This window comes from Hyperoodon ampullatus (assembly GCF_949752795.1).
Source record: "Hyperoodon ampullatus genome assembly, chromosome: 3".
Taxonomy (NCBI): Eukaryota; Metazoa; Chordata; class Mammalia; order Artiodactyla; family Ziphiidae; genus Hyperoodon; species Hyperoodon ampullatus.
The window spans coordinates 92,478,518-92,766,875 of NC_136916.1; the positions used below are offsets into that span (position 1 = coordinate 92,478,518).

The following is a 288,358-nucleotide window of genomic DNA, read 5'->3' on the forward strand; positions in this document are numbered from 1 at the left end:
ATATGCAAAGAATTGGAAGATCAGTCAGATTCCTCAGTCAGTGGCATAATATCACCAACCATAATATCATCCAAGCCCTCCACCCATCCTTTTTAAAAAACACATTACAGAAATAACATTTATACAGAAAAATGCAGAATCATAAGTGTACAGCTCAATAACTTTTCACAAAATGAACACATCTATGTGATCATCACCCCAATCAAGAAACATTTTCAGCATCCCAGAAGCTCCCCATATGCCTGCTTCAAGTCACTATCCCTCATCAAGGTTGACCCCCATCCTGACTTCCAACACTATACATTAGTTTTGCCTGTTTTTGAATTTTATATAAATGCAGCCATGCAATATATACTCTTTTGTTGTTGGCTTCTTTGGTCAACATTATATTTGTGAGATTTATTCGTATTGTTCTATATAATTGTGGTCCATTCATCCTCATTGCTGTATAGTATCCATTGTGTAAATATACCATAATTTATTTCTCCATTCTACTGTTGATAGACTTTTAGGTAATTACCAGTGTGGAGCTATTATAAATAGTGTTGCTAAGAACATTCCTGCTCATGTTCTTTGGTGAAAAAATGTTATATACAGACATACCTTGGAGATGTTGCAGGTTGGGTTCCATACCACCACAATAAAGTGAATATCACAGTAAAGTGAGTAACACAAAATTTTTGGTTTTCCAGTGCATATAAAAGTTATTACTGTAGTCTATTACATGTGCAATAACATGATGTCTAAAAAATGTACATACCTTAATTAAAAATACTATATGGCTAAAATATGCTAACCATCATCTGAGCCTTCAGTGAGTGATAATCTTTTTGCTAGTGGAGAGTCTTGCCTTGATGTTGACAGCTGATCAGGGTGGTGGTTGCTGAAGGCTGGGGTGGCTATGGCAGTTTCTTAGAATAAGACAACAATGAAGTTTTCTGCATCGATTGACTCTTCCTTTCATTAATGATTTCTCTTTAGCATGCAATGCTGTTTGATAACATTTTACCCACAGTAGAACTTCTTTCAAAATTAGAATCAGGGCTTCCCTGGTGGCACAGTGGTTGAGAGTCCGCCTGCCGATGCAGGGGACACGGGTTCTTGCCCCGGTCCGGGAAGATCCCACATGCCGGAGAGCGGCTGGGCCCGTGAGCCGTAGCTGCTGAGCCTGCGCGTCCAGACTGTGTGCTCCGCAACGGGAGAGGCCACAACAGTGAGAGGCCCGCGTACCAGAAAAATAAATAAATAAATAAAATTTAAAAATTAGAATCAATCCTCTCAAACCTTGCTACTACTTTGTCAACTAATTTTATGTAATATTCTAAATCCTTTGTTGTCATATCAACACTCTTTACAGCATCTTCACCAGGAGTAGGTTTTATCTCAGGAAACCACTTTTTTCCTCATCCATAACAAGCAACTCTTCATCTATTAAAGTTTAATCATGAGATTGCAGCAGTTCAGTCACATCTTCAGGCTCCACTTCCGATTCTAGTTCTCTTGCTGTTTCCACCACATCTGCAGGTACTTCCTCCACTGAAGTTTTGAAACCCTCAAAGTCATCCATGCAGGTTGGAATCAACTTCTTCCAAACTCCTGTGTATGTTAATATTTTGACCTCTTCCCACGAATCATGAATGTTCTTAGTGGCATCTAGAATGGTGAATCCTTTCCAGAAGGCTTTCAATCTACTTTGCCCAGATCCATCAGAGGAATCACCATCTAAGGCAGCTATAGCCTTACAAAATGTATTTCTTATATGGTAAGACTTGAAAGTCGAAATTACTCCTTGATCCACGGGCTGCAGAATGGATGTCATGTTAGCAGGCATGAAAACAGCATGAATCTCATTGTACATCTCGGTCAGAGTTGAGTGATCAGATGAATTGTCAATGATATTTTGAAAGGAATCTTTCTGAGCAGTAGGTCTCAACAGTGGACTTAAAATATTCAGTAAACCATGTTGTCAACAGATGTGTTGTCATCTAGGCTTTGTTTATAGAGCACAGGAAGCGTGGATTTAATGTAAATCTTAAGGGCCTTAGGATTTTCAGAATGGTAAATGAGCATTGGCTTCAACTTCAAGTTATCAGCTGCATTAGCCCTTAGCAAGAGAGTCAGCCTGGGCTTTGAAGATTAGAAGCCAACCATTGACGACTCCTCTCTAGCTATGAAAGTTCTAGATGGCATCTTCTTCCAATATAAGGCTGTTTTATCTACATTGAGAACCTGTTGTTTAGTGTAGTCACCTTCACCAATGATCTTAGCTAGATCTTATGGATAACTTGCTGCATCTTCTACATCAGCACTTGCTACTTCACCTTGAATTTTACGTTATGGAGATGGTTCCTTAAACCTCATGAATCAGCTTCAGCTAGATTCAAACTTTTCTTCTGCAGCTTCCTCACCTCTCTAAGCCTTCATAGGAAGAGAATTAGGGCCTTGCTCTAGATTAGGCTTTGACTTAAGGGAACATTGTGGCTGGTTTGATCTTCTATCCAGAGCACTAAAGCTTTCTCCATTATCAGCAATAAGGCTGTTTCACTTTCTTACTATTCACATGCTTATTGGAGTAGCACTTTTAATTTCCTTCAAGAACATTTTCTTTGCATTCACAACTTGGCTAACTGGCACAAGAGGCCTAGCTTTTGGCCTATCTTGGCTTTTGACATGCCTTCCTCACCAAGCTTAATCATTTCTAGCTTTTGATTTGAGGTGAGAGACATGTGACTTTTCCTTTCACTTGAACGCTTAGAGGTCATTGTAGGGTTATTAGTCAGCCAAATGTTGTGTCTCAGGGAATAGGGAGGCCCAGGGAAAGGGAGAGGGACAAAGGAATGACCCATCTGTGTAGCAATCAGAACGCAAACAACCTTTATCGATTAAGTTCCCTGTTTTATGTGAGTGTAATCTGTGGGGCCTCAGAACAATTACAATAGTAACATCAAAGATCCCTAATCACAGATAACATATTATCTGTGATAATAAATAGATTAATATATAATTATATATTTATATAATAATAAATATATATAATACCTCAGATAATTAATATAATTTGAAAGTTTGAAATATTACAAGAATTATCAAAATGTGACACAGAGACACAAAGTGAACAAATGCTTTTGGAAAAATGGCACTGATAGACTTGCACAACACAGGGTTGACACAGACCTTCAATCTGTAAAAAATGCTCAATGCTATTAATAACATTCTTGTTTGTGTCTCTTTGTGAACATGTGTAAGCATTGCTCACCTAGAAATAGCATTGCTAGATCATGGGATATGTAACTGTTTACCTTTACTAGATATACCAAACTGTTTGCCAAAATAAATGTAGCAATTTACACTCTACTAGCAGAGGATGAAAAGTTTGGTTGTTCCATATCCTCACTAACACATATTATTGTCAAATTTTCTATTTTTTGCCAAACCAGCAGGTATGTAATGGTACCTCAATATAACTTTAATTTGCATTTTTGTGATTACTAATGCAGTTGAACATTTTTTCACGTATTTGTGGATCCTCTTTTGTTAAGAGAAGAAGTGTCCATTTAAGTCTTTTGATCATTTTTTTCTAATGAGTTGTTTGTCCTCTTATTGATTCAGAGTAGTTCTCTATATATTCCAGATACTAGTTCTATTTTGGTTGTGTTGTAAATATCTTCTCCCACCTCTCAGTATATGGCTTGTCTTTTCACCCCTATTATAGTGTCTTCCCATGAACAGAAGTTCTTAATTTTAGTGTAATTTGGTTTATAAACTCTTCTATTTTATACTTTGCCTAGATTAAAGGTGAGTCCCTACAGAGAATATCTGTGTTTATTTCTGCTTGGAGATCCAGATTACTACCAACCTCCACTATTTTATGTTAGTATTATTGGTTTCAAGTCTCTAGATCATAAAGGGATTGTAAATTTTAAGCCTAACCCTGTATGAGGGCAAGCTTGTGGTTAAAAATTCTCTAGGGACACTCTTGTTTATCACTCAGACCCCAGATCAAGATAGTTACGTTTTTGTTTTTTTTTTCTCTTTGCTACTCCTTCACTGAGGATGTAGCTCTTCAAATGTTTTACCTTTATTCAAGGTTCTCAGGTCCAACTACATACTTGATGTGGGTCTAAAGATTGTTAAATCTGGGGCTTCCCTGGTGGCGCAGTGGTTGAGAGTCCGCCTGCTGATGCAGGAGACACGGGTTCGTGCCCCGGTCTGGGAAGATCCCACATGCCGCGGAGCGGCTGGGCCCGTGAGCCATGGCCGCTGAGCCTGCGCGTCCGGAGCCTGTGCTCCGCAACGGGAGAGGCCACAACAGTGAGAGGCCCACGTACCGCAAAAAAAAAAAAAAAGATTGTTAAATCTGGGTTTTCCTGAGATACACAAAAGGCCTCAGTGCAGATACAGCTCTCAGTAACTCCAGCCCATCTCACTGCTTTCCAATCTGTATTCTTTGGAATTTCTCTTTACTTTCTTTTACACTCAAGTATGCATTACAAAGGATGTTTGTTACAGCTTAACTGGTATTTCTAGATGTTCTATAGTGGTAGGTTTTCCAGGATAAATGGTTCACAGTTTTGCCAGAAATGGAACTTAAAATGTGTATCTTCAAGTAATTTTTAAAGAAAGTCTGAATAGGGAGTATATTCCATTGGAATAATTTCACTTCCAGTAGTAGTAACCCTATTTTGTCCTAGCATTTGAATGATAGCTTGTGTAGGTTTAGAACTTTCAGTTCCAAACCTTTCCCTCTCAGTACTTTATAGACATTTTCCATTATTTGCATTTAGCGTTACAGATGAGAAATCCAGTGCCAGTTTGATTCTCACTTCCTTTAGGAATGAGTTTATTTCCCTCTAGAAACTTGTAGGATTTTCTCTTTATTTGGAAATTCACAAATTTTTAGCAGGATGGCTCTAAGTTTATTTCTCTTTTCAATATTTCTCAGTATTAAGTGATCTTTTTAGCCTAAACAATCAAAACATTATTTAGCTCAGATAATTTTTATTTAACTTTATTGGTTATTTCTTCCTTTTTATCTTCTGTTTTCTTCCTTTAGACTTCATATTAGATGGACATTAACTCTACTACATCTAACATCTTTGTCTCATAATTTTTCTTTAAAGCTTCTTGCTCTCTCTCCCTCCCCCGCCCCTTTACATTCTAGGAGCATTCTTAAATTTGATATTCTAATCCACTAATTCAGTTTTGGCTGCATTCATTCTGATATTCAGTCCTTTCTCAGAGCTATTTTTGGCTAGAAGGCAATCATGTTTTTAACTTCCAAGACTGCTTTCTTGTTGTTTAGTTATTCCTTTCTCAAATATTCCAGGATGAAGTTGTTGTCTTTAATCTCTATTGAGATGTAGATTAAAATTTTTTTTAGTTCTCTTTTGTTTCTGGTAGTAACTCTTGTTTCTTTTTCTTTTTTTTTTTTTTTGCGGTAAGCGGGCCTCTCACTGTTGTGGCCTCTCCCGTTGCGGAGCACAGTCTCCGGACGCACAGGCTCAGCGGCCATGGCTCACAGGACCAGCCGCTCCGCGGCGTGTGGGATCTTCCCGCACCGGGGCACGAACCTGTGTCCCCTGCATCGGCAGGCAGACTCTCAACCACTGCACCACCAGTGAAGCCCAACTCTTGTTTCTTTGTTCTGGTTACTCTGCTGGTGAGCTTGAGATTTCTCTTTCATATTGTGGGTATTACTCAAAATTTCTGATGATTCTTAAATATCCATTTTATAAATGAAAGCCTAGATCTATTAACATTGCAGTTCTGTGGGTCTCTTTGGCATATAAGAAGTTAGTGCAATGGCAGATTTAAATGAATCAGATGGAATGTGCCAACAGATAAACATCCCTTCAGTGTGTGAAGGTCCCACGTCTGTTGTAAGAATTTGAAGTTACCAGGAACACTGTCCTGTTCTCTCTCCAGCTTTCACTCCTACACTGAGAGCATATGCCTGCATTGTTTAGGGAGAGGCTCTTGCCAGCTGTACCTGGTGCTAACACAAAGCCAGTTTACACAGAGCCAAGAACTGGTCCATCTCTGCCAACCTCTCAGTTAATACTCAATTGAACTTTCTTTAGCCTTATTCTACTGTAAGCATAACTGACTTTGAGCTTAAAGTTATTAAAGTGTTTTGTCAGGATCTAACACTTCAACAGTCTCTCCTTCTCTAGAGTTGTGCTGCAGATTTTTTATCAGTTTGGTTTCTATACCACTAAATCCCATTTTCTTTATATCATGCAAACATTCCCCAGTGTCTTGGTCCACTCCTAGCAATTCACTATGTTCTAGCACAGTTGTGGATTTATTCTTTGTTATATATATACTTTACGAAATTTGTATGGGATTTTTGAGAAGGTGGACAGTATGTGCAGCCTGCTATCTTGAACTGGTAGTTCAAAGTAATACATTTTAAATCACAGAATTTCAAGCTTCAGTACTCTTTTATTTTTATTTAAAAAATTTTTTTGGCCATGCCACATGGCATGTAGAATCTCAGTTCCCTGACCAGGGATTGAACCCACTCCCCCTGCAGTGGCAGCATGGAGTCTTAACCACTGGACCGCCAGGGAAATCCCACTTTAGTACTCTTTTAGATGCTACATTCCTGGCTATACTCTAACTATACCACTTACATGACCACCTCTCTGTCTTTGTATAAGGCAAAGGACCACAAATCAAGGGCAAGTTGTGGGGGAAAAAAACACACAGAAAAAGTAAAAGGGGAAGAAGAGAGAAGGGCAGGAAAGATTCTTTTCTGGCCAATTAGGACCCAGATTCTGAGTGATTTAAATAAGCCAGTCTTTTTTACTCTCAAGCTGATCTCTGGAGCCAACAAATATGCCCTCACCCTACCTAGACTCAGGTGTCCAAGTCCAAACTCAGTGGACCAAGCAGGCACTATAATTACCTAGTACTTCCCACCCCTCATTTTGAGAAGAGAACTCAGGAAGAAAATACCTTCTTTGTAGTTCTGAACACTTTGGGGATTTCAATTTGCAGAGCCAGCAGAGGCTTCAGATAGACTTTAAGAACATGAGTCAGTAAAGCAAGAGTAGCTTTGATAGGTCAAGCAAAGCATTAAACTGAAAAAGGATCCCAGCCCTTCCTATTGATTAATAGTAACCATTGCACACTTTTCTATAGAAGAACATTGAATTGGGCCTTTAGCAGCTGCCTGATTCATTTTATTTCCTCACTTGTACTAAATATGCTTAAGCTCTGAGTTTTAAATTTAAGTACAAAATACAGTAGATTAAAATTTTCAGTTCAGTACTGACATCACTAAATATGGCAGAGGAGGAAGTCAAGGGAGAACTCCACAAAAACAACTAATAAACTTGCAAAAACTGTCAGAATCAACCTTTGCAGAACTCCAGGACCTAGTAAAAAAAAATTATAACAACTAGGGGAAAACTAAAGGAAGAAAGAAGCTGCCACATTGTAGTAAGAATGTACTGTAGTGTTTTCATTCACTTACCATCCCTCACTCTCCAAATTGGTGGCAGCCATGAAGATGGCAGTTGCACTCGGTGCAGTTTGCTAGTGCCAGAGGAAATACATACCTTATTCTCAAAGAACTGTGGTAGTATTTTCCACTTTGGTGGCTCCCTCAAGGTTCAGAACAAGGGCTTGCCATTGTTTTGTCCAACCCAGAGAGTTCCCAGGGCTGGGGCAGCTCCTGGGAGGCTTTTGCTGAATGTACTTAAAGGCAAAAGGATTGGATACAGCAGCCTGTGGGAAGGGATAATAGGACAAGCCCAAAAATCCTTGGAAGGAAGTTAGAAAGTAAGATATGTGGGGCATAAGAGCTTTTAAAAGCTCCAGTGTATACTGGGGAGTCAAGAAGCCCAAGTGCATGCCCAGGTCTGGATATGTGTACAGAAAATGCCTGAGAAGACACTAAGCTTTCACCTCTGGCTGACCGTCAGGCTCCACATGAGTGAGAAATAAAGGCTAAGGCAGAGTTGTAAGTGGCCTGGCTAAATGTTGAAGGAGTGCCCAACACAGAGCCAATTGGAAAAGACTGGATGATTACATTTTATTTTTCTTTTTCTCTCTTCTTGGCTCCAAGCATTTGAGCCAAATTTTGTCAAAACACTAGCTGACCACTAAGTTAATGGAACATAGGTTTCAGTGACCACACATGACAGAGACAGCAAACTGTAAAAAAAATAGTTTAGAAAAGTCACAGTGAAAAACAGCAACCCACAGTAAGCAGGGAAAAAAAAAAACAGGGAGAATTTCATTTCCAGAGTTGCCACATTATAATAATCAAAATATCCAGTTTTAAACAAAAAAGCCATGCAAAAAAACAAGAAAGTATGACCCATTCACAGGGGAAGAAAAATCGATAGAAAATTTCCCTAAGGAAACCCAGGATTTGGACTTACTAGACAAAGACTTTAAATCAACTATCTTAAATATGGTTAAACAGCTAAAGGAACCATGGACAAAGAACTACAGGAAGCCAGGAAAACAACGTCTCATCACATAGAGACTATCAATAAAGAGAGAGAAATAATGAAAAGGAACCAAATAGAAAATTTGGAAATGAAAAGTACAATAACTGAAATTAAAAATTCACTGAAGAGCAGAAAGAGAAAAGAGTGACCAAAATGAACAGAGCCTAAGAGACCTCTGGGACACTATCAGGCATACCAACATATGCATAATGGAAGTCCCGGAAAGAGATGAGAGAGAGAAATGTGCAGAAACCATATTTGAAGAAATAATGGCTGAAAAGTTCCCAAATATGATGAAAGACATGAATCTCTAAACATCCAAGAAACTCAACAAACTCCAAGCAGGATAAATTCAAAGAGATCATGCCAAGACACAGTATAGTCAAACTGTCAAATGACAAAGACAAAGAGAATCATGAAAGCAGAAAAAAAAAAAGCAGTTCGTCATGTACAAGAGAGCCTCAATAAGATATGCAGCTGATTTCTCCTTCAAAAACGTGGAAGCCAGAAGACAGTGGGATGGTATATTTAAAATGCAGGAAAAAAATGTTAACTAAGAATTCTATATTCATCAAGACTAACCTTCAAAAATGAAAGAGGAAATAAACAAAAACTGATGGAGGTAATCACTAGTAGACCTGCTCTACAAGAAATGTTAAAGGGAGTCCTTCAGGCTAAAATGAAGGGACACTACGTAGTAACTTGAAGACATGAAGAAATAAAGAACAATGGTAAAGGTAAAAACATAGGTAAATATAAAAGACAAAATTGTTGCAGTTTCTGGTTTTTAACTCCTTTATCATTTTTTAAATTCATAAAACAATAATTATAAGCATACATTAATGGGCATACAGTGTATAAAGATGTAATTGGTGAGAATGACAACATAAAGTGGGAAGTGGAGCTGGGAGGTAACAGAGTTTTTGCGTACTATTGAAACTAAGTTGGTATTAATTCACACTTGATTAATGTGAATTGAATTTCTAGCTTGCTTGTTAGAAAATTCAAATACTAATTTTAATCCCCTGGGTAACCAAAAAAGAAAAATTCTAGACAATATATAAAAACAATATATAGAAAAAGAAAAGGAAAGAGAATCAAAATGGCACACTAAAAACAAATTTATTTGAATGCAGTAACAGAATTTAGAAACAAAAAAGATATTACATGTAGAAAATAAATAGAAAAATTGCATAAGTGAGTCTTTCCTTATCAGTAATTACTTTACATGAAAATGGATTAACCTGTGATTCAAAGGCAGAGATTGAGAGAATGGATAAAAAGAACATGATCTAACTATATGCTGTCTACAGGACATTCACTTTTTTAAAATAGTTTGTTTGTTTGTTTGTTTGTTTATTTTTGGCTGCTTTTGGTTCTTTGTTGCTGTGTGTGCCTTTCTCTAGTTGCGGCGAGCAAGGGCTACTCTTTGTTGCGGTACGTGGGTTTCTCACTGCGGTGGCTTCTCTTGTTGTGGAGCACAGGCTCTAGGCGCATGGTCTTCAGTAGTTGTAGCTCACAGGCTCTAGAGTGCGGGCTCAGTAGTTGTGGCGCACGGGCTTTGTTGATCTGTGGCATGTGGGATCTTCCCAGACCAGGGCTCGAACCCATGTCCCCTGCATTGGCAGGAGGATTCTTAACCACTGCTCCACCAAGGAAGCCCAGAATAAATAGGTTAAAAGTGAAAGGATGGGAAAGATATTTCATACAGATAATTACCAAAAGAGATGGAGTGGCTACACCAATATTAAACAAAAATTGACTTAAGACAAAATTTGTTACAAGAGAAAATAAGGACATTATACATTGATAAAAGGGTCAATCTATCAGGAAGAGATAACAATTATAAACATATACACACTTTAGCAATAGAGCACCAAAATATGTGAAGCAAAAACTGACAGAATTGAAGTTAGAAATAGATAGTTCTACATTCATAGTTGTAGGCTCCAATACTAAGCTTTCAATAATGAATAGAACAACTAGACAGAGTATCTATCAGTAAGGAAATAGAGGACTTGAGCAGCACTATAAACCAACTAGACCCAACAGACACATATAGAACATTCTACCCAATAATAGCAGAACACATATTTTTACCAAGTGCACAGAGAACATTCTCCAGGATAGACCATATGTTAGGACACAAAATAAGTCTTAGAAGATTAAAATCATACAAACTATCTTCTCTGACTACAATGAAATATTATAAATTAATAAGAGAAGGAAACCTGGAATTTAATAAACGTGGAAATAAGGAACAACTCTTAAACAATGAGTCAAAGAAGTTACAAGTGAAATTAGAAAATACTTAGAGATGAATGAAAACAAAAACACAAAATACAAAATCTTATGGAATGTGGTGAAAGCAGTGTTAACAGAGAATTTCTTACTGATAAACATCTACATTAAAAAAAGAAGGAAGATCATAAATCACAAATCAACCTAACTTTCCTCCTTAAAGAATTTAGAAAAGCAAACTAAACACAAAGGTAGCAAAAGAGGACATAAAGATTAGAGTGGAGATAAATGAAAAAGAATAGAAAAACAATAGAGAAAAGTAATGAAACCAAAAGTTCAGTCTTTGAAAAACATCCACAAAATTGATAAACCTTTAACAGGACTGATGACAGAGACAGAGAGAGAGAGGGAGGGATGGAGGAGGGGGGGAGGTGGAGAGAGAGAGATGGAAGGGGGCGGAGGAGGGGAGAGGAGAGAGAGGAGAGGAGAGGACAGACTGAAATTACCTAAATCAGAAATGAAAGTAGGGGGACTTCCATGTTGGTGCAGTGGTTAAGAATCCACCTGCCAGTGCAGGGGACATGGGTTCAAGCCCTGGTCCAGGAAGATCCCACATGGCATGGAGCAACTAAGCCTGTGCGCCACAACTACTGAGCCTGTGCTCTAGAGCCCGTGAGCCACAACTACTGAAGCCTGCGTGCCTAGAGCCTGTGCTCCGCAACAAGAGAAGCCACCACAATGGGAAGCCCACACACTGCAATGAAGAGTAGCCCCCACTCACCACAACTAGAGAAAGCCCACGCACAGCAACGAAGACCCAACATAGCCAAAAATAAAATAAATAAAATAAAATAAAAAAGAAATGAAAGTAGGGACATTACCACAGACTGTACAGAAATAGAAAAGAATTATAAGAGAATACTATGAAAAGCTGTATGCCAATAAATTGGATAACCTAGATGAAATAGAAAAACACAGAAATTACCAAAACTGACCCAAGGAAAAATTGAAAATCTGAACAGACCTATAACAAGAGATTGAATCAATCATTTAAAACCTCCCAACAAAGAAAAGCCCAGGACCAGATAACTTCACTGGTGAATTCTACCAAACATTTAAAGAAGAATTAACATCACTCCTTTCCAAATTCTTCCAGAAAATAGAATAGAAGGGAACATTTCCTAACTCTTTCTATGAGGGTAGCATTATGCTGATATTAACACCAGATAAAGACATCACAAGAAAAGAAACTAATTTTAGTTTTCTTTTCACAAGATAATGAAAAGGCAATTCACAGAATAGTGGGAGTGGGGAGTAAATTTGCAAATATATATACCTAAGGGTTTAGAATCCAGAATATATAAAGAACTCTTACAAATCAACAACAAAAAGATGCTCAATTTACAGATTAGCAAAGGACTTGAACAGACATTTCTCAAAGAAGATAGACAGATGGCCAACAAGCACATGAAAAGATGCTCAACATCATTAGGGAAATGCAAATAAGAACTACAGTGATATCCCACTTCATACCCACTAAGATTGTTATATTTTTTCATGGAAAATAACAAATATTGGTGGGGATGTGGAGAAATTGGAACCCTCATATATTGCTGTTGAAAGTGTAAGATGGTGCAGCTGCTGTGGAAAACAGCTTGTCAGTTCCTCTAAAAGTTAACCAGAGAATTACCATATAATCCAACAATTCTACTCCTAGGTATATACCCAAAAGAGTTGAAAACAGGTATTCAAACAAAAACTTGTATGCAAATATTAATAGCAGCACTATTTGCAGTAGCCACAGATGGAAACAACCCAAATTCCATCAGTTAACGAATGGATAAACAAAGTGTGGCATATCCATAAAATGCAAGGTTATTCAGCCATAGAAAGGAATGAAGCACTGATATCTGCTACAACATTATGCTAAATGAAAGAAGCCAGACATAAAAAGTCACATATTATATGATTCCATTTATATGAAATATCCAGAATAGGTAAATCCATAGAGACAGAAAGCATATTAGTTGTTGCCAGAAGCTGGGGGACGGAGAAGTGGGAAGTGACTTCTTAATGGTATGGGGTTTCTTTGGGAGAGCGATGAAAATATTTTGGAACTAGATAGAGGTGGTGGTTGCACAGTATTGTGAATGACCTAAATGTCACTGAATTGTATACTTTAAAATGGTTAAAGAATAATAAAATGGTTAATTTTATGTTATGTAAGTTTTACCTCACTTTTAAAAGATTGAAGCTATATATGACTCCAGAGCAAGAATTTTTATATTGACAGTATCCTGCATTGAAGAATGCTGTATTATAGCTACTATTATCAAAAAGTAGCCACCAGAAGTGGCTTTGAGCTCAATACCTAAGAGTCTGATGAAGTAAACATTCAGTAATTCCAGCTCTGTTCTAATGACCATACTTGCTGGGGCATAGAAGTGGGTAAGATAGAGGCTCTGCCATGAACTGCTCATATCTGGGTTTCCACTAGCACTTGTGGGTCAAGGCAAAGTACAACTAGAAGTCCCTGGCCCATTCTTCTTCCCCTCCCTACCCCCTCACTCTGTCCCATACCTCATAAGCATGTGTGTGGAAAACCTAGCCCACACAACCAAGCTCCATACATGTACACACACCCCTACACACAGCTGCCCTTTAGGCACACAGTTGCCTATGGGAGCTATGGAAGTCCTAACAGTGGACTCAGAATCTATTGGACAGAGAATTTTAGAGTCTTGGATACATGTCATGTAATTTAAAGTAGGAGAGAGCATGGACTCTGTGGTCTCATGGACTCCTTATCTTGTAAAGAGGAACATAGCTGAAGGAGGGTCACAGTGGGAGCCTTAAAGCATAAGCCAAAGGAAAAGCCCTTCATTGCCCAGGTCTAGGGGTGGTACTTCCCTACCCACTCCACTCACCCTTTTCTGTCTCATCTGAGCACCAGCCATGGATAGAGCCTGTCTCTGCTCTGGAATCAGCAAGGAGAGGCTGGCCTGAAAGTCTGGTGTTTCATCTCACAGGTCACACCTTTACCAGAACTGAATTTCTGGAGCCTCAGGGACCCTGTGGGGTTTGTCTGACTTAGCTGGGTGGAAGACCTTGCTGTCACCATTGACTTCCCAGATTCCAGGATTTTGGACTCTACTTCCTGCAGAGTTTTCTGCCAGAATTCCTGAAGTGACCTTGCCCACCTTAGACTTTCCAATGCCAGGATCCACTGCTCCCAGCATATTCCATTACCAGCTCTCTGTATTCTTACCTTTTTCTAAATGCTAAAGATGAAAAGCTATGATCCTGGGCTTCACTGGTGGCACAGTGGTTGAGAGTCTGCCTGCCGATGCAGGGGACACGGGTTCGTGCCCCGGTCCAGGAAGATTCCACATGCCACGGAGCAGCTAGGCCCGTGAGCCATGGCCGCTGAGCCTGGGTGTCCGGACCCTGTGCTCCGCAGCGGGAGAGGCTACAACAGTGAGGCCCGCTTACCGGAAAAAAAAAAAAAAAAAGCTATGATCCAGGAGTATAAAAATGGGGACTGAGGTGAAACCTCCTCAAAGTAGGAGGATCTTTTGTATCAATATAATGGAGATAAGTACGTTTTAGGAGAGCATAATAGATGGGTCCCTGATGCATGAGTAGGGGGTGTGGTCAAGGGAAATATATAGGATATCTAAGATGGGACTTAGAAGATCAAATCTTGGGCAGACAAAAGTGAGGAAGATTATTATGGGGGGAAAAGAAATGTTAAATGTACATACACTATTTTTCAATTTGCATATTGTGGCCTCTGAAGGATGAAAAACTTAAATATAGACAAGATTTATTCTGAGGCAGAATCCCTGAGGATTGGTCCGTGGGTTAGTCTCATGCTCTTGAAAGGAAAACTAGAACTCAGAACATGCTTTGACACTCAAGTCAGTGGTAGAATCGAGGGAATCCAAAGAATTCTAACCCTAAGACCAGAGCTGTCTCCATCTTCTGTACATCCCCTTGAGAATCTGAGTATCCAGAACTCTTTATTCTTCATTTCTAACCCTCCATTCCCAGTCATAACTTTGTGTTTGCCTCTGTTTGTGAGCTTAGTTTCACTCATAGATCTGTTCTAGCCAAGGGAACATGGCTAAAAATCCTTTGCCTCACCATCCATCCAATTCCATACTCATTGATGACTCTTTTGCTCTCTTTCCACACCTATATCTTCACCTCTTTCTATCCAAATTCTTTAGCTTGAGTCCCTAGACCTTTACTCCCTAGTTTCCCACACTGCCTGTGTTTCTTACCCCTGATACCTGATCTTCCCAAACTGGGGTCTCGCCTGCCTGAACTGAATATAGCCATTTTCTCTTGGAATATTACCTCTCGTGTATTCTCTGCAGTCTTTCTGGAACTCCTATCAGACAAATGTCAGAGTCTCTCACTCTAGCCCACATTCCTCTTAATTTCCTTCTCATATTCTCTAACTCCATAGTTCTCTGTGCTTTGCTCTGGACATTTCTCCCCACTCTTGTTTAATGGATGCTACTTATATTTTTGTTTCTTTAAACATTGAATGAGGTGAGTTCTTCCTGAATCAGCTGTTTGCAAGAGACTTGCAAGAGGGTGGAGGCAGTACCATATTTAAGGCCATTTTCTTTAGGAAATAGTATTTGCATGAGTTCTTATAGCCCTTGCTTTTTCCCATGATTAGCATTTCAGGGTTGCTTACAATGCAGAGTCTATGTCCTTCACTATTCCCCACCAACAGGCTGCTTTCTACAAATATAGCTCTTTGTCCCTTTTCAACTTCACCTTCCCTATATCTCAAGTCTTTGTGTCAAATGGGTGTAAAAAAAGCCCCTACTTCAGTCTGCTTGCCTGTTCTTATTGTTCAGTACAAGGACTTGTGGGTCTTGGGTCACTTTCTTTGGAGAGCTATGTCACCTCACTTCGTATAAAATCTGCATCCTTAGGCATCCATTATCACATTCCTGTTTGACTTTCACTATATTGGGCAGTTCTTACTCATAGGTTGTAGTCCAGGCTTACAGGTGTTTCTAGTTACATCACAAATAAAGTTTGTCTATTTTTCATTCTCCTTGTAGTTTTGAGTTAAAGAAGGATGAATTTCTGAGAAGAGGGAAAAAAATCACTGTTTTTATTCTGCCACTTGAAAACCAAAGCTTCAACTGTTTTTCACAATTTATCCAACCTTTTTATGTATTTAGAGAAGGGTTGGGGGGAGGGAAGGGGGAGGATATTTCAATATGTCCTCCATACACCATCTTAACCAGATTGAGTAAATGAACTTTCAGCAATAATCAATATGGATCCCTCTCTTCAAAGATTGCAAGTTGAATTTCCTTCCAGCCACAGGTATGGGGACTCAAAGTCAATATAAACAGTGTTACAGAAAAGGCTATGCACTATTCTTCGCACAACTGAGATTCACCCCCAATACCTACTCAATATATTAATCACAGTTTCTATCGTTCCCATAGTCCATGCTAAAGGTCAAGCCTGCACATAGCTTGTGGCCTCCAATCCTTCTCCCTGGCCACAGGTGATTAAAATACAGGTGGGCTTCTGACTGATTCCATGGGCTGTTCAACAACTCAGTGAAAAAAGCTGATCTGGGCAAACCAGAACCTCTTGCAAATTTAGCTCTGGAAACAAAAGAGAGAATCAGGAAATTGACAGTCAAAGCAAAAGCTTAAAGATTTCTATGAGGTAGAGTTTGGGACAGAAAGGGCATGGCATGGAGAATCATAAGGAAACAGAATCTAAGGATGAATTTTAAACAGGAGGCAAAAAAATGCAGAGATGTAGGGTGGAAAGAGTCAATTAGACGGTAGAGACAAGAATTACACATAGAAAGAAATGTGGAGAGTGGCTCTGTTATGTTAACCACAGCACTGTCCTTTGGCTTTTCCTGGATTCCTGTACCTAACACAACACCTTGCCATAGTAGGGCCTCAACAAATGCATTAGAGGGATGGATGTTTATCCTCGGATAAGTGAGGTTACCTCTTTGCTTAAGGTAACCTGTCTGAATCTCTGCTCTTGTTACAGACCCTCTACCCCAGCACTCTATAGAAACTGTTTTCTTAAAGCTTGCCGTGGAGTTTGCTAAACACTCATTTAATGACTTATTCTTCATTCTCCTCGATTTATTGAGTCTCTCCTTTGGCTCTTGTGGTGCAGTACTGTCCTAGTTCTCTTGCCTCTGACCACTCCCCTGCCTCAGCTGGTTTCTCTTCCTTTTCTTCTCTTCCTGAGTAAATAATCACCAAGGACTGTCTTCAGCTCTCTTCTAGTTCTATACTCTCTTCTTACCAAGTGAGCTATTCATGCCCATAACTTCATGTATAGCTGCTATAGAGGTGACTCCCAAACGTGAATCTCTGAGAGCCCACATCTCCGAGCGCACAACTGGGTCCTTGAAACTCAACACGACTTCAACAGAACGTGTCTTTCTTTGTAAATCAGTTCCTTCTCTTGACTTCCCTATTTCTATCGCACTACCAGTATCTCAGTTTTGAAATCTGAATTATCTTTGGCTGTTTTCTTCTTCATTCTCCATCGTCTAATCAGTTGCAGAGTCTAGTTAATAATGCTAATAGAAATAATAATTGCTAACCCTCCTCTGCCTCAAAAATCTTCTGTTGCTCTCCATAACCTACCAAAATAAGTTTTTTTAAAAGGGCCCCAGAGTTCAGAATTCTCTACAACATGTTGCAAACTCATATTTCTAGTCTTATTTCCTATGGTTCTGTTGTACAGTGAGAATTTTAAATTTACCATCCCTTTACATATTGATTCATTTAATTCCATTAACCAAAGATAACAAATGATTTTTTTTTTTTTTGCGGTACGCGGGCCTCTCACTGTTGTGGCCTCTCCCCTTGCGGAGCACAGGCTCCGGATGCTCAGGCTCAGTGGCCATGGCTCATGGGCCTAGCCTCTCCGCGGCATGTGGGATCTTCCCGGACCAGGGCACGGACCCATGTCCCCTGCATCAGCAGGCGGACTGTCAACCACTGCACCACCAGGGAAGCCCAACAAATGATTTTCTAAAAGATTATTCTTTTTTTTTTTTTTTTTACTAGGCTGAATGGGAAATTCTGTGGAAGTAAAGAGGAAAAAATATGTTTATTCTCCACCCTCTCTCAGTATGTGCTCAGAAGATCAAACTCAGAAAATTATGCCCATCAGAGAATATGAAAGGGCAAAAACATTGCATTTTAAGCCACTCAGACTATCTTGAAAACTTTAAAATTAGACACACTCTGTATAAGGTAAAACTTGTAGAAGAACCTGGCCAACTGAAGGTGACTTAAGAGAAAGTCTTGCCTACTAGAGCCGGTTTTTAATCCTTGTGAATGCAGTATCTTTTGGAAGTGGATGCCATTTAGGAATTTTATTTCATATGTTTTATAAACACAAACAATAAGTGCTGGAGAGGGTGTGGAGAAAAGGGAACCCTCCTACACTGTTGGTGGGAATATAAATTGGTATAACCACTATGGAGAACAGAATGGAGGTTCCTTAAAAAACTAAAAATAGAACTACCACATGATCCAGCAACCCCACTCCTGGGTATATATCTGGAGAAAACCATAATCCAAAAAGATACATGCACCCCAATGTTCATTGCAGCACTATTTACAATAGCCAAGACATGGAAGCAACCTAAATGTCCATCAACAGAGGACTGGATAAAGAAGATGTGGTACATATATACAATGGAATATTACTCAGCCATAAAAAAGGATGAAATAATGCCATTTGCAGCAACATGGATGGACCTAGAGATTATCATACTAAGTGAAGTAAATCAGACAAAGACAAATATCATATTATATCACTCATATGTGGAATCTAATTTTTTTAAAAAGGATACAATGAACTTATTTACAAAACAGAAACAATCTTACAGATGGTGAAAACAAACTTTTGGTTCCCAAAGGGGAAATGTGGGGGGAGGGATAAATCAGGAGCTTGGGATGAATGTACACACACTACTATGTATAAGATTGACAAGCAACAAGGACATGCTGTATAGCACAGGGAACTCTACTCAATATTCTGTGATAAGTATAAGAGAAAAGAATCCAAAAAAGAATGAACATATGTTTATGTATAACTGAATCACTTTGCTGTACACCTGAAACTAACACAACATTGTAAATCAACTATACGCCAATAAAATTAAAAATTTTTTTTAAAAAGTAGATAAGTGGTTGCTAGGCCTGGGGCAGGGGGAAAATGAGGAGTGATTGTTAATGGTATGGAATTTCTTTTGGAGTGATGAAATGTTCTAAAGTTAGATAGTGGTGATGGTTGTACAACTGCGAATATGCTAAAAGCCACTGGTAGAAGGGTGAATTTCATGATATGAAATGTACATATTTAATGTTATTAATTTTAAAATTTTTATTTATTTATATTTTTTTAATTTTTGGCTGCATCAGGTCGTAGTTGTGGCACACGGGATATTCGTTGCGGTATGCAGAATCTTTCATTGTGGTGCGCGGGCTCCAGAGCCTGTGAGCTCTGTAGTTTACGGCACACAGGCTCTCTAGTTGAGGCATGTGGGTTCAGTAGTTGTGGCACACAGGCTTAGTCACCACATAGCATGTAGGATCTTAGTTCCCTGACCAGGGATTGAACCCGTGTCCCCTGCATTGGAAGGAGGATTCTTTACCACTGGACCACTGGGGAAGTCCCTATTAATTGTTGATGTAATTGGATTGTGAATTCATCTTGCCAGTTGAGGTTTTGCCAGTTACCCTGCCTTTCATGAATATAGCCTCTGCTATAAAACAAGGGATTCTTTTAGTCATATTAGCTAATATTTGCTGAGCTTTCACTGTGCAAAATGCTTTGTATACATTAATCCTCATATAACCTTATAAGATAGATATTATTCCATTTTTAAGGAAATTGAAGCTTAGAGAGGTTAAGTAACTTGCCAAAGTCACATAGTAATTAAGTGGTGGAGCCTGGGTTTGAACAGTTTATCTGACCCAGAGCCCATTATCCTAATCACTGAGTCACCAGAAAGCCAATCAATGTTTTGTGCAATTAAATTTATTAAATGGATCAAATTTGTGAGGCAAAATACCTAGAAAAACTTCCCACTGCTCTAGAGGGAGGAATGGAATTGGAAACCAAAGAAGATTCTGAAATTTCTCTACCTGGAAATCTTAGGAGCGCCTTACAGAAAGTCTAACCTTAAGGCAGAGGGAGAGAAATCCAAGTCAGGGATTGATATTCATCCTTCTAAGCCTGTCTAAGAAAGCCCATCCTCCTCCTCCCACTCACCAAGCATATTCTCCTAGAACAGAGAAAAGGCAAGGAGTAATGTAGTCCTTGGAAACTTGCAAAAGAAATGATTTTTCCCTGAGATTTTTTTTTTCCTGAGAAGTTTTGGATTGTGATTTTTGAAATCATGGTTAATAAAATATTTAAGGGAATTTGTTGCTTGGTAAGGGCCTTTCTTGCATATTTAAGAGCATTTTTTGCTCAGTTTTTATTATTTCAAAGTTTTGTTTTGTTTTTTTTTTTGTGGTTCGCGGGCCTCTCACTGTTGTGGCCTCTCCCGTTGCGGAGCACAGGCTCCAGACGCGCAGGCTCAACGGCCATGGCTCACGGGCCTAACCGCTCTGCAGCATGTGGGATCTTCCCGGACCAGGGCACGAACCCGTGTCCCCTGCATCGGCAGGTGGACTCCCAACCACTGCGCCACCAGGGAAGCCCTCAAAGTAATTTTTAAAAATTCTGATGGGCAGGGCTTCCCTGGTGTCACAGTGGTTAAGAATCCACCTGCCAATGCAGGGGACACGTGTTTGAGCCCTGGTCTGGGAAGATCCCACATGCTGCGGAGCAACTAAGCCCAGGCACCACAACTACTGAGCCTGTGCTCTAGAGCCCGTGAGCCACAACTACTGAGCCCCTGTGCCACAGCTACTGAAGCCCACGTGCCTAGAGCCCATGCTCCTCAACAAGAGACTCCACGGCGATGAGAAGCCCACACACTGCAACTAAGAGTACCCCCGCTCGCCACAACTAGAGGAAACCCGTCTGCAGCAACAAAGACCCAACGCAGCCAAAAATAAATAAATTAATTAATTTAAAAAATCTGATGGGCAGGTTTTCTGAAGAATTAACCTTAAGCACGGAGAAATACAATTCACCTATAGAGGACAAACCACATGGCACAGTTACCATAAGAGCAAGACACATGCTTCACACATCCTGCCGTTTTCACGTAAGAAGGAAAGATAATGAACTTTTTGACTTATCAGAACTTCTCAAAATTGAAAGAGATCTTAAGTCATTTAATTCACTCCTTTCCAGCCTCTGCCTGAAATTTTGAAATAAGGGGAAGTTCATGATGACACAAATGATTTTTTTTTTTACTATTAGAGAAAAGTGTCTATTTTTATCGACCTCGCCTTAAAGGAACAAGAATGTAGTAGGAATAGGCAATAGTGGGGGGTTTTTTCCTCTAGAAATTATAAACAAAATACTTATACCTTTTTTTGTTTCACCAGCTAAGGACAGAGAAGGATAAGAGCAAATCTAAAGGTCCTGTGATAGAGGAAATTAGAACCTGATCTTAATGATTAATATACATATAATTAAACTTTATAAGAATGGTAACTGGTGGAAATGATAACTCAGAACCTAAGGGCTCAGTGTCACAATCTCTTGTTGATGAATTTTAGTGAGGTTTTTTACCTTTCTTATAGTAAATAAACATTTTCTTTTATCTATACAACAATCAAGAAAACACTAAATTCAGAATATAACTGCATTTATTTTTAGCTCCGAAGAGATCTTGAAGGAATTCAATTTAAAATGTTTAATCAACTCCACTTTAAGTATAAAATACCAAGTGTGATAGTATAATGAGCAAATCAAGTTATACATAATAAATTTTTTCAATCTAAAATAATAAAGTGATTACATTAATAAGGAAAGTACATTTTTGTATAGTATTTATTTTAATTTTTCTCAAAAGTTTTTGGTAGGTTTCATCACTTTCCTACCAAACTCTCTTCTCTAAATTCTCAATTATTCCAAGGCCTAGAGAGATTATAGAAGCTATAAGCTGCCACAAGTTAACTATCTCCCTGAATTTTCTTTCATTTTGTAAAATCCATACCCTCTTCTTTGATCCAGTTTTCCACATTATGCTCCAGAAATTAGCTAAGTTAGAAAAAGGTAACTCACCTCCATGAAGCTCTATCATCAGGCCACCAGGGGACAGAGGCAGGCACTTGGACCAGAGCTCAATAGGCCTAGGATGGTTGCAGACCAGAAGTCTGTGACCTGTTAGTTTGCTAAGACTGGGCCCAGAGCATGATGGAAGGAGGGAAAGTTCAGGAGCTGGGAGGTGGGGAAGGCCAGAGTGAGGTCTGGCAGATTCCGTGACAGTTTGTCAGTTGCTTTGATCATCATTAGCTTAAGAGAAAGAGAAACCCTGACTGGAATGGCCTACCTGCCCACCATTTTTTGTGAGGGAGGGGAAGGCAACTCATTTAGATCCAAGGTGGCAGTCTAATCTTAAGGGTCACATATCCCCATTTCTGGCCTAGGGCACTCTACGAAAGAGGAAATAATCATTATCATCTGCCTTGAAGTCTAACACATGAGAAATAACCACCTTATCCCTGCTCACGATTTCATCACAGCACTGAGACACCAGCTAAGTGGCTTTAATAGTTATTCCACCTCTCAGAGTTCACATTCCATTGAAACAGCTTGAACTCTGTCTCTGGGAAAGTAACAAATGCCTGGAAAACTCCAGACCATAAGGAAGCAAGATGAGAAAAACTTCATTTCAAACAGCTTTCTTTAGCAGTTTTAGCTCATAGCAGTACATACCTAGACTGTGCTCCTGAATGACTTATAAAGAGCCATCATGGAACCAGTTTTTCTTACAATAATTCCTCTAACTCAATATATTTTCTTGAATGTCTAGTTCCTGCCTAGCTGTCCAGCCTTAATGCCTACAACTCTTCCACCAGTGTGTGGGATTGCCCAAATATGCTATGCTTCTGTGGCTTTGTACATGTTGTTCCTTATTCTGGGGATCTTCCCTCCCTAACCCCAATCATTATCTCTTCAGTAAACTCTTCCACAACCAGTCCCCCAAGATATAACCCTCTCACCCATCCCTTGTAGAAAATATTTTGCTGGCTGTCTACCACAGTCTCAACCTCAGCCCTATTGACATTTTGGGCTGCCTAAGTCTTTGTTGCTGGGGCTCTGACCTGTGAACTTTAGGAGTTTTAGCAGCATTTCTGGCCTCTGATCACCAGTATCACCACCACCGTGCCCCCCAAGTTGTGAGAACCAAAACTGTCTCCAGACATTGCCAAGTGTCTATTGGGTATATGGGAGTGGGACCCACCCCCAGCTGAGAATCATCGCTTTACACATTTCTGTAGCACCCTAAACCTTTGTACTTGCTTGTACATAATTATTTTAATTGTTTGATTGCATGTCTGCCCCTTCCCTAAGTTGTGAACAACTGCTGGGTTGTGCTGTGTCTTGCTTACCTTGACAGTACATGGCATTCATTGGATCAAATTCTTTGTCAAATAAATGGCTATGAAATGCTGATGATCACCTAGAAACGATGTCCCCAAGTAAAAAAAGAAATTTTTTTTGTTTCATCTTGAATGTTTTGTTGTTGGCTAAAATGTTTAACAATGTCTAATAAAGATGACTGTATGAAAACCTGAAGTCTGCACATTCTTGAGTCTTTGGCCCTGGGGCAAGAACAGTGGGCTAGAAGAGAGAAGCCTTGGGCTTCCCTGGTAGTGCAGTGGTTAAGAATCCGCCTGCCAATGCAGGGGACACGGGTTCGAGCCCTGGCCTGGGAAGATCCCACATGCCACGGAGCAACTGAGCCTGCACTCTAGAGCCTGTGCTCTGCAACAAGAGAAGCCAAGACAATGAGAAGCCCGCGTACCGCAACAAAGAGTAGCCCCTGCTTGCCTCAACTAGAGAAAGCCCATGAGCAGCAACAAAGACCCAATACAGCCAAAAATAAAAACAAATTAATAAATAAATTTATTTTTAAAAAAAGAAGAGAGAAGGCTTGTCTCCCACCAGAACAATGAGTAACTTTGGTTAAGATGTTTAACTCCTCTGGGCATCAGTTCTTCCACCATAAAATATGAGTTCCTAAGACTCCCCTTCCACCTCCAAAGTTTGTGATTCCACAACCTCTGTAGCAAGAGGTCCCAAATCTCACAAAAAGGCACTTTGAGCTTTTATTTCACTATTTTAAAATGAAGTTTTGTGCAGCGGGACAGTGATGTTTAAGAAACTACATACCAGGGCCTCCCTGGTGGCGCAGTGGTTGAGAGTCCGCCTGCCGATGCAGGGGATACGGGTTCGTGCCCCGGTCTGGGAGGATCCCATATGCCGCGGAGCGGCTGGGCCCGTGAGCCATGGCTGCTGAGCCTGCGCATCCGGAGCCTGTGCTCCGCAACGGGAGAGGCCACAACAGTGAGAGGCCCGCATACCACAAAAAAAAAAAAAAAAAAAAAAAAAAAAAGAAACTACATACCAGGTTTTACCATATAATTGGTACCAGGAGATGGGAAACAAAAACAAAGTCATAAACCAAAGTTACTTTTCTTTTCCAAGCTTCAATTTTATCATATATAAAATAGAGATAATAGGGAATTCCCTGGCTCCAGTGGTTAGGACTCCATGCTTCCACTGAAGGGGGTATGGGTTCAATCCCTGGTCAGGGAACTAAGATCCCACAAGCCGCGTGGTGTGGCCAAAAAATAAAAAAATTAAAATTAAAATAGAGATAATAATATCTCATAGGATTGTGGTGAGGATTAAATGAGATGATGTATATAAAATGCTTAACAGTACCTGACACATAGTGAGCACCCAATAAATGGTCATAGCTATTATTATTGTTATTGCACTAACATTTGTATAGAAAATAGTTTACAAAACTAATGCTCCCTCAAATTAACTTTGTCTTGAAATATAACAAGAAATGTAAGTAGGTATTAATCTTCAAGGACTCCATGGAGTTGAATATAAATTAAAAGTTCAATTTTCCATCTTCTAGACTCCAAGGAAGCTCAGAGTCAAGAAGTCAGAGTTATTTCCTCTTTTATGCCTCGGCAGCACCTGGCAGATATTTCTGTCATAGCTTTTATTTCACTGCATTATTTCTTCTATTGTATTATAACTATTTTCACATCTCTTCCCCACTAGCTGTGAGCTTCTTGGAGACTGTCTTATTCATCTTTTTAACTATATAGGTCTACCACACTATCAGAATTTAATAAATACTAGGCAAATGAGCAGATGAATGAAAGAATTAATGAGTGGTCCATGCCCAGCAATGCACTGTACCTTCTCTTTCCTGGTTGGAGAATACAGCAGCTGCTACTTCTGTGACTTGGCCTTGTTCAGAGGAAAGGAAGAGAGAAATTTGTTCTCTAAAGGCTCTCATCTCAGCAGGGAAGCCAAGTGCTGTGGGTAACTGCTACCTCTATCTTGTCACACCACACTGGCAGCCCCTCTGCCCTCCCTTTAGAGGGTCAGTGATGCTGGCAGAGTCATACCTGGGGCCACATGCCTTCTCCATGCCACTCCACAGGAGAAAGGACTATGCCCTGTAGGATCTTTTTGCCTGCTGAAAGCTAAGGGGGCAGGGAAGGGCCCATGTCCAGTGCTGCCCTGATTAATGTTCCCCACACAGGAGGGTTATCATGTTAGAGCTGTCTGTAAATAGTCCCTGGATAGTGAAACAAAAATCATTTTCTCAAAGTTGGAAATCCATCTGCATAATACCATGAAACTGAACTATGAAATTGGAGATGGAAAAAGAAAACTACATGTTTTACTTTCAAAATACTATGTACTAACAAATGTCTAAAACTGTTATAAATAAGGAAACCAGTAGGAGAGAACCGTTGGGAGTGCCTGTGCATTTGTGCAAGTGCCGCTGCTGTTCCCTGCTCTTGTTGCAGGGAAACTGCTGTTTTAGAGACAAGACACTGAGCCAATGATACCATTGAAACCTACTTTCTTTCTTTCTTTCTTTCTTTCTTTATTTTTGCGGTACGCGGGCCTCTCACTGTTGTGGCCTCTCCCGTTGCGGAGCACAGGCTCCAGACGCGCAGGCTCAGTGGCCATGGCTCACAGGCCCAGCCTCTCCGTGGCATGTGGGATCTTTCGGACCGGGGCATGAACCCGCGTCCCCTGCATTGGCAGGTGGACTCTCAACCACTGCGCCACCAGGGAAGCCCCTTGAAACCTACTTTATTAACACTCCCTGGGATAGTCATCTCAGTATGCAGATTTTAATATCAAATCAGTGGGATCTAATTGATATAGCTAAGGAAAGGATCTAAAAGTTTATCCATCTTAACAATTTTAGGTTCTCAGAGAGTAACTTGTTTCTTCTGGCAGGTGTGCTTAACATTTGCTGCAGGGATGAATTCAGTGTGGATCAGACAATAGAAAACCAATCCTTGCTGAAAGATGCCTCTGACTTCTCCACTCTGTCTCTCTTAACCCTTTTCTTGAACAGTTTGATTTTAATCAGTGATTGATGAAATCCTCACATATTATAGCTCAAGAAGTTTGGCTTTAGTTCCCTGATGTAACCTCAGGGAACATCAGGAAACAGCTAATTTAAATTGCCAGATCATCTCACTGTGAGGCTAACTTGTTCTAAAGCTAGATCGGTCATCAAGTGGATAAATTTGATTGTCCAACCTCTTATAATCCATTTCCACTCTGGTCAAATGAGCTTCCACTTTTCCGGAAAGGTACCTGAAAGCTAAATCCAAACTGCCACAGCTCTTCTCTCAATTCCTATCATTGCCACCTCAGACCAACAGCCATCTCCCAAGAGCTACCATAGCTCAAAAGATTGGCACAGCCCTGCTGGCTGTGCTAAAATGAAACTTAACATCAAGGGCAAGAGAGTACCAGTGCATTACCACATTCCTCAGACCAAGTTTACTTTCATCCTTTTTCTTACACATTTCAGAAAATTCACTTCTATTTTGAGAGGAAAATCAACACCAGGATCTTTCCTTCCTGATCCTACCTCCATATTTTCCCCCCAGTTTTCAAACAGTATCTTCAACCCTCACTGATATCATGCTGAATCCTTAAGAATCCTTCTCTGGAGGCTCTTTTTCAGAGCCTTTAATCGTTCCTTAGCAACTGTAGAATAAAATCTAAACTCCATAACACAGCACACAATGCTCTACTCATGATGTGGCCTTAATATTCTTTTCTAGCTTTAGTTCTCACTTCTTCCCACAGCCATGTACAATAGTCAGCCAACCTATTCACACTAACGTGCCTGTGGCAGCTCCCTTCAACTTTTGTTCTTACATCCTGTTGGGTTCCTGCTGTTGCCTAGATGTATACCTTGACTGTCTGTGATTTGTGAAGTGCCTTGTACTGTGCCTGGAAAATAGCTATTGTTTAATAAATAGCAGGTGTCATTATTAATACCTTCTTGCTTCAATTCTTAAGAGAGATAAGTCATACTCCCACTAAAATAAACCCTTGACCCTTGCCTAATGCTTATATTCCAAATTTCCCTATCAAACTTTCCTCCCAGATGATCTGGGCTAGACAATGAAGTAATAAAAGTCAGTGTCCCCAAACATATCTATGATGATAGTAATCAAAAAAGTGGTTGCCTGTGGGAGATGGGGATTGAGTAGATAGGAACTTTCTGGAATGATGAAATTGTTTTATATATATGTGTGTGTATATGTATGTGTGTATATATATATAAATTTTTTTTTTTTGCTGACAAAGCAAAAGACTTTACTGGGAAGGGGCACCCAGGTGGAGAGCAACAGGGTAAGGGAATGCAGGAGAACTGCTCTGGAATTGTTCTATATTTTTTTGGGGTGCTGGTCCTGTGAATGTACATATTTGCCCCAGCTCATCTAATTATACACTTAAGATCAGTGAATTTTTGTCTGTAAAATTTATCTCAATTTTTCAGAAAAGTCAGAATCCCCTCTATTTTTTCCCTAAAGCAGAGATCAAAAACTCAAATGTCGGGCTTCCCTGGTGGCGCAGTGGTTGAGAGTCCGCCTGCCGATGCAGGGGACACAGGTTCGTGCCCCGGTCCGGGAAGATCCCACATGCCGCGGAGCGGCTAGGCCCGTGAGCCATGGCCGCTGAGCCTGTGCGTCCGGAGCCTGTGCTCCGCAACAGGAGAGGCCACAACAGTGAGAGGCCCGCGTACCGCAAAAAAAAAAAAAAAAAAAAAAAAAAACTCAAATGTCTACATGAGTTTGGTAGATAAGGTAAAAATGTAGTGGACTGGGTAGAACATGATAGGGAGGGTCAAGGGCTGCTGGCAAGCTGGAGAGAGTATGCTCTTTTTCCTGATCACATGGGCAATATATGCAAAAGCAGAATCTGTATATTTAATAGGCACCTCTCAGGTGTTTCGATCATTAGCCAAGTTTGTGATACACTGTGCTATGTGACAGGGCAATTAAGTCTCCAAAGTGGAACACACAAGATGTCCTACTGAAATGCAGGAAGTTCTACATCTAATATTTAGAACTTTTTTCTTTTAAAAAAAATTTCATGTTGTTTTTCTTCCTCATTTTATTTTATTTTAATAAATTTATTTATTTATTTTTGGCTGCGTTGGGTCTTCGTTGTTGCATGCAGGGTTTCTCTAGTTGCGGTGAGCGGGGCTACTCTTCATTGCAGTGCACGGGCTTCTCATTGCGGTGGCTTCTCGTTGTGGAGCATGGGCTCTAGGCACATGGGCTTCAGTAGTTGTGGCATGTGGGATCTAGAGCACAGGCTCAGTAGTTGTGGCACGTGGGCTTAGTTGCTCCACGGCATGTGGGATCTTCCCAGACCAGGGCCCGAACCCATGTCCCCTGCATTGGCAGGCGGATTCTTAACCACTGCGCCATCAGGGAAATCCCCTCATTTCATTTTAGAACATACAAAGAAACCCACGGAAGGGCGTATACCCATTTATCTTTCATATCCTGTGCCAAGACAAGCAACTGAGGTTTGGAGTATGAGATTTTGCAGAGAATGCAGTGTGTAGAACAGACATGATGCTGGGATGGGCACTGCTCCATTGGCACAACTGAGCCTCCATGGAGGAAAGCAACACTGCTACAACCATTGAAAGTAAGGAACAAGCTTTACTGCACATTTCATTATGAGGGAAAAGGAGAGAGCACAGTAGAAATCATGTCCTCTCTAATTCTAAAGTACAGATGGAATTGTGAGTCCTTTGTGATTTTCTTCAAAAGAAAAAAGAGCTAGTGTGTGTGTGTGTGTGTGTGTGTGTGTGTGTGTGTGTGTGTGTGTGTGTGTTGGGGGTCTGTGGGCAGCAGTGATGAGGTCTTCTCAAGCCTGCGACCCAGTCAGGCTGCAGGAGCAGCTAGGATGGTGATGCAGTGATGTATTTGTTCACAGAGAAGCAGACCAACTTGTTGATTAGCTGACCAGTATGGTGGAAGGCAGGCACACCTGTAAGCCTAGGGTGAAGGGAGCCTCTCTCTGGTGTGGCAAGTCAGAGAGCACAGAACCACAACTCTAGATTCCAGTGCGTCTAGGTGACTCCTCATGCTGGTTTCAAAGGCCACCAGGAGTCCCAGCAGGACATGGTGCCTGCTTGTATACCTACCTCCACCTTGCTGGTTGGAGAGATGGTCAGAAAGGACTGACTTCCTTTTATTCCAGTGGAGTCAGGAAATTCAGAAAAACCAGGAAGATATCACCCTGCCTGCTCCATTAATTAAAATAAAGTTCCCATTGCTCTAAGCAAGACTCAGTATAATAGTTGCGTAAACAAGAATGAAGTTTATTCATCTCTCAAGTAAAAGCCCAAACTTGTAGGTGGCTGTGGTTTGCAAAGTTGTCAGTCTCTCAGGTTCCTTCCATCTTGTTCCATCATCTCTAGGATATTGCCCTTATTTACATGACCCAAAATGCTCACATGTGGCCAATTAAAAATTGATTGTTATGAGAAAGAAAGGAAAATTTGCTTTGAGGACATCCACCAGTCTCTGGCACACTATGACAACCAAGTCCAGTCCCGCAGCATGAAACAAAACAAATCAAAAGGTAGTCTCATTGTGTGTGGAAAATGAAAAAAAAATTTTATATACTCCTGGGCTTCCCTGGTGGCGCAGTGGTTGAGAGTCCGCCTTCTGATGCAGGGGACACGGCGTCGTGCCCCAGTCCAGGAAGATCCCACGTGCCGTGGAGCGGCTGGGCCCGTGAGCCATGGCCACTGGGCCTGCGCGTCCGGAGCCTGTGCTCCGCAATGGGAGAGGCCACAGCAGTGAGAGGCCCACGTACCAAAAAAAAAAAAAATTATATACTGCAGCAGTTTTTTAAATCAGGCATTTTTAACTCGGTGCACTGAATGCCAACAACCCATAGTTTCTGCACAAGGACATGGAAGAATCTAGCTAGGTTGTCTGTCCTGAGCAACACAGCACACATCATATATAGATGCGGTGGTACAGATGGCAGCTGATTTTTTTCAAACAAACTGGGCAATTTCTAGTATATTTAAGGGAAGTGCAGAGGCACTGACTACAGAAGATGTGGCCACATTGTGTAGAGTAGATATGTCGTTTACTCAGTTCAATCTCTAAGTACCCATCCCTACAAATTCGACACCAGATATAACCAGGTAGTGTGCCACTTAAAGTTTCTTCTTCCAGGGCATTATGGTAGGCACTGTTGGTCACAGATACATCTCTGTCCCTCATCAACCCCTCCTTATCACTGCTCACCACACAGCTGCCAGTTTGGCCTTGGAGTGACCTTGGCCTCCTCCTTTCTTCAGTAATCACAACAGAGTCATAGTGAGTTAGGTCAATCACTGCAGGTTCTAGAGAGTCACAAGTGAGGTCAATTATTTCATCACTTTCCCCAAGTTCTATCAGTTCCACTTCCAAGATCACCTCAGGAGTTGTGCCTCCTTCCCCAGGTGTACAGAATTCTCGTGCTTGTCTGGAATTCACCCTGGTACCATAGCACATTCTTGTGTTCATTGTGCTTTTTGGATCCAGTATTCAGAGAAACAAGTGACCTATGCCAAAGTTTACAGCGAATGCTAAAGTCCTCAATGTCCCACAGCTCTTGGCCAGTCAGTCTCTGACTTACATAAGAATTTAAAGCCCACATTTTCTGGTATATTTGAACTCTGATTCTGGTTCCATTCCTGTCTCCATCTCCACAACTGCTGTGTTCCCAAAGTGGGGTAGGGTGAATCTTCTGGGAGCCACTTATGAAAAAGCTCAATCTGAATTTTTAACTGAAAAAAAATGAGACAAATATTAAGCATTAGTAATACTTAAAATAAGATTGACAGCAGTATAAAGTATATAGATAGAGAAAAATGTGTACTCAAAAGCTTTTGATAACTGTGCATTTAAACAAAGTTTAAACTTTGCGTCCCTCCTCATTCTGTGTCCTGATGGTAGTGAGGAGGAGAAGCCCAATGGGCACGTACATGAAGAGAAGCACAAAATCATTAAACACCAAGAAAGGGTCACTACTTCACACATGATCCAGTATGAGGATCTCAAGAAAACACTTATTTTTTTCCATAGTAAAAATGGAGAGACTAAAAAGCTCTTTGATAAATTGAGTTTCTAATAGCAAATAAGAAATGAACCAATTAGTCTATGCAGAGGTTCATCTTGCCCGGGATTCCCATTCTAACAGAGGCAGTGTGTGAAGTTATAAAGAGTTTTATCCTAGATTCTGTTCTAGGAACAAGGGATGGAGTTCAAGCATTAGCCATAGACATGGTTGGAGTGTAGGCTCTGTGACTTTGGGACATGTGACCTAGACAAAGTTCTCAAAACCTCAGCATGCAAATACTTTTTAAAAATTATTTTGTAATTTAAAAAGAATGCATCATTAGGGAAATGCAAATCAAAGCCATAATTAGATACCATTTCACACCCACTAGGATGACTATAATTAAAAAGATAGATAATAACAAGTGTTCACCCAACACAGAAGCACCTAAATACATAAAGCAAATATGAACAGACATAAAGGGAGAAATTGAAAGTAACATAATAATAGTAGGGGACTTTAACACCCCACATACATCAATGGACAGATCATCTAGACAGAAAATCAACAAGGAAACACTGGCCTTAAGAAACACATTAGAACAAATGGACTTAATAGATATATAAAGAACAGTCCATGCAAACGCAGCAGAACACACATTCTTTTCAGTTGCACATGGAACATTCTCCAGAATAGATCACAAAACAAGGCCACAAAACAAGTCTCAGTAAATTTAAGAAAACAAATCATATCAAGCATCTTTTCCAATCACAATGCTATGAGACTAGAAATCAACTACAAGAAAAAAAAGACCACACAAACACATGGAGGCTAAACAGTATGCTACTAAACAACCAGTGGATCACTGAAGAAATCAAAGAAGAAATTAAAAACATACCTGGAGACAAATGAAAACAAAAACATCCAAAAATCTGTGGGATGCAATAAAAGCAGTTCTAAGAGGGAAGTTTATAGTGATACAAACCTAACTCAGGAAACAAGAAAAATCTCAAACAACCTAACCTTACACCTATAGGAACTAGAAAAAGAAGAACAAAACTCAAAATTAGTGAAAGGAAAGAAATCATAAAGATCAGAGTGGAAATAAATGAAATAGGGACTTAAAAAATAGAAAAGATCAATGAAACTAAGAGCTGGTTCTTTGAAAAGATAAACAAAATTGATCAACCTCTAGCCAGGCTCATCAAGAAAAAAAGAGAGAGGCCCCAAATAAATGAAAACAGAAATGAAAAAGGAGAAGTTACAACTGACACCACAGAAATACCAAGTATCATAAGAGATTACTGGGAACAATTATATGCCAATAAAGTGGATAACCTAGAAGAAATGGAAAAAATCCTAGAAATGTACAATCTCTCAAGACTGAACCAGGAAGAAACAGACCACTTTACCAGTAATGAAATTGAATCAGTAACCAAAAAAATCCCAACCAAAAAAAAGCCCATGACCAGATGGCTTCACAGGTGAATTCTACCATTAAGAGAAGAGTTAACACCTGTCCTCCTATCCTTCTCAAACTATTTCAAGAAAAATGCAGAGGAAGGAATGCTTCTGAACTCATTTTACAAAACCAGCATCACTCTGATGCCAAAACCAAACAAATATCAGAAAAAAGAAAATTATAGGCCAACATCCCTGATGAACATAGATGCAAAAATCCTCAACAAAATATTAGCAAATCAAATTCAACAAACCTTAAAAGTATCATACGTCATTATCAAGTGAGATTTATCCCAGATATGCAAGGATGGTTTGATATCCACAAATCAATCAATGTGATACATCACATTAACAAACTGAATAATAAAAATCATATGATCATCTCAATAGATGCAAAAAAAAAGGTTTTGACAAAATTCAACATTTACTTATGATTAAAAACTTTCAGTGAGAGACTGGCATGGACTAATGTGTACTACCAAGTGTAAAATAGATAGCCAGTGGGAAGCAGCCACATAGCACAGGGAGATCAGCTCGGTGCTTTGTGACCACCTAGAGGGGTGGGATAGGGAGGGTGGGAGGGAGACGCAAGAGGAAGGAGATATGAGTATATATGTATAGCTGATTCACTTTGTTATAAAGCAGAAACACACCATTGTAAAGCAATTATACTCCAATAAAGATGTTTAAAAAAAAACTCTCAGTGAAGTGGGTATAGAAGGAACATACCTCAACATAATAAAGGCCACATATGACAAGCCCACAACTAACATTATACTCAATGGTGAAAAGCTGAAAGCATTTCCTCTGAGATCAGGAACAAGACAAGGATGCCTACTGTCACCACTTTTATTCAACATAGTATTGGAAGTCCTAACCATAGCAATCAGACAAGAAAAAGAAATAAAAGGAATCCAAATTGGAAAGGAAGAAGTAAAACTGTCATTGTTTGCAGATGACTTTATACTATATGTAGAAATTCCTAAAGACACCACCAAAAAACTACTAGAACTCACCAATGAATCTGGTAATTCTAAAATTGGTATGGAAACATAATAGACCCTGAATAGCCAAAATAATCTTGAGAAAGAAGAACAAAGCTGAAGGTATCACATGCCCTGGTTTCAAACTATACTACAAAGCTACAGTCATCAAAACAGTATGGTACTGGCACAAAAACAGACACATAGATCAATGGAACAGAACAGAGTGGCCAGAAATGAACACACACTTATTTGGGCAATTAACCTAGGACAAACAAGGCAAGAATATACAATGGAGAAAAGATAGCCTCTTCAGTAAATGATGTTGTGAAAACTGGACAGCTACATGCAAAAAACCAACTGGATTACTTTCTCACACTATACACAAAAATAAATTCAAAATGAATTAAATATTTAAATGTAAGACCTGAAGCAATAAAACTTCTAGAAGAAAACAAAGGCAGTAAGCTCTCTGACATCAGTCTTAGTAATATTTCTTTGGATATGTCTCTTCAGGCAAGGGAAATGAAAGCAAAAATAACCAAATGGGACTGCATCTAAGCTTTTGCACAGTGAAGGAAACTATTAACAAAATGAAAAGGCCACCTACAGAATAGGAGAAGGTATTTGTAAATGATATATCCAATAAGGGGTTAATATCCACAATATACAAAGAACTCATATAACTCAACATCAAAAAAACAAACAACCTGATTAAAAAATGGGCCAAGGGTCTAAACAGGCATTTTTCCAAGGAAGACATACAGATGGTTACAGACATATGAAAAGATGCTCAACATCAGTAATCATCAGTGAAATACAAATCAAAACCACAATGAGATATCACCTCACACCCATCAGAATGGCTATTATCAAAAAGACAGCAAATAACAAGTGTTGGCAAGGATGTGGAGAAAAGGGAACACTTGTGAACTGTTGGTGGGAATGTAAACTGGTTCAGCCACTATGGAAAGCAGTATGGAGATTACTCAAAAAATTAAAAACAGAACTATCATGTGAACCAGCATTTCCACTCCTGGGTATTTATCCAAAGAAAACAAAAACACTAATTAGAAAAGATATATGCACCCCTGTGTTCATTGCAGCATTATTTACAATAGCCAAGATATGAAAGCAACCTAAATGCCCATCAATAGATGAATGGATAAAGAAGTTCTGGTATGTATGTGTATATATATTGGGTTGGCCAAGAAGTTCATTTGGGCTTTCCCATAAAATATTACAGATTATATATATATATATATATATATATATATATATATAATGGAATATTACTCAGCCATAAAAAGGAATGAAATCTTGCTTTTTTGACAATATGGATGGACCTAGAGGGTATTGTGCTAAGTGCAATAAATCAGAGAAAGACAAATGCTGTCTGATTTCACTTACATGTGGAATCTAAAAATCAGAACAAATGAACAAATAAAAAAACAAACAGAGTTATAATTACAGAGAACAAACAGGTGGTTGCCAGAGGGGCAGTGGTGGGGGAGGAAAGAAAGAGATGAGGGAGATTAAGAGGTACAAACGTCCAGTTGCAAAATAAATAAGCCATGGGTATAATTTATGTACAGTGTGTAGAATGTAGTCAATAACTATGTAATATCTTTGTATGGTGACACTATAATCATGGTGACTATTTTGAAATGTATAGAAATATCAAATCACTACACTGTGTGACAGGAACTAATATAGTATTGTAGGTTAATTATACTTCAAAAACAAACTCATAGAAAAAGAGAACATATTTGTGGTTACCAGAGGCAGGGGGTTGTGGGAGGGGGAATTCAATGAAGGCAGTCAAAAGGTACAAATTTACAGTTATAAGATAAATAAGTATAGGGATCTAATGTACAACATGATAAATATAATTAACAAAAGGATGTTATATATAAAAATTGTTGAGAGTAAATCCTAAGAGTTCTCATCACAAGGAAAAATTTTTTTCTATTTCTTTAATTTTGTATCCATATGAAATGACAGATGTTCACTAAACTTATTGTGATAATTGTTTTGTGATGTAACACCTTAAACTTATACGGTACTGTATGTCAATTATATCTCAATAAAACTGGAAGAAAAAATAAGTCTTGGCAAGGATGTAGAAAAATTGGGACTCTCATATACTGCTGCTGGGAAGGTAAAATGGTGTGGCACCTCTGGAAAACAGTCTGGCAGTTCCTCAAAAGGTAAACATAACTATATGGTAAACATATAGTTACTATATGACCCAGCAACTCCACTCCTAGATATATACCCAAGAGAATTGAAAACTTCTGTTCACACTGAAAAGTTGTACATGAACGTCAATAATAGTATTATTTTTATTTATTTTTTATTTTTAAAAAAATTTAATTTAATTTATTTATTATTTTTGGCTGTGTTGGGTCTTCATTGCTGCATGCGGTCTTTCTCTAGTTGCGGTGAGCAGGGTCTACTTTGTTGTGGTGTGCGGGCTTCTCATTGCAGTGGCTTCTCTTGTTGCAGAGCACGGGATCTAGGCACCAGGCTTCACTAGTTGTGGCTCACGGGCTTCAGTAGTTGTGGCGCACAGCCTCAGTTGCTCCGCGGCATGTGGGATCTTCCCGGACCAGGGCTCGAACCCATGTCCCCTGCATTGGCAGGCGGATTCTTAACCACTGCACCACCAGGGAAGCCCAGTAATAGAATTATTTTTAATAGCCAAAAAGTGGAAACAACCCAAATGCTCATTAACTGATGAATGAATAAATAAAATGTGGTATAGTCCTACAATGGAATATTATTCAGCAATAAAAAAAGAAATGAAGTGCCAGTGCTTGCTATAATGGATGATCTTTGAAAACATCATATCAAATGACAGAAGCCAGTCACAGAAGACCACATACTGTATGATCCCACTTATATGATAAATCAAGAATAGGCAAATCCATAGGGACAGAAAGATTAGTTGTTCCTTAGGGCTGGGGGTGGTTGGGGAGAAATGGGGAGTGATGTCTAATCGGTACAGTGTTTTTTTGGGGGGTGATGAAAATGTTCTAATATTGAGAAAATGGTTGCACAACTCCATGAATATACTGTAACCCACTGAAGTACATTGTAAATAGGAGGATTTTATGGTTTATGATTTATACCTCAATAAAGCTTTAACGAAAACAAATACCTTAAGATGCCATAGAAATATTACACAAAACAGTGTGAGATATCTAAATTTAGACAAGCCCTGGAACCTGGGAGCCCCAGAAGGAAATGGAGGGAGCCCAGAGGAGGCTTTAATGAACACAAATACCTTAATAAAGCTTTAACGAAAACAAATACCTTAAGATGCCATAGAAATATTTCACAGAACAGTGTGAGATATCTAAATTTAGACACAAGCCCTCGAATCTGGGAGCCCCAGAAGAAAATGGGGGGAGCCCAGAGGAGGGTGCAGTGCTCAATGCTCCACCCGATGGCGCCGACGTACTTACTGAGTCAGTTCTTATCTTAGACCCCACAAACACCTGTCTCTCATCGGATCACTACCTTCGTGACCGGCCTGCCCCTCTTCCGCTCTGCACTCAGGGAAAGACAACCCTCGGGGTGACACCGGGCAGCCCTGCAAAACAGTGCCCACCACCCTCGACTCCACCCAGGCAGCCAGCAGCTCATCAATGACCTAGTGTTTTGTCCGGTTGCGCCCTGTGAGCTATCCAGTGAGAATAGAGCAGGAAGCCTGCGCTCCAGCGGCCTGCCACTTTCCGGCCCCTCCGCTGTTTGTCGGTCCGCTCGGGACCGAGCCTGAACCAGCCGAACCTGGCGCCTGACTACACTGGGCCGGGAAAGAGCACCAAGGCGCCGGAGGCCAGGGAAGAAAAGAAGTCGAGGGAGGGGGCGGCGCGGGAGCGGGTACTCACGGTGAACGCGCCCAGGCTGGCGGCAGCGCCCAGTGAAGAACAGAGCCAAGGTTACGGAGCAGCAGTCGCGGCGCTTATTCCACCCACCCGATGGCAGAAAACACTGGGTTTTCTCTCCTTGCAACCCGCTAGTTTAGTTTCTCAACTGACCAATCAAAATCCGAGCCCGTGGTAGCTCGTCACAAGTCTCTGGGCAGAAAGCGCTGTTCCAGGTTAGAAAAGGGGACTTTCCCGTCCCTAGTCTGTCTCTCAAGTCTCAGGTTTTCCGAGAAAGGGGAAGGACCGGGTTGGTTGGTTTGTTTTTTGTTTTTTGTTTTTTTTCTAGTCATTAGATCAGCAACTCTTACGCTGAGAAAAGTGGTTCTCAATGGAGGCGGTACGTCTCTCTAGGAGAAGTTTTGGAAATTGACCGGGCTTCTTTTGCTTGTTCCAATGATGGGGTCCCTACGGTATTTAAGGGCTGAGGGCCAGGGACCCCAGCCTATACACACACTCTGTTTCTCTCTCTCTTCCTCTCTCTCTTTGAAAAACCTGCTTATACCGGCTCAGTACCAAGAAGTTTTCCCTTGTATCTCCTTGCTGTGATTTTAGGTAATTTTATGTTTTCTAGTGGGCTGTGAAAATAAATAACCACTGGAGATAAAAGCAGTTGCCTAGAGCTTTACATTTTACAGAGCTCTTCTTATCACCATCCGCTTCTCAGAATAACCCTTGAACAGAATCTCAGAGTAGACACTCTATATTCATTGAATGAATGATTGATCAAATAAATGAGTAAACTTTCTGATGTAGGGATGATTCTTCCATTTTATGGATATGGTGACAAAGAGTCAAGACAGTAATAATGACTTTTCCAATTTCTTTTATGGGGTTAGCATTCAAACTTAAACAGTAATATGACTTTTCCCATTCCTTCTGTGGAATTAGGATTTCAACTCAAATTGGGGTTCAATGGCATTCACACTTTCATGCCAGCTGCTTAGAAACTTTGAACTTTTATTGGAAGTTTGGGATAAAGTGTTGTGGGCCCAGTAGAGGAAGTTACCAGGAAACTCACAGTAGCAAACTGATGCCCCACCCATGGTCTATGAGCCCATCCCCAGCTTTTTCATATTTTGCTGCTATCAGCTGCACCTGCACATTACCCCTAGTCCTGCAAATTACCCTCAGGCACTGGAGTGAGCTGAAATTATCTGGGAGTTCTATGTTTCACCCCACTTCACCCTCCTGGCAGCCTATAGCCAAAGCCAGGCTGATGTGGAGTACCAACGCCCAGCTCCTTTGTTTCAAGGCAGGACAAACTCTGATGTCTATTCCTTTATTCTGAACTCCCATGGGCATAGGTTGAGTGTAGGACTTCTGAAATCACACCCTCATTTGGCTTCTTCCCATTCCCTATCCTTCATCCCCCATGCCCTTATTGGTTTCTCCTGGAAGCCCTTTCTTTTTTTTTTTTTGAATTTTATTTTACTTATTTTTTTATACAGCAGGTCCTTATTAGTCATCAATTTTATACACATCAGTGTATACATGTCAATCCCAATCGTGCAATTCATCACCCCCCCACCCCCACCCCCCCCCACCGCTTTCCCTGCTTGGTGTCCATACGTTTGTTCTCTACGTCTGTGTCTCAATTTCTGCCCTGCAAACCGGTTCATCTGTACCATTTTTCTAGGTTCCACATATATGTGTTGATATACGATATTTGTTTTTCTCTTTCTGACTTACTTCACTCTGTATGACAGTCTCTAGGTCCATCCACATTTCCACAAATGACCCAGTTTCATTCCTTTTTATGGCTGAGTAATATTCTATTGTATCTATGTACCACTTCTTCTTTATCCATTTGTCTGTCAGTGGGCATTTAGGTTGCTTCCATGACCTGGCTATTGTAAATAGTGCTGCAATATACATTGGGGTGTATGGGTCTTTTTGAATTATGGTTTTCTCTGGGTATATGCCCAGTAGTGGGATTGCTGGGTCATATGGTAATTCTATTTTTAGTTTTTTAAGGAACCTCCATACTGTTCTCCATAGTGGCTGTATCAATTTACATTCCCGCCAGCAGTGCAAGAGGGTTCCCTTTTCTCCACACCCTCTCCAGCATTTGTTGTTTGTAGATTTTCTGAATATGGCTTTTCTAACTGGTGTGAGGTGATACCTCATTGTAGTTTTGATTTGCATTTCTCTAATAATTAGTGATGTTGAGCAACTTTTCATGTGCTTCTTGGCCATCTGTATGTCTTCTTTGGAGGAATGTCTATTTAGGTCTTCTGCCCATTTTTGGATTGGGTTGTTTGTTTTTTTCATATTGAGCTGCATGAGCTGTTTATATATTTTGGAGATTAATCCTTTGTCCGTTGATTCATTAGCAAATATTTTCTCCCATTTTGAGGGTTGTCTTTTCGTCTTGTTTATGGTTTCCTTTGCTGTGCAAAAGCTTTTAAGTTTCATTAGGTCCCATTTGTTTATTTTTGTTTTTATTTCCATTACTCTAGGAGGTGGATAAAAAAAAGATCTTGCTGTGATTTATGTCAAAGAGTGTTCTTCCTATATTTTCCTCTAAGAGTTTTATACTGTCCAGTCTTACATTTAGGTCTCGAATCCATTTTGAGTTTATTTTTGTGTATGGTGTTAGGGAGTGTTCTAATTTCATTCTTTTACATGTAGCTGTCCAGTTTTCCCAGCACCACTTATTGAAGAGACTGTCTTTTCTCCATTGTATATCCTTGCCTCCTTTGTCATAGATTAGTTGACCATAGGTGCGTGGGTTTATCTCCAGGCTTTCTATCTTGTTCCATTGATCTATATTTCTGTTTTTGTGCCAGTACCATATTGTCTTGATTACTGTAGCTTTGTAGTATAGCCTGAACTCAGGGAGTCTGATTCCTCCAGCTCCATCTTTTTTCCCTCAAGACTGCTTTGGCTATTCGGGGTCTTTTGTGTCTCCATACAAATTTTAAGATTTTTTGTTCTAGTTCCATAAAAAATGCCATTGGTAATTTGATAGGGATTGCAATGAATCTGTAGATTGCTTTGGGTAGTATCTGTAGATTGCTTTGGGTAGTATAGTCATTTTCACAGTATTGATTCTTCCAATCCAAGAACATGGTATATCTCTCCAACTGTTGGTATCATCTTTAATTTCTTTCATCAGTGTCTTTAGTTTTCTGCATACAGGTCTTTTGTCTCCCTAGGTAGGTTTATTCCTAGGTATTTTATTCTTTTTGTTGCAATGGTAAATGGGAGTGTTTCCTTAATTTCTCTTTCAGATTTTTCATCATTAGTGTATAGGAATGCAAGAGATTTCTGTGCATTAATTTTGTACCCTGTGGTTTTACCAAATTCATTGATTAGCTCTAGTAGTTTTCTGGTGGCATCTTTAGGATTCTCTATGTATAGTATCATGTCATCTGCAAACAGTGACAGTTTTACTTCTTTTCCAATTTGTATTCCTTTTATTTCTTTTTCTTCTCTGATTGCCGTGGCTAGGACTTCCAAAACTATGTTGAATAATAGTGGTGAGTGTGGACATCCTTGTCTTGTTCCTAATCTTAGAGGAAGTGCTTTCAGTTTTTCACCATTGAGAATGATGTTCGCTGTGGGTTTGTCATATATGGCCTTTATTATATTGAGGTAGTAGGTTCCCTCTATGCCCACTTTCTGGAAAGTTTTTATCATAAATGAGTGTTGAATTTTGTCAAAAGCTTTTTCTGCATATATTGAGATGATCATATGGTTTTTATTCTTCAGTTTGTTAATATGGTGTATCACATTGATTGATTTACATATATTGAAGAATCCTTGCATCCCTGGGATAAATCCCACTTGCTCATGGTGTATGATCCTTTTAATGTGTTGTTGGATTCTGTTTGCTAGTATTTTGTTGAGGATTTTTGCATCTATATTCATCAGTGATATTGGTCTGTAATTTTCTTTTTTTGTGGTATCTTTGTCTGGTTTTGGTATCAGGGTGATGGTGGCCTCATAGAATGAGTTTGGGGGTGTTCCTTCCTCTGCAGTTTTTTGGAAGAGTTTGAGAAGGATAGGTGTTAGCTCTTCTCTAAATGTTTGATAGAATTCACCTGTGAAGCCATCTGGTCCTGGACTTTTGTTTGTTGGAAGAGTTTAAATCACAGTTTCAATTTCATTACCTGTGATTGGTCTGTTCATATTTTCTGTTTCTCCTGGTTCAGTCTTGGAAGGTTATACCTTTCTAAGAATTTGTCCATTTCTTCCAGGTTGTCCATTTTATTGGCATAGAGTTGCTTGTAGTAGTCTCTTAGGAGGCTTTGTATTTCTGCAGTGTCTGTTGTAACTTCTCCTTTTTCATTTCTAATTTTATTGATTTGAGTCCTCTCCCTCTTTTTCTTGATGAGTCTGGCTAATGGTTTATCAATTTTGTTTATCTTATCAAAGAACCAGCTTTTAGTTTTATTGATCTTTGCTATTGTTTTCTTTGTTTCTATTTCATTTTTTTCTGCTCTGATCTTGTTGATTTCTTTCCTTCTGCTAACTTTGGGTTTTGTTTGTTCTTCTTTCTCTAGTCCCTTTAGGTGTAAGGTTAGATTGTTTACTTGGGAGTTTCCTTGTTTCTTGAGGTAGGCTTGTATAGCTATAAACTTCCCTCTTAGAATTGCTTTTGCTGCATCCCATAGGTTTTGGATCGTCGTGTTTTCATTGTCATTTGTCTCTAGGTATTTTTTGATTTCCTCTTTGATTTCTTCATTGATCTCTTGGTTATTTAGTAATGTATTCTTTAGCCTCCATGTGTTTGTGTTTTTTACGTTGTTTTCCCTGTAATTGATTCTAATCTCATAGTGTTGTGGTCAGAAAAGATGCTTGATATGATTTCAATTTTCTTAAATTTGCCGAGGCTTGATTTGTGACCCAAGATGTGATCTATCCTGGAGAACATTCTGTGAGCACTTGAGAAGAAAGTGTAATCTGCTGTTTTTGGATGGAATGTGCTATAAATATCAATTAAATCTATCTGGTCTATTGTGTCATTTAAAGCTTTTGTTTCCTTATTTATTTTCATTTTGGATGATCTGTCCATTGGTGTAAGTGAGGTGTTAAAGTCCCCCACTATTATTGTGTTACTGTCGATTTCCTCTTTTATAGCTGTTAGCAGTTGCCTTATGTATTGAGGTGCTCCTATGTTGGGTGCATATATATTTATAATTGTTATATCTTCTTCTTGGATTGATCCCCACTATTATTGTTAAAGTCCCCCACTATTATTGTGTTACTATCGATTTCCTCTTTTATAGCTGTTAGCAGTTGCCTTATGTATTGAGGTGCTCCTATGTTGGGCGCATATATATTTATAATTGTTATATCTTCTTCTTGGATTGATCCCTTGATCATTATGTAGTGTCCTTCCTTGTCTCTTGTAACGTTCTTTATTTTAAAGTCTATTTTATCTGATATGAGTATAGCTACTCCAGCTTTCTTTTGATTTCCATTTGCATGGAATATCTTTTTCCATCCCCTCACTTTCAGTCTGTTTGTATCCCTAGGTCTGAAGTGGGTCTCTTGTAGACAGCATATATATAGATCTTGTTTTTGTATCCATTCAGCAAGCCTGTGTCTTTGGGTTGGAGCATTTAATCCATTCACGTTTAAGGTAATTTTCGATATGTATGTTCCTATGACCATTTTCTTAATTGTTTTGGGTTTGTTTTTGTAGGTCCTTTTCTTCTCTTGTGTTTCCCACTTAGAGTAGTTCCTTTAGCATTTGTTGTAGGTCAGTTTCGTGGTGCTGAATTCTCTTAGCTTTTGCTTGTCTGTAAAGCTTTTGATTTCTCCATCAAATCTGAATGAGATCCTTGCCGGGTAGAGCAATCTTGGTTGTAGCCTCTTCCCTTTCATCACTTTAAGTATATCATGACACTCCCTTCTGGCTTGTAGAGTTTCTGCTGAGAAATCAGCTGTTAACCTTATGGGAGTTCCCTTGTATGTTATTTGTCGTTTTTCCCTTGTTGCTTTCAATAATTTTTCTTTGTCTTTAATTTTTGCCAGTTTGATTACTATGTGTCTCGGCATGTTTCTCCTTGGGTTTATCCTGTGTGGGACTCTGTGCGTGGAAGCCCTTTCTTAATACTAAATCACTTACATCCACTGGCTCAGGGCCTGCTTCTGCAAGAACTCGACCTAAGACATTCACTGACTCTTCAGATGATGAAAATGGTATGCAAAATTGTAGACAGCTTAGTATACCAAAAAAACCACTTCAAATAACAGTATGGCATTGTGTGGCATCAGGAGTCCTCTCTGTTTTTTCTAAGTGAAAACAGTAAAAAGAGGAAGTGGGCTATGGGGGAGGGGAAGGCTGCACATCACTGCGGTCTTCAGTTGGGCCTGTGTGCTATAGAGATATAAATATCACCTTAGTTTTGTAGACTTTTTAATCATCTGTGTTGTGGAGGACCAAAGAAGATGAATAACTGTATCCAATTAATGAGAGAAGTTGTGTGGAATTTAGTGCATAGTAAGTACTTGATACATGATCAAACTGTGATTTTTAATTATATTTACGAGTTGGTTTTTTTTCTGTTAGCCCTTCTTGTGCTCTCTAAAGTATCAGAATAGTTTTTTTTGGTTTTTTGGGTTTTTTTTTGCGGTACGCGGGCCTCTCACTGTTGTGGCCTCTCCCGTTGCGGAGCACAGGCTCCGGAGGTGCAGGCTCAGCGGCCATGGCTCATGGGCCCAGCTGCTCCGCGGCATGTGGGATCTTCCCGGACCGGGGCATGAACTTGTGTCCCCTGCATCAGCAGGCGGACTCTCAACCACTGCGTCACCAGGGAAGCCCCAGAATAGTTTTTAATGCATAAAGTTTCCAATTAAGGCACTCACAGATACTTTATTTCTTAAGATAACTGGGACCCAAATTTTAGTCTTCAATTTTTTTTTTGTAAAAGCCTAGAATACAAGGAAAGATGAGGCTAATTTTTGGCCCTAAAATCTTGATGGCTACATCGCAGACAAAATACTGATTTTTATTAAAGAAAGGCTTTGAGTTTTACCTCAAGAGTTTACAACATAAGAAATATAAGTAAAAAGCAACAAGCCCAAACATATTGGGAGAGTAGTTGTTGACAAAAACTAGAAAAGAACATTTGCCAGTTCTCTGTATTGTTTCCTTTTATGCCATGTTTTCATTTGGGACAGTGAAAAAAAAGTGATATATAAAAATTATTATTTCAAACAATTTTTAAATAAACATAATACTAATGACCATTTTTTAAATGATAGAACAAAAATTAAAATCTCCTGAAAAGCTAACCACACCAAAATGAACACTGATAAGTGATCATCTCTGGGTGGTGGGATTAACAAGTTTTTTTTCTGCCTATACAAACTTTCTGGTTTTTGTTTTTTGTTTTTTGTGTTTTTTTTGCAGCACACGGGCCTGTCACTGTTGTGGCCTCTCCCGTTGCGGAGCACAGGCTCCGGACGCGCAGGCTCAGCAGCCATGGCTCACGGGCCTAGCCGCTCCGCGGCATGTGGGATCTTCCCGGACTGGGGCACGAACCCGTGTCCCCTGCGTCGGCAGGCGGACTCTCAACCACTGTGCCACCAGAGAAGCCCCAAACTTTCTATTTTTAAAAATAATGAACATACACTCAATAATAAAAGTTGTAAAAATTCAGATCATTTAGAAGTATGTAGAATTATATTTTAAAAGTCTGCCTCCATCTTCTCCTGACATCTTAGCCCCTACCCCCAGGTAAACATTGTTAAGAGGTTGTTGGATACATTTTTGGACCTTTTCTTGTTGGTGTATGTGCTTAGAGAGGTTGAGAAAAAAAGTTAAAGTTTAATGTAGTTTGTTTTAAATCTATATAAAAATGGGGTCAGAGGTAGCACCTCAGCCTGGAGTACCTGAGGTGGCAAACGCTGATGCTCTGAAATGGGGGATGAGCAGGATGACCACCACAGTTGCCAAGATCTGAGCACTATTCTTGAGGAATATTCTTGAGGAATACACAAACCACTAAGTTACAGTCACAGTCTCATCTCTTGATGTTTCCTTGTAGGTCTTTGGATCAGCAGAGCAGTTCCAGGTTAAAATTGATGAATTCTAACTCACATTTCTGAATTTCTTTAGACTCTCTCTTCCAGGTGTGTTTTTTCTCCCTTTACCTTGGTGAATTGCCTTAAGCCATGGGTCCCACCCTAAAGCTTTTTCTCACTATTGCTTGCTTTGGTCAGTTAAGGTAGGGGGTCCCCTCAGGCTGTCCCTGTAGTTCTAGAACCTGCATCCAATCATATGCTGTCTTTCTCTAGTTTCTTGGATCTTTCTAAATTCTTCTAAATGGGGAATTATAAGGAAATGCAAGGAGAACTATTTACCAAAGGTTAAATTTTAAAAATAGCCATAACATAAAATGGAGAGTGATGGGTACACACTGAGAGAATCCAGTGGAGTCCAAAAGGTGGTAATCCTGTTATAAGAGATTACAGGAGTTTATGATATTTTTTTCTTTATTTTCACTATTTGATGATGAGGGGAACAATTTTAGAACAATTATAAAATCAATTTCCTAAAAGAAAAATGTTATATATCAATTAGCCAAATAATTCTTCAAATAATCAATTTGCCCCAAACTAAGAGACAGCTTCTTCCGGCCCTTTCGTCAGCACAGCCTGGGATGGGACCAGCCCTCTGCCTGGGAGAATGGTGGAGTATTGTGGGTTCCACCCCACTTCCATCTGGCCAGGCCATGGTAGGTGGTGGTTGGCTCAGCTGCCACATCCCCCAGTGTTTAGAAGAGCAAGACACAGGCTCTATTGTTGGCCATGGTGAGCAGGAGGGAAACACCACTGCTCAGGGTCTGACCCTGCCATTTCCCCTCTACTCCTCCACTCTTATCCCACCCCAAAATCCCTCCTCCTTCCCCCCAATACATGTGGTTTCAGAAAAACACCAACTGACTCCAAGGAAAATGGATTTTAGCAAATTGATTTTCCAACATACTAGTCAGCTTTCTCTTCTTTATTTACCCCTCATCCATGCCTTGAGTAACAACTATTCAGGGCATTGCCTACCAGACCTGCTGTGGTGTGTGATACAAATATAAAATGCATGTGCTTGTATATAATGGCTTCCAATATATATTTTCTAGAAACTGCTTTTTATTTCAGCAATATAGCATGGTTCTTCTTCCATGTCAGTATATAAGATCTAATTCTTTATTACTGAAATTGAGACTTTTTAATTTGCATTGCACAGTTATATTTAATAAACTTAATTAAGCTCCAATATTTCTCCTCTTTGATCAATCTCTTCTTCTGAAATGGGGGACTAAGCCATGCTCCCAAGGGGCATTACACTGAACCATTAGCCAGCAAAGCAGCTTTTCACAAAATTGTTCTGTTGAGTGACATGGAACAAAAAGTCCTTTATGATTTAACCCAATAGGTCTCAACCTTGGCTGCACATAAGAACTATTCAAAAATTTAAACAAACAATACTGTGAAAACTTATGTCCACAAAAATCTGCACGTGCCATTTATAGCAGCTTTATCCATAATTGACAAAATTTGGAATAAACCAAGATGGACTTCAGTAGGTGAATGGATAAATAGACTGTGGTACATCCAGACAATGGAATATTATTCAAAGCTAAAAAATGAATTATAAAGTCATGAAAAGACATGGAGGAACTTTAAATGCACATAACTACATGAAAGAAGTCAATATGAGGGACTTTCCTGGTGGTGCAGTGGTTAGGAATCCACCTGCCAATGCAGGGCACACGGGTTTGAGCCCTGGTCTGGGAAGGTCCCACATACCGTGGAGCAACTAAGCCCATGTGCCACAACTACTGAAGCCTGCGTGCCTAGAGCCCATGCTCCACAAGAGAAGCCATCGCAATGAGAAGCCCACGCACCTCAATGAAGAGTAGCCACCCCCGCCACAGCTAGAGAAAGCCTGCACACAGCAACGAAGACCCAATACAGCCAATAAATAAATAAATTTTTAAAAAATAAATTTTTTTTAAATTAAAAAAGTCAGTATGATAAAGCTACATACTGTATGATTCTGGATAAGGAAAACTATAGAGACAGTAAAAAGATCAGTGATTGCCAGGGGTGGGAGAAATTAATTGGCCGAGCACATAGGAATTTCAGGGCAGTATACATAGTATATACCTACAGAACAAAACACCAAGAGCAACCTTAAATTATGGACCTTGTTGATTATGATGTGTCAGTGTAGGTTCATCGGTTGTAACAAATGTACTACTCTGGTGAGGGATGTTGATAATGGGGGAGGCTATGTATGTGTGGGAGCAGGGGGTAGACGTGAAATACCTGCACCTTCCCTTCAATTCTGCTGTGAACCTAAAACTGCTCTAAAAACATGAGGTCTTAATTAAAAGAAAAAAAAAACAGTAATAATAATACTGATATCTGGGCTCCATACTTACAGATTGTGATTTAGTTGGTCTGGATTGGTGCCTGGAAAGCTGGCGTTTTTTTTTTTTTTAATAGACTTTATTTTTTAGAGCTGGTATTTTTTATTAAGTTCCACAGGTGATTCTAATGTGCATCGAGGGTGGAGAGCTACCAGTCTAAATAAGGCACCCCTCAATCTGCTCAGCTGATTTCCTACAAGTCTTCACCCAGGTACCCTTGCTCCACTGGTTGGAATTATCCACACCTGTCATACCTCTATACGTCTTATAATTTTACCTCCTTACCTCAGGCCCCATTTACCAATTGGAAGAACCACTACCCAGTAAGTCTCAGCACAAGCAAATGCCTTCCTTAACACATACCTAAAGTTTTTTTTTTTTCATATTGGAAGTTAGTTAGTTAGTTAGTTAGACAGAAATATAGATAAATATTGGAGAAAAGGGAACACAGTTGGTGCACTGTTGGTGGGAATGTAAATTGGTACAGCCACTATGGAAAACATTATGGAAGTTCCTTAAGAAATAAAAACAGAGCTACCATACAATCTACCTAAGGATTTTTGTTCCCTGAACACAGTTTCCTATCACCTAGTTCTTTGGGCATAACTATGCTATACTCTTTATCAGGATATATTTTAATTGTTCAAGTGCATGTCTACCCCTCCACCAAGGCAATTTGAGAGCAGTGTTGTGTCTTATTCGTCTCGTCAGTACGTAGCACTAACTCACTCAAATTCATGGTCAAATTTTTTTAAATGCACAGAGCTGGTCATCAAGTATAAATTATGCCTAGAAATTTTTTAATCTAGTATTTTTCATTTAGGTATGTTACTTGCTAAAATATGAAATCCTCCAGATACTTTTGCTCCCTCTTAAAGTCCACACAGTCCTCATTTCTTAGCCCAGGGAACAGAATTCTGGTTAAAAGACAGAAGCCAGGTCTTCCAGCAGATAGCTGTGTCACCCTAAGTCATTTAACTTCTTGCAGATGCTGTTCCTCATTCGTAAAATGCAGATTACTGATGTCCCTTCCACTGTGAGCCAAACCCTATACATCAGGAGTTCACACTGTTCTCCAAGTGATATTTGAAGATCATTTCCATGTTTGAACAAAGGGATTAGAAGAGGAGTGATATATAAGTATTAACACATCAAGTTTTACCAGCATTTTAATTAGTGAAACAAAATAACATAAAAACAGGCACAACCATGTCTCATACTGACAGGTGTTAAGTAAATATGATTTCATATGACAAAATGTCATCCGCTATAACAAATTTCCAATAATTCTGACAATTATCTTTCCAAAAATTTTGCAAAATTCTAAGAAACATTACAAATTGGAGGTTTACTCTAAATATGCATAGTTATCTTACTACCTAGTTTTGTGTGCAAAAGACAATAAAGACCTTAAATTTGACCAAGATGTTGATGCTGAACGTGAGAGTTCTTTCCTCCCCACCTCTAAGCTGCCAGCACCCCAACTACAGCTACAGCCAAGACAGGTCAAACATGGAGACGTAGTGCACAAAGAAAAATTATAAAGAAGATGATATTTGTGGTAACATCAATATAACTACTGATTTATGTCCATAAAGCATAAAAGCTTATTGGTATTAAAAAGCAAGAAAACAGAATTTGGGATTAGTCCAATCCAAATGAGGCATCTTCAAACCTGAAAAAAAGAAAAAAAGAGTTATTAGCAAATACATTTATTTTCTTTGGATTACAGATAGCACTACCAAACTTTACCTAAGCTGTGCTATATAAATCACTGTTGGTAAAAGTAATAGCTGCAGACAATTTTCCAGACTCATTAAAAGAGCATATCCTACTAGTTTATCCCATTGGTTCCCCCACAACCTTAGAGGAAAGAATGCTGGTACTATAGTTCAGATCCTGGCTCTACCATTTAGTAACTGTGTGACTCTGGGCAGGTCACCCAAACTCTCGCATGCTCTCGAAAATTACCTTCCCTGTCCTACAGTGTAACAGGAAATTTGAATAGGTTTTCAGTGCCAAGATACCCTGTGGAGTAAAATTTCCCAGAAAAGCTGGATTATCTGCCTCTGGCCTCCAACTGAAGATGCAGAGAAGTCCAATTACTCCCTGTTTCATGCTGCTAGAGGTACTTGCAAAATACATCTATTACGAAGTGAGAGAGTGGCATGGACATATATACACTACCAAATGTAAAATAGATAGCTAGTGGGAAGCTGCCGCATAGCCCAGGGAGATCAGCTCAGTGCTTTGTGTCCACCTACAGGGATGGGATAGGGAGGGTGGGAGGGAGATGCAAGAGGGAGGAGATATGGGGATATATGTATATGTATAGCTGATTCACTTTGTTATACAGCAGAAACTAACACAACATTGTAAAGCAATTATACTGCAATAAAGATGTTAAAAAAAAAAAAGATACATCTGTTATGGTAGCTTTACATTAGGTTACAACAATCTGTTTCCATTTCTTTCTTCTATTGGACTGGGAGCTTCTAGAGGCAACCACAGTGCCCACACACTTAGGAATGGTGCGTCTGCAGAACCATGTCACTCTTCCCTTCTGGCTAAATAACAAAGCAACTGCCATGCAAAGGAAGGGACGGTTCACTTTTGAAGGCCCAGAGATGCCCAAGGCAGAAACGGCAGAAGAAAGAGCAAACCCTTGCAGGTGCTGTGGGTAACCGCTGCCTCTGTCCTGTCACAGCACACCTGCAGCTCTTCTGTCCTCCCTTTAGAGGGTCAGTGATACTGGCAGAGCCACACCCAGGGTCACATGCCTTCCTCATGCCACCCCACAGGAGAAGGGAATGTGACCCCATGGGGTTCTCTGCCTGCTAAATTGCTACCCTGATGAATGTCCTCCAGACAGTGAGGGTTGTCATATTAGAGCTGTCTATAACAGTCCCCAGGATAGTGACATTAAAAAAAGATTTTCTGGGGCTTCCCTGGTGGCGCAGTGGTTAAGAATCCGCCTGCCAATGCAGGGGACATGGGTTCGAGCTCTGGTCCGGGAAGATCCCACATGCCACGCAGCAACTAAACCCGTGCACCACAACTACTGAGCCTGCGCTCTAGAGATCACAAGCCACAACTACTGAGCCCACATGCCACAACTACTGAAGCCAGCATGCCTAGGCCCATGCTCCGCAACAAGAGAAGCCACCACAATAAGAAGCCAGCCCACCACAACAAAGAGTAGCTCCCGCTCACTGCAACTAGTGAAAGCCCGCGCGCAGCAACAAACACCCAACACAGCCAAAAATAAATAAATAACTTTATAAAAGAAAGATTTTCTTAAGATTACAAACCCACCTCCATGATGCTGGTTAGTGGTCTCGATCTACAGAAAAGAAAATGGAGAAAGAAAAAGAGAAACAGTTAAGTTTCACTTTTGAAATACTATGTACTAACAAATGTCTAAAACTGTTATAAATAAAGCTGGCAGAAGAGCCCACTGTCCCTCACCGTGAGTGCCTTGTTAAGAAAAACCCAGCAGGTCCCCATCTTGCCTACTAGCCTTAGATCCCAAGCCAGCCAGAGAACTGCAGGAGTCTAGGATTGGAGGGCACCACCATAGCAGGGCTTACAGACAAGACCGGTGCCTTCCTGAGACTCTCCTTGGTCCTGAGTATCCCTGAGGCTATTAGGAAGGCCCAAGGAAGCCAGTAGGGAAGAACCATTGGGAGTGCCTGTGCACTTGTGGAAGTGCTGCTACTGCTCCCTGCTCTCACTACAGGGAAACCACTGTCTCAGTGACCACGCTGTGCAGAGATCTCTCAGCAGGTGCCACTAATCAGAGCTTTAATAACATTCCCTGATAATCCCAGTATGCAGATGTTTTTATATCAAGGCAGCTTTATGCTGTGGCTATGTTCAGATACAACTGTCAGCAGCTAAGGAAGGAACTTGAAAACTTACCCCACTTAACTATCTTGGGCTCTCTGAGAGTAACGTGTTTCACGCGGCAGCTATACTGATCCACTCCGTTGGGAGTGAACTCAGCGTGGACCAGAAGGTAGAAAGACCAGTCCTTGCTGAAAGACAGGTCTGATTGCTCCACTTCCATCTTCTCCCCATTCTTCAGCAAATCAATCTCAATCTGGGGTGGATGGAACCCAGACACATAGCAGTTCAGGTAATTTGGTTTTCCATTCTCTGCGGGGTGTCGTGAGTAAACCTGAACCTTCGGAGGACCTGAGGAGCAGCAGGGGAAGACAGATGAAATTGCAGAGTATTTCACTTGGGGCTACCTTGGTCTAAAGCTAGATCAGGCCCCAAGTGTTTATATTTGATCCTCCATTTCTCCCAATTCCATTTCCCCTCATGCCAAATGAGCTTCCATTTTTCCAAAAGGCAGCCTCCATTTTCTGGGATAAACCATGACTTAGTATCTTTCCCACATAATTCCCCTACACATGCCTTTCAGGCTTTTTCTAGCAGATTTCTCCTAACATCTTCTTCTGTCAGTGGAGATTGTGCTGTATCTTTAATAATCTCTCTGTGGAGAATCTCAAGAACTTTTCATGGCTCCTCCGCACCCACAGAATTCCTTATCATTCAAGAGTCTACGTGATTTGGCTGTAATCTACTTACCAAGTTTCGTTTCTCACTTCACACTCCCTCCATATTAGCCACATCAAAAATTCCCGTTATTGTACACTGTTTCAACCCAGTCAGTTTTTTTCCCCTATGTTTACTCCTTTTTGTTTTGCCTCCTGCCTAGATCCAGACTGATCAGACTTCTCAATATGTGCCTAGTACAGTGCCTAGCACACAGCAATTGCTCTGTAAGTGGCAGGTGTAATTATTGTTACCTCCTTGCTCAGGTTCCTAACAGAGTCAACCCAAAGTATATTTCTACAAAACACAACCTCTTCATCGTTTCCAGAGTTTATATGACAAATCTCTATCTGAATGTATATCTGATTTCATGAGCTAGAAAACAAAGAAACAAAACTGAAACACCTACAGGAGCTGGCAAATACCTTAAATGAAGTAGTTGGGCTGGGTAAGAACAACACGGAAGGGTGAGGACTGTGGCAAATGGGAGAGAACATACTCTCCATTAGGACCAGGTGGAGTAATGCATGTGACAGTGGAATTTCTATTTTTAATTAGCATGCTCAAGTGATTGCCATAATCTGCCAGGTTGGGAATATTGCATAATGCTACAGAATAGTGGCTTCCAAAATGGGATGCATGTCTAGACCCTCCATGGGGATGTGTAAAAAAAATATTATAAACTCTATTTCTATATTTTTCTTCCAAAGTGAAGTGTTACTGCTACTGAATATATAGACTGATATAAATATATGTATATAACCACTTAAATACAAATACACTCAGGGTACAAGATTATAAAGTTCAGCTCATCCTCCATGTCCGGTGGTAGAGAGAAGGTGGAGTACCACATCACTCTGACGAGATGTATCTGTCTAGAAATGTCCCATCATCAAAGAAAAGGTCCCTAGGCCCACCAAGAGCTAGACTGGACATACCATGAAGCCCTGATATTTTTTCATAGTTCAAAGTGAAGATAATTCAGAAACCTCTTTGCATTTGAGCTTCTAATAATTAGAACATGTAGGTGCTAGAGTAGTGAGAGCACAGGTTCATCCCACCTGGAATTCTCTCTTTGAGGGAGCTAGGCAGTTTGTGGGGTTTTTTTTTGTTTTTTTTTTTTTTTTGGGAGAATATCACAATAGTGGCTTCTAAGAGGAGGAGGTGTATCAGAAGGCCTGGGTTTGAATCTGTCCTCAACCACTTACTGGCTCAGGTTTTTGGGGAGAGTTATTTGAGTTTCTGTAGTTTAATTAAAAAATTATCTACACCCAGAGTGAAGTAAAACCCACATAGGGGAAAGAGCAGAAAACAGATCCTCCAGAGGGAATCACAATTACATGTTTCTTGTATACGTTCCAGAAATGGCCTTCTATATCTTGCAGGCATGTATTACTTAGGAAATTTTCAAATGCAGAGAGTTTTTAATGTCGGCTTGCTATTTTTCTACAGCTATATGCCACCACAAATATCAATAATAGTGATAATACACACATTATGCTGCTTTTCTAAATAAATTTTAAACTAACTTCCTTTTTCTCATGAACAACAACAAACAAACACACACACACACACAAAACCCGCTTCACAGAGCCTTTTGTGAGAGAGAAAAATCTGAGGGTCTGGTATATTGCAGGGTATTTAGGACGTACTCAGTCAGTATCCATGGTGTTCCTGACAGACAGCTTCGGTAAGCATGTTGATTACTCTTATCCCTAGTTTTACAACCTTTCTGAATGATAAACCCTCGCTTACTCAAAACTGAAAGTAGAGACTCAGTTCATCTTGGAAAGAACCAGGCAAGGAGCCAAAGGAGGAGCCCTCTGTGAAGAAAGGCAACAGGGGCCCATGTCCGCCCAGCTTGCTCCCAAGAATCTCACCCCAGAAGGCTGTGAAAAACGCACGGATTACAGGCAAAGGGCTCACGACTCGCCAAATGCTCTGGTCAGGCTCTACTGTCTGCCATTAATACCCTGCGTGATTAAGTTACTTCAGCTCTTCGAGCCTACCTTTCCTCATCTGTGACAAGCTGATGATAAAGGCATCCTGTTAACATCGTACACGCATTTCACAATTAAATGACATACAGCACATAGCGCAAGTCAGTGAGCCGCCAACGGGTAGCTCTATGATTATTATTAAGAGCGACAGGTAGCGGGAACAAGAGAATGAACGACGTGAAGCGGTATGTAAACACCTCAGGACATTCCACAAGAGTCGCGTGCAACTTCCTCGCCGTGGTTTGGTCGTCGCGTATTTGGGGAAAGTGCAGAGCGGCAGCTGAACCTGGCGGGCGCCTGGAGGAAGCTCGAGGCCCTCGGGCTCCCAGCGGACGGATACACCCTGGCGGCGACTCCCCCAAACCCCACGCGTGGTCTCCACCCATTCGCTGCCCCCAACCCAGCCCTTTGGGACCCGCCAGCCCGCCCTCTGTTCCCGTTGCGCGGGGGAGCCAAAGGCCCCGCGAACCCGCGGAAGAGAACCCCTCCCCCACCTCGGTCGCTCTGTCCCGACCCACCCGGTGCCGGCGTGCCAGAGGTCCCCTCCCCCCATCCCGGGGATTTGAAGCCGGCGTCCTGGGCTCGCACGCCCTCCCCACTCCCCCCCCCCCCCACCGCCTCCACAGCCCGAGAGAAAGCCGCGTACTACTCCACCGAGCCGGCAAGGAAAACTTGGGAGCGGGACCGGGGCGTACGGAGTTAGTGCCCAGTGGCTGCGAGCGGGACAGGGACGGGCTGGTGGAAGAGGGAAAAGGAGGAGGGGACACTCACGCGGGACGGCGTTCAGGCCAGACAGCGAGAGCAGCCCAAGCAGGACCAAGGTCACGAAGGGAGCCATCGCTACAGGAGCAGCCCGGGTGGCGAAGTGACGGCCCGGTCCCGCGCCCGCACTTATAGTCCACCCCAGGCCACCAATCAGAACCCTGCCCGCCCGGGCCGTCACCGGTCTCCTAGCGAGCGAGGCCCGGGCAGGTTAGAAAGAGGGACTTGCCGGTTTTCAGTTTCATTTTCTGACAAGTCTCGTGATGCTTAGGAAGGCAGGGTTGAACCGGGTGGATTCGCTATCTGTACATCGGCGCCCTCTTATCAGGGGTGCGCGCCCAAGCTTGGGGCGCGGGCCGCCCCCCTGAGAACTTCAGTGTGGAGGAAGCTTCGCTTTTCGGAACAGCACCAGAAACGCTAAGGCACTTGCTCCCCAAGCATACCCCAGCGAGTTAGGAGCCTAGAACCTGGTTTTCGATCGGGAAAACTGAAGCCCAGAAAAATTAATAAGAGTAAGGACAGAGATTGAATGGTAGTGGGCAGAACCAGAACTTGGGTTCACAATTAGAGCCCGGAAATACGCTGTAGGGCTTCTGGATTCTTTGGGCGAGAAAAGTCGTCCAGAAACCTCGAGGCCTCATGAGGACAGCTCAGAGTGATAATACACACATTATGCTTCTTTTCTAAATAAATTTTAAACTAACTTCCTTTTTCTCATGAACAACAACAAACAAACAAACACACACACACAAAAAAAAACCCGCTTCACAGAACCTTTTGTGAGAGAGAAAAATCTGAGGGTCTGGTATATTGCAGGGTATTTAGAACGTACTCAGTCAGTATCCATGGTGTCCCTGACAGACAGCTTGTGTAAGCATGTTGATTACTCTTATCCCTAGTTTTACAACCTTTCTGAATGATAAACCTTCGCTTACTCAAAACTGAAAGTAGAGACTCAGTTCATCTTGGAAAGAACCAGGCAAGGAGCCAAAGGAGTCGCCGCCAGGGTGTATCAGTCCGCTGGGAGCCCGAGGGCCTCGAGCTTCCTCCAGGCGCCCGCCAGGTTCAGCTGCCGCTCTGCACTTTCCCCAAATACGCGACGACCAAACCACGGCGAGGAAGTTGCACGCGACTCTTGTGGAATGTCCTGAGGTGTTTACATACCGCTTCACGTCGTTCATTCTCTTGTTCCCGCTACCTGTCGCTCTTAATAATAATCATAGAGCTACCCGTTGGCGGCTCACTGACTTGCGCTATGTGCTGTATGTCATTTAATTGTGAAATGCGTGTACGATGTTAACAGGATGCCTTTATCATCAGCTTGTCACAGATGAGGAAAGGTAGGCTCGAAGAGCTGAAGTAACTTAATCACGCAGGGTATTAATGGCAGACAGTAGAGCCTGACCAGAGCATTTGGCGAGTCGTGAGCCCTTTGCCTGTAATCCGTGCGTTTTTCACAGCCTTCTGGGATGAGATTCTCGGGAGCAAGCTGGGCTGTCCAGAGTGAAGGAGGACCTTCTTGCTTCCTGAGTCCCTTCAGGGAAAACCCTGTGCGGAGAAAGTCTGGCCTGTATCTTGCCTCTGTAGTTTAGGTAATTTTCTTTGTTTTGTTGATTTGTGGGGAAATGACCCCTGATAGTAAAAGGTAAAAGCAGTAACTGCTTAGAGCGTTAGACTTTTGAAGAACATCATTCCCTTCGAATTACCACACTAGAATGGTGCTTGGCATGGAGTAAATACTTGGTAAACTGACTGAATGAGTGAATGGATGGATGGATGGAAGGATGGATGGATGAACCTACGAATGAAGGAACGAACGAACATGCGAGGGAATACGTGAGTAAACATTAGGATGTAGGAATTACCCCGTTACATGTTTATGGATAGGAAAACAAAGGCTAAGTGTTGGGTTTCAGATGGGCCTGATTCATTTGTCATTCGTGCTTCAGACACTGGGAAGATAGAGGACTGGGCAATTTTAGTGAGAAATTGGGTTGCATCTGCTGTGGGCCCAGCCAAAGAAGTTAGGCCTACTGACTCTAAGAGCGTGTCAGTGTTAGACTCCTTAAGGAAACCTCCACTCCAGAGATACCATAAAAAGATGCTGACATCACCTGGTGGCTGAGTCCAGGGATCTTTTCTGAGTGGAACACTCAGAAGAGGGAGTGAACCATGGGACGGGGAGGGGCAGAGATCTTGGAAATCACCCTAGTTTGCACTTGAAGGGAGTTGGGTGGTGCTTCCCCAAAGAGCACAACAAATGTCATCTGGATTTCTTTTACATGTTTTTAGACGTTTCAACTATCCCTGCTGTGGTGGTTGTGTCTAAACTAGAAAAAGGATATTCTCCGCAGACCTAATGAAAGGAGATAATGGCACAGAGAGAGCCCCAGGGAGCACAGAGGGAGTGTTCAGTAATGATTAAGAAGTGTATATGATTATTGATGCTAGTTACCTATTTTTTCTACCAGCTCTCTATAACTCTCTCGAAATGAAAGAATAATGGTTAGGCATAAAGTTATGAGTAAAGACACTCCTGCCCCTCCCTTTTGTTTGTTTGTTTGTTGTTAACTCATTTCAGGGTCTTAACGCCTGGAATGTTAGTGTTGAATTGTTTTCTAGTGCCTTGGGAGTATAGGAAGAGACAGGGCTAGTGGTCACCTCTATATTCCTTGTTTACCACATCACAGACAAATACTGGAGTACTTAAAATTCTTAAAAGATAGAATCTGATCTATTCACTTGGAAAACCAGTTTTAAAAACACTTTTTTTAAAAAAACAGTGAAGACAGAGAAAATTATATTTTTTCAGTTTTTTGTTTTTTTTTTTTAAAGGAGATCACTTTGCCTACGAGGGCAAACTTCTGGAAATGTACAAACACGGCCTTTTAACAGTGTTATCTCCCATTAGTGGGATGAATGACAGAATTTTTTTTTTTTTTGGCCTAATGACTTTTTTTTTTGGCCTAATGACTTTTCTAAAAATATTTTTTACAATAAATGTTATTCATAATAGTAAATATTTTCTGAATGTGGAAGAACTGGGACTTCATACACTCTTGTTGGGAATTGGAAATGGTACAACTACTTTGGATAACAGTTTCACAGTTTTTAAAAAAGTTAAACATATGCTGTCCATATGACCCAACCACTCCACTCTAGGTATTTACCCAAGAGAAAATGAAAGTGTATTTTCATGATGAGGACTTGTACAAAACTGTTCAAAGCAGCTTTATTGGTAACAGCCAGAAATCGGAAACAATCCAAACTTCCATCAACAGGCGAATGGATGAACAAACTGTGACAGCTATCCATACGATGGAATACTATCAGCAATAAACAAGGCATGGAGGCTTCCCTGGTGGCGCAGTGGTTGAGGATCTGCCTGCCAATGCAGGGGACACGGGTTCGAGCCCTGGTCTGGAAAGATCCCACATGCCGCGGAGCAACTAGGCCCGTGAGCCACAACTACTGAGCCTGCGCGTCTGGAGCCTGTGCTCTGCAACAAGAGAGGCTGCGACAGTGAGAGGCCCCCACACTGCGATGAAGAGTGGCCCCCGCTCACCGCAACTAGAGAAAGCCCTCGCACAGAAACAAAGACCCAACACAGCCAAAAATAAATTAATAAATAAGAACAAAATCATTGGAGAGACAAGGCATGAACTATTGGTAAACAGAATAATGGATGAAATAATGAGGCTGAAGAAAAAAAGCAAGACAAAAAAAGAGTACGTGCTGTATGATTCTTTTTATTTAAAACTCTAGAAAAAGCAGACTAATCTATGTAAAAGATGGTTGGTTTCCAGAGGGTGGAGGGAGCATCAGGAGCCTAAGGACACTTTATCCATTATCTTGAGTATGATGATGGTTTCTCAAGTGTATACATGTAGTAGAACTTATTAAAGTGTATACTTTAAGTGTAATTTATCATACGTCAATTATACCTCAGTAAAGCTCCTTTTATTATTTTATTATTATTATTATTTTTTTTTTTTGCGGTACGCGGGCCTCTCACTGTTATGGCCTCTCCCGTTGTGGAGCACAGGCTCTGGACGCTCAGGCTCAGCGGCCATGGCTCACGGGCCAAGTCGCTCCCCGGCATGTGGGATCTTCCCCAACCGGGGCATGAACCCGTGTCCCCTGCATAAGCAGGTGGACTCTCAACCACCGCGCCACCAGGGAAACCAGGTAAAGCTCCTTTAAAAAGAAAATAACCTAATAAGACTCTGTGCTTCCAGTGCAGGGGGCATGGGTTCAATCCCTGGGCAGGGAAGTTCCACATGCCACGTGGTGCAGCCAAAAACAAAAACAAACAAACAAACAAAACCTAAAAGCACAGGTACCTGTATCTTTGTTAGGCCAAGGAAGAATGAAGTCCTTTAACAGAAAGAAAAAGAAGGATATTGAAGTGGGGAGCAAATAGGAATAGGTTAAATCTCAAATGAGTTGGGTTGCACCTCAGTGGATCTCAGTCAGCACTTTTCTGAGGTGAACTCATCAAACAGCCAGAAAATTCAGGCCCCCTGGAAGGAGAGGAACAAGCACATGTAGGACATTTGTGCCTGAGTTCTTTTAAATGTTATGTCACTAATCAAAGTGTGGTACATGCATCACAACATCAGCAACACCTTGGAGCTCTTAGAAATGGAAACACTCAGACCCATCCTAGACCTACTAAATCAGAGCCTGCATTTTAACAACATCCCAGGTGATTCATATACACATTAAAGTTTGTGAAGCTGCTGACCCAAACTACACAACAATCCAGAAGGTAGGTCTTACTTTCTTTTACAGATAAAGAGACAGTTTCAGAGAATTAAGATGCTTGTCCACGTTAGCTCTGAGCTATGATTCAAATGCTGGTCCATGGGATTTGAAAGGCCTCATAATGTCCACTTGACAACCACTTCTGAGAAGGGGTTCACGGGAAACCGTTCATTGGGTGGCTTGGATCAGGGCAATGATTAACAGCATGTGAGAAGGTGCAGAGAAGCAGGAACAAGTAACACAATATATGGTAGTTTTTATTTAACTCACATTTGTTTTTGTCTGCCCACAAAAATAATATATGCATGTGGTAGAAAATTGGAACAATCAAAAAACTATAGGGAATTCCCTGATGGTCCAGTGGTTAGGACTCCGAGCTTCCACTGCAGGGGCCCTGGGGTTTGATCCCTGGTTGGGGAACTAAGATCCCACAAGCTGCGCAGCGTGACCAAAATAAATAAATAAATTAAAAATAAATAAAAATAAATAAAAAATAAGAAAAACTATAGAGAGGAAAATTAAAACCACAGTGACCCTCCAACCCAGAGAGAACTATCGTTAACTGGTTTAATTTAATGAGTCTGAAGGTGGTTGCCTGCTCAGAAGTCCATCCTGAAAGTATGTCTTTATGTGTATAACTGAGTCATTTTGCTGTGCAGCAGAGATTGGCACAGCGTTGTAAATCAACTATACTTCAATTAGAAAAATAGCATTAACAAAAAAGTCAATCCTGGTTAGATCTGTTTTGGGGCTAGCAATCCTCAGTCTTCTGTGTTAAATTCCATTGAATACAGCCAATGTCAGTTGAGTGCAGGCTTTGTGGCAAATGGATATACTGTAAGGATAAATCAGAAGATGCCAGACTGCCAACCAGGAGAATCCAATCTAGAGTTCAAATCAGCCCAATAATTAATTTATTAGCAGCCACCTAAGGTGTTCATGCCGCCTGAATTCTCAGATTTGTGCTGTTACAAAACAGGCAACAGACCCAAAGGAAATGGGACACAGAGGGGAGCTGTTTTGTTTCCTGATAGTTACGAAGTCAGACGCCATACAAAGGAGGGAAAAAACCTCACAAGATCCTGGGCAGGCAAGTACTCTTCACACTAATTGAGGGAGAGTATGTGGGAAGCCTAAAGTTGAGACAGGTGAAGTATCTCGTTGGTGAGGGGTATCTCTGCCTCACAGGCTTGTGTGTAACCACCACGCTCTTTCAATTGCCAGGGTGATTTTATTGGGAAAACCACACAGACTTGGTATAAAATAAATCAAGCAGTACAGAACTATAAACAGTAGTAACTACAATGTTTCAAGCACTTTTTTTTTTTTTTTTTTTGCGGTACGCGGGCCTCTCACTGTTGTGGCCTCTCCCGTTGCGGAGCACAGGCTCCACACGCGCAGGCTCAGCGGCCATGGCTCACAGGCCCAGCCGCTTCGCGGCATGTGGGATCTTCCCAGACGGGGGCACGAACCCGTGTCCCCTGCATCGGCAGGCGGACTCTCAACCACTGTGCCACCAGGGAAGCCCAAGCACTTTTTATTTTTAATTACAATTCTGATACATGAATGTATGTCTGTTGCAAAAATACAAACAGAGGTATACTGAGTGAAAGTGAAAGTTGCCTTCCTGTGTCTCTTCCCATCTCACTGTCCTCTCCTCAGGAAACGTTGTTAAGCTTTATATATTGAATATAGTTTAGAAGGTGAGGAATTTTAAAATTATAACTACAGAGACTGCTATTATTATGTGTTAAGAACTCAGTGCCCACTAAAAGCATAAAGGGAGTTAGAGGTAGCATCCGTCCTCAGCTTGGATGGAGAGAGGGTTAGGGAAATGCTGAAGCCAAGACCCCCTGACACTGTGAGGACAACAGGACAATCTCAGGAGCCAAGGATTGGGCACTGTCCCTGGGGAATGCTACGCCCAGTGACTAAGTTACTGGCACAGCCTCCTTTCATGGGTGTTTTCCTCTCATAGGTCCTTGGGTTTGCATCTCAGAACCTACTTAAAACTGCAGAATTCCTACTTGGATTTTCTATCCTGCCTTGGATTCTATTCAGCACTATTAAAAATGAAGACTCTCCTTCAAATGCCCTTTTTCCCTTTTGGCAAATTCCTGTAAGCCTCGCCTTCTCACTTTCCACATTGCTTGGCTGACACTTGCCTCTGGCCAATTACAGTGTGTGGTCCTTTCTGGCTGTCCCCTGCTATGTTGAACCTGCATCAGATCCTTTCCTCTCTACTCTCTGGTGTCTTGGACCTTTCTAAACTCTTCTTCTAAAAGAGGACTGTGAAGAAACCAGTGCCTTGAGAGTTGAGTCGGTGAGGTGGGCTCTACCATCTCCCCGAAGAAGCCAGGCTATGAACGGTGGGGTGCGGCTCAGAGAGAATTCATTCAGCATTTACTGGGGACAAGGGAGATTCCACAAAATTTGGATCATTCTATAAATACTTACTGAACTTGCTTATTTCCATTTCATAATATATCATCGATACTATCCATGTTGTTATGTACAGAGCTGCCTACTTATCGTTAACAGTATTATACTTTTCTCCTTACCATACCTTGTGGTAGGGAGAGTAATGCCTCCCCCCCACCACAAAAAAGATGTTCATAGCCTAATTCCTGGAACCTGTGAATATTGTACCTTATATGGCATAAAGGGCTTTGCAGGTGTGACTAAGGTTAGGGGCCTTGAGATGGGGAGATTATCAGAGATGATTGGGGTCAGCCCAGTGTAACCACACAGGACTTAACAGCAGAGAACTTTGGGACTTCCCTGGTGGTCCAGTGGTTAGGACTCTGAGCTTCCACTGCAGGGGGCACCAGTTTGATCCATGGTTGGGGAACTAGGATCCTGCGTGCCTCGCTGAGTGGCAAAAAAAAAAAAGCTGAGAACTTTCCTGACTGTGGTCAGAGGGAGATGTGATTACAGAAGTACGATCAGAGAGATGCAGCATGCTGGTTTTGCAGATGAAGAAGGGACCATGAGTCAAGGAATGTAGGCAACTTCTAGAAGGTGGGAAAGGTAAGGACATGGAATCTCCCATAGTCTGCAGAAAGGAAAGCAGCCCTGCCTTAACTTTAAGCCCAGGAGACTTGTGTTGGACTTCTGACTTACAGAACTGTAGGATGATAAATTGTGTTGTTTTAATCCATCAGGTTTGTGGTATTTATAACAGCAGCAAGAAAAAAAGAAACAAACCCCATTCGTACTGCTCCAGAATCATGCAGTTTTAGGCCTTGGTTGCCAGGAGCCTAGCTCAGTGTAAATATTTGCCTTTTCAATGTTGTCTTTACCTGTCGGTTAGCCAGATCTGGCCACACAGCTCATTTTGGGTACTCTCGTGTGAGGGACGGCTATCATCAGCTCAACAGCTGAGGCGGGAGGAGTTCTGCTGTAGCCTGGCTTGGTCAGGAGCCTTGGTCCTCCCCCTCCTACCACTGCCCCGACTGAACTGGGTCAGCCCCAGTGATGTGGGCCCAGCTGGCCCTGACATTTCTGGACTATTTCTCCGACACCACGCACCCAGTGGGCCAAACTACTCCTGCTGTACCTGCTGTTGCCAGTGCTGAGCAGGGAAGGAGAGTAAGAAGAGGAGCCCTCTAGTCACCAGGACAAAAGTACCCCAAAGCTTTGGCTTCTTTCTTCTTAGCCTGGCCCCAGCCTATCCACCAGGCCTCAGTGTTCACAGCAATCATTCAAGTTCTGCAAACCTTTACTGTCACCTTGCTAGGTGCTGGGCACTGGGCTGGTCTGGGAAAAACTCTTTCTTCAAAGAATTCATGGACTCTGGTTTATATACCTTTAATAGACTATGATTCCAGGAAAGCAACCTGTTCCACATGGAGGGGTCAAAGAGCCTGTGAAAGACTTTGGAGCCAAGAAAAAGAATGTGGACTTAACCTTTAGACCGTGACGCTGGTGCCAGTGGAACTGGGGTTTTGTTTTTTTTTTCTCCTTGTGGTTTTCTTTTGAGCGTTTTTTGTTTGATATTTTAAAAAACTTTTCCACTTAGCTTAATTTTTTCCAATTATAAAATTAATATCCATTGTGAAAAGTTCACACAATATAGGTAAGAATAAAGATAAAAATTTAAATCACCTGTTAATCCTCCATCCAAAAATATCCACTGCTAATGAATTGATGTTTGTTCCCAGACTTTGTCTATTCATATACAGATAAAAGCATGGATATATATGTTTGGAAAGATGTAATCATTCTGCCCATATTTCTTTGCAACAGCTTTTTTATTTAATGATGTGTCATGGACAATATATCTCTTTCTATAATAAAAGATGTACATAGTTTTTTCATACTTTCATAGCCTTTCATTATATGAATATTCCATATTTTTATCCAATCCTGTATTGGGGATGTTTCCAGTTTTTTCTGTTATAACTCATCCTGCACACTATGAAACTGCCCTCTGGTCCATGAACTATTCAGTGGTCATGGTAGTGGTGTCAGCCATTCAGGTTTTATGCTAATCCATCTATTTGAAAGTAAGCAGAAAAGTAGAACTTACTCCAATCTATTTAACATTTTATAAAGGGGGCTGAAATGCAATAAACTGTCACAGTAGAGATTATTAATAGTCTTATAACCATGACAAAAGAGCTCTAACTTGCATTTTTAATGTAGAGAATTAGCTTCACTTTTAATTTTATTCAGAAGTTCTGTAAAGCCTGTGTGCTTCAGCTGAACACAGGATGTGGGCACAGAACCCAGAATCGCCGAGGGGCTAGATGAGGCACAGATGGGTCTCAGGTTTTGCTACCAGCAGTCCTGAGGTGCTTGTTTTTGTTGTTGTTTCCTTTTCGTTTTAATCCTGAGCTTCTGAACCAGTTTTCCATTTACAGCAGCCAAGAAGATATGGGATTATCTGTGTAACTCATGCAAAAGTGTTTTTAACTTGAACATCTGGCTTCTACATTCTGAGTGTAGTACCCATGCGTGGGTAGCCAACTCAAGCTCACGGGACCCGGTGAAGGGCAAGCATCACCAGGTGGACCTTAGGGGTCCACAAGCACCCTGCCCTGAAGCACTGAGAACTTGGCTGCTCAGTAATTGCCTCAAGATCCACCCAGGGTTTTCCTATCCAATTTAATGGAGCAAAGCTTAGGGATTGAAGAGAACAGAACCTCACAAAATTCCTATTAAGGGTGTAGAAAACAGGGACCCGCTTTTTAAATATCTGCTCCCCAATAGTGACCCTAATAAACTGTACTCACAACCATGGATGGTTAAAAATGCACTTTAATTCTCTTGCCCTTTCAAGGGTTTTCTTTCTCATGAGTTTGTGTTCTGACATTTCTACCAGGATGCAGTGGTTGGGGATGCTGGCCCTTTAACAGGGGAGCAGGGGAGGGGCTGGGAATCTTTTTTTTTTAAGAGGATGTATTTTGTTTTTTTTAATTTTATTTATTCCTTGGCTACGATGGGTCTTGTTGCTGCGTGCGGGCTTTTATCTAGTTGCTGCGTGGCAATGTGCAAGCTTCTCATAGCGGTGGCTTCTTTTGTTGCAGAGCACGGGCTCTAGGCAGGCAGGCTTCAGTATTGCGGCGCATGGGCTCAGTAGTTGTGTCTCGTGGGCTCTAGGGCGCGTGGGCTTCAGTAGTTGTGGCACACAGGCTTCATTGCTCCACAGCATGTGGGAATCTTCCTGGACCAGGGATCGAACCTGTGGCCCCTGCGTTGGCAGGCGGATTCTTAACCAGTGGGCCATCAGGGAAGCCCTGATTTGCATTTTCCTAATGACTCATGTGTTGAACATGTTTTCAAGTGCTTATTGGCCATTTATATATGACTTTGGAGAAATGTCTACTTAAATCCTTTGTTTACTTTGTAATTGAGTTATTTGTTTTTATTGTTGAGTTCTAAGAGTTCTTTATATATTCTAGACCTTTCTGAGGTATATGATTTGTAAATATTTTCTCCTCTTCTATGGGTTGTCTTTTCACCTTCTCGATGGTGTCCTATGAAACTCAAAAGTTTTTAAAAGTCAGTTTTTACCTTTTTCGGGTCACTTGTGCTTTTGGTGTCATGTCTAAGAAACCATTGCCTAATCTGAGATCATGAAGTTTTTTTACAAGAGTTTTATAGTTTTAGCTCTCACGTTTAGGTCTTTGATGGATTTTGATTATTTTTTGTGTATGGTATGACTAACAGACCCAACGTCATTCTTTTGCATGTGGATATTCCATTTTTCCAGCACCATTTGTTGAAAAACTTACCTTTATATACTACAGAATATCACTGTAGAACATTTGAGTAATAGAGGAAAAAAGGAAATTTGTCACTTATAAATCTATTACTCAAAGTGATCTTGTTTGCTATTAGGATTATTTCCTTATAGTTTTTTCTTAAATATTAATGTTAACAATCAGGTGTTATCTAGTTAATCTTATCAATTTTATAGGTAAGTAGTGTTATTATTTCCATTTTACAGATGAGGGAACACAGAGAGATTGGGGATTCTAATTCAGATGTACTTGGGCAGTAAGTGGTAGTGCCAGGATTTGAACCCAGGCAGTGTGACTGCAGAGCCTCTGCACTTATACAATGTGCAGGTGTGTGTGAGTCAAATTATTATTTTGTGGTATTACAGCATTGTTCTAGCCTTAGTCTCCCCCTACATACAAATGAGTGAATATGTATGATTTAATTGATAACAACAATAATAACCAAACACATGCTCTTGTTCCCACCATCCAGGCAAGAACTCAGGTATCTCCAATATCTTTAAATGTGTGCCCCTCCTGTTGAATGTGTGTGCCCATCCCCATTCTATTCCCTTACCTTGCCAGCCTCAGAGTTAACTACCATTCTGAAATTTTCTACCATTCCCTGTTTTTCTTTATCTGACTTACTCCATATAAATATATACCCAAATAATGCTATTTAGTTTTGGCTACTGTTGAGTTTTGTATAACATGGAATCACTGTATATATTTTGGGGGGACTTGTTGGGTTTTTCTTCACTCAACGTTTTTTGGGATTCATCCATGTTAATTTTTATAACAACAATTCATTCAGTTTCACCCCTGCATAGCATTCCATTGTCTGAATGTATCTTTATCCAACTTTAGATTGTTTCCATTGTTTGCTGTTAAACAATGTTGCAGTAAAGTTTTTCTTTTAACAGATCTTTATTGGAGTATAATTACTTCACAATACTGTGTTAGTTTCTGTTGTACAACAAAGCAAATCAGCCATATGCATACACATTTTATACATCTATTGCAGCCCGTGTGCAAGAGTTTCTCTATGTTAGTAGTAGAATTGCTGGGTCATAGGGCATGTGCATCTTTAATTTTACTACATAATACTCTAGTTTTCCAAAGTTGTTTTATCAGTTTATGCTCTCAACAGCAATGTAATAAGTTCTCATTGGGGTATGTCTTTGCCAACACTTAGCATATCCAGATTTTTAAAACTTTTGCCTATCTGATGGTATGATGGGTTTTAATTTGCATTAATGTTAAACAACATATATATATATGGTGTGGAGTTTTTTGTAAAATGACTGTTCAAGTCTTTTGCCTATTTTTCTCTTGGGGTGTTGCCTTTTTCTTAGTGGTTTGTAGTGTTTGATATACTCTAGATACCAATCTTTGTTGTAGGTATGGTGAATATATTCAGATCTGTGGCTTGACTTTTTACTTTTTTTGTGGGGTCTCTAATTTTAATGTAGTTCTAAATTTTAATGAGATTAATCAATCAGTCTTTTGCTATATGCATGTAATTTGTGACTTCTATGTTGAGGTCATAAAAATGGTTTTATATTTTTTTCCTATGTTTAAAATTTTTGAATCTTGCATCTAAATCCTTTTCCAATGGAACTTACATTTGTTCATAGTGTGAGGTAGGGACCTATTTTCCCCCCACATATTGAGAACCATTTGTCTCAGCACTTTTTTTTTTTCAGAAGTCCTTCCTTTTACCATTGATCTGAAATGTCTTGTATGTCAAGTTTCCATAGATGCATGAGTTTGTTTCTGGTCTCTTTTCTATTCCATTGGTCTTTGTCCATCCCTGGGCCAATTCCATTCTGTTTTAATTATAAATCTCTCACTTTATTATTCTTCAGGTGTGTCTTTGTCTTTCTTCCTCCATTAACCCTCTTCCATATTTTAGGAACAGTTTGTCAAGTTTCATGAAAAGCTATTAAAATTTTGTTAATAATTACATTAAGTCTATATATCAAGTTGGGAAGAAGTGATATCTTTAGGATATTTAATCTTCCTATCCATAAACATTCTCTCCCATTTTTTTAAGTCTTCATTAATTTCCTCCAATAACACAATTCCTACAATTTTTCCATTAAGAGCTTCCATTAACATCTTTTGTTAGCTTTATATTGGTGTATGCATTTATATTTAAACACTGTATATATTTAAATTTGTGTGTATTTAAATTTAAATACTATTACTTGAACATATATAGCATATATATTTATATATACTTAAGTACTATGTATATTGCTATTATCAATTAAATTTTTTTTGTTGTTGTTTTTGTTTTTTTTTTTTTTTTTTGCGGTACGCGGGCCTCTCACTGTTGTGGTCTCTCCCGTTGCGGAGCACAGGCTCCGGATGCGCAGGCTCAGCGGCCATGGCTCACGGGCCCAGCCGCTCCGTGGCATATGGGATCCTCCCAGACCGGGGCACGAACCCGTATCCCCTGCATCGGCAGGCGGACTCTCAACCACTGCGCCACCAGGGAGGCCCTAAATTAAATATTTTTAATTTACATTTTGTTACCAGTATAAATGCATTTAACTTTTATGTTGATTTTTCTGTCCAGCAAATTTGTTAAATTCTCTTATTAATCCTAATAATTCATCTTTTATACCTTATTGACATTTCTATATAATCTATATATAACATCAAAATAATATAATTTTGTTTCTCCTCTTCAAATCCTTATTCATTTTACTTTTTTTCCTTGTCTTAATTTGCTGCTGGGACCTCTAGTATAATATCACTCAGAAGTAGCATTGGGCCTCCTTATCTTATCTCTGATTTTACCTGTAAAATACCGATATCTCTCTATTAATGTGTGTATGTGTCTGTTTATGTGTGTTAAGAAAACCTTATAAGTCTAAGTAAATTAGCCTGTTTTTCCTCCAGCTATGAGTTTTTTATCATAAACTCATTGAGTGTTGAAATTTAATTGAACACTTATTCTGAATCTTTGAAATAAGCATATAAATCATCTCCTTTAATCTGTTACTGTAATAAACCACATTAATCAATTTTATGATTTTTAATGTGAAATATAACATTCCTTTAAAATGTACAGAATATATGTACATTTAACAAAAAATTACAAAGCAAAATCTCTTGTAACCACCATCCATGTCAAGAAATAAAACATTACTAGCACTCCATAAACTCCTGTGCCCTCTACTAGTTAGATATTAAATATTCAGTTTATGTGCTTATTTACATTGATTTATTTTTACACAGAACTGATACATTTCCTTTGCTCTTCCTTTCTGCTCACATTTTAGGCCTTCTCTCTGCCTGAAGTGCATCATTTAGAATCTCCTTTAGTGAGGATCTAAAGGGTACTGAAATCTGACTTTTTATCTAATGATGTTTACTTTGCTGTAATTTTTTAAAAGATATTTTTGTTGTGTATGGAATTCTAGGTAGGCAGTTGTTTTACTACATTCATGATTACTTTCTGCTATGTTCTGGATCCCACTGACATTGAGAAGTCAGCTGTTGTTCCTTTGAGAAGCTGAACACAATGTTTTACCATTGTTTTAATTAGTGAAACAAACAAAATAGGCACAACCAAGTCTCTCTCTAACAGATATAAGAGGTAAATATGAATTTAATATGGCAAAATGTTTTATCCACTATAACAAATTTCCATAATTCTGAAAATTATCTTTCAAAATTTTTCCAAAATTCTAAGAAAAATTACAAATTGGAGGTTTGCTCTAAACATGCATACTATCTTATTATCCAGTTTTGTATGCAGAAGAGACTGAAGAGTTCAGATTTGACCAAGATGTTGATGTTAAACCTGAAATTCCGTCTTCCCCACCTCTAGGCTGCCAGAGCCCCCACTATAGCTACCTGCCAAGACAGGTCAAACATGGAGACGTAGCACCCTAGGTAGAATTATAAAGAAGATGATATTTGTGGTAACATCAGTACAACTTCTGATTTATATGCATAAAGCATAAAAACATATCAGCATTAAAAAGCAAGACTACAATAACTAAATCACTTTGCTATACAGCAGAAGTTCACAACATTATAAATCAACTATACTTCAATAAAATAAATTTAAAAAAAGAAAAGAAAAAAGAAAATTAAAAAATAAAAAGCAAAACAACAGAATCTGGAATTTGTCCAATCCAAATGAGGCATCTTCAAACCTAAAAAAAAGAAAAAAAGGAATATTAGCAAATACATTTATTTTATTTGGATTACAGATAGCACCACTAAACTTATCTAACTTGTGCTGTATAAATCACTGTTGGTAAAAGTAGTAGGTGCAGGTGATTTTCCAGATCCATTAAAAAAGCATATCCTACTAGTTTATCCCACTGGTTCCCCCACAACCTTAGAGGAAAGAATGCTGGTACTATAGTTCAGATCCTGGCTCTACCATTTAGTAACTGTGTGACTCTGGGCAGGTCACCCAAACTCTCGCATGCTCTCGAAAATTACCTTCCCTGTCCTACAGTGTAACAGGAAATTTGAATAGGTTTTCAGTGCCAAGATACCCTGTGGAGTAAAATTTCCCAGAAAAGCTGGATTATCTGCCTCTGGCCTCCAACTGAAGATGCAGAGAAGTCCAATTACTCCCTGTTTCATGCTCCTACAGATACTTGCAAGATACGTCTGTTATAGTAGCTTTACCTTAGGTTACAACAATCTGTTTCCATTTCTTTCTTCTATTGGACTGGGAGCTTCTAGAGGCAACCACAGTGCCCACACACTTAGGAATGGTGCGTCTGCAGAACCATGTCACTCTTCCCTTCTGGCTAAATAACAAAGCAACTGCCATGCAAAGGAAGGGACGGTTCACTTTTGAAGGCCCAGAGATGCCCAAGGCAGAAACGGCAGAAGAAAGAGCAAACCCTTGCAGGTGCTGTGGGTAACCGCTGCCTCTGTCCTGTCACAGCACACCTGCAGCTCTTCTGTCCTCCCTTTAGAGGGTCAGTGATGCTGGCAGAGCCACACCCAGGGTCACATGCCTTCCTCATGCCACCCCACAGGAGAAGGGAATGTGACCCCATGGGGTTCTTCTCTGCCTGCTAAATTGCTACCCTGATGAATGTCCTCCAGACAGTGAGGGTTATCATATTAGAGCTGTCTATAACAGTCCCCAGGATAGTGACATTATTATTATTGTTATTATTTATTATTATTATTTTTTTTTGCAGTACACGGGCCTCTCAGTGTTGTGGCCTCTCCCGTTGCGGAGCACAGGCTCCGGACGCACAGGCTCAGCGGCCATGGCTCACGGGCCTAGTCGCTCCACGGCATGTGGGATCTTCCCGGACGGGGGCACAAACCCGTGTCCCCTGCATCGGTAGGCAGACTCCCAACCACTGCGCCACCAGGGAAGCCCTGGGATAGTGACATTAAAAAAAAGATTTTCTGGGGCTTCCCTAGTGCCGCAGTGGTTAAGAATCCGCCTGCCAATGCAGGGGACACGGGTTCAAGCCCTGGTCCGGGAAGATCCCACATGCCGCGCAGCAACTAAACCCGTGCACCACAACTACTGAGCCTGCGCTCTAGAGATCACAAGCCACAACTACTGAGCCCACATGCCACAACTACTGAAGCCCGTGCGCCTAGGCCCGTGCTCCGCAACAAGAGAAGCCACCACAATAAGAAGCCAGCCCACCACAACAAAGAGTAGCCCCCACTGGCTGCAACTAGTGAAAGCCCACGCGCAGCAACAAACACCCAACACAGCCAAAAATAAATAAATAACTTTATAAAAGAAAGATTTTCTTAAGATTACAAACCCACCTCCATGATGCTGGTTAGTGGTCTCGATCTACAGAAAAGAAAATGGAGAAAGAAAAAGAGAAACAGTTAAGTTTCACTTTTGAAATACTATGTACTAACAAATGTCTAAAACTGTTATAAATAAAGCTGGCAGAAGAGCCCACTGTCCCTCACCGTGAGTGCCTTGTTAAGAAAAACCCAGCAGGTCCCCACCTTGCCTACTAGCCTTAGATCCCAAGCCAGCCAGAGAACTGCAGGAGTCTAGGATTGGAGGGCACCACCATAGCAGGGCTTACAGACAAGACCGGTGCCTTCCTGAGACTCTCCTTGGTCCTGAGTATCCCTGAGGCTATCAGGAAGGCCCAAGGAAGCCAGTAGGGAAGAACCATTGGGAGTGCCTGTGCACTTGTGGAAGTGCTGCTACTGCTCCCTGCTCTCACTACAGGGAAACCACTGTCTCAGTGACCACGCTGTGCAGAGATCTCTCAGCAGGTGCCACTAATCAGAGCTTTAATAACATTCCCTGATAATCCCAGTATGCAGATGTTTTTATATCAAGGCAGCTTTATGCTGTGGCTATGTTCAGATACAACTGTCAGCAGCTAAGGAAGGAACTTGAAAACTTACCCCACTTAACTATCTTGGGCTCTCTGAGAGTAACGTGTTTCACGCAGCAGCTATACTGATCCACTCCGTTGGGAGTGAACTCAGCGTGGACCAGAAGGTAGAAAGACCAGTCCTTGCTGAAAGACAGGTCTGATTGCTCCACTTCCATCTTCTCCCCATTCTTCAGCAAATCAATCTCAATCTGGGGTGGATGGAACCCAGACACATAGCAGTTCAGGTAATTTGGTTTTCCATTCTCTGCGGGGTGTCGTGAGTAAACCTGAACCTTCGGAGGACCTGAGGAGCAGCAGGGGAAGACAGATGAAATTGCAGAGTATTTCACTTGGGGCTACCTTGGTCTAAAGCTAGATCAGGCTCCAAGTGTTTATATTTGATCCTCCATTTCTCCCAATTCCATTTCCCCTCATGCCAAATGTGCTTCCATTTTTCCAAAAGGCAGCCTCCATTTTCTGGGATAAACCATGACTTAGTATCTTTCCCACATAATTCCCCTACACATGCCTTTCAGGCTTTTTCTAGCAGACTTCTCTTAACATCTTCTTGTGTCAGTGGAGATTGTGCTGTATCTTTAATAATCTCTCTGTGGAAAATCTCAAGAACATTTCATGGCTCCTCCGCACCCACAGAATTCCTTATCACTCAAGAGTCTACATGATTTGGCCCTAATCTACTTATCAAGCTTCATTTCTCACTTCACACTCCCTCCATATTAGCCACATCAAAAATTCCCGTTATTGTACGCCGTTTCAACCAGTCAATTTTTTTCGCTTATGTTTACTCCTTTTTTTTTTTAATTTTTTTTATTTTTTTTATTTTTTTGTGGTACGTGGGCCTCTCACTGTTGTGGCCTCTCCCGTTGCGGAGCACAGGCTCCGGATGCGCAAGCTCAGCGGCCATGGCTCATGGGCCCAGCCGCTCCGCGGCATGTGGGATCTTCCCAGACCGGGGCACGAACCCGCGTCCCCTGCACCGGCAGGCGGACTCTCAACCACTGCGCCACCAGGGAAGCCCTTTTTTTTTTTTTTTTTTTTTTGCCTCCTGCCTAGATCCAGACTGATCAGACTTCTCAATATGTGCCTAGTACAGTGCCTGGCACACAGCAATTGCTCTGTAAGTGGCAGGTGTAATTATTGTTATCTCCTTGCTCTGAGACCTGATTCAGTATGTTCCTGCAAAACACAACCTCATCATCCTACCCCACGTTTACACACCAAACCTCTACCTGATTTTATATGTGATTTCATGAGCTTGAAAAAAAGAAAACTAAAATGCCTGCTGAAGATGGCAGATACCTTAAATGAAGTAGTTGGGCTGGGTAAGAACAATAGGGAAGGGTGAGGATTGTGGCACATGCGAGAGAACATACTCTCACCATTAGAAAACCAAGTGGAATAATGCATATGGGAATGGATTTTGCATTTTTAATTAGCATGCTCAAGTGATTGCCATAATCTGCCAGGTTGTGAATACTGCATAATGCTACAGAACAGTGGCTTCCAAAATGGGATGCATGACAAGACCCTCCATGGGGATGTAAAGAAAATATTATAAACTCTATTTCTATATTTTTCTTCCAAAGTGAAGTGTTACTGCTACTAAACATACAGACTGACAGTAATACATGTTAATAATCCACCTTTAAATACAAATACATTCAGGGTACATGATTATAAAGGTCAGCTCATCCTTCATGTCCAGAAGGTGGTGGGGTAAGGAGGAGAACCAGGCTATTCTGACCAGGTGTATCTGTCTAGAAATATCCTATCATCAAAGAAAAGGTTCCTAGTCCCACCAAGAGCTGTACTGAGAATCCTAATGAACACTGATTTTTTAAATCAATTTTACTTTTTTTTTTTTTTGGCTGTGCTTCAGGGTTTGTGGGACCTTAGTTACCCGACCAGGGATTGAACCCGTGTGCTTGGCAGTGAAACGACTGGAACACCAGGGAATTCCCATGAACGCTGATTTTTAAAAAATAAATTTAAAAGTGAAGATAAACCAGAAAGCCCTTCACATTTCAACTTCTAATAATCAGGACATAATAAATGCCACAGGAGTCAGAGCACAGGTTCATCCTGCCTGGAATTCACTCTCTGAGGGAGCCAGGGAAGTTTCTGCAAGAACATCACAATAATCTCTTCCAAGAGTGGGAGGAGTATCAGAACCTGGCCTCAGCCACTACTGGCTCTGTGACTTTGGGAGAGTTATTTGAGCTTCTGTAACTTAATTAAAAAGTTAATTTATGCCCACAGTGAAATAAAACCCACACAGGGGAAAGAGCAGAAAATACACCCCCTAGAAGCAATCGCAATTACACATTTCTTGTATATCTTCCAGAGACGGTCTTTTGTATCTTCCAGGCATTACTTCGGAAATTTTCAAATTAAGATAGTCTTAATGTCAGCTTGCTGACATTAAGTTTTTCAAAAGACTTACATAGTCATCACCAAATATCAATAATAGTGATGATACAGACATTATGCTTTATTTTGTAAATAAATTTTAAACTAACTTCCTTTTTCTCATGAACAACAACAAACAAACAAACATACAAACAAACAAAAAAAGAACCCCGCTTCATAGAGCCTTTTGTGAGAGAGAAAAATCTGAGGGTCTGGTATATTGCAGGGTATTTAGAAGGTACTCAGTATCCATGGTGTCCCTGACAGCCAGCTTGTGTAAGCATGTTGATTACTCTTATCCCTAGTTTTACAACCTTTCTGAATGATAAACCTTCGCTTATTCAAAACTGAAAGTAGAGACTCAGTTCATCTCGGAAAGAACCAGGCAAGGAGCCAAAGGAGGAGCCCTCTGTGAAGAAAGGCAACAGGGGCCCATGTCCGCCCAGCTTGCTCCCGAGAATCTCACCCCAGAAGGCTGTGAAAAACGCACGGATTACAGGCAAAGGGCTCACGACCCGCCAGTTGCTCTGGTCAGGCTCTACTGTCTGCCATTAATACCCTGCGTGATTAAGTTACTTCAGCTCTTCGAGCCTACCTTTCGTCATCTATGACAAGCTGATGATAAAGCCATCCTGTTTACACCGTACACGCATTTCACAATTAAATGACATACAGCACATAGCGCAAGTCAGTGAGCCGCCAACGGGTAGCTCTATGATTATTATTAAGAGCGACAGGTAGCGGGAACAAGAGAATGAACGACGTGAAGCGGTATGTAAACACCTCAGGACATTCCACAAGAGTCGCGTGCAACTTCCTCGCCGTGGTTTGGTCGTCGCGTATTTGGGGAAAGTGCAGAGCGGCAGCTGAACCTGGCGGGCGCCTGGAGGAAGCTCGAGGCCCTCGGGCTCCCAGCGGACGGATACACCCTGGCGGCGACTCCCCCAAACCCCACGCGTGGTCTCCACCCATTCGCTGCCCCCAACCCAGCCCTTTGGGACCCGCCAGCCCGCCCTCTGTTCCCGTTGCGCGGGGGAGCCAAAGGCCCCGCGAACCCGCGGAAGAGAACCCCTCCCCCACCTCGGTCGCTCTGTCCCGACCCACCCGGTGCCGGCGTGCCAGAGGTCCCCTCCCCCCATCCCGGGGATTTGAAGCCGGCGTCCTAGGCTCGCACCCCCTCCCCACTCCCCACATCCCCACCGCCTCCACAGCCCGAGAGAAAGCCGCGTACTACTCCACCGAGCCGGCAAGGAAAACTTGGGAGCGGGACCGGGGCGTACGGAGTTAGTGCCCAGTGGCTGCGAGCGGGACAGGGACGGGCTGGTGGAAGAGGGAAAAGGAGGAGGGGACACTCACGCGGGACGGCGTTCAGGCCAGACAGCGAGAGCAGCCCAAGCAGGACCAAGGTCACGAAGGGAGCCATCGCTACAGGAGCAGCACGCGTGGGAAATGAGGACCTGGTCCCGCGCCCGCACTTATAGTCCACGCCAGGCCACCAATCAGAACCCTGTTCGCCCGGGCAGTCACCGGTCTCCTAGCGAGCGAGGCCCGGGCAGGTTAGAAAGAGGGACTTGCCGGTTTTCAGTTTCATTTTCTGACAAGTCTCGTGATGCTTAGGAAGGCAGGGTTGAACCGGGTGGATTCGCTATCTGTACATCGGCGCCCTCTTATCAGGGGTGCGCGCCCAAGCTTGGGGCGCGGGCCGCCCCCCTGAGAACTTCAGTGTGGAGGAAGCTTCGCTTTTCGGAACAGCACCAGAAACGCTAAGGCACTTGCTCCCCAAGCATACCCCAGCGAGTTAGGAGCCTAGAACCTGGTTTTCGATCGGGAAAACTGAAGCCCAGAAAAATTAATAAGAGTAAGGACAGAGATTGAATGGTAGTGGGCAGAATCAGAACTTGGGTTCACAATTAGAGCCCGGAAATACGCTGTAGGGCTTCTGGATTCTTTGGGCGAGAAAAGTCGTCCAGAAACCTCGAGGCCTCATGAGGACATCTAAGAGAACCGTCCACAGTGAAGGAGGACCTTCTTGCTTCCTGAGTCCCTTCAGGGAAAACCCTGTGCGGAGAAAGTCTGGCCTGTATCTTGCCTCTGTAGTTTAGGTAATTTTCTTTGTTTTGTTGATTTGTGGGGAAATGACCCCTGATAGTAAAAGGTAAAAGCAGTAACTGCTTAGAGCGTTAGACTTTTGAAGAACATCATTCCCTTCGAATTACCACACTAGAATGGTGCTTGGCATGGAGTAAATACTTGGTAAACTGACTGAATGAGTGAATGGATGGATGGATGGAAGGATGGATGGATGAACCTACGAATGAAGGAACGAACGAACATGCGAGGGAATACGTGAGTAAACATTAGGATGTAGGAATTACCCCGTTACATGTTTATGGATAGGAAAACAAAGGCTAAGTGTTGGGTTTCAGATGGGCCTGATTCATTTGTCATTCGTGCTTCAGACACTGGGAAGATAGAGGACTGGGCAATTTTAGTGAGAAATTGGGTTGCATCTGCTGTGGGCCCAGCCAAAGAAGTTAGGCCTACTGACTCTAAGAGCGTGTCAGTGTTAGACTCCTTAAGGAAACCTCCACTCCAGAGATACCATAAAAAGATGCTGACATCACCCGGTGGCTGAGTCCAGGGATCTTTTCTGAGTGGAACACTCAGAAGAGGGAGTGAACCATGGGACGGGGAGGGGCAGAGATCTTGGAAATCACCCTAGTTTGCACTTGAAGGGAGTTGGGTGGTGCTTCCCCAAAGAGCACAACAAATGTCATCTGGATTTCTTTTACATGTTTTTAGACGTTTCAGCTATCCCTGCTGTGGTGGTTGTGTCTAAACTAGAAAAAGGATATTCTCCGCAGACCTAATGAAAGGAGATAATGGCACAGAGAGAGCCCCAGGGAGCACAGAGGGAGTGTTCAGTAATGATTAAGAAGTGTATATGATTATTGATGCTAGTTACCTATTTTTTCTACCAGCTCTCTATAACTCTCTCGAAATGAAAGAATAATGGTTAGGCATAAAGTTATGAGTAAAGACACTCCTGCCCCTCCCTTTTGTTTGTTTGTTTGTTGTTAACTCATTTCAGGGTCTTAACGCCTGGAATGTTAGTGTTGAATTGTTTTCTAGTGCCTTGGGAGTATAGGAAGAGACAGGGCTAGTGGTCACCTCTATATTCCTTGTTTACCACATCACAGACAAATACTGGAGTACTTAAAATTCTTAAAAGATAGAATCTGATCTATTCACTTGGAAAACCAGTTTTAAAAACACTTAAAAAAAAACAGTGAAGACAGAAAATTATATTTTTTCCGTTTTTTTTTTTTTTTTTAAAGGAGACCACTGTTTGCCTACGAGGGCAAACTTCTGGAAATGTACAAACATGGCCTCTTAACAGTGTTATCTCCCATCAGTGGGATGAATGACAGAATTTATTTTTTTTGGCAAAATGACTTTTCTAAAAAATTTTTTTACAATAAATGTTATTCATAATAGTAAATATTTTCTGAATGTGGAAGAACTGGGACTTCATACACTCTTGTTGGGAATGGAAAATGGTACAACTACTTTGGAAAACAGCTTCACAGTTTTTAAAAAAGTTAAACATATGCTGTCCATATGACCCAACCATTCCACTCTAGGTATTTACCCAAGAGAAAATGAAAGTGTATTTTCATGATGAGGACTTGTACAAAACTGTTCAAAGCAGCTTTATTGGTAACAGCCAGAAATTGGAAACAATCCAAACTTCCATCAACAGGCGAATGGATGAACAAACTGTGACAGCTATCCATACGATGGAATACTATCAGCAATAAACAAGGCATGAACTATGGGTACACAGATTAATGGATGAAATAATGAGGCTGAAGGAAAAAAGCAAGACAAAAAAAGACTACGTGCTGTGTGATTCTTTTTATCTAAAACTCTAGAAAAAGCAGACTAATCTGTGTAAGAGATGGTTGGTTTCCAGAGGGTGGAAGGAGCATCAGGAGCCTAAGGACACTTTATCCATTATCTTGAGTATGGTGATGGTTTCTCAAGTGTATACATGTAGTAGAACTTATTAAAGTGTATACTTTAAGTGTAATTTATCATACGTCAATTATACCTCAGTAAAGCTCCTTTAAAAAAAAATAACCTAATAAGACTCCGCACTTCCAGTGCAGGGGGCATGGGTTCAATCCTTGGGCAGGGAAGTTCCACATGCCGCGTGGTGCAGCCAAGAACAAAAAAACCCAAAAAAACCTAAAAGCACAGGTACCTGTATCTTTCTTAGGCCAAGGAAGAATGAAGTCCTTTAACAGAAAGAAAAAGAAGGATATTGAAGTGGGGTGAAAATAGGAATAGGTTAAAGCTCAAATGAGTTGGGTTGTACCTCAGTGGATCTCAGTCAGCACTTTCTGAGGTGAACTCATCAAACAGCCAGAAAATCCAGGCCCCTGGAAGGAGAGGAACAAGCACATGTAGGACATTTGTACCTGGGCTCTTTCAAATGTTATGTCACTAATCAAAGTGTGGTACATGCATCACAGCATCAGCAACACCTAGGAGCTCTTAGAAATGGAGACACTCGGACCCATCCTAGACCTACTAAATCAGAGCCTGCATTTTAACAACATCCCAGGTGATTCATATACACATTAAAGTTTGTGAACTGCTGACCCAAACTACACAACAATCCAGAAGGCAGGTCTTACTTTCTTTTACAGATAAAGAGACAGTTTCAGGGAATTAAGATGCTTGTCCACGTTAGCTCTGAGCTATGATTCAAATGCTGGTCCATGGGATTCGAAAGGCCTCATAATGTCCACTTGACAACCACTTCTGAGAAGGGGTTCACGGGAAACCGTTCATTGGGTGGCTTGGATCAGGGCAATGATTAAAAGCATATGAGAAGGTGCAGAGAAGCAGGAACAAGTAACACAATGTATGGTAGTTTTTATTTAACTCACATTTGTTTTTCTCTGCCCACAAAAATAATATATGCATGTGGTAGAAAATTGGAACAATCAAAAAACTATAGGGAATTCCCTGATGGTCCAGTGGTTAGGACTCCGAGCTTCCACTGCAGGGGCCCTGGGGTTTGATCCCTGGTTGGGGAACTAAGATCCCACAAGCTGCGCAGCGTGACCAAAATAAATAAATAAATAAAATTTTATAAAAATTAAAAATAAGAAACTATAGAGAGGAAAATTAAAACCACAGTGACCCTCCAACCCAGAGAGAACTATCGTTAAATGGTTTAATTTAATGAGTCTGAAGGTGGTTGCCTGCTCAGAAGTCCATCCTGAAAGTATGTCTTTATGTGTGTAACTGAGTCACTTTGCTGTGCAGCAGAGATTGGCACAGCGTTGTAAATCACCTATACTTCAATTAGAAAAATAGCATTAACAAAAAAGTCAATCCTGGTTAGATCTGTTTTGGGGCTAGCAATCCTCAGTCTTCTGTGTTAAATTCCATTGAATACAGCCAATGTCAGTTGAGTGCAGGCTTTGTGGCAAATGGATATACTGTAAGGATAAATCAGAAGATGCCAGACTGCCAACCAGGAGAATCCAATCTAGAGTTCAAATCAGCCCAATAATTAATTTATTAGCAGCCACCTAAGGTGTTCATGCCGCCTGAATTCTCAGATTTGTGCTGTTACAAAACAGGCAACAGACCCAAAGGAAATGGGACACAGAGGGGAGCTGTTTTGTTTCCTGATAGTTACGAAGTCAGACGCCATACAAAGGAGGGAAAAAACCTCACAAGATCCTGGGCAGGCAAGTACTCTTCACACTAATTGAGGGAGAGTATGTGGGAAGCCTAAAGTTGAGACAGGTGAAGTATCTCGTTGGTGAGGGGTATCTCTGCCTCACAGGCTTGTGTGTAACCACCACGCTCTTTCAATTGCCAGGATGATTTTATTGGGAAAACCACACAGACTTGGTATAAAATAAATCAAGCAGTACAGAACTATAAACAGTAGTAACTACAATGTTTCAAGCACTTTTTTTTTTTTTTTTTTTGCGGTACGCGGGCCTCTCACTGTTGTGGCCTCTCCCGTTGCGGAGCACAGGCTCCACACGCGCAGGCTCAGCGGCCATGGCTCACAGGCCCAGCCGCTTCGCGGCATGTGGGATCTTCCCAGACGGGGGCACGAACCCGTGTCCCCTGCATCGGCAGGCGGACTCTCAACCACTGTGCCACCAGGGAAGCCCAAGCACTTTTTATTTTTAATTACAATTCTGATACATGAATGTATGTCTGTTGCAAAAATACAAACAGAGGTATACTGAGTGAAAGTGAAAGTTGCCTTCCTGTGTCTCTTCCCATCTCACTGTCCTCTCCTCAGGAAACGTTGTTAAGCTTTATATATTGAATATAGTTTAGAAGGTGAGGAATTTTAAAATTATAACTACAGAGACTGCTATTATTATGTGTTAAGAACTCAGCGCCCACTAAAAGCATAAAGGGAGTTAGAGGTAGCATCCGTCCTCAGCTTGGATGGAGAGAGGGTTAGGGAAATGCTGAAGCCAAGACCCCCTGACACTGTGAGGACAACAGGACAATCTCAGGAGCCAAGGATTGGGCACTGTCCCTGGGGAATGCTACGCCCAGTGACTAAGTTACTGGCACAGCCTCCTTTCATGGGTGTTTTCCTCTCATAGGTCCTTGGGTTTGCATCTCAGAACCTACTTAAAACTGTAGAATTCCTACTTGGATTTTCTATCCTGCCTTGGATTCTATTCAGCACTATTAAAAATGAAGACTCTCCTTCAAATGCCCTTTTTCCCTTTTGGCAAATTCCTGTAAGCCTCGCCTTCTCACTTTCCACATTGCTTGGCTGACACTTGCCTCTGGCCAATTACAGTGTGTGGTCCTTTCTGGCTGTCCCCTGCTATGTTGAACCTGCATCAGATCCTTTCCTCTCTACTCTCTGGTGTCTTGGACCTTTCTAAACTCTTCTTCTAAAAGAGGACTGTGAAGAAACCAGTGCCTTGAGAGTTGAGTCGGTGAGGTGGGCTCTACCATCTCCCCGAAGAAGCCAGGCTATGAACGGTGGGGTGCGGCTCAGAGAGAATTCATTCAGCATTTACTGGGGACAAGGGAGATTCCACAAAATTTGGATCATTCTATAAATACTTACTGAACTTGCTTATTTCCATTTCATAATATATCATCGATACTATCCATGTTGTTATGTACAGAGCTGCCTACTTATCGTTAACAGTATTATACTTTTCTCCTTACCATACCTTGTGGTAGGGAGAGTAATGCCTCCCCCCCCACAAAAAAGATGTTCATAGCCTAATTCCTGGAACCTGTGAATATTGTACCTTATATGGCATAAAGGGCTTTGCAGGTGTGACTAAGGTTAGGGGCCTTGAGATGGGGAGATTATCAGAGATGATTGGGGTCAGCCCAGTGTAACCACACAGGACTTAACAGCAGAGAACTTTGGGACTTCCCTGGTGGTCCAGTGGTTAGGACTCTGAGCTTCCACTGCAGGGGGCACCAGTTTGATCCATGGTTGGGGAACTAGGATCCTGCGTGCCTCGCTGAGTGGCAAAAAAAAAAAAGCTGAGAACTTTCCTGACTGTGGTCAGAGGGAGATGTGATTACAGAAGTACGATCAGAGAGATGCAGCATGCTGGTTTTGCAGATGAAGAAGGGACCATGAGTCAAGGAATGTAGGCAACTTCTAGAAGGTGGGAAAGGTAAGGACATGGAATCTCCCATAGTCTGCAGAAAGGAAAGCAGCCCTGCCTTAACTTTAAGCCCAGGAGACTTGTGTTGGACTTCTGACTTACAGAACTGTAGGATGATAAATTGTGTTGTTTTAATCCATCAGGTTTGTGGTATTTATAACAGCAGCAAGAAAAAAAGAAACAAACCCCATTCGTACTGCTCCAGAATCATGCAGTTTTAGGCCTTGGTTGCCAGGAGCCTAGCTCAGTGTAAATATTTGCCTTTTCAATGTTGTCTTTACCTGTCGGTTAGCCAGATCTGGCCACACAGCTCATTTTGGGTACTCTCGTGTGAGGGACGGCTATCATCAGCTCAACAGCTGAGGCGGGAGGAGTTCTGCTGTAGCCTGGCTTGGTCAGGAGCCTTGGTCCTCCCCCTCCTACCACTGCCCCGACTGAGCTGGGTCAGCCCCAGTGATGTGGGCCCAGCTGGCCCTGACATTTCTGGACTATTTCTCCGACACCACGCACCCAGTGGGCCAAACTACTCCTGCTGTACCTGCTGTTGCCAGTGCTGAGCAGGGAAGGAGAGTAAGAAGAGGAGCCCTCTAGTCACCAGGACAAAAGTACCCCAAAGCTTTGGCTTCTTTCTTCTTAGCCTGGCCCCAGCCTATCCACCAGGCCTCAGTGTTCACAGCAATCATTCAAGTTCTACAAACCTTTACTGTCACCTTGCTAGGTGCTGGGCACTGGGCTCATCTGGGGAAATTATTTTCTCAAGGAGGAAATGTTTAAAATGTTTCACATGTTTACTTGTTATTTGTTTTTCTTCTGTGAATTTCCTGTTCATAGTCTGTCAGCCAAAGTCCCTGATCACTCGGGACAGACACTGCCTGATGTAGCAGAGAAGGAGTTTATTTAAAGAATATTGTGGGACTTCCCTGGTGAATCAGGGGTTAAGAATCTGCCCACCCGTGCAAGGAACACGGGTCGGGAAGATCCCACATGCCGCGGAGCAACTAAGGCCGTGCACTGCAACTACTGAGCCTGCACTCTAGAGCCCATGAGCCACAACTACTGAACCTGCATATCACCACTACTGAAGCCCGTGCTCTGCAACAAGAGAAGCTACCTCAATGAAAAGCCCGCACACCGCAACAAAGTGTCGTCCCCGCTCTATGCAACTAGAGAAATCCCGCGGGCTGCAATGAAGACCCAACACAGCCAAAAATAAATTAATGAACTAATTTTAAAAAATAAAAAAATAAGAATATTGCTAAGCAAAATGTTATCAACTGCTAAGTAAAGGATACACCGAGGTTAATTTTATTATTCTCTCAACTTTTTGTAGGACTGAAAATTTTCAAAATAAAACACTAGGAGGAAGAGGGTACTGAGGACACAGAGGCCCACAAGTGTTCAGAAAGTGATTGCAGCCCAACCTGGATCTCTCCCGTTCTCTGACCATGCTCCCAGCTCTGAGGACCATTGACACCGCTATCTGGAGGTTCTCAGACAACTTGGATGAGTCCACCTCTTCCAACAGGATGGGTGACAAGAGCCAGCCTTCTCCTGAGCTAGCCTCAGCTCTTCTGTACAGTGACTTTCACCTCAATGGAGATCAACTACCACATTTCAGATAAAGCAGGAAAAGATATTGATTTTCAGCTTGCCTCTCCAGGAATGAAAACCTCAGTTTATGAACAGAGAAAATCAGGTAGAGTACACATGGTGGACACTAAGGTTGGTGACCCTACATTCGGCACCATTTCTGAAAGGTGACTTCCTCTGAATTAATCCTGGATAATATGGGGGAACAGGACCAAGCATAGGAGGAAATATATTATAGGCACGGATGAGTTGGATATGAAACCAAAAGACATCCTGGAACCATCATCAGCATCAAATCAGGGGTAGGCAAATGTAGTCATATCCACATTCTGCTTAGAGCATTTAAAGCTCATGATCAAAATTTACAAGGAAGCAACTTTGATAGAGTTGTATTCTGATCCATGAACAATTTAATGGTCATGGTAGTAGTGTCAGCCATTCAGGTTTTATGCTAATCCATCTTTTTGAAAGTAAGCAGGAAAGCTGAACTTAATACTCCCAACTATTTAACATGAAAAAAAAAAGATGCTGAAAAATGCAATAAACTGTCACTGTCACTGTCATTAACAGTCTCTTCCAACTTGTTTTCAGGCAGTCTTATGTGTAAAACAAATATAATTTAAATGTGAAAGGAAAATCTTCACTTTTGTCTGTTTATGTAATCTTATTTATTCAATTGTAATTCATTCAATTTTGTGTAACAGAAATATTTTAGAGCTTAGGTATAATTCAATGAAACCCTAAACTGCACTTTCCTAAGGTGAAAAAAATTTCCAAATATTATAGGTGATTTAAATGAATGAACATTGAGACTTCCCTGGTGACGTAGTGGATAAGTCTCCATGCTCCCGATGCAGGGGGCCTGGGTTCGATCCCTAGTCAGGGAACTAGATCCCACATGCATGCTGCAACTAAGAGTTTGCATGCCGCAACTAAGGAGCCCACCTGCCGCAATTAAGACCCAGCGCAACCAAATAAATATTTTTAAAAAATAAAATAAATGAATGAACATTGAAATGAAGAAAGTAAAAATTTTAATAAATAAACAAACAAACATTGAGACTAAATGCAGCACCCAACAATCTCTTTTTAAAAGTTTCTCTTAACCAGGAGCTTCTTTATAGATGTGACAATTACAGATTAATCACAGAAATTGAATTACCTGATTATAGATAGAATATAGGTTTGGAAAACAAAGTCTCAACTTTTCCTTGTCTACATATGCACCTGTCCTATAATGTAAATAGAAGCATAGTTTTGTGAAACAATATCATTTTTGAGATTTTTATAACCAAATATTGTAATTCAACTTAAAATATCGGTTAAAAACTAGTAGTTTTATATCCTTAGCCTATATTCCTCAAAGGTCATGGCTTTGGACTAAATATCTGTGTCCCCCCCCAAACTCATATGTTGAAATCCTCTCCCCCAAGGTGATGGTATTAGGAGGAGGGGGCCTCTGGGAGGTGGTTATGTCATGAGGGTGGAGCCCTCATGAATCGGATCAGTTCCCTTATAAAAGAAACCCCAGAGAGTTCCCTTGCCCGTCCCTCTTACCTTGTGTGGATACAGTGAGAAGGCACCATCTGTGAACCAGAAAGTGGGTTCTCACCAGACACCAAATCTGCTGGCACCTTGATCTTGAACTTCTAGCCTCCCAGAACTGTGAGAAATAAGTTTCTGTTGTTTATAAGCTACCCAGTCTCTGGTATTTGGTTATAGTGGCTCAAATGGATTAAGACACATTTCGATAATTAATTAAAATACAAAGTCATATTTATTTAAATCAGGACGAATTTTCCTTTTGAAGAAGTGAGGACATGGTAAAAGATTTCTCAGTCTCCACAGGATGCAATGTTCTGTTACAAGATATTCAGCACATAATTAAGGATAAGATTTTAAAAGTAAATGTGAGAGAAAATAGCTCTCTTATTTTTATATTATCCATCAACAGTGTTATGTTAATTTTGACATGGGTGCTGATAGGATAATATTGATTACCAGCAGTTGTGAAGGAAATATGGGTAAAAGGATCTGGGTTTAACATAAATATCTCTTTTTCTGAGTCCTCAAAATTCAGAAACATTACAGAGAATCTTCACCTAAAAGTCCTTTTAAATAATTTTTAAAGGTAAATATAAGATTACCAGATCAGAATAAAGTTCTTTTGACTTTGTTTATGGCTGTTTGTTTATGGCTTTATTTTTTGACACTCAGAAGCTGGGCATTTTTATGTAGGCAAATTTATCAGTCACCCTTCATGGCTTATGGTTTGGGGTCATGGTTAGAAGGGCCTTCTCTACTCACTCCACATTTAAAAAGAAATTTTTACACTATTTTCTTTGTATATTTTTGAGGTTTAATTTTTTTTTAATATTTAAAACTTTGCTCCATAAGAATTTACTTTGGTCTTCGGGTTCTGGTAACCACTCCATTCTCTTGCCTAAAGTGATTACTACCAACTGTTACGAGTCCCAGGGGACTGTACTATTCCTTACGATTGGACTATATTTTTTCTATGTATTTATAAATATCCTTTTATTAAAATTCTATCTTAATAAATTTAGTTTTATTAAAATTATCCAATTTCAGTGTCCTATTTATCCCTGCAGAAACCCTGACTTATGTGTGATGTTTTGAAAAGACTAATGAAATATATAGACTCTGGGAAGAAGATAAAAGGAGGGGATAATATATAAATAATGTTAGAAGTTAAAAGGGGGACAAAGTACAGGTATAGCATGGATTTGAAAGATACTCTTATACTATGAACGACTTTATGCCAATAAATTTGAAAACTTATAAGGAATAGACAAATTCCTAGAAGATATATAATTGAACAAAATAGCTTCAAGAAGAAATTGAAAACCAGAATAGACTGACAACCATTAAAGAAACTGAAATAATGGATTAAAAATCTCCCCATAAAAGTGGAAGAGTTCTTAGGTGTTTTATTCAGCAAATGTAAACATTTCCTTTTTTTAATATTTATTTATTTAGTTAGTTGCGTGGGGTCTTAGTTGTGTCAAACGGGCTCAGTTGCGGCTCGCCAGCTCCTTAATTGCGGCATGCAGGCTCTTTAGTTGTGGCATGTGAACTCTCAGTTGCGGCATGCATGTGTGATCTAGTTCCCTGACCAGGGATTGAACCCAGGCCCCCTGCATTGGGAGCACAGAGTCTTACCCACTGTGCCACCAGGGAAGTCCCAACCTTTGTAATGTATCTTTTTTTTAAATTGAATTATAGTTGATTTATAATGTTGTGTTAATTTCTTCTGAACAGCAAAGGGATTCAGTTCTATACACACACACACACACACACACACACACACACATTTTTTTAATATTCTTTTCCATTATGGTTTATCACAGGATACTGCATATAGTTCCCTGTGCGATACAGTTCTAATATATCTTTTATCTGATCCAAAAGTCCTGTTAAGCTGTCTATACTTCTTATTCTATTATGGGAAGTTCTAAGAGTCCATGGGTAGCATTGCCTCATTCACTGCCTATGCCTCAAGGCTAGCACAGGCTTGGCTTAAACTTAGCACAAACTATGGCAGAAAGCTACAAAATCTAAAGGATCAGTAGACATATAAGACTTCAAAAGGGGAAGGGACTTTTACAAAAGGCTCTAGGTCCCAAGTGAAACTTCAAACAGGCAAGAGGGGGCTGTAATCTTGCAGACTACCCCTAGTCCACATGCTCTGGTACTAGTTGGTACAAGGAAGTGCCTTCAGAATGAAGTTCTGGGGCTTCCCTGGTGGCACAGTGGTTGAGAGTCCGCCTGCTGATGCAGGAGACACGGGTTCGTGCCCCGGTCCGGGAAGATCCCACATGCCACAGAGCGGCTGGGCCCGTGAGCCATGGCCGCTGAGCCTGCGCGTCCGGAGCCTGTGCTTCGCAACAGGAGAGGCCACAGCAGTGAGAGGCCCACGTACCACAAAAAAATAATAATAAAAAAATAAAAATAAAAAAAATTAAGTTCTGCATACAGCAAGTGAATCTCCCCCAACACCTGGTCTCTATAACAAACCGATAAATCACTTCTGGAACCCTGAAAGTCACCATTTGGCCCTTTTAAAAAAAATTAATTTATTAATTTATTTTTATTTTTGGCCGTTTTGGGTCTTCTTTGCTGCGCACAGGATTTCTCTAGTTGCGGCGAGCGGGGGCTACTCTTCGTTGCGGTGCCGCAGGCTTCTCACTGCAGTGGCTTCTATTGTTGCAGAGTACAGGCTCTAGGCACGCAGGCTTCAGTAGCTGTAGCACACGGGCACAGTAGTTGTGGCTCACAGGCTGTAAAGCGCAGGCTCAGTAGTTGTGGCGCACAGGCTTAGTTGCTCCATGGTATGTAGGATCTTCTCAGACCAGGGCTCGAACCCGTGTCTCATGCATTGGCAGACAGATTCTTAACCACTGTGCCACCAGGGAAGCCCACCATTTGGCCCTTTTGATAATACCAGGGTAAATGATTAGGGAGTTATTGAGAGAAACAGCTGAATAGCATTACCAAAAAGGCCTGAACCCAATTAGATATTTGAAAATAATTTCAATAACTTTCAAGCTATTTATTTATTTATTTTATTTTTTTTCCTCATGTTTTTCATTTTTTTTTTTAATTTATTTTTTATTAGTTTCTGCTTTATAACAAAGTGAATCAGTCATACATACACATCTGTTCCCACATCCCTTCCCTATTGCGTCTCCCTCCCTCCCACCCTCCCTATCCCACCCCTCCAGGCGGTCACAAAGCACCGAGCTGATCTCCCTGTGCTCTGCGGCTGCTTCCCACTATCTATCTACCTTACGTTTGGTAGTGTATATATGTCCATGCCTCTCTTTCGTCAAGCTATTTATTTTTATTATTATTATTATTTTTTTTTTTTTGTGGTATGCGGGCCTCTCACTGCTGTGGCCTCTCCCGTTGCAGAGCACAGGCTCCGGACGCGCAGGCTCAGTGGCCATGTCTCACGGGCCCAGCTGCTCCGCGACATGTGGGGTCTTCCCAGACCGGGGCACGAACCTGTGTCCCCTGCATCGGCAGGCGGACTCTCAACCACTGCGCCACCAGGGAAGCCCTCAAGCTATTTAAATTTTTTCCCTCACCCATATGGTTCTACCTACAGCAAAACTTTTGAAAAGAATATTTTTCTTTAGAGGCGCCAAGAATCATGGCCCTATAACCATGACAATAGGGCCCTAACTTGCATTTTTAATGTAGAGAATTAGCTTCATTTTTAATTTTATGCAGAAGTTCTGTAAAGCTTGTGTGCTTCAGCTGAACACAGGATGTGGTCACAGAACCCAGAATCGCTGAGGGGCTAGATGAGGCGCAGATGGGTCTCAGGTTTTGCTACCAGCAGTCCTGAGGTGCTTGTTTTTGTTGTTGTTTCCTTTTCTTTTTAGTCCTGAGCTTCTAAACCAGTTTTCCATGTACAGCAGCCAAGAAGATATGGGATTATCTGTGTAACTCATGCAAAAGTGTTTTTACCTCGAAGATCTGGCTTCTGTATTCACAGGGGTCCCTCCTCAGTAGGAGTGCTTAATAGACTCAAGCGGACTCAAGGACACGGTGAAGGGCAAGCATCACCAGGTGGACAGTAGGGATCCATAAGCACCCTGCCGTGAAGCACTGAGAACTTGGCTGCTCAGTAATTGCCTCAAGATCCACCCAGGGATTTCCTATCCAATTTAATGGAGCAAAGCTTAGGGATTGAAGAGAACAGAACCTTACAAAATTCCTATTAAGGGTGTAGAAAACAGGGACCCTCTTTTTAAATATCTGCTCCCAAATAGCAATCCCAATAAACTGTACTCACAACCATGGATGGATAAAAAATGCACTTTAGTTCTCTTGCCCTTTCAAGGGTTTTCTTTCTCATGAGTTTGTGTTCTGACATTTCTACCAGGATGCAGTGGTTGGGGATGCTGGCCCTTTAACAGGGGAGCAGGGGAGGGGCTGGGAATCTTAAAGACAGGGGCAGCGAGCCTGCCTGGCCCAGGCCGCCATGGCTAAGCTAAGCAGAAAGGACAGCCACAGTCCTGGGGTGGGTGTCGCTACCCAGGCAGCTGTGAGCCCCCTCCCTGTGCACAGACCGAGGATGGTGGTGACTGTGTAGAAGTGCTTCTCCTCCAATTCCTAGCCCTGCTCCTCTTCTCTGTCCCTTTGCAGGACGGCTCCCTAGAGCTGGGCTAGTGAGGTCAGAGGGTGGAGGTTTAGAGCAGTCTGAGAGCCCAGGGTCCTCCTTCTTGAGATCTGGGTCCAAACTTTTCTGACAACCTTGCTGGGGGGGGAGACCTTGGCTGTTTGGGTGCCACGCCATCCTTACCCAGGACAGGGTCTCTGGGTCTCTTCGTTTTCCCAGGTTTACCTTCCAGAGGCTGACAGTGCTCTCTTGCCAGAGGAAACAGCCATGGAGCAAGTCTGCCAGCCCAAAGAGATGAAATGCCTTCAAGGTAGTATTACCAAGTGGTCTGTGGTATCTGATAAAAGGCCCAGGAGTGCGTCAGTTTGATGGTCTGGTTCAGCGGATAGACATGGGTTTGGATGGCCAGAATTGCTGGGAGTGATTCCCAGCGACATCATGACAGTGACTGAGATAACTTTTATGGGCCCTGTATTTTCCTCACCTCCAGAGAAAAATGATCAATACCGGCCTTGTATGGTTGTTGTGAGAATTCAACGAACAGATAGATGTAAAATCCCTGGCCCACTGGGGTTAAATTTTCATGAGTCAGGGCAGCTGGAACTTAGTTGATTAAAGAGGCACAGAAAGGGCTGTTAGAAGGGGCGAGCAGGTGGAGAAGCCTGTGGTGGGACTGATGAGGCAATGGAAGAGGGGATGAAGGAAGTGAAAGTGATTGGCACCTGCCAGGTTCTGTTTGCTCTAGTGGGGATGGTTAGAGGCGCCCTGGGGTAGTGAGGCTGAGTTGAACTCCTAGAACAAGAGAAGATGTTTGAAGACGGTGCTGGAGATGGCTTGTGAACAGAAGTGCTACAGAGAAGCATCCTCTCTAGACCAGACCCTTCACAGCTGAACCCCTGTCTACTTCCTCCTCAGGCACCCACTTAAACCAAAGCCCAGGCAAGTCCTGTGACCCCTTGGCTCTTAAGGAAGCGCTGGTGTGTGCCTCCCAGTTGGAGGAAGAGAAACAAAATGAAGAAGAGAGGGAGGAGGAGGAGCTGGACCCAGATTTAGCCCCTGACTTGGAGGAGGAGGAAGAGGAGGAGGAAGAAAATGATCTCGGGGATCCAGCTGTCCTCAGCGCTGTCCGTAACATCCAGGTATCATAGCAGGAAGACGTGGGGGAGGGTTGTCCTGAGCTGTCTGCATCTCACAGGCTGTTGCTACACATCTCTCTCCTCTTCTTCACCCCTTTCTAGGTGGGCTGACACTTTCTATTTCAGGCTTGAACCCCAGTAAAGACTGTCTCCTTCCTTCCCTCCTTTCTTCTGTCTCCTCCTTGGTTTCTGATGCTGCCCTCACCTGAATCCAGGTCCTAGCAGGGCTGTGCATCACCTAGAGATGCTGGCCCTGCTCCTGGTGGTGAAAGTGAGTCATCTTTGACCCTGGACCCCTGTGTCTTTCCAGTCCATCCCTGGTCTTTATTCCCTTGGATTCCCCCAGCAGGTGGAGAGACCCAAAGGAGTCCCATGTAGAAATGAAGTTACTCAGACCCTGCTTCAGCTTAACTCCTAAGATGCCAGTTTGGCTTCCCTTCAGTGGAAGGAGAGGGGTCCTGATTGTATTGACTCTGAAACTGAGGGAGAGCCAGGCTGCCACTGTCCTGGGTATTGGAAATGGTTGGTCCTGCTGCTCCCCTCCCCCCATTAACACAGGTGAATGTAGATGATGCCACAGGGGCTCACTCCAGCCTGGCGTTTTCTCCCTCTCATTCCAGAAGGGTCTTCTCAGCTCCCCTGGAATCAAGGCCCCTGGTGTGCTGGGGATGTCGCCTGCTTCCTTGCACTTTCTGTGGCAGGTGAGTCACTCCAGTCTCCCTCCTGTGAGAAATAGGCTGGGTGTTGAGAAGCAGGATGCCGCCTGTGCCTTATTTCCGTTATGTTCACTGTGCCCTTGACCTTGCTCTGGAGATGCAGCGCCCAAAGTGAAGTGTGGGTAGGAAGGGGGAAACGCCCCTTATGCGGGGTAGCTTGGTAAACAACAGAGGTGGTACTGGGACAACTGGCCTTCCTATGAAAAGGACAAACTATTCCATCTTACAGAATATAAGTAGCACTGAGCCTAGTGCTAGAAAGAGCATATGGTCTGGGGTAGAGCAATTGCCAGAAATCCAGCAGGGAGAAGAGAAGGGAATTGCAGACTGAGGAGGGCTTCAGAGGTGTCTGAAAAGAGCTAAGCATGGCCCCAATGGCTAAAGACAAGATCTGAGTGAACGCTCAGAGAGGAAAGGGCAGGGAGTTGACTCACACACAGTGGGGAAAGCACAGGCCTCCACATTGTCGGGGACCGTGGAGTTGCTCCCTAGGAGGCGACAAACCTGTTGGAAACAAGAACGGGATCCACAGTCTGGTGTCCTCACAACTGGCTCGAGGGGCCCCAAGATGGCAAAACGTTGAGTGAGGTTATTGAAGGAAAAGGCAGGTGAGACCATAGAGGCAGAAAGGCAGTCAACAGCAAAAGCAGGATTCTGTTGGTGGAGATGCCCTTCTCCCAGACCCTGAAATTCCTCTCCCAGACCCTGGACTACCTGGCACCACTTCCTTTCCGGCCTGCCTTTCCCAGCACCAGTACTGCAGCCCCGCACTTTGGACCTCGACTGCTCTCGCCAGACCCATCTGTCCTCTGCAGCCCGTCGACCTCGTGGCCCCTTAGGCTCAGGTACTGGTTCAGAGTGCCCAGTGTCCCAGGGTCCAGGACAGGCTGAGCTCTTCTCCAGAAGTCTCAGGAGGTAGTGGCTGAGGAGGCATGGCTGCCCTCTACACAGATAATACTTAGAGAAACTCACTAAGAGAAGGATGTGGTAGAGTGCAATTCCTTCCCCTCACAGGTAAGGAAATGGAGGCCCAGGGACTATCTGAGGTCAGCCAGCACAGCAGAACTGAGAGTAGGACTCAGAAGTCCTGACAACCAGGCCAAATGGTTTTATATTGTGTCAGGATTTCCTGCAGCCAAGTTTCAGGGAAAACCATATCCTGGAGGGGAGGTAAGCCCTGCTGAGCTAAGATAGTGAAGCTTCATGTGGCTGACACTTGGGCAGGGTCATAAGCAGGTAGGGTCCCTTAGATGTCTGGCTGAGGTTCCCAGAGGCTAAACGAATGGGGGCGGGGGGCTGAGAGCTTGCTCCCACCCAGCCCAACTTTCTTTCTACGTCTTCCCAGTCATCTGACCCAGCTCCACCCTCAGCACCAGCGGATCTTGAAGCAACAGCAGCAGCATGGTCGACCACCAAGGTAAAACCGAGAGGAGAAGCAGGATCAAGGGGGGCCCCCTGCATGCTGGGGTTTCCCTTGTGACAGAGCACCTCCCCCAAAGCCCCACCAGTTAAGCCTCTCACACCCCGGCCCAACTCTGCACTCTGCTGTGCTCCCCTGACATCCCGCTCTGAGCTCTCCACTCCTTGGGGGAGTTCTCTGTGGCAGGGGTGGGTAGGTCTAAAGGGACACTCCTCCTGGCTTGAAGTCCCCCAGCCAAGAAGCCTTGGTCTCAGCAGCCAGACCCCTATGCGAACCTCATGACCCGAAAAGAGAAGGACTGGGTGGTAAAAGTGCAGATGGTTCAGCTGCAGAGTGAGAACCCCCGCCTGGATGACTATTATTACCAGGTGAGCCCCAGGGGCTCTGCCCAGCCTCTGACCTTGGCGTCAAATGGGCCTGACTCCGTGGGTCCTCTGAGATTCTCCCTTCCCCTCACAGTGACCACGTCCCTTCAGGTGGGAGGAACGATTGCTAAAGGATGGGGCTCATATTTCTACACTTGACATCCAAACTCCTTCCCCTTCTCCTAAATTTCAGCCACATGGGATTAGTTATGATTCCCCAAACACACTCTGAGGTTTCTGTCTCTGTCCTTTGCCGAGAATTTCTCCTATTCAGTCGGTAAATGAGGACTCTTTCATCTTTGTACACTTTGGTTTCTCTCGGAAATGACTTGTTATAAACATTCATCTACTTTTTACTTTTTAAGATCTAGAACACAGGGAACTTTTATAAGTAATGGGATTCAATTTCTTGAACTGAACAAATACTGGCAGACTTTTGGACTCCTTTCTGTCTGATTCCTGTCTGCCCTTTGTCCATGAGTTTTGGGTTGTCTAAGTTGTATTTCAATTTCTCTTCACCCTCCATGAGACCCCTACTGAGGTTTCCACCTTTATCTCCTTCCTATGGACATTAATTTCTTCCTTTACTTCCCACCAGCTTCAAAACCCTCTGCCTTCTGCCAGGATTGCTTGAATGTGATCATCTTCCACTCTTGACTTTTAGACATTGCTCCTCAGTGAAGGAGCTGTATTTAAATCCTTATTTGTCTCTCAGTCAGTGGCTTTATTTTATTTCTGGATTTCACAGTCTTCCTTAAGATATTAGAGCTGCTGCACAAATCCTCATAAGCGTAGAACTGGCCTAGAGGCCAACTGAAATAGTGTTCTCTCTGTACTTCAAGCTGCTGATTGTTCTTCGTACCATCAGATAACTCTGATTTTGGAGAGCACAGGTAGGATCATCAAATTAAAATGGGGAGGGGGAAGGATAGCGGTGACCCATGTGTAACGTGGAATAAAGATTGCAGGAAGGTTGCAGACCCTGGGACACGTTTGCTTCCTGGCTCTCTGCTGCCTTGCTCTCTGCCTTTCCATCAGATCTGGTGGTGGTACTAGCTCTTCAAGTCCTTAGGATGGGACCCTAAAACAGGTGGCATGAGGCCTAGGGTGCTTTATGATGCATTATAGTGGCTACTATAAGGCCTTAAGGTGCCAGGAGCATTTCTGGAATGAATGCTGTAGGCAAGGGTATATTAAGAGGCTGCATTGCAGAGCCCTAACTCTAAGTTCAGCCAATGAGTATACATTTGACTAATCCATGGACTCTCAGGAATATTATCAGAAACTAGAGAAGAAGCAGGCAGATGAGGAGCTGCTTGGGCGAAGGAGCAGGTTTGAGTCCTTCAAGCTGGTCACGCCTTACATTCAGAAGGCGGAGGCTTATGAGTCAGGTAGGACCGGGGCTGACCTGCTGGGTTGGGGTGGACAGCCGGGTGGACACAGGTGGAAAGCAGAGGGGCACATGCCTGTCTGACTCCTTCCACGCAGTGGTTCGAATTGAGGGTTCCCTGGGCCAGGTAGCTGTATCAACGTGCTTTAGCCCTCGCCGAGCTATTGATGCTGTGCCCCATGGAACTCAAGAGCAGGTAGGAGCATTATCTTTCTACACCCTTTTTCTCTCCCCTGTTTTGAAGAAAGGTCTGGAACACTCTCATGCTTGAGTTCAGGTTGTGACCTAAGAGTGAGGAACAAGAGTGATCGGACTTTGTGGTCTAGCCTTTCCAGATCACGTTCTAGCTCACCTAGGCTTGGGCTGCTGCTGTGGAGGTGTGGCTGACAGCCAGGGACTCTTTCTCTAGGAGACAGGAGCTGCAAGCAGTCAGAGGCTTCAGGTGTTGTACCGGATTGAGAAGGTGAGACATCAGCCTTAGCAGTGAATTCCTTATCTCCCTTGAGAACAGGATATACTCACATTGACCCCTTCTTCCTCTCTCCCCACCCTCACATTCCCAGCTGTTCCTTCAGTTACTAGAGATAGAGGAGGACCAGAAGGATGGGCCCGCACAGCCCTGTGAGCAGCAGAGCAGCCAGCTTGAGAAGCTCTTCCAGGCCTTAAAGACCCAGGAACAGAATAATCTGGAGTGAGTGTGGGAGGGTCACACCTCAGCCCAGGAAGGGATGGCTCAGCAAAGACAGTGGCTTAGCTTCTGCCTCTCCTTTCTGGCCTGTGGCCCTTTGCTCTATGCAGATCCATGCAATGCTCTCCTATGTCACCTGTAGGGAGGCAGCGGATGGCTTCCTGCAGGTGCTCTCCGTGAGGAAGGGAAAAGCCCTAGTGGCCCGGCTGCTCCCCTTTCTGCCCCGAGATCGAACTGTCAGCCTTCTTCTGGCCATCACCCGCCATCTGCCCCTCCTTGTCAAGAGGGATGTGGCTGATCAGGTACTGTGGCATCGAGTGGAGGAGAGGACGGTTTTGTGGATGGGTTAGGAATGTTTATTCCTCCTCCTCTTCCCCTTCCTCCTCCACCTCTTCCTCCTTCCAATCCCCTCCCCCAGAGAAGCCAGAGAAGGTGCTGGGCAGTGAGGAGTGTTGACCCTGCTACCCTCAGGTTGAGGGGGTTACAGAACAAACTACCACAGGAACAGCTGATCATCTTCAGGCAAATGAAGAAAGGAAAACCCACAGGCCTATGGTTACACAGGTGTGAATGTGCTCTGGAGGTTAAGAAACTCAGGGCTCCCTAAGTGGTGAGCCCCATAGCTACTTTGCTTAGGGAAGGCATCCTAGACAAGTGGGTATTGAAGGACCAGTGTTACAGATGGAGACACCTGAGTGGTGATAGGCCTGATAGGTCTGACCTGACCAGAAGGGGCCAGAGGCAGGTGAGCAAGGAAAGAGACCGGAGGTGAAGTTGTCGAGGAGTCAGAGAGAGGCCCTTACTGACCTTCTTGCAGGCCCTGCAAATGTTATTCGAACCTCTGGGCAAATGTATCAGCCACTTGACCTTCCATGAACTCCTCCAAGGACTTCAGGGACTCATGCTGCAACCACCTGGCTCCTCAGAGCGGCCAGTCACCGTGGTGCTGCAGAACCAGGTAACACGCGTGGGAGGCTTTTGTCTTTCCACAGGTGACTCCAGGTGCTATCTGGAATGGACCCAGGGTGGGGCTGCTTTTTTTTTTTTTTTTAACAAACTCCCTGATGGTGGTGCTGCTATCACCTCTAGATCAGAAGTCACCAAACATTTTTGATAGTGAATCCCTTTTACCAAAAAAATGCTGAACTATACCACGTGTGTGTTTATAAATCATGTACGTGGAACACTATACTTACCTTAGGTACATAATAAATACAAGATGAGACTCTAGATGTGAAAGATCTCATATCTTCTAATAACCTAGTGGATTACCTTGTGAACCCCTCTGAAGATCTTTGCCTAAAGGAATGCCTCTTAAAATGGGCTCCACAGCCTACCCGCGTCAGATTCCTGGGTCTGTTCCTGATCTACGGTCTCTGATTCTGGGGGTGGAGCCCACAAGTGTGCATTTAATCAACTCCCCAGAGGAATCTTTTGGAATATTCAGAGCAGTGGTTTCCTTGGAAAGGGCTCAGAGTTCTTGGCCAGCCAGTATAAAACTTGATGGGTTTATGGGTGTTGGACTCCATTTGTACCTGTGAACTTGCCCTTTTAGTTGGGAGATAGCAGAGCCAGGGAAGCACTGAATGCCTAGGGTAAACTCATTTTACTCTGGATATTTTATCACTTGCAGTTTGGAATATCTTTGCTCTATGCCCTGCTAAGTCATGGGGAACAGCTGATATCCCTGGATTCTTCCCTAGAGGAACCCAGCAGTGACCACACAGCTTGGTAAGATCATAAAAGCCTTGTAAACACTATTTCAGTACCCCTGGGATGTATAGGCTGAGCCAGATGAGATGTTTCCTGAGTGGTTTATTCAAGCACCAGGGAGGAGGTTGGACAGAGAAACAGAGTTGTAGCTGTTCTGCCCTTTTTTTTTTCTCTATAGTTCCCTAGAGCATTGTCCCCCATGGAAGGCAATGTAAGATAGACTCTAAAGCTTGTCCCTTTAATTACTCACAGACCTAGTTGTGAATTCTGCTTCTGTCACTTATCAGGAACATAACATTGGGGCATATTATTTTACTTTCCTTAGCCTGTTTCCTCATCTATAAACTAGGGATCTAAGGATAAGGGTACTAACCAGTTAGAGATCTAAAGATTAAATGAGATGGAAGATATGTAAAGCACTAAACATTGCCTGGCACATACCAAATGTGCAAATGTTCTCTCTTAGTTGCTGGAGGTACAGAGGGTGATAGTGGTGGTAGAAAGATAATAAAAAACCTGGACCCTGAGCCTATTTCCTGCATGCATACAAAGATGCTGATGTATTACTTCTCTGCCCTCCAGGACAGACATGGTAGTTCTCACTGCCTGGGAGATAGCTCAAATGCCCACAGCCTCTCTGGCAGAACCCCTGGCCTTCCCCAGCAACCTTCTTCCTCTGTTCTGTCACCATGTGGACAAACAATTGGTACAGCAGCTGGAGGCTAGGATGGAGTGACTGTGGAAACAAGGTAATAGCCCCCTGTTCAAGCCCAGACTAGGTTCTGTCACTTCTCTACTACATTTATTTATTTATTTATTTACTTACTTACTTACTTACTTACTTACTTACTTACTTATTTATTTATGGCTGTGTTGGGTCTTCGTTTCTGTGCGAGGGCTTTCTCCAGTTGCGGCGAGTGGGGGCCACTCTTCATCGTGGTGCACGGGCCTCTCACTGTCGCGGCCTCTCTTGTTGCGGAGCACAGGCTCCAGAGGCACAGGCTGAGTAGTTGTGGCTCACGGGCATAGTTGTTCCGCGGCATGTGGGATCTTCTCAGACCAGGGCTCGAACCCATGTCCCCTGCATTGGCAGGCAGATTCTCAACCACTGCGTCACCAGGGAAGCCCTCTACTACTTTTAAACCAAGAGTATGTAGGATAACTTGCTTTTAGAAGTATTTCTAAACATTGGTACTTACTGAGTAACCAGTCTGCTCCAAGTTAGGGTCGTGGGGCCTGTTTCTTCAGCCAAACCTTTCCATTTATTCCCAGGAACTTTGATTATTTATCATGCTAAGCTATCTGAGAGTAAGAACTAGTTTGAGAAGATGAACTTTTCATTAAAGAAGTATTTGAGGGACAACTCAAATGTAAATAAGATGTAAACACACAAACAACATGTAGGTCATCTCTCAGAACTTACCATCTGCTGGAAAGAGACATATTAATCACATCACACAATATTTTAAAGGGAAGTTGTTTGGAGTTAACACCTCTTCTCTTTGTAGGTTTGCCTTGATCTACTGATCAGGTTGTTCCGGAATACGTATATGTGGGAAGAGTTTAATGATCAGACATTAGTTGTGTATGGGTTTTGCCTAAAGTGATCCAGAGAGTCTGAAGACAGTTGTATGCCTTGATATATTGGTGAACCCTGCCCAAAACCTTTTCTTATGCTTCAAAAACTATGAACTATGTGCCTAAAAAGGCATGGCAAAATGAGGTATAATTAAAAAGATAATAGAATGAAGTGTGGCAGTTTGTTTGTAAGTTAAGAAAATGGCTTTCATTATACCTCCTACGTGTGAAGCTTCAAGTGTCCTTAATGTAAGGGACAAGTCCTTGTTATGTCTAACAATAGACTGACCTTGGAAACTGTTCCACTGTTGCCATTTTTTATAAGTAGCCCTAGCTGAGCTAAGAGCGTTTTATATAAATATCTCCTTTGAGATATGGGATGTTTGGTTTACTTTGACAAACAAGGTCATGCACTCATCAAAAAACACAAGAGTCCCTTTTATGAACCAGGTACCATTTTAGGTGGTTGAGAAACAGTGGTGACCAAGGAAAAGCCCCTGCTCTTCTGAAGCTTACATTCTGATTGGACAGGGACTGACAGAAGACATCAAATAGTGATAAATACCATGGTGAAAACAAAATTGGGGGATGAGTGACTGGAGTGGAATGGAAGGTCTGTCAGTAGAGGTTACAATTAAGCTGGAATCAATGACGTGTATTCCATGCAGAAGCACTAGTGAGCACAAAGCCCCCAAAGTGAGAATGAACTTGGTGTGTTTCAGGAAAAGAAAGAAGGACAGTGTGGCTGAAGTATACACGTAAGGGGGGGAGGGTGATAAGGTAGGAGAGAGGTAAGCAGAGTACACATCTGTAAGCCACGATTATTTTTTAAAGTCTGGATTTTTAACTGCTGGGAAGTCAGAATTTTAAACAACGAAGTGTCATGACGTGATTTTGTTTTGGGAAGATCACTCTGACTGCTGATTGTTAGGGGAACAGGATAGAAAGCAGAGAAAAAAATGTTCAGAAGTTTTTTTTCCAAAGCTGGGGCAAGAATTGAAGAGCTTTAGGGACAGAAAGAGAAGAAGTTTGGAAAAGATTTTGGAAGTAAGAGTTGACAGACATTGCTGGTGGGCTGGATAAGGGTGGTGGTGAAGAATCCAGGATGACTCCCAGGCAGAGTGAACGGTGGGTGCCCTAGACTAATGTGGGGAAAACATGAGGAAAAATGCATTGGGAAGGGTTATAATCAACATTTTAGACACTTTAATATGTTCTGCTAGAAATCCAAGTAGATATATCAAGTAGGTAAAGAGCAGTCTGGAGGGGAAGGAAAAGGTCAGGGATAAAGACACAAAAGTGGAAGTATCAGCACACAGATGTATTACAAGTTAGGAGTGAGGAAGAGATGATGTAGAAAGAAAAGCCAACATAGGGGACTGAGGAGGAGTTATCTGAAAAAAATAGGTTGAAAATTACAGAAGTGGTACTACCAAAGTTGGAAAGAAAGTACTTTAAGAAAGGAGTGTGTGGGCTTCCCTGGTGGCTCAGTGGTTAAGAATCCACCTGCCAAGGCAGGGGACCCGGGTTCGAGCTCTGGTCCAGGAAGATCCCACACGCAGCAGAGCAGCTAAGCCCATGGGCCACAACTACGGAGCCTGCGCTCTAGAGCCCGCAAGCCACAGCTACTGAGCCCGTGTGCCACAACTACTGAAGCCCACACGCCTACAGCCGGTGCTCCGCAGCAAGAGAAGCCACTGCAGTTAGAAGACCCGGCTCACTGCAACTAAAGAAAGCCCACGCGCAGCAACAAAGACCCATGCAGCCAAAAATTTATTTTTTAAAAAAGAGTGTGGAATGAGGAGACGTGACGGAGGTGGGAGGCACTGACTGCAGAAAGAGTCAATTTGGAATCTTCTGAAAGGGTAGCAGAGCAATTGGACAGTAGATAGTAGTCTGTGTAGGTTAAGGAACGATTTTCTTTTAAAGAGTGATATTACAGCATGCCTGCATGATAATGAAAGCACTGCAATAAAGTGGCGGGGCGGGGAAGGGTGGAGAGTAATGAAGGTGAAGAAAGTTTACAAAGTCCTACAACAGGAGGAGGATGGGAATCAAAGCACAGACAAAGGAGGTGACCTTTGATAGCTGTGTGACCCCATCTGATTGTGGAAAAGAATGTGTTAAGAAAGGCACTGCAGTCCTTTAGGAGACCATTCCAAAATGCTTACTCCCTACCTCTTCTCGCCCCCTCTGCTGCCGATCTTGGATTATACCTCCCAGAGGAAAGAGTAGTAGGAAACAGCAACTCTACCACTTCCAGCCACCCTGTTCCCCTGGCTGTTACAATGGATATTATTTGATGTCAGCATCAAGTCAGCTCCCTCATCATGGATCGGTCAAATACCAAGGACGTTGCACCACTCAGGGCCTGTAAGCAAAAATAACAGCCCAATAAAAAACGAAGAGTGGCAGGCACAGGCCTCCAATAGATAGGAGGCAGCAAGGATAAGAAAGCAAAGGGTAATGCCACAGAGTGAGAACAGCTGCTACAGCCACCTTAAGCCGCTAATGGAGGCCCTCAACTCTCTCAGCAAACAGTGGGCTCGAAACAAAGGCAGATGCGGCTTTGCTGGAGTGGGTGGTGCGGAGAACGTAACCGGGCAGTCTACGTCAGCGCATATCTCCCCGCGGGAGTCATGAGGCTGAGAGAGGGTCGGCTACACTGCGCACGCGCAGGACGCAGCGTGTCGCAGGGACCGGAAGGTCCGGTGCGCGCGGGATGGCTGCAGACAAGGGGGCTGGAAGCGATGAAGCCGTGGAGCGGGTTCTACCCGTGTTGTTGGTGCCGGTCCCCGCCGAGGCAACAGGGCGGCTGGGATCCCGGGCGCAGTTGCACAGGGAGCAGGAGGTTCTGGGGAGCCTGACGGCTGCAGGCAGCCTTCATGTGCTTCCCTTGGCGCCCGGCGGCCGGGGCGGGGGCGGCTGCCGCCTGGAAGGCCCTTTTCGGCAGTAAGTTCTGTGGCTGGGCCTGGCCTTGTGGAGGAGGTCCGCAGCCTTAGCTTGGCTGGCGCCTCTGCTCCCTTCCTACCTTGTAGGTAGCGGGAGAGGGATGACGGTGGAGGGCAACGCCTCAGAGGCAGGCCCGGTTCCTTCTCGGAACATTTTCCTCGGTTTGTCGCGTCCCTGCACCCATTCTTTCCCGTTCCGGGTTGGTGGAGACAGTATCCAGATCCTCTCCGGACGTGGACAACCTGTAATGAATCCCAGCTTGGACGCTTTTTTAATTCATTTAACACAGGTTGATTAATCGTCACTGTGCCGTGCCCCACGCCCATTTTCTTTAGTTAAATCTGTTAAAGACCAGCTGGGGGCATCATCTCTCATTTGAATCATCCTGTTACCTTTTACTTATCTCTGATACAAATAGCTGTTTCCTTCACATTTGGGCTTCCCCTCCCCTCCACCCCCCTTCAAGGACAGAGCCTGCGTTTTCTACTCACTCAACAAATACTTATTATGCGCTTTCTGTTCGTTACCTAGGAGCAGTGCCTAAAAGGTGTAATAAGACAGTTCTTACATGTGAGGTTGTATGGTTGGGAAGACAGAAAAGAAACAATTTCAATCATGTATTACTTTACACATATGTAACTCTTACAGTTTACATCATTAAGTTTGAGAGTGCCTTCCGACGCTTTGGACTCTTTAATAACAAAACATTTTAGAAATGTTAACGATTTTGAGTAGCCACAGAGGAGTTCTGGAATATCCAGGTCCTATAAAAGTGCCTCACAGTAGAGATTCGTTTCTTCAATCACTGAATGTTTTAACCTGTTTTATGTTTGTCGTCTTTATTCCTGATCTCTAGTTGCTAGGAAAAGGAATCCCTCCTTACCAAAAGTTAGTTGATTCAACAGTATTAAGTACCTATGAACACAGCCATATAAGGAAAGGAATGAGGCAGAGAGAGAACCTCACAAGATAGGCAAAACAGACATAAAATAATGGGGGCTTTTGTAAGCTATTGCATGAAATTAGTGGGGGAGGATCAAGAAGGACTACTTTTTAGTTTTTTTCGTTGAATTGAATTAATTCAGTTAAAATAATTCGTAGGGTAAAAATAAGGACAAGTTTATAGTGTACAGAATTTGCTTCCTCCTTTTCTCAAAGTATGTATGGTCCTTTGTATATTGTTGAAATCACTGTACATTTTGTATTATGTTCACTGAAAATTCTCTTTCCACGTGGCAGTATAGTCCCATGTGCTAATGATGTTACTGGTTTCACAGTATTCAGCCTTTTAAATATATCTTAATTTGTTTAACCTTTTCCATATTTGACATCAGGTTTCAGTGTGAACAGTCAGGAGTTGGCTGTTTATGAAACATTATTCTAGGTATAAAGACAGAAATATAAAATGTCAGTGTTTTTTTCTAATAATAACATAGTAGCACCAAGTCCACTGTTTTTAGATATAAAACTTACTATTTCTGTAGAAAAAAAGCTTTTTTTTAAAGATGAAACTTTATCAGCATGGTAACCTCGTCTCACTCCATTGCATTGTTTTCAGAATTGGGGCTCTTATTTTTCTCTTTTAATGTAACTTAATTTTATTATTTAATTTGAAGCTGTAGCATCATTAGCCTCTTTCCATCCTTGTTAATCATGTTGGTATGTTGACTTTACACTGCTTTAAATGTTCTATAACTGCACTTAAAATTGAAAATTTAGTTCCTCAGTTGCACTATCCACATTTCAAGTGCTCAGTAGCCACATGAGGTTGTTGGCTACTGTATTGGACTTTGCAGATGTGTAGAACCCTTGCATCTCATGGCAAGTTTCGTTGGACAGAGCTATTGTATAATATGCCAGTTTAGAGTCTTCAAAGTCTATAAATGCAAATAATCACTTTCTTTTAAGTTATTTAAAGCATTTATGTTAGCAAAACGTATTTTGTTAATTATGGTATGTCTATTATAATATGTCTAGTATAAATAATAGACATATTTGGTTGTTGAAACATATCCTTGATCATGACAGTTCCTTTAAACATACCATCAGTCCAGATTTAGGATGAAGGAAAAAAGCAGCCACCATTTCTTGCTCTTTGCCCCCTTTTCACAAATGACTCCTATATTCTTGTGTTGCCCTGAAGGGGGCTGAGGGGAAAGAAGTGAGAAAGGGGAAGGAGATGGGGGAAGGGGCTGGAAGTTCTAGAGCAGTTTACATTCCCTTGGGTTGTATATAGAAGTAATGCTATTAGGTGAACCAAAGAGTTGTTCTCTACTTCTTCTGTCGTACCTTCACCATTGTGGGTATTATTGTGGATATAGAATATAATAAATAGTCTAAACTTTTTCCTTAGGTTTGTATGGGAGGACTCTCATAACAGTGGGACACCAACAGACAAGCCCAGACTGCTTGCTCTTAGTGAAAATAATGAACTGCTCATCTGTGAATTTAATTTGAAAGATGGAAGATGTGATGCAACCATTTCATATAGCTATACTGAGGAGACATTGCAAAAGCTCATTGAAGATCAAATTAGCAGTAAGTATTTGCAGGTGGTCTTTTAGCATGTTTGAATTTGTGTATTACTATGTAATTTTATGTATTTCAGGAAAAGTTCTTATAGAGGTGAAGTCAGGGAGAGAGATTTGCCCTGTCCAGTATAGTAGGCGCTAGCCACGTGAGGCTATAAGCCCTTAATGTGCTTAATATCAATTAATATGTCCTTTAAATGTCAAATATTGATACATTCCAGATTTGAAGACTTGGTACTAAAAAAGTAAAATATCTCACTAATAGTTTTTGTATTACATGTTGATAATGATATTTTAAATATGAGGTAAATAATATATAATAAAATTAGTTTCACCTGTTTTCTTTTTTCAGTGCAGCTACTAGAAAATTTAAAATTACATGTGTGGCTCACTTTTGTGACTGACATTATATTTCTATTGGATAATGTACTGATCTACACTGGTTACAGACCTGTTTGCTATGTCCCATCCTGAGGGCTGCAGGGAACAGAAATCAAAGCCCTCAAGCTTCTATTTTTAAGGCAGTTGCATTCTCACTACCCTGATTATAAGGTTCCTTCTTTTCCTTTTAAAAAAAGAGTCTGTGATTGTTCTTATTTGGTCTCATGGGTAAGTAGGCTTTTTTGATCATCTTCTGGTGTGTTGTCACACTCTGGCTGTAAACAGAAGGCACAGAGACGTTGTAGGCCATCTTTATTCAGTTCCTTACTTACCTTCCACTTGCTTAGGTGAGTTTGACCAATAATTGTCTGGAGTTGGACTAAGTTAAATGCTGATTCTTTTTTGTTTTACATGTTTGTGTTAACAGAATCAAATTTACCAGTTGTAAAATTGTGACCAGTGTGTTTGACGTAATATCCTTTTGTTTTATAGGTATTTCCTTATTATCTTTGAGAATTCTGTCATTTCACAGTAACACAGCATTATTGTTCATCAATGAATATATCATCCTGCACATTATATTTCCTGAAAGAGATGCTGAGATTAGGGTACTCAACTGTTTCACATTATCCTTGCCTGCACAGGCAGTGGACAGGATTATTGACACACAGCTCTGCAGAGGAGTTCTTTTTGTTTTGAGTCGTTTAGGCTGGATCTGTATCCTTGTTGGTAAAGATGTTGATGTGTGGGGGAGGAAAATACCTTGAAAAATGAGCCTTTTTATAGGCTTTTAGTTTTAGGGACTGGGCTGTAGGTAAAAAGATTAATTTTTCAGTAAAACTTTCAGGGAAAAAGATCTTCATGAACTTAAAATACTCAACTACATTGCTTTATATTCCATTCAAATATTTTTCAGTTTATAAATCATAATCATCCTGTCCAACTTATTTATGTTGTTTTAAAATTGTATATGTTCTGCATTACCCATTTATTTAAAATATACTTATTAAATATCTACTTTGTGCTTGTTCCAGGAGAGATTTAGATGACTGCTTATGATATGATACACACATTTTCATATATGAATATTACCTATCTCTTATCATCTCTGATGATGATTCCATCATATTAGGGGATCAAATGGTTTGCATAACTGTTTGAAATTTGTTTTTGGAAAACTATCACAGATTTTTTGTCTTTAGCAGATTCATAGGTCACCAGCAAAATTATTTTGAAGATTATTTGAAGAACGACCCGTTATGTGTTTTTGGAACTTTCATTTTTGCATTAAAGGAGTAATTTTTCTATTTTACATGTATCATAGCCTGTGTTAAAATTTATTTTGTAAAAAATGTTATAGAATATTGGATTAACTTCATTTTTGCTGCCAGGTTACAGAACTGAGCTGTCCAACGTGGTAGGCAGTAGGCATATGTGGCTGTTGAACACTTGAAATTTTTTGGCTAGTGTGACTGAGGAACTGAATTCTTAATTGTATTTAATTACTTTAGACTTAAAGTCTGATACTTGGTTCAGTTATTGGAGAACTTTTGAGTATGTTTGGAACAACTCAGGCTGTTCCAAGTTCTTAAATATAAATTTTTGAAGTCTAAATACAGACCAGATATTTCCAATGAAAATTTAATTGTCCAAATTGAGATGTGCTATAAGTATAAAATAACTAGGTTTGAACACTTATGTGAAAAAGATGTAAACTATCTCAATTTTTTTACATTGATTACATATAGAGATAATATTTTGGATATACTAGGTTAAATGAAATATATTCTTAAAATGAGGTTCACTGGTTTCTTTTTACTTTTTTAATAAGGCTGCTAGAAAATTTACAGTGACAAATGTGCCTCGCGTTCTTTCTTTTGGACAGCACTGTTGTAGAACACTAGTGGAAAATATTATTGTTGTCTCAGGGCCTGGCACAGAGTGGAGATTCAGCAAGTATTGTTGAGTGAACTCTCTATCAGGTTGTTTATTGGGTCCCCAACTTCATAGTCACCTGGTTAATATGATAGGATTTTTAGTGTCCATCTTCCTTCTATTATTATTCCTACAAGGTTGGAGCAGTGAAGTCTATAACTCTATTTCGTCCTGTGTTTTAAATGGTTAGGCATACTTAAGACTGACATTTTCTTTAACTCTAACTCAAAGACATTTTTGACACTGTGGATGGTAGACACGTAGCTCATGTGGATTTGGCACTCCCTCAGGAAGATACGTATAATGAGCAGCAACAAGAGCCAGCCAAGAGTTCTTCCTTTACTTCATTGAAAGTGTCTCAAGACCTAGATGTTGTAGTGATTGTCAGCTCCTCCAACACTGCAATTGCTCTTAACTTAAATTTGTATTTCAGGTATGTAGATTACTTCCTTCTCTGATTTCAGGTAAATAATTAGAGCCATAAGAGGTTAAAAATGTACTTGTTAGCTTCTTTTTTTTCTTTTAACCAGTTTTTTTCCTCCATTTGCTTGATCACGTTCTAGCTACTACCTAATGAGCTTGTTACTATATAAAGATATGTACAAGTGACCACTGGCTACCTTTTTATTTCTGGATACATATCCAAGTTTGATTTTGATGTATGTTTATTATTATATATGGCTTATATCATCATACGTGAAAAGTAACCAAGCACAATTTTAAAAGCCCTTAGCTATTATACATTATCTACTCACTTCTTCTCAATACTAGAGTAGAAGAAAAATGGGATTTACCCTGTGTTAGAATTGTATCTTATGTGGGTTAGGGTCCTGGCTGCCTAGGGGATCACTTTTCACTTAAGGACTTTGACAAGATGTATTAACTGTGCTTTCTCCATTTTAGGATTTCCTCAGGTGTTTCCTTTTGAGGGCCCACATACTTCCTAGTGAAAATTGAGTATTCCTTTGCGTAGCTTTTTGATTGAGAAATTCTAATTGCTTCTGATTTTATAATGTTTGAAAGGAATATATGTGTGTATGTGAATGTGCACACACGCACACACACACACACACACACCTCACCCTGTTTATTGAAACTTGCAAGTAGGGTAATCCACATTTATGACTTTCAGTATTAAGGGACATTTCAAACCATTAGGATTTTTGATCCTAACTTAATATGAATGAAATAAACATATCGTTGAGTAATTGGGAATGCACTTTGATGGGTTTATTGCTCATTGTCTGGATTACAAAAAAGGGTTAATCTCATCTTCACATATCAGCCAGAACTTCTTACTACTGTGATTTTTTCATTTGTTTTCAATGGCCTTTTAATACTTTTTTTTTTTTAATCTTTGAGCAGGGATGATTATCACATTTTCAGACTGTGTGCTTGTGTATCAGTAGGCCATTTTCACTGACTAAAATATATCCTGTATGTGTAGAGTTACCTTCTAATCAGCTTCCTTGGAAAATAATTTGACAGGTGAGGGGGGAAGGAACGCCCACTCAGCTACTCTGATCCTTGAGTGTAGGGTTCTGTTCCTCTGGATGTTTTGGCAACACCCCAAGAGAAGAACACTGAAGTGGGCACCAGGCACATCCCTTTGAACAGATTTCATTGAACTCAGCCACTGTAACATCAGCCAGTGAAGAGCTGCTGTTCTGTTCCCTATAGTCAATTTAGGGATCTGTCCTGTCCAACTAAATGAGTGATCTCTATTTGTTAATTATTTACATGAGTGCTCTTTAATTAGTATAATTTCTTGAGGAAGTTGACTGCATGTTTATTTTCTAAGTGTACTCTGAAATCTAACTGTTTTTTACCATTCCTGCCTCCTGACCCTAGTTGTTCTTTCCTGCCGTACAAAAAGTCAGCCACCCCTTTTCTTTTTCTTTTTTTTTTTTTTTTTTTTGCGGTACGCGGGCCTCTCAACTGCCGTGGCCTCTCCCGTTGCGGAGTGCAGGCTCCGGACACGCAGGCTCAGCGGCCATGGCTCACGGGACCAGCCGCTCCGCGGCATACGGGATCCTCCCCGACTGGGGCACAAACCCGTGTCCCCTGCACCGGCAGGCGGACTCTCAACCACTGCGCCACCAGGGAAGCCCCCCCTTTTCATTTTATCAAGTCCTCTTCATGCTTTGAGATCCACCTCTTTAATGAAGTCATTCCTTACTAAAATCCCTTCCACTTGTAAATTTCTACTCATTTTATAATTTTTCTCTCCTTTGAACTTCTGTAGCACTTTTGCTTTGAACTACAGTTTAGCACTTAATTGTGTATAGTCTTGGATTATTTCTCTAATTTTTTGTGTTTCCTACAGAGTTTGTAAGCTCCATGTAAGCTCCTCATGGTTTGTTCATTCAATTCACTGTCAATGACTTTTTCTTCCAGTTTACCTTAGCTGTCCATTCCCATAGTCATACCCTGGGCTTTGTCATTATATGAAACAGCTCCTCCCCCAAACCACTCTTCTACGCATCCCACTCTGAGCACAACTTGCCAAACTGTACAGCTTGCTTACTCAAGTACCCCCACTTCTCTCATCTGACCTCACTGGAATTTCTAATATGCTGACTTCCCAAGTGAAGACAGGGGCCCCCTCTGTCTTCACTGCCCTCCCTTTACAGCATAGATTCTGTGACCTGTCATTTCAGTCACTTTCTTGAATGAGCCCTTAACTCCTGCTCCTGCCCTGTGGTAGCACTTGATCTGACAAATCTTTTTTTTAATTCTCTCTTCTCATTCCCTGCACTCAAGCAACTGAGCACTTGTGAGAAAACCACAGAGGAAAATTGATACCACTATAAGTTCACATTCACTGCCTTCTGTGGTCTCTCATGTTGCCTGGAAATTTTACAATGATTTTTCATGAGTCCATTCTTTTTTTTTTTTTTTTTTTTTTTTTTGCGGTATGCGGGCCCTCACTGTTGTGGCCTCTTCCATTGCGGAGCACAGGCTCCGGACGCACAGGCTCAGTGGCCATGGCTCATGGGCCCAGCTGCTCCGCGGCATGTGGGATCTTCCCAGACCGGGGCATGAACCCGTGTCCCCTGCATCGGCAGGCGGACTCTCAACCACTGTGCCACCAGGGAAGCCCAAGGGTCAAATTTTTTTTTAATTGACATAAACATTATATTAGTTTCATATACACAACATATATATGTGTATATTGTGAAATGGTCACCACAATCAATCTAGTTGACATCTGTCTTCACACATAGTTAGTTACAGGTGGGTCAAATTTTTAAGGTTGACTTTTATCAATCTGCCTTAAGCAGTGGAGGTGAGGAGTCTGGGTCAGGGAAACTTATTTTCTATACTGTTTCTACTCTGTAACACCTCCATCCCATACCCCCTTCCATTTAAAAAAATATATATATATATTTATTTATTATTATTTTTAAAATTTTATTTATTTTATTTATTTATTTTTGGCTGTGTTGGGTCTTCGTTGCTGTGCGTGGGCTTTCTCTAGTTGTGGCGAGCAGGGGCTACTCTTCGTTGAGGTGCACGGGCTTCTCATTGCGGTGGCTTCCCTTGTTGCGGAGCATGGGCTCTAGGCCCACGGGCTTCAGTAGTGGCACGTGGGCTCAGTAGTTGTGGCTCATGGGCTCTAGAGTCCAGGCTCAGTAGTTGTGACGCACGGGCTTAGTTGCTCCGCGGCATGTGGGATCTTCCCGGACCAGGGCTCGAACCCGTGTCCCCTGCATTGGCAGGCGGATTCTCAACCACTGCGCCACCAGGGAAGCCCATATTTATTTATTTTATTTTTGGCTGCGTTTGGGTCTTAGTTGCAGCGTGCAGGCTTCTCTCTAGTTGTGGCGCACAGGCTCCAGCACACGTAGGCTCTGTAGTTGTGGTGCGCAGGCTCCAGAGCGCATGGGCTCTGTAGTTGCAGCACGCAGGCTCTCTAGTTGTGGCGTGCGGGCTTAGTTGCCCCACAATATGTGGGATCTTAGTTCCCTGACCAGGGATCAAACCCGCATCCCCTGCATTGGAAGGTGGATTCTTTTTTTTTTTTTTTTTTTTTTTTTTTTGCGGTACGCAGGCCTCTCACTGTTGTGGCCTCTCCCGTTGCGGAGCACAGGCTCCGGACACGCAGGCTCATCGGCCATGGCTCACGGGCCCAGCAGCTCCGCAGCATGTGGGATCTCTTCCCAGACCGGGGCACGAACCCGCGTCCCCTGCATCGGCAGGCGGACTCTCAACCACTGCGCCACCAGGGAAGCCCGGAAGGTGGATTCTTAACCACTGGACCACCAGGGAAGTTCCCCCCCACCACCGCCCTCCCATTTTTAACAGGAGCAATAATAACACAGATTTTGTTTGATCATCATTTTTTTACTATGACTATTGTTTTTAAAACATAGGCAATACCCAGGACACCTACTATGTGAAAGAACACTAGAAGACATTCCTATTGAAGGCCCTAAGGGGATAGATGAAGATGATCCTGTTAATTCTGACTACAACATGAAACTGACCAAGTTTTCCTTCCAAGTTGATCGGTACAGAAACCTCCTTTTTGGATTTACTTTATTATTTCCATTTTTTGTCATGCTGACACTGTACCTTTTCACTAAAAGTCTACAGAGGTAGACACTTTTATTTTCCTAAGTGCATCTTTGCTTGGTTTACTGCTTTACTTTGTGCCTTTCACTGTCACAGATGTAAGTTCTGCCCTATCTTCCAGGTCTTGGAAAGCCCAGCTGTCATCACTGAATGAAACAATAAAGAACTCCAAGCTGGAAGGTACCTGTTGTGCTCCGTGGTTCCAGGATATTTTGCATTTGGAGCCCCCTGAATCTGGTAACCACAGTACCAGTGTGCCAAACTGGGCCTTCACTCCACAGGATGTAATGTGCAGCCAGTATAGTTTTCCACAGAAAGGTCCTGCCAAGACCAGTGATTCAGGAAGATCATGGAAAAGAATACACATCAGTGAACAGGAGGAACCCCTTGAGCTTACATGTATGTCTGTGACAGGCTTCACTGTGCTGTTTACTTGGGCAGTTGAAAGGACGGGCTGTACCATTGTCCTGTGGGATTTGGAGACCCAGAGCATGCAGTGTTTTTCACTGGGCAAGAAGTGTATTCCTGTAGACAGTGGTGGACACCAGCAACTGTGCCTTGTTTTGACAGGTGAGAATGTCTTGTATCAGTTTGAAATCCATGCTGAGAGGTGCTCTCTTATCTATTTTACTTCTGCTGCCCGGGTGGTGGTGGTGCCTACTCCTCTAAGCCTAGGCTTTGATGGAGAAAATTTGGTGTTACTCTCAGTAATGTTGTCTCATGTGTTTGATTTTTAATTAAGGTTATTTCTGCTCAGCTAAATGCTAGGACTGAGTCAGGAAGAGTTTAAGAGTAAGAAAGGTTGGTTTTAACCCAGCGAGTCATTCATGGCACTTCAGTCTGTACAGGCAAAGGATGCAAGCTGTTAGCTCGTGGGCCATGCATGAACTCAGATTCATTTTGTTTGGCCTACACTACCTAGGCTTTTTTTTTTTTTTTTTTGTGGTACGCGGGCCTCTCACTGTTGTGGCCTCTCCCATTGCGGAGCACAGGCTCCGGACGCGCAGGCTCAGCGACCATGGCTCATGGGCCCAGCTGCTCTGCGGCATGTGGGATCTTCCCGGACCTGGGCACGAACCCGTGTCCCCTGCATCTGCCGGCGGACTCTCAACCACTGTGCCACCAGGGAAGCCCTACCTAGGCTTTTTAAAAAAGATTTTATTTATTATAAACATGTAAAATTAGAGGGTTTCACACGAAATCTGGAATTTCAGTTGTTACTGAAAAATTAAAAGATCTGCCACACTGCCCCTCATCCCTCATAGTAATTTATGGATTGGAGCCAAATTTCAGTGCTCTTAGATGGGTTAGTTTCTTTCAGGTTAGGTTTTCTTGCACTTCTTCTCCCCACCTGTTTGGTCCCATAGGCATTTGGGTTTGGTGTGTCAGATATACATTGATTCAGCATTTATGCCATAACCTCCTATAAAGCTACTGAGTGTTCTCATTGAACTAACCATGTGTTTCTTCTTCAGTATCTCAATTTTGGTAATCATGTATTTCTTTGTGTCAAGAGCATGCTATTAATTGTTTTATTTTAGTAAACCAGAAATGTGACATCTCGGTAAATAGTTAAAGGTTCCAGGTATTGATTGTGCAATACAGTACAATGTAGAAAAGAGAGGTTCAATGTTATTTCATAGGATGCATTGTTCTTATGAGCATTTGCCTTGCAGTTACTGTTGTAAAAAATAACATTCTTTGAAAAGTTATGATGAATTTATTACCTAAGGTCATTAGTTACTAGTACCCAATAAATCTGTTTGTAATTACAGTGCTGAAGTATTGAGTAATTAGAAATTCCTATCATAATCCTAAAACCTAACTCCTAATAATTTATTAAAGCTAACTTTTTTTTCTTATAGAAGATGGGCTCTCTCTGATTTTGTTTGGTTTGACTCAAGAGGAATTTTTAAATAGGCTAATGATCCATGGAAGTGCCAGCACTGTGGACTCTCTTTGCCATCTCAATGGTTGGGGGAGGTGCTCCATCCCCATACATGCGCTAGAGGTAACAGAATTAAATGTCTGTAGAACTTTGCTTGGTTATTTTCTGTCATCTACCCTTATTTGACTAACAATTTCGGAGATTCATTTAACCTAGCAGCAAAGGATCTGTAGCCTCTACCCATCCATTTGCTTAGTTTTGGCTGTTTTGTTACCCTTATTTTGCTTAGCAGTTTACCCTTTTTGGCTTTAAAAGATAAAAGATTATAATAAACACTATTTAAGAAAAAAAAGTTACAAGAGTTGGAGGCAACAATAAACTGATGAGAATAAATGAAGTGGAAACAAGCTATGGAAAGCTTGAGCAGGAGTGATCTCTTATTCCTACTCTATAGCCCCTAATCCTCTAATCCAGCTGTGGTAGTGACATACCTGAATTTATGTAGCATTTTATAGTTCACAAACACTCTTTTTTATGCATTCTCTAAATTGTGCTAAAATAACCACATGGGACAGGTTGGGTAGTTTTTATTAATTTCATTTTACAGATGAAAAACATAAGGCTCAGAAGGGTTGAGTGAGTGGCCCATAGCCATACTAATAGGGCAGGGTCTAGGATCAAAATCACGGCACTTTCTACTGTACCACACAGCCCAGCAAGGTCAAAAACTGGAAGTTAATAATGTTACGTACCAGACTGTTTTTTTAGTGGCAGCTTTATTGAGATATAATGTACATACCATAAAATTCACCTCTCTAATGTACAATTCAGTGGTTTTTAGTATATTCAGAGTTATACAACCATCCTGTCTAATTTCATAACATTTTCATCACCCCAAAGAGAAACAGCATACCCATTAGCAGTCACTCCCAATTCCTCACAAACCCTAATTTCCAAACACTTAAATCTCGTTTCTGTCTCTGGATTTGCCTATTCTGACAATTTCATATAAATGGAATTATAAAAATTGTGGCCTTTCATGACTGGCTTCTTTCATTTGGCATGTTTTCAAGGCTCATCCATGTAGCATGTGTCAATACTTCATTCGTTTTTATGGCTGAATAACATTCCATTATGTGGATAAAGCAGATATTTTTTATCCATTCATCAGTCAATGGACATTTAGGTGGTTTTTCCTTTTTGGCTGTTAGGAATTATCCTGCTATGAAAGGTGGTGTACTAGTTTTTGTGTCGTCATGTGTGTGTATTTCTCTTGGGTATACACCTGGCAGTGGAATTATGAAGTCATTTAGCTTTCTGAAGAACCACCAAACTGTTTTCACAGTGGTTACACTATTTTACATTCCCACCAGCAATGTATGGGAGTTCCTGTAGCTCTCCATTCTCACCAAAACTTGTTATTTCCAATTTTTTAAAATAAATTTATTTATTTTATTTATGGCTGCGTTGGGTCTTCGTTGTGGCACGCGGGCTTTTCGTCGTGGTGGCTTCTCTTGTTACGGAGCATGGGCTCTAGGCATGCAGGCTTCAGTAGTTGTGGCTCGCGGGCTCTAGAGCGTAGGCTCAGTAGTGTGGCGCACGGGCTTAGTTGCTCTGCGGCATGTGGGATCCTCCCGGATCAGGGCTCGAACCTGTGTCCCCTGCATTGGCAGGCGGACTCTCAACCACTGAGCCACCAGGGAAGTCCCTATTGTCCAATTTTTTATTATCATAGCCATCCTACTAGCTGTGAAGTCAAAGTGAAGTGGTATCTCATTGTGGTTTTGACTTGCATTTCCTAATGACTGTGTGTTGAACATGTTTTCAAATGCTTATTGGCCACGTGTGTATCTCTTTGGAGAAATGTCTGCTTAAATCCTTTGTGCATTTTGTAATTGAGTTATTTGTTTTTATTTTTGAATTCTGAGAGTTCTTTCTGTATTCTAGACCTTTATGAGATATATGATTTGTAAATATTTTCTCCTGTTCTGTGGGTTGTCTTTTCACCTTCTTTTTTTTTTTTTTTTTTTTTTTTTTTTTTGCGGTACGCGGGCCTCTCACTGTTGTGGCCTCTCCTGTTGCGGAGCACAGGCTCCGGACGCGCAGGCCCAGCGGCCATGGCTCACGGGCCAAGCCGCTCCGTGGCATGTGGGATCTTCCCGGACCGGGGCACGAACCCGTGTCCCCTGCATCGGCAGGCGGACTCTCAACCACTGCGCCACCAGGGAAGCCTCTTTTCACCTTCTTGATGGTGTCCTTTGAAACACAAAAGTTTTTAATTTGGGGTTTTTTGTTTTTTGTTTTTTTGGTCACCTGGGCTTTTGGTGTCATATCTAAGAAACGAGTGCCTATTCTGAGATCATGAAGATTTACTGTTATAAGAGTTTTATAGTTTTAGCTCTTACGTTTAGGTCTTTGATGCATTTTGATTAATTTTTATGTATGGTCAGTGGAAAGGACCCAACCTCATTCTTTTGCATGTGGATATTCAGTAGTCCAGCACCATTTGTTGAAAAACTTACCTTTATATACTACAAAATATTTATTGTAGAAAATTTGAGAATAGGAGAAAAAAGAAAATTAGTCTCTTATAAATCTATTATTCAGAAGGAATAGTGTTTACTCTTAGGTTATTTCCTATAGTTATTTTTCCTAAATATTAATGTTAATAGTCAGATGCTAGCTCATTAATTTTCTTATCTATAGATAAATACTGTTTATTATTTCCATTTTATAGGTGAGGGAACACAGAGAGGTTGTGAATTCTAATACAGATATACTTGGACACTAAGCAGTAGCACCAGGGTTTGAACCCAGGCAGTGTGACTGTAAAGCCTCTGTCTTTATACATAGTGTGTCCATGTAGTGAGTTTAATTAGGATGATGTGGTATTACAGCATTGTTTTGGCCTTAGTCTCCCCCCACATACAAACGAGTGAATTTGTTGAGACTCAAGTATAGCCTAGTAAGTACTCAGTTTCATAAATGTTCCATGTGTGTGAAAATTGAATGTGCATTTTCCAGTTGTCACAATGGTACTTCAGTCAGAAGTAGTTAGAATTTTCATACTTTCCTCAGTTTCTCTTAACTCATGTCTTTGGATAGTTCCTTTATATCACTCTTTCAGCTCGTTACTTCTCTTTTCAGCTATATCTAATCTGGTATTAAATACATCCACTGAGTAGTTTCAATTTTTATTTTTTTAATTTCTAGAATTACTATTTGGTCATCATTTTTTAATGTGTTATTTTGAAATTTTTCAAATTTATAGAAAAATGATAAAAATCGTAAAATGAGCATCCATTTACCTCTTTCCCATTTACCGACTGTTAACATTTTGCCACATTTGTTTTAACTGTATGTGTACTTCTTATTTTTGCTGAACTATTTGAAAGTTGCAAACTTTGTAACTTTTCATTCTAAGTACTTTAACATATATCTCCTGAGAGCAATAATATTCTTTTTTTTTTTTTTTTTTTTTTGCGGTACACGGGCCTCTCACTGCTGTGGCCTCTCCCGTTGTGGAGCACAGGCTCCGGACGCTCAGGCTCAGCGGCCATGGCTCACGGGCCCAGCCGCTCCACGGCATGTGGGATCTTCCCAGACCGGGGCACGAACCCGTGTCCCCTGCATCGGCAGGCAGATTCTCAACCACTGCGCCACCAGGGAAGCCCTAATATTCTTATTTAACCATACATAATATAGTTTTTCCTTTCACTACCTAGTGCAAAGGCATGGCTTGTTTATGGTCTCCCTCTGGTGGAGTAATTTTTCTAGTTCATCTTCTTTTGGAGATTGTCACTGTGCATAGACCCTAGGTTTATCCTCTCTTTTCTTCCTTCACACATAACTTTCACCAATACCTCTCACCTAGCCTGCCTGGCCTAGCACCCAGAACTTCAGCCCATTGATTCTCAGTGTGGTCCCCAGACCAGCAGCATCACCATCTCCTGCAGATTTATTAGAAATGTAAATTTTCAGGCCCCACCCCAGACTTAGGGAATCAGAATCTCTGGGGAATGGGCTCAGCAATCCACATTTTAACAAGCTCTCCAGGTGATTCTTAGGCATAGTGCTTTAGGCTAGGCATGGGAAACTTATTTTGTCAAGGACCAGAGAATAAATATTTTAGGCTTTCCAGGAAGATTTCTGTTACAAATACTCAGATATGCCATTATAGCCATTGACAATAGGTAAATGAACGGATGTGGCCGTGTTGCCATAAAACTTCATTTACAAAGACAGACAGGAGTTGAATTTGGTTGGTGGGCCCTGTTTTTCAGCCCCTACTTTATTTAGGTCATCAGAGATTTGTTTGTACCCTCTGAGGATTTTTCTCTTTCTTTCCAGTTCAACTGAGCATTTAAAAGTATATTTTATAAACACACACATGTAATTGACCCTTGAACAACATGGGTTTGAGCTGCGCAGGTCCGCTTGTATGATGACTTTTTTCAATAGTGAGTGCTACAGTACTGCACAATCCAAGGCTGGTTGAATACGTGGATGTGGAACCTCTGATTCAGAGTGATGACTGTAGAGTTATACATGGGTTTTCCACTGCATGGGAGGGTCAGCGTCCCTAACTCCTGAGTTGTTCAAGGGTCAACTGTATATATATTTTTAAATCTGTGATTTTTACGTGTTCTTTATAAAAAACTTTCCTCAGATGCCTACTTTAGAAATGGGAGTCTGTATTTAGCCTGCTTTTTCAGTTTAACTTTTTATCATACTGCTTTAACATTTTAATTCAAATAGACGATAACTGTGAGGGTGATCCCTGAGTACCTAGCTTTGAATGGTGTTAGAATTACAGAATGGTAGAACTAAAGCAGAACTGATGTTCAGAAAGGTTACAGAGACTTGCCCCAAGTCACATGGTCATTGTCAGAATCCTCACTAGAACTCAGGTACTCTTGCAAGATAAAGATAGCCTTGTGGGGACCTCCCTGGTGGTCCAGTGGTAAAGAACCTGCCTTCCAATGCAGAGGACGCGGATTCGATCCCTGGTCAGGGAACTAAGATCCCACATGCTGCGGGGCAACTAAGCCCGCACGCCACAACTACTGAGCTCACGCGCCTCAACTAGAGAGCCTGCGTGCCACAAACTAGAGAGCCCACGTGCTCTGGAACCTGCACACCACAGCTACAGAGCTCACGCGCCCTGGAGCCTGCGCATCACAACTAGAGAGAGAAAACCCGCATGCCCCAACTAGATGAAAGATCCTGCATGCCTCAACAAAGATCCCGCGTGCTGCAACTAAAGGCCTGACACAGCCATAAATAAATAAGTAAATAAGTAAATAAATAAATAAATACATACATACATACATACATACATACATACATAAATAGCCTGTGTCTCTTTGTGTTAGTACATTAAGTTGTAAAGTTTAAAAAATCTGTATCCCAATTTTTTTTCCTATTGTAATTTTTTTCTGATTTTCTCCCACCTCAGGCAGGAATAGAAAATCGTCAGCTGGACACAGTAGATTTCTTTTTGAAGAGCAAGGAAAATCTTTTGAGTCCATCCTCAAAATCTTCTGTACCTGATCAGTTTGATCACTTTCCATCCCATTTATATTTAAAACGTAAGTAGAGTAGAGACTTCTACATTTGTATTTATCATTTTTCCTTTTTAATCACTTTCAAATTATTGTTTTGTTTTCCGATGACTTATTTATTTGCCAGGAGTCAGTCATAACATTTTATTTACTTTCTGGAATCTTGAGATAGTTGTGAGAATCTATAAATGTTCTTATCGTATGTGTTGATTATTCATATCCTGTACTGTGCTTTGTATCTTTGGTATGCAAAGAAGAGATGATCTTTCAAATTCAAGAGAATTTTATTCAAAAGAGAATAAACTTCATTTGCAAAAATTTCCAGCTCTTGCAATTGTCTGAGATATTGATGTGTAGTGGCAATGCAGCTGGCTGAGTTGGGGACTGGGACTTGTTATAAGACTTTTCAGCCTGAGTCTTCTGCTTTTTTACTACATTAGCAACACTTCATTTCAAGACTTTGGCTTTCATTTTTAATAAATGAGAGCTCTGCTTTTCTTCTTGGACCAGGTAGTCATGCAAATCCTCTCTTTAGAGGGACAGGGTAATAAAGTGTGTTTTCCCTTGTACATAAAGTTTTATAATCTGCTTTTTTTTTCACTTGATAATATGTTACAGACATCTTTCTTGATAATGATAGATATACCTATTATTTATGGTGGCATAGAATTTCATTTTATGGGCTGTACCATAATTTACCCAACCAAACTCCTATTATACATTTAGGTTGATTCTAATTTTTACTATTATTGGCAGTGTGCTATAAATGCTGTGTGTTTGTGTAATTTCACATATGTACAATTATTGGGATTAATTTCTCGATGTGGAATTCACAGGTCAAAGAGACACACAATTTACATTCTTAAATTTTTTTATAAATTATCCTCCAGAAAAGTTTCACCAATTTGTACTCTTAAGTGGAGAAAATGTCAACCTACTTTTTCTATCAGTTTAACGTTAGTCCTTACTGACAATGTGGATTAGAAATTTTCTTTTTTGAAAACATGCTCTTTTGTTTTGTGTGCAGAGTTTGGTCTCCTCCCTCTTGAATTGCTAACTTTTTAATGCTCCATTGTTTTTTTTAAGTCTGCTTGAATTTATAGAGAAAGGCCTGGTTTGTGGTGTTGAGGGGGGACTCCATCAATGATTATATCGTCATCACTCACTTCTGCTGTTGGGTGGTCAGTGATTACTCCTTACTCCACTCTCAGCTGCACTGCTTTTCCTTAAAGAGTGGGGATGGATCTGGAAACAAGAAGCATAGGACTAACTTTACCTGCTTTCTCAGGGTAAAATCGATGTTTCCCATCATTCTCACACAGGTACAATTCTAGAGGTGGGGCCAATGCTAAGATAAACAGGAATCATTTTATTTATTTGAAGCTGGCAAATTAGAGGATTCAGGGGCCTTGCTTTCACCTGTGTGTTTAACAGAATGGTTTTGGAATCAGACAGGCTTAAATTCAAATTCTGTCTGTGCCACTTACTTTCAAATTAGCTTGGACAAGTTATTTATCCTCTCTAAACCTCAGTTTCCTCATCTGTGGAAAGGGGGCTATAACACCTACCTCTCAGGTTGTTAAATGGAATAAATGAGATAACATAAAACACCAAGTACAGTATTTAAAATATAGTAGTTGGTCAGCAAAATCATAGTTACTAGTAGTACCAGTAAATGATGACTAGTAGTAAGTAGAGTAGCTAAAGTTTGCAAGTAATGAGACTTCATGAAAGTTTTGTGAGCTTTTGGAGAATAAGACATTAGTCTTTGTCTTATGTTTTAAGATATTGCAGCATGGTATTTCTGGATAGGTTAATTTTACTGGGAGTATCCTGGTGTTCTTCATGTTCCTTTCTTTGGTTTTCCCTCAGATGTGGAAGAGCTGACACCAGCATTGGATTTACTTTGCTCAGCAATTAGAGAAAATGATTCTGAAACCCAGAGCAAACACTTTTCGGAACAATTGCTTAATCTTACACTGTCTTTCCTTAACAAACAAATAAAGGAGCTTTTTATTCACAATGAAGGTAAGAACAGCAGCAAAGAAGGGGATAATTAGTCCATTCTTATGTCAGGACAGAGATATAAGTGGTCCTATTGCGTGAGAGAGCGTAAGCCGGGGAGTGCCATTTGCTTAGGTTGGGTAAAGTCAGTGTGTAACTGAGTGAGTGAATGGGGTTTTAATACTGGGAAATTTGGCAGAAAGAACTAATCATTGTGAAGAGGGTGAAAAGGGTTATATTAAAACATGGACGTACTTGTGAATAGGAGAAAGCCCAGAGATTTTTTGTTTGACATGAAAACGCTGAGTTTGAATTTTGCCATTTTGTAAACTTCTTTATAATTATAATAGCTCATGGTTTATTCTGTCTGCGTGCACACACACACACACACACACATTTATGTATATGAAATTGGCACATTGGTGTTTTCCATAGGGCTAGATGAACATCTACAGAAAGGAGTGAACATTTTGACCAGCTACATTAATGAACTTCGAACCTTCATGATAAAGTTTCCTTGGAAGCTAACAGATGCTATAGATGAATATGATGTAAATGAAAATGTCCCCAAAGTAAAGGAGAGCAACATATGGGAGAAGCTCAGCGTTGAGGTAAATATGAGTAATTATCACTTCTTTTATTTGCCAGATTTAGAGGATCTGAGAAAACGATAGAAGAAACAGAATTTAGAATCTGTACACTTGTGATTCAGAATCTTTGGCAAGGGTTTTAGGTTTTATAGATTTTTGGATCTCTGGGCACAACTTCAAATTTATGTCTACAAGTTTCATTTATTTAATTCAGAACACAGATAACCTCCCTCTTTATGCCAGATCTGCCCATTTGGATCCAGGGACAAACACCCAACCCCCAACTCATTGTGAACTGTCACTCCTTCAATGTCTAGGGCCTGGCACTTTGGACTTATGCGTTCTGCCTGACCCTTGAATAAATCAAATTGCTGCTGTTGATTCTATCTTAGGAAAATTTTATTTTATGACATTATTGCTTAGAAGTATATTCGAGTCTTATCTCAGATTCTAGTTAAGATATTTTGTAAATTAAGTTTCCTGTATTTATCAACTTGCCTTTCCTTTTATAGTATAGGTTAATACAGCCAAACTCTGATTCTTTTTTCTGACTAGGGACTGGAAGAATTCCTCTAACCTCTTGGAGAGTGTTGGCATTGGAAAGACAAAGGCCAGAATAGCTTAACCCAGAGGATCAGAATTGATAGGGTTTGAAAGTTGATAAGGTTGAGATGCTGCCAGGTTCACAAGACTGCTCTTCTTGGGGTGGAAGGGTAGGGAAGTACCTGCTGTGACTGCATTTTCTGTCTCTTAATCATTCTCTAGCCAAAAATTACTTGATTTTCTTTCCACTCTTTTGGGCTTCCCTCTTCCCAGCTCCTTCGCAGGTTTCATGTCCTGTTTTCCCCTCTTTTAACGTGCTCCATGGCTTCATCCATGGTCTTCTGCTCTTTTTACTCATAATCATTGATTTCTAATTTTGGGGGAGGGACCTCCCTGGCGGTCCAGTGGATAAGACTCTGCGCTTCCACTGCAGGGGGCACGGGTTCCATCCCTGGTCGGGGAGCTAAGATCCCACATGCCACAGGGTGCAGCCAAAAGATTAAAAAAATTAAATTAAAATCTAATTTTAGGGGAGGTTACAGTCCACTTTGATGAAAGCAGTGGACGCTGTCTCCAAAAACATGCATATGAATGCATGTTCTTTTTAAAATATATATATATCTTCCTAAAATATATATATGATTATATCACCCTTGCTTTTAAGATCCTTCAGTGGCTCTGCATAAGTTTCAGGATAAAATCCATCTCACACACACAATGCCCTTTATGATGGAGCCTTTGCTTTTCTTCCAAGTCTCGCCTGCTACTCTCTTCAGCTTTTTGTCCAGTTATATTAAGTAATTTGGAGTTCTCTGAATGCTTGATACTGTTTTTTGCCTTTATGCCTCTCCATATAATATTCTCTCTTTTTGGAACACATGTTCTTTTTTCAATAAACGTGTGTAACACATACTTGTCTTTAAAACTTTTACTTCATCAGTCATCTCTACTAGGAAACCTTTTCTTTTTTTTTTCATCTCTCTTATTTAGATGTTCCTTTTCTGGACCCTCCTCTCTGGAACCCTGGGATACCTATATCATCACCCTTATCATACAGTACTATAATCAGGGCTTTATTTGCATTTCTTCTACTGGTCTAAAACCTCCTAGAGAGCAGAGTCCATCTTTTGGTCAATTCATGTCCCCTGTGCAAAGCCCCAAATCTAGTAGAAGGTTTTCAGTAAAAGTCCCTTATTGAGGTACTCAGTAAATGTATAAGTCCCATGTTGATAATCATAATAAGGTAATAAAAAGGAACTCAAAAATATTTTTTTTCCTTCCTTCTTTCCTAGGAAGTTATTGCCAATGCCATTTTAAACAACAAAATACCAGAGGCACAAACTTTCTTCAGGATTAACAGTCATTCTGCTCAAAGACTCGAGGAGTTGATTAGAATAGGCCTAGATTTGGTCTTTGACAATTTGAAAAAGAATAATATAAAGGAAGCCTCTGAGCTTTTGAAGAATATGGTAAGTGGCATAATCTGTTTGATCATAAAGTCTCTAATGTAAGAGAAGTTCTCTTATGTATTTAATATAATTTCTGGTTGATAGAAAAATTGATTTGTATTCATAGATGTGTTACAAACTAAGAAATTTGTGTAACTTTTACTAGGAAATTATGACAGTAATACTGGGAAACATTCTTTGGTACTAAGAACTTTCTTGAAGAAATTTTTGATTGGAATTTCCATCATTTGTTCTCTGTTAGATTTGGTACTTTGGTTAGAAGGAGACAGTGTTTCTCATAAAAGGTTTCACACATGTCAGAGCATGCACAGGACCTCATTATTTGTTGGGGGACATTCTTTATTGTCTGTGTGACCTCTTATATCTCCATTTGAACTTTCCAATGGCTTTTACCTTTACTTTGTGTTCCATGGTTTTACTTCATTTGAGAAGGGAATGTCCTAGAGGTGGGGTTCCTGGACAAAGCTGAGATCTGGGCCTCATCTGCATGGTTGAGGTCTTGCCCATGGTAACTTTCTGGAAGTTCAGAGGAGTGAAACTATGTAAAGGTTGTTATTTACACAGACTTTTGTCTTCAAGTGAATCATCATAACAGATAGCTGTAATTTTGGTACTATGGTAGCCTGGCATTACCCTAAATTGTTCTATGTGCTGCCTTTCTTCTGGCAAACAAAGTGCCTTAAGGACTTTAGGGATAGGCAGTAAATATGCATGATAAATGTAGAAAATGAATATTTACAAGAGCTGAAAAGTTGTGGAATTCTAGCAAGGCATATGTCTATAATAGAGTACTTCTGTATTTAACATATATTTATGTTCAAAATAGCTCCATTACAAAATGCAAGTTTTCTTGATTTTCTGTGTTTACTTCAGGGCTTTAATGTAAAAGACCAGTTGCTCAAGATATGCTTCTATACAACTGATAAAAACATACGGGACTTTTTGGTAGGTAAAGGTGAGACTAAGTAGTTTACATTTTCTAGTAAATGTTGGTGAAACTTCAAAACGAATTATTTTAATATTCAACTAATACCCAATAAGTAAAAATATGACAACTCTTTTGTCTTTTTAAATGATCATTTTGCATTTGTGGTAAAGGAAAATTTGTGTGAATACATACATTGCCTCAAAAATTCAAAACACAATTCTTAAATGATATTTAATATCATGACATTTGTTTTGCAAATGTTCTTGATTTTTGTGAGGTCACTGCTTTAATTACTTTTTATTCAAGGTTGAAACTTTAAAAGAAAAAAATTATTTTTCTGAAAAAGAAAAAAGAACTATAGACTTCGTGCATCAAGTTGAGAAGTTTTATTCAGGACATTTCCAAGAAAATATGCAGATCCAGTCTTTTCCCAGGTAGTCTCATTAGCCCCCTTTTCATAACATGGGAAGAATATTGTAGACAAGACTTAGCTTATAACTGTTAGCATGGACTTTTTATGTGGAACTGAGCTTACATTCCTTATTAAGATAAAACTTGTATCATCTAGAAGGGACTTAGGGATTCCCTGTCATTTCAATATGTGCATAATCAAATATATATTTTTAAGATAATAAATACAAAATTAAGAGTATTGAATTTTGTTTTCCCCAAAAGAGTAGAACTTCTTGAGCAGAGAAAAAGGAATGATGCCTTTTCCTCCAAAATTAAAAAAATTTCATATTGCTCTTTTAGGTATTCAATAAAGGAACAAGATTTTTTCCAGCACAAGTCTGTTTTGGACTCATTCCTGAAATATGATCATAAAGATACAGATAAACTTAACAAGCAAGATCACAGAATTGTGTTAACTTGGGCTCAGTGGTGGAATCAACTAACACAAGAATCCATCCTTCTCCCCAGGATAAGTCCAGAAGGCAAGTGTGAAAGAGCCTAAAATCTGAACATAGTGAATGAGGATTAAATTAGGCATTGGTATTTGAATATTTTGGTGTGTCCTCATTTTAGAACTCCTTTTGGGGAAAAAATATATTCATTTACTTTAAAATGCAAGTCATTACATTGAGCCCTTTTTCTTGAGGTTTTTGTAAGGGATTTATAATGTGATAGTGAAAGAGAAAAGTTACGTGGTTCAGTGAATTGAGATTTCAAGGCTAAGAGTTCTCTTCCCAGCCTCAGAGTGACATTCTTTGATTTTCCAAATAGTTTTTGGTTTCTTCTTATTTAAACTGAGGATCTGTATCATACCAGGGCTCTGGGGAATAACTAACACTGGCAAACAGTGGTAATTCATAGGGTGTCAAATTCGTGTTTATTATTATAGCCAGAGTTTTTATTTATATTAAGGAAAAGAAAAGGGAAAAAGAGGGCTGAAAAGGTAAATGAAACACACAGAAAATTCCCAAGTTTCATTTAACCACTGTAGTAATGAGAAGAAACATTTAGCTCTTCCTCCAGCTGATATATCGATTATAAAATGAATGACACCACAAAAGAGGAAAATAGTAAAAGAAGCAGAGGGCCTGAATAATTCATCTGTTATATAGATATTTGTCCAGATCATCATATTTACTCAATTAGTGTTGAGCTTTGTGTCAGTAATCATCATTCATTGCTATTTTAAAATGTATTTTGTTCTTAATGTAGAATACAAATCATATTCTCCCGAAGCCCTCTGGAGATACCTCACAGCTCGCCATGATTGGTTCAGCATTATCTTGTGGATTGGAGAATTTCAGACCCGGAATAGTCATGCCTCACTTCAGCAGAACAAATGGCCCCCTCTGACTGTTGACGTTGTTGATCAGAATACTCGCTGCAACAACTACATGAGGAATGAAATTTTAGATACGCTGGCCAGGTACTGTAAACTATGGGGATGTGTAAAAGGAAGAACAATAAAATACAGTGGTGCAACTTTTCCTCTGAACTGCCATAAATCCAATACGACATTGTTTCATAATATTGATATTTTAAAATTGAAAGGGCATTATTGTATATTGAGGTTTTAAAATCACATGCATTTAACATTAGGTAGTGAATAGGCTCTCAAATTCTAGATGAAGATTCTCCCCAAAACACTGTATATGCTTTGGGGTAGAAATGGTAAGCTCTCCATGGGGGTACAAGGACCAAGTGACAAGAGCTTGAGATGAGGATACCTTAGTATCCTATAATGTTTCCCACTCTTCTCAGTACTATCACTGCACCCGTACGCCATGTATGGCCTTGAACTAAAGAGGACTGCTCAATTAAGAAAACAGTGAGGGAAAGTATCACTTGAAGTGATAACTGAAGACTTTAAACTTTTTTTAAAAAATTAATTAATTTATTTATTTGTTTATTTTTGGCTGCGTTGGGTCTTAGTTTCTGTGCGAGGGCTCTCTCTAGTTGCGGCAAGCGGGGGCCACTCTTCATTGCGGTGCGCGGGCCTCTCACTATCGCGGCTTCTCTTGTTGTGGAGTACAGGCTCCAGATGCGCAGGCTCAGTAGTTGTGGCTCACGGGCCCAGTTGCTCCGCGGCATGTGGGATCTTCCCAGACCAGGGCTCGAACCCATGTCCCCTGCATCGGCGGGCAGATTCTCAACCACTGCGCCACCAGGGAAGCCCAAGACTTTAAACTTTTAGTTCATTTCTAAAAATAATTGTTAGCTTGAACCATGTGAACTTGCCGTTTGTAGAGGTGAAAAATGGTTGAATATCAGCAATTTCATAGAGCTCAACCTATCTCCCTAAGCTGTCAAAATAATATGAGACTTAACATATTTGTTAATTTTTAAGTTTCTTAAAATTATTTCCCATGTATTCTTTTATATTTATACTTATTGGGGAAGTATAACTGTACTGTCCTACCCAACTTAAAGATGTGGAGAGGGAGATCTAAAGAAGTTAAGAGCTTTGCCTAATCCAGTTACTTACAGGCTTCAATCATTTTACCCCTGACTTTCTAGTCACTGTTCTTTTCATTGCACTAAATCCTTTTCTTCTTGTTTGCTGAAAGTAGACTTTTGTATAAATTGTATGCTTATCAAATATTTTGCTTAATACTTGATTGTTTATATAAAGATAATATATATGTGTTTTAACATGAATTATGACAATAATGAATTAGTGAGATCTACTATATTAACAGATTAAAGGGAAAAAATCATACCACCTGATAGATACAGAAAAGCATTTGATAAAATTCAACATCTATTTATAATAAAACCTATTAGCAAACTAGGAATAGCTGCAAACTTCCTTAACTTTAAAGAGGTGTTAACAAAAAATCTTCCAACTAATATTAAACTTAATGGTGAAACATCACAAGCATTCTCTTTAGATTTGGAACAAGACAAGCCTGCTATCAATTCTTCCCAAGTTGATCTTTAGATATAGTGCAATCTCAGTAAAAATCCCAGCAATGGATTTGACAAGCTGATTATAAATATTTATATGGAAATTCAGAGGGTCAAGAACAACCCTGAAAAAGAAGAACTTGCCTTACCAGATATTAAAACTTACTCTAAAGCTATAGCAATTAAGACAGAAGAGTGAGCATAAAAAACAGACTTTTTTAAAAAAAATTATTTTTATTTATTTATTTTTGGCTGCATTGGGTCTTCGTTGCTGCGCACGGGCTTTCTCTAGTTGCAGTGAGCAGGGGCTGCTCTTCGTTGCAGTGTGCGGGCTTCTCATTGCGGTGGCTTGTCTTGTTGCAGAGCACAGGCTCTAGGTGTGCGAGCTTCAGTAGTTGTGGCATGTGGGCTCAGTAGTTGTGGCTCATGGGCTCTAGAGTGCAGGCTCAGTAGTTGTGGTGCATGGGCTTAGTTGCTCCGTGGCATGTGGGATCTTCCCAGACCGGGGATCGAACCCGTGTCCCCTGCATTGGCAGGCAGATTCTTAACCACTGTGCCACTGGGGAAGCCCTGAAACAGACTTATATATGTATGCTCACCTTATATATGACAGAGGTGGCACTGCAGAACAGTCTTTTTGGAGGAAAGAATAGTCTTCAACAAATGGGGTTGGGATAACTAGATAACTATATGGGGGAAATGAAATTGGACCCTCTGCCTTATATCATGCATAAAATCAATTCCAGGTAGATTTTAAAACCTAAATGTAAAATGTAAAAATTATAATGCTTTTAGAAGGTAGGGAAGAATATCTTCATGACCTTGGGAGTAGGGTGTGCTTTCTAAAAGGCCTGACGGGGCAAAGGAAGACAACAGTTACTGAGACCAAGGGAGCTGCCTGGCAGGAGTTGTGTCTCTTAGTGGAGAATGTCAGCCAACCTGCTGTCACCTCACACAGAGAGCGCCAAGGTATCCCCATCCTCCCTTTTACTTTAATTCTTATCTCCCGATGGGAGTCTCCCATAGGAGACGAAACCAAAACAGAAACCTGAGGGCACAGGAGTCTTCTAGAGCAACCCATACAGGTGAGCCTCCAGGGACTCAGAGCAGGAGAGTAGAGCTTGGATCTGGAGGGGAAAGATACCAGCACACGTAGACATTTCACAAAAGAGGAAACACAAATGGCCAATAAACATATGAGAAGATGTTCTTCCTCATTTGTAATCATGGAAGTGGAAATTTATTTTACCAAAAATCTAGGAACAATGACCATCAAAGTTAGAGCAGATAAGTAAAATGTAGTATAATCATACAGTGGAACACTGTACAATAATGAAAACTAAAAAAACTATAGCCATGGGTATCAACATGGATAAATCACACAATGCTGAGTAGAAGAAACAAGACAACAATATATCTAAGATGTTCCCTTCTTACATAAAGTTTGAAATAGGCAAAACCAAACCTTATATTATTTGGGGCTACACACATGGGTGGTAAAACTATATGGGTGAATAAAAGTAAGGGAATAGTTATCATGAAAGTCAGGATAGTGGTTACCTCTGAGGGCAAAGCACATGTAAAGGGGGAGGAATACAGAAAGGACTTCTAGGTACAGTGTTCTGTAATCTGGGTGGTGGCTATGCAGTGCTTCTCTAAACTCCACATAATATGTTCTCTATACTCTTTTAATGGTATGTATGATGTATTTAACAGTAAACTTATAAAAAATATTTAAATGCAAATTTCTGTTCTTTAATGGTTTATTTAAATTATTCTGCTTTAATTTCTTAATGATTTTGTTTGGATATTTTGGTGAATTCCTCAATGTGTAAAGCATCTAGCTTCAAGAGTTAACCACTGTTGCCACACTGGGCTGTACAGTTTCAGTAAAAACAAAGTAATGGAGGTAGCTTAGTTTAGGTTTTTGAAATATTTAATATAACTCGAGACTGTCATTACTACATTAAAATACTACAGTGGTGCAGAAACCTTTATTGGAAACTAGCAAAATATGTGTGTCAGAACATATTTATGGGGTAAGAATTGGCAGTATTAATTTGTAAATACTTACTTTTAACTAGTTGAGACTACTTAACAATGGAAATGATTTGGTCTGCTCTGAATATAGCAACTTTTTAACTTGCCATCTTTTATTTAAACCTGCCCAATAGGAATGGAATTTTTCTTACATCTGAACTAGAAGACTTTGAACTCTTTCTCAAAAGACTGAACCGTATTGGGGGCGTGATGCAAGATACCCTCCCTGTTCAAAACTATAGGTCCAAAGATGGTTGGGATTTCCATTGTCACTTCATTCTCTATTGTTTGGAACACAGTCTGCAGTATCTTCTTTATGTCTTTCTTGACTATTACAAGTGAGTACTAAGAATTAACTTGTCCTTGAGCAGGCCTTCACGTTCCATCTTTCCGTACTACTTCTGAATGTAACTTTTAGGAAAATATTAAGCATTCTCATGAGGAATACTGATCTTTTTTTTTTTTGCGGTACGTGGGCCTCTCACTGTTGTGGCCTCTCCCGTTGCAGAGCACAGGCTCTGGACGCGCAGGCTCAGCAGCCATGCCTCACGGGCCCAGCCGCTCCGCTGCATGTGGGATCTTCCCAGACCGGGGCACAAACCCGCGTCCCCTGCATCGGCAGCAGACTCTCAACCACTGCGCCACCAGGGAAGCCCAATACTGATCTTTTTGTTTGTTTGTTTGTTTGTTTGTTTTGTTTTTTGCTGTACGTGGGCCTCTCACTGTTGTGGCCTCTCCTGTTGTGGAGCACAGGCTCCGGACGCGCAGGCCCAGTAGCCATAGCTCACGGGCCCAGCCGCTCCATGGCATGTGGGGTCTTCCCGGACCGGGGCACAAACCCGCGTCCCCTGCATCAGCAGGCGGACTCTCAACCACTGTGCCACCAGGGAAGCCCTGATCTTTTTGAAGTAGTTCCTCCCACTCTAACATTTGGTACATCTTTTAGTTCAATACTACATTCAGCTGAATGCTTATTATGTGTTTTTTAGTGATGTTAATTCTGTAACATCTCTGTTAACCTTTTAAATAACTAGAAATTAGAAAGAAATGCTTTACAAGTTTAAAAGAGGGAGGATTCTAAAGGTTAACTTGGACTTCTTTAATATTTTCATTACCAAGCAAATGTTAAAAACTTTGAATTCATCACCACTGCAAGGTATCTTAGAAATGCTCTAAAGTTTATATTTAGATAGACAGATATCAATATATATTGATGTCTAAGGTCAACCTGCAGAATCGTATCTGTGGCCAGTGTTAATTGCTATTGGTCAGTAATAATAAAAATAGTAGTCTCTAACATATGAGTGCTTACAGTGTTCTTGACACTAGGCTTAGTACTTTACATGCATTATCTCATTTAATCTTCAGAAAACCCTGTGAGGTGGTTACTTACTCCTCCATTTCACAGATGAGGAAACTGAAGCTTTGAGAGAGACTAAGTGCCCTATTTAAGGTGTACAGCTAGTAATTGGTAAAGCTAGATTTAATTATACTTATGTTTGATTCCAGAACCCACATTCATGTGCTAAGGAGAACATTTTTATTTTATTTTGTGTAGTAAAGACTAGGAAGTCAAGCAAAGGGTATATTTCTTGTTCATATCATTAAGACTTACTTGAACACAGAAATGTTTTCCTCAAAGCTACTGGCAAGTGAAAGTTTAAAAGCTGTATTTTTAGAGGACCTGTTATGAGCCTTAACTGCTTAGTCCCAGCTTCTCTTGTAGTTATGTAAAGGTTTTCAAAAACCTCTTAAGTTTGAAAAAGCTAAAGAGCTTTTGTTGTTAAAAAAAAAAAAGCCAATACAGCGTATCTTCAAGTGCAAAGATATCTGGTAATCTTATACAGAGTTGGTAAAATTGCATCACAATAGGAAATACGTTTTAAGTGATATTATGCCTGTCTCTAAAATTCTCTATTTCCAGATCATAAGGCATATGTAAAACACAACACAAGACTGGGATTATATTGTGTTATATTTACTTTTTAATTACAAAGTTCTTTTTTTTTATGCTAGTTATCACCTGAGCAAACATGGTTGTAATTGTCTGTCTTATCCTCTATGTTAATCAGATAGTTTTTTTGTTTGTTTGTTTTATATACAGACTTAGTCCTCCAAATTGTCCCTTCTTGGAAAAAAAAGAATTACATGAAGCTCACCCTTGGTTTGAATTTTTAGTTCAGTGTCGACAAGTTTCCAGTAATTTAACAGGTATGGGTGTATTGTGTTAAATAACAAAACTTGCTTTGGATAAATAACTGGTCTGTTGAATGGAATTTAAATTGCGAACTCTTTGAATAAACTGTCTAGCTGTAGACAAATATTTGACCATAATCTAGACTCAAGCTTTATTTAAAAAGCAAAAGACCAAAAATGTTAGCCTCTTGATAGTGAAGAAAACCAGACTCGGAGCAGATAGCATGTGTAGTTATGTTGGATATCTCTTATCCTACCAGTTCATCACAGGTTCCTGCTCTTTGGTAGACTGAGACCCTGTTTCCATGAGGAGGTGATCTGTCTTCCAAATGGCTGCCCTGAATCTTTCAGTAAGGAACTCCAATTGGAGTGAAAATAAATCCATAGTATATGTGGGATTGTTGTGTCTTCTCTAGTGGAGCCAATGATGGAGAGCCTTGCTCTGGTTATAATCAGGTAGAAAAACCCTGTGACCCCTGAGGGCTTAGTGGGTGTTATTCTAGAGGTTCAGGAAAGGGGACAGGCCAAGCCACAACATAGGCACAGGCCAAGCCACAACATAGGCAAGGAATGTCAACAGCCAATCTTTCACTTTTATGTAATGCCTGGTTTCTTTCCTAATGAATAATTTTTTTCATAATGTGGGTTGAGGTTTTTTTGGTTTTGTTTTATTTTTCTGGAGATCATAAAGTAACATGTTTCATTGTTAAAAAATAATAATAAAAAAAGGAAGCCACAGACAACTGTCAAGATAACACCTCAATAGGTAGATAGCTTAAGTGAACAGGAAGATAACTATCCATAGGGAACTCTTGATATATTTTAATATATTTTGTTCTGGTTATTTTCTCTATACTTTTTTTAAACCTAGTCAATATTGTTTTTCATTCATCCAACAAATATTTATTTATCCCCTACCTTGTGACAGTGTGTAAGTGCTAGGGATATAACCAGAAACATCTATGTATTTGTATATTGTGTTTTTTCATATAGTAATTATAACATAAGAATTTTCCTATGTTCTTAGAGACAATGACCATTTTATGTCTACATAATATTTCATTGTATAGAAATACTCTTATTTAATTTACTATGCTCTCATTTTTTGACATTAAGGCTGTTTTCAATTTTTCCTATTATAAATAATAATCTGGAGTATATTTGAACATAAAATTTTTGTGCTTGTTTCAGATTATTTCCTTAGTACAGATAGGTTCCTGGATATAAAATTCCTGGGTCTGGGGTTATATGCATTTTGAAGGCTCTTGATATAAGGCTAGATTGCTTTCCAGGAGGGTTACACCATTCTTTTCTGTAAGTCCCAGCTTCTATGCACACTGACCAGCTCTGTGCTTGAGGATGAATATTTTTAAAAATCATTGCTGATTTGATAGGTGATATATGGCATCTAATTACTATTTTAATTTGCATTTCTTTATTGCTAATGATTTATATATTTTTATGTGTCAGACATTTATATTTCCTTGTTTGTAAAATGGTTATTTCTTTTGTCCATTTATCTTTTACAGTCAGTATTTTGGGCTTTTGTATTGATACGAGCTCTTTGTTGAAGGCATTAATTGTTAGGTTGTCATCTGTTATTGATTTTTCCCCTTGTTCATTACTACCTTTCAATTTTCTTTGTTTGAATGGAAGTTTTTATTTTTATGTGGACAAATCTTTCTTTTTTTCCCTTTGTGACGTTTTCCCATTGCTCTTAAACTTAGAAAATCCTTCTTACTGTGGATAGAGTTAAAAATTAATTTTCTTTCTCAGAATTATGTAATCCTTAGTTTAGTATTTCTCTCTCTCAAGGAGAAAAATGTACTCTCTTATTTTTCAGATCCCAAACTGATCTTCCAGGCTAGCCTTGCAAATGCTCAGATACTGATTCCCAGCAACCAGGCCAGTGTAAGCAGTATGCTATTAGAAGGACATACCCTCCTGGCCCTTGCTACCACAATGTATGCCCCTGGGGGCGTCAGCCAGGTATGGACAGCACTTTGACCTGTTATGGCAAAATAGGACTGATTTTAAATTTAGAAGAAATATTGGTGGATTTTCTAGGTCTCAGTTGATATTAAAATATAACCACTTACAAGTATTTCATTAGATTAAAGAGCATAAAACAAGGGTGAATTTTTAAACTTTATATCATATCCTCTTAAGTTGAAAGGAGACTGCTATAGTCAGCCCTCCATATTCGGGGTTCTGCATCCACAGATATGGAGGGCTGACTGTACTACAGCATTTTATATGAGGGACTTGAACATCCTCGGATTTTGGCATCTGTGGGGGTCTTGGAACCAATCCCCTGTGGATACCAAGGGGCGACTGAATGTTGTATAGCGATTTTTTTCCCGTTTATTTGTTCTCTAATACTCCAGGTTTGTTTTCAGGATAGAATCAAGATCTAATTGCTCCTTGGAGTAAGTATACTTTAAATCTGTGACTTGGGAATTATTCTCTGTTATTTGACCTCTTTGGGAGTTAAAAAGGAAATCATAATTTTTAGCTACCCTTAAAAACTCTTTTGAGTAATCCAGTGAAAAGTTGCCTGTCTCTGCTTTTTTGAAAGTATAGTGTGGCTGGTTAGAGGGAACTTAAGAATTCTGTTAAACATCTAATCTGCAACAGTTTGTTACTGATGCTAGCTTAATTTAATACCACCTCTTTTAGATTGTTGCAGTATACCTTAACTTCATGGTTATTTATTCTTCCTGTTTTTGATCACCTGTCAGAAATCAGTCAGAATAACTTGAGACCTGAGAGGAAAGGACCTAAGAGTCATCTAGTCTAGTAGGTTTTTTCTTGTAAAATATTTACTATTTAATATCTGAAATTTTAAAATATTGTAGTAGAGCCTTTTTTCAAACAGCTTTTCCTTATGCAGTTTGAAAACCACTGATCTAGCTGAACTTTGTAATTCTGTAGATGGGGAAACTGAAGCCTGCCTGATATTAAATATCTAGACCAAGGTCATACAGCTAGTTTGTCTTAGAAGCAGGACTAGAACTATTGGCTACTGAATCCTTGTCCAGTGCTGTTTTCACTACCACCTATTATATCAAGCTAATCTTGTTTCACAGGCTACTTATGAAAAAAGGACTTAACTTTGGAGAAGAGAAAAACATTATTCTATACCATATTATCTTTTTATTTAGGTTGTTCAGAATGAAGAAAATGAGAACTGTGTGAAGAAAGTAGATCCCCAGCTACTGAAGATGGCATTAACTCCTTACCCCAAGCTTAAAACTGCTCTCTTCCCACAGTACACTGCCCCTAGTGTCCTGCCACCAGATATTACACTCTACCACCTGATGCAGGTACAGTATTTAGGAGTATCAGTCAGCGTTCAGCCAGGAAAACAGGAACCACTCTGGGTCTTCCAAATGGAGGACATTTAATATAGGGAATTACTTACACAGAATGATAGCAAAATGGAGAAACCAAATGTGTGATGATGAGACAACCCAAAAATTAACAAAGAAGGAAGCAGTCAACACCCCCTAAGGCTGCAAGAAAGTGGTGTTGTCTGAACCCAACAGCTGGAGCCTCTCTGGGAGCTAAAATCACAACCGGGCTACCTACTGGGAGCTGGGACAAGAGGGTAGGGCTGGAACCATGCAGGAGATGCCCTAGAAAACAAAGAAGGGGAAAATATCTTGGTTTCTCCCCTCTTGCCACCTTTAATCTCCCATGTTTTCTCTCATGACTAAACCTGTCTGGTAGCCAGAAGGCAAATGAGTTTGGGAAATGCACTTCTCTGCAATTCAGGGCAGAACATGGGAAAGGTAGAAATGGATCTGAGAGCAGACAGATAGTTGGCCAGCATACTTGTCTGCTACTTTCATTGAAAGCTGCTTCATTCTACCACTGATAATTTCTGTCTCTTCTCAGCGAACAGGGCTGTTTATTTAAGTCACCTTTAGGACAAAGACCTCTTTAAGAATGTGAGAGACTTCCCTGGTGGTCCAGTGGTTAAGAATCCGCCTTCCAATGCAGGAGATGCGGGTTTGATCCCTGGTCAGGGAACTAAGATCCCACATGCCGCACGGTCAGCTAAGCCTGCGTCACGCAACTACAGAGCCCGTGCGCCTCAAGTAGAGAGAAGCCCCAACTAGAGAGCCCACGTGCCCAACCAAGACCTGATGCTGCCAAAAACAATAAATTAAAAAAAAAATGTGAGAGAGCTATGAACCCTCTATCCAGAAAAGTTGCACATAATTTTGCTTCTATTTCAGAGGAATTCACAGATTCCCTGAAACCTATCCAGGGATCCTCAATTAAGGACACCTTCTTTTGCTCATTTCTCATCTCAAAAGGCTTTTGCTTTTTTTCCTGGGTACAAATATTCCTACAGTGTCTTCAGTTCAATCTAAACTCTATAATCCTATGAAGGTACAAAACCTCTCTTACTCTAATGTGAAATTTTATAGGGTACAGACTGGTGCTACTTAAAAATGTGGTCCCCAGGCAGGTGCCAGTCCATGAACTGCTTGTTGCTGGTATGTGTCAGCAGGGTTGGGTTTTTTTTTTTTTTTTGGTTTGTTTGTTTGTTTTGTTTTTATGTAGCAAGACTTTCTCAAAGAAGGAAGCAGTAAGCTAGATTTATATTTATCACAAGCTTCTTATCTCATTGCAGATCAGCACTTTGAGTAACATTGGTATATAAACTAGATATAAGTAGATTATATAAAAACATAGTTTTACTACCTAAAGTGGATTCAATCAGCCTAAAACATAAGAGGTTTCAGGTTGTTCTTTGTTCTGTTTTCAGGTTGACTGATGCAATTATTTAGTCCTGTTATTTTAGGAAGAGTATTCCTTCCTTAATAGACCACAAGATTCTTCTCCCTTAATTTAAAATTAGGGCTTCCCTGGTGGCGCAGTGGTTGAGAGTCCGCCTGCCGATGCAGGGGATACGGGTTCGTGCCCCGGTCTGGGAAGATCCCACATGCCGCGGAGCGGCTGGGCCCGTGAGCCATGGCCGCTGGGCCTGCGCGTCCGGAGCCTGTGCTCTGCAGCGGGAGTGGCCACAACAGTGAGAGGCCCGCGTACTGCAAAAAATAAAAAAATAAAAAAAAAAAAATAATAATAAAATTAAAGCTGCTTTGGAATTCCATGGCAGTCCAGTGGTTAGGACTTGGCACTTTCACTGCCATGGCCCAGGTTCAATCCCTGGTCTGGGAACTAAGAATTAATAAGTCAATACATACATACATACATACATGCATACATAAATACATAAATAAAGTTAAAGCTGCTCTTTTCTTAGCCATCCAGATCTTGGCCTAAGAGTTCTCTTGTCTCATATCCCTCCCACCATCTATTTACTGTCTTTGCTAAACCTTTGGCCTACAGATTTCAAAACACCCAGCGCTCCTTGCTCTCAAACCTTTTCTGACTGACCTGATCTTAGTTGGCTGTTTTTTCTTTGCTGTTGTTATTGATGGTTTGGTCATCACATTCCTTTAACCCTTGATCTAGTTGTCTCACTCTTTCCTGACCTGCCTCAGCACACCTTGTTGTATTTACGTGGTAACATTTTCTAGCCTCTTAGTCCTCTTGCCTTTTGATTCCAAAGGACTTGTAAAGCCATTTTTACATTATAATTGATGCTGGTTCTACCAAAAGAGAGTATACTTTGCAGACATAGTTTGAAGTGCGTAGAGTCTTCAAAAGGAACATAGCCAGTTCTATTTTTATTAATGTAGAAAAATGTCTCATATGCTTGTGTTCAAAGAATTTATGTCTAGAAAGATAAAAGTTTTTAATTGCCCTGAAGAAGGGAAGCAGACTGCCTGTGAAGCTCTTTCATATGATTTTGTTTACTTCACTTTAGAATCAATTAACTTTTAACTCTGATTTGACTTTTCCCCTTTTTCAGTCATTATTGCCCTTTGATCCTAGCAGATTGTTTGGCTGGCAGTCTGCCAACACACTGACTATAGGAGGTAAGTCATTATGGATTCTTCTTGCTTTAGAAGCATTTCAGCAGTGTTGACAGAAGTTCATTTATGTAAAGCCAACCTAGTTTCCCCCCTGCTTTCTATTTTAAAAATAAAGGCACATTCCACTGGAAAACATTTTCTTTTTTTTTAATTGAAATATCGTTGATTTACAGTATTATGTTAGTTTCAGGTGTACAGCACAGTGATTCAGTTGTATATATATTCTTTCTCTGATTCTTTTCCCTTATAGGTTATTACAAAATATTGAATATAGTGCCCTGTGCTATACAGTAGGTCATTGTTGGTTATCCGTTTTATATATAATAGTGTGTATATTGTTAATCCCAACCTCCTAACTTATCCCTCCCCACCCTTTCCCCTTTGATAACCATAAGTTTGTTTTCTGTGTCTGTGAGTCTCTTTCTGTCTTGTAAATAAGTTCATTTGTATCATTTGTTTAGATTCCACATATAAGCTATATCATATGATATTTGTCTTTGTCTGACTTATTTCACTTAGTATGATAATCTCTAGGTCCATCCCTGTTGCTGCAGATGGCATTATTTCATTCTTTTTTATGGCTCAATATATATATATATATATCACATTTTCTTTATTCATTTATCTGCTGATGGACATCTAGGTTGCTTCCATGTCTTGGCTATTGTAAATAGTGATGCAGTGAACTTTGGGGTGCTTGTATCTTTTCTGATTATAGTTTTCTCCGGATATATGCCCAGGAGTGGGATTGCTGGATCTTTTTTTTTTCCCCACTTATATTTATCCTTTATTCTCATAAATAATATCAAGACACTCTCTATGTTGAATCAGCTATGGAGAATATTAAAAAACAAACACAAAGCTCTCACTGGATGTATGATGCCCTTCCTTAGATTGGCTTTTACATTCTGAAACATATATAGAAGAGTGTATATAATGTAAATGTATGGTAAAAATAATAAAATGAACAGCAGTATACCCTCCACCCGGCCCTTTTTTTTTTTTTTTTTAAATTTGTGGTATAGTTGATTTACAATGTTGTGTTAGTTTTGGGTGTACAGCAAAGTAAATCTATTATACATATACATATATCCACTCTTTCTTAGATTATTTTCCCACATAGGCCATTACAGAGTATTGAGTGGAGTTCCCTGTGCTATACAGTAGGTCCTTATTAGTTATCTGTTTTATATACAGTAGTGAGTGTATGTCAATCCCAATCTTACGATTTATCCCTCCCCCCCTCCCCTGCCAGTTACCCCCTGGTAACCATAAGTTTGTTTTCTACATCTGTAACTCTATTTCTGTTTTGTAGATGAGTTCATTTATACCCTTTTTTTAAGATTCTACATTTAAGCAATATCATATGATATTTGTCTTTCTCTGTCTGACTTACTTCACTCAGTATGACAATCTCTGGGTCCATCCATGTTACTGCAAATGGCATTATTTCATTCTTTTTTATGGCTGAGTAATATTCCATTATATATATATGTACCACATCTTTTTTATCCAGTCCTCTGTTGATGGACATTTAGGTTGCTTCCATGTCCTGGCTATTGTAAATAGTGCTGCAGTGACCATTGGGGGTGCATGTATCTTTTCGAATTATGGCTTTCTCTGGATATATGCCCAGGAGTGGGATTGCTGGATCATATGGTAGCTCTATTTTTAGTTTTTTAAGGAACCTCCATACTGTTTTCCATAGTGGCTGTACTAATTTACATTCTCCCCAACAGTGTAGAAGGGTTCCTTTTTCTCCACACCCTCTCCAGCATTTATTATTTTTAGACTTTTTATGATGGCCATTCTGACCATAGTAAGGTGATACCTCATGGTAGTTTTGATGGAAAACATTTTCTAGGAAGCTGAATTGAAAACATACTGTGAGTTAAAAGTCATTGTATGAGGTCACTAGTGCTTTACTTGCTGGGGAATGTAATATAGACCTTCTGCTTAAATTTCTCCCTTTCCAAAAATCCTTGTTCACTTGCACTATAGTATTATAAAGGTTAAGAGCATAGGTGTTGGCATTAGACAAAACCTGGCTCTACCATGTAATAGCTGTATGACCTTGGGCAACTGATTTAACTTCTCTTCAGTTTTCTATAAAATAAAGTAAGTGACAGTGTCCACCTCACATGTTACATGAGAATGAAAGGAGACAAGGCATTTAAAAAGCTCTTGCAGTTCCTGACACATGGTAAGCACCAGATGCGCACACACTGCCATCCTCTCTAGACCATAAAACTTCCCCTGATTTTTTTTTGTGCTGTTCTTAAACTCTGCTTTTTCTATTTCTTTTTTACTTATTCATTTTGAATTAGCCTTTAATGTCATATTACCTGTGGTGCCTCTGCCTATATTACTCTAAAGGAGGCTTCAAATTAGTACTTTTCACATAATATATACCTTGTAATATATACCCTGTAAATATTTATTGACTTATGTAAAAGTGCATTTTCTAATGTGTCAGTTTTATAAGTTCAAATTTCAATATATTGAATTTACCTAGTGCCTAGTGCAGTGCCGGGCCTATAATAGATATTCAATCGATATTTGTTCAGTGCAGGATAAAGTAGTGCTTATTGCAATTTCAAGTGAAAATACTCATTCTAATCTCAGTGAGGTTACTGGAGAGTAGACAGAATCCCCTGTACTGTTCTAATGGCTCCAACTCCATCAGTTAGCCAGAGTCCTGAGGCCCTGGTGGAGATGCAGCACTCTCCTGGGTACACAGAGGAAGTTGAAGGCATGTTCCCTGCCTGATTTTTAGACGTTTAAAACATATTTGAGGAAATAAAGCACAAATTAAATGAAACAATTATCATGAAGACATAATATGGATTTTTAAAATTGGAGAGTTGTATTTAATTAGAATGTTGACTTCTTTTATCATATGGTTTTACCACTGAAAGTAGCCACAAGGCAACTGCGTGGTGATTTGGCTTCAGCAGGCCAGAGAAAAATTTCTCTTCAGGTAGAATTTTCTCTTATACAAAATCTCCATACTAGCCACCAAACCACTAAAAAATCAGGGTCTTATTTGAATAAAAACTCAAGTTTGTTCATTCAGCTTTATATGAACTCAGCAAATATTGAATGAATGAATGGTTTTATATGTAATTATAAGTTACCAGAGTCACTCTGATCTTACAAAGAATACGGATAAGGTGTGTGACAGTTTTTTAATCTCAAAGGAGGTATACTTTTAAGTAATAGCTTTGTAAGATGACAGACTCCTCTAAAGTCTTCAAGTCCTGTTTTTTTAATAAGAGCTAAGTCACGATATAAAAAGCCCTTGGAATTCCATGGGAGGGATACAACTTTATTTCAGAAATAAGCTTTGAACTTTGAAAATAAGAGCAGATGCACTGTTAACAGTTCAAAATGTTGTTTTGTCTCATTTTTTTAATAGGTAGTAAGCAGTTAAGAAGCAGTTAACTGCTCCTATCAAGCCCTAACTTTATTTCATACCAACTTTTCACATCCAAATATCTTTTGACTTCGTATTTTTCTAAAAAGATAAAAAAAATTTTTTTCTGCTTTTTTCGTGGGCACAGAGGAACTTTGAACTACTCTGCTGGTCTTGGAAAGTTGGTATCATGATGTAGATAATAAGGTGCTCTATGAATGCAAAGTCAGAAATTACAGGTAGTGATAAGAAAAGTTTATTAGGAGGGTATTAATATGGAGAAAAGGATGTTCTTCTCAAAGTATTTGTTGGAGAAAGGTACAGTGAGTTGGCCTTGGCGAATAGAGGATTCATGTAAATATGAGCTGCATGAATGAATTAAAACGCTACACTTGCAAATCATTAGCAGAGATTTTGTAGTTAAAGGGTTATTGCCACTGTGAACTTAATGGATCATCAGATACAAAATTAAAGCATCTAAAATAACAAGTTCAGTAGGGGAAAAGCATACTTTATAAGTTTTTATGCAGCTTCTCAGGTACACATTTTTGTATAAAATGAGGGCTACCTCCACACATTAAAATAAAATTATTACATCTTGGTGGTTCAAAGTGATACACAGTGGTACAAAATGATTATAGCAACCAGTTTTCTTTTACCATTGCAGAGTAAAGTTTTCCACATGCAGATCTCAAATTAATCATGGTGAGGTGCAGAGGATTAATACTGCTTCACTTTCCCCCCAGATGCAGCGAGTCAGCTCCCACATTTCTCTAGCCCTGACCTGGTTAATAAATATGCTATAGTAGAACATCTGAATTTTGCTTATTATTTATATCATGGACGACCGTCGTTTGCGTTTGGTACTTTTCTGGTTCAGGAATTAACGAAGAGCAAGACCCCCAAGCAGCTGTGAGTATTTAAAACATAATTTGTACTCTTAATAAAAGGCATATCTGTGTACTTTTACACATGCATATAAATGCATATAAAAAACCTATTGGAAACATGCCACAGTTAGTAATTATATTTGACTGGGGAATTATGTATATATGTATTTTTTCATTTGTGCTTTTCTGTATATCCCAGGTTTTTGGCATTTAGCTTGTCTTACTTTTGTGTTTTTTGTTTGTTTGTATTTTGGCCCGCGCCACGCAGCTTGCGGGATCTTAGTTCCCCCACCAGGGATTGAACGCATGCCCCCTGCGGTGGAAGCATGGAGTCCTAACCACTGGACCGCCAGGGAATTCCCTTACTTCTGTTAATAGGAAAAAAGATTAAAATATATTTTAAATAAGATAATAAATATATCTGAAAACAATGTCTTTAAATAATGATCCAGGAGCTTGCCAAATGTTAGCAATTATTATAAAGAGGGAATTCTATAGTGAGATGTGAATTCTGTATTTAAGATCTTGGTCTTTTATAATTCACTTTTATAAAGCACAGAATTGGGAGGAGTTTTTGATATAATCAGCAGCTAAATACAGATTTATTTTATTTATTGTTTTATAGTTAACAAAATAATGCATCTTTATGTTAAAATATTTAAGTAGGTCAGAAGGGTGAAAAATGAAAGAAGAAAGTCCCTCATTCTCTCATCTTCATTCTACATGGTATATAAACATGGTTAATTTCTTGTGCATCTTTCCTGGAAATTTTTCTAGTCATGTAAAAGTACATATGTGAGTCGTTTAAAATGTATGTGCTTTATGATGTCAAATTTTAGGTGGCATTAATTTTCTTGGCAGTTTGTGTACATACTCACAATAAGATCATAAGGTGGCAGTCTTTCATAAGTTCTATTCCATGTTCCCTGAATAAAGTTGGAAGCAAAAATAATTTGGACTATGAGTAGGCATTTTAGGAGAAGGTAAAATATAAGGGGATAGGGGGCTATGGAGCCAGAAGGCGACTAAAATCTACCAAGAACCTAAATGAAAAAGGGAAGGGGGAGGAAGTCAAAAATCGCATGCATCTGATGCTCCAAGTATCATTGATGTAATTCAATCTGCTTTTCCTGGTGAGAAAAAATTTTCACGTGCTCATGTGATTTTGATTCCTTTCTTTTTCAGGATCCAGCAAGTAGGCAATGAAGCCTATGTTTTAGGGCTCTCCTCCTTCCACATACCTTCAATAGGAGCTGCCTGTGTTTGTTTCTTAGAACTGCTTGGCCTCGACAGCCTCAAGCTCAGAGTTGACATGAAAGTGGCCAATATAATTTTGAGCTACACGTGTAGAAATGAAGATGCTCAGTACAACTTTATCAGAGAGTCTCTAGGTACAGCACGTTTATGTCATTTGTTGAGAGGACAAGGGACTAATAGGTCTAAGGCATTGAATTGTGAGTGGTTGGGGAAGAAACAGTTATCTTCTGTTTCATCCTTTTTCTGCAGAATTTTTGCACTTTATGTCACTTTATTGGGCCCTTTAATGGGTTTCTGAAATGTCTCTGGGCCACACTCTTCAAACAGAACTGCCCAGTTCCCGACCTTTTCTCTTGACCATATTTTGTTGTTTATATTTCTTATAGCTGAAAAACTATCTAAACTGGCTATGGGTGAAAAGTCAACCATAGAAGAATTGCTTGTTCTCTTAGAAGAAGGTATATGGGACAGCATTCAACAGCAGGAAATAAAGAGGTTTGTGAGTTGCGATCCCAGCCTCTTTTCTCGCAAGCTTTATTGTTCCAATCTGTGTTTGCCTAGTCTTTCTTCCAACACATGTTTTCACCAGACCTTATCTTCTTACTAGACCTTATTATCTTCTTACTCGTCGAGCACAAAACAGATTTCAATTGCATCTTGCCATCAGTAAAAGAAGGGTGAAGATAATGATTCCCTCTTTACAGGTAGAGTTTCCAAGAGGTGGAGAAGAGCTTTGTCTCCTCTACTGTGCTGCTGGTCTGAGAAGTCTCTTAAGTGTCACATGTTGAAATCATTTCAGAAAGAGTGGGATAGATCTCACAAAATTTGACTCTAAGTGATGTCCTTGAGTTTTTTCTTGCTAATATATGTGAGTTGATAATGGAAGGTGAGGTGACCGTCTGTCCACAAAAGCCCCTCTCCTTATACATTTATGTCATCTTTCCTTTGTGCTGTTCTCCACTGGGGCTGACCCGCTACCCTGACCCTGGGAATGCACCATTCTCATGTACCTCCTGTCACTGACTGTTCTCAGCAGTTTCCTTCTCAGCAGGTACCCTCCCCTTAGCAAGAAAGCCCAGGCACCTGTCAGGGCTCTGATACTCTAAAGTGAATCATGCAAGAGAATTAAGCACTCAGACAATTTCTTGAGTGACTATTTTTCTCAATTCTCCTAAAGATGGTGCATAGCTGGTTTGATTGATACTTGGTTGATAAAAAAGAGGAATGAATTTTGCCAGTATGCTAAGAAAGTTATTGTACATTATGGGTGAAAGAGTCCTTTTTTTTCCAAAGCAGTCTAATAAGTATTTGGTATTTGTTGAAAGGCTTTTTAGAGAATATACTGTAGTTTATTTTTTACTAAGTTTCCAGTTTAAAGCTACATTTAACAAGTTTTTTCCTCTTACCCCCCACCCCCACTCCCAATTATAGGTTATCCAGTGAATCCAGCAGCCAGTGGGCATTAGTGGTACAATTCTGCAGGCTCCACAATCTGAAACTGAGCACATCTTACCTTAGAGAATGTGCCAAAGCAAATGATTGGTTACAGTTTATTATTCACAGCCAACTCCATAATTACCACCCAGAGGAGGTAAGCCACCGATTGTTGCCAGTTATTCAAGAAGAGAAATTGGAACACTTCTCAGAAGACAGTGTTCTTTCTGTTGTATATACATAGGCTTTTGTTTGCTATGATACTATTATTTTTACTAAGATTTCAGTGGGTTGGCTTCAGAGGACTAGTCATTACTACTAAAGAGCTGAAGGAAGAGTTTTTGTGACTCCAGATTGAATATGGAAACTCACTCAAACAACAATTATATAAAATTATATGGTCACTTCTGACGCAGTTCAGGGTGAGAAAGAAAAATTTTGCCTATGCTTTTCTCCAACATTTTCAGCTCCAGCTGAAATTGGAAGTTGGTTGTCTTTTTTGATCATCAATCATCTAATATGTTTTCTAGGTGAAATCTCTTCTCCAGTATTTCAGCCCTGTTCTTCAAGACCACTTAAGACTGGCTTTTGAGAACTTGCCCTCAGTGTCCAAGTCTAGAATGGACAGTGATCAAGTCTGCAACAAGTCCCCGCAGGAACTCCAAAGAAACAAAGTAGAGATGGCTGATTTCTTTGAAATTCTGCTTCAGTGCTCAGAGGTGCCAAACTCCTGGTGCTGGCTCCTGGCAGAAGCAGTGAAACAACAGGCCCCAATCCTTAGTGTCCTGGCCTCATGTGTCCAGGTGAGAATCTTGAGAAGCCTACATTAGGGACTCAGAGGGCAGTAGAAAAAGTGGGAAGAGACAGGGAAGGCTGATAATCAGAGAGAATGTGAGGTGATGACAGTGAGGCCCTAGCATGTGTTTCCAAGGTAACTGCCACTTTTTGTGCTTCCCCAGCTTAGGCTTCAGGCCATCTAGTGCATTTCCTTGTGCCTTAATGTTCAGTAACTTAAGTGATCAGAGCCTTGGCTTCCGGTTGGCAGTCATAGAGAAGGATGCTTTGGTGGACCGACCACCTCTGTGTCTTGAGCAGGGAAGGAGGGATGCTCCGAACAGTCCCTTGATCAGCAGTTCTGTAGAGGACAGTCTTGTTTTCTTATACTTAGTACTTCCCTGACCTCCACATATATCCCCTCGGTTTCTTGGCCTTTTGACCTACTATACTCTGCAGGACAGTTTATAACAGTCCCTTGGTTGTTCACTAGAGTTTGTTTCATGTTTGAAGGATTTTCAAGTCATTTTAACCAATTTAGTGAGGTGACTTGTTCTAAACAGGAAATATCCATCTGTAGTTGTAGCATTGCTGGAAGCTTCTGCAGTCAAGTAATCCATGTGCAGTCATTATCTTATTTTGAAAAGTTCTTATCCACTGGCAGGACGCCAGTGCTATTCCTTGCCTCTGTGTTTGGATCATCACTTCTGTGGAGCACAGTGTTGCAGCTGAAGCAATGGGACACATTCAGGGCTCAATAGAGGGCCATACCTGGGACCTTGAGGACCTCTCAGTCATCTGGAGGACATTATTAACACGACAGAAGAGCAAAACTCTCATCAGAGGTTTCCAGCTTTTCTTTAAGGTAGTGTTAGTTCATTTCTTTCCTCAGTTTAAAAGGGTTACTTCAGAATATCCCCTGTTGGCTTTTAAAATTATTCCTATTTCTGGGATTTTTTTTTAAGCCAACAACAGATAACGATATTAGATCTATCATTTATTTAGCAAAGTGCTTTATATATATTATTTTAGTCGATTCTAACAATAATCCTATATAAAGTAATATTTTAGAAGAATGTTATGAAGTGATATTATCCTCATTTTACAGAGTGAGATACTAAGGCTCACAGAACTTAAGTAACATGGCCAGGGTCTCAGAGTACTTTAGTAAGTGGTTTACTTACGGTTCAGACCCATAATCTCTAATTCTAGAACTCCTATCCTCTGACCAAAAAGCTCCCATCAGGGTGATGGAAATGTATGGATTAATGCCACAAACAAGCAGTAGGTTAACAGATCAGTGGAGTCCATTACCCAGGAGTGTATGTAGAGGTGTCTTAGCAGCGTCTAATGGAACATCTCCTGCTCATGTGTAGTGGACCAAGTATAGACTGGAGTATGGACTGTTGAGTAGGTGTACCTGGCCTGAGTATCTTTTTTCCAAAAGGAAATATAAATTTAATTTCCTTTCTTTTTAATATATATGATTTCATTCTACTACAAAGCTGTTATTAATAGTTTTGTTTTTTACTTTAACCTCTCATATTGGCATTACTCATTGAGAATATAGTATTGATTAAGTTTCAGGATTTTTAACTTCATTCAAACTCTTCCTCAAAGGAGTCCCCATTACTGTTTATGATGGAGATGTATGAACTGTGTATGTTCTTCAAGAATTATGAGGACGCCAAAGCTAAACTTCTGGAGTTCCAGAAGAGCCTTGAAACTGTAAGTTGGAATTATAGTGCTCTTTCTCGCTGATCTGAAATTGGCTAAAGTAGCCTCTTGTCTGCTCGTAGTCAGGATGCGGCAGCAGTTGAATAGCTGTTACCTGGCATAATGCAAACTGAATCATTTGTATTGTTCCAGAGATGGAGAGGCAGGACAGGAGTTGCAGGGACCTTGCTTACAGCACATCAGTTGCCATGGATGACAGAGAGGTTTCATCCAACGTGCTAATGAACTCTGATCAGTATCCTGATGCTGCACCCAAGCTCAGTGGGAAAGGGAATAATGGTATCCACTGTGGATGCTACAGAGGAGTGTGGTGGTACATGGGCCATGTTTTGCCAATCCAAATAACTCCAAGAGCATTGAGAGTGAAGGGTGTTTAATACTGCTTTATCCACTGTGACAAAAAATAATGGTTTTTTTCATCAACACTCCTTATGGTTTCTGTCCAAATGATTCTGAGCCTTATGGTCAATTTCAGGCTTTACCTATTCTGATGCTTGTTTCAGACCTATTTACATGTGGAGCTAATTAACCCTATGGAAGAAAGAGGAAGCTGTAAAAAAGGAAAATATGCCTTAGTCCTGCTTGGGGTTTCAGCACTTTTGCCCTCTCTATCCCAAAAAAGCTTTATGATAAATGAGACAAAACCATATACTGATTTTACCCAACAAATACATCACAGTGGAACCTGTGTATATGATTTTCCTCTCAATCACATTCATCTTAACTGTAATGAAGATTTTAAAGTTTTATTGTTTGAAAATACTGAATCAGTTATTCAAATATGCCTGAAGTTCCTAAATCACAGAAAATAGGGACATTCATTTCCTTCATCTGTCACTCTCCATGGTAGAGCCATACAGTATCTTCTTTTTTTTTAATTATTTTAAAAAACTGTGATAAAATACATATAACATTTACCATCTTAACCTTTTTATTTTCTTAAAGAAACAGGCGTCTTTTTAAATTTTAATTTATTTTATTTATTTATTTTTGGCTGCATTGGGTCTTCGTTGCTGCACACGGGCTTTCTCTAGGTGCGGCGAGTGGGGGCTCCTCTTCCTTGCGGTGCACAGGCTTCTCATTGCGGTGGCTTCTCTTGTTGCAGAGCACGGGCTCTAGGCTCGTGGGCTTCAGAAGTTGTGGCATGTGGGCTCAGTAGTTGTGGCTCGTGGGCTCTAGAGCGCAGGCTCAGTAGTTGTGGCACACGGGCTTAGTTGCTCAGCAGCATGTGGGATCTTCCTGGGCCAGGGCTCGAACCCGTTTTCCCTTGCATTGGCAGGCAGATTCTTAATCATTGCACCACCAGGGAAGCCCTATACCATCTTAACCATTTTTAAGTACATAGTTCAGTGGTATTAACTACATTCACATTGTTGTGCAACCATCAGCACCACCATCCATCCCCATAGCTCTCTTGTCTTTTTTCCCCCCCATAACTCTCTTTTCATCTTGTAAAGCTGAAATTCTATAGCCATTAAACAATAATTCTCCACTCTCCCCTCCCACTAGCCCCTGTCAATCACCATTCTACTTTCTGTCTTTATGATTTTGACTAAATACCTCACAGAAGTGGAATCATACAGTATTTTTCTTCTTGTGACTGGTTTATTTCACTTAACATAATGTCCTCAAGATTCGTCCATGTTGTAACATGTGTCAGAATTTCCTCCCTTTTTAGTGCTGAATAATATTCCATTGTATTTATATATCACATTTTGCCTATCCATTCATCCATCAATGGACATTTGGGTTGCTTCTATTTTTTAGTTTTTGCAAATAATACTGCTATGAACATTGTGTATGAATATATATAGACCTTGCTTTCAGTTTGTTTGGGTATCTACCTAGAAGTGAAATTGCTGGATGACATGGTAATTCTATTTCTGATATTTTGAGGAACTGCCATACTGTTTTCCATAGCAGCTATACTATTCCCACTAACAGTACACAGGCTTCCAATTTTCCACATCCTCTTCAACACTTGTTTTCTGTATTTTTTTTTTTTTTTTTTTTTTTTGCGGTACGCGGGCCTCTCACTGTTGTGGCCTCTCCCGTTGCGGAGCACAGACTCCAGAGGCGCAGGCTCAGCGGCCATGGCTCACGGGCCCAGCCGCTCCGTGGCATGTGGGATCTTCCTGGACTGGGGCATGAACCCGTGTCCCCTGCATCGGCAGGCGGACTCTCAACCATTGCGCCACCAGGGAAGCCCTGTTTTCTGTATTTTTGATAGTAGTCATCCTAATGGGTGTGAGATGGTATCTAATTGTATTTTTGATTTGCATTTCCCTAATGATTAGTGATGTTGAGCATCTTTTCATGTGCTTATTGGCCATTTGTATATCTTTTTTGGAGAAATGTCTATTCAAGTCCTTTGCCCATTTTTGAATTGAGTTGCTTGTTTTTTTTGTTGTTGAATTTTAGGAATTCTCTATATATTCTGGATATTAATCCCATGTCATACATATGATTTGTAAATATTTTCTCCCATTCTGTGGGTTGCCTTTTTACTCTGTTGATGGTGTCCTTTGATGCACAAAATTGTTTAAATTTTCATGAAGTCCAATTTGCATTTTTTTTTTTTTTTGCTACCTGTGCCTGTGGTATCCTAGCCAAGAAATCATTGCCAAATCCAGTGTTGTGAAGCTCTTGTCCTATGTTTTCTTCTAAGAGTTATATTGTTTTAGGTCTTACATATTTAGGTCCTTGGTCCATTTTGAGTTAATTTTTGTGTAGGTTGTTAGGTAAGGGTCCAACTTCATTTTTTTGCATGTGGATATCCAGTTTTCCCAGCACCATTTGTTGAAAAGACTGTTGTTTCCTTATTGAATGGTCTTGGCACCCTTGTCAAATATCATTTGACCATGTATATGAGGGTTTATTTCTGGGCTTTCTTTTCTTAGCCATTGGTCTATATGTCTGTCTTCATTGGCTATTTTGATTACTGTAGTAGCTTTGTAGTAAGTTTTGAAATCAGGAAGAGTGAGTCCTCTAGTTTTTTTAGTTTTTTTCAAGATTGTTTTGGCTATTCGGGTCCCTTGAGATTCCATATGATTTTAGAATTTTCTGTAAAAACAAAATGTCATGGGGATTTTGATAGGAATTGCATTGAATCTGTAGATTTTGGGGATAGTAATGAGATTTTAACTATAGTAAGACTTCCTATTCATAAACATGGAATGTGTTTCCATTTACTTATGTCTTTAGTTTCTTTCAGCGGTGTTTTGTAGTTTTCATTGTACAAGTCTTTTACTTCATTGGTTAATTCCTAAGTACTTTATTCTTTTTTTTTTTTTTTTTTTTTTTTGCCTGCACCATGTGGCATGTGGCATCCTAGCTCCCTGACCAGGGATTGAACCCCCATCCCCTGCAGTGGAAGCACAGAGTCTTAAACGCTGTACTTCCAGGGAAGTCCTATTCTTTTTGATGCTATTGGAAATGGAAAACATTTTATAATTTCCTTTTCAGATTGCTCATTGTTTGTGTATAGAAATGCAACTGATTTTTGTGTGTTGACTTTGTATCCTGCTACTTTGCTCAATTCATTTACCCTTAAGTTTTATGTTGGAATCTTCAGGGTTTTCTATATAAGATCATATCTGCAAACAGAGATCATTTTATTTCTTCCTTTCCAACTTGGATGCGTTTTATTTCTTTTTCTTACCTAAACACTCTGGCTAGAACTTAAAGAACTGTGTTGAATAGAAGTGGTGAAAGCAGGCATCTTTGCCTTGTTCCTGATCTTAGAGGAATGCTCTCAGTCTTGCACCATTGAGTATGATGTTTGTTGTGGGTTTTTCACATAAGGCTTTTATTATGTGGAGGTAGTTTCCTTCTCTTAGTTTGTTGAGTGAGTTTTTTATCATGCGGTGGTGTTTAATTTTGTCACATACTTTTTCTGCATCAATTAAGATGATCATGTGGTTTTTTTTTTCTTCATTCTGTTGAAGAAAACTGTGACGTATACATTGAATTTTGTATGTTGAACCATTCTTGCATTCCAGGAATAAATCCCATTTGATTATGGTATATAATCCTTTTAATATGCTGCTGAATTCAGATTGCCAGTCTTGTGTTGAGGATTTTTGCATCAGTGTTCATACGGGATATTGGTCTGTAGTTTTCTTGTAGTGTCTTTATCTGTCTTTGGTATCAAGATTATGCTGGTTTCATAGAATAAGTAGGGAAGTGTTCTCTCCTCTCCAGTTTTTTGGAAAAGTTTGAGAAAGATTGGTATTAGTTCTTTAAATTTTGGTAGATTTCATCAGTAAACCCATCAGGTCCATGGCTTTTCTTTGTTAGGAATTGGTTTTGGTTTTGTTTTGCTTTTTTGGTTGGGAGATTTTTGACTACTGATTAAATCTCCTTACTAGGAGATTTGGTCTATTCAGATTATCTATTTCTTTGTGATTTAGTCTTGGTAGGTTTTGTGTTTCAAGGGATCTGTCCATTTCATCTAGGTCATCCAACTTTTTGGCATACAGTTGTTCATAGTACTCTCTTATAATCCTTTTTATTTCTGTAGAATAGGTAGTAGTGTCCCCACTTTGATTTCTGATTTAGTAATTTGAGTCTTCTTTCTTTAAAAATGTGTTGTTTAATTTCCACAATTTTGTCAGTTTTCCAGTTTTCCTTTTGTTATTGACTTCTAACATCATCCCATTGTAGTCAGAGAAGATACTTAATATGTTATCTGTCTTTTAAAATGTGTGAGATTTAATTGCAGTTAGCATATGTTCTCTCCTGGAAAATACGCCATGTGAACTCGAGAAGAATGTGTTTTTATTGTTGTTGGGTAGAGTGTTCTGTGTATGTCTGTTAGATCTAGTTGGTTTATTGTGTGAAGTCCTCTATTTCCTTACTTGTCTCCTGTCAGGTTATTCTGTCCATTATTGTAAGCAGAGTACCGGCATACCTTTGAGATATTGCAGGTTCAGTTCCAGACAACTGCACTAAAGTGAATATCGCAATAAAGTGAGTCACATGGATTTTTTGGTTTCCCAGTGCACATAAAAGTTATGTTTACACTACACTGTAGTCTGTTAAGGGTGCAATAGTATTATGTCTAAAAATATATATATATATATATACATACCTTAATTTAAGAACACTTTATTGCTAAAAAACGGTAGTTCTAATTTCAGTTTTTTAAGGAAACTCCATACTGTTCTCCATAGTGGCTGTATCAATTTATATTCCCACCAGCAGTGCAGGAGGGTTCCCTTTTCTCCACACCATCTCCAACATTTATTGTTTGTAGATTTTTTGATGATGGCCATTCTGATTGGGAGGTGATACCTCATTGTAGTTTTGATTTGCATTTCTCTAATAATTAGTGATGTTGAGCATCTTTTCATGTGCCTCTTGACCATCTATATGTGTTCTTTGAAGAAATGTCTGTTTAGGTCTTCTGCCCATTTTTTGATTGGGTTTGTTGTTTTGATATTGAGCTGCATGAGCTGTTTGTATATTTTGGAGCTTAATCCTTTGTCAGTTGCTTCATTTGCAAATATTTTCTCCCATTTTGAGGGTTGTCTTTTCGTCTTGTTTATGGTTTCCTTTGTTGTGCAGAAGCTTTTAAGTTTCATCAGGTCCCATTTGTTTATTTTTGTTTTTATTTCCATTTCTCTAGGAGGTGAGTCAAAAAAGATCTTGCTGTGATTTATGCCGAAAAGTGTTTTTCCTATGTTATCCTCTAAGAGTTTTATAATGTCCAGTATTACATTTAGGCCTTTAATCCATTTTGAGTTTATTTTTGTGTATGGTGTTAGGTAGTGTTCTAATTTCATTCTTTTACATGTAGCTGTCCAGTTTTCCCAGCACCACTTATTGAAGAAACTGTCATTTCTCCACTGTATATTCTTGCCTCCTTTGTCATAGATTAGGTGACCAGAGGTACGTGGGTTAATCTCTGGGCTTTCTGTCCTGTACCATTGATCTATATTTCTGTTTTTGTGCCAGTATCATAGTGTCTTGATTACTGTAGTTTTGTAGTATAGTCTGAAGTCAGGGAGCCTGATTTCTCCAGCTTCGTTTTTTTCCCTCAAGACCACTTTGGCTATTCGGGGTCTTTTGTGTCTCCCTACAAATTTTAAGATTTTTTGTTCTAGTTCCATAAAAAAAGCCATTGGTAATTTGATAGGGATTGCATTGAATCTGTAGATTGCTTTGGGTAGTATAGTCATTTTCACAATATTGATTCTTCCAATCCAAGAACATGGTATATCTCTCTATCTGTTGGTATCATCTTTAATTTCTTTCATCAGTGTCTTATAGTTTTCTGCAGACAGGTCTTTTGTCTCCCTAGGTAGCTTTATTCCTAGGTATTTTATTCTTTTTGTTGCAATGGTAAATGGGAGTGTTTCCTTAATTTCTCTTTCAGATTTTTTTCATCATTAGCATACAGGAATGCAAGAGATTTCCGTGCATTAATTTTGTATCCTGAAACTTTACCAAATTCATTGATTAGCTCTAGTAGTTTTCTGGTGGCATCTTTAGGATTCTCTATGTATAGTATCATGTCATCTGCAAACAGTGACAGTTTTACTTCTTTTCCAATTTGTATTTCTTTTTCTTCTCTGATTGCTGTGGCTAGGACTTCCAAAACTATGTTGTATAATAGTGGTGAGAGTGGACATCCTTATATTGTTCCTGATCTTAGAGAAAATGCTTTCAGTTTTTCACCATTGAGAATGATGTTCGCTGTGGGTTTGTCGTATATGGCCTTTATTATGTTAAGGTAGGTTCCCTCTATGCCCACTTTCTGGAGAGTTTTTATCATAAATGGGTGTTGAATTTTGTCAAAAGCTTTTTCTGCATCTATTGAGTTGATCATATGGTTTTTATTCTTCAATTTGTTAGTATGGTTTATCACATTGATTGATTTACGTATATTAAAGAATCCTTGCATCCCTGGGATAAATCCCACTTGATCATGGTGTATGATCCTTTTAATGTGTTGTTGGATTCTGTTTGCTAGTATTTTGTTGAGGATTTTTGCATCTATATTCATCAGTGATATTGGTCTGTAATTTTCTTTTTTTGTGGTATCTTTGTCTGGTTTTGGTATCAGGGTGATGGTGGCCTCATAGAATGAGTTTGGGAGTGTTCCTTCCTCTGCAAATTTTTGGAAGAGTTTGAGAAGGATGGGTGTTAGCTCTTCTCTAAATGTTTGATAGAATTCACTTGTGAAGCCATCTGGTCCTGGACTTTTGTTTGTTGGAAGAGTTTAAATCACAGCTTCAATTTCATTACTTGTGATTGGTCTGTTCATATTTTCTATTTCTTCCTGGTTCAGTCTTGGAAGGTTATACCTTTCTAAGAATTTGTCCATTTCTTCCAGGTTGTCCATTTTATTGGCATAGAGTTGTTTGTAGTAAGTAGTCTCTTAGGATCCTTTGTACTTCTGCCGTGTCAGTTGTAATTTCTCCTTTTTTCATTTCTAATTTTACTGATTTGAATCCTCTCCCTTTTTAAAAATATTTATTTATTTGGCTGCACTGGGTCTTAGTTGCAGCTGATGGGCTCCTTAGTTGCAGCATGTGGGCTCCTTAGTTGCTGCTTGAGGGCTCCTTAGTTATGGCTCACCAGCTCCATGGTTGCAGCACATGGGCTCCTTTGTTGCAGCTCATGGGCTCCTTAGTTGCAGGTCGCCGGCTCCTTAGTTGTGGCATGCAAACTTTTGGTTGCAGCATGCATGTGGGATCTAGTTCCCTGACCAGGGATCGAAGCTGGGCCCCCGGCATTGGGAACGTGGAGTCTTAACCACTGCACCACCAGGGAAGTCCCTCCCTTTTTTTCTTGATGAGTCTGGCTTAAGGTTTATCAATTTTGTTTATTTTCTCAAAGAACCAACTTTTAGTTTTATTGATCTTTGCTATTGTTTTCTTTGTTTCTGTTGCATTTATTTCTGCTCTGATCTTTATGATTTCTTTCCTTCTACTAACTCTAGGGGTTTTTTTGTTCTTCTTTCTGCAGTTGCTTTAGGTGTAAGGTTAAATTGTTTATTTGAGATTTTTCATGTTTCTTGAGGTGAGATTGAATTGCTATAAACTTCCCTTTTAGAACTGCTTTTGCTGCGTCCCATAGGTTTTGGGTTGTTCTGTTTTCATTGTCATTTGTTTCTATGTATTTTTTTATTTCCTCTTTGATTTCTTCAGTGATCTCTTGGTTATTTAGTAGTGTATTGTTTAGCCTTCATGTGTTTGTGTGTTTGTGCTTTTTATAGTTTTTTTCCTGTAATTTATTTCTTTTTAAAAAATATTTATTTATTTATTTATTTATTTGGCTGCGTCAGGTCTTAGGTGCAACGTGCGGGCTCTTTATTGCAGTGTGTGGGCTCTCTAGTTGTGGCGTGCAGGCTCTCTAGTTGTGGCACATGGGCTCCAGAGCACGCAGGCCCAGTAGTTGTGGTGCACGGGCTCTCTAGTTGTGTTGTGCCGGCTCCAGAGCACACAGGCTCTCTAGTTGTGGTGTGCAGGATCCAGAGCACATGGGCTCAGTAGTTGTGACATGTGGGGTCTCTAGTTGTGGCACAGGGGCTCTAGAGTACACGGGCTTAGTAGTTGTGGTGCACTGGCTTAGTTGCCCTGTGGCATATGGGATCTTAGTTCCCTGACCAGGGCTCGAACTTGCGTCCCCTGCATTGGAAGACAGATTATTAACCGCTGGACCACCAGGGAAGTCCTGCCTGTAATTGATTTGTAATCTCGTAGTGTTGTGGTTGAAAAAGATGCTTGATACGATTTCAGCTTTCTTAAATTTACTGAGGCTTGATTTGTGACCCAAGATGTGCTCTATCCTAGAAAATGTTCCATGTGCTCTTGAGAAGAAAGTGTATTCTGCCACTTTCTAGTGGAATGTCCTATAAATATCAATTAAGTCTGTCTGGTCTACTGTGTCATTTAAAGCTGTGTTTCCTTATTTATTTTCTACCTGGATGATCTGTCCATTGGTGTATGTGGAATGTTAAAGTCCCCCACTATTATTGTGTTACTGTGGATTTCCCCTTTTATGGTTGTTAGCATTTGCTTTATGTATTTAGGTGCTCCTATGTTGGGTGCATAACTATTTATAATTGTTGTATCTTCTTCTTGGACTGATCCCTTGATCATTATGTAGTGACCTTCCTTGTCTCTTGTAACAGTCTTTAAAGTCTATTTTATCTGATATGAGCATTGCTACTCCAGCTTTCTTTTGATTTCCATTTGCACGGAATATCTTTTTCCATCCCCTCACATTCAGTCTGTATGGGTCTCTAGGTCTGAAGTGGTCTCTTGTAGACAGCATATATATGGGTCTTGTGTTAGTATCCATTCAGCCAGTTTGTGTCTTTTGGTTGGAGCATTTAATCCATTTACATTCAAGGTAATTATCAGTATGTATGTTCCTGTTACTGTTTTCTTAATTGTTTTGGGTTTGTTTTTGTGGGTCTTTTTTCTCTTGTGTTTCCCACCTAGAGAAGTTCCTTTAGCATTTGTTGTAAAGGTGGTTTGGTGGAGCTGAATTCTCTTAGCTTTTGCTTGTCTGTAAAGCTTTTGATTTCTCTGTTGAATCTGAATGAGATCCTTGCTGGGTAGAGTAATCTTGGTTATAGGTTTTTCCCTTTCATCACTTTAAACATCCTGCCACTCCCTTCTGGCCTGCAGAGTTTCTGCTGAAAAATTAGCTGATAACCTTATGGGTATTCCCTTGTAGGTTATTTGTTGCTTTTCCCTTGTTGCTTTTAATATTTTTTCTTTGAATTTAATTTTTATTAGTTTGATTAATGTGTGTCTCAGCATGTTTCTCCTTGGATTTATCCTGTATGGGACTCTCTGTGCTTCCTGGACTTGATTGACTATTTCCTTTCCCATGTTAGGGGATTTTTTGACTATAATCTCTTCAAATATTTTCTCAGACCCTTTCTCTTTCTCTTCTTCTTCTGGGACCCCTATAATTCAAATGTTGGTGCATTTAATGTTGTCCCAGAGGTCTCTGAGACTGTCCTTATTTCTTTTCATTCTTTTTTCTTTATTCTGCTCCTTGGCTGTTATTTCTACTATTCTGTCTTCCAGCTCACTTATTTGTTCTTCTCCTTCAGTTGTTCTATTATTGATTCCTTCTAGTGTATTTTTCATTTCAGTTATTGTGTTGTTCATCACTGTTTGTTCTTTAGTTCTTCTAGGTCCTTGTTAAACATTTCTTGTATTTTTTCGATCTGTGCCTCCATTCTATTTACGAGATTTTGGATCATCTTTACTGTCAGTACTCTGAATTCTTTTTCAGGTAGGTTGCTGATTTCCTTTTCATTTATTTGGTCTTACAGGATTTTGCCTTGCTTCTTCGTCTGTACCATATTTTTTTGTCATCGCATTTTTTTTGATGGGTGGGGCCGTGTTCCTGTCTTGCTGGTTGTTTGGCCTGAGGCGTCCAGCACTGGAGTTTGCAGGCAGTTGGGTGGAGCCAGGTCTTGGTGCTGAGATGAGGACCAATGGGAGAGCTCACACCGATTAATATTCCCTGTGGTCTGAGGTTCTCTGTTAGTCCAGTGGTTTGGACTCAGCACTCCCACCACAGGAGCTCAGGCCTGACCCCTGGCCTGGGAACCAAGACCCTGGTCACGCAGGGATTCCTCCCATCCCCTAGGTGTCCGAGGTCCCTCACCAGCGCCTGGTTGGTGCCCGAGATATGAGGAGACATGAACTCTACGTCCTCCTACTCCACCATCTTGACTCCCCACCCTGCATTTAAGTTTCTTTCGTGTCTTTTTCATGGCTTGATAGCTCATTTCTTTTTAGTGCTGAATAATACTACATTGTCTGGATATACCAGTCTGTTTATCCATTCACCTACTGCAGGACATCTTGGTTGCTTCCAAGTTTTGGCAATTACGAATAAAGCTGCTCTAAACATCTGTGTGCAGGTTTTTCTGTGGATGGTAAGTTTTCAACTCATTTGGGTAAATATCAATACCAAGGAGTACTCAATCATATGGTAAGAGTATGTTAGTTTTGGAAGAGACCACCAAACTGTCTGCCAAAATGGCTGTACTGTTTTGCATTCCCACCAGCAATGAATGAGAGTTCCTGTGTCTCCATACCCTTGCTAACCTTTGGTGGTGTCAGAGTTCCAGATTTTGGCCATTCTAATAGGTATGTTGTGATATGTCATTGTCTTCATTTGCATTTCCGTGATGACATATGGTATGGATCTTCTCATATGCTTATTTGCTATCTGTGTATGTTCTTTGGTCAGGTATCTATTAAGCTCTTTGGCCTAATTTTTTAATAGTGCTGTTTGTCTTCTTATTGTTTAGTTTTAAGAGTTCTTTGTATATTTTGGATAACAGTCCTTTATCAGATGTATATTTTGCAAATATTTTCTCCCAGTCTGTGGCTTGTCATCTGATTCTCTTGACATTGTCTTTTGTATGGCAATTTTTAATTTTAATGAAGTCCAGCTTATCAGTTATTTCCTTCATGAATTCTTTCTTTGGTATTTTATCTAAAAAAGGCATCACCATACCCAAGGTCACCTAAGTTTCCTCCCATGTTATCTCCTAGGAGTTTTATAGTTTTGCATTTTACATTTAGGTCCTTCCAGGTCTCTTCTTATTCTTGCTTGTCTGCCCCTGCTCCAGCCCCCAACCAAGGGGCACTGCAGCTGCTCCATCATTACCTGAGCTCTTTACTTCCATATATTTTTTACTTTAACCAGTTCCATCATCTGTCTGCCATAGACCCTCTTCTTAGAGCAATAGAGGTAGGGAAACAAGTAAATAAAGACTAAGAACTAATGCTCTGGGGGCTTCCCTGGTGGCGCAGTGGTTAGGAATCCGCCTGCCAATGCAGGGGACCGGGTTCGAGCCCTGGTCCAGGAAGATCCCACATGCCACGTGCCACAACTACTGAGCTTGCACTCTAGAGCCCATGCTCTGCAATAAGAGAAACCACCGCAATGAGAAGCCCGTGCACCACAATGAAGAGTAGCCCCCGCTCGCCGCAACTAGAGAAAGCCTGCGTGTAGCAATGAAGACTCAACGCAGCCAAAAATAAAGAAATTAAATAATTTTTTTTAAAAAAGAACTAATGCTCTGATTCAAGCTTAATGTGGCTGCTTCTTGGGGTCATCTTCCTATTAATATTTTTAGCATTTGATTGAAATGACAAAAGTTCAGGCTTACTAATTGAGATCCTTCTCTAATGATAGTATAAACTACAAGCAAACTAATAGAACCAGCTCAGCAATGTTAAGCAAGTCTTTTTAAGAGGTCTTCATATGTGAATTTCAAATCTTCTGGACTCAGGGCAGGACTAGACCCCTCTCTAAAGAAGCTGCTAAGTGGAACATGTCTGGTTAATTTCACAGCCACTCACAGGACTGTTACTTTGGCAGTCACTAACTTGGCAGTATTTGCATTGCTTCACTCCATTCAGTCTTTAGGTCTCTTTCCCATTTTTGACTTTCACACACACAGCTCTCTACAACAGGATGTCCCACAAAGAGAAAAACTACAAAGCTGCCAGAGAGGGCTTATTTTTGCTACTCCTCTGAGCTGCACTACGAATCACTGCTGTTTGAAAAGGACCTGAATAAGCATCCTCCTTTGTGATAGGAGATGCCTTTGATGGTACCTTGGCTTTCTTAGACTTTCCCAAGTTCAGAGGTTTTGATTTGCTGTTGCTGAGAAACCACTTTCCCTGATGCTTTCTTTTTTTTCATAGCTTGAAACGGCAGCCACAAGGGTCCACGCTATCATTCCTGCCCCATGGCTGAAGGAGCATGTGTATTTTCTTTTGAAGCTTATGCTGCAGCAGTGTAGGACCCAGTATGAGCTGGGGAAGCTTTTACAGCTGTTTGTTGGAATAGAGCATCTCTTCTCTGATGGTAAGACAATACTTACAGGTAAGTTGCTGTTAGGAAGTTAGCTTACTTTATCCTGAAAATATTTTAGAAGGGCATTCAGGAAATTAAAATGCATAGGATATAAGACATTGCAATCCAGATCGGGGTGTGAAGAAGAGGTTACAGGAAACTTCAGTCATGGTTAAAGCATTTAAAACAGCACAACAGGATATAACACAAGTAATACAACTATCTACTAATTCTAAGCAAATAGCCAAATTTCCCCTGGCTAGCCTCTATACTACCCTGTCACTATTATTGTTTTCTTTGACAAGTAACCTTAACGTGTCATCGTTGCTCAGGGTCACAGACTTGTTTCAGGAATGCCTAATTCATTTTGAAGGTTTGAAGAGACAAATTGTGTCGATTTTTTGCAGGTTCCTCCAGACATTGGCAGTCTCTAAGCTTGTTGCTGACTGAATGAAACCAATATTGCCTTACCCTCTTTTCTACTTGTTTGATAATTTCAAGTTTTTGTTGAGTGATAATGTTGTTCTTTTATGCTAGATTCTGGTATTTTTCACTACCATGGTTATTTTATCACATTTAAACTCACAGATGTTCAACTGGAAAGCTCACATTTGCACAGAACAGGCGCAGAATGCCTGGGCTTCATGCCTGTGTTGTGGGCTGTGGGGCTGATGACTAGAAGGGAAGGGGGTGTTTCCAAAATGCAGTGTATATAAGCTACTGTCAGTTATTACGTAGGCCAAACAGTAGTAGGTCCTTTTAATATAAGATACTTTCATTGCTCTTTAGTAACTTTAATTTTCTTAAGAAATAAATTTCCTGTTTTCTTGCCAGAGTTAACCCTATCCTTAAAAAATTACAAGGATTGTCTACATTGTTAACCATTACTATAATGCTTTTATTCACATAATTAAATTATTTCTGTTTTTATAGAATATTTGTATGTGTATATCATGTATGTGCTTAGAGAAAAGAAAGGTTTTTTAAAAGACTTATGTTTTATATTATGCCTGCAAAGAAACCCAGCATGCTCATACTGCTGGTTATTGGGCAAGGTGTCTCACTGTCCCTGGAACTACCTAAATCAGACCACAGCTCAGCAGGTGGCATTGGGAGCAGGCTCCTATAGAATGTTTTTCATGGCCCTCCGTTATGGTAGGGCACATATAGGCTCTATGCATACTATACTTGGGGGTAGGAGCAAACCCAGCCACATAAATTATTGGCAGAGAATTCCTAATGTTACTAAGGATAAGAATTTGTTTGATTTCACTTATATGTGGAATCTAAAGAGCGAATGAACAAACAGAAACAAACTCATAGATACCAGGAACAAACTGGTGGTTGCCAGAGAGGAGGAGGTGAGGGGATGGGCAAAATAAGTGAAGGGGATTAAGAGGTACAAATTCCCAGTTATCAAATAAGTAAGTCACAAGGATGTAATGTACAGCATAATGAATATAGTCAATAAAATTGTAATAATTTTATATGGTGACAGTAACTAGATGTATCATGGTGATCATTTTGTAATGTTCAAAAATATCAAATCACTATGTTATACACCTGAAACTGATATAATATTGTAAGTCACTTATACTTTGATTAAAAAAAGAGGGAGAGACTTTCCTGGGGACATCAGGAAGTGCTTAGCTGGGTCTCCCTGGGTTAAGTTAGATAGATATCTGGAGGAGCAAGTGGTGCTCCATTCTGAAGACAGTGTACCAGGTTAGAGCTTTGGCTGTTGACCACCTGCAGTTTCAACTGTCCTAGAAGTTCTGTGTCTTGATCCACATGATGCCTGCAGTGAATGAATGAGTGAACAATCATCAAAACAAATTTGTTCAAGGTAGGAGAAAAATCTGGAAAAAGATGGAACTAACCTGAATGAATGGCCAAATCTTCCCAAGGTTAACTGAGTTGCTACTACATAGCAGGCCACCAACTTCTGCCTGGTATATAAAGCCAGATTTATAGATGGGAGTCCATGTGCTAATCTTAATAGTTCTTACTATATAGGCGCTGCCTTTGGCTTCCTCTGCCAGCCAACCAGAGTAGAAAAATAGGTTTTTATTTTCCCTTTAACTACATTATTATGTTAAATATAAATATTCTCCCCTCATATTTAGTTACTCTTGAAATGCCATAGCAGTATTTTACTGATTAAATGCTTATATCTGCTTCTCTTTGGTACAGGTCCAGATGTGAAGAAGCTGTGTGTCCTTAGCCAAATTTTGAAGGATACGTCCATAGCCATTAATCGTGTAATTATTACCAGCTACAGCCTTGAGAATTTTCAGCATGAATGTAGATCAATTTTAGAAAAACTGGAGACAGATGGATACTTTGCTTTGGCCAGGAGGGTAGCAGAACTAGCTGAGCTACCTGTGGACAACTTGGTTATTGAAGAGGTATCATTAGTCTTTTAAGTTATTTAAACTCTTAGCTTTTTGAACCAGCATTAAACAGAGAACTAAATGAGCTATGTGATTTACCAGTGATGATACTTTTTCACTTTTGACACAGACATTACTTTCAGAAATGGATGAGCCTAGAATGCCCATTTTTGAGGAATGTTTGCTTTAATATAAGGTTAGCTTACAGGACATGCTACAACTATTTTACTTTGAGTAAAATTAAATATAAGGTGGCTTCCTCTTGAACCTCATTCAATTAGATAAATTTAGAGTTGTTTTTCATACCTTAACTTTCCAGATAAAATATCCAGGATCATCTGTAGCCAAGTCCCATGTTCTCTAACTTGATTTGGGTTTTAACAAGTATGGTATACCGAGGGAGCATTAGCATTTATGATATTTCTTTATCCAGGAAAGGCTAAAAATTGCTGTGTTCAATTTCACAGATAACACAGGAAATGCAGACCTTAAAACACATTGACCAGTGGTCCCTGAAACAAGCAAGAATTGACTTCTGGAAAAAATGTCATGAGAATTTTAAGAGAAATTCCATTTCAAGCAAAGCAGCTTCTTCCTTTTTCTCAGCCCAGGCTCTTACGGCATGTGAGTGCCCAGCTGAAGAGGGACCAAGCAGCACTGAGGAGCGCCATCTGCTGCTCACTCTGGCAGGACACTGGCTTGCCCAGGAGGACCTGGTGCCTTTGGAGGAGCTGGAGGAGCTAGAGAAGCAGATCTGGCTCTGCCGCATCACCCAGCACACCCTCAGGGGAAGCCAGGAGGAAATAGCCCCCAGATGTTCTCAACAGATTTCAACTAGTGGTGAACTTTCCTTTGAAAGCTTAGCCAGTGAGTTTTCATTCTCTAAGTTGGCTGCTCTGAACACATCAAAATACTTAGAATTTAATGGCCTTCCATCCAAAGACACTTGTGAGAACAAACTGAATTGGAAGGAGCAGGAGTCCCTCAACTTTTTGATTGGGCGCCTATTGGATGATGGCTGTGTGCATGAAGCAAGTAGAGTATGCCGATATTTTCATTTCTATAACCAAGATGTTGCCTTGGTGTTGCATTGCAGAGCACTAGCTTCAGGGGAAGCTAGTGTGGATGACCTGCACCTGGAGGTCCATGCTCTCTTACAAAGTGCTGAGCTGCTTGAGGAAGAAGAAGAACCTGGCATTCCTCTAAGAAAAGTCCAAAGCAGTAAGTGAAGGAGATCAAACTGCCCTGAGTCCTGTGAGGTGCTGTTGGCATTCTCTCCAGTAAGAAAGGGTCCCTTTTGGCACACCAGTTACACTAAGTTAAGGGTAATTCATAAACTAGGTAATTAACTAGTCAATGAAGTAGAAACACCTATGTCTTTTTTTTTTTTAACCTAGAGCTCCAGTTTATCTCACTTATTTATCTATTTACTTATTTACTTACTTATTTATTTATTTATTTGGTTGCATTTGGTCTTAGTTGTGGCACGCGGGATCTTCATTGCAGCATGAGAGATCTTTAATTGTGGCATGTGGGATCTTTAGTTGCAGCATGTGGGATCTTTTAAATGTGGCATGCGAACTCTTAGTTGCAGCATGTGGGATCTCGTTCCCTGACCAGGGATCGAACCCGGGCCCTCTGCATTGGGAGTGCAGAGTCTTAGCCACTGGACCACCAGGGAAGTCCCACCTAGGTCTTTTAACTAGCTAAGTAGCAAAGTTAGAGGGATTCTATCTGACTTGTGGCTAGTTCACTGAAGTTTATCCTATGTAAATAATCATGTTTCCAATTGTACATGATGACATATAGAAATATAATTGATTTTTTATGTTAACCTTTAATCCTGTGATCTTGCTAAACTCACTTTATCCTAGGAGTTTTCTTATAGATTCCTTGGGATTTTCTATGGAGATAATCATATCTGTGAATAGAGGCAGTTCTTTTTCCTCCTTTCCAATCTATTTGCCTTATTTATTTTTCTTGCTTTACTGCTCTAGCAAGGACTTCCGGCATGATGTTGGATAGGGGTGGTGAGAGTGGACATCCTTGCCTTGTTACTGATCTTAGGGAGGAAGCATTCAATCTTTCATCATTAAGTGTGATATTAGCTGTAGGTTTTTTTGAAGACACCCTTTGTCATGTTGAGGAAGTTCCCTATTTGCTGAGAGTTTTTATCATGGATCAATGTTGAATTTTTTCCTGTTTTTTCTGCATCCATTGATATGATCGTGCTTTTTTTTTTTCTTGTTTAGACTAGTAATGCAGTAGATTACATTAATTGATCTTTTAAAATATTGAACCCAGCTTTTGTATTCCCAGGAAAAACCTCACTTTGTTATGGTGCATTATTCTTTTTGATATATTACTGGAATCAACTTGGTATTTTGTTGAGAATTCTTAATGTATGTTCATGAAGAATATTGATCTGTACTTTTTCTTTTTAATACCGTCTTTGGTTTTTGCATCAGGGTAATGCTAGTTTAATGCGTTTCTGGAAAACATTACATGGAATTGGTGTTATTTCTTCTTTAAACGTTCAGTAGAATTTACCAGTAAAACCATCTAAACCTGGAGATTTTTGTTTTGGAAGATTTTTTTTTAATTTATTTTATTTATTTACTTTTGGCTGTGTTGGGTCTTCGTTGCTGCACGCGGGCTTTCTCTAGTTGGGGTGAGTGGGGTCTACTCTTCATTGCAGTGTGCAGGCTTCTCATTGTGGTGGCTTCTCTTGTTGCGGAGCACAGGCTGTAGGCACACGGGCTTCAGTAGTTGTGGCACGCGGGCTCTAGAGCGCAGGCTCGGTAGTTGTGGCACACTGGCTTAGTTGCTCCACGGCATGTGGGATCTTCCCGGACCAGGGCTCGAACCCATGTCCCCTGCATTGGCAGGCAGATTCTTAACCACTGCACCACCAGGGAAGCCCTGGAAGATTTTTAACTACAAATTTATTTCATAGTTATATGACTAATCAGGTTATCTTTTTCACCTCAGGTGAGTTTTGGTAGTTTGCGGTTTTTGAGGAAACCTTTTCTTACCTTTGGGTTATTTGCACATTTTTTAGTTATCCATTTTAATTTGTGATTTTGACTGTATAGCTTTGCATAGCTTTTTAATTGGTTGTTTTATGGGTTATATTATACATTTGTAACTTTTCACAGTCTACTTAAAATTATATTTTAAGGGTAGAAACCTTACCATCATGTAGGTTACTTTACTTCTCCCTTTATGTCTTAGTTGCCTTATTATATTACATACACTGAAAATCTCATCAAACAATGCTAGATTTTTTGTTTTCAACCGAAAAATATATTTTAAACTCAAGAGGAGAGTAGTTTATTATATTTACTCAGATATTTACAATTTTTGTTGCTCTTCCTTCTTTCCTGATGTTCCAAGTTTCCTTCTAGTTTCTTTTTCCTTCTGTGTGAAGGACTTCCTTTAGTAATTCTTTCAGAGTTGTCTGCTGGAAACAGATTGTCTTAGTTTTACTTCATCTGAGAATGTCTCTATTTCACCTTCATTCCTGAAGGATGATTTTTGCTGGATATAGAACATTTATTATTTTCTTTCCACACTTAAAAATGTTCTGCCACTTCCTTTTGACTTCCATGGTATTTGATGAATAATCTGCAGTCATTCGAATCATTGTTCTCCTGTAGATAATGCATTTTTCTCTTGTTGCTTTCAGATTTTTTCCTGTCTTTTGTCTTCAGCAATTTGGTTATAGCATGACTGGACATGTATTTTGGGGGGCTTATGCTATTTGGAGTTCACTGAGTTTCTTAAATATGTAGCTTTATCAAATTTAGGTAGTTTTCAGACATCATTTTTTTTTCAAATATTTTTCCAGCACCATACTCTTCTTACTCCTCTCCTTATGGGACTCCAATGACTCCAATGAAACAAAAACAAAAGTTATTGTTTCACAAGTCCCTGAAGCTTTGTTCAGTCTTTTTCACTCTTTCTCTTTTGTTCAGATTGGATAATTTCTATTTATCTATCTTCAGTTTCACTGATTCTTTCCTCTGGCATTTCCATTCCGCTATTAAGATTTTTTTTTTAAATTTCTGTGATTTTTAAATTTCAGTTCTAAAACTTCCATTTTATTCTTCTTTATACCTTTTATTTCTTTGCTAAGACTTTCTGTTTTTCTGTTTATTTTAAGAGCGTTCATAATTGCTTGTTGGAACATTTGTAATAGCTGCTTTAAAGTCTTTTTCAGATAATTTCAACATTTATGTGATTTTAGTGCTGGGTTTCATCGTTTGTCTTTTCTTTGTCTTATATGAGTTGAGATCTTCCTGTATTTTTGTATGCTGAATAACTTCATGTTGTATCTTGGACATTTCGAATAGTGTGTTACGGGATGCTGCGTCTTGTTTAAATCCTATGAAGAATGTTGATATGTTTTTAGCAGGCAATTGACCTGGCTATGTTCAGACTACACATTCCAATGTACTTTCTGTGGTTCTAACATCAGTTCAGTTTTCAAATTCTTTGTGGTGCTGTTCAGATCCATCCTGTGGTCAGTCTGCAACCTGCGTAGTGGTCTGTCTGTTGACTTAGTTTTCAAAGTCTTTGATTTGTTGGTCAGGATCAGATCCATACATGCAAAGCCTAGGAATGAGCCCTAATGTTTATAAACAACTTTATTGTGTTGCTTTCCTGAATCTCTCTTCCAAGTACTTTCTGGTTGCCCGAGGCTTCCCTTTTCAGTCTTCTGGCCAAAGCTGGAGGTTTAGTTACCCCATCCTGTCATGTACTTTCCTGACTGCCCACATCTAGGGCCAGCTGACAGGAGGATAATACAAAAAGGAACAGGGATTCACTCTGCCCCCTTAGGACCAGAGCACCTGTGATCCGAAAAGAAGGTCCCTCTCTGAGTTTTGGCTCTTGCCAACTGCTGCTGCAGGCCCTCCCACCACAGCCTAGTGGTTGCTTAGGAGCTAGGACCAGAGAGAATGGGCTGTGGGAGTTCCCTTTCTGCTCCTTGAGCCTGTTCTGGAGGACGTCTCCTGGAGCCCACTCTCTTTGTGAGCTGTAGTGCTTGGTTCTGGGTTTTGGGCAGCGCTGCATTCAATCTGGAGATTCCTAGAGGGGAGAAAATGGTAATGCAGGTTGTCTTCGATCCATCTGCTACTACTTGCTCTTCAGAGTCCTCATATAGCACTGCATGCACTGTGTCCAGGTTTTATATTGAGGTCAGTGGGAGAGACCTAGAACTGAAAGCTCTAATCAAGGATTTTAAGCAGGGGAATAACGTGGTCTGAGTTGCTTTTTATATTTTTCTGTTTAAATTTTTGTGTTTAAACATTTTTAAAAGAGTAATATCTTAAAAGCAAAAGTATTACATGCTTAATGTAATAAATCACACAATACAGAAGTGCATAAAGTAAAAAGTGAAAGTTATTTATCCGTTCAACACCACGCCCACCAAATTCCCCAGAATAACATCTTTTATTTGCTTGGCGTGCATTATTTTCTACATGTGGGCTCGCACATGTGTGCAGGTGTGTGCATGTGTGTGCACACACACACAAATATTTATTTTCTACAAAAATACGGTTATATTGTTCTGCAACATTTTTCCCTGTCAGTACAGATAGATTGACCTCATTCTTTTAATAACTGCAGGGTATTCTACTATATGAATGTACTATGATTTTTTTTAATTGGAGTATGGTTGCTTTACAATATTGTGTTAGCTGATTCACTTTTCTGTACAGTATAAAGTATATGTATACATATATCCCCTCTTTTTTGGATTTCCTTCTCAGGTCATGTACTATGATTTTTTTAACAATGATTTACTGATACACATTTAAAATTTTTCAATTTTGTTTTTGCTGTTAGAAACAGTGTTATATAAATATTCTTTTCTACCTTTTCCCACTAACAGAAACCCTTTCTCAAATTAAGAAAGTTTTATTTTAGGCTAAGAGCTTTTTTTAAAAAAGCAGGAATGGATTCTAATTTTACTGAGCCTTTAAGGTATCTGTCAGATGATCCTTGATTTTTGTGATTTGCATTTTAGAATGTGAAGAATGCTGAGTGTGTGGAAGTGGAGTTGGGGAAGAAGGGAGGCTGGCGGCAGGAGACAGTAACACCTCTTAGATGCAGGGTGATAAAGGCTGGAACTAAGGTGGTGACTGGAGAGAAGTTTTGGAGATACAGTCAGGTAGACCTGGTGATTATTTGACATAAGGGGAAATTGGGAGGCAGTGTATGTGGAGGAGAGTCTGGCAGCCATCTTTGGTGATGATCTCTAGAGTGTTCATTAGGTGGCTTCGAGTCTTTGAAGTATCCTGGGCTGGGGATTTCCTAGAAGAAGGCAATGAAAGAAGTTTAAGTGGGGTGTGAGCCCTGTTAGAAGTGGTCCCAGACCCAGGGAGAGTCAACAGGGTGCAGTGAAGGAAGCTGTGAGCAGAGAGGTAGAGTCATAGGGGGCTGAGGAGAGACCTTAAAAGCCCCTTAAAGCCCCCCTCAGACCTGTATTTGCTTCCAGCTTCAAGTTTGGATAGTCAGTCATTGGTGATGCTGCCCCCCAGTGATGAAGTGGTGACTACTCTGGAAACTCTGACAAGCAAATGCCTCCATGGGAAGAATTATTGCCGGCAGGTCCTCTGTCTCTATGCACTTGCCAAGGTACGTGCCAAAGGGCTGGGTCTCCACAGGAGCTTCCTCTGAGAGGGAGGGAAGGGAGAAGGTGAAGGTGGATTTTGGACATTGCCCTCAGTCAGCCCTTCAGGTTATAATCATGACCTGGGAGCAGAGCTCTTGTCAGGATGAATCCATCCCTGGGGAACAGTGGTGAGCTTTCCATATGGGAAAGAGCCCAAAATAAGTTGTTAAATAAAATTAAATGGAACGTAATGACTATAAAACAGGAGCCAGAGCAGCCAGGAATTGTTTTGGCTTTGTGCTGATTGAGGGAGAAAAAGAGTAGATTCTAAGTGCAGTGGAAGAGCACGAGAGAAAGCAAGCCAAGCACTAAAAGCCCTTCCTTGGACAACAAGGCTCAGAGACTTCTTTGGAAATTCAGGGTTTCCTGCTGCCATGGGAACAATAAAGAAGGGGCTCTGCCTTTTATTTAACTTCCTTAGGTTTCATAACATTTGAGAAGCTCAGTGTTCAGTGAGAGATCAGTCACCTGATGTTTTCTGAAACAAGTCTTTCTCTTGCTTGGATTCACCTCATTGGCAAAGCAGTAGAAAGGGCTAGGAAACAGTGTTTGCTTCTTCTAAGGTTCCTGCTCAGGATGAGGGATCTTTAAGCTCAGAAAACCATGGCATCTGTCCACATCAGATTTCAGGAAAGGCTGTCTTCTGCTAGCTTTTTCCTGCTTCCAAATGATGGCTTGGATTGGCTCTGCCTTCCTCTCAGGAGTTGGGCTGTTCCTACATGGATGTCGCTGCCCAGGATGGTGAGGCCATTCTCCGGGCAATCTTGGCCTCTCAGCAGCCTGACCGATGCAAGCGAGCTCAAGCCTTCATCAGCACCCAGGGCCTCGAGCCAGACACAGTGGCTGAACTTGTGGCTGAAGAGGTGACCCGGGAGCTGCTGACCCCATCAGAGGGAACAGGTGCCCTACCTTTCAGGCCTCCCCAGCCTTTCAGATCACATTCTCAAGTTCCCAGCATTAAGGATTTGATGTTATGCTCATATATATCTTGTATGCTGTACTTTCAAGTTGCCAGGTTGCACTTGTAAGAGGAGAACACATTGCATTTATTTTGTTATTATTGCTTTTTGTTTACTGTTTTATGATTATATTTAGAGTAACTGTGCCTTTCTCTGAGCTAATGAGCTCCTGCTGTCCTGTAAGATGGCATCTCACCTGAGATATTTGACCCCAGCAAGAGGAGAGCTGCCTGGGAGCACCTTCATCATTACCTCCTGGTGCCCAGGCCTGGGCAGAGTGGGCCTCCTACCACCCTGGGGCTCTTGTCTTCCTTTCATCTCTCTCAAGGTAAAACTAGCACCTTTCTCCACATCTTTCTGTATAGGACATAAGCAAACGTTCACCCCAACAGAGGAAAGCCAGACGTTTCTTCAGCTGACCGCTCTGTGTCAAGACCGCACCTTGGTAGGCATGAAGCTGTTGGATAAGATTTCCTCCGTTCCCCATGGAGACTTGTCTTGCAGTAAGTTCTTGGCCACTTTCTTACATGTTTTGGGCCCAAGCACGTCTCTAAGTAGTCTTCTGAGGTTAAGTCTTTTCAAAACTCAATTTGGATCCTTGTTCCTTCTCTGGATCCCTACTCCTCCAGGATTGTTGATAAGTTCTTAGTAGAAAGCCATAAGTTCATTGAAGAAAAGTTAGAAAATATATATGGCAAAGCAGCCCCAAATTTAAAATCATACAAAAAGGTAACCTTTTAACATTTGCATATTTAGCTTATTTTATTCTTACATTACCCTGAAAAATGGCTATTATTGTCCCCATTTTAGAAGAAGGAAACTGAAGCTTTAGAAAAGTTGATTAATTTATAACTATTAAGTGGCAGAGCTGGCATTTGAACCCTGTCTGTGTGATTTCAAAGCCTGCTCACTTTTCACAGTGTTGTTGTATGCATTCAGTAGTATGTGTCCCTCTCATCTTTTTCTATGCAAGTCCATAGGTTTTTGTTTTTCAAGAATAGCATTATACCGTGTATAGTTTATAATTACCAATATGCTGCCATTAATGTCTTTCCATGACACTATTCTATATAATTTTTTATAATTTTTAGTCATTACATAATATTTCTCTTATATGTAATTTAAAAATGTATACCCTATTGTAGGACCTATAGATTGCTTCCAATTTTCTGCTGTTTTAAACATTGTGATAGACATGCTTATAGGCAAATCTGTGTGCACATCCATGGTTATTTCCCTAAGACAAATTCCTGATTCAGGAGTATGCCCATTTTTCAGGCTTTATATATATATTGCCAAATTTACTTCAGGAAAAAAAAATTCACTTTCACTCCCTCTTAAGCAGTGTGTGAGAGTTTCATTTCCTGGAGCCCATTATACTCTGCAAATTTGATTGACACGTAAAAGGCATTTTACTGATGTTTAGTGAACACGTGAGATTTTAAGAGGTTGAATAGGTTTATTTTGAAAACAGCCTTTTGGGAATTCCCTGGCGGTCCAGTGGTTAGGACTCAGCAATTTCACTGCTGTGTGCCCGGGTTCGATCCCTGGTCAGGGAGCTAAGATCCCGCAAGCCGTGCAGCACGGCCAAAATATAAATAAATAAAATAGCCTTCTGTATCTCTTCTCAGTCCAGTTCAGCAACATCTACTGAGTACTGACTGTGTGCCAGGCACTCTAAAAACAGGGGTACGGTGAACAAGTTAAGCAGCAGTCCTGGAGCTCACAGACTAGGGGTGTCATTCACAGTAAGCATACTGATGGGGCCAACAACGGTTTGGGGAGGAAATGTGCAAACCAAGACCAGAAGCAATAGCAGCCAGTAGGTTTGGGGAGGGCCCCACAGGTGCAAAGGCCCAGAGGGCACAGCATGTATTAAGGCTGAGAACCCCTCTTCTGTCTTCCAGCATTCCAAATATTTTTCCCAGTTTGCCTTTTAATTGTGCTCATAGTGATAGTGTATAGTAGTTTTAAATTTGTGTGCATCACATCTCAATCTAGAAAGCCTATAGAAGTGCAGAGCATCAAATAGCACTTGATTAGGCCCTAAGACTCTCCACTCAGCTACAGAGAATGCCCTCGGACTTGTATTGGCAGGTACTCCATCAGGTTGTCTGCAGAAAGTTTCTCCATCTTTAGAAAGCTAGCGTTCTTTGTTCTCATTTTTTGAGCCTTTTGGAAATGCTGTCACTATATGCAGACTGTCTTTGAGAAGAGAGTTAATCCCTGTGCTGTCACTGAGAGAACAACTGACTTCATCAGGGGGCCGTCCCAGAGCTAGAACTGGTGAGGTCAGGGATCTCAGAGGACTGGTGAGAGAGCCTTCTCCAGACAGGCCCAGCTGTACCAGGCCCCTTGACCCTCCTGCCAGGCACAGAGCTAGACAGGGGTTAACCAGGGTTGACAGTCCTGTCTTACCAGTGCCCAACCCACCCAGCCACAGAGCTGCTGATCCTGGCTCATCACTGCTTCACACTGACATGCCACATGGAGGGCATCATCCGAGTCCTGCAGGCTGCCCGGCTGCTCACAGACAACCACTTGGCCCCCAGTGAGGAGTATGGACTGGTGGTAAGTCACCCCCTCACCTTCACCCTCCATCCTGAGGAAACCTTTGATAGAACAGATAGGCTGGAGACTATCAGCTCAGAGCTGATGTGATGTGGTCTTACGGAATTTTCCTATCTGGATACCACTACCTACTTGGTAGCTGGCTGGGCAGTTCAACCCTCTGCTCCAGGTTATGATTTCTGTCCAAATCAGAGATTGCTCCAAAGGAATAGAAATCAAAGAGGATCCCTGCCATGCTCCAGGACTGCCATACCCCCTTACCAAGCAGTTAGCTTTTCTAGAGGGCTAAGATGGCAGTTACTTCCCCCCCAAAACAAGGTTCAGACCTGCCTCTTATATCTGAATTGAAAATTGAAATGAGCTGACAACTCAAGCTTCCTGTACCTCCCCCCAAATTCTCTAGGCTTGAAACTGACCCAAGTGTCTGAGCAAGCCACTGGGTGCTGTAATAAGGAGTGGTGGGAAGAGGGAAGAGTGCCCGCCCAGGAGGAGGGCACTTCAGCACTTGATAGTCATGTTTAGAGACAACAGAGGAGGGGACAGCCAGCCAGTGGTTTCCCAATGACTAGCATTTCTGAATCCTCCACAGAAGGCCCCTGTTGGGTACATGGGATGGGAAGGGGGGGAGACAGGCAAGGAGGAGAGGAGTTAAGCGTGGCAGCCTGGCCATTAACCCTTCTTCCCGCCAGAGTTGGTATTTGAAAGCAACCAAACTGTTGGGGTAGTGGTCTGGCTCAGAGAACTCCAAGCAATGCTGATGCAAGCTGCCCTCTCCCTTTGTAGGTGCGTCTCCTCACTGGCATTGGAAGGTACAATGAGATGACATACATATTTGATTTGCTGCATAAAAAACACTACTTTGAAGTGCTGATGAGGAAGAAATTGGACCCGGTAGGTGTACAGTATTTTTGAGCTGCAGTATGACATGTACCACTGACACTTGGGAGTCTGTTTTCTCAGGATTAATCCCAATCAGGATGGACTCCTGGGATATAGAGGGAGGGAATTAAGGACCTCCCTAAGACATATACTGTAACCAGTAGCTTAAGGTTACAGAGCTCAGACCAGTTTAGAGTGGAGAGTTTTCAGGGGACCATGAAAAAGTGTATTGTCGAGAGCTATTCAGAAGTGAATGCCAAGGTCTGGGTCTAGAAAGCTGTGGAGCTATTTATGATGATGACCAGGAAGGAGGCTGGGAAGCAAAAGCCTGACTTGCCAGGCCTTTGGTCTCCGGGCGCTTGTCTGTCCTCAGCATACTATGTGACACCAGGCATGCACTCACAGAGCCTCTGTTTTCAAGTTATTCATTGGCTGATTCATTGTTTTCACCCATTTCACCTCTAAATATTTAAAAACCTATGGGACTTCCCTGGTGGTCCAGTGGTTAACTCTGCGCTTCGAGGAACTAAGATCCCACATGCTGCGTGGCTCGGCCAATAAACAAATAAATAAATAAAAACCTAGGTGCACTTTTGACATCTGGGAACTTGGGCCCAGCCAAGCAGGATTAAGAGACAAAGCAGAAAAACTCTCCTCAATGCTGGGCTAGTTTCAGGACAGACCAGTCCAGTTGTAAGGAAAGGAGCAAGTCCTGGACATAGGGACACCTTCAGGATTTTAATTGTTTTTGAGGCATTTTTGTTCCTGCATTTAAATATTCTTTTAATAACTTTGTTTCTGATTACAAAAGTATTGAATATTCAACGTTAAGACACTTAACGGGTGCTCGTTTCGGCAGCATATATACTAAAAATTGGAACGATACAGAGAAGACTAGCATGGCCCCTGCGCAAGGATGACACACAAATTCGTGAAGCGTTCCATGGTTAAAAAAAAAAAAACACCTGGAAAACAGAACATGAAAAAAAGCCCCGTGTGTCTAGCTACTGTCTGCAGACAGCCACTGCTAACAATTTGGTATAGGCCCTTTCTTTGCACATATACCCACAAACATATATACATACATACTCACATATTTTTATCAAACTTCTGTCATGCTGTGCAGATAAGAAATAGCCTGCTTTTCTCAGTTAATAATAAGCATGAATAATTTTCAAGTCAGCATCGGTTTTAATGGCTACATGGTGTTCTCTTAGATCTTATTCTGGACATCTGGAATATTTCTAATTGTTTGCTATTAAATATCCTTGTTACATCCATCTTAGCACTTTTCTCTGCTTGCTTCTTTAGGGATAGAGTCCTAGAAGTGGAGTCGTTAGACTAATGCACGTGTGTACATTTTTAAGGCTTCTCGCCTCTGACAGGTCTTACCATTTACACTCCCACCAGCAGAGAGGATGTGCCTGTTTCCTTATACTCAGGATAGTATAAACTTCTGTATTCATTTTTGCTTATCTTTTCCTTTTCCTTGGGAGTTTCTGAGGAACTTTCAGAATCAAAGGACTAGGCCAGTCCTGCCTACCTTGCAATACATGGCTGAGACCTTGGTACTCCCCCCCTTTTTTCTGGGCAGAGTGGTACCCTGAAGACGGCCCTACTGGACTACATCAAACGCTGCCGCCCTGGGGACAGTGAGAAGCACAACATGATTGCCCTGTGTTTCAGCATGTGCCGGGAGATTGGGGAGAACCATGAGGCAGCTGCCTGCATCCAACTGAAATTGATTGAGTCTCAGCCCTGGGGTGAGCAGAGCTCACAGCAGCACCTCCAGGGTAGTGCTGCCGGCCAGGGAAGGTTCTCAGGGCTAAGCAGGGCAAGAGTCCATGAGACTAATACCCACCTCAGCTTCTAACATATTTAGTGGGGCCCCAGGGGGGCAGAAAGGGAGACAGAAGGGGGGTTGGAAGGCATTTTACCCCTCTTGTAGCCAGTGCATCCAGGGGTGTCACCTGTCAAGAACCAATGTATGTTGATGATGCCGTGTAAGCCTGCCTTGCTGTTTCAGAGAGAAATTGAACTAGATGGGGCAGTGGCCCAATAGCCTTTACCTGAGTGAGACATACCTGCCTCCCTGTGAACATGAGCTGGGTTGTTTCTATAGTCCACCCTACTACTGAGTGGGATGAGAGTAGCCAGCCTTGGGAGTCAGACACACCCAAGTTTCCTTTACTCCCCTGCAGAGGACAGCCTCAAGGATGGGCACCAACTGAAGCAGCTGCTGCTGAAGGCCCTAACTCTGATGCTGGATGCAGCAGAGAGTTATGCCAAGGTAACCATGGGAGTCTTACTCCAGACTGGACTTGCGGCTTGGTGTCTGCAGTAGGAATAATTTTATTTTGTTCCATTGCTGGAGGGTTCACGGGGGAGATGACGGCAACAAAGTCTTTATCTGTGCCTACTGCCACCCTCATCCCTCAGGACTCCTGCGTGCGACAGGCCCTGCACTGTCACCGGCTCACCAAGTTGATAACACTGCAGATTCACTTTCTGAACACCGGCCAGAACACGATGCTCATCAACCTGGGCCGCCACAGGCTGATGGACTGTATCATGGCCCTACCTCGGTTCTACCAGGTGAGCAAGGAAGAAAAACCTAGCCTGTGCTGCCAGCATCCTCTCTCCTGCTGTCCCTGTCATGGGACCCAGAAGCTGAGTGGTTTACCTAAGGTCTCAGGGCTAGTGACAGACCCAGGACAGTCCAGCTCTCCAACTTCCTTTCCATAGTAGTATTTCTTACCAGCATATTGTCTGGGCAGAGGTTGGAGAACAGTGAGACATACTGTCTCCTTTCCCCACACTATTAAGCCAGCAGAGAGGCAGACATCTTTGCACTTAAGATAGTTGAGGTTCAGGGGAACATCCCTGCTAGTGGTCCTGTGAGCATCTTCTTAGCCCCAGCATTTCCAGACCAGTGCACTTGTGTTAGCATAAAAAGTCAGGGCTTCTGGGAGGGAGGCTGGTTCTAGCCCTTTAACAAGGAGGGATGGTTACCAGGGAATCAGCCCTCTCACTGTTCCTTAGAGAGTTGAGTTAGTGAGAAAAATATTCATCAGCAGTTCTTTTAACCCATTGTGAGGAAGATTAAAAACACTGAAGGAAGGTGTTTGGGGTGTCAGGGAAGGGGAAATAGCAAACTTTTCACCAACCCTGATACATAGAGCCTTCTAACATTATTGGTGCTGATAATACTGTACACTCATAGAGTGAATATGAAGTCATTTTCTAGAGCAGTTTGCCTTCAGTTTTTTTTTTTTTTTTTTTTTTTTTTTTTTTTTTTTTTTTTTTTTTGTGGTATGCGGGCCTCTCACCGCTGTGGCCTCTCCCGTTGCGGAGCACAGGCTCCGGACGCGCAGGCCCAGCAGCCATGGCTCACGGGCCCAGCCGCTCCGCGGCATATGGGATCCTCCCAGACCGGGGCACGAACCCGCATCCCCTGCATCGGCAGGCGGACTCTCAACCACTGCGCCACCAGGGAGGCCCTTGCCTTCAGTTTTACATCAAATAGGCTCTAATGGTGTCCTCCTTCCCCTCCATCCTTTTAAGGCTTCTATTGTGGCTGAGGCCTATGACTTTGTTCCTGATTGGGCTGAAATTCTATACCAACAAGTGATTCTTAAAGGAGACTTTAATTACTTGGAAGAATTTAAGCAGCAAAGGTTATTAAGATCCAGTATATTTGAAGAAATTTCAATAAAGTAAGTATTAAAATGCCTCTGCTTTGAGATCAGGCACGGGTAAGAATTTTATGACTACGTATAACATGCCTATAGGCTACCCACTCTTCTTGAGATGGCAAAGAGGTGTCAAGAACACCCAGAAAGACGATCTTTTAACAAATTTATGCAAACGGATGAATGAGAATAGTTTGCTTGTGGTGCTCCGTACTTAAAATGGGAGGAGAGCTACTCAGCTTGTCTGAAGTGCCAAAAACACTAAACATCAGAGGTCCCCTTTGGAGTACTGAAATTATTCTAATTAAGGCCAGCATTAAGATACTCATTTTTAATGAAATAATTTCATTGTGTATCAAGCACTCCCTAATAGTCTGAATGATTTCTCAGATTCAAGCACCTTCGCCTCTATAGACAGTGATAAGTATCAGAGCTGATAGCCCTCGTTCAAGATGCAGCATCTTAACCTGTACGTTCTTGTTTCTTTGTCTAGATGTAAACATCATCAGCCTACTGACTTAGTTGTGAAAAACCTGAAGAAGTTACTCACATATTGTGAAGATGTCTACTTGTATTACAAGCTGGCATACGAACACAAATTTTATGACGTTGTAAATGTGCTTCTGAAGGACCCTCAGACAGGTTGCTGTCTAAAGGACATGCTAGCAGGTTAGCTGGATTCAGATGACATGAGGATGGTTACTGCCAAAAATTCATACGTGCCTGTTTGCTTATACTGAAATGAGGTACTGACAGATGTTTGTGGCCAGACTAGAGAAATGCCATGGGGATCTTTGATGTCTGATTGTAAAACCCCAGGACTGACCATACCCAGTCCTTTGTGAACAGTGGGTGAAGAAGGAGAATTTTCACAAGGAAATTCCTATTTGAAAATAATTATTCATCTATACCATTTTATATAGATATTGGTATTAAGATCAAAAGCTCCATCTTCCTCAGGATAGCTTCTACTTTAGGAGATGAAACAGTATTTAGTAAAGAATACCTGTGCCTGCAGATTCCAGTTTCAAAGGAATTTAATATTATTTACACAGTTAAGGAACAGATGATACATTTCCATTTATTAGAAACTGATCTCTATAATAAAATAGATTTTAAATTCAGTGTATGTCATTATTACTGCTAAGGAAATCTTAGCCCTTGTCTGCCTTAAAACAATCTTTATTGGCTGTAATTATTGCTGTGTAGTCACTACTTTCTGTTAATTCCTCAAATCATTTAGATGGTCCTGTCTTCCACTTAGTGGTCTGTAGAGCTCTGACTGAGGATCCTACTTCCTGTGTAAGAGAAATTTAAAATATTTTTTGCTGTGTCCCTACTTTTGATTCTGTGGCAGTTTCAAAAAAAGACTCCAACCACAGATTTGGTTAAATTGCTTAAAAGAAAATATATAATAGAGACGATCACCCTATCTCTGCTTACAGCCACAACCTGAGTTATAAGTTCAATTACTCCAAATAAATAGTTCTTCTAGGTTCTTCTAGGTACTCAATTAGGCCTTAGTATCTAAACAAACAACCAAACAATTTCCCCAAATAAATAAGAAGAGGAAGGCAGCTCTATGCCTTTGTTGCTCTAGGGTGACACTATTAAGGACCTCACAAATCATTTTTGTTTTAAAACTGCATCTACTCATCAAACACTTATTAATAGCTTTATAAGTATACAGAGAACTCTAGTCCCAAGAGCTTTGTTCTTTACTCTCCAAAAATATCTCTTGGGAGGTAACACAAAATTTAAGTCCTCACAATAGTGACTTTATTAAATTAGTTGCTTTATAAAACACTGCAGATGTCATAATTGTTAACATAACAATTTACCAAACTGTAGTTAAGTGGCGCAGTTTGCTGAACACGTTTTATAAAGGAAAGGAAATGCCAAAACCCTGTTAAAGCTGATCCACTGCAGCCTCAGAGAACAAAGGAGATTTGTTTCTCAGACACTTACATCAGACAAATAAAATAGGTAAGGAGTTTCCCTCCCCCATCTGAAGCACTCCATCAGTAGAATAGTCTGATAAATAGAAACTAGACAGTCTATGCATTCAAGAGATTCCACAACTTGGTAATGCAATAATGGAGAGGTTTACCTTCTTCAGCTTCCAAGTTGGAGGGTTTTGGTCATTTAATTTTTAAGTATCAAACTAGTGCTTTTCAGCCGCCGTATCTTCACTGAGATAAGCAGTCTTCTTCACAATGTATTTTTAATATCCTCACGCTCAATTTTAAGACAAAGCAACTTTAATACTAGGTGCACACCACATGCCCTTGCAGCAGACTGCTTTTCTTGACAAGTTATGAAGTAGTTCAAGGAGGTATGGTTAAGGCTGTATTACTGAATGGTGCTGGTAAAAACTACACAATTTTTTGTCATGTTGCAACCTTTGTTTCCAATTTAGTGACTGCTGCTATGGAATCAGATAGCAACAACAACCTTAATAGGTCTGTTTTTTTAAACTATGATTTAGTAGCAATGGAGGTTCCCAATTTTAACCCCTTGGCAGCAAGATCCAAGTTCCCTCATTTGCACATTAGCACCTAAGTGTCAAGGGGTTAATAACCAGCACAAAAGATACTGCACTTCTGATTGTAGCATTTGGCAGAACTGAAAGGAAAGGAAGTTGTGCTACATGTTGAAGGGATTGTGGGCAACAGAAAGAAGACACCAGGAGAAGATAAAACGTCACATGAAGTCTTCAAAATCTTGTACATATCCTCCATCATAACCACCATAATCTGCCAGATCATCTTTCATGGTAGCCTTTAATCCCCCTCCGGGAACCACACCTTTCTTCTTCTTTTTGGCTTTGCTTTGCTGAAGATAAAAAGAATTAATTCATGAGATTTTATCTACTATGGGCATCTTATATGGTACAGCAACCCTCACAGAGTCAACAAAGCTCTGCTTCCAGAAAAACCTTAGTTCTCTAAGGGAGATCCCACACCTGACCCAGAGAAATTTCTATTATTAATTCAGAAGAACATGAACATGTCTGTAAATAAAAGGATGGTAATGGCACTCATACTCCTGGTCTATTCCAATATAAATGGTATTGGTGAATTGCTTGACTTCTCAGGCTCCTACTACACTTGTTGAGAATATTATGCCTATACCCCATCCTTGTGTAATACACATTTCCCACACAGCTAGCTCTTACCTTTTCTTGCTTCTGTTTTTCACTGCAAAGTACAGTCAATGAATTGGTAATCTTTTTCAAGTCATCAATTTCCACTAAAAAAAAAAAAAAATACCAGTAATTTTTAAGCATTTTGGAGAATAAGTAAAAGCAAAATATACATTCTTCCAGTGTTATGAGAAATCTAATTTGTCCATCATTAACTTCAGTAACTTGGAAAGGCTATTAATTTCTCCTGTTTAACATAACATGATGGAGAATCATTCAGTCTATGGCTAGGCTTACAGATCAGAACCGTTTAAAGTAAAATGGCAAACTCAGCAACAAAAAGTTATAATGAACTGTAATTATAATGACACTGCTCAACCAGAGAGAAACTAGAAATGTCTTTATAAGCTCACAGTGCTCCCTACCATTTTTCCTTATCTGGTCTAAATACGCAGAGAATAACCATGACTTATGGAAATAAACATCCTTGATGCTCAGCGAGGAGTATCTGAATGAATATGTAATGACAATTCTTAAACCTACAGATGATAACTCCCCACCCCTTGGGGTCTCCATTTTCTAGCATAGGAACGAGAATGAAAATGGTAGTTATCTCAGAAATCTAAGTGCCCCACCAGGAAAAAAGCCCATTTAGTGGACAACACATCCTTCCATCCTTATAAAAATATAAAGCTGGAAACAGACATGAGTTTTCAGCTACCCAAAAAAGTGTTCAGTCTGGTTAGAGAGCACCTTCAAAAACAGTAAAAAATATATATGGAAAATAAAGTACCAACTATGGGTATATCACTGATCAAATTCAGAACCTTCAGCTTAGTAATAATTTCCCAAAGAAAACCTAACTTAAAATTCATTGTGTAGGGACTTCCCTGGTGGCACAGTGGTTAGGAATCTGCCTGCCAATGCAGGGGACACAGGTTCAAGCCCTGGTCCAGGAAGATCCCACATGCCATGGAGCAACTGAGCCGGTGCACCACAACTGCTGAGCCCACGTGCCACAACGACTGAAGCCCGTGCGCCTATAAAGCCTGAGCTCCGCAACAAGAGAAACCACCACAATGAGAAGCCCGTGCACCACAAGGAAGAGTAGCCCCCGCTTGAGGCAACTAGAGAAAGCCCGCGTGCAGCAACGAAGACCCAACGCAACCAGATTAATTATTAAAAAAAAAAAAAAAACAACTCATTGTGTAGAATTTATTTTTCTCAATCTTAAAAACAGCGGACACTAGCAAAAGCAGTTCTTCCCACCTTAGTGCTATATCACCCCGGGTTGTCACTCCCATATCCCCTGCCCCTGAAATATATGACTCAGCATGAAACCAAATCCATGGACCTAGAGAATGGGTGCCAGCTCTGCTGAGCAACTTGTACCTGGCCATGGGCTTCCTCATTTATAAAGTGAACAGACACTCGCTGTGGTCTCACTCAGCTCTAAAATTCTGTATGGTTTTCCCCAAAAGACACTTCACTAGCCGCCGCCTCTAATATATATTAGATAAAATAAGAAACTAGTGTTTTATTAGCTGTTGTACCAACAAGCACAGATGTCTCTTTGGGAAGCCACTGTAAAAACACTCAGAAGGCACCCTCAAAAAACAAAAACAAAACCACTCAAACTCAATGTATATCTGCAGAACAACACTCCCAAGCTAACTGCCAAAAAGCAAATCTTAAATATATTAGAGCATCCCCTCCCGTCAAAAGTCAATCTCCATTCTCCTAAGTATGATGTGCCCCTACTTAAATGCATTCACAGAGGCCAGAGATTAGAATTACTTACATGAAATACACACATCTCGAACTAAGGCTTCCAAAAAACTGGCATAATATAGTGATTTTTCATATTGTGTAATTTTATCTTTTAGTAACTTTCCAAACTCTGTGAAGTCATCCCTTGAAGATGGGTTCATAGCATCTATTCCATAAACTGTATTATTAACACCTGTAGGAGAAAGGGGACACAGAAAATATCAGAAAGATATTTTTAAAGTTTAGAAACTAATTAGATACCTGAATAACCCTGTTATTTCGTTCTAAAACAGAGGTTCTTAACCTGAGTCTACTGAAATCCTTGGACAGAATTCAAATGGTCTGTACATAATTACTGTATCACAGGTTATTTCAATATTTTGATACCTATTTCATTATAACAGGTTTCCTTTGTAAGTAAAATCCTGTGTATTTTATGCATTTAAAAACAGTATATAAAATAAAAAAAACAAACAGTATATTAAGAAGGGGCCCAAAGGCTTCACCAGACTGCCAAAGGAGTCCCTGGCACAAAAGCGATGCTCTTAAAGCATCTGTCCAAGAACAGCCCACAGAAAAGTTGGGAGAGAAAGAAAAAAGCAAAGCAAACGAAGATGGTTCCTGTGAAAGTATCCAGCTAACTACAGAAGCTAAATAAGAGCAAACCATGTGTTAAATCCCAATAGAAAAATTAATCTGGCCTAAAAGGATTCTAGGCGATTAGACACTATGCTTCTGTATACTCCTCAATTATCAAGTAAATGAGTTGTTAACAATAACACTGATCCAGTATTTTAGTATGAGAAACACAACATTAAAATCCTATTAACCAAATGATCACCGTATGAATACATGTTTTTGCCTTTTAATCTATAATTGGTGTCCCATCTTAGAATTACCACATAAACCCTTCTCTTTAATAAACACATGGGTGGCTTTTACCATTCTACAAAGACAGGATAGTGGCCAAGTGCTCTCTGTAATGAGATGAGTGTGGTTAAGACATGCCAAGCACTCGCCAGTGGAGCATCCATAGCAACTCTTGAGATTGCTAAAGACCCACTGAGAGATAAGGTCATACTTCCAGTGAAAAGGAGAATGATCACTACAGTCAGCCTGCTTGATCCATTTTAAAGAAGAGGAAGGGTAGTGGAGGAAAAAATCAAAATAACTAGATCCTTCTTGGCTCTAGGTTTCATTTAAAAGTTATTTAACTGTTTCAGGACTTCCCTGGTGGCGCAGTGGTTGAGACTCTGCACTCCCAATGCAGGGAGCCCGGGTTCAATCCCTGGTTCAGGGAACTAGATCTCAAACACATGCTGCAACTAACAGTTTGCATGCCGCAACTAAGGAGCCCGTGTGCCGCAACTATGACCCAGCACAAGCAAATAAATACTAAAAAAAAAAAAGTTATTTAACTGTTTCAACACAACATTCTACTCTGAAAAGCACTCAATAGAGACAACAAACTTGGTTAAATGAAGTGAGAACTTTTAATTATTTCTCTGACCGTGTTTCTTACATTACCCTCTGTGCCATGTAACTATCCTCCTGGAACACTCTGAACTTATTATCTATTTACAGAATCCTGAACATATCTTTTATCTTACACACTAACCACAGCTGCAGGCATGGCACACAGAAATGGAAGTCCTCTAAAGATAGGGCATGGTGAAGGCCAAGAAGGGATACAGAAAGAAAGGACCCTGAGCATTAAGAAGGCACAACCAAAGCTGAATGCCCCACTGGGACCAGCATACTATTGTCTAAATCTTATCCAGACTTAAGACAACAGGACAGTCCTACAGTCAGTTCAATATTTAAATCTCAAAGCTACAGACTTCACATTTCACCCAAATTTCATCCAGCTGATACATACATTTAAAGCAGCAGTATACTTCATTTGGGTGCAATGACTTTTTTTTTTTTTTTTTTGCAGTACGCGGGCCTCTCACTATTGTGGCCTCTCCCGTTGCGGAGCACAGGCTCCGGACACACAGACGCAGCGGCCATGGCTCACGGGCCCAGCCGCTCCGCGGCATGTGGGATCCTCCCGGACCGGGGCATGAACCCGTGTCCTCTGCATCGGCAGGTGGACTCTCAACCACTGCGCCACCAGGGAAGCCCGGGTCCAATGACTTTTTATCTTTTTTTTTTTTTTTAATCTTTATTGGAGTATAATTGCTTCACAATGGTGTGCTAGTTTTTGCTCTATAACAAAGTGAATCAGCTATACATACACATATATCCCCATATCTCCTCCCTCTTGCGTCTCCCTCCCACCCTTCCTATCCCACCCCTCTAGGTGGTCACAAAGCACCAAGCTGATCTCCCTGTGCTATGCGGCTGCTTTCCACTAGCTATCTATTTTACATTTGGTAGTGTATACGTGTCCATGCCACTCTCTCATTTCATCCCATCTTACCCTTCCCCATTCCTGTGTCCTCAAGTCCATTCTCTACATCTGCGACTTTATTCCTGTCCTGCCCCTAGGTTCTTCAGAACCATGTTTTTTTTTTTTAGATTCCATATATATGTGTTAGCATACGGTATTTGTTCTTCTCTTTCTGACTTACTTCACTCTGTATGACAGACTCTAGGTCCATCCAACTCACTACAAATAATTCAATTTCGTTTCTTTTTATGGTTGAGTAATATTCCATTGTATATATGTGCCACATCTTCTTTATCCATTCATCTGTCAGTGGACACTTAGGTTGCTTCCACAATGACTTTTTATCTTAATCATCTTTTATACAATACTCAAATTATTCAAAAATCTGAACATGTATCTCACTCTGCCTTAAGTAATGAAATCTCAAATATAAACCAGAGATTAAAAACTGCTTTCTACTATCTAAATTAGCCAGTATCATGTTTCTTCAAAAAAGGTGTTTTCTGAATTTTCGTAACTAGTAAGACTTCCATAGTATTCACTTGGAACTTCAGTACTGCACTGTTATCACACCCCCACTTACCAAAAGTTTCTTTCGCTAATTCGAGGTCTGCCTCTTCCTGTAATTTCTTTAGCCGCAGTTTATCTGCTAATTGTTCGTCTGGTGTTAGCACTTTAGGTTCTTCAGGTTCTTCTAACTAAAATGAGACAGCAATGAAGTTTTAAAAGGGCTGGGATTATAATGGACCCAGAACATTTCTGTATTGTATGAATTTTTTTTCTAGACACATTAAATAATAGCAAACACTTATAAAGTGTTCACTGTATTTCAGGCATTCTTTTAGATATTCTTATCCCAATTTTACAGGAAAAAAACCTGAGGCACAGAGAGGGTAAGCAACCTGCCCATGGTAACAGAAGGTTAACTCTGGTGGTCATGTGACAAGAGTTCAGATTTGAAGACTGGGTTTATTTTATGGTAATTTTTTTAAATTAAGGAATTGAGATTGCAGACAAGTTGAAAATGGCACTCTCACATACTTTGGCTAAGACTGTATATCGAAACAACCTTTCTAGGATAACTTGGTAATATTTATCAAGTCTTAAAAATATTCTTATATGCTTTAATCAAATAATTCCACTTATAGGTATTCATCTTAAGAAACCAAAGCTGCATACAAATATTTAACCAAAAGGAGGTCAAATGGGGCATTATTCATAATATCAAATAAATTTAGAGATGACCTAAATGTTCCAGAATAGAATGGTTAAATAAAGTATATGGCACATCCATATGACAATACAATGTAGACAGAAAAAAATTTTTTTTCAAAGAATTAGAAAAACATTTCCCCCCATTTATCTTTTTGTTCCACTTCTCTGAGATGACAGTTAACAGTTTAGTTTATATCCTTTCTATATACTGTGATATAATTTTCTACAATATGTTACTACAAGGGGCTATCTTTGATAATATTTATCAAAGTGGGAAAAAGATGAAGGAAATTTGTGCCATTCATGGTTATCCATGCCTGTGCAGTTCGACGAGTTTGATTCAGAAGTCCACTTCTGAAATAGGTCACATTTTATTTCTCAGGGAGAAGATGAAATAAGAAAGGTCATGATACCAAGTTAGGAAATCTCAGAACACTTTCTTGAAAGAAAAAGGGAAATATCTCAATTGCCTTAGTAGACCTGAACATCATTAAGTATTTCCTGCATCAAAATTGAATGTATCTTAACTCAATACTTGACCTAAGATAAAATTAATTTACGCAAACTAAGGTTTCTTTATGTTGGAGACTAATAACAAGATATAACAAAGTAAGTATAATTCTAACTTCAATGACCAAGAAAGATCAAATCAATACAACTTCTTAGACTGAGCTATAAGAATCCATTGCTTGTTCTGATCATATAAACACACATGTAGGGACTTCCCTGGTGGCGCAGTGGTTAAGAATCTGCCTGCCAATGCAGGAGACACGGGTTCAATCCCTGGTCCGGCAAGATCCCACATGCTGCGGAGCAATTAAGCCCGTGTGCCACAACTACTGAGCCTGCGCTCTAGAGCCTGCAAGCCACAACTACTGAGCCCACGTGCCACAACTACTGAAGCCTGCATGCCTAGAGACCATGCTCCGCAACAAGAGAAGCCACCGCAATGAGAAGCTTGCACACTGCAATGAAGAGTAGCCCCCACTCGCCGCAACTAGAGAAAGCCCTCGCGCAGCAACAAAGACCCAACGCAGCCAAAAATTAATTAATTAATTAAAAAACACACATGTAGGTATTTTTAGATTTACAAATTATTAAAAAGCATCTAAAATGTTCCTGACTTGGGGGAAACAGACATTCTCACACATTGTTGGCCATGATAATTTGCTACTAAAAAGGAAATTTAGTAGCTGATTCCAGGCCTAAGGGAGTTTACCAGATAAGCCGGGCATTACTTTTTTTTTTTTTTTAATTTTTATTTATTTTTGGCTGCATTGGGTCTTTGTTGCTGCGCGAGGGCTTTCTCTAGTTGCGGCCAGTGGGGGCTACTCTTCATTACAGTGCGCGGGCTCTCACTGTGGTGGCTTCTCTTGTTGCAGAGCACGGACTCTAGGCACGCGGGCTTCAGCAGTTGTGGCTCATGGGCTCTAGAGCGCAGGCTCAGTAGTTGTGGCGCATGGGCTTAGCTGCTCCACAGCATGTGGGATCTTCCCAGACCAGGGCTCGAACCCATGTCCCTGCATTGGCAGGCAGATTCTCAACCACTGTGCCACCAGGGAAGCCCCAGGCATTACTTATTGTGCCAGAAAACAAGGAACCTTTCAAAGACTAATGGAGTTCTGTCAAAAGGATGAAGATAGGAACAGCTTAGAGGGACCCCTACTGTCCAATGTTGGGACAATTTAAGCATCAAAAAAAATAATAACTGTATCCAAATGAAATGTATAAAAACCTGTAAGTCCATAAATTTACTCAAGAAGAAAAAATTAAAACCCATAAAATCCCTCCTTTTTCACCACTTAAAGTTATTACACCTCCTCCCTACTCTGAAAATTGGCAATTAAAAGAAAAGAAGCTTTTACATTTTCTACTACAAACCATATCCTAAGTAACCAAATAGCAAAAAAGAAAAAAAAGCCAGCCAATAAAAAAATGGAAGAAAAATCATAGAATGAAAAACCACCATTCTGCAATCCCTTAAGAAATAATTAGGCAATGATCGTCAATGACACTAAAACTATTGGGTGACAAGTTGATGTGAAACTGGATTACCTGTAAGAAGAAATATGTAATTAATTTTACAATAGAAGGATCAGACTGTCACCAACTTAATCCAGTAATCAATTTTAGCATCACTAATAACAGGACAGACATTACATGACTCCTGATGTGTGTGATGCAATATAAAGCATACAGCATTACCTCTGAAGTATTCCAACCAAAAATGTTTAATCTGAATCCAATCAAACTTTCAGACTTCACCGCCAAGTTACAGGAAATTGTAACTACAAGGAAGCAATAAGACAAATCTAGAAGGTGGGGTGTTCTTCAAGACAACTGCCCTGCTCTCTTCAATAAGTCAATGTCATTTTAAAGAGAAAGACAGACACTCTAGGAGACTTAGGATACAAAGTACATGCGAGGTCCTTGTCTGAACAAACCATATGTGAAGACATTTTGGGACAATTAAAGAAATGTATATAAACTGAGTATTAGATGATCTTAAAAAATTACTGTTCATTACATTAGGAATGTAATCATGTGAGAAATATTCTTGCTTTTTCAGAGATGTATACTGAAGTATTTAAAGGTAAAATGCATAATGTTTGTTATTTGATATATTTTAGCAAAAAAAGAACAGATGAAGTATGGTAAAATATTAACAACTGTTAAATTTAGGTGATTTGTATGATTATCCATTATGCTATTTGCTTGAAATTTTTCTTAATGAAAAGTCAAGGGAATTCCCTGGTGGTCCAGTGGTTAGGACTGGGCATTTTCACTGCGGGGGCCCGGGTTAAAAATAAAATAAGAAAGCTCGCCATGATCTATGGCAAGATTTCCATGATATATGAAATAAAGCAAGATGAAAACTATAAAATTGGGAGGAATATGACTATACAGTCGTATACGAATGTACAAAGTTACCTTGGAGACATCATAAACCAATATTTACTTATGGGATAGAGGGAGGGAAACAGGACAATGAGTGAAGAGTTGGGGGAGCTTCTTAATACCGTTCTGATTTTTGAATCATGTAAATGTGTTTTCTATTCAAAAAGCAAGTAAATTAACACAAAATTCCTGATCTTGCTCCAAATAATCAAGAACAAAAACATTTATACAGCACATGGCAGAGAAATGGACACTTTCTGTATTCACTCAAAATGTACACTGCAAAAAAAAAAAAAAGACTAATCACAGCTAGAGAGAACTGCAGGCACTGACAAAAATCACTGACTATGGTCACAACACAGTCATGTTCCCAGATGTCTGTGAAAACTTAAAAAGGCATTCTAATACATAAAGCTTCTGGGTTTGGTTTTTGCAAAAACCACAAATTCAGTTTGTTTAGGATCATCTTATCTGACGGTATCCATTTATAGTCCTTACAAAGCCCTTCAAATGATTAGGTAATATTGCCTATTAAGATACTGCACCACTACTGATGTGAGAATTCTGTATTTTAGAAAATAAATAGTACTTACCCTCTTTTTAATTTCTTCTTGCCTTTTCTTCTGCTGCCGTTCTTTCTCTTTTATCTTCTCTGCTGTTTTTTTCTTTTCCGAAATTTTTACTTCTGAAAGTAATGTTTTAATCACAGTTATCTTGAATACTTTCCAGTTTATGAATGAGACAGACATGATACTTATATACTTCAAGAGACCAAACCTCACCCGGCTCCAATTTCATATGGTGATTTCCTGGCAAATAAGAATAGGAAAGTTCTGGGACTCTTCCTTTCTCCTCTCTAGTCTGACCCCTAAGATCCAAACATCTCCCTTCTTATTTCCCTACAGTCCTTTAGGCAGGACTTAGATCATTCAACTATGATGCCTCATCTTTTACTCTCTCCTTTAACAAAAGCACTCAAACAGAAATTTGGCAGGTATCTAATCTGATTATGTTTTGAGGAGAGAGAAGAGATACAGGGAGAAGAGAATGAAGTGGGAACGGAAGAGTGTTTGGTTTCTAAAAATAACCAAAATTTCCGATTTTGTAGGCATTTTCTCATTTGTCTTAACATAAGCATCAGATGTTCACTAAGATATAAAACCAAAAATGGAAGAACCCCAATGGCTCACCTGGTTTTACTTCTGCTTCTTCTTTTTTTTCATCATCATCATCATCATCATCCCAGTTATCCTAAAGAAAAGGACCTCCGTTAATAATTCTTGCATGTTTACTTTCCATGTGATCTTTATTATCAGCTTGTCTAACTCCACAGAAACAAGTTTGTTGGGGTTTTTTTTGGTGTTGCATTAAATTTATAAATTAATTTTGGGAGAACTGACATCTTATAATGTTGAACTGCCCTAGCCAAGAAAAAGGGCTATCTTTCCATCTGTTCAAGGCTACCTCTGTATCTTTCAAGGAGTGTTTTAAAGTTTCTCTTAGAGGTTTTGCACATTTCTCTTTAGGTTTATTCCGAAGTATTTCATCATCTCTGTTGCCATTGTAAATAGGTTTTTTTTTCCTTTTATGTCCTCTAACCAGTTAGTATTTTAGTATAGAAAAGCTTTGGTTTTTGTACATTAATTTTTTATCTTGCTACCCTACTAAATTCATTTCTCTTAAGTTAGTTCCATCATTGATTTTCTAGGGTTTCCCCAGGTACACTACCATATCATCTGCAAACAAGAGATAGCTTTATTCCTTCTTTAACAATTCGTGTGCCTCCACAATTGATTTCTCTTATCTAACTGCACTGGCAAAACCTCTAGTACAGCGTGAATGAACAGTGGCAGAGAAAATGGGCATCATTGCTCTGTTCTTCTCTTAACGGAAATGCCTCTAGTGTTTTCCCCATTAAGTGCTATGCACCCTACCACATTTATGCAGTAAAATTTAAACTTTCCTTTTATTCCCTCTGGATTCCAAGTCAATCAGAAAGTCTTTTTTAATTTTATTTATTTATTTATTTTTGGCTGTGTTAGGTCTTCGTTGCTGCACGCCGGCTTTCTCTAGTTGCGGCAAGCGGGGGCTACTCTACATTGAGGTATGCAGGCTTCTTCTCACTGTGGCGGCTTGTCTTGTTGCGGAGTACGGGCTCTAGACGCGCGGGCTTCAGTAGTTGTGACTTGCGGGCTCTAGAGCGCAGGCTCAGTAGTTGTGGCGCACAGCCTTAGTTGCTCCGCGGCATGTGGGATCTTCCCGGACCAGGGCTTGAACCCGTGTCCCCTGCATTGGCAGGTGGATTCTTAACCACTACGCCACCAGGGAAGCCCAGAAAGTCTTTTCTTAAAGCAAGGAATTTTCTTCTAGAACATGTATGCTTTCACTGTTTTTTCATTTAGATCTCTGATCCACTGGAGGTTTTTCTTTTGTATGGTGTGAAGTATGGATCTAAATTTATCTTTTTCCAAATGGTTACCCACTGTCACAGCACCATCTATTGAAAAGTCCACCTTTCCAATATTTTCTAACTATAAATAGAGTATAATCTCTAAAAATTGTGAACCACTATGTTGTATACCTGAAACTTATAATATTGTAAATCAGCTATATCTCAATTTTTAAAAAAGTCCATCTTTGCCCTGTGATTTACCATATACTAAATTTTCTTAGGTACCTACTCTATTTCTGTTTTCTATTCTATCCCACTGGTCTGTTGTCTCTTCACATACCAGTACCTACTGTTTTGATTAGAGGCTTTATTGTATGTAAGCTGGGGCTAGTCTCCCCTTGCAGGTTTTCAGGGATTTTTACTGTTTTCCTGGCCATTCTTGCACATTTGTTTGTCCATATGAACTTTTATATCAACTTGTCTAACTCCACAAAAAAGCTTCTCCATTAACAATTAAAACACAAGACAACCAAGCCAAAACTAATAGCCTCTCTTAAATAATTCAGTTGTTTTAAATGAAAAATTGAGCAGTCTTTATACTTCTTACTTCCCCAAATGTAAAAGCATCCAACATTCTAGCTAATGGCTTGATTATTTCAAGCAATATTCCATACAACACAACCCTGGTTGATGAATTAAATCTTTATAAAAATTTAAGCCCAACACTATAAATCAACTATACTTCAATTTTAAAAAATTAAATTAAAAAAAAAAGTTAATCCCAGTATTAGAAAAGTCAAGAGCTGATCAACAGCTTCATGGAACCCACTCCCTAACTTGGGCGGGGCACTTTAAGGTGGATCTATATATACTGTCTTTTCTATGCCCAGCACAGTCACTGGGCAAAATATAAACCAATTATCAAACAATCTTCTAAAGGCTCCACAGAAGTTAGAAGGTTTAATAGAGAAAGACACAGCCCTGTGTTTAAACAGGCTTTAATCTATAGGTAGCCTGACCACTGTCTCAACAACCGCCAGGCACACCAGGACACACCCACTGGAAGCTGAGCCACAGCATGGCAGGTGTAAAGCAGGAGGCCCTGATGCTACTGGAAGAGGCAGAGGCTGACTAATGTGCCATAACTATGACACCAAGCTTCTGGTTTTTAACAAGACAGGTCATAAATCTGAATCAGTCTAGGTATATAAACTAACCAAGCCTTGATTCTTAATAAAAATCTGTAAATCCAAAGAAATAAAAAATCCTGATTAAGGCTGCCATGGGGTCTGCAAGCAGTGGGAAGAACTTTGTACAAAAGCATTTTTATAATAACTTTACCTTCACAATTTAACCCTTAGTTCATAGTTAACAAACAGAATGAAAGCAAACCAGCTAGTCACTGTTTGAACATCTAAGATACTAGATTAGAAATTAGATAGCAAATGTTTATATTACCCTGCTGGTTTGCTTAAGTGCTTGTATCAATACACCATAGTACAAAAGGAACCAGAGAGCTAAATATAAAAGTTAACTACTACCAAGAGTTTTTTGTCATTTTAATCTTCACAGAACACAGGAAAGCTGGGTCTGTGAGTGATATGCTGCTTAAGATGGTGCTTCAGATAAAAGGGCCATCTGCTTACTTCCAGGGGATGTTTATTTATAACTCCCTACTAATAACAGTGATGAGGATAATAATAACAGACAGCATTTACTGAGGGTTTACTTTGCACCAAGCACTGTGCAACATACTTTATGTTTTATTTTTACTTTTTAAATTTTGGCTGCACAGAGAGGCTTGTGGGATTTTAGTTCCCCAGCCAGGGATTGAACCTGGGCCCTTGGCAGTGAGAGCACGGAGTTCTAACCATTGGACAGCCAGGGAATTCCCCAAAGGACTTACATATAGTAACAGTTAACCCTCAAAAAAGTTCTGTAAGTAAGGTGGTGTTATCCCTACTTTACATATAAGTACACTAAGGCCCAGAGATAGTTATCCCACAATCTGAATGGAAAAATAATGAAGGAACCTGTTTTGAACAGGCCAAAGTTCCTTTAAAGCGTCATATTAAACATGACTTCTTACCTGAGTGCTGAAGTATAAAATAAATGTCTGGGAACTAGGTCCCTCCACGCCAAAATTTGTTCTTTCAATTAGTTCTGGAATGAGGTCCCCTGGAATTTCAAGGAACCCCATATCAAAGAGAAGGGTTACAGTACATACTAAGATATGCCCAGCTACAACTATGTCAATTATTCATCTCAAATTGCCTGTGCTAGATTTCCACTAATTTTAACAAATGAGTCTAGCAGCCTCTGGTACTAGGAGGCCAAGAAGGGAGAGGTATAGCTGAAAATGAGCAGCTCCATCCCAGTAACTCCAACATAGAGAAACGGCACAACAGAGTAACGTTTCTGTTCAGTGCTGATGTGCCTCAGTTCCCTTTACCAGTAAAACATCACCCCACCCATATCACTGCTCCTTCAGTATCTCATTCGCACTAACTCTATTCCCCACCTCTACCCTGCCCTGGTTTCCCTATCAAAGAATAAACCTTATTCCAGACAGTCATTACATTGTCCCATCAGTGCAAGCATAACAAGGCTACCTAGAATTCCACCACAGAATGGATTTTAGTAGCAAAAACAGTGGTTCCTATCAATAAGTCTTGGAAACAACCATGACATCTGCTCCTCAGTTCATAAAAGGACCATGAAAGGCACCCTCACCCCAGACTGCTTGAAACAGTAATAACTGCCCTGAAGTTACTCCTATACTGGGGACAAGTTCCTAAAGAAGGGAGCATAGTGATGTCAGCAAAAAGAGACTGGCCATACTTCCAAACAGATGCAATCCCAAAAGCAGAAGGCCAGGTAGCTTTCCCCCAGAACTTAAAGAGTTTTTGCATCCTTAGTTATAAAAGTAAATGTATAAAAGTAGAATGTCTACATTTGCCTAATTTTCCATAAACATCAGGACTTTGTAAATACTGACAATAAATTCAGATAAAATGTAAGAAGGGTTCCAAGAGAAACACCTAAAATGAACACTTAAAATAGGGAGTTAAGGGGCTTCCCTGGTGGCGCAGTGGTTGAGAGTCCGCCTGCCGATGCAGGGGACACGGGTTCGTGCCCCGGTCCGGGAAGATCCCACATGCCATGGAGCAGCTGGGCCCGTGAGCCTGGGCCCATGGCCACTGAGCCTGCGCGTCAGGAGCCTGTGCTCCGCAACGGGAGAGGCCACAACGGTGAGAGGCCCGTGTACCGCAAAAAAAAAAAAAAAAAAAAAAATAGGGAGTTAAGTCTATAATTTAGTAAGTCCTAAATGGTTGTTTTTGGTTCAAGAGATTACTTATAAATATCCAGTTAAATTCTTTACCCAATTATCATTGGTAGCCAATAACTCTTCCAACTATAATATCCCATCTATCTCCAGAAGTATTAACCAGGCTGCTCTCCTAAAATGGCCAGCTTCCTTAGAAGAGAGGCTGTTGATAAACTACTCGCTTATCTATACTCATGTTCTACACACACCCAGCATCATTTGAGCCATTTCTCTGAAAGAGATGGCTGCTTTTCAAGTTTAAAACCTGCTTCCCAATCAAATATGACTAAGAATTGAAAATATAACATAAAAAATTTAAACCCTGCTTTCTTTATTCCTAATAATGCAGCCAGTAGTTGGCCAGTCTGTCATTTTTATAATGTACAACTACAGAATGTCACATGCAATGAGAGAACACATTTAGGGCTGAAAATGTTTTCCAACTTAAGCAAGATATATTTATAGATTGTCAAATAGAAGTAGCTTCAAATGAGCAGTAAATTTCTTCTGTCCCATAGCAATAGCCCATTAACTAACATATACTCCTCCCCCTTTCTTCTTTAGTTTGGTTTAGATAAAGCATAATCTCTTGCAGTAAGAGTCATTTACTGGTGTTCTGTAAGCTGTACCAACCTGCTCTGAGAAGCCTCAGAACTCTGTAGTGAGCTCCTGCCATGGCTAGATCTGCCAGGAAAGTTTAGTTTTTAAAAGCCCAAATATTCTTCCATCACCTCAGAACTATGATGGTCTCTGGAAGCCAAGGTACCTGCCTCAATAAATTCTACTTCACTTAAGTCAGTTCATTAAGTTTTTAACACCCTACTATGGCTCAGCACTCTGCTGAATTCCATCTTAATGCCGACCTGTCTCATATTTGGAACTGTTATCAATTCTACTTTGAATTCCTGGCTAAGCTAGATCAAGAACAAGGCACTGAACTCTAAACAAGTGGCTTATTTATTTTCAATGGTCCAGCATGACAAATATATTAGGTAAATATTTTTCCGTATTTTTTTTTGCCTTTTAAATTCTTAAGATGTCATTTATTGTGTGTTTTTCTTTAAAAAAGGAAAAGACAAAAACAAAAAATGTAAAAGGAGATTCAAATTGCAAAACAAAGGAGAATACAGAGGCACAAGTGGAGGAGGAGTTTACTCGATAGAAACAAGGTAGCCAAGTCTAATTATGGCGAACTGGGTGGGGGGCCAGGAGGGGGTAATGGATGCCTTATTGTAAAAATAACCATCCTAACTGAACATGCTTCCTAACTAAAAACTTATTCGTTTATAAAAAAAACTGTCAGGGTATTGAAATGATACAACTGGTATTTTCTTCAAAATAATCTGGTTGGGGGAGGAGAGCAGCAAGTGGGGATACAGAAGATATAAGATTGGTCATGGTTTTTAAAAGTTTTATTTTTCTTTATTTTATTTTTTATTTTTTGGCTGTGTCGGGTCTTAGTTGTGGCACGCAGGCTTCTCTCTAGCTGTGGTGTGCAGGTTCTCTCTCTAGTTGTGGCGCGCAGGCTCCAGAGTGGGTGAGCCCTGTAATTTGCAGCACATGGGCTCTCTAGTTGAGGCGTGTGGGCTCAGTAGTTGCAGCACGCAGGCTTAGTTGCCCCATGGCATGTGGGATCTTAGTTCCCTGACCAGGGATCAAACCTGCGTCCCCTGCATTGGAAGGCAGATTCTTTACCACTGGACCACCAGGGAAGTCCCTGGTCATGGGTTTATTAAACTTTTCTTTCCACTTCTTTATATGTTTAGAACCTCTCATAAGTTACACACACACACTTCCAGATACCCATATCCTAGCAAAATGCCACCTTCTGAGAATTTCCCAGCAATCTCCAATTTCTTTGAAATACAGATGCCCTACTTCAGAAGTACTGTTTCCAATGCTTAAAAATGTCCTTACTCTGGTAGATATAAACTATTAAACAGGATAGGATCCTAACACACAGTTGAATGGGCACGATGAGGCAGGCAGTTTTCAACTAAGTCAGCTCGCTAGGATCTTTTAAAGAAATTCTGTAATAACATTACAGAAGCAAATGTCTGAGATGATTGATCACAGCCAGAAGTTTTCTCATAACAAACTCCACACCCTTTGAATAAATCTAGCTTCTAATCTGTTTTACTGAAATGATGGGATACCAGTAAAATGGAGTAAAAGTTGTATTGTTCCTGCGTGCAGTGAGTAGGTACTCACTGCCCTCCTTCCTTCCTTCCTTTCTTTCTTTCTATTTGGCTGCGTTGGGTCTTCGCTGCTGCACGTGGGCTTTTCTCTAGCTGTGGCAAGCGGGGGCTACTCTTTGTTGCAGTGTGCGGGCTCCAGACGCACAGGCTTCAGTAGTTGTGGCACGTGGGCTCTAGAGCGCAGGCTCAGTAGTTGTGGCACACAAGCTAGTTGCTCCGCGGCATGTGGGATCTTACCGGACCAGGATCGAACCTGTGTCCCCTGCACTGGCAGGCAGACTCTTAACCACTGCACCACCAGGGAAGTCTGTGCCTTCTTAATCAACATAGCCTACACATCATTCCAGCAATGGGGAAGGAGTCCAGAGATATATGCCAAGCAAACAATTCCTCCCACTGCCTCTGCATAACATCAGGATAGTACAGAAAGGGAATATAAAGCTAATGTGACAGGAAAGTACGCTCCCTAGTTCTCACCTTTTCACTGGGAAGAAGCATAGACTCCCCCTCACCATGAATATTAAAAATTCTACAGTTTCACCTAAACGCACTGCCACTTTCAGACAGCTATCTGAAAAGTCAAGGGCAGCAAAATGCTATATCTACTGAAAGACAGTAAACTACTGAAGCAAGTTACTGTAACGAAGACCTCAATTTTCCTTTCATTTCTCAGGACACTACAAATGACATTAAACCTATACTCTTAAAGGTTAAACACTAGATGCTGACATAAACTGAAGAACTTACTGTTTCTACATACCTTACTTTTGAAGGACTTTTCAAAAATTCACATACTGTATTATTTAAGGACTATGATTATTCGATCTCATGGAAACTAAACCTTGTTAGCATCTCCTTACAAAAGGATTAAACGCTAAAACATTAGAATTCAGAAAGTTGGTATTATAGGTATCCCTCACTTTTTAAAGTTCACTTTATGCCACTTTGCTTTTTCGAATGACCTTCATTAATAACTGTGCTCGTTAAGTGAAAGAAATCCAAAGAGGATTTTCGCTTTTATTACAAGTGAAAATAGCATTTGTTTTTGCACTGAGCCATTATAGAGGCAGCGTGCACCCAAGCAGCAAGAGTGGCACCGCCAAGGCCAAGCTCCTTCTCCACCAAGCTACTCAGCATCTCAGCATCAAGATGCCATAGCTTAGAACTGTGTCTGCAAGCATCTGTGCTTTACCTTGTTTCATCTTGTGCATTTGTTAGCAAGATGTGTCCTAAGGCAATTGCTTCTTTCAGCTTAGGGAAGGTTTCATAGGAATGCTCTACTTTTGGATAGCAGGGAAAACCTGTACTCACTACCATTCAAGGTGACAAATTTTAGCTCTAGATTGGTAACCTCTGAGCAAGCAAAAGCTTGCTTGATAACCATGGTCATTCAGTTCAAAACAAAAAATTCACAGTAAACAGCCACCGTGGAGAGAACTTACTCCTACTGAGCTTAAGAAAGCACAAAAAAATGTGGCACAAAAATAACCCCAGCTACTCGATCTAAACAGCCTAAAGATATTTTCCATTAGCTAGAAAAATATTCTCTCTTGCAGAGAGAGAGAGAATTAACATTTACTGAGTGCCTACCAAGTGCCAGGCAACTCTGCTTAATGCTTGACATACTATCTCATTTAAAGTGCAAAATAATCCTCTGAGGTAGCTTCTGTAATGACAAGATTGGGAAATGGGGGGCTTCCCTGGTGGCGCAGTGGTTGAGAGTCCGCCTGCCAATGCAGGGGACACGGGTTCGTGCCCCGGTCTGGGAGGATTCCACATGCCGCGGAGCGGCTGGGCCCATGAGCCATGGCCGCTGAGCCTGCGCGTCCGGAGTCTGTGCTCCGCAACGGGAGAGGCCACAACAGTGAGAGGCCCGCGTACCGCAAAAACAAAACAAAACAAAACAAAGATTGGGAAATGGAAGAGAAAAAAAAAGGATTAAAAAACTGGTTCATGACAACAAACAGAAAATATCAAGGCAAAAATATAGATCCAGGTCTGTCTATTCCAAACTACTAGGAATCAAACTACTCCATGAACACCTTATCTTGGAAATCTTGGAGAAACTCAGAAATAAACCAGCATTTCAACATAGAAATAAAATGGACAAGTTCAGCTTTCTACTCCAATATCAACTTCAAAGTTTATGTAAAAGAAATAAGCTACTTGTATAAAAGAAAGAAATTCTGCACTAAAAGAGTGCAAAGAGGCGAGATGACCTTTAGGGTACGTAAGATTTACCTTTTTGTAAATAAGATTTACAACTTATAAATCTCCAAAATTAGTTCCAAGTGGTCAGAATTATATTTATCAGGATTGACACCATTTAGATACAATAATTTCAGTCAGGCTTCTTCATGATATCAGTCTAGACTACTTCATTCAAACTTCATTTTCTGGTAATTCTTTTCTGATTTCTCTAGTCGTTTCTTCTCACTTATTCCCAATTTTCATAACAGATGTCTTAACTCCTACATCCACTCTGCACAGAAAAAGTGAAAGGACAAATCTGAACTAAAGGCTCAAAACAGAAAATCTGCTACAATGTAGGGAGGTAACTAATATCTCGCAATGAGGCTGATAACACAATCCATTCCCATGTCTATACAACGTTTAAATGAAGCATTTAAGTATCTTCACAATAGTATTGCTCATTTATTAACCCCAAGATTTGCAAAGATCGCGTCATCCCTGAACCTCAGGCTGTTCAATGAATTGGACATCCACCTCAACAGACTCAGGTAAAAATGTAACAAAAGCAGTATTAACACAAAATTCAGAGTGATTACCTAGCTTAAATTTTTTTCAACCCAAGCAGAAGGATTTGTAGGGTTGTTAGCATGAGCTGAAGGGTAGAAGTTAGAACAGTAAAACATTCACTAAACGAATCGAAACCATAAAAAACCATTTTCCAACTCATACTAAACTTTATCTTCACAAAAAAAAAAAAAGATTTTGAGAAGTTTGTTAATAAGAGTCTTAACATTCTGTGCTTAAGACTTTTGTAGCTACCTGAAAAACAAAAACGAACGCAGTAGTCATAATGTCATCTGAAGCCGCATCTGAAGCCCCCAGGAGTTCTCAAAAACAAACGAAGACGGTAAATCGGGTTCAAATCTACAAGGCATAGGAAAAACAAACAACCACCAAACAAACACAAAACACTGACTCCCTCGTCTTCTCCAACCACCAAATCTTCACTATTCCCTTACGCGTTCGTGTGTAGATGAATAATAGGTCGCTGTGTGGACTACCCAGGTTTCTCATCACTAACTGCTAGCTATCTCAGTACACAGTTCATCCTTTTACCACAGGATGGGAGAAGGGAGGCTAAAAATTATTGCCTTTGTGTGGGGAAAAAAAAAGGGGGGAGCTGAAATTAAACCACAATATTTCACTCATCTAACACCTCGAACAAACTCTACAAATGGGCCTTCGGGGATATGAGTTACTGGCCCTGGGGAGACCTGAGCTTGAAAGGGCAGGTGGGTTGCAAGACTTTCCATATGGGATAAGCCAGGGGCTCCATTCTCAGCTTCCCAGTCTCATCTCCGCGAGCAACTCCGGACCGCGAAGTTTGCACGTGGGCCGGTCCAGCAGCTGCTGTCACCTCCCGTCGCCAGTTGGCGGGTGGGATCCAGGCCGGAGCGCAGACCTTCAATGAAGGGCTGGGGCTAGGGCTAAGGCTAGGGCTGGGGCCGGCAACTCGCCAGGGAAGTTCAACAGACCACGCTGCCCGCCTCCGGCCCATATGGCCGGCGAAAGGAGGGGAACAGGGCACCGCCAGGCCCTACGCTCGAGCCTAGACCCACGGCCCGCAGGCCCGGGCGGCGCCCCTGGGCCCACAGTCCGTCCGCCCGCCCCTCGGCGGGCAACTCTGCCCGCGACGGCGCCAGCCCGCTCCAACACTGCTCGGAGCCCCGGCCCGCACCCACCTTGACGTCCTCGTCCTCGTCCTCGCCTTCCCAGCGGTCGCCGCCGGCGGTGCCGCCGCCCCCCACCTTCCGCACCGGGTCTTCCACGGAGAACGTGTCAGCGTCTACGGAAGAGAGCGAGCCACGTTAATGCCTGCCTGGGTGTGGGGCCAGCGCCGACCCGGGCCCTGCTCCTGGAACTTCTCCTCACCCCAGGAGTCGGAGTCCCCCGCCGCTGCCGCCGCCATCTCGAGCCGGGTGTAAGCGTGTGCGAGCAGAGAGCGAGCAAAGAGTTAGCGCGGCGGATGTGAGTCACTGGATCTGCTCTCGTTGGCCGGCGCAGGGCACGCTGGGACCTTGGCTGACTGAACGCCAGGGCCCAGGCCCCGCCCCTTCTGGCGGCGGCTGGGGCGACGTGTACGCGGGCCAGAAGGGGGCGCGGAATGCGGCGGGCGAGGTGGAGCGTCCTGTACTCCACGCCCCGGGGAGGTCCTGTGGGCTAGTGGGGTGGGGAGAGAGGAAGGGGCTGAGGGAAGGCACCCAATCCTGGGCCCTGGGAAGGAAATGTAAGTGCGGGAAAGTTCGCAGGGCGGTACCTTGCCTGGCGCTGGGCTCTCGCCTGCCCTCTCCACCCCTCCCCTGCCAACCCCATCCGCGCCCCAACCAGTCGGATGCGCCCTTCCTCTGGTCACACGGATCGCCACTCGCTGCCGCTGGCTGATACCTAGGAGACCCACAGCCTCTCCACGCCTCACTCAGAAGCGGGCTCTGAACTCCACGCCCACCTGTGGGGGCGGTGGATTGGCCTCCCCGATCACTGGAGGGCGCGGTTGCACTGGGCGAGGTGGGGTCCCTCTGGAAGCCGGGGTACGCAGGGCTCCCGGGAAGAAGCGAGCGGAGAGGGCCGAGCTCCTGTCAGCCTTCCCAGCCAGGGTGCTCACAGTCAGCTCCTGGCACACTTGCCTCCAGTTCGTCACGAAGGGATCGAAGGCAGCCCCAGTGCTCAAGGATTTTCTCTTCCTTTGAGCTCCTTGAAGCCAATACATGATTCATTCTTTCGCAGAATAATTTCGGAACTCGATCTGCGCTAAGCATAAACTCTAGCCTTGCCCTAAAGGAGCGCACAATCAAGTAGCAAAAATAGACATGTAAACACATTTCGACACAGTGCGATGACCGCAACAAAAAGAAGCATTGCGAGGTTAAATGTAAATGGGTAACTTTAACCGCGGGGGGCAGGCGGGGAGCGGTAGGCTACATGAAAGGCTTCGGGAGGGTAAGCACTGCAGTAACGAGTTTTAAAGACCAGGTGAAATTTGCTCCAGTGCATTTCCAGTAGAAAGATTGCATGTGGTCCCTGGTCTGACTGCATGGCGCAATTGGAGATAAGCTGAAAAGGTAAACTGATCGTAATAAAGGGTTTAAGATGGGTTAACCTGCACTCTGTCCTTTGGGCCATTGGGCTCCACTGCAGGATTTTCAGAGGCGTGCAGTTTCAGTTATTTTTATTTTGTTTTTGTTGTTTTCTTAATTTATTTTTGAATATGTAACACACGTACTTGGTACAACGTTCAAGTTATAAAAGGGTATACACAGTGATCAGCCATTCTGTTTTTTCTGGTGGCAACTATTGTTTCCCATTTCTTGTGTACCTTTTCAGAGTCTACAAATAGTACACATTTTATAAAAGATGGTCTTCCAAAAGATATCCTACAGCCCACTTACTCAAAGTTTGTTCCTGATCAGCAACACCTGGGAGCTTGTCAGAAATGTAGAATCTCAGACCCCATCCCAGAATCAGAAGCTGCCTTTTAACAAGATCTTCAGATGATTTGTATGTTAAAGTGTGAGAGGCAATGCTATACAGCCATCCATTGATAAAGAGGGATTGGAAGGAGGCAAGACAGAAGGCAAGGAAAGACTAGAATGTAAGGTCCCTAGGGCACAATCTGTCTTTTATTAACAGTTATATCTCCAGCATTTGGCACAGTATCCAATACCTAAGTAAATATTTTATGAATTAATAGAGAAGAACACCATCCTAAAGCAAGGCAGTGGCAAAAGAGGAAGGAACCAATCAGATAAATAGTTAAGGGTCAGAATCAACGAATTTAGTGACTATGATGATTAATTTTATGTGTCATCTTGGCTAGGCCATGGTACCCAGTTTTGGGTTAATCACTAGTCTAGTTGTTGCTGTGAATGTATTTTTTGTTTATGATTAACCTTTAAGACGCAGATTTTGAGTAAAACAGATTACCCTCCATAATGTGGATGGGTCTTATCCAGTGAATTGAAGGCATTAAGAAAACACACCAAGGGCTTTCCTGGTGGCTCAGTGGTTAAGAATCCACCTGGCAATGAGGGGACACGGTTTCGAGCCCTGGTCTGGGAAGATCCCACATGCCGTGGAGCAACTAAGCCCGTGTGCCACAACTACTGAGCTTGTGTTCTAGAGCCTGCGAGCCACAACTACTGAGCCCGCGTGCCACAACTACTGAAGCCCCCGTGCCTAGAGCCCGTGCTCTGCAACAAGAGAAGCCACCGCAATAAGAAGCCCGCACGCCGCAAAGAAGAGTAGCCCCTGCTCGCCGCAACCAGAGAAAGCTCACACGCAGCAACGAAGACCCAACACCACCAAAAATAAATAAATAAATTAATTAATTTTTTTTTAAATGGGGGGCTTCCCTGGTGGCGCAGTGGTTGAGAGTCCGCCTGCCGATGCAGGGGACACGGGTTCGTGCCCCAGTCCGGGAGGATCCCACATGCCGCGGAGTGGCTGAGCCCGTGAGCCATGGCCGCTGAGCCTGTGCGTCCGGAGCCTGTGCTCCGCAACGGGAGAGGCCACAACAGTGAGAGGCCCGCGTACCGCAAAAAAAAAAAAAAAAGAAAGAAAACACACTGAGGACTTCCCTGGTGGCACCGTGGTAGGGAATCCACCTGCCAATGCAGGGGACACGGGTTCGAGCCATGAAGATCCCACATGCCGCAGAGCAACCAAGCCCAATGCACCACAACTACTGAGCCTGCGCTCTAGAGCCTGTGAGCCACAGCTGCTGAGCCTGTAAGCCACAGCTGCTGAGCCGTGTGCCACAACTGCTGAAGCCCCTGCGCCTAGAGCCCGCGCTCCGCAACAAGAAAAGCCACTGCAATGAGAAGCCCGTGCACCGCGATGAAGAGTAGCCCCCGCTCTCCACTAGAGAAAGCCCACGCCCAGCAACGAAAACCAAAAAATAATTAATTTTTTTTAAAAAGAAAAGAAAAGAAAACACACTGAGGAAAAAGGGATTCTGCCTACAGACTGCCTTTGGACTCTGCAGCATCAGCTCTTCCATGGGTCTCCAGCCTGCTGACCTGCCCTGCAGATTTGAGACTTGCCAGCTCCCACAATTACGTGAGCCAATTTCTTTTTCTTTCTTTCCTTCTTTCTTCCTTCCTTCCTTCTTTCCTTTCTTTCTTTCTTTTGCCGTGCTGCACAGCTTGTGGGATCTTAGTTCCTCAACCAAGGATTGAACCCGGGCCCTCAGCAGTGAAAGTGCCAAGTCCTAACCACTGGACAGCCAGGGAATTCCCTGTGAGCCATTTCTTAAAATAAATCTTTCTCTCTATATATACACATGCTACTGGTTCTGTTTCTCTGAATAACCCTGACTAACACAGTGACTGACTGGATATGGAGGAGGAGGGGAAGGGAGCAGTAGAGGATGATGCCTTTGGAGATTGAGTGGAAGTAACACCCATCTATAGGTGCTCAAGTCCAAAACCTGGGAGCTATCCTTGCTTTCTTCCTCTCACTTACCCCTTAAATTCAGTCCATCACCAAAGTCTGTGAATTACTTCCAATATTAATCTCGAATCCATGTCTCTTGCTACCACCTTAATCCAAGCTTTCTCTAGGCTGTTCTACTATAATATGCTTTCAATTGGTTTTCCTTCTTCTACTCTTCCCTCTCCACAGTCCATTCACTATACACCAGGCAGTTTATTTAAAAAATGTAAATTAGATCATCACACCCCTTCCTCCTAGTTGAAATCCCTTTAGTGGCTTCTTGGTGTTTGTTTGTTTGTTTTGGATTTAAATTCAACTCCTTATGATGGCCTACAAGGCTCTGCATAATCTGACTCCTACCTCCCACCAACCCCCTTATGATGCCATTCCCTCTCATTAACATCATTGTTACTGGCCCTCTGAGGCTACTAAGCCTTTTCCTATTTTTGGACTTTGTGCTTGCTATTCTTTCTGTCTACAGTGCTCTTTCCACACCTTTACATGGTTGGCTTTTCTTCCTCCAAAATTCAGATGTTACCTTTGTAGAAAGTTCTTCCCTGATCTCCCTCCAGCAAGGGGCCTTGCCCAGTTACTCATCTTGTCACTCTGGTTTTGTCATAGCACTTATCACAATTTCTAATGACCCTGTTTCCTTATTTAATATCTGTTTGGAGCACAGGTATCTTGTCTGTGCTCTTTGCTACTGTATTCCCAGTGCCTGGCATGTAGTAAATGCTCCGTAAATGTCTCTGAAGATGCCTGAATGGTGTTTCTCATCATAATAAGGAATGAGGATAGGTTAAGTCTTGGCCACACAGATCTTGACATTCCTCTGAGGCATCCAAATAGAAATGTCTAGTATACTTTTGGAACTAGAGAGGTCTGAGCCACAGATAGAGGATTAGGAGTTATCTGATGATAGGGGTGGATGGAATCAAGTGAAGTAGAGGCCATCTGAAGATAGGATAGAATGAGAAACCTTGAAGGACATCAACATTTAAAAGTAGCCAGGAGAAAAAGGTATATAAAGGATAGTAAGTTAAAAAAAATTTTTGTATCCTTCCAATTCTACTACATTTTTTAAATACAAATTTTAAAATACTATGGAATATAGTATATTTGAAAATTCACTGTTGTAAGTCAGGAGACCTGAGTTCTAAACATTCAAATGATCAGATTATATTGAACTGAACACTGGACACTTATGGTGAGGAGTGGGGAAAGCTCACAATGATTTCTCCTTTTCTGGAAATAGTCCTAGTGTACAAGAGTAGGTGGGCTCCCCAAGCCATTCTACTCCCTTACCATAGCTGATTTGCGAAGGGGGGATCAGAAGCAGATTATCTATGAATCTAATGAAGTTGTAGCTTCAGGGCCCCTCATTGCACAGGCCCCTTCCATTCTTCAAGAAAGCCCTCCAAATTGTATATGCTTCAAACTGTATAAAATCTGAATCTGCCCCTAGGTGGGATATAAATAACCCAGTGGAACCATCAAATTATCTGGTAGCTAGTCTCCAAAGATGGCCCTTTAATGAATAGTATCCAAGCCCTTATGTAATTTTTGAGTCTGGGGTAGCCCTATGATTCATATTTAACCAGTAGAATAGGATAGAAGTGACACCCAAGGCTAGGCTATAACAAGCCTTGCAGCTTCCACCTGTGCCTTTTGGAATGCTCACTCTGGTAGAAGCCAGCCGCCATTTAAGAAGTCTTACTACCCTAAGATTGCCATGCTGTTTCAAGATAACCTTACAGAGAGCCTGTTTAGGGAGAGAGAAGTATTCAGCCAGCCCCTGGCTGTTCCAGATTATCCCAGCAGAGATGCCAGACACGGGAGCAAAGAAGTCATCTTGGACATCCAGTCTAGTTGAACCGTCAGATGATTCCATCCACAGCTACTTTTTTTTTTTTTTTTTTTTTTTTTTTGCTGTGCAGCTTGTGGCATCCTAGTTCCCCGGCCAGGGATCGAACCCAGGCCCCCTGCAGTAGAAGCTTGGAGTCCTAACCACTGGACCACCAGGGAATTTGCAATCCACAACTACCATTTGATTGCAACCACAGAAGACCCCAAGCAAGATCTGTCCAGTTGAGCCCAGTCAGCCCACAGATCTGTGAGAGATAACTTATCTTAAGCCTCTTAAATCTTGAGGTGAATTGTTATACAGTGATAATGGAAAGATTCTCTTTCCCAGGACTTTAGAATTTGGAACTCAAGACTCTCAGGACCTGGGAGTTGGTGGCAGATGACAGCAGCCTGAAGGAAAGACCTCCTGATGAAGTGATGATTTCCCAAGCCACCTTAGTTCCTCTTGCCTTCCCTTGAGGTCCAGTTGTCTAGCTCTTCCTTAAATGCCATGAGGTACCCCAGCATCTTTCCAGTAAATTCCATTATTGGCCTCAGCTAAAATTTTTAACAAATACATCTTAGTAGTCTTATCTGCAGATAAGAAATCTTGAGAGGCTAAGCTCTGCTATACTTAAGTCTGTTTGGCACATAGTGGGCACTTAATAACTGTTGAATGACTGCATGAATAAATTTCTAGGCAAAACTGGGTTTTTTTCTCAAAGAAAAACTCGCCCATCAGGCCATTGTTTCTCCTCATGAAAGGTAGTCTCAAAAGAAAATTAATACAGCTGCACCCCAAAGAAAGCTGCTTTTTTAATATATTACTAGTAAGCCCACAGCATTATAGCAATGACCTGAACTAGGAAATAGTAAATAATTTGCTAAGAAGGCGCCAGATTCAATCGAATATCCCAAGGTGAAGACTCAGGAAAGCAAGACTGTGTATTTCTGAAGTGGTAATACAGTCATCTGTATTTACTTGCCTGAAGATGTTCTAAGACAATGTATCTTCAAACAAACAAAAAATGTTAACAGAAAGAAGGTGAAATATAGGGGAGGTGAGGCCAAAGAACAAGATTTTGACAGTCCCCAGAGAAAAGGCTAAGCTGACCTGCAGACTTCTGGCAGATACCTAGTAGAGATGAAGATGAGGGCATCCTGTTGACTTGATATTAGACATTATGATTCTCTTTCAGTAGACCTTCTCTCTGGTTCTACCCTTACCAAGCTGGCATCGGATTGTGATTTAGTTTCATAAGGAGGTAAATGAATGGAATTGATATTTGGCCTAAAAATTAGTGTTTTGTGAGTTTAGTTAGTGTGAACCAATTCCTCTGCATTTCATCAATTCTGAGTTGCACATTCAGAATCAATTTTCTGGACTTATAAATTGAAGTCCAAACTTTGAAATATGAGCTCATTCATTATGTCATGTATGTATTCAACAAATAATTATTGACGGCCTACCCTGTACCAAGTACTATTCTAGGTTCTGGGGTATTAACTTCAAGGTATTAAACCACATGCAATTGAAAATAGGGTATGAGAGTTGGAGGTGCTATGGAAAAAATACATGGGCTATATATATGCTTCATTGCTAAATTTTTGAAGCAGAAATTGAGAATAGAATTTATTCACAGAATTGTGCATGCTGCTTTTTGAAATAAAGAAGCTGGGAGACAATTGTCAAGAACTCTGTGCTGGAGACTTCGATTATTCCTTAAAACTAATCTGTGATCCACACACTAATCTCTAGGGAAACCTTATAATCACACATAACACTATTCCCATCTTACAGATGAGCAGAGTAACTGATCAGTGTTTGTTGAACAAATTAACATTAAAACCTCTGCCTTCAAGAAGCTTCATCATTAAAGCCATAGGAGAGTAAACACCAGCAGAAAAGAAGGAGGGCTGCTTATGGCTTATTTTTAAGTGAAGTGCCTTAAGCACCAGACTCAAAATCTCATAAAGATGAAATTAGGCCAGGCTGAGGAGGCGGTTTTAATTGCAAATAGCACCAGATTAAAACTCATTTATAGGGCCTTCCCTGGTGGCGCAGTGGTTGGGAGTCCGCCCGCCGATGCAGGGGACGTGGGTTTGTGCCCCGGTCCGGGAGGATCCCACATGCCACAGAGCAGCTGGGCCCGTGAGCCATGGCCGCTGAGCCTGTGCGTCCGGAGCCTGTGCTCCGCAACGGGAGAGGCCACAAAGGTGAGAGGCCCGCGTACCGCAAAAAAAAAAAAAAAAAAAAAAAAAAAACTCATTTATAGGGACTTCCCTGGCGGTCCAGTGGTTAAGACTCCGCACTTCCAGTGCAGGGGGCACAGGTTCCATCCCTGGTTGGGGAACTAAGATCTCACATGCTGCCCCGCTTGACCAAACCCCCCCGCCAAACACTCATTTTTAAAATACCAAAATCACTGATTTAATTTACATGATTTGATGTAGAAACAACTAATGAGTTTTTTCAATTTTAACCCTCCTTCCCTAAAGAGCCTACCCAAGACGTGAAATGACAGCATCTGTTTCCTTTCAACTCCTATACATTTTTCCGTACTTAACTTTTATATGGTGCCATAAAATCCTAAAGTTCCTTCCCATTTCTATCATTAAGCTGGGCAAGCCATACTTTCCCTAGAACTTTACCAATCTCCGACCTCAGATTGCCCATTACGATGCAAGCACCCAATACATTAACCATATTATCGTGGAGAAAGGAAATTCTTTGCGTGGAACGAATTAGGTCAACATCTGTATTTCTTCAAACTGGTCTCCCACTCAATCTATTCCCTATTCAGCAATCAAAGTGATATTTTTAAAACAAATCTGATTATTTACCCCCTTGCTTAACTTTACCCCCTCCCCCAACCAAGCCTGGCTTAATATTCTTTCAATAAATGTTCTACAGATCTCAACTTAATACTTCTTCAGCCAATCCAAGCCTGACTTCAGATTAGATTGTGTTATTAGCCCTCAAAGCCAGTCTTTTCTTCATGTTCCTTTTCCCAGCAAATGTCAGTCTCCACTGCTAGCCTGTTAGCTTGAGAGCAGTGTCAGGTTTGCTTTCTTCAGCCATCCACAGAGCCTAGCATAGTAAGGCAGTGTTTTTAAACGACTTTTACTGTCATCAGGAAGGCTACCTACAGCTACCTTCAACAATTGTCATACATCAAATATAACATTAAAGCTCAGTATATGGGAGCCACTAAAAGCTCTAGTTCATTTGGTTCACTGATTACTAAGAGACTTCTAACTCGTCAAGTCCATTTACATGAGCCTGCTACCCCAACTACTTACTTCTCAAGCCATTTAATACTCACTCTTTAATTTCCTCATCCTCCATTTCTTCCTTCACAGCATTATTTTCATCCAAAATGTTCTTAACCAGGAGTCCCCAACCCCCGGGCTGCGGACGGGTACCGGTCGGTGGCCTGTTAGGAACCAAGCCGCACAGCAGGAGGTGAGCAGCCGGTGAGCAAACGAAGCTTCATCTGTATTAACAAGCTACTTCCCGTCGTCGCTCGCATTACCGCCAGAGCTCCTCCTCCGGTCAGCATTACGGTGAGTTGTGTAACTATTTCATTATATATTACAAATGTAATAATAATAGAAATAAAGTGCACAATAAATGTAATGCGCTTTAATCATCCCGAAACCATCCCTCCCGCCGCCACCAGGCCGTGTTAAAATCGTCTTCCACAAAACTGGTCTCTGGTGCCGAAAAGGTTGGAGACCGCTGTTCTTAACAATCAATCATAGGTGACCGCTCCATTACCACTTCTCCAGTCTTTCTTTCCAGACTGCTTGCTGCTCATGTCTTTCTTAAAAAAAATCTCCCTGACATCTGTGGTATTAAAATAATCTGATTCTACTGCTCATTTCTGCCCCCTCTAGCTTCAGACATCTCCCAACACCCTGTATATATCTCACACACCCTCAAGAAAATTAGCTGCTTCAACATTTCAGTTCTGGTAGTTATTTGTGTACACGTTTCACCACCCATTTTACAGATGAACAAATTAAGGATCAGAGAACTCCTTTGTCTAGTAAGTGGATGAGTTCTTAAGTTCTTGAATTCAGGTCTTTTGACTCTGAACTTTTCTTTTTATTACCCATACTCCTAAGTCAATTATTCCCAACTCCAGTCATTTATTTCTAAAGGCCTACTGCAGTGGCACTCAAACCAGTCTGTGTGCATTACACTCCTTTGAAGCTCAGGGAAAATAGTTATCAAGTCTCATCCCAGCCAGGAACTGGGGGTGGGGGTGAGGAAAATGAAGAGATGTTGGTCAAAGGGTACAGACTTCTAGTGGTTTGAGGATCTAATGTTCCAAGGATCTAATGTATAGTATGGTGACTATAGTTAGCAATACTGTATTTAAGTCTCATCACAGAGACTGGGGTGGGACCAGCTTGCTATTTTGCTATACTGGTTCAAGTTACTTAGCCCATTACATCAAGTATAATTTCATTTTAGCTCACCATAATCTGGTTCTTTCTTGACATTTTATCTCTACTTTTTAAAGCTAACCACTTCATTATTCAGGTTTTATGCAGCTTCTGCACTTCTGGTAGTTCCAGAAATTAAGAATGTTATTCCTCCTAAAGTCATTACTTTGAGTAATGGTAATTAAGAGAGCTAGATTCTCATCCCAACTTTGCGATCTTGGGAAGACACTTTTCTAGACATATTTTACATCTGTAAAATAAAGATGTACACTTAGAAGACGGAATTTCCTTCTAGTTTAAAAATTGGATTGTTAAACTCTAGGGCCTAGTTTGTACCACAAGCTTTTGCACTGAGTTAATATATTCTTTTATAAGAACATTTTGTTGGCTACATTCATTTTATAAACTAGGGAAAGCTTTGTATTTATGTACAAACATGATTATACAAAAATGCCAACGCCTTGGGAAATAGCCTGTTGTAATGATACTTGAATTCAAGTCTCCTAGAACAGCTGTGAGGTCTTGAGTCACAGCCCTCTCTGAGCTTGTTTCCTTATCTGTTCTTTCCATATCTGTAACCTGCTCTACGTTCCTTAACAGATCATCAAAAGAGAAAGCAATGTGAAAAAATTGTGTGCTTCTAAACAAAGCACTATACAAATATAAGTTGTTAGATATTATATTGTTTCTAATGGCTGATAAAATATCACCAAAGAAAAGTGCTTCCATAAAAGTTTTATTTATCCCCACAACAACCCTGTGAGGTAGGGTGATCAGGGCATTTGAAGATGAGAAAACTAAATCTACATTACTTGTTCACGGCTATACTGCATAGTAAATATGTTGAAATTAAATTGAATATTTTAAATGTCCATGACTTTATATTGATTCATGTGGAAAAAGGCAGAGAGAATATTAACTCCCCCCTACCTTAATGCCAAAAGGACACTGCCTTGAAAAATCCCATTTCAAAAGATGAAAGTAGTATTTCATTGCTTATTTCTACAAAGATTTATAAAATAAAAAAATAGTGAAATATTTTACAGTTAATATATATAATGGTCTCATTCAGGGATATGTCCTTCAGCTGTGTATATGATCAACTATTCCAAGTGCTAGAAAATGCAAACTCTTAAAAAGTATGAAAGACATGAATGATAATAAGCAGTAACCTCAATCTTCTTTATTATTCCTCCATGCATCTTGAATAAGTTCTGTGAAATCTGGTCCCAGTTAAAAAAAGAAAAAAGAAAACTCTACCACAAAGAGATGTCTGGTAAACTTAATCTTGTTGCCTATTTTCAAGTCCCAAACCACTGTCACATTAAGTAAAGTAGTGATTTCCCAAATCTATGAGAATCACTTGGAGAGCTTTTAAAAAATACAGAACTCTCAGGCCCCACTCTAGACCCAGTGAGACAATTTGGCAGAGGTCAGGCCTCAAGAATCTGTATTTCAAAAGCTCCACAGAGTAATTCTAATGAAGAGTCAGGTTTGGGAACCAGTGATATATTTTAAAATACTAATAACTAATATAAAAACCATAAAGTAAGTATAAACTTGTTGCTCTCATCTCCCCTTTTAAAAATTTCTCAAAACACGTAACCCCGGAACTCTTGCCTCCGGGCAAGTAATTTCAATTCAAGATACAGAGAAACATTTTATAAAAATGTATCCTAGTGAATGAGACTTGGATTCCAATAATAATTTAAGTAGCATTTAAATATAAGATACTGAGTTCCGTGGTTCTTATTCTGAAATTTTAAAATGTATTTTATACAGGTTCCTAGCAGGCTTTTAACTCAGGGGATGACATGAAAAGTAATGACATAATCAAGCACATAAGCACTGAAAAAATACTATACTCAAAAACAGCTCATGAGAGGAATAAGAAAGTGAATGAATGACAACCTAAGGCCTTTTGGCCCATACATTTTTGTTCCCAGTCCACTCTTCCCCTATAAGGGGAAATAAAATAAACATTCTTTCCTAGTTACTTGGCATAGTTATTTGGTGGGTGACTATTAACACTAAGTTAATTTAGATACACAAGATTAAAAGAGATAACAAATAAATACCTAGGAAGACAAAGAGAAGTCAGGTCAGAAAACCTTAACTAGCTAATGATGTAGTATATAACACCATCATGTTAGGACAATTAAATGAAGGCTTCAGTGTCCTTTACATTTCAGCTTTATGTGATTGACACAAGACGTGGAAAAGATCTGGTCCTTATGAAGAAGTCTGTGCTCGCTGCAAAGATTTGTAGGGATAATGAAATGCTTTCTTCATTGATGAGATGAAGTCTCTGTTTTTCAGTAAGTTGACTGAACAAAACAGTGAAAAACAAACTTCTTTAGATGGTTGAATGAAAGTAATATCTAGTTGAAAAAGTCATTGGCCAAAGATAACTTTAAAAAAATGATTCTATGTTTAACCATCCCCCCCAAAACCCAAAAAACAAACAAACCAGGAAAACCAAAGTAATATAAAAACACAACGTACACATCCATTTTCACTGACAGTTACAAGAAAATAGCCATTTATAGAAGTTACAATGCTTTCAACAAATCCCCCCAAAATTTTGGGAAACAAGATAAAGCCATCGGGTAAATAAATATACATACTAGCTAATATAAAACAATTTATGCTTTTAAATTGTTGTCAACTCTCTTTTAAGACCCAAGGAGAAATATGGTGCTATAAATCTGATTAGGGCTACATATATTACATGGAATTAAAAAACACAACTGATTAAAACATCCTAACAATAATACAAATATTTAAAAGAATGTCTTTAAAAGTCAGACATTTACCACTGGAAATATCACAATTATAATATGTACTTCAGAGTCGTAATGTGTATATAGGTCACTTTTGCTGTGTCCTATCAGGTATCCATCTCTCCTGCATTTACTAGTCAGTTTTTAAGAGTTCATGTTTTCTGTGTGAACTGAAGGGGCTGGGCACATCTCAACTGATAAACACCTCCATTTAACTAATGGAAATGTTTAAGGTAATATCTACCAACAGATAAAGGAAAGAAGGGGTAATAAGATAACACATTTCAAAGTGGAGGAAGCTGGATAACTGTCTCTATAACTTATTTTAAATTTTGTATTAATAACAAATTTAAAATGACTCAAATCAAGTAATGAAGAAAAATAGACTGAATTGATCTCAAGAAATTTTCTCAGGCCATATAAAATTCTTCCTTAGTTTATTTCTTTACAGAATCTTGTTAGGCTCGATTCATTTGTCAGTCAACTTAAAGGAGCTCTCCTAGGAGGGGATCAAAAACAGCTTTACCAATAAAAGATGATTAAAAGTTGTTTTTAAAGTGCCTATAGGCACAGTGGTGTATATATAGGTGCTTACATTTCCCTTTTAGTTGTGGGAAAGCCTGTTGAGACTGTATTTACTTAATCAGAAAAGCTTTCAGCAATTATAATGCAAGCTGAAAGTTTAGATCCTGTATAGGTTTTGGGGTTTGCTGTTTGAACATAAAAAGGAAGCAAGGAGAAATGTAACCAGGTTCACAATTTTGAGCAAGAGCATATGTAAAGGTAACATATGTACATTTTATTTCAAGAAAGACAGAAGACAAACAGCATAAAGATGCCCAGATGCCCTAAAGATAAATACATTTCAAAGATTCTCATTAAAATGAATCTGTAGTATTTTTTTCCTGCAAGCAAAATACCTTTCTTTAAATTAAAAACAAACAAACAAAAAAACCCCAGTATTCTGAATTGCAAATGCTTTTGCTTTTTTTTTTTTTTGCAGAAAATCTGCCATGATTATTTTTTTAATGAATAAGGATTTTCCACAAAACAGGCTTGCTCTACATGCTAGATTTTTAAACAGTTCAGTGACACAATTTGCTAACTACATACACAACAGATAATATAGTAAGAAAACACTCAACCTGATGAAAAGTTAAAATCTTCATTAATACACTGAAAATTGACATAACTCATGCCTTTAAAATCAAAAATACAAAAATTAAATGTTTTCCTAAAAAGATTTCCTTATTTTAAGGATTCATTTGAAAATGAAGCTGCATGTAATTTGTACAATAAGTTGTACAAGTAAACAGGTAATATACATAAAAAATTAAGTGACATACTCCTCAATTATCAGTTGTCCACCTTTAATTTCCAATACTGTACTTTCTTAACAAGCATACAAAATATCAAACTTCTCTTTAGAAAAAGTGCCGTTCTTTGACATCCTTTACACAAAAACAGTCTGAGCCTGTGGCATGATAATGCAGTTGAGAGGCAAAGCATACTAACTTTTACAAATTCTACCTTCCATAAAAAGCCTCCCGAAAGAGATTACACGCCACTATAAAAATATCAACCTCTTGTGGTAGCTGCATTAGAGAACCAAGGCTTGAAGACTATTTTCATATAGCATAGAAAACCACTATGAGAACATATTCACTGCATTGGTGGCTTGGGAGTTTACTGTGCCACAGGATTATGCATAGCTACTGTAAGGTACCAAGACTGTTACACAGAGTTTTAACTGATTGTAACTGAGAGCATAACAGAGGTACTACCAGCCCATGCAAAATAACTAAAAATACTGAATCACTGTGCTGAATACTTCATTCCTGGAGAAAACCAAAGGCATCAGTAACCAAATCAAGCCCAACAGGTGACCAAACTTATTCTCCTCAAAGATTGGTGAGCACAGTGAAGTCTGAGGTATACCTTTTATCCATCAAATCTGTGTGCCACTGCAAGATATTACCACTTGGGAACACATGCCATCACAATGGTTTAAATCTTTTGAATATTAGTCATTCATATATTCTTATCTACCCAGTCTCTTGATTTTTGAAAAGATTTCACCTACAGTAGAATATTACAGAAACAAAATATAAATGCATGTTCTAAATGAAACTTACATGGACTAAAAGTAGAGAATATTTTTAAACAAATATACAATATGCAGGCAGACAAAGCAGGAAAACGGCCATTCAAATGTATAATAAAAAACTAAAAACTGACTATTTCCAGAGAACTATGAAGCGCCTCAACTAAAAGGAATGCATAATGAAATTCTAATCTAATACAGGTCAAAAATGTAAAAAGGTTATAAACCTTAACAGGAAAAATAAAACAACTTTTACTGGCCATTCCTGTTGAAATGAGAATTTTAAAGTAACAGAAAAGTGGCTACAAACCCACTTAGAGCACCAAACAGAGAGAAAATAATTAAGTCCATTTTCATCTCTGTTATTATCATAAAATCCTGTGTGACTACAGGTCAAACTGCTGGTGGCAGAAACAGAATTCTTTATAAACTGCAGATGTCCTGTACATAAAAAAATTTCACTGGAAGTTGCACTAGTTCTAAAGACTCTTCTGTTTTAGCCTACCTACTGTATGTATTCAATCTGAGATAAAGTCTCTTTCTGTAACCCTTGATTATTATTGGGCACCAAGATAAGAAAAGCAAGACGGGGTACAAAAATGCAAAATTTCAACAGTAATGGCAATGTTTTTGTCTTAGTCCAAAAGGGTCCTGCATTCTCTCCCCCTTCAGTGATTTGACAAGTCTTTGTACTTAATCTGGGGGCAGCAAATCATGCAAGCGAAATCGGTCTCTGATGTGAGGTCGAACATCTTCATTCTGTGTGGAGAAATAGACATTTTAAAAGCCACGTAATTTCAAAGACGTGATCCTCATAACATTATGAACATTATTACTTTGCAAAGAAACTATACCACCATTTATCAATATTTTATAACTTACATTATTTTGTTTGCCAAATAAAAAGATACTACACAGAAGCAGTTAAATTTAGATTAAAAAAAAAAGCCTGTCATTAATGTATTAATTTTGTAAGAACAATTATGCAATAAGAGGTCAAACCAAAAGACAAGTAAAGCATTAAGCCAATGAATTCTACTTTATATAGTAGTTTTAAAATTAATCCATGGACATAGAGGAAAAAATTCCCAGAATAAAGTTTCAGTACCATAAGCATTAATTCTAGACCTGAACTACAAAATCAATTCAACACAACTAGTTAATGACAACTAGTTAGCAAGAGGAAGTCTGGTAAAATAAAACATTCGATATATAGATTTTTAAATACTGATAAACATAATTTTAATATAATTTATAAGTTTAAAAAATGCTTGTAATCTTTTTTCAATCTCTGCCCTAATGTCCCACCATGTTGACTTAAAGTTAGTACACATAAAGCAACTGAAAAGATTTATTTCAATAGAGTTAAAGCAACAAAAACCTAACCAAAAGATAAATGATAAGATATACTTACCAGTTCTACTAGCTTCTCCAGAAATGGAATCAATTTTAGAAGTTCATTGTCATTTTTATCCATAAACCAGCTTTCTATAGGGATTCCATTAGATAGCTAAAGTGAAAAATAAGTAATTAACTCTTTTCATTTACATTTTGCCTACTTTGGAAAAGTTAAAAAAAAAAAGTAACAGATTTTAGTAAACATTAATCAGTAAGTTCCTTTGAAAAAGGAATGCCATCAGAGTTTATGTCTGTCATATTCTTTGACAACTTAATAGTGCAAGAGACAGATGTTAAGGAATGAACTGAAACATAATTGGTTTTTCAGAGTAATTTATTCTTAGTGTATATAAAACTTAATAAGAAATATTCATTAAACAAGTTTTGCATTAACATAACTAAAAACATTATTCATTCAAGAAATATTATTAGTCAATGCTAGGCATTTTGAATAAAGGAATTTTACCAATCTCAACAGAGAATACTATTAGAAAGCATACACTCTTACACAGGGACTGTGTCCCACTATTTTATTCCCAGCAACTAGCAAGATAACCTGAAACATAGTTGGAACATAACAAATTGACTCAATGGTATTTCATTGGTCTAAAAACAATACAAACCATATTTGTTTTATAGTAAATATTCTCTAGGATAAAATATCTTTTAACATTTACGCAGGGCCTCCCTGGTGGCGCAGTGGTTGGGAGTCCGCCTGCCGATGCAGGGGATGCGGGTTTGTGCCCCGGTCCGGGAGGATCCCATGTGCCACGGAGCGGCTGGGCCCGTGAGCCATGGCCGCTGGGCCTGTGCATCCGGAGCCTGTGCTCCGCAACGGGAGAGGCCACAGCAGTGAGAGGCCCGCGTACCACAAAAAACAAACAAACAAAAAAAAAACCCATTTACGCAGAACACTGTGTTTGAGATGGAGGATAACTGAAATTATTTACGAACCAATTCTTTCAAAATGCAAGTGAATAAAAGTAGTGACCTAAACTGAACATACTTCAATACCACATGCAATTTTTCCCCTTGTATTCTTTTTTACGTTTTATTATGGACATTTTTGAAACAGAAAAGTTAAGGGCAAATCTTGTTTCATCTACACCCAACCCATTTTCCACCATTCCAATTCTGCAATGATTTATTCTGAAGAAAATCTCAGCCATATCACATAAAGATACTCATAATGTAAAATATATCTTGCAAAGATGGCTCATCTCTTGTCTGTCTGTCTTCTATCTATCTATCTATCTATCTATCATATGCTGTGCTGTGTGGCCTACGGGATCCTAGTTCCCTGACCAGGGATGGAACTTGGGCCCTCAGCAGGTGTAGGTGCTGAGTCCTAACCACTGGACTGCCAGGGAATTCCCTCCAGTTGAATTTATATTTCTAAGAATCATTGACAAAGGGTACAAACACATTGACAAAATAGTCTAAGAAAATATTTTGAAATGCCAAATCAAACAGACCAGAAGAACATGGTTAAGCTATTCGTAATTCTGAAACATGTTTACAATTAAATTACTGATTTAACAAGAGATAAGAATGCTATTAAATGATATATATCTTATAGTCCCTTCTTAGGGATTCACTACTTCAGATTTACATGTATGTTGTACTTCATTTAAAAGAAAAATTTCCACAAGGAATATACTAATTTGGCATTCCTAATTCTAAAAGATGACACTAAACAGGGAAATTCCACCAGTGAAAATTCTGTTGTCCCATCATATCTTTTGGCAGCATTTGTCTGAGTTTGTTTAGCAACCCTCTTCCTACCTGATATGCAAAGGCTTGTGGTGAGTTGTCAATTATTATAGTTTTTGAAAGATCTCTTCCAAGGATATTTAAGTCCTTTATATAGTTTCCTTGTACACAAACACAATGTTCGCGGAAAAGCCGGTGCCTAAACATAAGAGTAAAAACAAATTAACTAAAAAAAAAAAAAAATATATATATATATATATATCTGTAAAAAGCACAACATATACTGAAACATATATACAATACACATACCATAGGCTTTACAAGTTAAGCCTTATCATTTTCTCTCACAAAGGAAATTCAAATACAAGTGTGGGCCTACGCTTTGGGCTACAGTTCTATTTTAAAAATTCTTAGCAATTATTGAAACCTTACAACCAAATATTACCATGCCTTAAAGAACTCTGTTTTATCCCAAAATGTTATATTAAATGATAAAGAGGGATTAAAAACTCTGTAAATTGTTTTTGTAATTTATTTACCCAGGAAAGCTCAGCTCAGATGCAGCATCTGGTTGTCATCGAGGTCCTGCTTTTTAACCAATTTTCCAGATGGTTGACTGAGGCACAAGGAGGTCAAGTGACTTGCCCAAGGTCACACAGTAAGTCAGTGGTTAGCCCCGCATTGGAACCCAGGATCCTCCTGGCTCCCAGTCCTTTGCTCTAACCAGAAGACCACACAGCCTCCCTATCCCTGCACATGCCAGAACAGAAAATATAAGAAGGAATGTATCCGTGTTGGCATTTTAAAAAAATGTTTTTAGTTTCTCTTACAGTTTTTGAGGAAAGGTGCAGAGGCCAAAACATTCCATCATTTCAACTTTTCCCAAACACCATCTTTATTTTAATTGCATGCATGTGTATGTGTGTGTGTGTGTGTGTGTGTGTGTGTGCAGGGGTGGGAGATCATTTGAAAAAACAAGGATTGAATGAAAAGATGAATTCAGATTTAAGTATTACAAATGTAAACTGATCTTTCACCAATGAAACTGAAAAATGCTGTATCATTTTAAAAAGCTATTAAGGGTTTATAATAATATTTATATACTTGTAATAATTAATCTCCATTTAGCACTCAGAATATTAGTTTCTGAATGTTACTAATAACTGATACAGATTACCTTGAAATACTCCACTTGCATACATTAATTAATTTGGTTGTTTGGCTTCCTTGTGTCTTAATCCCACTATACAACTTTTCAGGAGCTAGGGCTTACACATACCTATATTTTGAATTATCCAATTTCAAGAAAGGGGCATTTTCTACCAACAAAATCTGTCATAGATCTAACAACAACAAAACCGATATTTTAATCAGGGCCAATGTTGATGGAAAAGCAGAAGAATTTTAAAACCAGACAAAATGTAGTATAAACAGTTCTTTTTCCCTTATTGCACAGGCTCCGGATGTGCAGGCTCAGTGGCCATGGCTCACGGGCCCAGCCGCTCCGCCGCATGTGGGATCTTCCCGGACCGGGGCACGAACCGGTGTCCCCTGCATCGGCAGGCGGACTCTCAACCACTGCGCCACCCGGGAAGCCCACAAAGAATGCTTTTAATTAAATGTTCATGAGTTAAATGATCACCTACCTCTGAAAGGTTTAAAGACAGTCCTACTTTGAAAAAAATAAGACTAGGCAAAAGAATTTAAGTCCTGGTTGGACTAAATAAGATTCCATATTTTATTTGTATAAACATTTAGATATGAGGAAATTGAAGAGTCAGGTACAGCACATAACTGCAAATCACTATTGATAACTCTTCTCCAATAGCAGCAAATTCACCAGACACAGGAGACAGCTGAATATATATATATGGATACTAACGATTATTTTAATTAAATTATACTAAACCTCTTCCAGTTATTCAGGAATCTGAGGGTCAACAGAATGTATTTGCAGTTTTAGAAAGAAACTACTTTTGCTAGTCATCAAATTTGCATTTGGACTCAAGGGATTTAGAGATCATAGGAATTTCTGAGTCTACCTTGTCACCAACATAGATGATTCCCTAAAGCACTCTAACGCATTCAATATACTGTTCAAAAAGTTTTTCCTGTTTTAACTTTTTCAAAATACAACTAGATAAAACAAGTTTAAACTCCCAAACGTGTAGATTTTACAAAACTAGTTTAAAAGAGGGGTTTTAATTTGTAACATAATTGTGTGACTATGATTTGTCCCCTAGTAAAAATGAAAGCTCCAAGAGGGAAGGGCTTGTGTTGCTCACCACTGTTCCCTGGAACATTGGAGGTGCTGAATAGAAATCTTCAGAATGAATGAAGTCATCAGAGCAAAATCACTTGTATACTTTTATTAAAGTTAGGTAAAATGAGCATAAATTATAATATACTTTTATGAAAAGAAAATACCATTTTCATTTGTGTGTATGAAGCTTGCTGATATGGAAGATAAAATGGAAACTGACTACAGGACACATTTTGATCTTTTAGATTAAAAAAAAAAAAATCACATTCTATTTACAAGGGAAAAATCTCCTAAATGTGGACATTAGGAAAAGCCTTTCATCATAGCTGAAACCACTCAATAATACAGGTACTATTAACAGTAGAAATTAAGTTTAGGATTTTCGACTAAGACAATATGGGAGAAAGTATTCAAGACAATGAATACCCAGCTATTAAAGCTTTTAGGAGCCTTTTGTGGCATCTCTCTCAGCTCTTGATCAAAACTCAAACATTAACTCCTATACCTTAGAGGATGCAGCAAGATTGCTGAGTCTTGGTGTCTCACTTCAGTTGACAAAAATAATGAAACTAATTTTCAAACTGTTTTAAATTACCCAAGGCACTCCCACCTAACCAGGAACACACTGCATCTGCTGGATCAGGACACACACAAGGAACTGAGTCCAGATCAGGATAACCTGAGTGACTAAACCAATTGCAATTTCCAATTAGATTTCATGTAACATTTTCTTTCCATGGAAGATAAATTTGCTCTTGAAAAAAGCAAAAGAGTTTAATTTGATCCTTTTTGTTAAAATTAACTTTTATTTCTCTAAGCCATTAAAAAGATGACAACACATGCATTATCTGAGACAGAAGTGAAAACATCATGCACACAGTGAAAAATTCCACATACCCCCAATCTCCCCCCAATCCCAAAAGAAGTGAGGATACAGATGTACAAGTGAATAAATACATTTGATCTTTGTATCCTTTAAAGAACGTCTGTCTGGAGTTAAATAATTAGGAACTGTTAAAGACTTTTGGGGTTTAAAAAAAAGTTCACTTATTTTCCCTATTTAACACACAAATCTCTATATATGCAGCCAACTGAAAATGGCTATCAAAATTAAGTAGAAGCATAGTAATTTCATAGATCAGTGTGACAGACATTTCCACTATTTCTTAATTAAATTTACCTGACCAGTTGCTTTTTAGGGTCTAGTATGTTCAGTAACTTGTCTGCATACACCTTCTTAGAAGCAGTAAAAAGAATGATCTACAAATTCAGGGGAAAAGAAGTAATCGTTATACATGATCTAAATATGGGTACTATATTGAATAAAATAAAAATACTTATATAATTAGCTTAAGTATATTTACCTCATACATCTGAGACATTCGTTCCAGGAATTCCCTGAAGAATGGTCTTAATCTCACGTAAACCTGAAAAAATACAAAGATAGGCTTCAGCAAACAAACATATAAAACAGAAACAACTTTTTTATAAGATATGTTCTAACTTTGGATATAATCTAAAAGTTCATATGTTAAAGTAATACAAAAGTTTACTAAGTACCACTCAACCAAATATATTTCACATATACCAAAAGTTACTTAAAACAATCTTTTGGTAGGGTAATAATAATCGTTGGTAATCATTTCACTTTTTAATAGTTAAATAGCAGCATATAATATAATAGTACTTCATGGAATATAATTTTAATAAACATTTAAACTAAAAATGGCAGGTTTCCTTCTGAGATTTTGATCCACCAATTAGCTCCATCTTCCAGCCAGGTAGCATCCATCCAATTATTAGGCAGGCTGTATATCCACCTCTAGCTGACCTGTCTCAATGACCTTCCTCAATAATTACTCAGAATTTCTTCTTAACAATCACCTGCTAAGAGTACCTTATTTTAAATTTCTATTAAGGTAAATAATGTTCAAGAAAGAGATGTCTGGATTGGTGGGTTTAAATAACTGGAATTATTCAGAAATCAATCTTGTTCTATACTTACTGATTCAGATGTGATATCTAAATTAGCACTACTGGGCTACTTGAGATAGAAAATATAAGTCAAACACACCAGTTATCAAAATCAACTGACAGTATCAGGAAAGACTACAGTACCCAAATAACTGACTTAAATACATTCTTTTCTTATTTCTGTCTTCTTTTTGCCTAAATTTAATGTAGCTCTTGTAATATACTCAATATTCAAAAGGCACAGAAATATATGCCATGAGCAACCACTAAAACTAATTTAAAAAAGAATCTGACTCCTTTAAATTGTATTTATTTTGTGACAAAAATTTATAAAAAGAAAAGTTTGTACTCTACTCAAAGGTGATTATTAACATCAAAAAACATGAACAACAAATACTTATAGAATGCCTATGCACCAGATTCACTTGATTCAGATTTTTTTTAAAAAGCTGTGGTGGCAACAAATTCAAAATATAGGCTTCATGGAATTTAATCTTGTTGTCAATACACATCTAAACCATAATGCCCTTATGATAAAAATCTAGTTCTAGGAATGTTTTAGGGCAGAACAGGGAAATCAGGCAAAGGATTTTAGGAGGTAGGGACTATGTACTAACAGTCTTTGTAAGTTCTAAAGCCCAAAGGGCATAAGACAGTGCCAAATATATAGTAAGTACATGATAAAAATCTGTTAAGTAAATTAAATATAATTGCCTGAAGTTAAGCAATATAAACAAAATAGAGAAAGAGAGGCAAGACTACATACTACACAGGGACAACTACTGAATTTCCTTAAGAACTGATCCCTTGTGGAACAAATTTCAAACATTAACATGCTAATAATATCACTCTATCCCTGCCTACAGGCTAGAATAATAAAGGTTTACTCATTTTTAAGCCTATTAGGCAGTTTATCTCAGAATCTTGACTAATCAAAAACCAAGTAAGCCACACACCCCCACCCCTAGCAAATAAATATGATGAAATCCTTAGTATCCAATCCCTATCACTTAGGATGAGGTACAAAATTTTTAACTAGAGTTGTGCTTCTAATTAATTTTAACATTTACATTGCGAAATATTTGGTATAGTTTGGTTTAGTTTTCAACACACCTTATTTGTTTGGTAATCCAAGTAACTGATAGATTTACATATATTACTACCTTAACTGACAAAAACCCACAATTCGGTCAATACTTTTTTTCAATTACCTTATCTCATGGAGGATGATAAACCATAAACCATCAGAACCTTCTGTTTATTGCTAAGAAGGCTTATCAGTTAAATGCATTTAATAACCAAAAATACTTCATTTTTGCATATGTATAAATGTTTTCATTTGCTTTCAATATCCCTGCTATCACTTGCCCCATATTGTAAAGTAAAATAAGCAGGGCCTTATTTTACTTTGGGATTTGGGATTTGTCTCCTTTGAACACTAAAACACTTCCACTGTAAAGGAATATTTCTATTTAAACAATATTATCTAAGCATAATAAGTGGAGCACTGTACAAAGGTGATATTTTCCAACTTCTTACACAGTGACTTCCAGATTATGTCAAAACTATAACTTCATTATGCATTCTACTACATTGACTATACTTAAATATAAAACACATCTTAAAATTTGATATTACTTTCATAATATACCTGTTCACTGGGGATGAAAGGTGGCACTGAGATAGGGGAATATAATGCTAGAGTGTTTCCTTACCATGAGAATAGAGTAACTGTTGACTGTAAATGTTCCTATTTCAGAACAGATTCACCATTTGAAACACAGGAAGGTGTTTCAGGATTAAAAGACACAGGCAGAAACTGAGATGGTTAGCGGGGAAAAAAAAAAGGAATGTAGAAAGGTACAAAGTAACAGCAAGCCAGGATGTGGTTGGGACCACAGGAGGTTCTGCCATGTGCTGAAAAGGCAAAATCTCAGAAAGAAAAATAGAAATAGAGACATAGGGCTTCCCTGGTGACGCAGCGGTTAAGAATCCGCCTGCCAATGCAGGGGACATGGGTTCAAGCCCTGGTCCGAGAAGATCACACATGCTGCAGAGCAACTAAGCCCGCGAGCCACAACTACTGAGCTTGTGCTCTAGGGCCCGTATGCCACAACTACTGAGCCCGCGTGCCTAGAGCCCGTGCTCCGCAACAAGAGAAGCCACCACAATGAGAAGCCCATGCACCGCAACAAAGAGTAGCCCCCACTCGCTGCAACTAGAGAAAGCCCGCACGCAGCAACAAAGACACAACACAGCCAAAATAAATAAATAGATAAATAAATAAAATAAAAAATTTATAATAAAAAAAAGAAATAGAGACATAAGGCCAACAGGGTCTAACTCATTTGGATGGATATATTAAAGCAGAAATATATAGAAGTTAAGAAGCACTAAGCACTGTCCAGTAGGAAATAAGTAAGAACAATTTTAAGGTATGTATAATACAGTGAGACTACAATCACTTATTGTATTAGGTCAGAGATACACATACAGATACATACATAGACATGCCTCCAAATGCTTCAAAATCTATTCCACAGATGCTCTTAACTCCATCTTTCTTCTCCTAACCTTCTCGTAACTAAGAGTCCTGTCCCAAGCTGCCTACTTCCTATTTTCTACATTCTTCCACTACTTAGTACTTCAGAAACCATCCTTCTTCAAACCTGCAATTCTTCAAAATGATGTAGTCTCTCAAATGTAAGTCTAGGCCATAAGTTTCATTTCAGGCTGGTATACATATATTCCTCCAAATATACAGCAATTATTCTATCTACACAACAAATAGTTTTAATCTATCACTAAACCAAATATATTTTGAAAAAGTCAAAGTTTTAAAATAATGCATAATACTATAATAATGAACAATTGTTATACAAGAATACCATAGCCAAAACATGTCTTAAATAAGACTGCCTACTACCCAAAGATGTTCATGTTATGAAATGTTTATTATGTAAAATTTCTGTACATTTCATGCTCGTGACTCTATTTTGTAACTGGAAGTTTGTACCTCTTAATCTCCCTCACTTACTTCATTATATGTTCATGATGTAAACTTTTAAAACAAAATCTACTAGAATAATGTCTGCATAATAGTGATAATGGAACTAATCTTGTATAATATACTGTGGGCTGATTTTACCAAAACTTAAATTTTATATAGAAAAATGATAAATATATTATAGAAAAATAACATTACATTAACAGTACACTAACACTACTTGATTTGAACAATATCTGACAGTCAGCCTGTACTTTCTTTAGTACAAGAGAATGTCCTATAACTGTGCATGTAAGATGATCCTAACAGGCAATAAATGGTTAATGGAACTAGATTTAACAAAAATAGTCATTAAAATAGCAAGCCAGTTATAAATTAATTATAAATATTTTCTGACAGTCTGCCTAAATTCAAATTCATGTCTAAGTATGCAATGTGAAGTTATATACACTAATTTCTGACTATTAGTTTACCAAACCATTATCTAAGTTATCTAGATAACTTTATGAGCATGACCAAAAAAAGGGGGTGGGGGGAGAAAACATCCAAAAGATAAGCAATTTCAATTTGTGGGCAAAACTGAAAAAGAAATTTCTTACATGTGGATCTTTTTAGGAAAAATATTTCTAAATAGTTTTAAGCACAGATAATATGACCCTAACATATTCAAAAAGTATCTTTAATAGTTTTTCCATGAAATCCTTTGAACTTATTGCTACACTGTTGTAGGAAGAAAAGAAAAGATAAATTTGGTGGTATTCACCTACTTAAGAGTAGGCACCATGGGCTTCCCTGGTGGCGCAGTGGTTGAGAGTCCGCCTGCCAATGCTGGGGACATGGGTTCATGCCCCGGTCCGGGAAGATCCCACATGCCGCGGAGTGGCTGGGCCCGTGAGCCATGGCTGCTGAGCCTGCACGTCCGGAGCCTATGCTCCGCAACGGGAGAGGCCACAACAGTGAGAGGCCCACATATTACAAAAAAAAAAAAAAAAAAAAAAGAGCAGGCACCTTTAAATAAAAAGATGATTGGTGGATGCTATCTATTTAATCAGCAGTAAGAAGTTAAAACTGTAGAAAACTAACAACACTGAACAATGTGAAGAGATGCTACAGGTATTAGCAGATACCACAGGTATACAAGGGGCTCTACCATTTTTTTTAACCCTTCTGTACACTTCAGTTTCTTTATCTATAAAATGGGTATAATAACAGTACCTATATAGAGTTGTTTATTAAATAAGTTAATACATATAAAGCACCTAGAACAGTGCCAGCACACTGAGACTCCTAATAGCTATTATTACTATCCACTTTATTATTTAAAAGTAATCAGCCATAAGGAGAATAGCTGGAATGAGCAGGATTTTATGGGGGCAGAACTGGGCAACCTCAACTCAAAGAGAAAGCCATATCTATACTTTTAGAAGACGTAAAGTAAGTCAACTGATTACTTAACTATTTAACTTAGTTAACATTGTCTTAGCATCAATACCAGATCATAGAGACAAAACCCAAACCTTCTCCATAGAAAGAGGGTTGCTCAGATAGGCCTTGTGGAGGCCTCAACTTCATAACCCATTGGGTGATTTTACAAGTCACCTTTTGCTTCACACAGTTCCAATAAGAGGCTGCTGGGGATAGTATTTGTAGGTGGATCAATCTGAGGATGAATAGGTAAATACTAAAACATCAGAACCAATAAAAATAAAAACAAACAAAACCCCCAAACTAAAGCCTTCTGCAAAACCTTACAATGTATTAAATAGAAATAAATTTGAAAAGATATTTTCTTATGGAGTCCAAATGGGATAAAGTGTTTAATGTATTCATACAGAAGGTATATTAAAAATTAGCAATGAAGCATACTTTTCAAGTCATGGCCATTTACATACATATATAATATATATAAATATACATATATAATTTTTGAATTTAAATATGTATGTACACATATTTGTGTATATATATAAAATATTAATGTGTTTATCTTAAAGTCAAGTTTACTCATTTTAAAAGCAAAAAAAAACACCCCCACAAATGTTGCCTTTAAAAACAAATTCTAAATTTTGAAGCCTCCAATTTAATACGCTTAGTAATCAACTGTCACATCTCCTATATTTGAAGAATATTTTTAATTACTGAACAAGAATTTTCTGTATTTTTAAATGAACTTCTTCTAATTTTAAGATACATTTATAAAGAATACAAACCATGATGATAAAATTAGTGCCAATGACTAGCTATAAGGATGGAAAAATTACTTTAAAATTATTTAAAATATTGACTTACAATTAGTTATCAAAATATTCTTCCCTACCAGATATAAAATATTACTTTTATCCTCAATACTGTGTCCATGACCCCAGATGTTTTTTTTTTTTTTTTTTTTTTTTTTTTTTTTGCGGTACGCGGGCCTCTCACTGTTGTGGCCTCTCCCGTTGCGGAGCACAGGCTCCGGACGCACAGGCTCAGCGGCCATGGCTCACGGGCCCAGCCGCTCCGCGGCATATGGGATCCTCCCGGATCGGGGCACGAACCCGTATCCCCTGCATCGGCAGGCGGACTCTCAACCACTGCGCCACCAGGGAGGCCCGACCCCAGATGTTTTAATGAACAAAATACATACTACTTTTGTACAATAAAATTATGCTTTATGAATGTCAGAACAAAATGCCTCTGGTTTAGTATCAATTTAAGTCAGAGCTTGAGGGGAGGAAAAACTTGATTAGGTGTTTACTAACAAAACTCTTCATTTAAACGATTGCTTTTTTCTTTGTGAAGCAAAAATAATGTTGACATTTCTTCCTAGACTGTGGAAAAGAGATAGATGTCACTGACCCTCTACTTCTATTTTTCTGTGGTATAAAATATTTGAGATCCTTATGAAAATTATCCTAGGTTGTAAGTTTCCCAAGAAAACAAACTATAATAGTGAGGAAGAGGCTGAGCTTTGCTAAACATGGGGTTTCCCACCCACCTCTCCCCCCAACTTTTCCCATAAAAGCAACCTCTACTATTAAAACAAAGCATCCTTTAGCAAGTAGCTCCCTACAGGATCCTATCTCTCCTTGAGTGCTTACCACAATCTGATTTCTGGACAGCTGACCCAAAGTTTGTTGATTTTACTGATCTTCAGAAAGCCACTGACTGGCTAAAGTCTTATTGGTGAACAGAGTCAAAAATCAGATGCCCCTGCCATACTTTACAGAATGAGGAGTTGGACAACACAGTTACGTTTGGTTGCACTGTAGTGAAACATATGAGGCATCTTCTTTTTGTCTTCAATTAGCCACGTTTGGGCTGAGTAGCTCTATTACATCTTCAAAAAACTGAGCTCCAGTTCTTGATGGAGACAGAGGAAGGTCATTGAGGAGGTGGTTCAGCTCAAGAGCTAAGTGAAAAATCTGTCTTTTGATTCAGTCCTGCTTGTGGATAGAAGTCATCTTCTGGATGGAAGAGGGAGTGAGATGACCTAGAGTCTTGAATTGGTGGATCTGCAGGAACAGAAACTAAATACAGTGGAGACCTCTTAACTGAGTAACACCACGAGATGGATTTCCTGACAATGTGTCAATATAAGCTAAATATAAAAATTAAAACATGTGCATTGGAACTGATCACGCACTTGTTTTTCCAGATATCAAATGCATTTGTACGATTCTATGAATAAATACGTTTCCCAATATCTAACTGTAAAACAATTCATGGAAAAACTACCAATTAAGGGAGAGGAAAAGACCCATTCAAACAAAAATCCATATACTTTGCCTTTGTGAATGCCACACCCTCACTTTAAAAACTCAGTTCTTCTTTCAAATGACTTTTTCTCCATATACACAAACTATGATCTGTCTATCTGTATAGTGTCAGTGGTAACATATATCAAAATTTTAATTTGAGTTGGATCTTTTAGGTTTATCTCCTAGAGAAATGGAAATTCAAATACATTCAAGGTACTAATTGAGGCTTGAATAATCTACCTCCTCATATATTCTAAGTCTTGCATTAACTAGGTTGGGTCCTACTTATCAATCAAAAGAAGAGTGTATATCATGAAGTAAGGCAATCTTTAAACGTGAGTAGTGACCACCTTAAATTTCCCTCAAACTTTCATCTGAAAAAACCTAAGAAAGCCCATAACCAGGTTACAGTGGATCTAATTTTAAATCTCTCTATATATTAACAAGAATTTTGATGAACATTTGATTACTTACTTCCACTTAGAATTTGAATATGTAAATTTACTGCATATACTCTCATAATTATTAGACCAAGGGTCAGCAAACTATGGCCTTTTGGCCAAATCCAGATCATCACTTATTTCTGTAAATAAAGTTTTAATGGGATGCAGTCATGCTTATTCATTACGTATTGTTTAGGACTACTTTCATGCTACAATGGCAGAAAAAGTAGTTGTAACACAGACTGCAAAACCTAAAATATTAACAACTGGCCCTTTAAAGGAAAAAGTTTGCCAACCCCTGATACAGACCATTATCAAAACATACATACGACAATTTATATTTTAAATTGTTTTGAAAGAAAGAGAATAACAAATAGAATTAACATTAGATATGGTTCTACTATAACAAACTTACCATAAACAAAAAGCAAAAGTAACAAAAGTCCCAAGAGGAAACTTTATCTAGCTTTGATTCAGATGAAGAATTTGATCCTATCTTAACATTACCATTTTAAGAGTATATACATAAATATTATGGAATTGACATATTCAAGAGTATATAAATGCCATGGAACTGTTCCCTTAAAAATGGTTAATTTTATGTTGTGAATTTCATCTCAACAAACTATTTTTTAAGAGTATATACAGTATTTTACAGGTTTCTACCTTTAAGTGGGCCACATTATACTGTAGTGGTTAAACATGTAAGTTACATCTTACCTAATAATGTGGTTTCTCCAAAATCTCTTAGATCATCCCAGACCCTTGTGTATATTTCTTCTTTGCCAGTAGATGGAGACAACACCACTGAAAGTTTAAAAGACATCATTCCCTGTTTAAAGGGAGCTTGCTGGTCTGAAAACTGGGGGAACCCTAACCCAAGATTTCTTCAAAGTTATTTTTTAAAAAGCAGACAGAATGGCTATGCACAGAATGGCTATGCCAAAACTAGAAATCCAATATTAACTATGGACATCCTCAAAACTTACTGAAAGGGAACTAAACTCTGTACATGATGTAGTACAACTAAATCATTTTAAAATACAATCATCTCTATAATTTTTAAGATTCAAACTTCCTGCTCATTGCTCCTGATTTAGGTTAGCTCATTTAATTTTCCTGTTTCAGAAAGTGTAACTCAGATATATAAGAAAAAGAGTTCTTTGAATTCCACAGATGCAGTACATATGAAGTTTTTTTTATATTAGTCATATGCACTGCTAGGAGCCTTTTATTCAAAATAAGACAACTGTCCGGATCCATAGGAAACAGTAAGAATTTTATAAAGAAGAGAACTAAAGAAGAAATGGTGGAAGCAATAAGAAAAAAATTCAATTTTATGGTCACACTGAAAAGAAATACTCATGAGAGGGAAATCAAACTCACCTACTCTCCAAGTTTCTTATTTCACTACTAAAAATTATGTACACAGACCAAAACCATCTATCAGAAATAAATTTCAAATCTGGAAGCTTAAGAAATCACATCAAAATAATTATTTATAGTTTTAGTAACAGTTTTCTTTTCCAAATTCAAAAGCCTGAAAGCCATTGTTTTTAAGGGCAATTTTGAACATAAAAACAAGGTTATCAAGCTAAAAAGAGAGAACATATTGCCATGCTATTTATATTTGCCACAAGACTCCTGTCCTTGAATTACACTAAACAAGAACAACCTATTTGGCAGAAAATGTCTTAAGAAAAAAATTTACCTTAAGTAATATACAGTTAAAAAGGAATTCAAAAACCTAAAATCCCTCATTTTTATGTATATTTTGCTCATCCTCTGATCTATATCAGAACTAAAATCAGTTTACATAAAAGGGAAATAAATATATTGATAGTATCCAGATATTACCATACCTACAGTACCTTTCTAGGTTAAACCAGAACTGACAATAACGGCTTAAATCCTCTTATGACTGATTACAAGATAAGGTAGGTAAAGTAGCTCCTGAACCACAAACTATTTAACTCTAAAATTTTATGATTTCCAAGCTCTAATGACTATCATGTGCCAAGAAAACTATACACATATTCTAACTGCCTATTAAGAGCACATACACAACCATAAACACCTTTTCATTGCTCACATGGTAAATGTTCTGTGACTTTATTTAGTTAATCCTTGGGTTGGCTTCCACCTGACAAACAACAAAGTTTTTGACCCTTTCCCAATCCTTCAACAACTGGTTTATAAGAAGGTAATGCTAGTTCAATAACAATCTCCATGACAGAAAGGCACTTCGTAGTTTTTGAAGTGTATTCACATATATTAATTCAAATTATATGATAGGAAAATCTGAAACATAAAGTAAAACCTATGGTCAACACACGTAATTTGCAGTGAAATGTAAATGGTATTTGTATTTTGCACTGTTACCTGTCCATCAACACAGAGGAGGAAGAAATACTCTAATTTTTTAAGTAAAGCAGTAACTAGAAGAGTGTCAAGGAATTCTGTGATTAAAATAAAGTAGATCTACTACACTGCAACCTACACACCATATTACTAGAAAAGGCAATAAAAATGACCAACAAGGAATAAGGTTTCTTCCTATTAATTGGGTTTTGGAAAAACAACAACAACGCCAAGTGTTAACCTGGCAAGCTCTCGGGGACCTAAGATGTCAGTGTTCCTGCCTCCACCTGCTGGCAAACAGGTTATGAAACTAGCAGAGAGCAATGGGTAAAAAAAGTTCACATTTTTTTGGTAACATTAATGTTGTTTTATGTAGTTATTTATTTAGCATGATGCTACTTTGTGTTACTAAATCATTAAAATACAGATGAAATCCATTAGGAATAAACACATTAAATTTCACCAAAAAAAAATTTACAAAAGATTTCTTGGTTCAAAATATCTAACAGGCCAAAACTCAAGTTAAAAAATTTTAATTACCTGATAAATGACATCTTGGAAAAGGACTGGAAAAGTAAGTGCTGCATCTTCTAGCTCATTTAAACTACAGTGTACTAGTGTTTCATCCTTAAAATAAAAAGGACATATTGAATGAACCAAGATATTAAGACATTTCAATTGATAATTTTATGTATTCATGATCACCAAAAACATTTATTAAAGCACCCATTCATACGTGGAATTTTATATTTATAATACATTATTGTGTGTGGCATAGCAAACTGGGAAAGTCACTGGTTCTCACGTGTGGCTGCTAGAACAGCAAGCAGCATCAGCATCATCTGGGAACTACTAGTTAGAAATGCAAAACCTCCAGCTCCATTTCTTATCATTCAAACTCAGCAAGGAGTAGAGAGGAGCTCAGCAATCTATGTTTCAATAAGCCTTTTAGGTGATTAGGATGCATACGCATGTTTGGCAACCAGTGTTCTGAGTCCTGCAGTTGCCAACTTTCTGTTAAGCAAACCACATATATACTTTCTTAATTTTTTTTTTTTTACAATTTGCCAATGGAAGTTTAGTATCTATTAAAAAAATATATCTTCTATTTATATATAGCTCCTTATTCTTAAACCTTTTATAAAGAATTTTATTTTAGAAAATGGATATTTCAGTATCTGTTGAATATGTTTCATAGACATAAACATTGTTTAACTAAATTAGCAGTCAATCAAGACTTCTTTCTCATCTTTGATTACCAAGCCCTGTTTTCTTATGAGGAAAAGAAGGTAAGGATCATTCAATGTAAGGTATGTGCAAATATGTATATTTCTCAAATCCTGAAGGATTAAAAAAAAGGCCTCCATTTGTAGAAAGTGACAACACTTAAAAAAAATAAAGCTGCTAGTAACTACCCCCCAAATTTTTCAATGTGTTTTAAGATGAATTAAAATGAAACACAAATGCTCATACCTTGTGATTCCACCTCTTATTAGCTGGAGTGTTTCTTTTAACCTAAAGTTAAACTCTGGGGAGGCAAAGAGCAAAAAATACTCTAGATATGCCTCATTTTCTTTTTCTTCTTTTTTTAAAGATCTTATTGGAGTATAATTGCTTTACAATGTTGTGTTAGTTTCTGCGGTATAACAAAGTGAATCAGCTATATGTATACATATATCCCTATATCCCCTCCCTCTTGAGCCTCCCTCCCACCCTCCCTATCCCACCCTTCTAGGTGGTCACAAAGCACTGAGCTGATCTCCCTGTGCTATGCAGCTGCTTCCCACTAGCTATCTATTTTACATCTGGTAGTGTATATATGTCAAAGCTCACTTCGTCCCAGCTTCCCCACCCCGCCACGTCCTCAAGTCCATTCTCTACGTCTGCGTCTTTATACCTGTCCTGCCACTAGGTTCATTGGAATCATTTTTTTTTTCAATTCCATATATATGTTAGCATATGGTATTTGTTTTTCTCTTTCTGACTTACTTCACTCTGTATGACAGACTCTAGGTCCACCCACATTTTCTTTTAATAGCATATCAGAGTACACAATTCAAGGTATTCCCTTAGTATCTTTAAAAAAGGTATTCTCTTTCTTATAATTGAATCATAACTAATTCTACTTTCTTCATCTACAGCCTATCTAAATTTTGATCATTCTTCTTTACCCAGTTCTGTAAAATTACTCACTTATGCTCACCAATTCTTATCTTCCCCTCTCTATTTACCTCCACATTGGATTAAAAATTATATGGCCAAACTTGCTATCATGACATCAACTGCTAACATAAAAATCTAGCAAAATCTTTTTCAGTTTCTGTACATCAAATCTAAACTACTCATAATCAGTTTCAAAATTTTTCTTTTTTTCCCCACTTATCCTCTAATAAACACCTTAAATACTTAGGCCTTCTGGATACCTATCTTATATCTCTTTGGCTAGGCAAAGGCTAAGGTGCTGAACTCTCAAAACAACTACACATGCTAGTTAAGATTTTAAAAATATGCTTTTCCTCAAGATAAAAAAACATTTTTTAATAAGAACTAAACCACATTTCCAATTATAGGTTACTAGTAACAAAGGCTTTTAAATAGTAAAATGTTTTCCAGTATTATATAATAGATACATATTTTTGCTAATATCAAGAAATTGCCGGCAGATGGTAAACAATGGTGACCATATATTAAACTTGGTTAGGAAAAGATAAGAGATATTCAGTTTTCAAAGCTCTTCTGGTACCCTAAAAAAATATAAATTTTAAAATTCACACCAGGAGAGCATATTAAAGGTTTTATTAGTCAGCATTAAGAAGTCATGCTTTTGAGAGTCTTTTAATAAAGTTATTAGTATTAGATAATACTAATACTTAGTATTAAGTATTACATAGATTGCCCCTCCCCCCAAAAAAGGAACAAGAAAAGGAGTATGGTCTTGCATGAGGTTAACTCATCAAGACTTAGGTCCTTCAGGGGAACATGACTGTGACCCCCCCACCCCCCAAAAAGGTTGAAATCTAGCCATGAAATCAGAATTTATTGGGAGATTAAAGAACAAAACAAAGGGTATAGGAGTATGGGGGCAATAATTAATTTAATTTAAATAGAAAAATAGTGAGATGGGGGGGTTGGTGGGGGGAGAAAAAGAAAAAGAAAGCCTAATTTATTTTCAAAGGGTACTGGAAACCAACAAATTGGGGAGGCCCTGGCATTAGACTGTGCTTAAAATAAAAACATTTCAGAACACCTAAGACATGTTTTTATAGTAAATGTATGTGTAAGGCTATTCATTCACTTGTATTCTTTTAGGTATTTTGGGCTAGTATTTTTAAAAAAGAATTTAACGCCTTTATTTTCCCTAACTCTACAGATAATATACTTACCAAGTCTAAAACTAGGGAGAATTCTGGTGTGCTTCTTGTCTTCAATGGAAGGGCAGGTTTCCTATTTAGTTGTTCTTCTGTCAGTGGTGGAACATGTTTGATGAAATAATAGCTATAAATCAAATTTTAAGAAAATGTCAACATTTCTACTTTTTTGTAAATATAAAACATATTACTAAATTCAGCCCATCTTTAAGTTTTTAATTAAATAATGCATATTTAACCTAGTAAACCAAACTTATAAAACACATAAGTAAAACTGAAAATACGCAAATTAGTATTTCAGTAACTCAGCAAAGTATTAATACCTACAGGTCAAATGCTCTTCGTAATATACCATTTAGCCACCCCTCTACACATGTACTTTCATTCTGTTCAAAGAGAGAAAGGGAAAAAAAAAAAAAAACTCACGGGTCAAATACTTCCCAGTCTTCTTCATAGGTGGCCTCTGCATGGGCTGATGAATAACCACTATCTGGAGTTACTGGTGCTATTTAAAAAAGTGAAACACAAAATGTTGCTTTTACTCACTTAATGCTTCCATGAAGTATACATTTTTACTGCTTTTATTAAGATCTTCCTGAAGCCCTATGTATTTTAGGTTAAAGATAAGACAGAAATAATTTGTAAACAGTATTTAAAAGTAAATTTATAAACACATAGATCTAACTCTGGATCCAAAGGAAAAATTTACCATAACAGACAAAGTGGCAAGCTATATCATGGCTAGCAAAATTTAAATCCCTAACAGCTAAGAGAAAATTTACTACTTACACTATTTCCTACTATTTACTACTTACACTGTGGAGTGTATTATTAGGAAAATACACTCCACAAAATTTCCATTTCTAACTGGATGATGTTTGTATGTATAACCATAAAAATTTCATGGTGCTCATAGCAGTAATACTTCACAAAGTGCACAGTACATACAGTCAGTCAATATATGTGTGCTGACAACAGATCCCGAAGGTAGTTTTAAACCTAAGATCCATGAACAGGCTTTAAGAGGTCTACAAACCCCTAAAGACATATGAAAAAATGTTTTATGTACATTTTTACAGGCATCTCAAGGTTGTCTATGATCTTAAAAGTTAAGAAATTATGCTGTATATAGAAATCAGTGCTTTAGAAGAACCATTATTTTACTTCTCATTTACAAGCAACTTAAAAATAATCAAGAAACAATTCTGTATTCCATGACACATAGTCCATTCTAAGTTTGAATTAAAATTTGATCAATTGATAAAGCTTTAGAAATTATGTTGAGAATTTTCTAAGACAATATTTACAACTTAAATTCAATGAGACAACGATAACTTACAAGCTAAACAGGTAATGTCTTGGAGATGAAAGTTTAAGGTGGATGCTAGAGACTGAATGTTTGTGTTGCCCCAAAATTCATATATTGAAACCTAATCCCCAATGTGATGGTGTCTGGAGATGGAGTCTTTGGGAGGTCATGAGGTCATTAGGTCATGAGGGTGGAGCCCTCATGAATGAGATTAATGCTCTTAAAAATAGACCCCCAAAGAGCTTGCATAGCTTCTGGCATATGAGGACACAGTAAGAAGACAGCTATCTATGAACCAGCGAGCAGATCTTCACCAGACACTGAATCTGTTGGGGCTTTGACCTCAGATTTCCTAGACTCCTGAACTATGAGAAATAAATTTCTATTGTTTATATGTCACCTAGTCTAATGGTAGTTTTTTACAGTAGCCTGAAAGGACTAAGACAGTGGACCTCAATAAAAATTGCTGTAATCTGTCTATAGGAATGGAATACTGGTGGACACTAGTCTTTCAGGATAAAAACTTACATTTTTTGCTATTACCATGTATTAATACCTTCTGAGACAGAGCCAATACAGTGTGTATGTTCAATAAATGACAACAGATGTAAAGCAGAATTTTTGTTCATTTCTAACAACTTTATGCCAGTAACGGTTCATTAGCACAAGGGGACAAATGGAAAAATATATCTTCCTACCACTTTACTATTTCAAATTCCTATTAATCTCAGAGAAAGGGGGACAGGAAGTAATTAGTATTCGAGCACCTCCATGCTAAGCATTTTTCATATTTCATCTCATTTAGTCTTCAAAGCTCTAAATTATTATTACCATTTTAAAGCTAAGAAAACTGTCTCAGAGTGCTTAAATAAGTTATCTAAAGTCACACAGATAAGTAAATGGTAGAGCCAGCCTCCTTCCTTCTTGTTCTCTTTGGCTACGTTCTTGAAGTTGGGGAAAAGTACCACTTTTGTCACTCATACTCATATTTTAAGATCAGCAAAACTTTTACTTCTTCCTTTCATGATCCTCCCAGAGTAACTGCAATGTGCCACCTCAATATTTTGCTCATTTATTTCTAACAGCACTCACCACACTGTACAGTAATTTTTGTGTACACTTGGCTCATCAATTAGATCATATACTCTTCAGGGTCAATGAGCACATCTTAGTCATCTTTATAAATAGTGCCCATCACAAAAAGTAGGTGTTCAATTAAATGTTAGAAAAACAAATGAATGAGACAAATGGAGTAAATCTTACTATTCCCCTCTAGAAACTAAAGTTATAGAAACCCCTTCCCGGTAGGCACAGTTGTCAGAAAAAATGAGTACAAAGGTTTATATAGAAACACAAAAACAGAAAAAACATCAAAGAAGTCAAAAGCCCTGGCTTCGGGGCTTCCCTGGTGGCGCAGTGGTTGAGAGTCCGTCTGCCGATGCAGGGGACACGGGTTCGTGCCCCAGTCTGGGAGGATCCCACATGCCGCGGAGCGGCTGGGCCCGTGAGCCATGGCTGCTGAGCCTGCACGTCCAGAGCCTGTGCTCCGCAACGGGAGAGAGGCCACGACAGTGAGAGGCCCGCGTACCGCCAAAAAAAAAAAAAAAAAAAAAAGCCCTGGCTTCAGTCTATACCTTATCATTCACTAGCCTGTAACACCAGGCAAAGTAATCAGCATTAGATTTGCTTGTTAGGTTCAGTATTATTTCTAAATTATAACATTATAATTTAACATTATCAATATTAACATTTTATTTGTTATTGATTGATTGAGTGCCGCACCACACGGCTTGTGGGATTTTATTGGGTTGGCCAAAAAGTTTGTTCGAGTTTTTCCCTTACGATCTTCCAGAAAAACCCAAACAAACTTTCTGGCCAACCCAACAGTTCCCCGACCAGGGACTGAACCCGGGCCCTCGGCAGTGAGAGCACAGGGAATTCCTTATTTGACAAATTTAAAATAAACCTTGGACTTCCCTGGTGGCACAGTGGTTAAGAATCTGCCTGCCAATGCAGGGGACATGGGTTCAAGACCTGGTCCGGGAAGAGCCCACATGCCTCCGAGTAACTAAGCCCATGCGCCACAACTACTGAGCCCACGTGACACAACTGTTGAAGCCCACGCACCCTAGAGCCCACACGCCACAACTACTGAAGCCTGCACACTCTAGGGCCCGTGCTCCCCAACAAGAGAAGCCACCACAATGAGAAGCCTGCGCACCGCAACGAAGAGTAGCCCCCACTCACTGCAACTAGAGAAAGCCCGCACACAGCAACGAAGACCCAATACAGCCAAAAATAAAAATAAATAAAATAAAATAAACCTTAACTCTATTATGCTGCTTTTCTCTTCATACTGATACAGGGTTGCACTGTATACAAGTTTCATAATTGTATGCATTTTTTCTTTAAATGTATCATGCTGTTTCAATGATTTTTTTTCAAGTTTCCCCTTTATATCAGAGAGATCATCATTTTGCTTCCTTATGCCAAACTTACTTCTCAACCAATATATATGTACTAGGCTCTCTCAAATATCTGGCACCACAAGGAAAAACAAACAAATCTAAAATAAAAGTCTAAGATCTTCTTCTGGGAAAAGATGTCCATCCTCAGTTGTATTTCTGCTTTTAATCATAATGGAATACAATTTCATCTTTTAGCCTTATATGTCTATCTACCACAACCCTCAGAAGTTACAAATGCTGATCTCACATGTTTCTACATTTCCATAACAACTGGCTCAGGGACCTAACAATTATGTTAGGCCTTTAAAAGCATCCAGGATTAGGCTGCAAAGTTTGTGTATAGGAGAGACCCAAGAACAGAAGCTTCTTCTTTGGGAATGTCATCTGTATATGAAACAAATCTGAAGGTATGAGACTACCTCTATGCAGGGACTTCAGACCTTAAGGATCTAAGACTCGTGCAATTATAATAAATATATTCATAAATGTAAGCATATTATTTTGTTAGCTGTGTTAAGTTTCTCTAAGTGGTAAGATTGGTACACATAATTAAACTGTAAAGTAACTAATATGCAGTCAAAATAACCTTAAAAAATTCAATTTCAAAGTGACTGGGTTTGGGGGGAAAAGTGTTATTTCCAGTTTTAATTTTATTAACTTCAAGGAAGAAAAACTTATGCATTTAATCTGCCTATTTAAGAAAAAATACAGTAGTATTTTTACAAACTATTCATGAAAATGTATAAGAAAAAAAGGAATCTTTTTTACCTGTAAGGGGTGGGATATCACGATTAACTGTTTCTTCTGCTTCTTCTAAACCATTATTTATTGATGACCTCACTTGAACTGCTTGATTTGAGTAAGCTGCTCCATTAGTTGATGTAGTAGTACTGGTAGTGATCTCATCCACCTGTTCCATATCAAGCTGTTTTACTATCTCTTCAGCTTCCACAGCCTGTCCTGGGGAATCGGATCCTGATGTTCCTGAAATCATGATTAATTGTACATTAATCGTCACTTAAAAGCTCATAGTGGGTGGGGAAAGATGGGAACAAACTTAAAACAAGTAATAAATAAGCCTTAGAGATCTAATGCACAGTATAGTGAATACAGACAACATTGTATTATAATCATCAAACCTGCTAAAAGACTAGTACTTAATTACTCCAACCACTAAAAAGAAAGAATAATTATATAACACTGGAGAGAACACATGCTAATTATCACTACGATGATGATCATATTACAATATATAAATTATCAAATCAACATGTTGTACACTTTAAATTTATACAATGTTATATGTCAAATATATTCAATAAAAATTCATAAATATTTAGAAAAACTAAATGGAACAGAAACAAAGCTGAGGATACCATTATTTAGTGACTGTTTACTAGACATTTCAAAAATAAGGAGTAAAGACTATAAGCTAGAGCAATATTTGTGAGCAAAGTTTTTCTTAAGAGTGTTCAAATAGCTTAGAAACACCCATTTACAGTCAAACAATTTAGAACTTTAAAAATTTTTTATTGAGATATAATTAACATAACATTTTGTAAGTTCCAGGTGTACGTATTGATTTAATACTTTATATACTGCAATATGATGACCAACTGAGCGTTAGCTAACACCTCTATCCTGCCACATAATTATTTCTTTTTTGTGGTGAGAACATTTTAAGATCCAGTCTCTTAGGAACTCTGAAGTATATACAGTTGACCCTTGAACAACACAGGGGTTAGGGACACTGACCCCCATGCAGTCAGAAATCTGAGAATAACTTTACAGTCAGCCCTCCGTATCCACAGTTCCACATCCTCAGATTCAACCAACCACAGATTGTATACTATAGTATTTATTGAAAAAAATCCTTGTATTAAGTGGACCTGTGCAGTTCAAACCCATGTTGTTGTTGGATCAACTGTCATTCAGTATTTTTGACCACAGAACTTCTCTTCATTAAAGCAAATATCATTTATTAAGTGCTTACTATGTGCTGGGCAATACACACACACACACACACACACACACACACACACACACACACACACACAATATTTTCCATTATCCTCAAACAGCTCCTGATCTTTCTAGTACTAAGCATCCTAGCCATTTTGAGCAGTTGTAATTTTTTTTTTTTTTTTTTTTGCGGTACGCGGGCCTCTCACTGTTGTGGCCTCTCCCGTTGCGGAGCACAGGCTCCAGACGCGCAGGCTCAGCGGCCACGGCTCACGGGCCCAGCCGCTCTGCGGCATGTGGGATCTTCCCGGACCGGGGCACGAACCCGTGTCCCCTGCATCGGCAGGCAGACTCTCAACCGCTGCACCACCAGGGAAGCCCCTCAGTTGTAATTTTTAAACCAGAGACAGTTCTCTAAAAATGAGCTAACTGGGCTTCCCTGGTGCAGTGGTTGAGAGTCCGTCCGCCTGCCGATGCAGGGGACACGGGTTTGTGCCCTGGTCCGGGAAGATCCCACATGCCGCGGAGCGGCTGGGCCCGTGAGCCGTGGCCACTGAGCCTGCGCATCCGGAGCCTGTGCTCCGCAACGGGAGAGGCCACAACAGTGAGAGGCCCGCGTACCGCAAAAAAAAAAAAAAAAAAAAGAGCTAACTGTTCCCCTAACCATGAGAACCTTTTTATTCAAAGACACAAGAACAATTTCTCAACAAGATTCTGTCTCAATAACAAAGATAGAAGCTAGTTTCCTCATTATATTCAACCATCCCCTAGATGAACCCGCTGCCCAATTTTTCTTCCACTATGGACTGACCCCAAGTCTCCATTTCTTTATGAAATCCTCCGAATGTCATTGTCAACAACAAAATCAACCTCCAATAACTCTCAATTTCCTCACAGAATATTCTTTCTCCCTCATTGCCTTACATTTAACCTCTTTCCAAAAGACATCTCTTTTCCTGATACCTTCCCTCAAAGCTGTTTATTCTCCCATACTTGTTACTCAATCAGAATTCATTTACCTCCATTGCCGCCACCAGATCATTGGTTTTCCGCTAATGTGTAAAAATGTTTGCTCCTTTGAGATTGCTGTCACCTGGCTATACAATTCTTCACTTATGCCCTCTGCTGTCACCTACCATCTATTGCCAGCATCCTCTCTCAATCTCAGAGGAATTTAACACCTAGATACCAGTTTACTGCTCTATTAAATGCCTATATAGTTATTACAGGTGATGTCAATGACTCATCCAATAACTAATCCTCAAAGGTCTTGCCCTCTTTAGCTCCATCTACATTCGTAATGCTCTGTAGTAGTTATTACCATGGCTACAACCCTGGACACTATCACAGAGAATCTGTTCACCTCTGAAACCTAAAATTCAAATAATTAATCTCCTACCACAACCTCCTAATCTTCTAATTAGCTATCTATCTATCTATCTATCTATCTAGCTAATATTTCTATTACATGTGATCTTCACGTTTGATAAAAGCCAATCTCTTTTATCCAAACACATCCCTCAATGGCTTCTTCTCCACCCTCCTCATCTAGTTAGACTTCATGGTGTATTATTTAAACCACTCTCAAGCCAGCAGCCTCACTGTCCTCGCTTCCTTGTCTTTCCACTGTCATTCATCATAGAAATCCCTCTTGAATCAATCTAACAGGCTTCTCAGGCACTAGACCCAGGTAATAAAGAAAACAATACAATTATAAAGACTGGTTGTACTCCAAATAAAATCCTCTAATCTTAGCTACGCCTATAGCATGCTGCTCAGTATTTCTGTGTGTGAGTCATTCAGCTTCTTTTACTTATACCCAATAGCAAATATTCTAAACCTTCATTCTCTTCAGTGCCTGCCACCAGGACCATCTCAGAAAAATGATACCATGTCCTCCTTTAAAGAAAAAATTCTATCAAGCATGAACTACTGCTGCCTAAACGTTCTTTCCTCCAGCATCAGAGAAAAATGTCTATTCTCCTTGTTTCAATTCTAATCCTTCTACCTGTTCTCTTGATCCCATCCCTATCAGTAGATCCTAGAAACTTTCTTCGTTAGTTTTTCTTTTTCCCTTATGTTCAACCTATTAGACCCTTCCCTGAGGCTTAACAACATGCTTGATTCTCACAAATACAAAACATCCCTTGAGGCTTCATAACCTCTCTAGTTTTTTTCATATTCAAGTTCCTCATAACAGTAATCTATATGTGCTGATCCCTTTCTTACTCTCCATTTCACTCTTTTTTTTTTTTTTTTTTTTTGCGGTATGTGGGCCTCTCACTGTTGTGGCCTCTCCTGTTGCAGAGCACAGGCTCCGGACGCGCAGGCTCAGCGGCCATGGCTCACGGGCCCAGCCGCTCTGCGGCATGTGGGATCTTCCCAGACCGGGGCATGAACCCATGTCCCCTGCATCAGTAGGCGGACTCTCAACCACTGCGCCACCAGGGAAGCCCTCCATTTCACTCTTTTAACCCATGGATTAGGCTGCCAACTCCAATCACTCCTCTGAAACTCTTCTGGCAAACGAAACCAATGACCAGTTAATTACCAGGTTTAATGATACCTTTTCAATGCTCATTTCTTTTCCTTCTATCTTTACAATTGTTTGACCCTGGGTTTGACAGTCTCTTGTTCTGGCTTCTATGACTCAGTTTCTCCTGGTTTCCTCCATTTCTCCTTTGTTGGCTTCTTTAGCTTTGTCCAGTCCTTAAATGTCTTCCCCCAAGATTCTGGTCTTAGTTTGATGAACCAAATGGACCATTTACTCCACTGGTTTCAATTAATATCTATAAGCTGATAATACCATGCTCTACTGCTTATCCAGACTTCTAAGCCCCATACCTGAATGACAAATTGTTAGTAGACATTTTTATTTGGTTGTTTCAAGGCCTCTCAGGCTCAGCACGGCCCAAATTAAATTCAATTATCTATCTCCCAGGAACTTACTTTTCTCTCTTGAAAATCTAATGTGTACATCTTACTCTCTCTCTTCTTTCACCTCCAATCTGTTCCCCAAATTTGTCCATTCTGTATCTTTGATCCTTCTTCTCTAATACCACAAGTAAGGTTGTATGAAGTCTCACATGGACTACAAGTCTACTAATGTTCTCCCTGCACCCAGCCTCTTTAGAATTTAGCCTACATGCTACTGCCAAATAGGTCTTTAGAAAAGCACCACAAATACTGAGCCTGCACTCTAGAGCCCATGAGCCACAACTACTGAGCCTGCGAGCCACAACTACTGAAGCCCGCACACCTAGAGCCCCGGCTCCGCAACAAGAGAAGCCACCGCAATGAGAAGCCCGCACACTGCAACAAACAGTAGCCCCCGCTCGCTGCAACTAGAGAAAGCCCATGTGCAGCAACGAAGACCCAACACAGCCAAAAATAAATAAATTAAAAAAAAATAAAATCTGTAAACTTAAAAAAAAAAAAACCCCACAAATCTGTTCATATTACTCACAGTTTAAAACCTTTCGCCCATCCCCCCATGACTAAGGATAAAGTTAAAAAAACCTACAAAATTGGCTCTATAATCTGACTTCTTTATAATTCTCCCATCTTATCCCTTCCTGTGCACTCCTCAAATCTGATGCTCCATCTGTGACAAACTAATTTGTTTCTGAAATACACTGTACCTTTGCTTACACTGCTCCTTCTACATGGAATGCCCTTTACCATCTTTCAAGATTCAGCTTTTCTATGAAGCCTTTTGTGAGCCACCACCCACAATACAGGACCATTCCATTCTTTGAATATACTCTACTGTTCCATACCTCTCTCAAGGCACCTATAAAAATTTATTATACTTATCACAATGGCTGCTCAAGATGCTCAATATTTGTTGAGTGAACTAGAATCTTCACTCCTCACATGTGAGTATAATTACCCTTTCTCATGGATAAGAGACTCAAGAGTTTAAAGAACTGGTCCAGCGTAACATAAGTAAACAGTGGCAGCTGGGAACAAATTTAAAACAAGTTTATCTAACACCAAAGCCTGTTCTTTTCCCACTACACCAGCATTTCCAAAGATGTTTTAGGAGGCACTAGTTCTAAAAGATGTTAAGATGTTAACAGATGTTCCATAGAAGAGTACTTGGTCAGATATGTCTAGGGAATACTGGGTTAAACAGTTAAAGGTAGTTTTTTGTTTCTATTCTAGGACTTCACAGTCCTTTAATGTGCTAATATACATTATTTATGCCCCTACATCATCTTGATTTTACAGTGCACCATTCTGCCTTTTAAAAATTGCTTTATCATCCAGAAATCAGGCAACAGGTATTTAATGGCTATTTCCCATGTGCCCAATACTGTATCAAACAACATGGTAGATGCAAAAATAAAGACATGACCTCTTGCCCTCAAATAATCTAGAGACTAAATTATCATGTATGAAATTAGACATTATCAGAAAAAATAGGACACCAGCTAATTTAAAAAAAATATGTTGAGAAAGAGGCCATTTTTAATTTTTTTTGCAAAGGCATACAACGGAACCTTCAACTCATGTGAATTAGGGTAGTTTTACTATTTATCTAAACTAAGATTCCCTACAGGGGGGAAAAAACAAGCAAATAATAATAAAAATAAATTGTATTACAAAAAAAAAATCTGGTTTCAACTCACTCAAAATATTCAACAAATTCTACTTTACTGATCTAGAATATTGAAAATGCTTCTCAATTCTCTCCTGTACACACTCTAAAGATGCAGAAGTCATCCCAACACAGAAAAAATAATACTTTCCCTCCAGCCCAAAGTTTATCATCTAGGTTTTCAGATAGCTAATTAAACATAACCTACATTTATTTCAGTCACTAAAAAAAAAAAAAAAAAGGCTTTTAGAAACTGTGTATTTTTGGGACTTCCCTGGTGGTCCAGTGGTTAAGAATCCACCTTCCAATGCAGGGGACTTGGGTTCAATCTCTGGTCAGGGAACTAATAAGATCCCACCTGCCGCGAGGCAACTAAGCCCGTGTGCTACAACTACAGAGACCACATGCCACAACTGGAGAGAAGCCCACGTGCCTCAATGAGGAGCCCACACACAGCAACGAAAGATCCCGTGTGCCGCAACTAAGACACGATGCAGTCATAAATAAATAAATAAATTTAAAAGAAAGAAAATATATTCTTAAAAAGAAAAAGGCTGTGTATTTTCAACGAGGCTGAAAACAAACATAAGATGCTAACAAAAATATGCCCCAAAAAATCAAGCAGATCTTTTAAAAAGCCAGGAAAATGATTAATCTTTTAAACCCAAATTATGGTTAATGACTTATATTTACCATTTTTATTTGCTGGTGAAAAAAAGTTGAAGACAGGAGAAAATATGGTCCCCAACAATGTAGTCCTTGGAGGACTGCCAGAGGAAGGATTATCTTCTAATTTTCCATTTTGTTTTACATGTTGATTTGTCATTTCATAACTACCAGCTTCTAAGAAAGAAACAACAAAAATAGTTGCAATCTAGAAAATATGACGTTCATAAATGTGTTCTAAACCATTCATTATAAAAATAACTTTTTCCCTCAAAATACATAAGGAAAACTGATGAACATTAATGTTAAAAAGCTTATTATTTCAAGAAATCCTGAGGTAAATCACTTGTAAATCAAATGATCTTTAAAACAAATTTATTTATAATGGTTTATAAATGCTAAAATTTACTGAGTTTTTACAAAGTAGATTTATACGTGGAATTACACAGACCTAAAGTCTTCAAATCAACACAGTGTAACAGAAAATGAAATAAACTCTTTGTAAGTAAAGCAAGCAAGTTACAATATGAAAAACACAAATGCAAGATTTTGTCTTTGTTTATTTACATTTTGGGATGCTGCCTACTTCACAAAACTTACCCCCCAATCTATTTCTAATGAGTAACAGCTAAATAAATAGAGGCAACTAGTTCTACTGAAGCAGAAGACTATATATACAGCAGTATCAAAAACTACTTATGGATATTGTGAGGCACCATTTCAGAGTAGTTAGGAAGAATAACCAGTTTTGTTTTTTTTTTAAGTTTCTTATAAATAAAAAAAATTTAATGGGTTTTGGGAAAATATAAAATACAAATGTCTTAATAAATCATCCTTGACCCTCCACAACTTTAGCACATTTCTTTCCTTCTTTGTTAGAGCCTTTTAACTTGTTTATCCCTTTTCTGCCTTATGGTCAATTCTAACAATGGAGAAACATCACTGCATTAAGAGGAAAGAGGTAGGGAATTATTATCACTGCTGTGTTTAAAATATTGGTTAAAAGGTAGCACTCCATGCTCTAAAGTGCTATTCTGTATAGGTTTCTCTGCTTGTCCATCTTTTTTTTCCTCCTTTTTGACTCTGAGGCGCTTGTCAGCAATACAATAAGGTACTGATCTAGAACAGGATTTATAAACAGCAACACTATTGGCTTTTGGGCTGGATAATTCTTTGTTATGGGAGGATGTCCTGTGCATTGTAGGATGTTTAGCAGTGCCCCTGACCTTCACCTGCTAGATGCAAGCAGCAATCCCTCCACAGGTTGTGACAAACCAAAAAGGTCTCCATACACTGAAAAGTGTCCACTAGGGGACAGAAACACCCCTAGTTGAGAACCGCGGACCTGAGAGCTCCAAGCACCCCCAGCTCTGAAATCCCATAATCCAGAAACAAATTCTTTGTACATATTTCAAATAAATTAAGTCACAATTATTACCGCTTTAAGAAATGAGTTTCATATACATTTTCATGCTAAACAGTATAAAGCTAGTTGTTCTGCCTTTAACTGTCACTTCAATTCATCAAAGTAGATTTACATTAGGAAGGTAAATTTTTATTTACTTCATGCCACTAATATTTAATACAAAGGAGATTACAAAAATAAGGTAGAAATTGCTCAAAGTAGATTTTTAAAAACAGAACACAAACATGTCAAGTGAGAACTCTGCTTACACCTAATAAAGCAATATGTAAACATTAACAAACCTCCATTTACTTGACTTTTCCGTCTTACTCGAGATATCTGTTTGTTAGGCTTTTCTCCTGTTCTTGGTGTTGATGTGATCAAGTTATTATCTATATCACGTTCAATTCTACTCCGTTTTGAAGGATTTTCTCTCTCTTCCTTAAGATATAAGAGGGAAAAACATACATTGAACAGAGTCATTCTGCTTTACAGGTTACCCTTTTTTTCTTTTTTGCCACAGCACGCAGCTTGTGAGATCTTAGTTCCCCGACCAGGGACTGAACCAGGGCCCATGGCAGTGAAAGCACCGAGTCCTAACCACTGAACCGCCAGGGAATTCCCTATAGGTTACACTTTTAAAATGATAAAATATGATATGCACCCCCATGTTCACTGCATTATTTACAATAGCCAATTTTATCCATTATCAATTGATGGACACTTAGATATGGTTGTTTCCATATCTTGGCTACTGTAAATAATGCAGTGAATATATATATATATATGCATATAACACACACGTATACATACATACATAAACAATGGAATATTATTCAGCCATAAAAAAGAATCAACTCTTGCCACTTGAAACAACATGGATGAACCTAAAGGGCATTACACTAAGTGAAAAAAGTCAGAGAAAGACAAATACCATATGATCTCACTTACATGTGGAATTAAAACACAAAAACAAACAAAAAACAAAAACAGCAAGTTCACAGATACAGAGAACAGACTGGTGGTTGCCAGAGGCAGGGAGGTGGGGATGAGTGAAATGGGTGATAGGCGTCAAAAGGTGCAAAAGGTTATAAAATAAATAAGTTGCAGTGATATAACGTACAGCATGGTGAGTATAGTTAATAATACTGTATTGCATATATGAAAATTGCTGTGAGAGTAAATCTTAAAAGTTGTCAGAGAAAAAAATTCTGTAACTATGTATGCTGACAGATTTTAACTAGACTTATTGTGGTAATCATTTTGCAATATATAAAAATACTGAATCAGACTTCCCCGGCAGTCCAGTGGTTAAGATTCCACGTTTCCACTGCAGGGGTGCAGGTTCGATCCCCGGTCAGGGAGCTAAGATTCCACATACCGTGTGGCGCAACCAAAAAAAAAATTGAATCATGCTATATATCTGAACCTAATATAATGTTGTATGTCAACTATACTCAGATTTTTAAAAAGATAAAATATGTTGTAATATGCTTTTCTCCTCTTTTTTCATATCCAGGAGAAACAAACAGAATTAACACCTAACAGTAGGAAAAAACACAGAAAAAATCTGACAGAGTCGTAAGAGTATTTATTAACATTATTACAATACACAAATATAATTACAGCATCCTCACAATTCAGATTCTTTCCCCAGGGTCCATTAAATTTTCATGCTACTGAAATACTGAATCTCACAATGTGGTCTAAGTTTCCAGCAATTTTCCTTACTTTTAGAATTACTCAAAAGAACAGGGGTCATTTCCTTGAGCAAACCCCACTGGAATTTGCTGGCATTATCACAGAGTACCAAAAATGACACAAAATTAATAGGGCCTGCCACTGCCGCACACCTAATGTCAATTCTCAAAATGTCCACATCAACACTAAGGAGTCTACTCCTTAACAGAGCTCTCTATTCATTTCCTTATATGGGGCAAATCCACATGACCAGTTTACACTATTTTTGCAATACAGACTTATGATAGTTTGACTTAAAGATTTTTTGACTTTAAATGATGTGAAAGCAATACGTGTTCAGTAGAAACTGTACTTAGAATTTTGAATTTTGGTCTTTTCTCGGGCTAGCCATTTCCAGGTACTATACTCTCTTGTGATGCTGGGCAGCGGCAGCAGTGAGCCACAGTGAGCCACAGCTCAAAGTCAGCCACTTGATCATGAGGGTAAATAACTGACACACTTAATAACCATTCTGTATCCATGCAACTATTGTTTTTCAGTATTCAATCAATTACATAAGACATTCAACACTTGTGATTTTGCCCAACTGTAAGCTAATGTAAGTGTTCTGAGCATGTTTAAGGTAGGCTGGGCTAAGCTATGATGTCCATCCAGTAGGTTAAGTGTCTTAAGTGCATTTTCAGCTTACAACATTTTCAACTTACAATGGGTTTACCAGGACTTAACTAAAATATTATACTCTATGCAATAAGCTGATTTTTCTCCATTTATACATCCATCTTCCTCATCTGTACAATTTTTCTAGAGTCATCCAACACATGAGCAATCTTCTTCCATTACTGTAATACTGGCCTATAATTCCTTGCTGTTTTAACGAAAGTACCTGAAATCTTTTGATAAGGATTAGATTTTTCCACAACAAATAATAATACAGTATACTACTATGCATTTTCTGTAAGTTGAATATTATTATTTCTGAAACAAACCTTGGTATTGTAAACGGCCAAAATTACAATTCCCTACCAGGATCAAAATAGAAAAAAGGTAATACTGTAAGTATCATCCAATACAGAATTTTACATTTACTCACCAGTTTCTCTAATTTTAGGTAGGTTTATCAAAACAATCTCATTAGCACAAAATGAAGCCTCAGTGATCCACAACATAATTCCTCAAATTTTTACTGTTTATTATTCCCCTTCATTTAAAAATGATGAATAGGAAGCCTCAAATCCCAAACACTGGATCTTTATTACAGGAGAATTATAGGGGCTCTTTTTATAAAGTCCTTCAAGAACAGAAACAATGCTGTAAAGCCTCACTACACTAAGCTCCAGCATTTTCTTGAAGTCTCTTAGTACACCTGGTATAATGTAAATACATACATACATTCCTGGAAACTCTGCACTCTGCAACCCTAAAAATAACAAGGCTTATGGGGAAAAAATAGGTCCAGAAGGGTAGAGAGGGGTACATTGGGGCAGATCAGCCAATGCCCCTGTAACTCTGTAACCACAGCACTAAGAAAACCAATGATTGGGACCTCCACAGATAACTTGCACACCCCAGTTAAGCAGCTAAGAGCAGCTGAAATGCTTCCTCAGAGCTTAATAAAAGGTATTAGAAACAAAGAAGTAGAGGGCTTCTCTGGTGGGGCAGTGGTTGGGAGTCCGCCTGCTGATGCAGGGGACACGGGTTCGTGCCCCAGTCTGGGAAGATCCCACGTGCCGCAGAGCGGCTGGGCCCTGTGCGCACGTCCCGGGCCTGTGCTCCGCAGCGGGAGAGGCCGCAGCGGTGGGAGGCCGGCGTACCGCAAAAAAAAAAAAAAAACAAAGAAGTAGAAACAAGGGTTTATGGGAGCTGAGAAGTGGAGCTTTAAGCCAGGAAGACTGCTAAAATGGACACAAAAGGAAATGCAAACTGCCATATGAAAAGAAGAGTCCCTGCTAGACCAGGGTGTACCTCTCTGAGAGGGAACCCCTGACACAGCTTACCACTTTTAATTAAAAACTCTGTGTGCAGTATAAAATTCTACCCCCATTATTCAGGATCCCCCTGTCCAGTTTAGAAAAAATCATGTATAAACCAAACCCACCCATGTTATACTGAAACTACTTCCCTATCTACCAATAGTATATAAGCTAACTGATAATATGGAGGTACCACATATAACAGAAAAGGTTATACTGTGGTCAATTGAGAATATATTCAAATACTTGAGCTTACATCTCTAAAGAGAAAGAGGAAGCTGTTAAGATCAGGATTAAATGTCTGCAGTCACTGACAGTAAAATTCTATCCTTCAGAATAATGCATTCAAATGTCTGCTGATGCTCCAATTCTGAAACGTGTCACCAAATCCTACTCTTCCTTAAACATTCAAGTATATAATTTGGGGACATTTTTGGATATAGTATGATTTTTAGAAGAGGAACTAGGAAAAACCAGATTTCTACATTACTGTACAGGTTATTTTAAAAAATTTAATAACCCTACAATGTCTTGTCTGGAATTTGTATTTTTCAAAGTTGTCTCTAAGATGGGCTTTTAAAGGGAAAATCTTGGGAAGGTCGTATTCTTAAATCTCTGAATCTCAAAGGAAAAATACAGAGAACTAAAGAGGCAACAAAACCCCAAAAGCCAATTTACAACAAAAGCAGGAAACAAGGTTTCTCCCCCAAACTCCAAGCAGATGAGAACAAACCAACAGCTGTAACACTGGAGTAGCCATCTGTACCAGTGCAGAAGAAAGCAAAGGAATGCAACATGGCATGTGACACATCTGAGAACAGGAGAAGCCCCAAATAGCTAACAGGTAGATATTCAATTGAAAGCATGGCAGGCCGATTTAATGACAGCAGATGAAATAAGAGGAACTTTCCTGGTGGTCCAGTGGTTAAGACTCTGAGCTTTCACTGCAGGGGGTGTGGATTCGATCAGGGAACTAAGATACCATGTGCTGCGCAGCGTGGCTAAAAAAAAAAAAAAAAAATGTACAAGAGAGCAGACAAAAATTATACCTTTATTTAAAAAAAGACAAAAAAAGTTAAGAAAGTGATATGACATATACATCAGAGTTAGAAAAAACTCAGTAACAGAACAAAATAATTAGAAATAAGAGAAAAAAATTTTTGGAAATAAAGACTAAACTAGAACAGACATAAAAGTGAGTAAATAGAATAGATTATGCCTTTAAGAGAAAGAGAAGGTAAAATGGGGGAGGGGGGCTGGATTTTAAGACATCAAAATGTGACAAGCACTGAATATGGACAAAGAAGATCCAACAGGCAGAAAACAGTAGGCCCTGAGACGGAAGCCAAAACAAGAGCATACCAGAAAGTTTTCCTCAAATAAAATATCTGAAATTACATACTGAAAGAGTACACTAGTTTATTTATTTATTTTTTTTGGCTGCAACCAGTGCGCAGCTTGTGCAATCTTAGTTCCCCAACAAGAAACTGAACCCGGGCCCTCAGCAGTGAAAGTTTGTGGAGTCCTAGCCACTGGACCACAAGGAAATTCCCAGAGTATACTGTTTAACTAAAACTATCAACCCAGAAAAACAACTACCAAGACCCTAAACTTAACAGAATTTAAAGAAAAAAAATCCTTTGGAGAACAAGGCAAAATCCATTTATCTACATAGGGAAAATTAGAGTACCATCAGACTTTGAAAGCAATGTTTTTTATGCTGGAAGAAAATGGAATAACATTTTAAAAAATCAAGAAGAGAAACTGTGAGACAAGGATTTCATATTCAGTAAAACTGATTTTTAAGCATAGAACTCATATAATAGTGCCCATGAGTGCTTTGTGTGGCATCTACCAGAAAATGAGCTTTCGACAACAAAAATGACTACAGACCATAACTAGAGGACTGAGGATAAGCATTAAACATACAGAACACATGTAGAACCTGTGTAAGACAAAGATTAAAAGATAGTATGTAGGGCTTCCCTGGTGGTGCAGTGGTTAGGAATCTGCCTGCCAATGCAGGGAACACAGGTTCGAGCCCTGGTCTGGGAGGATCTCACGTGCTGCGGAGCAACTAAGCCCGTGAGCCACAACTACTGAGCCTGCGCATCTAGAGCCTGTGCTCCGGAACGGGAGAGGCCGTGAGAGTAAGAGGCCCGCGCACCACGATGAAGAGTGGCCCACAGTTGCCGCAACTGGCGAAAGCCCTCGCACAGAAACGAAGACCCAACACAGCAAAAATAAATACTTTATCAGACCATGTGTTGTAATTTTAAAAAAAAGATAGTATGTAATGGCTACAGGCTCAGAATATATAAACTGTAAGAAAAATTGGCAAGAGATAGTCAATATACAAATTTTTTTAATTGTTCACTTTAAAAACATTCTGAGACAGAAAAGCTGACAGAATTCATTTCCAGCTGATCTCCACAAGAAATAACAAATGAAGTTCTTTAGGCATAAAATAAATAATACCAGATGGGATCCTAAATCTGCAATAAGGAATGAATACCACTAAGGCAAATCTATGAGTAAATACAAAAGATCTTTGTGTTCAATATTTCTACTGTGCCTTTACTGTCTTCAACACTAATACCTGCTATAATCTCTGTAGTCTCATTATGATCCAATAAATTATTCTGAAGTCTCAAAGTTTTACTTTTTTTCTCTCTATGTATATACGGAAACATAGTAAGAGTACTCTTGCTTTGCTTTGCAATATTATTAAATTTGGTTTTTAAAATTTCACCTAAAACAGTTATTTTAGAATTTAGTAACTCTTTTTAAATAAAAGAAAATTTATAATTTATAACTAAGAATGGATTGTTGGATTGAAAAAGGGAGCTGGGCGACTTGTGAATTCAATCCATTACTGCAAGTGATGAAAAGAAACCGACATAGAATTCTCTAACTCATGAAAGGGGGGAATGTACTCCAAGGAAACTAAACGGAACTGTAAATCACAAATGAAAATATGATAAAACTAATGTCCCTTTGGCTGTAAAATTAAGTTGTCTTATGCAATAGAACATATTCAAATAGAATTATGGTGCCAATTCAGTTGCATTTGAGTACAATCATTCCGTTTTAAAAAAAGAAACTCAATATTTTAAATGTACACATGATGAGATCTTTAAAAGCCAGAAAGTTATAGCTTTTCAAACTTAAATTACAAAACCCAATGAGATATCTTAAAAAGTTATCATATTGCATTGGTCGAAGAAGTGTACATAACTTATGAGAGACTTATAAACTCTTGCACAGTAGTTTGTGCTGAAGCCTGCTCAATAAAAGTCGATTAAAGAGGGACTTCCCTGGTGGTGCGGTGATTAAGAATCCGCCTGCCAATGCAGGGGACACAGGTTCAAGACCTGGTCCGGGAAGATCCCACGTGCTGCGGAACAACTCGGCCTGTGCACCATGAGCCTGCGCTCTAGAGCCCACGAGCCACAACTACTGAGCCCGCAAGCCACAACTGAGCCCACGTGCCACAACTACTGAAGCCCACGTGACTAGAGCCTGTGCTCCATAACAAGAGAAGCCACTGCAATGAGAAGCCCCCATGCTGCAACAAAGAGTAGCCTCCACTTGCCACAACTAGAGAGAACCCACGCGCAGCAACAAAGACCCAACACAGCCATAAATAAATAAATATATAAATTATGAATCTGGAAGCTCTTACCTTCCAGATGAGTGTGTGTATGTTTAAAAAAAAAAGTCAATAAAAGAAACAAGCACTTCCACTTTCTAATGATAAAGTAAATCACTGAATTAAAGACTTAACTGTAAATACAGAAAATGAGTTAAAATCTGGTGTGTTGAATTGTACTTTAGCCTTACTAATGTGGTTGGACTTTCTGTTTTGACTGTACTTGTCTGATATTAGTATCAACTAATCATCAAAAGTCTTCTTTACTGTGAATGCATGGTAACAAACACAAGTGGTGAATTATTTTTTTACATCTCAACTTATCCTAGAATAACTTGTGCCAAAATTTGCAATGACTGTGCAAAAAAATGGTTTATAACTACTGCCACCTTAGCACAAATCAAGGCACTGACACCCAACAGTTATTTTATTTTTCACTGCCATGCACTTGCATGGGGGGAAAAAAGCCAGCTCTACTTAGGAAGGTCCTTGATGAAGCTGTAAAATTAATTAAATCTCAACCCTTAAATATGTGTTCAATTCTATATGACAAGATGGGAAGTATACACAAAGCGTTTCTGCTGCAAACTGTGTTTCCACAACTGTCGAGAAAAAGCATTTGCGTGACTGAGTTGTAAGCTGAATTAGACCACTTTTTCTGATAGAACACTATCTTTACGTGAAGTAGATTATTTTCTGAAAAGTGAACAAAGCAAGTCTGTCACTTCAAGAAAAACTGATACTTTTTGCTGCCAACAATAAAATTTGAGCATTCAAGCAAAAACTGAGATTTTAGAAAACGTGGACAAAGCACCATGAGACTGACAGCTTCCCAATACTTAAAGATTGTTCTGTTGAGATCAGTGGGGTTGTTCAGAAATGTGATTTTTAAATATTAAATAATGAACTATGTCAATGTGGGTACATATGTGGAAGATCTACATAATTCAGTGAACCAGTATTTTCCAAATAACCTGTGCATGATGTTACAAAATCATATATAGGTAAGATTCATTCCAAGCGCAAGACAGACCAATGAAAAGATCATTGTAGTGCTCTCAAATTCAATCTTGGAACAAGAACTTAAGATACTACACAATTTGTCAAGTTTTGGTATAATATCTGCAATTATCTGCAAAGAATATTAAAATACTCTTCCCTTTTCTAAATACATGTATGATTTTCTTTATATGCTTCAATGACAACAAACTACCTTCTATGAAGTTTCGATTAAAGAGGTTTATAAAACTGTAAGGTTATGTTTCCCACTAATTTCCTTTTTGTCTTTAGAAAATAGTTAAAATATTATTTGTATCAACATATAATGGGTTTAGAATTATAATTTTGATATTTTCAAAATTCCTCAGTTTTAATATCTAATGAGATATACTGACAGATATAACCCACATAAACAAATGTTCTTTAGGGTTTCCAATCATTTATAAGAAGGTAAAGGATCCGAAGTTCAAAAGGTTTAAGAACCACTTGCTCAAGAGGGACTACTAATGAAATCACAAGAGAAAATTTTAAAGGTCACCCCCAAAAAATGGGAAAAAAATTTGAGCTGGAAGGTGGAGCTGACAAGTGATAGCCAAAGGGTCCAGAGTTTCTTTGGGGAATGATAAAAGTGGTCTAAAATTGACTGTGGTAATGTCTGTGTAACTTTGTGCATATACTAAAAGCAACTGAATTTATACCTTAAATGGGTGAGTTTTATGGTATGTGAATTTTATCTCAATAAAGCTACCATAAAAAAACACACATATATCATATAATCCAGTGATGCCAATCTTAGTTATTTACCCACGTTTAACCTAAATATATGCCCACACATGGATTCAAGACTGAAATATTCATAGCAACTTCATTCATGATATCCAAAACCCCAGAAATAATCCAAGTGGATAACAAATTATGACATGTGGTATACTCATACAACAGAATACTACTTGGGGTACAGGAGAGGGAGGGGATAAATTACGGATACATGCAATAATATAGATGAATCCAAAAACTTTATGTTGAGTGAAGGAAGCAAGACATGTTATATTCATAGGTCACTCTAGAAAAGATTTATACAATCAATAATGATAGAAAGCAGATCAAAGCTTGTTTAGGGTGATGCTGTGAGACTGTCTGCAAAAACTCCAAGGGTACTTTTTGGTCATGGGTGTATAATTCTGTTAAAATTCATGAAAACATATACTTTAAATCAGTGTGTCTTATTGTGTTTCATTATACCCCATAAAGTTAATTTTTAAAAAGTCAACATAGGAGAAAAAGTAGAATTCTAAAAGATAACTAGTTCATCAAAAAGAAGGCAGGATGAGAACAGAGTAACAAATGGGATAAATACAGAATAAATAACAAGATGGGAGACTTTAAACTCAACCATATTAATAACTACATTAAATGTAAATAGACTAACCATGCCAATTTAAATATAAATACACAGGGTGGAAAAAGGTGTATCATGCAAATGGTAAGCAAGAAAACTGTGTGGCTTTATTAATATCAGGCCAAGTAAACCTCAAGGCAAATAATATTACTAGAGATAATGAGGGACATTTCACAGTGGTAACAAGAACAATTTACACCCAACAATCATAAATGTGTATGCACCTAACAGAGCTTTGAAACACATGTAGCAAAACTGACAGAACTGAAAGGTAGACAAATTCACAATTAAGAGTTGGAGATTTAAAATAAGACACAGAAAACTGGAATATTATCAACTAACTTGACCTGATATTTATAGAACTGCACTAACCAATTCCAGAATATGCATATTTTTTAAATACATAAAACATTCACCAAAATAGTCTATATGCTACAAAATATCAAGACACCAAAGAAATGAAATCATACAGAGTATATTCTTGGATAACAATAATATTAGATTAGAAATAAGCAATTAGAAGATATCTAAGAAATGCCCAAATATCTGATCTGGAAATTAAATAACACATTTCTACATAATCTATGGGTCAAAGAATAAATCACAAATAAGGTAATAAAAATATAGTCAGAGGACTTCCCTGGCGGTCCAGTGGTTAGGATTCCGTGTTCCCAATGCAGGGGGCTCGGGTTTGAACCCTGGTTGGGGGACTAAGATCCACCGCATGACACGGCTCCCCCCCCAAAAAAAAATACACACACACACACACACATATACATATATATAAAATCAGAATGCGTGGGAAAGCAGTACTTTGAAAATCATAGCTTTAAATACTTGACTTAGAAAAAAATTAAAGTGTAGTATTAATGACCTAAGCAAGGGGCTGGCAAACTACAGTCCAAATGCGAAGTCCAGCACATTGTTTTTGTATGGCCAGCAAGCCAAGAGTAGTTTTTATATTTTTAAATGGTTGGGGGGGGGGGGGTGAAAAGAACAATAATATTTTATGACTCATGAAAATTATGATGAAAATCAAATATCAGTATACAAAGTCATGCTCATTCATTTATGTATTGTCTACAATGGAAGAGTTGAGTAGTAACTGCAATTACAGATAATATAGTCTGCAAAGCCTTAAATATCACTTATCTGAAATATTCACAGGAGAAGTTTACTAATTCCTATTCTAAGCTCCCACTTCTATGAGTTAGAAAAGTAGAAGTAAACCAGATAGAAAGTAGAAGAAAATATTAAAAATAAAAAGTAGAAATTAAACAGACACTGGAAAGAAAAGAGAAAATGAACAAAGACAGATGTTGGTTCTTTGAAAAAGTAATGAAACTGATAAAGCTCTAGGAGCAAGAAGGATCAAAACAAAGATAAATCATAAATTACTCACATCAGGAGTGAAAAGAGGAATATATCATTACAGATCCCACAGACATTATTAGGTTAATGCAGAAATACTGCAAAGACTTTACACCTAAAAATTTGACAACTTTGATGAACAGACAAATTCCTTGGAAAACATGACCAAAACTGAAGAAAAAATAGAAAAGCTAAACAACCCCATATATATTAAAGAAATCAAATTTATAATAAAAGCTATTCCAAAAAGAAATCCCACATTCCAGAAATCCCTCTCCAGAATTCATCAGTGCATTCTACTCATAATTTAAGGATGAGATAATACTTATTAGTCAACACAAGTTCTTCTAGGAAAAAAAAGCAGCAGAGGAACAGTTCTTGACTTGTTTTATGATACCAGAATAATCCTGATCCCAAAATCTTAAAGTATTACAAATCAAAACTACAGACCAAAACCCTCATGAACACAGATGTAAAAATCCTTAAAAACAAACCCAGCAGCAAATCAAGTCCAGCCATACAAGTTTGGTTTTCCATTCAAAAAAATTTATGTTCTACTCCACATTAAAAGAGGAAAATCTGAAGAATATCTCAATAGATACAGAAAAGTCTTTGATAAAACTCAACAACATAATAAAATCTTACAGCAAACTAGGAACAGAAGGGAATTTCCTCAAACTGATAAAAGATAACTATGGAAAACATTTAGCTAACATCATACCTAATGTAAACAAACTCTCTTCCCCTAAGATCAGTAACAAGTATTTGCTCTCACCACTTCTACTAAACAATGTACTAGAGGTCCTAACCAATGCAATAAATGAAGAAAAAAAAATAAAAGGCCTAGAAATCAGAAAAGAACAAGAAAATTATAGTTATCTGGTATATGATTATGTATGTATAAAACCCTATGAAATCTTAAAGAATAGAATGATTAAGTGAATCTAGCAATTTCACATAGTACCTGGTCAATATAGAAAAATAAATTATATTTATATATACTAGCAACAACCAGAAAGTAAAAACTTTAATGTATTACATCATTTAAAACAGCATTGTAAAACATCAAATGTCTAAGAATAAAACTAATGAAAGGTGCGTAAGACCTTGATATTAGCAGGAAAAAATTAAGAACACCTATATTAACATAGACATATATCACGATCATGAAGTGGCAGACTCAATATTGTTAAGATGTCCAGTCTCACTAAATGATCTACATATGTGATACAAGCTCTATTATAATTCCAGTAGGCTTTTCTGGAGAAATAGACAAGCTAATTCTAAAATTTACATTCAAGGGGACTTCCCTGGTGGTGCAGTGGTTGGGAATCCGCATGCCAATGCAGGAGACACAGGTTCGAGCCCTGGTCTGGGAGGATCCCACATGCAGCGGAGCAGCTAGGCCCGTGCGCCACAACTACTAAGCCTGCGCTCTAGAGCCCACGAGCCACAACTACTGAAGCCCACATGCCTAGAGCCTGTGCTCTACAACAAGAGAAGCCACCACAATGAGAAGCCTGCACACCACAATGAAGAGTAGCCTCTGCTCGCTTCAAGTAGAGAAAGTCCTTGTGCAGCAACGAAGACCCAACGTGGCCAAAAATAAATAAGTTAATTAAAAATAAACGGTAAATTAATCTAGTTGTTAAAGAACTCATCTAGAAAGACGTTCTTTTATACAAACAAATGAGATTTAACTTTGGAAGGAAGAAAATTCCCAAATATAACTATGAAGCTTAATAATACAAAGGTTAAAGAGAACAAAGTTTTCATCTAATCATGTTTTTCACACTAAGGAGCACAACCCATCAGTGGATCATAAAATCAATTTAAAACATGAAAATCACCTTTAAAAGGAGTATAAGAAACAACAGAATAGAAAAGAAAAATCAGAACACATCAAGTATGGTAAGGGTGAGTTTTGTTTCATATGTACGCATGTAGTATATAAGATGTTATTTCTTTCTGTGGATCATAGTTAAAAGATCTAAAAACACTGACTTAATGTAACAGGAAACTGATGACCCCTAACTATGACAGTGTAACAGTATTTAGGTAACAGAGAAAAAGACCATTTTGTTATGGGAAAACTCTAGAAACCACCTATTTAGAAAGGAATACAGAGATCACTGGTATAAAGCAAATACATTTTAGTTGTGAGGTCTTCTTTCACTTCAAATATATATTAGGAATCTCATCATGCTAAAAGCAGAAAGACTGAGTATGAACACTTTCTGAGTACTCTTACTGACAATGACATAATTCTGAAATGAGAGAAGTGGTAGATCCTTGAATCATAAAATCTAGATCTGAAAGAGATGAGAGATTTCATTCATTCTGTTACAGTCTGAGTTGTGTCCCCTAAAATTCCTATGTTGGAGCTCTAACCCCAAAAGCCTGAGAATGTAGTCATACTTGGAGATAGGGCCTTTAAAGAAGTAATTAAAGTGGGATCTTTAGGATGGGCCCTAATCCAAATATGACTAGTGTCCTTACAAGAAGAGGAGATTACAAAACAGACAACACATACACCAAGTGGCAACCATATGATGACACGGCAAGAAGGTGACCATCTGAAGTCAAGGAGTGAAGCCTCAGAAAAAACCAACCTGGCAACACCTCATCTTAGACTTCAAACTGCCAGAACTGTGAGAAAATAAATTTCTGTTGTTTAAGCTACCCAATCTGTGATATTTTGTTATGGCAGACTATTATGTACCCTAGTAAACTAATACACACCTCTTAGATCAACAACATATGTTTAAATTATCAAAATACTCTCATGGCTAATTTATGCCAAGTTGGGACTAGAATACAGATCAAAACTTATTAGGAAAATAAAAATGGGTCAGTGATAGTAAACTGGCAAGAATACCAGCAGCCATTCAAACTGGAAATCATACAGTAAAGAAGAGCAAAAAAGTTGGCCCATATGCAGAGACCAAGTTTCAAAAAGCCAGACTCATAAGACAGGCATGAGAGCAATGTCAGACGCCTTAGAAGAAAGACAACTCAAAAGAGAAAGCAAGAAGACTTGTCTATAAAGTTCAATTCTAACCACATAACTTTAAAAGTCCAAAAGAAGAGGGCTTCCCTGGTGGCACAGTGGTTGAGAGTCTGCCTGCCGATGCAGGGGACACGGGTTTGCGCCCCGGTCTGGGAAGATCCCACATGCCGCGGAGCGGCTAGGCCCGTGAGCCATGGCCGCTGAGCCTGCGCGTCTGGAGCCTGTGCTCCGCAATGGGAGAGGCCACAACAGTGAGAGGCCCGGGTACCACCAAAAAAAAAAAAAAAAAAAAAAGTCCAGAAGAAGAGAAAGGATAGGTACCAAAGAAACCAGTGGCTGCATAGGGAGTTATCTAACTAACTTGGATTTTAAAAGGACACTTGTAGAAATAAGAGAAGCAGTCTATCATCCAGTCAGAAAGACTGAAGACAGAGGATGATGATACATGCAAAAAATACTAGGGAAAAAAAAACTTCCTAGAGGAATAAGCTTCAAGCTTTGAGCTGATGATAGAATATAAATAAATGACAAAATCAGCAGCATAGAAAGACTCAATTCTTATTTACTTTCATCAAGAAAATTTTCAATCCTTACACAAGACAGGTGATGCTATAAAGATATTATCTAGCTACTTTGAGACAGAATGGTATAGGAAAAAGAGCACAGATATCAGAGTCAAATTGTACCTGGGTTAAATCCCAGTATTGTCACTTATTGGAAAGGCAGTAGTGCATATTGTTAAATAATTGATAACCATTACTACAGAAAAACCCTGAGTGTTTTAATTGACATGGGCAAAAATTTGCTGACCAATAAATAATATCTAAAACTACTAAAGGAGAAAAAAGAAAGCATGACATGATATATGATATAATATAATGCCACATTAGTAGAAGAATGTCCAAATCAACAGAAATAAATATGAACAGAAGTCAGAAGACATAGGAAAAACCTATGTTTGCTTCTGGTTGTTACCTTTCATGAACAGCAGAAAAGGGTGACCAAGATGGTGATCTATATCATATATGTCATATAATGAAAACTAGAAATATTTAGCCAGGACAGTGACTGAGGGTTTGTACTTTCACATGAAGAAAAAGAACCTATGAAAAAGTAAAGGGTAGGTATATTTTCTTCAAGATGAGGAAGAACTTTACAACATTTAGAAGTGTTCAGAGAATGAACTGACACACAGTGATGTTCTCATCAACAGGGGCTAATGATAACCCATATGGAATTTAAAGATTCAGGAATTCATGTTTCTGGAAGGAATTTTATCATTGTTATACAATAATACTAGAATACTTCTAGGCTCATGTAAATTAACTCAAAGAAACTTTTAAAAATTACATTTAAAATTAACAAAAGAAAATTTACTTATATTATTAGAAATAGAAAAACAAAACAAAATAAAACCACCAAAACAAAAAGGAAAATTCTAACACAGAATACTTCTAAATCCTGGCCAATGGTTCACAGTAACTAGGCTTTGTTAGTTCTATGATGACAAAAATCTATCACTATGTATAAACTGTCACATTGATTTATTTTTCTACTTATCAAAGTGACAAACTTACATTATAATAAGAAATTTATCATATATATAATAATCCCAAGAAAGAACATAAGAGTAGGCAACAATGATAACAAAATCTACATACAATGAATGATAATAACATTATCATTAATGTATTAAAATTTCTCAAAATGCTTTTCCACCTGTTTGCCATCTAATCTGAAAACAACTCTGAGGCAGACAAAGCAGTTAGTATTAGTCCCATTTTACTGTCTTCCTGAGGCTAAGAGGGGCAAATGACTTTCCTCAGATCATTCAAGTTGGTCCAGAGTATGAAGTATGAATCTGGAGCATATGACTCCTGGTCAGTGTCCATTCTTTCTTTTTTTTTTGGCTGTGCCACATGGCTTGCAGGATCTTAGTACCCCGACCAGGGATTGAACCCGGGCCCATGGCAGTGAAAGTGCCAAGTCCTAACCACTGGACCGCCAGGGAATTCTCCATTCTTTCTTTAATAACTTTTGTTTTTTCTTCAATGAATAATACATTTTCATTGTACAAATGTTAGAATTCAGATAGATAAATCATCTCCCTAATTAGACAATGTATTAATATTAACAAGAAACTTTAACTTATCTTTGAAATGAAAAAAAATGGAAGTAAAAGAAATAATTCAAGTAAATGATAAGAAAAAATTTCTTTTACTTCCCATAATTCTAAGCTGAGAAAACAGAAGGCTAAGTGGATCAGTTAAGTAGAATAAATAATGTTTTCTTGACCGACCATTAAATATTTTACATTTCAATACTCTTAACACCAAAATGTAGACACATTCCCTTAAATAGGGCTCTAGCAATATTAGATTTCTCATCTTTACATGCTTAAACAACCTAAACTTCATTTTTAATGATATAATTAAAAGGTAAAACCATTACTTTGGGTGTGCTTCCTTTAATGAATTTTTTAATTGAAGACAACAAGCCGGTTTCATTCTTCGGTGGTTTTTCTCCTCCTGAAGGCAGGCTATCATCAACCTCTGAATATTTCCTCTTTGCTCTGGCAGTGCGTTGTGTTTGGATTTGATTTGATTGCTGAGAAGCTTTCCGTGTTCTCAGCCTCATCTTTTATGGGTGCCACATGTAAAACTATAAGAGAAAAATAATACAGGTTATTAAAATTAAACCTAGCATACCCATATATGCCCAGCTTATATAATAAAAATATCTTGATTAAAAAGAGGTCTATAAGGGATTGAAATAAGAAATTGACATTTTATTTATTTATTTATTTTGGCCATACCACACATGACTTGCAGGATCTTAGTTCCCCAACCAGGGGTTAAACCCGGGCCCTCAGCAGTGAGCGCGCGGAGTCCTAACCATTGGGCCACCAGGGAATTCCCAAGAAACTAACCTTTTCATATCCTTTTTTTTTTTTTTTTTTTTTTGCGGTACGCGGGCCTCTCACTGTTGTGGCCTCTCCCGTTGCGGAGCACAGGCTCCGGACACGCAGGCTCAGCGGCCATGGCTCACGGGCCCAGCCGCTCCGCGGCATGTGGGATCTTCCCGGACCGGGGCACGAACCCGGTCCCCTGCATCGGCAGGCGGACTCTCAACCACTGCGCCACCAGGGAAGCCCAGAAACTAACCTTTTAATTGAAATGTGTAGTGCTTTGAATTTTATTACATTCTCCCAAATAACCTTCCCACAACTTCTGAAATATATCCTATGATCTAATAGAGCATGCATGTTCCTTCCAGAGCACTATGCTGCCTCCACCCATGCTGACATTATCATTCATTTAATCACTCACTCATTCATTCAACAAGTATTTATTGGGCACTTACCACATTCTAGGCACTGGGCTAGGTAAGTGCCTAGTAAAACAAGATAGAGAAGGTTTTTACCCTCTGGAGCTTACAATGTAGTGGAAAAAACCCTTAGTCAATGAATGAATTAATTCCATGAGCACAATTCTAAATATCAACAAGTATACAAGTATCAATATAACAAGAATGACTGGATCATTTTGTGGTATTTGATGTTACCATATGTAATGATCTTTTTTTTTAAGTGTTCAATTCAGTGACATTTATTACATTTGCGGTGTTGTCCAACCATCACCATTATCTATTTTCAGAACATTTTCAATCACCCCCAGAGGAGACCCCATACCTATTGGCAGTCACTCCCCATTTCCCCCTGCCCTTAGCCGTAAGCAACCACTAATCTCTTTTCTGTCTCTATGGATTTCCCAATTCTGGACACTTCATGTAAGTGGAATCACACAATATATGGTCCTGTATAACTGTTTCTTTCACTTAGTATAATGTTTTCAAGGTTCATCCATGTTGTAGCATGTATCAGTACATTATTCCCATTTACGGCTGAGTAATGTTCCACTGAATGGGTAAGACTACATTTTGTTTATCCATTCATCTACTGATGGACATCTATGTTGTTTCTACCTTTTGGTTAAGTGTGAATAGCGCTAGAGTGAACATTCATGTACAAGTTTCTTTTTGACCACCTGTTTTGAGTTCTATTGGGTAGGTAACCAGGAGTGGAACTGCTGGTTCATGTGGTGATTTAATGTTTAACATACTGAGGAACTGCTGTTTTCCACAGCAGCGGCACCATTTTATATTCCCACCAGCAATGTACAAGGTTTTCACTTTTTCCATATCCTCACCAACACTTGTTACTTGTTTATTTTTTTATTGTGGCCATTTTAGTGGGGGTGAAGTGGTATCTCATTGTGGCTTTGATTTGCATTTCCTAATGGCTAATGACGTTGAGCATCTTTTCCTGTGCCTATTGGCCATTTGTTTGTAATGATCCTTTAAATGCCAAATTCACATCAGAAAGAAAATATGAGGCCATCAATTTGAACTCTCTCATTTCACTGATGAGAAAATTAATGGCTGGCAAAAATTGTCCCAAGACTTAGAAGTAGCTGAGAACATTCCCTGAATTATAATCTGTGAAATAGAATACAAAAACTACCACACTAATAATTAAGAGATGTTAATTAGGTCTAATCCTACTTCAATCATAGCTAAGCTATAGCCACTTAACTATTTTTTCACCTGTATAATGAATACATTATTCATCTCACCATCTTGACGCTCAAAATGAAAAAGGAATTAGAAAAGCTATAAAGTTCAGAGAAGAGTAAAACAACTCACAACAGTGAATGCATTAGCAAAAAAGTCTAACCAGTTAAGCACTCTAAACCCCTAAAGGTGAAGAAATTCTTGGCAAAGAGCAGAGTCTTCACAGACAAGTTAGGAAGCTTAAGAAGTCGTGTCTTGGGCTTCCCTGGTGGCACAGTGGTTAAGAATCTGCTTGCCAATGCAGGGGACATGGGTTCGAGCCTTGGTCCAGGAAGATCTCACATGCCATGGAGCAACTAAGCCTGGCACCACAACTACTGAGCCTGCGCTCTAGAGCCTGTGTGCCTAGAACCCATGCTCCGCAACAAGAGAAGCCACCGTGAGAAGCCTGCGCACCTCAACGAAGAGTAGCCCCTGCTCGCCGCAACTAGAGAAAGCCCACGTGCAGCAATGAAGACCCAACAGAGCCAAAAACAAAAAACAAACATACAAAAAGTTGTGTCTTTAGTAATGCAACACAACCGTCACAGAAAAAAAGTTAGGACCCCCCCCCCCTTTTTTTCTTTTTTTCTTTTGAGGTATGCGGGCCTCTCACCGTTGTGGCCTCTCCCGTTGCGGAGCGCAGGCTCCGGATGTGCAGGCTCAGCGGCCATGGCCCACAGGCCCAGCCGCTCCGCGGCACGTGGGATCTTCCTGGACCGGGGCACGAACCCGTGTCCCCTGCATTGGCAGGCGGACTCTCAACAACTGCGCCACCAGGGAAGACCCCTCCCTTTTTTAACATATACAAACTAAACACACACACACACACACACACACACACACACACACACACACACACACAATCTACTCCAACAAAAAAGTCCCAACCTCAAAGGCTTCACCAGAGGAGTCCTAAAATATCTTTCCAAACAACCATTTGTTTTTCATCACCAAATACTCAGTTTTAAGTTGTCATCCCAAATAAAACAAATACTGCCTTTTCTCCTAAAGAGTCAATGTTAATTTCTAAAGGGATTTACTCAAGGCATGTATTATTTACTTAAATAACTCTATTTACAGTGTATAAATTTTGTCTTAATTCCTTTGTTCTTCAGCACAGCACTCCTTAAAAAGGAAAATTCCCATAAAGCAAATGCATGGGGGAATTTTTCAAAAAGAAAGTTATTTGTATTCAATTTCTGTAAAAATCTGTAAAAAATTTTTAAAAATATTTTCAAAAATACCTATGGGTGAACCTATCTTAAACCCAGAATCTTTACTGGAAATTTAAAAATTTTATGAAATAATATCTTCATATAAAGTAGCTCTTAAAAGACTAAACACTAAATATGCAGCGGATGTGGGTTCAAGCCCCGGTCCGGGAAGATCCCACATGCTGCAGAGCAACTAAGCCCATGTGCCACAACTACTGAGCCTGCACTCTAGAGCCCGCGTGCTACAACTACTGAAGACCGTGCGCCTAGAGCCCATGCTCTGCAACAAGAGAAGCCACCAGGATGAGAAGCCCGCACACCACAACGAAGAGTAGCCCCCAGTCGCTGCAACTAGGGAAAGTCTGCACACAGCAATGAAGACCCAACACAGCCAAAAATAAAATAAATAAATTTATAAAATAAATAAAATAACTGAAATCATACAAGTATATGATCTCCAACCACACTGGAATTAAATTAGAAATCACAAGGAAGTTGAGAAATTAACAAATGTGCAAAAATTAAACAACAAACTCCTAAATAAACACTGTGTCAAAGAAGAAATCACAAGGGGAATTAGAAAATACTTCACAATGAATGAAAACAAAAACACAACACACCAAAACTCATAGCATGCCCCTAAAAGCAGTGCTCAGAGGACAACTTATAGCTGTGAATGTTAATATTTTTAAAAAGACCTCAAATCAATAAAAAAGCCTTCTAGCTTAAAAAACTAGAAAGAGAAAAGCAAACTAAATCTAAAGCAAGCAGAAGAAAGAAAATAATAAAGAAATAGAACAGAAATAAATCAAACAGATACTTTTTTAAAAAACAATGAAGCCTAAAGTTGGTTCTTTGAAAAGAGCAACAAAATTGACAAACCTTTAGAACTAGACAAGAAAAAAAGAGAAGACTCAACCTACTAAAATCATCAATGAAAGGAGTGACATTAATACCAACTTCACAGAAATAAAATGGATTATGAGAAAATACTATGAAAAACTGTACCCCAACAAATTAGATAACCTAGATTCAATGGACACATTTTTAAGAAGACACAACTAAAATGACTCAAGAAAAAACATAAAGACTCCTAACAAGTAAAGAGATTTAATTAATAATAAAAATTACTTTCCACAAAGAAAAGTCCAGGACCAGGTGGCTTCACTGGTAAATTTTACATAATGTTTAAAGAAGAAGTAACACCAATCTTTCTCAAATTCTTCCAAAAAATTGAGGAACACCTCCCAACTCAATCTATAAGACCAGCATTACCCTGATACCAAAGTCAAACAAAGACACTACAAGAAAACTACAATATCCCTTAGGAACATAGACAGAAATATCCTCAACAAAATACTAGCAAACCAAACCCAGCAGCTTAATAGAAGGATTACACACCATGACCAAGTGGTATTTCTCTCAGGAATACAAGGGTGGTTTAATATGAAAACTAATCAATCTAATACACCATATTAAAAGAATAAAGGAAAAACTCCACACAATCATCTCAGTTGATACAGAAAAAGTATCTGACCAAACCCAACATCCTTTTACAATAAAAATACTCAACAAGGGGCTTCCCTGGTGGCACAGAGGTTGAGAGTCCGCCTGCCGATGCAGGGGACACGGGTTCGTGCCCCAGTCCGGGGGGATCCCACATGCCGCGGAGCGGCTGGGTCCATGAGCCATGGCCGCTGAGCCTGCACGTCCGGAGCCTGTGCTCCGCAGCAGGAGAGGCCGCAACAGTGAGAGGCCTGTGTACCGCAAAAAAACCCCACAAAAACTCAACAAACCAGGAGTAGAAGGGAATTCTTACCCAATAAAAGACATCTACAAAAGCCCCAGAGCTAACTAACATCATACTTCATAGTGAAAAGCTAAATGCCTTCCTCCTACAATCAAAAATAAGACAAGGATGTCTACTCTCACTACTTCTACTCAACATTTTACTGGAGGTTCTAGTCAATTAAGCAAGAAAAAGAAATAAAAGAAACCCATGTCAGAAAGGAAAAATAAAACTATTTCCTTGTAGATGACATGCTCTTATACAAAGAATAACTATAAAAGCAATAACCATAAAAGGAAAAACTGAATAAATTTGGCTTCATAAAAATTAAAAATTTTCTGTTCACCAAAAGACATCAGTAAAAAAAAATCAAAAGGCAAGCAACAAACTGAAGCAATATTCATAAAACATGTATCTTGTAAAGCACTTGTATGCAGAATACAAAGAAATCCTAAAACATAACCAAGACAAACAAACCAATAGAAAAAAGTGAGCAAAAGATGTGAGAAGATACTTCATAACAGCTAGATAACTTGCCACAAGCATATGAAATGATACTCAATATTATTTATCATCAGAAGTGTAAGTTAGAAACATAATAGCATACTAATCCGCATGTACTTGAATCATAAAAAGTATTGTAAAAAGACTGACAACAATAAATGGTAACAAGGATGTAGAACAATGAGGACTCTCATATTTTGCTGATGGGAATGTAATTTTGGTAAAAGTTGAGCAATTTCTAATAAACAACACATAGCCCTCTGATCCAATAATTTCACTTCTAAGTTTTTAAGCAAGAGAAATATAAACATGCCCACAAGGTACTTTTACCAAAACGTTCCTGGCAGCTTTGTTTACAATAGCCCCAAACTGGGAGCAACAAAAATGCTCAGCAACAGAAAGATGAATATTGTGGGTTTTGCTTTGTTTTTTACAGTGGAATAATAATCAGAAACAGAAAGCAACAATTACTAATATCATCAACAACAAGAAAGAATCTCACAGACACTGAGCAATGGCAGACACAAAAGAGTATGTATTTGATGATGCCATTAAAAAGGCAGAGGCAAAAATAATCTAAGGAGAAAAAAAAATCAGAATAAAAGTTGCCTTGAGGAAAGGAAATGTCCTATATTGTGATACGGGTGTAGATTTGTCAAAACTTACAGCTAAGATCTATGTATTTCAAAGTATATAAAATTTACCTAAATAAACACCTGTAAAAAGTTCTTATGAATAACAACCAACCAGGTAGGAGTGGGTGGAGGTATAGATCAAAGAAGAGACAAAATGTTAATAACTACTAAAACTGAGTGATGGTTATATGGAGATTCATGATACCATTGTTTACTTTGTGCATATGTTTGATATTTTCCATTAAAAAATAAGAACAAAAATCCTGACTATGACAGCTACTGACAGGGTTCAATGAGGAAATTGCCGAATAAAGTCAAAACAGAGTAGGACAGAATCAAATGAGAAAAGGAAAGAGAATACTAGAAAAAGAGGGAAAGAAGAACATAAACTAAGCAATCTCAGAGAGCAGTCCTCCATATTTTCAAACACTGTAAGCAAACAACAGAAAGTTCCTCTTAAGCCAAAACCTATCTTTAACCAAAGCTCCTTCTAAAAGTTTAGGAAAACAAATTTCACATTAAACAGTAACAGAAATCAGACCAGAGCCCATATAGCTATCATAAGAAGAAGAAAAAAAAAGAGAAGCAGAATAAAATCCCTAATTTCCTACAAACAATAAAATTACAAAAAGTAACCCCATAAAAACAGATCACAACTATAAACCACTTCCAAGGAAAGGTTAAAACCACTAATATAAGAACAAATTTAACTGGAATTCAGGGGGGTGGGGATGAAGTGACAAGTCAGAAAAAAATTAAAAAGTAAAAAAAAAATTATTTCAAAAATGAAGACTAAAGAAAAAAGAACAAAGAAGTAAATGAACACAACAGATAGAAAAAAGAAGACATATTTCTAAACATTAAAAAAATGCAGATTCAAGAAAAACTGATCAAATATTGAAGAGAGTCAAAGATTAGACACTCAAAAGTACAAGAAAACTTTCCAGAAACAGAAGTTTGAAACCATGTATTGAAAGACACAGACATGACAATAGCAACCCAGAAAGACAAATACCAAGACAGTCTAGTATGAGCTACTAGAACTTTAAATTACTGAATTTTAAGAAATGGGGGAAAATTCTTCAGACATATAGGCAAGATAGACATAGGCAAACTTTTTCTTACAGAATCAGAGAGTAAATATTTTAGGCTTACAAACCATAGGGTGAAAGTTATATGAAATTCAAATATCAATGTCCAGTGTCCACAGCCATGCTCACTGGCTTCCATATTGTCTACGGCACTGCACAGCATAAGCAGCCAAAGACAATATGTAAATGAACAGACATAGCTGTGTACAAAAACAAAAACGAAAAACAAAAAAAGGTTTATGAGCACAGGCAGTCAGCCCATGGGCAGTAGTTTGCAGACCCCTGATTTAGGCATGCACTAAGTGACTTTATAATGGACAGAAACATATTTAAAATAAAATAATCAAGGAAAGAACATGTAAACCGGCCTTCCCTGGTGGCGCACTGGTTAAGAATCTGCCTGCCAATGCAGGGGACATGGGTTCGATCCCTGGTCCGGGAAGATTCCACATGCTGTGGAGCAACTAAGCCCGTGAGCCACAACTACTGAGCCTGAGCCCTAGAGCCTGTGAGCCACAAGTACTGAGCCCATGTGCCACAAGTACTGAAGCCCATGCGCCTAGAGCCCACAAGAGAAGTCACCGCAATGAGAAGCCCATGCACAGCCCCCCTCGCCACAACTAGAGAAAGGCTACGTGCAGCAACGAAGACCCAATGCAGCCAAAAATAAATAAATAAATTTATAACAACAACAAACAAGATAACCTGATCAGCCTCATATTTTAAAAAATTTAAGTTGCAGGAAAAGTCTCCAACATAGACAATTCCAGACCCAGATGACTTCACTGGAGAATCCTACCACACATCTTAATAAAAAACAAAACAAACAACAAACTCTTCCAGAAAACAGAAGGGAACACTTCCCAACTTATTTTATGAGGCCAGCATTACCTGACCAAAACCAAAAACAATACATATCAATTGGGCCAAGTACTGATCAGAAATTGCCTACATAATATCTGCAATAGTCTAATTTTATTACTTAAACATAAAATATAAAAGGAAGAGTTTTACACATACATATACAGCCTCATCTTGGTAACTCTACTATTTATGTTAGAAATTAACCATCCTCTAATTTCTTTAGAGCTCCATTACTAGATAAATTCTTTTCTATTACCAGTAAAAATAGAATAATACAAGTAAAGATTGGGAAATGAGTACATTAGGGAAATAAATCTACTACTAATGAATGAAGTAGATACAATTTAAGTAGATTACATCACAAAACAAACATAGCAATGGGTGCAACAACATTTTAAGCTTAAGAACTCATGACATTGGGGGGAGAGTATATAATGTAAAACATTTCCACTTTTTCAACATTTGAACCAGATCTCATCTCAGGAATAGAAAAAGCTGATTGTTCAGCAATCTAAAACCAAGCAATTAAGTTTGCTTTCTATGTATCTGCAGCCCAGCTAAAAAGATTGGGGGTGGGGGCCTCTTCCAAATTGCAACATTAATTCTTCTAGCTTCTGTATCATCTATAAATTTCAGACTCTCATCCAACAGCTTTCTCAACACTTTCACTCTGCACCTCAAATTCAACTTACCAAAGGCTGAATTCACCTTTCCTATCCCACCCCTATTCCCAAACCTGCTCTTCCTTTTGTATATTTCCTGCTGTATTCTTTTTTAGTTCCCTGAGCAGGGATGGAACCCGAGCCTCCTGCATTGGAATTGTGGAGTCTTAACCGCTGGACCGCCAGGGTAATCCCCCTACTATATTCTTTTTTTTTTTTTTGGTTGCCCTGGGTCTTCGTTGCTGCACGCAGGCTTTCTCTAGCTGCGGTGAACAGGGGGCTACTCTTCGTTGCGGTGTGCGGGCTTCTCATTGCGGGGGCTTCTCTTTGTGGCTCTAGGTGTGTGGGCTTCAGTAGTTGTGGCACGCAGGCTCAGTAGTTGAGGCTCGTGGGCTCTAGAGTGCAGGCTCAGCAGCTGTGGCACACAGGCTTAGTTGCTCTGCGGCATGTGGGATTTTCCCGGAGGGCTCGAACCCATGTCCCCTGCATTGGCAGGCGGATTCTTAACCACTGTGCCACCAGGGAAGCCACCCCCTACTATATTCTTAATCACAAGTAATCTGCCTAATCAATGAAGCCAGAAACCATCCTAAACACCTAGTCATTCTTCCCCTCCCTTGTCCCCTACGGTCAATCACCAAATCCTCATGATTCTACCTCTAAAATATTTCTCAGTCTGCCCCCTTTAAATCCATCCTCTGCACTCTACAAATCTGCCTGTTCCATCCCACGAACTTCCTTCAAAATAAAGACTAAACTCTAGCAATATATATAAAACCCTCCAAGATCTACCTCTCCAAGTCTTTTTTCACTGCTATTTGCTGCCTCACTCTTTGCACTCCAGTAATAACAGTTTCTTGCCCACACTGTGCTGTATCATGCTTCTGCTTTTCTCTATACCTCAAACATTCCTTCCTTTCAACTAATTCTTATCCTCATCATTTAAAGCTCAGCCCAAGTATCATGCACCCCAATAAGTAACCACCCCCACATGCCCATGCCTGTGTAAACTGGTGATTATCTCTCCTTAGCTCTTAACAAATCGTACTGAAATAATCTATTTATATATCTTTAACTGCACTAAACTGTAAGAGTGTTGAAGGCAGAGATCTTATCTGTAACTCCAACAACCCGGTACACATGAAAGCTCAACCTTTGTTGAACCGAACTATAATTTTTCTCATATCCCTCAAAGAGACAAGAGAATAGGGAAAAAAATATGTCACTGAAACACAAAATCCTCACTGCAGTAATCAATTCTTGCTCACAAAAAGAGCAAGAATAAAACTAAAAATATTCCTTCCTCATAAGATTTCCTTCCTTTTCACAAAATCCCTGACCCCAAGCAATATTTGATGCCAACAATTATGGCTGCAAATTGTCTTGTGCTAACAAGATTATAATAATGATACAAGCAGAAACTCAGTTGATAATTCGCTGTTGAGGTCTTGAGTACACAATTTTCTATCAAAACAACAAAACAGCACATTATATATGAAGGATTCTTAACAAATTATCTAGGACTAATCTAATGTGCATTCTTTCAAACAAATTTTTGCTGAATAAAAGAGAGAAAAGGGAAACAAAAGTGGCAAAAAATATGAATAAGAAAATTGTAAAAAGATCACAAATCAAACTTTAAAGGCAACAAAGTCTGGGTTTCCCCATAAAATTTAGGTATATATGTTATAAATTGCCTATATAAAGAAAATATGCATGCAAAGTTCTGGAGTAGGCTCCTGAGGGAGTTACTAGAGGAAGAGCCCCTGGACTGGGAGGTATCAGTCCTGAATCTATCACTAGTTAGCTGTAACACTGATTAGACACTAATTAAGTCATGCAATCATTCTAGCATTTCATTTCCTCAACAGCAAAAGAAGTTATTGGACATCAGATCTATGCATTTTACTACATGTAAATTTTACCTAAAAAAAGAGCTGTCAAAACAGGAGATGAGTCATTAATTAATCTGAGCTGTTTTCATCCTTCTATCACATACAACTTACCTAGAAGCACCCTAATTAAAACCAACACTTACTACATGTTAAAAAGTCTTCAGATGGTTCATCATTAAGGAAACAAAGACTAGACGACCCTTTTAGTCTCCTCTAGCTCTAAATTTCTGAGTTTGTTAATTTATACTCTATTACAAATGGTATCACTACTCAATTTACACTCATGAAAGAAAAAGCTAAAAATCACTGCCTTAGTTGACACCAAATGACAAAAGTATCAGTATCTGTTTCACTATCTATATTTCCAGTTGAATAATCTGAAATCAACAGCTTCAGATACTACAACTGTCCACTTTTACTCCCTTCCTTTACTACCTTCCCAAGCCCTTCATTAAATGACTTTACAGAAAGAAGAGATTTCTTGGTCCCTCCCACTTATCACCTAATAAAAGTCAAAAGTCAACTAGGGCAGGAGGATTAAGTAGAGGAGGATTATATAAAGCATCAACTCCAAGACAGGGAGATTCTTTTCCTTGAACCCTGCCCAACAAAGTACGTGATAAAGTGGTCTTTTTAGGTTATTATTATGTGATACATAACTTTCTCTCCTTTTTTAAACTAGATAATGGAATTCTTCAAAAACTACCAAATATAAACATAATCAAAAATATTTGAAAAAAAAAACAGCTGCTGAGTTGGGTTGATAAAATTATGGCTCTTTTTCCTCTTAAAGTTTTCTTCAATGAACAACAACCAAAAAAAAAAAAGTTTTTTCTAAAACCATGATCAATTAATTTTCTCTGGGTTTTTAGATTATTGATGACTAAATGCTCAATGAAAATATGAAATGATTTTTTAAAGATGGCATTATTCAGTTTGTTGATCACTGAAAATACAGCCACTCACATACATGTTTTAAAATACTATTATCAGGACCCCAACTTAAAACTTTACATGTACTCAGCAGAAATACCATTAGGGCAAAATCAATATTTGTTATGTACCAAATGAGACAGTATGTACTTCTGCTGAGGACAGACTTGTATTTCTCTCACCTAAGCTTTAAGGCAACAGTAATTTGGAGATTGTTCTAATTTTAACTAACTGCAGTAAGTATAATTTACACATCTTGTAAAAAGAAGCATTCTATTACACAGCATGAAAGAAATTCATACCAATAAAACTTTATAACAAAATGTGCTATTTTAGAAAAAATATAGTTATGAATTCATAAGAACTGAGTACTATAATATTCATTAGAAACTTGTCAAAAGCACATGGGAGGGCTTCCCTGGTGGCGCAGTGGTTAAGAATCCACCTGCCAATGCAGGAGACACGGGTTCGAGCCCTGGTCCAGCAAGGTCCCACATGCCGCGGAGCAACTCAGCCTGTTCGCCACAACTACTGAGCCTGCGCTCTAGAGCCCGCGAGCCACAACTACTGAAGCCCGTGAGCCTACAGCCCATGCTCCACAACAAGAGAAGCCACCGCGATGAGAAGCCCACGCACCACAATGAAGGGTAGCCCCCGCTCGCCGCAACTAGAGAAAGCCCACGCAATGCAACAAAGACTCAATGCAACCAAAAAGAAATAATAAATAAAATTTTAAAAATCATATTAAAATGTTATTAATGAGATTAAAAAAAAAGCACATGGGAAACCTGTCACTCCAGTGTATCACTTTTCATCATATTACTATCCTTTCTATGGAATATATTCCAATATATGCAATTTTTTAAATTTACAGGAGTTACCTGTATACATGCAAGTTACAATGTACTTATTGGATACATTAAAGAAAATTTGAATAATAAAAAAGTGAAGTTAATTTTGGCAGAATTTTCCTAAGAATGCTTTTTATTTAAGTAGTTCTCACCAAAATTGGGCAAGTGGAGAGATATAACTACTCCTTCAGTAAAAGCTTCTATTTAAAGAAAATTAATTTTATATTCAACTTACTCTCAGGCCAGTAGAAATATGAAACTCTCAGAACACATTAATTTGATAATAAGAAAAGAATCAATGAGATGTTGGCAAAAATAGTTATTAATTAAAAATCTTTGAGTACCTGAAATAATTTCCTACTATTCTTAGTAATACTACCTACCAAAGAAAAACTAATCACTATGATTGAGATAAACCAAAGACAAAAAGTTTTAAGAAGAGTTTTAAGAATTTTTATCTAAATTACTAGTCAAAGATGAGGTAAGATCATAATTCTCTAACAGAAGTGCCCTCTTGTTTGCTACTACTAAAAAAGTAAAATAAAATAAAGTAAAATGGTATATTATCAATGAGGGAAAAATGCATGATTGTTTGAAATGTGATTGTATTTTTCAAATAATTTTTATCAGTACATCAGAAAATTAAAGGATTTTACTGTATAATTATCTTATTTAACAAAATACACTAAAGCAGGTACTTGTAAAGTCAGTGAGAAGTTAATCAATTTCAACTCAATAGAATAATCATATATATTGGGGGAATATCAGGAAGAAAGCAATTATTACTGAAACAAATAATCATAGTTGTTCTCAACTGAAAAGATAATTATTGGTTCTGTATATTTTTCTTTAACAAATAATATACTCTTCTTTTAATAAAATATATTTTGAATTCCTACTTAAACATTATTTTAACTGGTCAACATGAGAAACTTAAAATATCATGTCATGATGCTAACAGATTCTTAATATCCCTTTCTTATTTATTTTTAGCAATGACTCTACCTTTTTAGTTTCCAATTTCTCCATATAGAAGTATTTAGTCCAAAGAAAGAAAACATTCTTCCTAAACTATATATAAGCCACTATTACTAAGTATAATCCCAATTATTTCTGAAGTATTCAAGTGCCTTCTATTAGTATAATTTTATGTTTCTTTAATCAAAGTAATAAACACATTTCCTTGTCCTAAAATTATTATAGCTATTATGGAAACCTGACTGCTAGAACCCCAAGTCAAAGCACAGTTGATGATTCATGTTTAATCTAGATAAACTTCCTTTTCTATAATTTCTCTAAATGAACACAGGAGAGCCTATGATTACCATAAAACCTGGGGTCCCTAATATAGTTAACTGGCCTACTGTGACCTTATATTAAAGTTAAAAGACTTTTTATGTAAATATTTTACAACACTTTTTTTTTCAATGGCATTTTAGTGTTTTCCTTCACTCTTTTCTAAAAATACCATACTAAATGGGGACCTGCAGATGAGGTAAATAAACAAAAGGGCAGGCCAAAGCTATAAACCACGTTTGTCCTTAAGGTCCTACAATTCTTTTTGGGACCACACTTAGTCTCACTCCTCATTACTGTCAGTCAGAGTCACAAGATTCCCAAAGGACCCCAAGAGGCCCAAGCTTCTCACTATAACTCTACTCCCACCATGCCTTTCTCCTTCAGACAATGTTCCTACATGCCACACCTCTCCTGATCACAGCCAATGCAAAGAAGCTTACTTCTGTTGTTCCACTGTCTCTGAACCCTCACCTGTTTGTGGTATCAGCAAATTTATTTGATAAACTAATCTGTACTAATATTGCCAATAAAAGGCAATAATTTAAAGCTTTTCTTCCAGAGAATTTGTAATTTTAAACGAAACATTTTAGAAAGAATTCCATAACACAAAGCAGAGACACAAATAAAGTTTGGCATTGGCAATTCTCAGATTATACCACACAGTCAACCACTTAGTCCACCTATTTGTAATGTAGATCCAATTATAATTTAATACAATTTAAATTAAAAATTAATGTAGTCATAAACCAGTAGTGAATATATGTCTGGTTTAGATATATGTCTCATTGCAAATGTAAAGTGGAAACTAAAAGTTGTATGGTTTTATCTTAAGTCTCATCTCTGTTAAATCTTCTCATCTTCAAAGTAGAGCAAATGACCCCTGTAGCCAATCCAGTTAAAATGGTCAGGTAACCTACCCAGAAGAATTACTTAGAGAATATCATATATGAGGTCTTCTTAGAACATTTGGTATTTATGACTTAGTGTCTTTTCTACTTTATGCTTTCACAACAACTCGGTAAATTACAAACTTAGTTAGATATTGTTTATTCAGACAAACCACTTTTTCTTTATCGCATTAATCCAAAAATCCCCTATGAATGAGATAAATTTATACCATTTTATTCAATCTGCAATTAATCCTATAGTTACAAGTCTAGAGTCTAGAACATCCTTTCTGAACAACAGAGCCAAGGTTTTTTTAAAATCAGAATTGGATGGATACTGCTATATAATAATCTTGTGAAGAATCCTCTTGACCAGAAATCTCAAACATCGGATCAGCTAGATGAATTTCGGAAAGATAAAACACCCCTAATTCTTAATTTCTTAACAGTGAGAAAAGAATAACCTTACTAGCTCAACTGAAATGTCCAAGAGACACTACGTAGAATATTATAAAACCCACTAATTCTATTTGGTTTTTCTATGCAATCCTATTTAGAACTTCTGTACAGCTACAAGTCCACAAAGGTTAAGGACTATACCACTTAGAGCTTTCACAGCCTTTCAACGCATACTGGGAGGAATATTAAAAGAATCAAATGAATGAGGAATTAAAACGATTTGGAAGAGTTCTTGAAGACAAAGTCTACAAACAGTGCTCACTCAGCTATCCGTAAAACAAATTTTATTTAAAACATTAATGCTTCATAAACTACCCAAAAAGATCATTAAAGTATAGATAAAACCTACACTAGGCCAATAATTTATTTTACACCCTTTTAAGTCACATATTTGGCCCTATTTTTTAAACAAACTGACTCAGCAAGTATCTAGTATGCCCTCACCTCCACTTCCTACCCCCTGTTCTTTTGGTTTTGAAGATAAGTATGAAGTTCAACTCAATCCTAAAAGACTGCTTCACCTAAGAGCTACACTTTGCCTTGACTTTCTTTATGACCTTGGGGGGGGGGAATCTACTAAATGACAATTGTAATAATGTTTGTGTGTTCCTGTTTATTAGTGACATTTAATCCTAATATGCAAACAATAGTGAAGTCTTTTAAACTGAACTTAGAGAGCTGAGAGCCTTTGAGTTACAAACATCAAATGACGTGTAATGTGAACCACATTTTCAAAACTTAATTTGACTAGTTTAAAAGAAAAAACAACTACAAAGGCCCCAAATTCAACAAGATTGAAAAACAAATTCTGAAAAACACCAACAGTCTCCCTATTACTTCTCTTTATGGACAACTGGTCTGCAATGTGGAAAAGAACAAGAAGGAGGAATAAAAGTAGCTTTAGCCATTTCCTTGCTTTTATAAGGATAACAGCTGGACAACAAACGAAAACTTAAAACTTGGCAAAGAATGGGGAGACAGTATATAAAGAAATCTACAACCTGAAAATTACGAAGATAAATCTATCTTTTAAGTCACTAATTGTATACCTATGTTAGGCAGTAATCTTGGTATTGTCTTATTAGCATTGGAAAGGTAAATCCCTGCCTTGGAGGAACATCTACTAAGTACATTTCATTTCAGGATCTTAGTGCAGTTTACGAGCAGTATCTCTGTAGGTTTCCCTAAGGTACTCTGAAGTGCTTAACATCCTTCACACCTCCAGCCCCCACTAAAGTGAGAAGTAAATAAAGACGATTTACTTATACAATTATTTACCATGGAATTCTAGTAAAGAATACAAAAATAAGCATCTATACAGGCATTTGATACCCAAAGAAAGTGTAGAATACGAAGTACAGTAAGATTCACCCTTAACTGACCACTACAGAAACCAGAGGCCTTCCACATGGGCTGTTCTTTACCACCACTCTTAATTTGAAAAAGTTAACAATGTCAACTCAACATTTTAACAGTAGACAAACAGAACTTAGTGAAATCTCTTCTTCCAGGTCCTCAAAAGGTATTTATAAAAACTGAGATAGAGCAACGCCCTCCCCCCGCAAAAGCACCCTACTAGAAAGAATGAAATACCTAAAACGTCAGACGGGTCAAGGTTAGAAAAGCTGATCTAACCCAATTACCGGGAGGGACCACAGGTTTTGGGACTACGGACGTGAGATCGGGATGGGGGTGGGTAGCAAAGTGAAATCTAACCCCAGAAATCACAACACAGGCCGCAGCCTGAGAGCCGAAGCTGGCGGGAAGTGAGCTCCCTTTCTGTTCCCAGGGGAAAGTCCAGAGAAGAGCGGCTCCACACAGCGGACGTACGAGGCGCCAACACTGAATGCCTACCAAGGCGCCGCAGCCGCTGGAGAACCCGGTTAAGAAGGGGAGGAGATCCCAGCAGACGGCCCTGGAATAGGAGGACTAAGACTGGGAGCAGCGGCAGCGTCTGGACGAGTGGGATTACCTAATTGTGACGACAGAGAAGTCTCCTCAGGCTCCGGCGATGGTCCCGACTGCGCAACGCGTGGTGTCTTTCCCGCTTAGCCCGCAGCAGCAACAGAACCAGCTCCTTCAGCCAGTCGCCATTTCCCGCCTACCGACCTGCTGCACCGCACGGACGGAGACCCGGATGGAAAGCGGCCTCTCCGCGCAGGCGCTTTGACTTTCTCCTCCCCCTCCCGCCACAATTCCGCGAGGTGGGAGGGAAGGAATGCGGGCAGCCCCAGCGGCCAAAAAAAAAAAAAAAAGCCACCTCCCCCCGCAAAAAAAAGCCAAAAAAACAACTTTACTTCCGTGAAAAGCGTTAGAGTTCCTGCCGCCGGAAGAAACTCAGGAGCTCGAATTCCTGACAAAAGCAGAACGCAGGGCCCTGGGACGGGATGGAGTAACAAGGACAAAATCTATCAGGCTATGGCAGTGCCTGGGGATGTTTGTACTTTAGGGGCCTCCGTAGCTCTGTGTAGTGGTCGCAAGGGGAGTAGGGAGTAAAGTGTTGGGAGTGGAGAGGCGGGGACCTGAAGGATGGTTTTTTCCTCCCGCTGCTAACGGAACTGTTTAGGCAGAGCTGGGAGGGGGAGCGCGCCCTCTCCCCGGAGGCGGGGCTTAGGAACGCCTCGCGCAACCTGGCGGCCAGGGTTTAGTAACCCGGGCTCGCCAAGTGGGTGGAGCCAAGTGGGACCAGGTGGTACTAATGGCTTGGCGCGCAGGAGGAGGTAGTGTGTAGACAGTGCTGCCAGAGGCCAGGTTAAGACGAATCTTTCGTCTTTCCTGGGATCCTGGTGGCCCCTGAAGATCCTCTTTCCACCTCGCTACCTAGAGGGCATAGCAGTTGCTCGTGGGTCATAGAGACCCACGCCACGCGTGTCGGCGGTGGTTCTGCTAAGTCAGATCATTCAGATAAATGGGTTCCTACCTGCAGGCCTGGTCTAAGGGCTGCCAACCTCACGAGGTGAAAATGTATCAATCCGGAGCGTCCAGTCCTAGCTGAATGGCAGAAAACCAAGCGTAGTGATTGGAAGAGCATTATCTGTCTACTAAAACTCCGGACCACTCTGGTTATTCAATCAAGAAATATTTATTGTAAAACCATAATGTGTTAGAACCATACTACATGCAAGGGATATAACAGTGAACAAGGCAGACACAGACACTGCCTTCCCAGAGTTCACAGTTTATTGAAGAAGACAGACAAGTAAACAGGATTTAAATACCGTGTGATAAAATGACTACAAGAAGGAGTTCTTGACAGGCCTTTGTAAGAGCACAGGAGGTCTGGAAAGGCTTTCATGAGATGACATCTAAGTGAGACAAAGAGTTGGTGTCACAAAGGAAGAGTGTCTAGGTAAAGGAAACAAGAGATGGAAAAGTCCAAATATGAGATTGCGTTGAGCATTTGGGGAAGTTGTTCTGCGCACCGGGGTTGGAGAAGTTGAGGGGAAGACAGTGGAGAGAGATGAGGCTGAGAGGTAGGCAGAGAACCTTGTGAATCTGGTTGTTGCTGTTTGAAAGTGTGGAGCAGGTGGGTTGTCTTCTGAAAGCCTTATATTCTGCAGATCCTGTCTGTCAGAGCTCAGAATTCATTTGGATCCTAAATCTTCTTGCTACAAGAATGCTCTGAATGTGACATTTATTGAGAACCCGTGGTATACAGCGTGCAGAACTGGCAACAGTCCACAAAATAATAGGTTACTGTAAAACTAATTGAAAATCAACAGATAATTACTAATTATCCAGTGTGTATTATGGAAAGCAATAGAATATAAAGTAAACAATTACCCCAATTGATTATTAAAATAATTATTAAATCAGGTTAAAATTGGAAATATTTCTGAAGAAAAAATTCAAGTAGTAATTGTTTCAAACCTTCATTCCTAAAACTTAAGTAAAACATGCTATTTACAAAGGGCTTTTATATGCATTTTGATTCTTCCAACAACTCTGAGAGATAGGTAGGTGATATTAGTCCCCCCATTCTTTAGTTGAAGACACTGAAAATTTTTTTAAAGGGGGGAAGAAAAAGGGAAAAACAGATACCTTATCCAAAGACAAGTGCAGTCAGCTAGTAAGAAATACAATCAGGATTCAAGTCCTCCTCCTGCTCATTACATCACATCCTACTGTGTCCTATGACAGTGTTACTATTGTTAGATGTTAAGATTAGAAAGGTTACTGGTAGTAAGCCTAAATGCTTTTGCAATTTAGTTAACATTTTAACACCGTTTACATCCAGCGGTCACTTTCTGCTAGCCTTTTTTTCTGCAGCATTTAAAGATCAAATGAGATTATTTATGGTGTTTTCCTTTCTCCTTAAATGGTAGTTGTTAATGTCATTAAGCTTCAATAACCCTGTCCAAGATTTTAGAATAAAGGTTTAAAAATATGGACTTTAAAAAAAGTGTGAAGTATATTTAGATACAAAACATTAACCATAGGAAAAAAATAATGCAAAAAACTAGTGGCATGTATCTGTTTTTTGGGTTTTTTAATAGATTTATTTATTTATTTTTGGCTGCGTTGGGTCTTCGTTGCTGCGTGTGGGCTTTTCTCTAGTTGTGGCGAGCGGGGCTACTCTTTGTTGCGGTGTGCAGTGCAGGCTTCTCATTGCAGTGGCTTCTCTTGTTGCGGAGCACAGGCTCTAGGCACATGGGCTTCAGTAGTTGCGGCACACAGGCTTCAGTAGTTGTGGCTCATGGGCTTAGTTGCTCCGCGGCATGTGGGTTCTTCCCGGACCAGGGCTCGAACCCGTGTCCCCTGCATTGGCAGGCGGATTCTCAACCACTGTGCCACCAGGAAAGCCCCTGTTTTTTTTTAAATTTAATTTATTTCTTTATACAGCAGGTTCTTGTTAGTCATCCATTTTATACACATCAGTGTATACATGTCAATCCCAATCTCCCAGTTCATCCCACCCCACCCCCCACTTTCCCCCCTTGGTGTCCATACGTTTGTTCTCTACATCTGTGTCTCTATTTCTGCCTTGCAAACCAGTTCATCTGTACCATTTTTCTAGATTCCACATATATGCGTTAATATACAATATTTGTTTTTCTCTTTCTGACTTACTTCAGTCTGTATGACAGTCTCTAGGTCCACCCATGTCTCTACAAATGACCCAATTTTGTTCCTTTTTATGGCCAATATTCCATTGTATATATGTACCACAACTTCTTTATCCATTCATCTGTCGATGGGCATTTAGGTTGCTTCCATGACCTGGCTATTGTAAACAGCGCTGCAATGAACATTGGGGTGCATGCGTCTTTTTGAATTATGGTGTTCTCTGGGTATTTGCCCAGTAGTGAGGTTGCTGGGTCATATGGTAATTCTATTTTTAGTTCTTTAAGGAACCTCCATACTGTTCTCCATAGCAGCTGTATCAATTTACATTCCCACCAACAGTGCAAGAGGGTTCCCTTTTCTCCACACCCTCTCTAGCATTTGTTGTTTGTAGATTTTCTGATGATGCCCATTCTAACTGGTGTGAGGTGATACCTCATTGTAGTTTTGATTTGCATTTCTCTAATAATTAGTGATGTTGAGCAGCTTTTCACGTGCCTCTTGGCCATCTGTATGTGTTCTTTGGGCGTGTATCTGTTTAAACTGTTCAAAACTATGTTATATGAAAACATTAAAAATAATCCTATTTATCATTTAATCACTATGTAATACAAGTATCTTGAATCTTCAACAGTCTTTCAGTAGATCCCTTATTCCAGAATATATGGAATATATATTTACCTTTTACCTGATATATAAGGCATGTGCACTTCAGAATCCATTCTAATTAATTCTATCTCTATGAGTTATATGTTTTTTATCACTCTTATAGCAACTCACCAAGAAAGTAATATTTATAATAAATATTAAAATATCAGAGCTGTCATCTAGCTCCAAATTTGCAATCACTTGGTGGCAATGACCATCTAAAACATAACATGGTCAAAACTAAATTCAATTTTCTCTCAAACTTGTTTCTCTCTCAGTGTTCTATAATTTACAGAATAGTTTTTCTTTCTTATGTCTAACATCCAATCCATTGTAAATGCAATAATCTAAACCTTTGAATTATATCCTGAATCTAAACACTTTTCATCACCTCAGCTACCTCCCTAGTTCAAGAACCATCATCGCTCACCTGGAATACTGTAACATCGCTCACCTGTAACAGTCTTTTAAGTCTTCCTGCTTCATTCTTTAACCTCCTTCAATCTTCCCAACACAGTAGTCAGAGTGATCATTTTAAACGTCTTTATAAATTTTCCATCACCCTTAAAATAAAATCTAACATCTTTACTATGACATGAAAAACCATTAGCTGACTCTTGGCTACCTCACTGACTACATTCCCTACCTCTTGCTCTTTGTACTCCAGTCATATTGGCCAACTAACTGTTCTTTGAAAAAGTGTATTCTTGCATAAAGGGCTTTGCATTTGTTGTTTCCTCTGCCTCTAATTCTCTTCCCCCAGACCTGTGCTATTCAATAGCCACTAACCACATGTGGCTACTGAGCACTTGAAATGTGGCTAGTGTGGTAGAGGAAGTTAATTTTTAATTTTATTTAATTTTAATTAACTTAAATTTCAAAATTAATACTTGAGTGACTGCTTAACAGTGTTTACATTTAGGGTGATGAAAAAGTTCTGGAACTAGATAGTGGTGATGGCTGCACAACACTGTGAATTTACTTAATGCCACTAAATTGTACATTTTAAATGTAAATGTGCAACAGTAAATTTTATGTGTTTTTTACTACAAGGAGCTGAAAACTTAGGTCCACACAAAACCTGCACACAAATGTTTACAGTAGCTTTATTCATAATTGCCAAAACTTGGAGCAACCAAGATGTCCTTCAGTAGGTGACTGTGTAAAAAAACAGTGGTACATCCATACTATGGAATATTATTCAGCTAAAAAGAAATGAGCTATCAAGCCATGAAAGGACATGGATGAATCTTAAATGCATATTACTAAGTGAAAGAAGCCAATCTGAAAAGGCTATATACTGTATGACTCCAATTATATATACTGTATGACTCCAATTATATATACTGTATGACTCCAATTATATGACTTTATGGAAAACTCAAAACTTTGGAGACAGTAAAAAGATAAGTGGTTTCCAGGGGTTTAGGGGTAAGGGAGGAGGAATAAGTGGAACATAAGGGATTTTTAGGGCAGTGAAACGATTATACTATAATGATGGATACATGTCACTATACATTTGTCCAAATCCATAGAATGTACAAGTGTTAATCCTAACATAAACTAAGGACTTTGGCTGATAATGATGTGTCAGTGTTGGTTTATGAATTGTAACAATTTTACACTGGTGCAGGATGTTGGTGGGGAAAGCTGTGTGTGTGTGTGCGCACGCAGGAATAGGGTATGTGGTGACTCTGCTTTCTATTCCATTTTGCTGTCAAGCTAAAACTGCCCTAAAAAGTAAAGTCTATTTTAAGTATGCTTGGAACCTGAGTATGTAAATATACTTATTCAACTATAAGTTTAATGAACTCTAAATACCAATCAAATATTTTCAGTGGCAATTTAGTGTCCAAAATGAGATGTACTGTAAGTACAA

General features: G+C 39.6%; 7 protein-coding genes across 10 annotated transcripts; 2 read left to right on the forward strand and 5 right to left on the reverse strand.

Moving 5' to 3' along the window:
- Positions 1–30,211: 30,211 nt before the first annotated feature.
- Positions 30,212–30,769, reverse strand: LOC307050071 (E3 ubiquitin-protein ligase RNF4-like; the record flags this gene model as incomplete). Its single annotated transcript, XM_079699847.1, has 1 exon — positions 30,212–30,769. One exon carries the CDS (start codon positions 30,767–30,769, stop codon positions 30,212–30,214), a length of 558 nt encoding a protein of 185 aa, XP_079555973.1.
- Positions 30,770–49,224: 18,455 nt separating this feature from the next.
- B2M (beta-2-microglobulin) lies at positions 49,225–55,477 on the reverse strand (the record flags this gene model as incomplete). Of its 2 annotated transcripts, XM_079701303.1 has the most annotated exons (4): positions 55,406–55,477; positions 51,993–52,268; positions 51,387–51,414; positions 49,225–49,746 (listed from the first exon to the last, which is right to left on the reverse strand). In XM_079701303.1, exons 1-3 carry the CDS (start codon positions 55,470–55,472, stop codon positions 51,401–51,403), a joined length of 357 nt encoding a protein of 118 aa, XP_079557429.1. In that variant the 5' UTR covers positions 55,473–55,477. The 2 variants fall into 2 exon arrangements, with proteins under 2 accessions (XP_079557429.1, XP_079557428.1); XM_079701302.1 differs by lacking the exons at positions 49,225–49,746; positions 51,387–51,414 and having other exon boundaries at positions 51,961–52,268.
- A 17,271-nt stretch (positions 55,478–72,748) lies between these two features.
- Positions 72,749–76,605, reverse strand: LOC307050917 (beta-2-microglobulin-like; the record flags this gene model as incomplete). The annotated part of the gene is made up of 2 exons (XM_079701183.1): positions 72,749–73,056; positions 76,539–76,605. The coding sequence occupies 2 exons, from the start codon at positions 76,603–76,605 to the stop codon at positions 72,749–72,751; spliced, it is 375 nt and encodes a 124-aa protein (XP_079557309.1).
- Positions 76,606–83,338: 6,733 nt separating this feature from the next.
- Positions 83,339–98,787, forward strand: PATL2 (PAT1 homolog 2; the record flags this gene model as incomplete). Its single annotated transcript, XM_079699124.1, has 15 exons — positions 83,339–83,452; positions 90,843–90,933; positions 91,539–91,762; positions 92,380–92,460; positions 93,178–93,320; positions 93,794–93,892; positions 94,122–94,263; positions 95,531–95,651; positions 95,749–95,846; positions 96,060–96,113; positions 96,214–96,341; positions 96,481–96,640; positions 97,156–97,296; positions 97,972–98,069; positions 98,634–98,787. The coding sequence occupies 15 exons, from the start codon at positions 83,339–83,341 to the stop codon at positions 98,785–98,787; spliced, it is 1,848 nt and encodes a 615-aa protein (XP_079555250.1).
- Positions 98,788–102,351: 3,564 nt separating this feature from the next.
- Positions 102,352–178,751, forward strand: SPG11 (SPG11 vesicle trafficking associated, spatacsin; the record flags this gene model as incomplete). The annotated part of the gene is given in 40 exon segments (XM_079700176.1): positions 102,352–102,581; positions 104,935–105,119; positions 105,986–106,210; positions 107,660–107,861; positions 111,805–111,942; positions 112,128–112,576; positions 113,872–114,017; positions 119,353–119,485; positions 121,331–121,486; positions 121,898–122,073; positions 123,888–124,064; positions 124,938–125,009; positions 125,299–125,426; positions 125,746–125,932; positions 126,660–126,871; positions 130,527–130,730; positions 132,497–132,603; positions 134,432–134,577; positions 135,753–135,914; positions 138,479–138,545; positions 142,704–142,869; positions 144,033–144,301; positions 144,491–144,599; positions 145,536–145,695; positions 146,069–146,341; positions 146,977–147,177; positions 147,933–148,040; positions 160,751–160,931; positions 163,095–163,309; positions 163,762–164,515; positions 169,800–169,939; positions 170,678–170,876; positions 171,301–171,438; positions 173,373–173,506; positions 174,290–174,397; positions 175,980–176,148; positions 176,587–176,675; positions 176,825–176,980; positions 177,950–178,101; positions 178,571–178,751. Coding segments are annotated over 40 exon segments (7,404 nt in total).
- Positions 178,752–179,839: 1,088 nt separating this feature from the next.
- On the reverse strand, positions 179,840–201,667 carry EIF3J (eukaryotic translation initiation factor 3 subunit J). Of its 2 annotated transcripts, none has more exons than XM_079699813.1 (8): positions 201,544–201,667; positions 201,354–201,457; positions 190,691–190,751; positions 190,094–190,185; positions 185,971–186,085; positions 183,024–183,185; positions 181,256–181,329; positions 179,840–180,912 (listed from the first exon to the last, which is right to left on the reverse strand). In XM_079699813.1, exons 1-8 carry the CDS (start codon positions 201,578–201,580, stop codon positions 180,781–180,783), a joined length of 777 nt encoding a protein of 258 aa, XP_079555939.1. In that variant the 5' UTR covers positions 201,581–201,667; the 3' UTR covers positions 179,840–180,780. The 2 variants fall into 2 exon arrangements, with proteins under 2 accessions (XP_079555939.1, XP_079555940.1); XM_079699814.1 differs by lacking the exon at positions 201,544–201,667 and adding an exon at positions 200,431–200,535.
- Positions 201,668–216,981: 15,314 nt separating this feature from the next.
- On the reverse strand, positions 216,982–265,707 carry CTDSPL2 (CTD small phosphatase like 2; the record flags this gene model as incomplete). 2 transcript variants are annotated; one of them, XM_079698911.1, is made up of 12 exons in its annotated part: positions 216,982–217,047; positions 217,703–217,798; positions 219,472–219,598; positions 222,843–222,922; positions 223,027–223,089; positions 233,728–233,814; positions 236,571–236,682; positions 236,982–237,060; positions 241,101–241,316; positions 247,591–247,737; positions 249,271–249,409; positions 265,522–265,707. In XM_079698911.1, 12 exons carry the CDS (start codon positions 265,705–265,707, stop codon positions 216,982–216,984), a joined length of 1,398 nt encoding a protein of 465 aa, XP_079555037.1. The 2 variants fall into 2 exon arrangements, with proteins under 2 accessions (XP_079555037.1, XP_079555036.1); XM_079698910.1 differs by having other exon boundaries at positions 247,591–247,740.
- Positions 265,708–288,358: the final 22,651 nt, after the last annotated feature.

Excerpts from the sequence above, each read along its gene's own strand:
- EIF3J (XM_079699813.1), bottom strand. The coding sequence starts at position 201,580 with ATGGCGGCGGCAGCGGCGGGGGACTCCGACTCCTGGG. Across the intron at positions 201,458-201,543 it reads GGGGGACTCCGACTCCTGGG|ACGCTGACACGTTCTCCGTG; the intron begins GTGAGGAGAAGT and ends TCTCTTCCGTAG. Across the intron at positions 181,330-183,023 it reads TCGAGATGTGTGTATTTCAT|TGGAAATTGATGACTTGAAA; the intron begins GTAAGTAATTCT and ends TTTTTTTTTTAG.